The sequence below is a fragment of the Poecile atricapillus genome, chromosome 27, assembly GCF_030490865.1.
Source record: "Poecile atricapillus isolate bPoeAtr1 chromosome 27, bPoeAtr1.hap1, whole genome shotgun sequence".
In the NCBI taxonomy this organism is placed as follows: domain Eukaryota; kingdom Metazoa; phylum Chordata; class Aves; order Passeriformes; family Paridae; genus Poecile; species Poecile atricapillus.
In genome coordinates this window covers 2,798,012-3,036,666 of record NC_081275.1, presented here as the reverse complement: position 1 = coordinate 3,036,666, position 238,655 = coordinate 2,798,012, and the positions used below count along the sequence as shown (strand labels likewise).

The following is a 238,655-nucleotide window of genomic DNA, read 5'->3' as shown; positions in this document are numbered from 1 at the left end:
CCAGGGGTCCCGTGGGACATTGCCACAGGGTCTTGAGGGCTGGAGCAAGCTGGGAGCACGGGGGATTGTCACTGTCACTGCCCTCCCTGGCCACGGGCTGCTGCTCTGACAGTGTCAGCCTGACATGGGCCCAGAGTGTCCCATCACCTCCCCTCTCCAAACCCCAGTGGAGGCTTGGGTTTAGGACCTGACTGTCCTGTTCCCCTCCTGGTGGGCTCAGCTCTGCTTCCTCCCAATACCCAGCCAAGGCTCCCTGCTCCAGCTCTGCTGCCACGTCACGCTGAAGCAGCCGCAGTTCACCCAGACTCCTTGCATAAATATTTATGCACTGATGCAACGCTTTTCTAAATATAAAGCTTTATCTGAAATTTCATTTAAACATTAAGTGTAGATAATTTATTTATAATTAATGTAGACATCAAGCCCCATCTCTGGAATGCCTGTGAGCTTTCATTTATAATTGGGAGGTAAGTCAGGAGCTAGAGGCTGGGCTCTTATCAGTTTCATTTTAATTTTCCTCCTACAGCAAATGAAGCTGGTGCAATTCATCTCTCATTAGAAGGAAGCACAAAACTCCCCTAAAATAACAGTTTTATGGGGAACAGGTAATAAACCCATCTTTGTCCCTCTTCTTGCCTTTGATAATGTTACTGGGGCTCACAGATCCCTTCAAAGTGTTGGTCTTCCTTAAAAATAAGTCCATTAAAAATTAAAACCACTTCCCTATATAATAAAATTTACTCTCTGCAATTATGCAGAGGGAGCAGTTATCGGCCTTCCATAGATTTTAATTAAAAGTTACAATGGGAAGGAAATAACAACGGCCATAAAATAACAGCAGCCTCTCCCCTAACAATGAGTTATTGGTGCCTCTGTTGCTCAGGTGCCTCTCAAAGTGATGCTCAATGGTGGTGAGAGGTGCTGGGGTCCCTCTTTTACTTCTGCAGCTCTGGGGGAGTTCCTGCACCCATGGGTGCCCAAATGGGTGCTCAGCTCAGCTTTGACCCATTTGTGCTCTTGTTTCTGCACCCCAGTTAGAGAATGAGGCCGTGCTGCCTGTGGTGCCCATGGGGTAGGGTTAGGGTTAGGGTTTAGGTTAGGTTTAGGGTTAGGGATTAGGGTTAGAGTTAGAGTTAGGGTTAGCTTTAGGGTTAGGATTGGGGTTGGGGTTAGGGTTAACATCGCCCTGCTGATGTGGCTGTGCAGATCCTGGGGTGCAAATGTTAGGGTTAGGGTTTGTGTTAGTGTTGGGGTTGGGGTTAGGCTTAATATTAAAGTTAGGGTTAGGGTTAACATCACCCTGCTGATGTGGCTGTGCAGATCCCGGGGTGCAAACCACAGTCCAGCTCTGCCGGGCTGTGGGGTCATGGCTTCTCCCCTTTCAATCCCTCCAAGCTGGGCTCATCCAGCATCCCTGAGTCCTTCCTTGGGAAGTGTGTTCTGGCAGAGCAGGGCTGTGGAAGCTGCGTGTGCCTGGCCCAGATATTTTGCAGAGCTCAGAGAGAGAGACCATCAAAGGCAGCTCCGCACTCACGCTATAAATAGCGGTGCCCGGGCTGGTGCAGGGGCTGCCGGTGGGAACGCGGTGCCTCCGTCACCTGCAAGCACCTGCTCATGTGGAAAGAGCTGCAGCAGTGGAAAAGCTTATTCCATGTGTACAACTCTTCCAGAGTGCAAACCTTTGCTTCTGAGGATGCCTCAGGCTGGTCTGAATTCAAACCGGGGTGTTTGTGGGGCCAGTGCCCCTCACCCACGCTGGCTGTGGGGCTGAACTCCCCAGCTGGCCAGGGCTGGGTCACTGCTGGTTGAGCTGATCAGACACAGGAGAGAGCCAAGCTGCTGAGGCTGCTGCAGCTGCATTCCCCCCATGTCAGCTTTTTGCTTTCCTGGAGTCTGGAGGTGCTGTGGTGTCACATCCCAGCATCCCACAACCCATGTCAGCAGCGTGTCATGGGAATCAAGGTGAGCTGAACCACCTGGAGCCCAGCTGGGCCCTTGCACCCAGGCCATGGACTGGGGACCAGTTCTGCCCCATGCCAGGCTGATCTGGCAGCTCCCTGTGGGCTGGTGCTGCCCAGTGCTGTTCCTTTAACCAGTTACGGCTGTCAAGTGTTCCACTGCTGGTCTCGTCATCGCCTTCCCTGGGTCCTGGCTGTGAAGGTGCTAAACCCCCCCTGATCTGGCTCTGAAACATTTATGAAATCTTTATGGGCTTTTGAAAAGATTTTAATTCCCTGACACTGCTGCTTTCACTGGGAAAAAAAAAAAAATAAATTATGACTCAATGAGCAATTACAGCTCAACAGCTGCTGAACGGCCACGGCAGCTGCCGGAGCAGCTTGGCACGGCTCAGCACGGTGGCCGAGGAGCCAGAGAGCCTTCCTGGAAAGTGGTGCTGGGCCTGAATCACCCCACACTGACCTTCCTTGGCTGTGGGACCCTGGCTGGGCCCTGAGCACAGCCCCTCCTCTGCCCACCTGTCTCCCACAGCCCTTGGTAGCCAGGAGCCTGAGTTGTGCGTGGTGCTGGTGGCTGCCGTGCAGTGCCAAGGAAGGAGACAGCTCTAATTGCACCTAGAGAGCTGGGCACTGCAGCCAGCCGGTGTTGTGGGACCCCAGTGGGTGCTGCTGGAGGGATCCTCCTTCCCTGGGGTGCTGTGGTTCCGTATTTGGGATTGGCAATGTCTCAATAGCATCATGGCTGGGCCAGCCTGTCACCCCTACCCATCACTGGAGAGGTGCCACCACAGTGTCCCTGGGCAGTGCCAGCTCCTCCCTGTGTGGGGGGATGTCAGAGCTGCCAAAGGATGTAGAACATTGGTGTAATTGTAAAATTCCCTGTTTACCGAAAGCAGAGCTGCTGAGCTCCAGAAACATGATGAAAGAGGAAGGTTGCCCTGACAGTGCCCATTCCTTCCTGGCAGTGCCCATTCCCTCATAGTTCCCTCCCTCCTGGCAGTGCCCAATCCTATTTCCTCAGAGGCTCATTTCTGCTTCTTCAAGTGCACAAAGTTGCTGTACAGAACTGACAACGGGGTTGGGAGAAATTCTGTGAGCAGCTGCAGTGTGCTGGAGGGGCTGGGTGTGCTGTGCCTTCTGCTGCTCCGTCCCATGGCACTTCAGGGTGCTGCAGCTGGAGATGACCTTCTCTTTGTTTAATGTTTTGTCTTCAGCTTTGGAGATATCTGCAGGAAGCTGAAATGTTTGAGGGTGACCATGGTCTTGGCACAAACAGTATCTCGGGGGGAAGCAATGTGAAGGGCTGCCCTTGGAAGAGTGAAGCCAGAGTTCCCATGGGAAGGAAGAAATACATCCATGCTCCCCAGTGCTGGAATTCTGGGAGCTGTGGGTCAGGTAAGAGGCCTCATCTCTGCAATTCTGGATCCCCGTGCCTGGAAGGGGAGTGCAGTCCCTTCCCTGCACTGTGGTGGAGGCAGGATGAGGCTGAAAGGGTTCAAGTAAATGAAAAAAGTGTGGAGGATCTTCAGCCGTGCCTCTGCTCCTTGGAGAAGAAAGCTACACCATCATCATCAGGCTCCTGACAGCCAAGGTACTGTAAAGTTTGAGATCCATTAGAGCAGCTGTAATTATTTATAGGGAGGAAAAAAACAACATCCTACATTGTGCAAATCAGATGGCACAGCAAACAAATGCACCGAGCTTTGGCAAAAGGGCTCTGAAAACCCAAAGTGATTTATGATGAGCCAGGATGAGGCTCAGTGGTGCCACACTGCTGCTCCTGGGGACCTGACTCTGACAGCAGCGGGGAAAGGGACTCCTGGTGTGGACAGGTGGGATCTGCTGCTGCTGGGCCACCTGCTTGTGTTCCAGGATCTGTGGACCCAGAAGTAGCTCAGACTGGGACTCCCCGCTCCTGGCTTCCCCCTCCCTGGCTGCTGGTGGCCCTGGAGCCTCCTGTGGGCTTGCAGGGGTTTGGAGCAGCACATGCTCTGCCCCCACTTCAGCAGCCTCCAGCCTCTGCCAGCGACAGCACGGGGCCGGTCACACCTCTGCCTCTTGGCATCAATTCCGTGTTTTAGCAGAGGCAAAGTTGTGAGCAGGCAATTGCTCTGGGACACAGGAGCTCCTGGGTACCTTCTCCACAGGAGAGGGCTCTTGGCCAGAGCAGCTCCCTCCCAGTTGGGCTCCAAAGCTCAATTAGCAGTTTTGGGAAGTGCTTTGAGATCCTCTGCAAAGTGTCCTGGCGGAGGGCAAAATGTGATTATATAACGTGTCTAGACAGCATATTCCTTGGGGCAGGCAGCAGGACGCTTTTATATCTCCTCTCCTGTGTCAGCACTGTGTGGCCCCGCTGAAAGGTTCTGGGAGCTGCTAAAATATTAACAATGATGACAGCGACAGGCCAGCTCAGACTTTTGCACTTAAAATTGTTGATCTTAGCACAAGGTGGGAGCATGGCAGCAGAGGCGCCTTTGCCTGGCGGCACCTTGCGCTCCAGCTGAGGAGCACGGAGCACCTCCCTGCGGGCTCCCTCCCTCCATCCCACCCCGGGCTCCGCTTCACCTTCTTGGAGCAGCCGGGCTGCCCGGGCATGGCCAGGGTTCCTGTCCCTCCGTGCTGCCTGCTGGGCCTGGCTCGGACCAGGGGCTCTGCCATCGGCAAAGAACTGCAGCCCCCGGCGATGCCACCTCCCTGGAGAGCCGGGCTGTCTGCTGCCACTCAGGGTGCGGGACTGGAGACCCTGAGACCCGACCCGCTCTTCTCCGGGGTGCTGGTTGCACACGGCATGCCAGTACCCTGAAATTCAGGTGCCTTCCCCACTGTGTCACCCTCCTCTGCGCGTCTAACCACACACCTTACCGACCCCCCAAATCCCCCGGGAAGGGCCTGGGCAGCCCCTGTGTTCCCACCGTCCCAGCCCCGGGCAGCCGTGACCGAGGGCTGCGCGACGGGAGGATGCCCCCGAGCCCCTGCGGGATGCAGCTCCGGGATGCAGCTGCGGGATGCAGCACCGGGATGCAGCACCGGGATGCAGCTGCGGGATGCAGCACCGGGATGCAGCTGCGGGATGCAGCACCGGGATGCGCCGCCGCGGTTCCCCCTCCCACTCCGTGCGGGCGCCGAGGGGGGGTTGGACCGCGGCGGCGCGCGCGCTGCCTTCATCCCCCCCCTTCCTCCTCCTCCTCCTCTTCCTCCTTCTCCTCCTCCTCCTCCTCCGAGAGCGCGCTCGCACGGCCGGGAGCGAGAAGCCGGCGAGAGGATGCTGCAGACGGCGGCCGAGCCGGGCGCCTGGGCAGGTAGGGCTGGCGGGGGCTGCCGGTACCGGCGGCCGCGGGGCTGGGCTGTGGGCACGGGGAGTTGCAGGCTTAGGAAAGTTGCGGGAGGGGGAGGATGCCCTGGAGGGGTCCCGGGAATCGGGATGGGGGCCGGATGTTCGCCCGGGGCTCCCCGCGCTCCGTCCCGGCGGGTGACGGGGCAGAGGCGGCGGGGGTGACGGAGCCCCGGCCCCGCTGACCCCCCGGAGGGGTCAGGCTAGGATGGAAACTTCTTGAGCGGAACTTTCCCGAGGCCAGCCCCTCTCCGGCGCGGGGCTGAGGTTCCCACGCCCAGCGGGACCCGCTGGGTGCCGGTAACCCCGGCTCGTCCCCGCCGTGGGACCCCACGGGTGTGCGTCGGGCTGGGGTCTGCGGCAGCAGCTGGCCGGGGGTGGCGGTGGCCCGGGTGGCGGTGGCCCGGGTGTCGGGGTGTGCGGCCCGGCAGGGGCAGGGGGCGGTGGAGTGGTCCTTGGGCCCCTCTGGGCCCGGCTGTGCTGCTCGGCGTGCACAGCACACCCTGCGCCTTCCTGGAGCTGCATGCGTCCATGCTGGGATCGGGACTTGGAGAGCTGTGCTGGGAATGGAGCCGAGGCTCTGGCTGCCTCCACGGGGACTCTTGGCTCTTACGGAAAAGGACCTTCAGAGAGCTGTACAAAAGATCTTTCTGTTGGCTGTGTCTCCGGGTGGGAGCAGCGGGGTCCCCTGGTCCAGGAATGTGGAAGCAGAAGCAGGATCCGCGCTCAGCAGATTGACCGCTCTCCCCTGGCCATTACCAATAGACTTTGCTGTTAACTTGGAGCAGCAGCGAGTTATGGTGGAAGCTTTTAAGGAGTTTGCATCGGGGTGGGCAGGGCTGGGGCTTGTTCTGCCTCAGAGCGAGCCCCACGGATCCCGGCACAGGGACGTGCCTGCGCCTGCCCTTGGCAGCGCCATGGCAGGGCGGTGAGCGCCGATCCTGCTGGATGGGCGTGTGGGAAAACAACATCTTGGCACAAGAGGCTGCGATTTGTTTGCAGAGCAAATTTTGAAAGTGCTGCTTTAACAGGGGAGATGATTCTGTGTGAAGATGAGGGGTCTAGAGCCTGGCATCGCACTCCTGGAGGCTCTGAGGGGTTTCCAGGTTGATTCTCCAGTAAAGGGATCAGCACCAGCTCGCTGGTACCTTGCTGCTGGAGCTGCCCCTGCGAGGGCTGGATGTGTCTGTGGGTCCCACAAAGTAAGGCAGCACCTCTGGGTTGCAGTTCTGGGTGAAAATGTGAGGCAGGAGCTGGTCCTGCCCTGCTCAGCCCTGCACACACATTGGCTTCACCCCCTGCTTACCTGGGGTGTCTGAGTGTGGAGTGGAGATGTTTGTGAGCTGCATGTGGGGCACGGTGCCTGAAAATAGCATCAATGGGCAGTGCCACTGTGTGTGACAGCCTGAGGATAAATGAGGCTCTGTCCCGGCTGCCAGCCTGGCTGGGAGTTTCCTCAGTGACTGCCATCCAAATCCACCACCACTGAGTTTTTTTAAGTGACTGCAGGTGTTTTCCAACGGAGCATCCAGCCCAGTGGCTTTGCTGAATGATGTTTGGGTGGAACATCAAACACTGAGGGGATGGAGGAGCTGTGCTGGTCCCTCAGTAGCTGCCAGTGTGATTCTGCCAACCAGAAACTCTCTTGCCATATGCAGAGTTCAGGGCAGGGTGACGATACCGTGTGCTGTGGATTTCATGCTTGTTCTATAATCTGCCACGTGCATTGGAAAAAAAGGCCGGTGTGACCCTGGCTGTGGCTCCGGCTGTGAATGCACAGAGCCTGGCTCTGCGTTAGCAGGGCTGTGACGTCATGCCAGGCTGTGAATTCCCACTGGGAGTCTTGTACACGAGCATCCCTGAGCTGGCATCCCTGAGCTGGCATCCCTGAGCTGGCATCCCTGAACTCTCATCCCTGAGCTGGCATCCCTGAGCTCCCATCCCTGAACTCTCCATTCCTGAACTCTCCATCCCTGAGCTCCCATCCCTGAACTCTCCATTCCTGAACTCTCCATCCCTGAGCTCCCCTCCCTGAACCCTCCATCCCTGAGCTCCCATCCCTGAGCTCCCATCCCTGAACTCTCCATCCCTGAACCCTCCATCCCTGAGCTCTCCTCCCTGAGCTGGCATCCCTGAACTCTCCATCCCTCAGCTCCCCTCCCTGAGCTCCCCTCCCTGAGCTCCCCTCCCTGAGCTCGTGCTGTGCTTGGCTGGGGCTCCGGAGCTGCTCTCACTGCCCGAGTGCTCTTCAACTGACAGAGCAGCAGCCTCTGGATGGAGAAATCAGGAGGCTGCTTTAATAGTCCCAAGAGTAACAAATATTTTTGTGTGTTGGTGGTTCACTGGCCTCAGGGCTTAGATCACAGTGCTGCACTTTGGGGGGTTGCATGTCCTGGCCATGGTAGGTGAGGGTTGGGGTCTGGCTGCTCAGGTGAGGAGGTACCATCCTGCTGGAGTGTGCACTGCCAGTGGGATCAGAGCAGCCATCCCATCCCATCCCATCCCATCCCATCCCATCCCATCCCATCCCATCCCATCCCATCCCATCCCATCCCATCCCATCCCATCCCGCTGATGTTCTCTGCACTGTTTATGGGGGTGATGCTGTGGCCCCAGCAGAGCAGCACCAGGAGCTCTCCTGGCTGTGGCGAACCATTCCAACCCAAAAATACTCCCTGAGCATTGCCCCAGCATCCTCAGACATCAGCTGGTGGCTGGTAAAGGAACCCTGGTCTTTGGGCTCTTATTTGTTGTATTTCTGGGGATCTTCCTCTTGTTTGGCTTCTCTCTAATGTTCCCGGGGAGATCGATGTGTTTCTACGAGTGCACAACACAAGTCTGCTATTGACTGAACAAGGACCTTTGCATGGATCTTCCCAATCCAGTACTGGATGTGTCAGTCACATTTCTTCACACTGGTGAATTTCCAGGGCTAAAAGCAAATCTGCTGTGTAAGAACCGGGCAGTCCCCAAAACGATTTACACATCATAGGGGCAAAGATTCCCTTTCCCAGCCCTGCAGCCCTTCCTGTTCCTCAGCTCGATCAGAACTGGAGTTTGAGTTCTCCAAAGCCAGAGCCCTCAGTTCTGCAGCTCTTTAATCATTTCTAGGGATGATAAAAATGCAAAAATGTGCACCCAGAGCAGAATAATGAAGCCCATGAGGGTCTATTTGTCAATTTAGCAACGATATTGTGATGTACAAAGGCTGTTTCTTAGTATGATGTTCTGAGATTGCCTCCAAAATAGCGCCATAATTTCTGTGTCAGAAAGCCCCTGTCAGGAATTATGTCTGTGCTCTCAAGGAAACCCAGGCTGCAGCTGCACCGTAACAACTGCTCCATTTCTCTTTAGAAATACAGCAATTTACTTGCCAGTCATCAAAGGGAACCTGCAGATTTAGGAGCTGTGAGCTGTTCTGTAGACATGGGATGCCCCAGGTCCTGTGGGAGCCTCCCTGGTGCTCCCCCAGTGCAGGTGTTGTTGTTCCAGAGGCATCAGGGTGCCCATGTGCCCAGCCTGGCTGCACCCTGGCCATGGCAGCGGGGCTGGCATGGGCACACCAGGCTGTGGGCACAGGGGGAACTCTGCTCTGCGTGTCTGTGGGACAGAGTGGGTGCTTCCTCCAGCACTCCTGACTCCACAGGGGCTGAAGGCACAGAGAATCCCTCGCTGTCAGAGGACCCTTTGTGGCTGTTTTTTATAAAACACACCACTTTTCCCCCTGCAATGTAAACAGCCTTTTCCCCAGGATGAATTTGGGGCAGGGTGCCAGGGAGAGGGGCTGGGGGTGGGTTTGGGGCTGCGGGGCCCTGCAGGGGTGAGCCCAGGCTGGGCCCCACTCATGGGGGAGGGTTCTGGGGGAACCTGGCTCTGGCTCAGGCTCTGAGCCCTTGATACCAAACAAATCTGTGCTGCTTTGAAATGGGAACGTTCCTGAGTCGTGATTTTCCCTGGCCTAATTATGGAAATTTATTAATTAGTTGATAAGAAAGATCACTGGGAAATTGCAAAGGAAACATTTTGAGGTGAAGCCCTAATCTGTGCCTGTGTCTGCCTGGAGTCAGGAGCTGCTCCAGCTGCTGGACCTTGGTCAGGCAGCAGTGGCTGGGCTCGGGGTGCTGAGGGAGCTGGGCATCCCTGCTGCTTCCTATGGTGAGGTTCTGGATTCCTTTGGCCAACAGGTTTGATCCTGGCAGCTTTGTGCCAGCTCTGCTCACTCCTCTGCCTCTGCTCACCAGTCAGGGGATGAGCTGGGGCCTCTCTGCTGGGAATCAGCCTGATGCCACTCTCCAGTTTGAGTATTTCTGCTTCTGACATCTGGCCAGTCTTGCTCTGCATCGGGGGATGAAGGAACTGTTCAATGTGGGGTTGGCCTGTGTAAGATCGAGGGGGTTCTCATCTTCCCATCACCTCCTAGTTCTCTGAGAGCTCTGCTGCCTTGGAACTGGGAGAATTCTGCAGCCACTGCCCTGGGGACATCTTTGGTCACATCTTTGTACAACCACATGGCAAAGGGCTAAGAGCTTTTTGGAGGATATTGGAGGATATTTCCCTTTATCTGTTGGAGCAGGAGAGACATGGAACCAATGATGCCTCTTGTCAATTGTCACTTGGCTCTTGCAGGTGTCACTGTGATGCTGCCCTGGGTGTCCAGAGGCTCTCTGGACCCTGCCAGGACCAGGACCAATGTGGGAGAGATGCCAATGACCACCACTGGTGGTGACAGGATCCCAGCAGAGCAGCACCCTAGCCTGCTGTTTTTTGTGGATGTGGGTAATTTCTGGCACATTTTTGGAGGCTTGGGGGATTTTTTTTCGCCAGAACTTTCTCTGTTACTGTGTGTGATTTGCTGCCCTCGGTCTCCTCAGCCACGTGCCCAGGGGATGCGGTGTGGCTGCTGTTTGCCTTGGTCGGAAGCGCTGCCGCTCTGCGTTCGTTTGAAGGGCTGAAGGCACAGAGCCGCTCTGTGCGCCGGGCTAGGGGCTCTTCTGAGGAGCCCGAAATGCTTGTAGGGAAAAAAAAAACCAACATAAAAATCCCAAACAAGGGAAGCTTGTTAGAGAGCCAGCAGGAGGCTGGGAGTGGCACAGAGCGGCTGCTGGCCGGGCGGGGGGCGAGAGCTGAGGTCAGGCAGTGGCTCCCCCCGCAGCAGGTTCCTCCACCTCGGAACCCTCCCGCCCAGTGCTGGGTGTGCTTCCTCTCACTCAAGGCCAGAGCCTATAAATATCCCAACTCCAAATTTTCAAGAAGTATTAGGAACTCTCCAGGCTTATTTTTGAGGGCTGTTACGAAAGGGCTTTAGCGGATTAAAGCTCTCCCAGATTAATCTGTGCTCTGGAAGGCGGAGGGTGCAGGAAGGGCAGTGTTGGCACCCCCGGCCTGTGATGCAGGGGGTTCATCATGACCCCCGGGCTCCCCACTCCCCATCTTGCTGGGACATGGGGCAGCAGCAGTGGGGCAGGGGGGGGGACACTTCCACAGAGCCATGTTCCCAGTCCCTCCCTTCTCCCAAGCCCCCAGGAGCCCCCCAGACCCAGCCAACATCTGTAGGGCTGGAGGTTTGCACAGGTCAATGTCAAATTTACCTGTCCTCTGGTTTCTAGAGGAGGTAATTAGCCAACAGGTGTAATAACAATTTAGTAAGTGTGTCAGATAAGTGAGCCAGTGTGGTGCAGAGCACGCTGTGCCTTTGGAGGAGTCTTCCAAGGTCTGGGGATATGCCAGATGGGAAAATAGCAAATTCCCTTGTCCAGGCTGGGGTCTGTCCATCCTGGGTCTGTGCAGGAGTTCACTCCTGGCCAGGAGCTGCTGCAGAGCTCGGGGAGGGACCTGGGACTGGCACTGCAGGGTTCACACCTGTGCCAGAATCTCACCTTCCTGGCCAGATGTGGAGGCAGATGATGACTTGTGTGCTCCATTACCACTGGAAGGCACAAAGCAATGCCAGAACCTCGGGGCAGGATGAGTGCTGACTGATGCTGGCTACGGCAGAGGATGAGTCAAAGCGATTTACAGACACCCAGCAGCCACCTGCACCTCCAGTGTTGGCCTGCTGCTGGCACTGCCACAGTGCCAGTGCTGCTCCCATGGCATGGGGTTTGGGCCCAGGGAAGTGCCAAGGTGGGTTCTGGCAGCAGAAAATCAGCTCCAGCACTGCTGGCTCTTGGCATCTGCTTGGCGCTGGGAAAGCTTTTCAGTTTGTCCTTGGGAACATTTCTCCTCCTGAGGACTTGGGCAAACCCTCTGGCAAGAACACGGTGGTGTGTGACAGTGAGATGCTGGCAGGTGGCAGGATGCCCCTGAACGCCCTGGGAGCAGCTCCCCACTGCTCACCCACCCCTGGCTGGCCAAGGAGCTTTTCCTTCTCCTGCCAGTGGTGGGAACTCCAACCCTTTTGCAGCCCCAACTGAGGGACCGCTGGCTGTGGAGTGCCAGATGATGCAGGCAGGGCAGGGTGTGGGGTCCTTGGAGGGTCAGGGCGGTGTGATGCTGCGGCCCCAGGCACTGGGTGTGTCCCCCCATGGGGACGGTGACGGGGAGGGGCACTGGTTGGTGGTGAAGTGCCTGCTGCATCACCGATAAACAACTGCCCCTTCCAATCCTCATTAGCACACGGAACACGAAGCCTGTTCTGGCTGTGGGTGGAGCAAAGCGTGGCTGGTCCCGGGGGGCTCATGCAGATGGGGGTGATGGGTCTGTTGGAAGGTGGTCTCAGGTCTTGAGGGGCTGCAGAGGGTTGTGCATGGCCCTGCTGACACTGTCCCCAGCACAGGGCTCCTCATGTGGGCAGGGCAGGGCAGGCAGGGTCACAAAGACGCCTCTGTGGAGGATTTGGCCTCTCCCTGCCTGCCCTGGCTCCAGCAGAGCTTTGATGGGTATAAATCAGTAACAGAGCAGGAAACCCTGCAGAACCCAGAGGCAGCAGTGCAGGGGTCTCACCCTCTCACCACCCAGCCCCATCCTGCAGTGGGATCAGGCACTGGCTGCCCAGCACCGCTGGCTGTGCCCACTGCCAAGCTGAGTGACAGAAATCCTGCCTTTCTTCACCTGCTGACAAGGCGTTGGAAAAGGGAGAATTCTTTAAAACATAAACCAAATAAAATTAGGTCTTCTGGTAAGGGATTAAATGGGGGCCCTCAGCTGTATTTATAGAAGGTTCAAAAGTAAATCTGTTCCCAGACTGAATAAATATTTTGCTCAGGCAGGCACGATCTTCAGTTCATCTGTCTTGCAAAGACTTGAGTGAGAGGGGAATTGATTTTCTCCAGCCTGAACAAGGCAAGCGCCTCTTAGACCCAGATAGAAAGTGAAGTCCCATTATCGGCTGAAATGGGGAAGCAGCTGGGAAATCATTAAAGCAAAGACAAAGCTGCTTTAGGGAGGTGACAACTCGCTGTCCTCCGCCGTGGCTGGGGCTGCCACCCCTGAAACTGCTGTGGGGCTGTGTCGCTCTGACCCCATGAGAGAGTTTGGAGACACGGGGTGAACATTTGGCAGCAGCAGCAGCTCCCTGCGGGAGATGGGAGCGGCTGGTGGCTGTCACTGGCTGTGTGATTGCACAGGTCCACTGGCATGGGGGAACCTGTGGCTGCCTCAGCTCATCCCCCTGGATGGAGGGGGATCCGTCCAGCTGCGGTGGCGGTGCCAAGGACATTGAGCTCATTCTCTGCTGCTGCACGGATCACCTGGAGGTGCGGACACACCGACAGCCAGCTCAGCGCTGCCGGACACGGAGTCACCGGGGCTGGACCTGCTCTCACATGTCGGGCTTTTGTGCTCGTACGGCTGCCGTGCTGTGGCTGCCCTGTCGCTAAGGATGAGAGGAAATCGCTGGCACATCCGTGTCACATTCCCAGCCTGCGGGATGCAGCCACTCACACGGTCCCCAGGCTGATGCAGGTGGTCCAGGCAGAGGTTCCTCTGGCAGCGTTCACCCCAGCGCTGGGTGTTCAGCGCAGTTCCAGCTCAAAGAGCTTCTTAATTCAAGCCGACACCTGGTGTTTGCAGACATCAGTTACCGCCAAGACAAGAGCTCAGTGCTTTGCACTTGATAAAAGCAGCTGCCGGGGCAGATCCAGAGCTGTGTGAGCTGCGCAGCCGAGGCTGCCGGGGGCTCCCAGGGCTGCCGGGGCTGTCGGGGCTGCCGGGGCTGTCGGGGCTGTCCGGGCTCCCGGGGCTGTCCGGGCTCCCGGGGCTGTCCGGGCTCCCAGGGGCTGCCCCGCTCCCCGCGGCTGCAGCGCTCCCTTTGCCCTTTCCCAGGTCATAAAGATAACAATAAAAGAGAGAATGAAGAACAAGCCAAAGCCCTTGGCAGGGTTTTCCAGCTTCTTCTCGCTGTTTTCCGTGGCAGAACCACATCAAACAGATGCTTGCCTGCGAGAAGGTCCCCAGCCCCAGGTGGGTGCCCGGGGCTGGGACGCTGTGATGGAGCGCTGGCGAGAGTTTGCTGTGTGAGCTCTGTCCGCCCCGCGCTAAAAAAAGGCACAAAATGAGCAAAATTATGCGCTGAGTCACTAATCGTTCACCCGCTGCTTTAGTCACCAGTGCTCCCACAGCGGGGGACGTTTGCTGAGGGGGCACAAACTGAGCTGTCACCGCGCTCGATGGATGTGGCCGAAAGCAGCGAGGAGCTGCTGCCGCAAGCACGGCTTCTGACACCGGACCCACCACCGGGCTCCACGGCCACAGGAGCTGCTCAATTAATGACAGCTCCCTGATGAATCCATTGATTAATCGCGGCCGTGTGCTGCGGCGCCGGGGCGGTGGCAGCGGAGTCACTGTCCTGCTCCCTGTGCTTCTCCCTGTCCTGCTCCCTGTGCTTCTCCCTGTCCTGCTCCCTGTCCTGCTCCCTGTGCTGCTCCCTGTGCTGCTCCCTGTCCTGCTGCCTGTGCTGCTCCCTGCCCTGCTCCCTGTGCTGCTCCCTGTCCTGCTCCCTGTGCTGCTCCCTGTGCTGCTCCCTGTCCTGCTCCCTGTGCTGCTCCCTGTGCTGCTCCCTGTCCTGCTCTCTCTCCTGCTCCCTGCCGTGCTCCCTGTGCTGCTCCCTGTCCTCCCATGGGTATCGCAGCTCCTGCCGAGGGACACTGGCTGCTGTTCCGCGGCTGCTGGTGCTGTGTAGCACCCCCTGCTCAGGGGTGATGAGGCTGAGCCGGGGGCTCTGTGCCTCAGTGTCCCTTCTGCCGGTGTCCCCCACCCGCCACAGGGATGTTTTAGCCGTAACCCGCCGTGCCGGAGCCAAACGTGTGTGAAAGAGCCTGTCTCAGCACAGGGAAGAGCCATAAAGGGCCTATTTATGGAGCTGGCTCCTCACAATGTTTTCAGACACAGCCCTCGCATGTTTTCATAACAGCAACGCCTCCACCTCTCGCCAGCTGCCAGCGGAGCCGAGCCTCTCGCCGCTGTCCCCGGCACGCCCCGGGGAGCTGGGAGCGCTGGCAATGGGCTGGAGACTGAGGGGCTTCCCATCGGGATCCCGGCCCCGCTGCAGCTCGTCCGGCCGTGCCTTGGCTGCCTCTCCCGTCCTGGCTGCGACCTGGCACTGTCCCCACGCAGGGACCTTGGCACGGATGGGCTGCTTTGTGCGGCAGGGACTTGTCAGCAGCCTCTCTGCCCGGGCCGCCTCGCCACCGCCTTCCCCATGGCCTGGAATTCCATGGAGCGCAGGGCTGCGCCCGGCATCCAGCTCCATCCTGGGAATAACCCAGGGAAGGAGCAGCCTCTGGCCCAGCCGAGGCTCGGTGCTGCTCCCCGGTCACACGAGCAGCCGATGTGAGCCGTGCCCAGCCCGGCTGTGTCCCCCCCGTGCCAGGTCCCCTCCGGTGACAGCGTGGCAGGATGGCAGTGCCATGCACGTGTGGCAGGCAGGTGAGCACAGAGAAAGCAGGGAGAGCTCTCCTGCACAGCGCCACTGAGCAGGAGGGATGCAGGAGTGGGGCTGTCTCCACGGCAGGGGGATAAATAACTTTTCATTAGTCCATTTTGGAATTCCTTCCAAACAGGAACGCTGACCCAACCGAGCTCATTAAATAACGTTAATGTGCTGCCCAAATAAATAGTCCAGCTGCCACCTGCACCGCCGGCCAACACTCTCTGCCCTCTGCCCCTCTGGGAGCAGAGGTTTCCCAGTCTAATTGCATCCACGTGCTTCTCTCCTGACACCGATGACCTCCAGCACAGCACAGGATTCTCACACTGCAGCGATTGGGCTCCTGCAGCTTCATCCCAGTGAGTGCTGGGGCTGGCAGGAGCTGGGAGAGGAGTGGAGACACAAAACCGTGGCGAGAGGAGGGAACGAATCCAGGCCATGCTTGTCACTGCACTGATTAAATCCAAACACTGAAACTCTTCTGTCCTCCAGCCAGTGAGCAGTGTATAACTTCATTACTCCACATCCCGGAGACACTGAGGGATGTGGGCAATTCATTATCATCTGTCCCATTTCATTTCCCTGCCTGTCAGCTCTGGCATCCTGCTGTTCACAGACAAGTCAGGGTTTCAAGGTGTGAACTGAGGCTGAAGGCCAATGCTCCTGCAGCACGGATTTGGAAAGGACCCTTGCACCCCCATCGCTCTTGGGGACCCCTCAGCAGCACCTCGGGGGGTTCAGGGATTTTGTGCCACCCCCGGGTGTGGCACCACCATCACCAAACCCAAAGCTTCAGGGGCTTGACTTCAGAGCTGCCACTGTCAGCAGGGACTCAGGTGCTGGGTGTGCAGCGTCATTCTGGGGAGCCCCAAGCCTCAAATGAGGGGGATGCAGAAGTGAGGGATGGTTTTGGACCCTGGTTCCTGACGCCTCCCTTCCCCATGGCTCCGGTGCCATCGTGCTGTCCCCTATAGACAGATCCTTCCTGCTCTGAGCAGCCTCACCAGGGTGCTCGTCCCCAGCCCCAGGGCGGCAGCAGTGGGTCCTGCTGGGTGCTTCCCTCACATCCTGCTGATTAATTGCTCTGCAAAGAGCATTTCTCACAAGTTTCTTTCATAAGAAATGGTAACAAGGCTTTGATTTAGCTCTTCTTTTCCTTTCTTCCTGTCTTTTTTTATCCCTTCCTACCCCAAATGCAGGAGCCCCTTTGATCGTGTGGGTTCAGGCTCCGTAACAAGCATCTCTGTTTGTGTCGGGGAGTTGTCAGTGTGGTAACATGACAGCACAGTCTCCTTGTCGCCTCACACACAATGAATTATTCCTTCCACTCTTTCTTTGCACCATCTCTGGGATAAATTACTGCTCCCAGATGGGCTTGTCACCCAGTGAAGCATCCTTAACCTCTGGGATGACCCCTGCCCAGCATGGAGTGCCGGCCACTGCGGCTCACCCAAGTCTGCAGTAAAACGTTGGAGTGGGGAATTTTCAGCCTAGCTTGAAAGCAAATTGCTTTGCCAATTTATTTTCTTTCTTGTGTATGAACATATTTTTCTTAAAGGGATGTTGTCACATTAAATATGGAGCTGCCAACTGCAGGCATTAAAAAATCATGGGTCGTCCCATTTTCCTTCCTCCCACTCTAAATTCTGAGAAAACAATAAATTCGGGGTTCTTTTTACTTGTCATCCGCCTTTCAGCTCGAGATGCTTTTGCAAACTTTTCCCAGCAGCTGGGAGGTTTGGGAGCTTCAGCACCACAACAAGTGCCATGGAACTGGGGCAGATCTGGCTGGCAGTGGGGAGTCGTGTCAGGGTGTCTGGCTATCCCTGGACTCATCTTCCCAGAGCTCTGGGCCAAGGACAGACCCAGAGCAGCCCTGGGACAGCGCTCAGGAGCCTCCTCCCACCACAGCTGATGGGACTGAGCCATGTGCTGGTAAGGAAATCTTCCCCAAATCTGTCCGTGAAGGGCGTTCACTGTCAACAAGTTGCCTGGACTCTGTGTCACTTTGTCACATCTCCTGTGACAGATGCAGAAATTCCTTTTCAGCCTTTGTGTTTCCAAGCCCCTTTTTATAGGGAAGGTAATGAAAGTAGTTTTGTTAAACTTTGACAAACTGTGTTTCCATGCAGCCTTGCTGAGCTGAGGAAGGGAATTTGTCACACTGAACAACTTCGTGGCAGTTTCTGGAACGTGTCTGATGGATCTGGCATGTGAGCATGTCTGATCTGGTGTCAGGTATCAAAAATCTCTCATATATAAGAGATCCAATTGAAAACAGGTTCCATATGGGTCTGGGTCAGTGCTTTTCCTTTTTTCTGCTGCAGAGAATCTCCCTCCCACAGCGGCAGGTAGGGATAAGTCTCTTGCTACTCTTAAATTTTAAAGAAAATTCTCTTCCAAAGCTGCACTTGTACTGCAGCCTCAGAGCTCAGCAGGGCTCAGCTGCCCCCCAACCCCACCATGTGGGCTCCAGAGCCTCCCCCAGCAGGGTGTTTGATAACATTGATTTTAATAAAGCTCTGGGTTTGTTTTGCTGGACGGATCCAAAGCACTACATGGATTTAAACAGATCCCGTTGCAAATATCTCTATCTGATACCCCTGGTGTGACCGGACTGCAAATGTCACTTGCTTAGCACTATCAAATATTTAATTTGCCTTGTAATAGAGGAGCCTTTGAGAGCTCCAGCTTGAACTGGAGATCTCCCATTAGCCAGCAGCTCTCCACAAATTCACTTAAAAGCCAGTTTCTGCCCTGAAAAGCTCCTGACCCAGATGTGGGACTGAGGGGAGCTGGGAGGGAAGACCGTGCCCACCTCTGCTGTGGGACCTGCTGGAACCCTGCTCATCACTGTAAGTGCTCATGGTGGGTGTCCTCAGCTTTGCCATGGGTGGGTGGGGGAAGGGGATTGGCACTGCCCCCACCATGGTGCTCGATGTTTGTGGCATTGTGCCTCCAGTGGCACCGCTGCTGGCCCAGCTGTCCGTGCCTGCAGTGGGGGTGGCAGCTCCCCAGGAGCTGGCCTGGATCTCAATCTGGATCCTGCACTTGTGGAAAATCATCTTCTCTGGGAACTTCCCCGTGGCAGCTTCAGCAAACAGCAAGGGGAGCATGAGGTGCTCAGACTGTGCATCACCTGGTTCCCTGTATTTCATTTCCCAAGAGAACACAGTGGCTCTGTGAGACGTGACTCTGCCCTAATCTTTGTGCTGACCACAAGAATCCTGAAGGATGCTGTGATCCTGCCAGGTTCTCCTCATCCAGCAGAGAGGCTGGGGGTGCATGGCCAGTGGGGGTGATGAATCCTGGAGCCTCAGTCCTTCCTCTGCCACTGCTCCCTGTGCTGTGCTACGGCCGAACCCTGGGGCAGAATGTCACACTCCCTGCCTCTGTTTGCTTTGCTGCTGTCCCTGCTGCTTTGAGAGCAGGTGGCACTGCCCAGGTTTCCTTGCTGGAGTGGACGGGCACATTCCCTGCCCCGCTGCAGAGCAGCAGCATTGTTCCCTCCATGGCATCTCCTTCAGCTGGGTTTCATCTGTCCTTGCTGCCCGGGAACAGGGCTGGGATGTGCTGATTCAGGGGACACGCAGCCCTGCGGTGTTAATGATCTTGATGTGCAAAGGAGAGGACAGGCGCAGCGGCACCGTGCTCCGTGTGATGCTCCCTGCCCTCCCGGGAGGCTGCAGGATGTCCCAGTGCCCTTCAGCGAGTGGCAACGGGGCTGAGGGGAACCCTGGAGAGCCTCTGAGGGTAAGAACCGGGCATTTGGGGGGTTCAGAACTGAGGGTTGTGGGTGGTCTGAGCCCTGTGCCAGGAGCCAGCCTGCAGTCCCCAGCCCCTGAGGAGAGACAGCTCACACTAATCCTTGCTCTGACAAGGGAGGGTTTACGGACTGATCCTGAAATGTGCCTCGCTCTGGCTTTAGTGGAGCATATGTCAGGGCTGGGGGTGCAGCTGGTTTGATGCAGTGTTATGAAATGCTGCGAGTGCTGCAGGCATGTCCAGGCCCCTCCAAAACCTGCGCTCTGCCTGGATCTGCTCAGCTCTCAGGCCAGGCCATTGAAGCATCTCCTGATGCTATCACAGGTCCCCTGGGCCACCTCCATGTCCAGGGCAGAGCCCCCTGCGCTCACTGCAGCGAGGCCAGCGGCCTTCCCACCCCTGCACCAGCAGCCGCTGCCTCTTTACGGAGTTCCCGAGGGAATTCTCTGGGCTCGACCTTCCAGACAGGCCGGGAAGCTGCCCCATTCCCCCATCTCCCCTGTCACTGAGAGCTGCTGCCAGGTGCATCCGCCCGCGCTTGGCCCAAGGTGGCTCCTCCAGTGCCACCCTCTGCCAGCTGGCGCCCGCTGCCCCTCGTGACGCTCGGGGCTCTTTGGGATCTTGCTGAGCCCCAGGCACCAGCTCGGACGTGCCGGCTCTCGTCCGGAGGCTGCTGATGAGGGCTGATTTAGTGGCGATCGAACCGCATTTGAAGCGCTCCTTGAAATACGAGCCAAGCGTGTGCGGCTCTCCGGGCACAGGGGAGGCTGCGGTGCCCTGAGGGCAGTGGCACAAGGGCAGGAGCCGGCTCGGCTCGGCGGTGCCAAGGGCAGGGCTCGCCCTTCCCTTCACCAGCACCAGGTAGGAGCCTCCTGTGCCAGCCTGGGGCACCAGGTGCCGCCTTGCAGAGGCATTGCTGTATCCTGAGCCCGAATGGGTGGCTGGGCTGGGAATGGCCTGTGCCGGTGGTGAGGGGTCTGGGAGGAGGCAGGATGCTGCTGCTGGGGGTCTGGGGCTCGCTGGTGGCTCTGGAGGGGGGCACAGCCACGGGCCCTGGTGCAAACGTGCATGGCAGTGGCAGGATCACAGAGCTGCCCAATGGTGCAAACCATGGAGGTGATGGGATGCAGTGATTTGAGTTGTGCTTGGGTGAGGTGTTGTGGCAGCTCTGGCTTTCCTGAGGGTCCTTGCAGATGTGAACAGGGACCATGAAATGGCCTTTACTCAGGGGGTTTGAGGGAATTTTGTGACAACTGTTGGTGGCCACTTTCATACCAACACTTTCTTTTCCTTCTGCTCCTTTTACTTTCGTGTGCACCTCAACTGGAGGCAAGGATGGTGGGTTCAGTAGAATGCAACCCAGTGAACTCAAATAAGATATTTTTTTCTTCAGATTTCTTGCTCTCTTACCAAGTTCATGCACTTTCTGTTCAGGTGGTGTTTTCCCTGATCCCACATCACTGAATGGAGAGATCTCCCAATTAGCTGTTGTCAGGTCCTCTCAGCTCCGTGGCAAATGCAGTTTGACCTGGGGGGAGGTTCTGGTCCTGTGTGTTCTGTTGTGCTCTGTCTGTGCTCTCTTGAGTTCAGATAGAAGTCCCATGGGACACAAAGCAGTGCTGATGGCAGGAGGGTCCCTGCTGGGGTAGGACACTGAGAGAACATCCGTGCACAGATGTTCAGGCTGCATGTGCATGGGAACCTCTGTCCAGGCACTCCCTATGCCCAAGGTGGCCTTTATGGCTCTGCCCTGAGGTTATCCAGAATACAGGAAATGAGGGAAAGGACCTGACCTGCATCAAACCTGCTCCCTCATCAGGATTTTGTAGCTTGGCCAGAACCCCACTGCCCTGCTGATGTATCTCATGCCTAGCCAGCAGCTTTTCTGGGATGCTGTGGGATGCTGTGGGATGCTGCTTCAGCAGTGTGTGTGTGAGCACGGAGCCACTTCCAGAGACTGCAGCCTGCGTGGGAAGTTGTGGTTTCTGGAGTTTGCTTTGCATTCAGGAACTGAGTAAAGGATGGCCCAGCATGGGTCTGCTTCAAAAAATCAGCAGCCAAAGGGACATCCCCTGTGAGGCCGGCAGAGCCCTTGGCTCTGAGGGAAGGGCAGCAAGAAGTGCAGGTGGCAGAGTCTTGATGCCTTGAGAAGGCTGACCTAGAGCAGAGGCTGGACAGAGTTAAGAATAAAGTAGGTATTTATTGAAAAGCCTTGAAGGATACACCTTGGGCAGTACAAAAGCCTGGCCAGGGGTACACCAAAGATGGACCTAAAAATGAATGACCGGTCATGAGGTCTCACATTTTTATAAGTTTTGGTCCATCTGCATATTGGGGTTCATTGTCCAATTAGAGCTTCAGATTATGAAGTCCCAATCTTCTTGTTTTCTCTCTTCAGTCTGCTGTTGTTTCTGCTTTTGGGCCTGAAACTTCTAATGATTGTCCTTGATACCACGCTAGGAAAGATATTTTTTTTTGTCTACCTACTCTGTGAAGAGAGATTAAGAACACTTAATATGAAGCTGTGAAAACTACACACCCAGGCAGTGCAGAATATGAAAAATATGAAAGCTAAAATTTAAGGCACCATTGTCATTGGGGTCCTGTCTTCAATGCTGGTCAGCCAGGTGAAATCTGGGCAGTGGTAGGTGAGCTCATCTCCCCCATCCAGGAGAACCCTTGGAAAGACTACCCAAAAATTTGCAACTGCTTGTGATCCTCGTGCATGGAGGAGACAAAAGCCTGACCTCACTGGTCCTGCGGTGGGCTGGGTGGTGGAGCTGGGATGTGCTGACCCTGCCTTCTGAGCTGGGTTTGGCTCAGAGCCCCTGAGTCATCCTGGAGGTGTCACTTAACCTTTACCTTGCCTTAGTTTCCCTCCTGTGAAAGGCAACAGCCCCCCACCCCCCGGGCAGAAGTTCCTCAAGGCTTTGCTGAAAAGGTGAAATTTGCCCCAAAGCAGCCGTCAGTCGGGGCACTGCCAGCCTGCACATGTGCCATGACCTGTCCTGTGACCTGTCCCAGCCATGAGCCACCCGCATCGTGGCCCTGGCACCTGAGAAGCAGAACAGGCACAGAAGAAATTAAGTGAATGAGACAACAAGTGTGTGTGCAATTAGGACAGACCTTCAAACACTGCCCCGGGAGCCGGTACAGGAGCTGCTGCCTAATCAGAGCAACAGCAGTGCCCGTTTTAAAGACGAGGGAGACTTTGGGGATACTTTGTCCACATAATGTTCCAATTTTAGCTCTGCGTCCTGGGATGTAATTGCATTAAAAATACCCGGGGAGGGGGAGGATGCCAAGGGCACCAGGCGACCTGCCTCGGCTGGCTTGTCCCCACCAGCGTGCCGCGTGTCCCGCTGCGTCCCTGAGGCCCCGTCTCACATTCCTGGTGCTGATCGGCTCCCAGATCCGCTTTCCGGCTGCTCTGCTAATGGTTATCCTGGGAAAGGCCTCCAGCTCTCTTAACAGCTAGAGAGGAATCCTCCCGCTCCTTTTGGCTGAACAGAACGATTGAGGGAGACACTCGTGGCCACCTCCGGGGCGCAGGAAGGCGCAGGATGGGTCCCGCTGAGGAGGGGGACGCACACCCGGTGGCAGTGACGGGAACGCGCTGCCCTCTGTCCCCGCTGTCCCCTCTCCTCGTTGTCCGTCTGTCCCCGCTGTCCCCTCTCCCTCCAGTCCCCTCTCCCCGCTGTCCCCCGCTGTCCCCGGTGCGGGACCCACGCTCGGGACCGGCGGAGCGGCGGCGCCACCGCGGGGCCGCGCCCGGGGCTGCAGCGAACCGAGACCCGCCCGGCTCCCCGCTGGGCCCGGGGACCGAGCCCTCGTAGCCTGCTGGGTGCTGGGTGCTGTGGGACACGGGTTTTGGGGTTTTGGGCTTTTGGGCAGCCCATCGCCCGAGCCAAAGCGCCCGCTGCGGTCCCCGCTGGCCGAGCCCCGCACGGTCCCCATGCGGCCCTGCCGAGGCTGCCGGGGACATCCCTGCAGGGCACCCTTGGGTCCTGCCTGGCCACCCACAGACACCGCGGCCCCTGCCTTGGCCCCTTTTCGTGCCTGCGGGTGTTCGTAAGCCGCAGCTGCCGGCTCCAAGGTGGTAACTGGATCACAGGGCTCGGGTGACCTTCGCGCCTCCGAGGCTGCTCTGGATGTCCCACCGATTCCCAGCTCGGGGTCGGGCAGCAGGAACAGTGTCCCTGCAAGGCAAAGGCCGCCCGGAGGGCTGTCCCCAGCTGACCCCAGACCCTCTCCATGGCCAGCTCTTCTCTGTGTTGTCGCTGAGCGGGCCTGGGGCTCCCGCTCCTGCTGCAAGTTGGTCCCACAGAGCCCCGTGTTCAGGACAGGAACCTGCTGGTGGCCAGTGGTGCCAGTGCCAGTCGTTCTCCTGCCGTGGTGGGGACAGGCTCTGGGACACCTCACCGCACACGAGTCCTGCCAGATGAATCTCTTGCCTGCAGAGAGTTGGTACCGTCCTAACTCTGCCTTGGGCCAACCCACAGTGCTGCCCACGAGCGAACAGAGACTTGACCTGACACAAGGAGTGTCGTCTAGAGCTGGAAACTTGGAAGAAGTGGGTTATTCTCCAGCACTAACCTCCTGGGAATGCTGCTGCTCATGTCGTCTTGCCCAAACGCTGTTGCACTTGCTCAGGGATCCCCCCAGATTCAGACACACCACAGGCGTGGGACCTGTGTCGGGCTCTCCTGCCTCACCTGGGACCTGTTCCTGTCCCTCTGTCCTCACAGTGGGTCTGTCCTTCCTCCCGCAGGCATGAAGCGACCCCTGAGCCCATCCCACAGCCCTGAGAGCGCAGTGCAGCTGGTGGAGGAGGCCAGCTGCCCCCCCAGCCAGCCCGAGCAGCGCATGAAGCGGGAGAAGAAGCACCAGTCGTTCACACTTTGCGAGGTCTGCAATATCCAACTCAACTCGGCCGCACAGGCGCAGATCCACTACAACGGCAAGTCCCACCAGAAGCGCCTCAAGCAGCTAAACAAGGGGAAGATGCCAGCGGCCCAAGGTAGGAGCCCACCCAGCAGGTCAAGGTTGCCCAAAGGCTGCCCTTGCTCTGGTACAGCTGCTCTGTTGGGCTCATGGAAAGTTCAGAAGTGCTTTATTTTGTCCTTGGCGTCTGTCACTTGCTGGTCTACCTGAACTTCAGGGCTTCCCCCAGCTGTCACTGCCAGTCCTCAAGTGGTTTTGTGGCCCAAGAGGCAGAAGGATGGACATGTGGGTCTGTCTGTGTGAGGTTGCTGCTGCTCTGTCTTTGTGGGTGTCTTCTTGGGTTCCTGGCTGGTTTGTGCAGCAGGGACATGCGTGTCCAAGGTTGAAGTAGCTGCCAGTTGCTGGGTTACTGGATGCTGCAACCTGACTGTGTCCCTCCAGGCTCCTGCTGTGCACTTCTCCTGTATCTGTGCTGAGTTTGATTCAAAATGCTGCTTAGATGTTGGTGCTGAGGCCCCTCACCTGTTGGCTGCTGCGGCAGGGATGCCGGCACATGGCAGGAACGCTGGCACGTGCAGGTGCCGTGCTGCTGGGCAGGAGCTTGTGCAAGGGCAAGGACTCACTTACCCTCTGTGCCATCTGCCAGCATTCACCTGGCTGGGCCCAGCTGGCTGCTGCAGATTTTATGCACAAAAGCAGGGAAATGTGCCCAGAAATGTCACCCTGTCACCATGGCTGACCTGTTCCACCTGAGCCTTTGGCTGTGAGGGTTTGTTGTTAGCAGGGAATTGCATAGAATCACGGAAAGCCTTGGGATGGAAGGGACCTTAAAGATTATATGGTTCCCTGATCCTGAGCTTACTAGAAACTGGGCAGGCTGGAGCCATAAATTCCTAGCATGGCAGTAGTCATCTGTGTGCCAAATCCTGCCCTGACTGGTGCTGGGTTTTTTTTGGGTAAGGCCTGGGATATGCAAAGGAGCAGGTCCCTTCATCAACATTACTGACAGATGGAAATATCGCCGGCTATTTTAATGGGGATAGGGCTCATAAATTCCAGCCTGCAGCTTCCAGCTTCTCCCCTCGATCTGGTTGTGGCCTGATGGGAGGCTGTCCAGGGATGCATTTCCTACTGAGCCAAAGAATCTTGGAGCATGCCAGTCTGCTCTTTGTGCTTCTGCACCGTCCCTGACCTCTGCCAGTGTCGCAGCCCCGGGGCCTCCGCTCCGCCGGGCAAGGCACAGTCGCTCCTGCGTGCGCAGGGCTCTGATCTGCTTTTGTGGGGAAATTACAGGCAGCAGCTGCTCCCTGCACCTCCCTGCCCCTCCTGATCCCGCCGGAGCTGACCTTTCCCTGCACTTTTGGTTAAAAATGTCACTTCCAGAGTTGTCACTGTGAGCCTTTCCCAGTCTCTTGAGGCGTGACCCTGGGCGGCTGGGAACTGACTGATGTGACTCCTGTCCCCTCTGCACCGGCCGTGCCGCTGGCACTGGGGGTACTTGGTGCCATACGTGTCCCCCCCAAATGCAAAGGGGGCCAGTGAGCTGAGGACAAGCGCAGGACAAGCTCCTGTCTGGGCTGCAGTGATGGGCAGGAGGGCACGGGCAGGGCTGGCAGGGCGATGGGGTGCTGGGGAAGCCCTGCCCTGCCTCATCACACTCCTCTAGGAGCCCTTCACCAGCCACACCTCTACCTTCAGGTGCTGAGAAAATGCATCTGCCTGCAGTTGGGAGCAGTCACCCCTTCTTGGGCAGCTGCCTGTTCCGGGGCTGGGCTCAGCCTGGCACAGCCCACACACAGAATGGCTAACACAGGTCTCCAGTGGTGTGTCAGCACTGGGGGAGTGTTGGGAGGTCAACGACAGTGGATTTAGTGAAATAATTGAGTTAGACAAAGATGGGATGTTCCTCTGGGCTGGAATCTCTGCCTCATGATGACATCTACAGCTACATCAAAGGCAGCTTCCCAGCCACCACTCAGTCTCCCCATTCCCCTCTGGATCTGTTCTTCCTGCACAGGCTGTGATCACTGGCATCTCGTGGAGCAAAGCTGCAGAGGAGCATCGATGGCAAACATGCTAATCAGTGTCATTACAATTCATTAGCTCTGTACCAGAAAGCCCCCAACTTAAAAACAAATTAATGCTTATTAGACGTTTCATTTTGCAAGACAGATCCTTGTTGTCCTGTATGGAATCATGGTGAAGGTGGTGATTAGACACAGGGTGCCCACAGATGAAAGACGTTTTCGTGCCGCAGATGCCAGTTCTAATCCAACTGGGTCACGAGTGATTTAATTACTGCCTGTGATTTCCCAGGGAGCCCAAGCGATCTCAGTTTGCTCTCAGAGTCCTCGGGAACCAAACCACTGTCTGGTGCTGAATGAGCAGGAAGGGCTGAGCCACCCTGAAGTGGAGACCAGTGGCTGCAGGGGCATGGACAGGGGGCTGCCTCTTCCCCTCCTCCTGGATCATCCCTGGGGTTCCCATCGCAGGACAGGCTGAGCTGGAGCATTTCAGGACTTACACCCTGATCCATTGCTCTCCCCAAAAGTCCTTTCCACAAGAGTCTTGAAAAAGTCACAAGATGTAAAGAACAGCTTGTGCTCGCTGCTACCAGCGCATTGTCTCTGGGCCCTGCCAGCCCACATCTCCCTGAAAGGCAGTGGGAAGCACTTTCCTTTGGAGCATGAGGCTCTGCTTTCCCAGGCAGATCTGAGCTGACAGCAGCTCGTAGCCCTTTGGCCAGGGTCCGTGGGAAGGACACACTGTTCAGGCATCTCCCGTGCCAGGAGGGTTTACACAAGCCCCGAGCCCAACTCAAACCACTTTTCTTGGCTTTGGAGGCTGCTGAGCTGCTCCCCGAGTCCGAATGCCAAGGCAGGGCTAAAGCACCCGGAGGCAGCTGTGCCCTGGGGCTGATTGGTGTCACAAACTCTTGGTCCTCTCCAGTATCCCATGGCATTTTGTAGCCTGAGCCTCTCCCTGGCTGCCCGGTGCTGCCCCCCCCGCAGCAACACAGCCCTGGAACAACAGTTCCTTGCAAAGGGAAAGGTCCTGGTTTTCCCAATTATCTGCTGAAATGTCTGTCCATGCGTGTTTGGGAGCAGAAAGGTTTGAGATGAGCAGAGAAATCGCTGTGACAGCTTCAGCATCACTGGGCCTGCAGCAGAGAGCGGGGCCCCCAGCAGGGGACATGGGGACCCTGGGGGAGCCTGGGCTGCTCTGGGAGTCAGCGGGGCTGGCAGCTGCTGGTGGATTTATCTTGGGCTTCAGAGGGGTGCCAGATGAACCCCCCGATTTTGGCAGCTGGCAGAGAACTCACTCCCCTTGAATGGCTCCTGCAGAGCTGGGGTCTCGGTGCCTGAGGCTGGGAGTGCCTGTGGCACTGACCAAGGAGTCCATGGCTGTGCTCTGGGCTGGTCTGGGGGAGCCCTGCTGAGAGACAACTCCTGAAAACCACACAGAGCAAAGCTGGGAAAGCCGTGCCTTGGGGTGGAGAGCAGCAGAGAGACGGGAGCTGGTGGCTCTGAGCATGGGCAGTCTGGAGGGTGTGTGATCCCACTCCATGATGCTGCTCCATGATCCTGGGCCATGTTCCTTCTCCATGACCCTGCTCTGTGTGCTCTGGCATCTCGTTGCTCAGCTGCATTCCCTCCTCCTTCCCCCACTGCTGTCGCAGCCTTTCAGCTGTTCATTACCCAGCAAACGGCTGCCAATCCATTTCAGCGATGTTCAGCCGGGCTTTGTCTGCAATAATCCCAAGGTATTGATTTAAATAATTTGCAAACATGTGGGATTAGGGTCTAACTGGGACTAATCGGGGTGTGGCGGTCGTGTCACCACTCTTCAGGGTTGGGACATTCTCACATCTGCCCTTGGTGGAGCTCCCAGCCGTGCCCAGGTGCCTGCTAGGACTTGTTCCAGCAATACCAGAGGAAAAGTTGTTCTTTCTTGCTTCCTCCTTACCTCCTGCAGCAGTTTGCTGCTCTCCTGCTTTTGGGACTTTTTGGACAAATTTAGCAGGGACAGGCCAGTTTCTGGTTGTCATGGGAGCCACTTCACAGCGTCCATCTCCAGGTGCACCGGCAGCACATCGGGCTCTCCCAAACTTCCCAATGGCACATCCATGCCCAGCCTAAGTGTTAAAGGGGATTTAAGTCCATTTGGCTGGACCTGCATCTGCCAGGTGCTGATCAATATCTTGTGCCCAAGCAGCACCAGGGTTCAGATTTTAAGCTTCAGTGAATTTATGAAGGACAAACATACGGAGTCCTCCTGCTCCATTGGCCTCGGCTGCTCCCTTCAGCTGTGAGCAAAGATGAGCAAAAATAGCTTTTCAGATCAGATTTGAATAACCTGGAATCTCGGTGGGAGAAATATAATGGTTTTTTCATGTCTTAAAGATGTTGGCTGGGATCAGGAATAATTTGAAGAACCTCAGTTGGGTAATTATACATTTTCCTTCCTTCTCCTCACTCCCAGGCTTCTCCCTTCCCACTGGAGCATAGGGATGGGGTGCAGGGGTGTCCCTTGGGGCTCCTGGGGGCAGAGCTGGGAGGGCTGAGAAGAGGATTTACCCCTGTCACTGGGAGCTGGCAGAAAAGCCCTGTTTCATTAAATGCTCTTTTTCTACCAAAAAAACCCCAAATTTCTGTGGGGGAAAGGACCTGTGAGACACGGCACATGAGCCCAGACCCTGAACATTGACTTTGTGCTGACCCATGAATCCAGAGAAAACTGCTCCCTTTCTAAATCCTCAGAAAATACCCCATTAGCTTGCTGTCCCAGCTTTCTGTGGATTAATAACTGTAGCATAATTAATCTCTGATTTTATTGAGTCAGTAACTTCAAATAGAAAATGAATTGATAAGCGGTCAGCTTTGTGGAAGGTTCTTGTGCTGTGGAGCCTTCCCCACCAGGACTCTGACCACTGGCTCTGCACCCCAGTTCTGGCCAGAGCTTCAGGGATATTTTTCCCTGACACAATTACTTTAAAAAGATCCTTAAAATTTAAGCTCTTGGCCATAAAATGACAGAGAAGCCGCAGGGCTTTTCTTGCACTGCTGGGACATGGAGGAGGTGGGAGCCTCCCATGGCAGGGGCTGGGATACTCGGGTGGATGCTCCAGCTGCATCCATGGAAGGGCTTTGCCTTAAGAAGTGTAGAGACCAAGCCAAAATATATCAAAGTCAGATAATGTATATCAAATATCATCTTTGTGTGGGCTGGTGGGGGCTGCCTGGGCCATGGGAGTGTTGGGGTGCCACAGATGTGGTGCTGGCAATGGCGATTTTTCCCAAAATCAGTAGGAAATTGCCTGGTGTTGTTTTTAAGCCCTGCAGTTGTGAGCCATTCCTCTTTAATCTGGGATTTTGCTGTCACTTTCTTCCAGTCGGTTTGCTGTCAAGTTGCCTCAATGGTGTTCCACGACCACTCAGCTCAGGGCTGTGACACACGTGACATTAATTAGGAGTGGATTAAGAACAACGAGGAACACGGAGCCATGGAATATTTCACAATTTCCCGTGTAGCATCAGCTCAGCAGATTTGGAAGAGGAAACCTGGGATTTATTTTAAACTGGGGGGGGGGAAGAAATGGTCAAAGCAGCAGCTAAACTGTGAGCATATCCCAATTTATCAGCACCCACTGGGTCCTGTCCCGAGGGAGCTCTGAGCCTGAAGGGGCCTTTTCCAGAGCTCCATCAGCAGCTCTGAGCAGGGGGTGAGGTGCTGGGATGTGGGTGATGTCCCCTTAGGAAGGGTGCCCAGTGTTGGGGATGCTCCAGGGTCAGGCTCTGACCCCGGTCATCAGATTCAAATCCTGTTTGGAGGGTTTGGCTTTGCCCCCCGAGCACTTGGGGGCTGCTGTGTCTTAAACATCCCCAGGGAGGGCTGAGGGGAACCTGGGCACCCCCGGGGGGCTCTGCTGTTCCCAGGAGGGAGGAGCACATCCCGCAGCAGCAGCGCTGCCAGCCCGGCTGTCACCGGGGATTAGAGGCGCTGGATGGAGCGGGTCGTGCCGGGCTGTGCGTGCGAGGCTGCGCCCCGTGCCCGGGCACCGTCCCAAACAGCACCGGCACCGAACCGGGGGGGCTGGAGAGGGGTGACAGCCACGGGGAAGAGACTTGTCCGTGTCTCAGAGGTGGAAACACCGCTCATCGCCCCCGGGCCCGCAGCCTCGGGCCCCTCTCCGTGCCCGCTGTGCGCTGCTCGCCCGGGGGCACGGGAGGAGCGAGCGAGGAACCGGGAGAATGGGGAGGGGAGACAGGTCGGGGGGAGCTGGGGGAGGGCAAGCGGAGGGTTGTGGGTAGTGCAGAGCTGTCACTGTGATTTAGGGTCGGCTGCTTAAACTGTTTTATGTTCCCAGACAGTAAGTCGTAAGCAATATAAAATTTTCTCTGAAGAGATGATCTCCCCTCGTCATGCTTCTGCCTCTTTCCCGGAGTGAGCTCTCCTCTCCATAACCCCGTGGTGTCAGTGTGGGTGTGCAGAGGGAGAAAATGGGATTCTGGCTTTTGGAGCCATGTCCACAGCCTGGGATTGGCTCCTGGTGCTGCCAGGAGAGCTGGTGACACTGGGAGCAGAGTGCTGCAGAGCTCTGGGTGAGCTGGCCACGAGGGACTGGTGCTTGTAGCCGTGTGTCCTTCCAGCACAAGGACCATGGCCTCTCCCTGGGCTGCCCCCAGCTCTGCTTCTGGAGCCTGTGAGTTGGATCTGTTGGATCTGTTGGAGTTGTCAGAGCTGTTGGAGTTGCTGGAGCGGTTGGAGCACTGCAGGCACTGCCTGCTCATCTCAAATTCACTTCCCTTCCTTTTTCATGCCCTTGAGTTATCGCTGCTTTTGGACAGCTTGCCCACAACACTGCTCTGGCTCACCTTTGGTATTTTCTACAGCCCCAGATTCATGAGGAATAGTTTCATTTATCTGGCTGTTTCCATGCCAGCTGGAGTGTCTCGGTGTGGTCTGTGCTGTGGCACTGGAGCGTTTGCCTGGATGAGCTCCCTGGGCACCAGCAGCTCCTGAGGGGCCAAAGCTAAGCCAGAACCTGATGGGCAAGACCAGAGACAGCATCACCCCTGGCTAATTAAGCATCCAGAAGATTTTGGGTAGTTGATTTCCATGCCAAACCCCAGCTGACTCCATATGGGCCCTGTGCCACCCCCAGGAAATCTGCACTGGGCTAAGGGGAACCAAAGTGTGAGGGCAAGGTGGAACCCTCTGCCCTGTCTCTTCCAGGGGGGCCCCCCAATTAGATGGAAAATCTTACACTGTCTCTCTGAAACTATTTCCAGGTGTAATTTCTACCCCTTTTCTTGATAATTAAATATTTTTAGGTCAACCAGTTTCTCCACCCTATTCACAGATCTGTCCTGGATGCCTTTGTAATTAGCCATCTCCCTGGGAAAGATGATGAAGCTGGGAGGCACAGGCCATCGCTCTGCTACCAAAACCCTGCCCACCTTGGCTCATCCTTGAGGGTCAGAGCTGGGGGTGTAGGTCCCCTAGGGTGACCAGACCCCTCCACTGACACATAGCTCCCAGGTTTGCTCCTTTCAAATGCATAATAGCAGAAATCTGCAGGAAAGATTCATTTAAAAACTGGGACATAATAATTAAAAAAAAAAAAAAAAAAGGATCTGGGTGGGCACTGTGAACTCAGCAGTTTGGCAAGTCTCTGTTTATCAGGGGGGTCATGGGGGGGCTGCAAGCCACAAATCCCATTCTCTTTGTGTGGGAAGCCCCTCGGGGGAGGAGGATTCAGCCCTTAAAATATGTTACCTTAATCCTGAATAAACTCAGGAGCAGGAAAGGTCAGCGCCTGCCTTCCTGGCCCGGCAGGGATGAACCGCCGGCGGCTGCTTCAGCTGGAGCCTTCTGCTTCTGATGGGGCTCAAGTTACAGAGCAGAAGAAAACCGATACACATCCTCCAGGTGTATCAGTCTTGATCCTATCTGGCGTCTTTCACCCCCAAATTATACCCTAAATCCTTGGTGAACAAAGTCAGCCAGAAAGGCTCTGGAAGGCTCAGCAGACTTGGGCAGGGGAGCAGTTCTGGCTGGGCTTTTATCCCTGTCTCCCTCCTCCTTTATTGATGTGTTCATTGCCCAGTTCTGGTCACTATTTGCCAGGCTGCCTCTGGAGTCTCAGGCTGGGAAGAGCCAGCAAAGAATTTAACACTGCCCTCGGTAGGGTTCAGAGTGATCCGTCTGTTGTGGCTCCTGCAGTCTGTTGTCACAAAGAACGCAGTGAACTGGTGACATTGGTGACATTGGTGCCCCAGCTGAGCCCCCTCCCGTTCTCCCTGCCCTCTCTCATCCTTTAAGCCACAGGCAGGATTTGAGCAGACCTGCCCAAGCAAGCCCGGCTCTACAGCGGCTGCTGGCAAACGCTCCCCCCTCTTAATGCGTGTCTGGGATTTGCCTCTCCCGGGCTGTGTGTGCTGAGCTGCAGGCTGAGGGCTGGGGACCGAGGCCATTTCACAAGAAACCCTCTGGTTCCATCCCCACACTCTTGGGATGCTCAGCCATGAGTGTCCCTCATGTGGATATCAACCTGTGTTGGAAAATGGTGACCACGAGGGGCTGTGGCATCTGACCCATGTTGGCTCTGGGGATTTTTAGTGTCTCCCACAGGATAGTGGACCTGGCTGTCATGGCCCCTGGGCACCCTTCTGAGCCACTCCAGGGTGAATAGTGAGCGGCTTCATCCCACAGCAGAGGTTGCAGGGAGCTGCAGCCACGGGCTTTGCTCCCTGGGATGTGGGGCGGCACCACTGGGAGGGGGATGTGGGTCTGGAACCTGTGGAAGGGTTTGGGATGTGGGTCTGGAACCTGTGGGAGGGTTTGGGATGTGGGTCTGGAACCTGTGGAAGGGTTTGGGATGTGGGTCTGGAGCCTGTGGGAGGGTTTGTGCTGCTGCTCTATGCCAGCTCTGGGGTACATGGACAAATATAGCAAGTTATGCACCGGACAGACCCACACTGCAGAGCTGGGAAATTCCAGCTGGAATGATCCGCTGGGCTGGGCAGGGAGGGCCGGAGGCGTAAATGGCTGGGGCTGTAATCAGCACCTGCAATTAGCCCCTGCTCCAGCTGGCCTCAAAGGCTCGGCCACGAACAGCAGCATCCCACACCTCCGTTCCTCCCTCCCACCCCTCCGTGTCACTCCAGCTCCGGCCCTTTCAGCCGTGGCGATGCCGGCCAGGACCTGCTCTCCTGGCTGGGATAAACGCAGCGTGAGCCACAGCTGGGAGAGGATTTATTGAGGGAATTGCTGGGTAGAACCGAAGGGGCTGGGCAGGTGTGGGGGGCGAGGGAAAACAGAGGATGGAGTGAGGGGTCAGGGCTGTACATCGGTCCAGCTGATCCTTGCCAGAGGGGCTGGAGGTCAGGAGATGCCAGACTTGCTCATGGTTTGTGGTTATCCCTGGGGAGAGGAGAGCAGCCATCATCGTATGGTTGTCAGCCCCCCGTTCCTCCCAGTCTTTGCATTTCCAGCTCCCTCTGCTTGACGCTCCTTGCGGTAACGCCAAACTGCTGATGACATTAAACAAATTAATATCGGGTTTAAATAGCCTGCGGGAGGCCGGGCCAGGCGTGTGGGGCCAGCTGTCAATCCCAGATTAGCGAGTGCCCCGGCTAAACTTACTGCTGCTGTTAACGACCCTGACAGCAACACCCTGCCCGGGGCTCTGCCAGCGCTGCCCCGGTGCCAGCCGAGCCAGGGTGAAGGCTGGGAGAAAGACCCGTGGTGTACCCTGCCCCAGCGGGGCCCTGATGGCTTTAGTTCTTTTCAGTGCACCAAAACTCTGTAATTTACCCCAAAAGTGCCTAGTGTGGCTGTGGCACACGGGAAGGGACTCGAGCATCTCGTGGTTTAATATGTTCATTTTCACTCTGCTTACGGCCCAGTGGTTTCTGCGCAACTCCTTGTATTGTTTGACTTGAGAAAAATATTTAATTCCTTCCTTGTTCTTGTCTCCTGTTCAGGGAGGCAGGGGAGGTGATTGTTTCCCCTTTTCACAAGCAGGTTTTTCATCATTTCCCTGTTTAAAGGGCAGCAATGTAAGCAAGTCATGAGCCTCTCCTCCCGAGAAGAAGCCAAAAATCCGCACAGAGAAGGTGCATGCCATGAGGAGCCCGAGTGCCAGTCTTTGCTGATGAGCTGATGGGGAGGGCAGCAGGCCCTGGGCTCATGAAAACCCCGATCATGGGGGTCTGAGATGAGCACCCCAGCCGGGCCAGGCTGCCCGTGTGCACCCGTGTCACCCCACAGGCTGCTGGCTGGCTCAGACCCTGTGTGCTTCCAGCACTCGGGGCTGGAGCTGAGCCCTGCGGGGACCCACGGCCGCGGTCACCGGGCAGGGACAGGCGGTCACCGGGCAGGGACAGGCGGTCACCGGGCAGGGACAGGCGGTCACCGGGCAGGGACAGGCGGTCACCGGGCAGGGACAGGCGGTCCCCGCTGCCGGGGAGCCCCTCCCGGGGGTTCGGGGTGCGTGGCTGCAGCGGAGCCTCCCTTCCCCGAGCAAACCCTGCGGAGGAGACCCACGGGGGCATTTCGGCTCGTGTCACCCCAAAGCAGGAACCTCAGAGGACTCTCCGAGAGCGCCCCAGAGGTGCAGCGGAGCCGCTGGAGGTTCCCTCCTCTCTCCCCAAGTTTCGGGGCTCGGGCAGCCCCGGCGCGGGGGCGGCTGTGCGGGGAGGGGGAGCTCCGGTCCCCCCGCCCATTTCCACGCTGATACCCGGCACCTCCGGCAGCTTCTCCCCCCGCGCTCCTGCGGGGCCGAGGCGGGGCCGGGCGCGGGGCGAGGGGCGGTGGGAGCGGGGCTGCGCCCGCCCGGCCCTGCCCGCAGCTCTGCCCGGCGAGCGGGAGGCACCGGCAGCGCGGAGGCGACGCAGCCGCATCCAAAATGCTTCTAGGTGGGTGAAACGCAACTTTCCCGCAGCCTCATCTCTCCCCGTTGCCCTCCATCTCTCTCCCCTCCATCGATCCTTCATCCCCCGGCTCGCCGCTGGCGGAGCCGCTGCTCGGGGGTGCAGCGGGACCGGGGCAGCCGCGGAGCTCGGGGGTCGGGGGGGCCGGTGAGGTTGGTGGGGAGGGGGACCGGGGGATCGCCTCGCCGCTGTCCCGGGGCTGCCGCTCCCCGCACGGCCCCGGCTTGAGCACTCCCGTCTTCTGCCGGGTTCCTTCAGCTGGAGGAAAGGGCACTTTTCAGCGTCCGAGCTGTTCTTTATGGACAGGAACACACCGAATTGCTTCTGATTTTGCCCGTAGCTCTGCGCAGAGTGTATGTGTGTGTGGCGGGGGGTTCTCTTCTCCACTTTGCGATTTTGGCCACTAACTTAACTCTAAATAGTGAAACACTGAGGTGGGTTATTTACTGCCGGGAAAGAACCCCGGGAATAAGCGGTACTCAAGGAGTCCGGGCTCAGAGTGAGGGGCTGGGAATGGGCTCAGCATCAAACTCAAGTATTGGTTCACCTATGGGGTTCCCATCCTGTTCCCATCAGGGCTTGGCACCCCAAATTATCCTCATGAGATTTTCTTGTTTCTAAGTAAATCACGTCGTTCCCATTCCTTCTTGCCGTTCTGCCTGAAACCCCCGTTAAAGAGCTGCTCGTGTTATTTGCATCAGCTGAGGCTGTACCCTACACCCACAAAATGGTCCCTCCCCGCCCAGCACATAGGCAGCCTGTTCCCTCGGCTCCCAGCCTGCTAATCCTAATTACTTACGGGATTCAAGCTGAGTTTGACTCACTGCATCTTATTGATTTTTCCCAGGGCTGCAGAAAGAGGAGGGAAAAGGTTGTGTGCTGACGGGGCTGGATTTTGCCCTTGCTCTTTGTCTGGGTGTCAGCTCCAACTTGTGTTTTTGCTGCACCTGTGATGCAAATGTTCAATGTTTTCTGTGTGATATGAGGCTGGGGGAGAGCGGCTGGCAGTGTCCTTGCGAGGGTGACCGGCGAGGGTGGCCAGTGGTGGAGCTCCGCGGCCAGGCTTGGCCGGAGCAGACTCGAGGAGCGGAGCAGCGGCAGCAAACAAAACGTGACGCTGTTCTTGGAGCCGTTTCGTGTGGATTCGGGGCTGGTAATTTTAGTGGTTTTATCAGCGTTAACTTTGCGGCAGGTGCTGGGGAGGGAGCGTGGCTGCCGGCAGCGATGGGGCTGGCAGGTCCCTGTGGGCAGTGGTGCCGCTCCTCTCGGTGACTGTGCTCTGCACATCCCTGTAGGCGTCTGTGGGCTGCCATGCACTCGCTTTCCTCTGCTAACGTGTGCCTGCCGTGTGCTTGTGGGTGCCCCAGGGCAGCCAGGCCAGGAACACAGATGTTGGTAGCCTGCCACATCAGTCAGGTGCCCATTTTGGGGTGCTCGTCTCCCATGGATCAAGCCGGCCCCAGCTGTCTCCTTTGGACCAATTTAATTTTTCTAATAGTTTGAAGCACGATCTTTTCTCTGAAATGTCTTTCCCTGTCTCTCTGGAATGTGTAATACTACTCGGGATGTTTATCTGGAATACTCGTCAGGCAAAGCAGGCTTAAGAGACAAACAAAAATCCAACCCCAGAGCTTGCTTTTCACTCTGTGGCCTCAGATATGGAGGAAACATTGAAGAGCCACTAAAGCTTCAATTCTGACCCCACAGTGTCTTGGGCTCACTGATGATCTCCACGCCATGACCATGTTGCTCCAAGTGGAAGGACGTGGTGGTTGCACAGTGCTTTCCTGGTGATTCCAGCCCTCTTGGGCACTGTGGGGGTGGCAGTGTGGGGAGTCTGGCCCCACTGAGCTGCTGGGTTTGCCTTTGGGGCTCCTTTGGTGGATGGTGGAACCGACAGAGCTTTCCCCATGGCTGTTTTGGGTGGATTTCCCTGTAAATGCAGCAGTTGTTTTTATTACTGGGGCTTGCTCCAAGCAATGTCCTGGGGGACACATCTGACCCCTGGTTTCAACCCTGACCAACACTGGGGTGGGGCATAGGGTGCTCTGACCTCCTCCAACAGCTTCAGCCTCCCCTTCAAGAGTATTTTTAGACCAAGCTGTCATCTAATCTTGACCTCCAGGATGATGTGGGCTAGAAAATATCACTGTGTCTCCAGCATCAAGCCAACGATATAATTCACAAATCTCTTTAGTCCATTTTTAATTATGCCTCACCTTACTGCAGTAATGAACTGCTAACAAGTATTTTGAGCAAATGTGAACTTTTTTTGAAGTTTCTCAGTGCCGATGCTCCTGGCAGGTGCTGGCGGCACTGAGGCTTTGATGCTTTGTTTCAGCACCCACCTGATGTCCCTGAGCCTGTAATGACTGCAGGGGCTGGGGATTCAGCAGATTGCTTTTTTTTGCCTTTCCTGAGCGGGATGTTGGAAGGAGTGGGCTGGCTGCTCCCACTCTCCTCCAGAGTGATTATATTAGCACGGCCTGGGTAGGAGTGGCGGAAATTACAATGAAATACTAGAGGTAGGAAATAAAAATCTAATTAAAAAAATAACAACAGATGTGTGTCATCCTCTAACCCCTAGGCATGACCACCCTGGCTGTGGGGCAGCCGTGGCTACAGGGGGGTTGTGTGCTTCAGCTTTTGGGGAGCAGTGCTCGGGGAATAATGCTGGGAGCAGGATGGGAGGTGAAGGGCTTTGGTCTAAAACTTGTGAGGGGAAATGCATGGGTGGATTGGGGTTTGAAAGCCCTCTTGCTCCCCCAGAACTTGTCCTCCTGAAGTCAGAGCTGGTGGGTAACCTTGGGGTGATTTCCCTTTTCCCCCTACCCAAGCAAAGCTGGGACTGGCTGAAGCCCACATGGTTTCACTGCTTAGGGGGGGTTTGGGGACAGCTGTGACACTGTCACATGCAGTGGTTTATGCGTCACTGTGGTGGTCTGTGTGCTCTGGCACGTCTGGGATGGCACTGCTGAGAGGGGATGGCCACTGGCTGGAGCCTGGCTCTGCCACTGACCTACCAAGTGGCCCTGGCTGTGTCACTTATCCTCTCTGAACCTGTCTTTTCATGGGTCTTCTTGGCTCTCTGGGGGCTTGGTGCCAGCCCAGCCCCAGCTCTGTGAGGGAGGCACCTGCCTTCAGGTGCTTCAATAATAGAAATCATTAATTTTCACTGCTAATGCAAGAAACGCTGCACTATGAAAAATGTGCGTTGGCTTGGAGGCAATTCAAAAGGCTGGTGGAGACGGGAGCCCCTAATTTGTTCCAAATTGGTTATTTCACTGGAATGGTGAGAAAGCATCAATCTGAGGAGCTTTTCTCCCTTTTCATTTCTGTCAGCCATTCCTCAGCTGTAATGAATTGGACTTGGCTGCAATTTTTACAATTTAAACAGTGTCCAGAATAAAGGCTGAACTGATCTGGGGCTCTGGTGCACTCCTGAGCTCTCCAGCTCTCAGGAGGAGCTTGGCCTCTCCCCCACCACCCAGGGAGGGGTGGGCAGTGCAGTGGGCAGTGCAGCCCAGATCAGGGCTCAGTGCTTGCCACCTCCCTTCTGCTGCCTCCAGTCAGGATGAGCCCACATCCCTCCCGAGCCCCTCGGGACCTGGGACAGAGGTCTTGGCTGGGCTGTGCCAGCCTGGCAACACTGCTGGCCGTGACACAGGGGACACTGAGCTGACTGGGATCTCTGCTGGGGGAGGCATCCCTAAATGATGGTTTTTCAGATCATTACCTGCAGATGGGGAGCATTGGGAATTAAAATCCAGAGGGAGCTGGGCTCAATGCTTATGGACAAGGGAGGAAAAGATGCTCTGTAGAGCAAGGCTGATATCCAGTTTTACTCCTCAGCAGCTGTTTTTGGTATCAGTGCTGAGGGGTGAAGTTCCCTGTAGCTCCTGGGAAGCAAGATGCAGCCAAGCTGCCTCCCAAGGACCAGGTGCATGGACTGGAGGAAGCCCAGGGAGCGAGATCACCCTGTCCCTGCTTCTGCTCCTTGACAAAAGGGCTTTGCCCTTCTCAGCTGCTGCTCAGAGGAGCCTCAGCCTGGAGCTGGGGTCGCCAGCGGGGAGAGATGAGCATGCTCCCCCCGCCTCCCCAGCCCAGCTCAGTAATCCTGTTGTGGCCATGTCCAGAGTTTGCAGGAATGTCATCTGAGTTTATTTCAAGGCTTGCTCCCTGCCAGCTGCAGTCACGCAGCTGAAGGTTGTGACAAGGCTGTGCAGGGGAACGAGGCACGAGGCTGCATCCTGCAAGCAGGCGGTGGCTGTGGGGTTGTCAGCAAGTGCGGGGCTTCTTCTCCAGTAGCCCTCCCCATGGTTCCCTGTGTATGTCCCACTGCCCACACAAACCCCTCCACAAGGACCTGAGTGTGCTGGAGCCAGAGTCTTTGTGCCCACAGTGGTGCTGGAAGGGCACCCCCAGCAGAGGAGGAGCAGCACCCTGAGTTGTGCAGGAGAGCTGGGACACAGCTGGGAAATACTGGGGTCCCCCAGTGTGCGTCCCATCCCCTTCTCCTCCCCATGTCCCTTCCAGCATCTGCACATCCTGCATGTCCCTGTCAGGTCCTCCCGTCCAGGCACCAGCCCGGGGGCTGCAGGAATATTTTTAATTTGGCTGAGCTGACACGGTGCCGGGTGCTCTCTCCCACATGAGACAGCGGCTCCTTGAAGCCTTCCCTCTCCACCACACACGGCAGAGATTGAACTGAGCTGTCACCACCTTCGGCTGCGAGGGATGCAGCCGGGCAGCTCCCATGAGTCCTCCCTCCCCTGCGTGCTCCCAGTTCATTTCGGGGGCTGTCACAGCTGGGGGTTTGGGTGCAGAGGGTGAGCAGGGACCTGCAGGGTGCTGGCTCTTTCCTACCCCACGCCCAGTGATGGCCAGGGGTGAGAGGGCTGGTGGAGCCAGGCCCAGGAAGGTGGGTGGGCAGGAGAACTGGGGGCTGCTCGGGGATGGGGCTCTCTGGGGTCAGCAGCTTTGGGAACACTAGCACCTCCGCTTCCCTGAGGGAAGAGCGTGCGTCATTTCCCAGAGCCTGACTGGCTTAGAGCAGGGATGGAAACAAAATCTCATAAATATCTTTGGACTCGGGGATTTAAAAAAATTTGGGGTAATATGGCTGGGTTTGGTGTCTTCTGTTCAGCTTCTTATAGATGCAGTAAGAAACCCTTGGGGAACCCATGCATGGATGTGGGGCTGGAGTGCTGGAAGGGGTGCCAGGGATCGGCCTGGAGCATCCCAGTGGGATCTGTGTGCCTGGGGTCCGCTCTGGCTGCTGGAGCTGTGGGATGCCAGTGGAAACTGGGACTCGGATGGAAACTGTGGCTCACGGCTGCCGCCGCCCTCGTGCCGCGGGGATGATGGATGTGCTGGTGTGCCGGGGCACCTGCCCACCCAACTCCTCAGGCACGGCAGCGGGGAAAAATAGCAACAATTGGCTCGAGCCAAGGCGGCTGCTGCTGCTGCATGGAGGGAAACAGGAGTATCTCCACTCCGGTTCCTTTAGGAAGGACGTCTGACATCCGGCAGCTCTGTGAGGGCAGGCTGCTCGGCAGGGTCAGGGACAATCCAGCGTACGCTGCCCAAAATTCGAGTTAAAGTTTGAGGCTTCCAGCAGGAATGGGTTTGCAGGGGAGACAGGGTCAGTGGTTTCAGCCTTGCACGGAGGAGGCAGAGCAGGGATGTTCTCTGGTCCCGTGGATCCCAGCACAGGGGCTCCGTGGAGGGGTCCCCATGGGAAGTGGAGTTGGTTCCAGCCACTGCTAATTTGGGGTTGCTGCCTCTGCTGACCTGCTCTGGGTGCTGGGAACCAGGGAATGGGACCAGGGGATGCAGCAGGCTCCTACCTAAAAACTCATTAAAAATACCCAATCCTTTTTTTCTCTCGGCATTAGCACAAGAATAAAATCGGGCGTGTTTTCACCCCAGGAGCCGGCTCTGGTTTCACCACCTCCTGTTCTCATTAACCCTGGGCTAAGGTGGCTCGGCAAGAATGTCTCCAGAGCAGGAAGAGCCTCTTGCCCCGGGATATGTGGAGGAGCCTAAAGAGAGGAATTAACCGGGGGCTGCCAGACCCTCCTGGTGCAGAGCCAGGTACAATGCAGCTCCTAATCCAGGCAAATTCCGGTGGGGCACATCCCTGCTCATGGCCCAACTCCACACCGGGGGAAGGGCGAATCTGGGTGGGAGCATCCTTCGGCTCCCAGGCACAGGATACGTGCTGGGAAACAAGAGCCAGGTTCCCATCAGGGGTCCCGCGGGACACTGGTGCCCCTTGGGATTTCAGTGTTCTCAGAAGCCTCGTTTGGGGAAAGCAAATGTGGCACAAAATCCTCTGTCTGGAAGTAGTGGAGCGGCTCTAAATTTCACCTGCGTTTATGGCTAAGAGAAAGTTTTTTTATGATGTTGGGGACCCCTGTGCTCGTTAGGCAGCCCTGGGTCAAGGGGCTGTGTTTCAGCTATGGCCCAGGAGCGCAGGGAAGCAGGGAACACCTTGTGGCCTTCCCTAAAGGGCTTGGACTTGGATCCTGCTGAAGCTCCGTATCCAGGGCTGGGGGCTGCTCGCAGAACACTCCCGAAAGCCAGAGCCACCGCTCCTGGCTGGCTGCAAACGCTCCTGCAGCTCACCGTGCTGCATGTGCCCAGCTCTCAGCCAAAACACCGCGGCCCCGGCCACCTGCGGCCCACCGCTCCTCACACCTCGGGGGCTCCCGGCGGCCGAGCGGGCTCCGTGCGCTCCCCCTGCCCAGGGGCCGGAGCCCACGGCTCGGCCACCACATCCAGCGTCCCCTCGGCCCGGCCACGGCCTCGCGGCCTTCCCCACCGCGGCCACCGCTAGTGGCCACTGCCGCCGTGGGCTGGCGGCGGCATCCGTGAGGCAGCCGTGAGGCAGCAAGATGGCTGCTCCCGTGCTCCGGTGAGCGCGGGCGGCCGCCGCAGGCTTTGTTCCCTCAGCCGGCCCCGCGGGGGCTGCGGGGTGCTGCCGCCTCACAAACACCCCGCTGCTTTTTTTTTTTTTTTTTTTTTTTTTTTGGTTTATTTTCGGCTTTGCGTTGCTTGGCTGGGTTTGTTTTTATTTTTATTTTTAATTAGATGATTTTTTTTTTATTATTATTATTTCCTATTTAAAATCTGGGAAGTTTGCGAGCCCCCCCACACACACCCCAAAGCTTATGGCAGCCTTTCCATGGTACGTATGTAGGGGCGGGTGAGCGGGGTGGGCACGCTGGGCTGGGCGCTGGGGCTGCTCCGCTCACCCTCTCGGCCACGGCGAGCCGGCAGCCGGGGCTGATGCTCCAGGGGACGAGGCTCAGGGCAGCGCTTTGTCCTCTCACGAGTAAATCCTCATCCTGCCCAAACTTCCCGGCGGGGGGAGCAGCAGGCTGGTGCGGGCACCGGAGCGTGACCCCCATCCCGAGCCGCTGCCGAGTCCCCCGCGATGCGCAGCGCTGCTCTTGCCCGTGGGCAGCAGCAGAGAGGGGCGCGGGGCTGGTGCCGGAGCAGCACGGATGGAAGGGGTGCCGAGGGAAGGAAGGGGTGCCGTGGGAAGGAAGGGGTGCCGTGGGAAGGAAGGGGTGCCGTGGGAAGGAAGGGGTGCCGTGGGAAGGAAGGGGTGCCATAGGAAGGAAGGGGTGCCGTGGGAAGGAAGGGGTGCCGTGGGAAGGAAGGGGTGCCGAGGGAAGGGGTGCCGAGGGAAGGAAGGGGTGCCATAGGAAGGAAGGGGTGCCGTGGGAAGGGAAGGGGTGCCGTGGGAAGGGAAGGGGTGCCGAGGGAAGGGAAGGGGTGCCATGGGAAGGAAGGGGTGCCATGGGAAGGAAGGGGTGCCGTGGGAAGGAAGGGGTGCCATGGGAAGGGGTGCCACGGCGTTCTGCTCCATCCCAATCCCCGCCACGGCCTCGCGCATCCCACGCACTAATTGCTGCTCTTTTTTTGTTTTTGTTTTTCTTTCCAAGGCAGTGGCTTCTGCTGGAGCAAGTGCTGGAGGGAGGGGGCTGTGGGGATGGCTTGGGAGCGAATGGGGTCAGTGACAGGGAAAGAGCACAGGAATCCTCCCACTGGGGCCATTGCAGGCAGGAGCTCGGTGCCCGCCTGGCGCAGGGATGGATGATGGGGTCACTGTGCCACGGGCTATGGTGCCGGTCACTCCAGGGCCACCCACCAGCGTTGCCCATGGCACTCAGGGTGGGTCTGGTTTGGGGGCTTGTTCTTCAGAAAAACCCCAAGTTTCTCATCTGTGTCTCAGCAAGTCGTGTGGACTGATGGTATTCCCCAGTTTCCCTGCTGTGGAGTGTCCATGTTCTTTCTTTTTTCCCCTGCATTTTGGTTCTCCCCTTTCCCCACACAGCGCTGGGTTCTTCCTCCTCCTCTTACCAACACCTTTATCAAGGCTCAGTTTGGATTTTCAGCCCAGTTCATGGAGAAATGTGAGGATCAGACTGAGCGGGCCTGAAGTGTAGGGAGAAGGTCAAGTGAATGCTGAAACGCTTCAGGTCCAGGTTTGGTTACAGGGTTAAGTGCTTTGCAGCCTCTAGCTCAGTAGAAATTTGGGAGCCTGGCCTGGAGCTGATGCAGTGTGTCACCCCCTGCGAGGGGGCTGCCACTGAATGTGCAGAGCATGGCTCTGCTGCCATGGGACCTGCCATGGCTTCGGCAATTCCCTGGAGGAGAGACAAGCCAGGCAGGACTGAGAGCACACGTGTGCACACAAGCATGTGTGTCTGAGCTAGCTCCCAGTCACCCTTGTTCAGCTCCAGGGCCCTGGCACTCACTGCCAGCAGCGGGTGCTGCTCCTCTGGGGCTGAACGCTCTTTTTTAGGTGTTTCAGCCAGCGCTGAGCCTTCCTTACCTTCCCAGTGCCAGCACAGTGGGGAAGGCAGCCCCAGGGGAAGCGTGTGGGTGTTCCTGGGGCAATGGGACTGTGTTTGTGCCCCAGTCCCACCAGTGACACCGAGAGCTGCTGGTGATGCTGATGAGGTTCTTGATGGGATCCCCCTGTGTGGTGCTGGGGCTGCACAGCCTGACCTGCCCTCAGCACCGCCGTCACTGCTGCTGTCACCGTGCCACTGTCGCTGTGCCACCACAGCTGAGCCCTGGCTGAGGTTTGCAGGGCCCTAATCCCTTTCCCTTGTGTCTCTTTCATCTCCAGTCGGACCAGGAGAGTGGTAATAGACCTTCTTACTAAATTAAATGTGCAGGCTGCTCCTCAAGGCACGGTGCGGTTCAACCGTAGTTGATTTCCCAGCCACAGCAATATGGTGCCTCCAGGGAAAAAGCCAGCTGGGGAAACTTCCAATTCCAATAAAAAGTGTAAACGCTATTTCAATGAGCACTGGAAGGAAGAATTTACCTGGCTGGAGTTTGACTATGAGAGGAAGCTCATGTTTTGCATAGAGTGTCGGCAGGCACTGGTGAAGAACAAGCACGGTAAAGCGGAAAACGCTTTTACCGTGGGCACGGACAACTTCCAGCGGCACGCGCTGCTGCGGCACGTCACCTCCGGCGCGCACCGCCAGGCACTGGCGGTGAACCGCGAGCAGCTGGCCTTCGAGACCCGTGTCCACGGCCACCCCGAGCTGCGCTCGGTCATCAAGGTGGAGGTGAACCCCGCCAAGGTGGCCGTCCTCACCACCGTCTACTGGATGGCCAAGGAGGAGATCCCAGATGAGAAGTGCTCCTCCCTGCTCAACTTCCAGAAGTTCAACCTGTGCCAGGCGCTGCTGGCCTCGGAGCACAGCGAGTATTACCACCCCGGCAGCGTCAGGGAGATGCAGGTGTGTATGTGGGGCTGGGGGTCTGCACCTGGTGGAGTGGGGACGGAGCCAGGTCCCTGAGCTGGCCAGGCTGCTTTGCAGAATGAAAGCTTGGGAGTTCAATTAACACACAAGCACTGTGGGTTTTGCCTCTTTTGCCCTAAACTGAGTGATCAGAAAGATCAAGTAGCCGGAGAGTTTAAAAAGGATTTTCTGAATTTTACAAACGCTTCATGCCTGCTAGAATCAAATTAAATTTTTAGTGAGTCTTGGCCGTTTGCCAGGCTTTTCAGCTCTCTGCAGAGCCTTATTTTACTGCAGATAGACTAAACCCACTAATTAGGTTTCCCAGCCTGTGGTGATCCTTGCAGCACTCACACAGAGGAAGTTTTCCCTCCAAGCTGGGGACTTGGCTTGAAATGGGGGGAGTGTGAGTAAATGAGTAAATACAAAAAAAATGTTGCAGTTTTGCTGCTTCTCCTGCCCCTGCTGGGCCAGTGAAGTGGAACTGCTGGAGTTGAGTGGGGCAGGTTGGTTCTTGGTGTCCTGCCTCACTGCCAGTGTAGGAGGGGGCTTGGGAATGGGGTGTTGGGGGGCTGAGGGGTCAGCGCTACTGCTGGTGCTGTGTCCTGCTGCATCTGTAGGGCTCTGACCCCGAGCTCAGGACAGGAACCCCCAAGCTCTCTGCAGCTTCTCATGGTGCTTGAGCTGGCAAACAGGAACAGGAGGAGAAAGCTTATTAGGGAGAAGGAAAGTGATTTCCAGCCTCCGTGCGTGCAACAAGTGTAAGGGCTTTTCCCTGGCTTGGGGCTCCTGCACTGCGGGAGCTTGTGGGTGGGAGCCCACCCGCTCACTCTGTGCCAAGTGCTGCGCATCTCCCACTGCCTCTGAATCTCATTTGTGTTTCTCTCTCCCTCCCTGCACCCCACCCCCTTCAACTGGCCCAGGCAGCCATTGCCAAAGTCCTCCACAACGAGGACAGGCACAGGATCAAAGCCTCGCCGTTCATTGGGCTGGTGGTGGACGAGACGGTGGATGTCCTGGAGCACCGCAGCCTCGCCGTGTTCACCACCACTGTCTCCCCCTGCAACGGGCAGACCTCCACCACCTTCCTGGGCAGCTTCGAGCTGCCCACCGGGGAGGCCTCCACTGTGGCAGGCAAGGTGGGTGAGGTGATGCGCTCCTTCGGCATCCCCACCATGAAGCTCACCTGGCTCAGCGCCGACAGTGCCTCACTGGTGGCCGAGCGGCTGAGCGGGGTGGGAACGGCGCTGACCTCACTCTGCCCGCTCCTCACTGAGGTGCACTGCCTGTCCCACGGCACCTCCCTGCTGCTGGCCGAGAGCATCAGCGCCATCGAGTACCTCCAGAAGTATGAGACCACCGTGGATGCTGTGTATAGGCTCTACTCCAGGTTCCAGGGGGAGGGCAATAGCCTGCAGGAGCTGCGGAGAGTCCTGGACCTCTGTGAGATAGACCTCGGGAGCCCCAAAGCCATCCACTGGACTTCTATCTTTCCAGCTGTAGAGGCCATTGACTCCTCGTGGCCCACACTGGTGCTGCTGCTGGAGAGCGAGGCAGAGCGCTCGCCCGTGGCCCGTGGCCTCTGCGAAGAGCTCAAGAAGTTCCAGTTTGTGGCCTTCACCAAGATCCTTCTGGATGTCCTCCCCATCTTCCAGAAGCTCAGTCGCTTCTTCCAGATCGAGGACTTTGACCTCTCCATCTTGAAGCCCATAGTCTCAGCCACAGCCACCACGCTGCAGGCCCAGCAGAGCGCCAGCGGCCAGAACCTCCGCGAGTTCCTCAGCGAGATGAACAAGCACCCACAGGACGGCCAGGAGGGCGAGAGCCGCCTCTACTACAAGGGTGTTGAGCTGGCCAACTGCTCCCAAGTGCACCTGAAACACTTTGAGCACCTGAAGGAGAGCTACCTGGAGAGGGTGCGGGGAAACCTGCTGGACAGGTTCCCCAGCAGCGTCCTGGAGGCCATCAGTTCCTTCTCTGCCATCTTCAACCCCAAGTGCTACCCCCAGTCTCTGGAGGACATTGGCAGCTATGGGGTGAGCGAGCTGAATTTCCTGCTGCAGGTGTACTCACGGGTGGTGGTGAGCGAGAGGGCCCTGAGCGACTTTCCCCTCTTCAAGCGCATCGTCTTCAGCCTCAGCCAGCTCTCCTTCAAGGATCTCTGTGTCAAGCTGGTCTACAGCAGCTCTGAGATGCATGAACTCTTCCCAGACTTCGCTGTCCTGGCAGCTATTGCCCTGGCCTTGCCGCTGGGCTCGGTCCTTGCTGAGAAGATCAGCCGTGGCCGGGAGCTGCTGAAGCGCGGCCGGTCGCGCCATGCCAAGGACGAGGGGCTCTCTGACCTCATGAAGATCGCCATCGACGGGCCAGCCATCAGCGAGTTTAACTTTGCATTGGCTATCGAGTACTATGAGAGCATGAGGGAGTCTGGCTTCCTCATGGCACAGGTGAAGTGAGCGTGGCTGGTGAGGGCCGAGCCCTTGGGCAGGAGCCGGGGCCTGCGGGCAGCCCCCAGCGCCAGCTCAGCGCCGCCTTTCACCATCACTGGTCACTGCTGGGGCCGGGCAGCCGCAGTGGATGGTCACCTGCTCTGTGCTGGGAAAACAGGATCCTTTGCAAAGCCATGCTGGTCCCATGACCACCCCTCCCTCATGCCCCAAACCTCTGTTTGAATCGCCCAGAATTCAGAATCCTGGGGCCACCTGAGATCCCAAGCTGCGATGAGTTTGTTCCAAGGGTTTGTCATTATTTTGTTTTAGGGAGATGAAGGCAAAGCTCTTGAGCTCAAATGTCACGTTGCCTTTGCACAAAGATACCCAGCAGCTTTTGCTTAATGCTCTGCAAAAATGTGGGATTTCTGTTATTCTGGAGCCTGGAGAGTGAATGCAGAAAAGGCAGCGCATCCTCCGAGCTCTGCGCCGACCCCAACATGCCTGGCGGTGTCGTGTTGGTGTTCCTTGCGCACAGCACAGGGTATTTTTAGCAGTGGCATCAAGTCATGATCATTTCAAGAGCAAGAGATTTAGAGAATGATATTGTAATGGCTGAGGAAATAGTAACTATAAATGCACCATTGTGTACATATGTGTATGTGTATATATATATATAAATATATAAATATATATATTAAAGAGGTCTATCTTAATTTTCCTAAACTTTAAAGATATCTAAAAGGATTTTTTTTTTATTTCTTTTTTTTTTTTTTTGCAATGACAGAATAAATTATGAGCAGGGGTCTGAAAACAATCAATAGCTAACTCTTGTTCTTTGCAAAACGTTCTCACATCCCAGAATTCCCTTTGGTCCCTGAGCTCTTGGCAACCTGCAGTCCAGGAGAAAGTCCTTCAACACCTGCTTTCAGGACTGACTGGAGGTGTTCAGCTCATATTTCTGCTCTGAAGTGTTTCTCTGTCCCGAGGTGAGGGGAGCTGTTGGTGCCCACCCCAGCCAGGAGCTCGGGCCCCTCTGCCCACGGGGCTGGCGGTGCCAGCGCAGTGGCTGAGCACGGCTGGGGTGCTGCTGGTGTGTTCCAGCGTGATGGGGTTTGGCTGGTTTTGATTTGGGGGGCTGTTTCCTTCAGTTCAGATGGATTCTAATCAGCAATAAACCCAGTGCAGCAGCATGAAGCATTACCTCAGTTGGATCCTGAGCACCAGGTCCTTGGTGGGGCTGCCAAAAGCTGGAAATGGGAGGATGTAGCAGATCTGCTGCTCCTCAGTCCAGGTCTGGTTGCTCTGGGAGTCCAATGCAGTGCAATCTGTTTGTTCCTAGTCCAGATCCCAGAGGTGTTGGGGCTGCACTGCTGCTGCCATCATGATCCAGTGCTGTGACTGGGTATTGCTCCTGTTCTCTGCCCAACAGCTTTTGGCAGTGGGGAGCCTCCTGGAAACATGCTTGGCCAGAAACAAAAGCTTTAAAGCCCTGGCTAGGGATTTAGAGACACCATCAAAATTTGCTGAGAACATCTCCCAAGCAGGAGGGATCCTCGGTGTGAATAAACAGCTCTGTCTCCATCTGGCCTGGGCAGACTCCGCGCCAGATGCTCTCTGAGGCAGCGGCGTCTGCGGAGATGGGTCCTTGGCACACTCCTGTTGGTATGAGAACCTTCAGAGGCAGCTCTGGGAGCTCCACACAGGTGGGTGTCAGAGCACAACAGTTGCTCTGCTCTGCCTCACAGGGACCAGGAGAAAAACCTGCTGCAGGTGTGTGTTCCATGGCTGTGTAGAGTGAAGGGGTGGGGGACAGGCTTGGGAGGACAGCCAGATACAGTTTGGGTGAGTTTGGTCAGATGTAGGGCTGAAAATTCCTTTAAATTCCAAGGGATCCTACAAGAGTCACTTGTCTGTGGGACAGGAACTGAGCTGAGCTCCAGGCAGAGAATGTGCAGGTTCCGATGGCTCTGGCTGAGCCCCAAGCAGGGGACGTGCAGCACCACCTCGGGGACATCGTGGCTGTGACATCTCTTGCTCAGGTCTGGACCATACCTGTGCAGCTGGGGAGGGCAGAGACAACCCCCCCAAACTGCAGCAGGTGCTCATGCCAGGAACACGTGGTTCTTTCCAGCCCCTTGGAACTCTCTGCAGAGCCTGGAGCACGTCCTGTCCCAGGGGGACCCGCAGTGCCAGAGCAGCAGCATTTGCTGTGGAGGTGGGGGCTCCTCTGCCAAAACGGGGGGAGACAGAGCAGGGGCCATGAGAAAAAGCTGCACCACTGGGGGGCTGTTCACCAGCACAGCCCCACCTGCTGCTGGGTCACCTTGCATAAGGTCGTGTCATTCTATACAGACCTGGGACCCTGCCACTCTCCCAAAAGCAAATCCCCTTAATTGGGTGTCTAATTAATACCTAAAAATACTGCCTTCAGCTGCTGCTGGAATCTGCCCTGCAGCAAAGGTAAGGCAGGACTCACAATGGCATGGTCCTGTAACCTTGGGAAGGTGCCCCAAGAGCATCCTGTGGGTGCCCAGCAGGGTGTTGTGGCATGCTGGGGAGCTTCACTGGGGTGGCCTCAGCCCTATTCCTGCTCCTGGGGGTCTTGTCTGCTTCAGGGACAAAGCCAAGTGAGAAAACACCTGCCCATCTGCAGGGTCTCACAGGGGTTTCTGAGCTCTCTCAAGCTGCCTGATTTACCCCAGTCCAGAAATGTGTTTAATCCACAGATTTGAGCTCAAGGGTGTGCCAAAGAGGTTGACATATCTTCTCTGTACCATTGGTGGGCAGCAGCTGCTGCAGGTGGTGGTTGATCCTGGTCCATCAGCACTCGTCCTGTGCCTGCCCAGTGCAGGAGCTGCTCCCCAGGGACTGAACCCTTCAGCCCAAGCGTTCGCTGAGCTGCAGCATCCCTTGTTGTGGTCACTGATTTTGGGGATGAGGTGATCACCCACTTCTTGTTCCTCCCATACATACATACATATATATATATATTTGATATATATGTATATTTTATGTTTTTAAGGCCAGTGCAGTCCATGCAAATCTCACTGACTGTGATGAGTGGCACCCCTCGTGATTCAGCCCCAAATGCCTTTGCTGCTCTCGCGTGGGGCCCCGGCTGTGTGTGCTGGGGGATCCCAGGGCAGCTCCTCTGGCGCCAGCCCGGCCATCTCAGATGATTTGATGTAGAAACACTGTTTCACGCCTCAGAAGGTTAATTATGCACCCCTCACCCAGTCCTGCTCGCTGCTGCTGTAATGTTATTTATTTATTTTTAAGCGGTTTCACAGATTTCCCTTCTGGGCGACTCTGGAATTAACTCGATCAGTGCACGCCTGATGAAGCAAACTGTAATTCCTCCCTGGAGTCAGGCCTGGCTTGGGGATGGCTCCGGTGCCGTGGCAGAGCCGCCGCGTGCGCTCGCCCAGAAAGAGGTCGTTGGTGCCCGTGGGGCTGGCGACGAGCACTCGCTGCTCAAATCCAGGGAATCTCTCAAACTTTGAATTTCAGATGCATGGCTCAGATCCTGCACCAGCCAGGATCAGCACAGGGCGGGTGTGGAGAAGAGCGAGGAGCAGCACCAGCCTGGGGTCCTCATTCTGCATAGCTGGTGTCAGGGTGTGGGGGCTGGAGAGGGGCTCAGGCTCGCTGCTGTCACAAGAGGTGCTGGTGGAGGGTGTTCCTGCTGTGGGAGTGGGTACTGGCCACTGTCAGCCTCCCACAGGGGTATTCTCAGGTCCATGGGGTTGTGCTGTGCTGGGTCGAGGGATCTGTGATGTCTTTGAGATGAAGAAGAACCCAAACCTCAAAAAAATCCACAGGAATGAGGAACGTTGACCTTGTCCTTGCTGCAGAAAAAGGGACAAGGCTGTGGGTGGGTCGGAGTGGGTGTGAAGCTGTGTGGGACCTGAGTGGGCTCTTCTGGCTCACAGTGCTCTGAAACAGTTTATTTATTGTGTTTGATTAGTTAATATTTTTTATTTTAGCTTTCCCTCCTCCTTGCTCCCAGAGCTGGGCAGGAACTCCCTCTGTGCTTGGAGGATGCTTTCCTGTGCTCATCATCTGTGATGAGTCCGAGCTGGGATGGGGAGCAGGCTGGAGAAAGATCCCTCTGCTTGGCCTTCCCTCCCTCCATCCCTCTGTCCCACGAGTGTTTTCTGTTGAAACAGAATGTTATTAATAACTCTAGGCTATTTTTAAATCTCACGCTGGAGCGCGTGGTTGATTTGCGGGGGACGGGGAGCGGCAGCTCAGCCTCTGCTCCCAGTCCTTTGCCTGCTGCTGGCAGCCAAAACCTCAGCAGCCCTGGTGAGGAGCCCCAGTGGTGCTGGAGTGAGGGAGCCCAGGGCTGTGTGGTTCCATGGGAGAGCCCAGGGAAGGGGCTGATTCCCTGGGGAAGTGTGAACACCTCTGAGGTTTCAGACTCCTGCTCGTGTCCACACTCTGATGCGGGGGCAGCTGCATCCAGCTTCCAACTGGGGTGCTGGTTTTGAGCCTGGAAGGCAAAGGGGTGCCCAGGGCCACTCTGGGCTGGGACCTTTCCCTGGGGGGTTCTGTAGTCCATGGCAGATGTCCCCACATGTTTTGTGTGCTCTGTCCTGCTGCTGCGAGCAGGGGTCACCAGTGCTAATGCTGCTCTTTCCCTCTGCCTGCCCAGGTCCCTCCGGACACAGCAGCCCCCTCTTAGCGTCCTTGCCCATCCCTGGCCGGCCTCTCCATCCCCCCTTGGACATCAAGCACTTTCTGACCTTCAGGCTCAACGGGGCATCACCGCTCAACCTCTTCCCCAACTTCAACACGGTGAGTCCCCAGGGAGGATGGGGGTCAGCTGCTGGACCCCTCCTCCCCTACAGCAGTCCCTCCTCTACATGGCACCGCTCCTTGAACCCTATCAGGTAGTTTCAGCTTTAATTCCTGGGGTCTTTCTCTGCTGGATACTGGTTCAACATGTCTACTTTGCCCTTAGCTCAGAGAGGTTCCTGCCCAGCCAGTGCCTGTCAGTACCAGAATTAAAAACATGGTTCATTTTAACCAAGATCAATTGGATTTTGCCCCTGGAATCAATAGTAATAAAGTAGCTCTGGAGAGCAGTTCATTAGTTGAAAATTAAATAAGGAAAAGAAAAGAGAGAATGTACTACAGATCTGAGGAATGTGGCTGGTGCTGTGGATGTTTGGATTCAGAGTGCTGGGGGGCTGCTCCCACCCTGCTTGGGCTCCAGGTCCCCAACCTTGGACCACCAGCCCAGGTGCCTGGGGTGGGCAATGACACAAATCTTTAGAGATGTTCCATTCGACAGTTAAACTGCCATGGATGTGGCCAAGGACACACACCACCATGTCTGGTGTGAAATATTGTTTTCCCCATGCTGCACCGCTCCCCCAGGCTGGTCCCAGCCCCGTGGGGGTCTCTGTAACCCCTGGGTGCTGCCTGGAATTGTTGTGGAGCAGGTTGTGCCCTGGGAAGGCCAGTGGGTCCGGGGGCTGCACTGCATGCCGGTGCTCTGGGGCTCAGTCAATGCCCATTGTTTTCTCTCCTGAACCTGGAAATTTTCCTGGCAACTTTCCTGAGCCCCCTCCCTGCTCACTGGCCTTTTGTGAGTGGCTTTGAGCTGAAACGTGCTCGGAAGGTGCAAATTATCGCCGAGATCCTCAAAGACAGTTCAGAAATTAAGCGCAGGATTCCTGTTGCTGTTCAATGGGATTCAGACGTCTGAGTCCTTTAAGCTCTTTTGAAGCCCCAGCCCAGCCTCTCCCCGGGCTAATGAGCTGGAACACAGGACAGGAGGGGTTTTGATGCCATTATAGTTCCTGCTTTTTGTGTGGGCTCTTTTTTTAGTCACTGGAGTCAGGAGTGAACTTGACCCAACGCCTGTTCACTCCTCTTGGCTTCCACCTGCTGCTGCCTCAGCGCGTGTTCACCCACGTTTGTTGCTTTTAAAAAATTAGCAATTTGGAAAATGAATCTGGTGCTTGCTGGAGGCACGCAGTGTCACACGGCTGCTGCTCTCTGTGTGGGCTGCTGCCACAGAGGATGGGCCAGACATGGACAGAGATGCCAGGGGAGGCTTTCCCAGCCATCTGGGGGTCTGGAGCCCACCACCCTGAGCTCAGACCTGAGCCCAGTCTGTGCTGTTGGCTGATGGTCCAGGGGCAGGAGCTGCCCTTTGGGGTGTGTCAGTGCTGGAGTTGTGGCTGAAGGAGGCTGAGTGAGGTTCAGGGTGTGCTGGGCTGGCGGCTCTGGAGGAGCCAAAGCAGAGTTTCCATCCCACAGGAGGAAGGGCTGGAGCATCCCTGTGTCCTGAGCCAGGCTGGTCAGACTCCACTTGATCCTCAGTGTGGGGAAGAGGGTCAGGGTCAGGATCAGGGTCTGCCCCTTGCTGAGGTCGCTGCCACACTGGAGCTGCTCTACAGCAGGATCCTGGGGTTCCCCTTTCATGCCCTGCATCGCTGGTGATGCTGTGAGGGCTCAGCAATGCCCTGCAGAGCAGGAGCTGTTTGCACTGCCCAGCAGAACACTCTGCACTCAGAGCAGGTCACAGGGCTCCCATGAACCCAGCAGATGTTTTACTTCGGAGCAAACAAAACCCTTCCAAGCTGCCTCCTGTCACTTACAGCAACAACCAGGGAAAAAAAAACCCTTGCTCCAGAGGCTCTTCCCTTAGCTTGGGATGTTGCAAATCCCCAGGACCCAGCAGCGCCTCGTAAAACACCGTCAGCAGCCGCGATCTGAACGGATGCTGCATCCCTGTGAATTCCTGCTCCTGACCTCAGCGGCCGCAGGGAGCTCGGCGCAGGGATCGCTATTTATATCAGCAGAAACATCCAGGGATAAATAAAGTAATGTGAGTCAATACAAATTGACTATAAAGCTGGGATCTTTATTCCCCAACATCACGGTGCCCAAAGCCACCTCTGTTGCTGGCTCCATTCTTCTGGAAACAGCCAGGAAGAGCCTCAATCCCTGGCTGCAGGACTGGTACGTACGGCTGCAGCACAGCCCTCGCCAGCCCCGCAGGAGCTGCGGGGATTTTTCCATATCTGAGAGAGCTGCGAGGGAGAGTGGTGGAGAAGAGGTAGAGGGATGTTTGTGTTTGCATTTGGGGAGAAGCACAAGGGCTCTCAGGTGGCACCAGACGTGCTCAGTGCGGGCTGGAGCTGGGTTGGGCTTCTGGCAAAGCACCTGGGAGTGTGTGTGCTCCCATGGGGATGGGCAGCTGAAGGCTTGAGACACTGCTTGTGTTCACCTTGGGACAGCAGGAGCAGCAGTGGGATGGGATGCCTGGGGCTGGGGTGAGGAGTCAGGTGTGAGTGTGCTGCCCAGCCCAGCCCCTGGCAGCTCGTGAGTGCTGTGCCTGCTCAGAGCAGTTGCAGGTGCTCTGGTGGACACAGCTCGTTGCTGTGCCACAGGGTTGAGCAGGATGGACTTGGCAAAAGCACAGGAGGTGGACAGAGCCAGGTTGGTGCCATCACCTGGCTGGTGCCATAACCCCAGGAGGATGAGGAGACACTGCTGGGGCTGTCCAACACCACCACTGTGTAGTTAAGGCTCAGACATGGCCCTGCTGCCACCGGCTTCCCTGGCAGCCTTAGGATGGCACCAAGACGGTCCCTGGCCTCATTTGTGTCCTTGTGCCAGCACCTCCCTTCCCTCTGCCTCCTCCTGCGATCCCCACCCTGCTCATTCCGCAGTGCTCAGGGTGTGGATGACCCGTGGGAGCTGCCAGTGCTCGGTGGGTGCCAGTGTTTGGTGGGAGCTGGTGGTGCTTGGTGGGAGCAGCCGGCTGGAACCTGGGGGCTGACACTGCTGGGAAGGTTGGAGCCATTTTTCTTTTCTGAATGGAAAGGTGGGTGTTTCTCTGGAAAAGAGCTGGCCCAGCAGCCCAGCAGCATGGGGGTGCTGCCAGCAGCACATTGCAATGTTTGTTGTCAGGCATGGAGCAGCATCTTGGCCATCTGTAGCTTCCCCCAGGTCTCTGCTGAACCCCAAATGCCTCTTCATTTATATGCCAGATAAGTGAGTAAAATTTCATAGCAAACAGGCACTTCATTAATCACCTGCTTTTACCATTCCGCTCACTTCTGGAAAGGAATTTGGGGTCTTGATAATGGTGCTGTTGTCCAGGCATGTGCCTCGAAGACTGATGCACCTGTCTCGGCAGTGAAATAGCTTTGCAGAGAAATACGATCGCTGAAAACCCCGGGCTCTCCTGACAGCAGGACTCAGATAAGATAATCTCCCTGTGCCACAGGGTAAGGAACAATACTTGCATTATAGATTGGAGCCACGCTCAGACAAAGAGGTTATTCTTATGTTTTCTTCCTTAATAAATGCATTTCGTTAGAAACAATTATGGCTTTTGGAAGCAGTTTGGTGCTTGGGCTGTGGAATGAGGCCGAGCCCTGGGGCGAGACAGAAGGGACAGGGCCTGGCACCGGCCGCATTCTTGGCCCCACCAGAGCCCTGGGCGGGCTGGAAGACAGACACAGCTCCTGGCAGGTCATGGAAATGGTTCTGTGTGTGCCCAGCCCCATGACCGAGTTGTCATTGTTGGGTTTGAGTGGGTGAAAAGCACATCTGGGCAGCAGTGGGGCAGCCCAGAGGGGATTTTGTGGGCACTGTATCTTGGGTGAGCTGTGTCTGTGGCAGCAAGCACTGATGTCCCTCCTGCCCTGGCACCCATGTGGGCTGTCAGTGTCCTGTGGGCTGGCACACATGGCCCTGCTCATGCCTTTGGCATTGCATGGGGACATTCCAACTCTCAGGTGAAGAGCACATGGAGAATGAATGGCCAGATGTTTTGTCTCTGTCCCCCACTTTGGTGGTTTCTGATTCTGCTAAGGTCAAGGGTAGCCAGTGAGGCTCAAACAGAAAATGGCAATTTGCCACCTATGACACAAGTGTCTGTGTGTGGGGAGAGGAGACTTGGACACACAGATGGGGTCTCGTCCCTTCTGCCAGACCACAGCTGACATTCGGACCTTGTGGATTTGATGGACTCAGGAATGGTTTAAGCAGGACAGGAGCCAGTGTTGCTGTGTCAGGGGAGCCTCCATGGCCGCAGGGCTCCTCAGCAGATGCAGCCCCTTGCTCCTTCCAGCCACCCAGTGTGAGCTCTGTGGCACTGGCAGTGGCTCCTTGGGAGTGTGACAGGCGTGGGGGTCACCAGGTCATGGTGCCATGCTGGGGCAGCCATCAGGACACAGCACCCAGCCTCCCTCTGCCCTCCCTCCCTCCCCTTCCAGATGGACCCGGTGCAGAAGGCGGTGATCAGCCACACCTTCGGCGTGCCAGCCCCGCTCAAGAAGAAGCAGTTCATCTCCTGCAACATCTGCCACCTGCGCTTCAACTCTGCGGTGAGCAGGGCTGTGGATGGCGGGGGAAGCGAGCAGGGGACACGGGCCAGCCCCTGTCAGGGGCATCCCCAGCGATGGGCTGGTCTCATCCAGCGGAGCTGCCGGTGCTCGGTGGCTGTGCCCGGGGGCTGTGGGCTCCTGGAGCTGCTCCTGCCTCCCCAGGCTGCCTGCAGAGGAGCCATGCCAGCCTGGCCATGCTGGATCTGCAGTGCCTGGGGCTGGTGCTGCTCTGCCAGCACAGCTCCCTGGTTCTGGGCTTCATGATTCTGCTCCACAGCCAAGCAGCTCAGGAAAAGTGTTGCTTCCCTGTTTCAGGCTGCTTCCCAGCTAGAGGTGCTGTGCCAGGAGAGTCACTCCCACTACGTGTTCCCAGTGCCCCTGTGAGCACCCCATGCCCCTGTTCCTACTCTGCCCATGTCCCTCCAGGTCCCCCCAGCTGGCCCAGACCCTCAGAGCCTGCGGCTGTTCCAGCATGGAGGCTGTGACCTACTTCAGCTGTACCCAGTCCTGTTATCCAGGGGGAGTTTATTGTCTTTGCTAATGAGGCACCACGCTCGGACTGGCCTTTTGCTTTCCCACGTACCAACCACAGCCCCAGCTCCCTGTTTCCAGCCCTTGGGAAGCCACAGGGGGAGGGAAGGGAAGGGATGGGATAGGATGCTTCCCCCTGCAGAGCCCGGGAATCCTCAGCTGGCCCCCTGGAATGCTGTGCAAATTAATCTGTCCAACGCAGGGCTACAGTGTCTAATTCATAGTGGGGTTTCTCTCCATAAATTGCCAAACTGGGGTTGTTTTGGGGGACAATGCAGCATTGTCCCTGTTGGGAGGACACCAGTGTTCAGGGGATTTTTTTCGTGGCCATTTTTATCAGTTTGGTGCAGACGTGAATCCATCAGAGTCGCGCTTCATTATCCAGCGTTCACTGAGAGAGAGGAGCTGGGGATGTGAACCATGACTTGGACACCCCTTAGGATACAGTGGGTGATGTGTCCTCCCCACCAAAGAACCTCTTTATTTCGTTTTTACAGCAACAATTCATTGTACATTTCTAGAGTCATAAATTTTGCCTGAAAGCTGCTTTTAGGAGCGACTTGATGCATTTAATCCGAGCAGGGTCCTTATCTCACTAAGCAAGCAATGTTGTGATGTCTTAGAGAGTGATACCTTGGCCTCAATATGTTGGTGTCAGAGCAGGCTGGGGAGAGGAGGGAAAGGGCTCTGTGCTACACCTCACTCCCAACACCCCCTCTGTGCTACCCCCCACTCCCAACACCCCTTCTGTGCTACACCTCACTCCCAACACCCCTTCTGTGCTACACCCCACTGCCAACACCCCTTCTGTGCTACACCTCACTGCCAACACCCCTTCTGTGCTACCCCTCACTCCCAACACCCCCTCTGTGCTGCACCCCACTCCCAACACCCCCTCTGTGCTACACCTCACTCCCAACACCCCCTCTGTGCTACACCTCACTCCCAACCCCACTCTGTGCTACACCCCACTCCCAACACCCCCTCTGTGCTACACCCCACTCCCAACCCCACTCTGTGCTACACCTCACTCCCAACACCCCTTCTGTGCTACACCCCACTCCCAACACCCCCTCTGTGCTACACCTCACTCCCAACACCCCCTCTGTGCTGCACCCCACTCCCAACACCCCTTCTGTGCTACACCTCACTCCCAACACCCCATCTCTGCTACACCCCACTCCCAACCCCACTCTGTGCTACACCCCACTCCCAACACCCCATCTCTGCTACACCCCACTCCCAACACCCCCTCTGTGCTACACCCCATTCCCAACACCCCATCTGTGCTACACCCCGCTCCCAACACCCCCTCTGTGCTACACCTCACTGCCAACACCCCATCTGTGCTACACCCCACTCCCAACACCCCTTCTGTGCTACACCCCGCTCCCAACACCCCCTCTGTGCTACACCCCACTCCCAACACCCCATCTCTGCTACACCCCACTCCCAACACCCCTTCTGTGCTACCCCTCACTCCCAACACCCCTTCTGTGCTACACCTCACTGCCAACACCCCTTCTGTGCTACACCCTGCTCCCAACACCCCTTCTGTGCTACACCCCACTCCCAACAGCTTTGCAGTGGTCCTGCCCTGGGGGTGGATGCCACCAGGTAAGGTGGCTGCACTAGAAACACGCCTGAGTGGCCACATGCTGGGTCTGAGCCCATCACCTGCCCTCCCCATGTCCGTCTGTCTGTCTGGTCACAGCAGTGACTTGGCCATCCCGGTCTCCCCCCAGAACCAGGCAGAAGCTCACTACAAGGGCCACAAGCACGCACGGAGGCTGAAGGCCATCGAGGCCATGAAGAACAAGCAGAAGGTGGTGGGGGCTGCAGCAGGGACCCCTGGCCAGGACAGCACAGCCGACCTGGCCCCCAGCCCCGTGGGCAGTGGGGAGCTGGGCAGCACAGGTACGAGGAGGGGCTGTGGGGTTGAGGAGGCTGCGGTCGGTGGGGCAGAGGTGCCACTGGTTTATAAATGAGCTCCTGTGCCTGTGGGGGAGCAGGGGGTGTTTTCCTGTGATTTGGTGTCTCTGGGATGTGTTTTGTATGGATGCAGGAGAGAAAGCCAGCTCTGTCTCACACATCCCCAGGGCTCTGCCACATGCAGGGATGGGGCTGGTGGGAGCCGTGGCAGCACCAGAGCTCGCCCGGGGTTTTGTGCTGAGCCCAGATTCCATTATCTGTTATCTGTTATTACAGATAACAGCTGTAATAGGAGAGACCTGGGGAAGAGCTGCCCTTGGCAGGGATGAATGCATGCAGACTTGTCTGAGTTGGTCTTGGGGAGGATGGGGGTGCTCCCCAAAATCCAGAAAACCTGTTCAGGCACAGAATTTTCTCCTTCTCCCCATTTCTTTCTCTTTTCTCCTTTTCCTCCTTTCCTTTCCCTCCCAGCAGCTGATGCCAGTAACCCACAGGAGTCAGAGGGTGAAGGCAGCAGCCTGGGGCTGGTGCCCAGTGCTGAGGAACCTCCTGTGGAGCTGCCAGGCACTGTTGCCCCGCTGGGCTCCCCACCAGCCTCTGAGCTGTCGGAGGGCACCTCAGATGCCACCAGTGTGGCCTCCTCATCCGCCCCGGCAGCTGAGGCACAGACAGCTGAGTCAGGCAGCAGCGTCAGCTCGGCCCCTGAGAGTGAGAAAGAGGGGAAAAAGAGCAAACAGCACCTGTACTGTCCCACCTGCAAAGTGACCGTCAACTCCCTGTCCCAGCTGGAGGCTCACAACACTGGTAAGGGCATTACTGGGGGGACAGGGGGACAGCCCCCCTGACACTTCATCAGGGCTCTGAGCAAAGCCCAGCCATGCCCCATAACCAAGCAGCCCTGCAATGAAGTAGCGAGCATTAATGAGTGCTGCTGTAATTAAAAAATATTCATTAAAATGACCTGCACAGATCAGCCATGGGGCTTTACCTGGGCTGCAGCTTCTAGGGTGAATTTTCACAAGGTCAAACACTGTTACTATTCATATCTCAATTAAGGACATTTCCAGCTACTTTTAATCAATTGACTGAGGCTACTTTATTTTCCATTTAGCTTGAAGTTGATAGCCAGGGCTTCTCCCAAACCTGGAATAATACTTGCCAAAGGAGCTGGGTGGTTTGGGCTTGTGGCCCTGTGGAGAAGATCCCTGAGAATGCAATGAACTGAGGATTTCCACAGCCTGCAATGACTCCTGGGCTGTGCAGGGCAGCCCCTTGGGGTGGGCAGCTGTGGGAGCTGCTGAGGGTCACCCTGAAGCCTGGGGGTGGCCAGACCCACCCCCAGAGTGGTAGCAGGGGGTAACAGGGGTCCTCAGTTGGGTCTGCAGGCCCTGCAGTTCCAGCTCCTGGCTCACCCCTTTCTCTAGAGGATGCTTAAGTTGGGCACCCCAGCTTTAAATGGAAGGTCCTTTCCTGCCCCAGCTCAGTCAGTTCTGGGGACCAGTTCCTCCCACCCCACTGCCTACTGGGGCAGCAGCAGCTGCCGTGTGCAGGGTTGGCTCAGGACACTGCTGAGGCTCAGCTACAGACGTGTCCTTTTGCTTTTGTCAGCTCCAGTTACAAATTCAGGAGCTGATTTGGGGAAAAAGAACAACAAACAAACAAACAAACAAACAAACATTTGCAGGCTGGCGCTGCTCCGTGGCTGTCACACAGCTCCTTGCTTCACGCCTTAAAAAATAGAATGAATTAGCAGCTTAAATTACTTGCTCCCCATTCACCCTCGCCATCCTGGCACTGGGAGGGACAGGATGGGGTGCTCTGTCCCCAGGTGTGTAGGGATCTTGGGTTCCTCCTTCCCCACCTGCTGTGGCCCTGCTGAGCTATTCCTGGCTCCACGGCTGGCTCCTCTCTGACCTTGGGCATGGCTCAGATGCTGCAGCACAGCGAGCGACGCGTGCCCGACTCTGCAGACTGTGCTAATGCCCGAGGACAGGCGACAGGCTCCAGTGCATGCTCAAAATAGCAGCATCTCCGAAGCTGGCACATGGAGGGGGGTCTCTGGGAAGATGAGCATCTCTGCTCTGCCTGCAATGTGCAATTTGGCAAGGTTTGGGAATGAGCTGTGCAGAAGTCTGGGTTCCCAGGCAGCTCCCTGTCCCCTCTGCCTGCTGCTGGGCACAGCTTGGTGGGGTTCCCCTGGAGCTGTTGGAGGGCACTGTTCCCACTGCCGTGGTGCTGGCACAGGGCTGGGCTGGGTTTGCTGAGTGTCCCCTCTCGCCAGGCGCCAAGCACAAGTCAATGCTGGAAGGTCACGGCACCCAACTGCGGCGAGGCCGGGGCAAGCTGCTCTCCCGGGCAGGGCACAAGTCCAAGCGGATCGGGAACAAGGGCAGCATCAACATCCAGAACAAGGCGTTTCACTGCCAAGTGTGCGAGATCTACGTGAACTCTGAGACCCAGCTCAAGCAGGTGACAATGCCCTGGGAGTGCCCAGGCACCGGGTGTGGGCATGCAGGGACTCAGGGTGTGGGTACCCGATGGTCCCTGCAGGGTGATGGGTGTCCCCACAGACCTGGGCTGCACTGTACACTGTCCTGGCTCTCAGTGATCCAGCTGTTTTCCTCCCCAGCACATGAGCAGCAGAAGGCACAAAGACAGGCTGGCAGGGAAGCCACCCAAGCCCAAGTACAGCCCCTACAACAAGCTGCAGAAGAATGCTGCCCTTGCAGTGAGTATTCTCAAGGTACCTGTCTCCCTGCACAGCACTCGCTCTGTTTGCTCGCAAAGCCTTGCTCACCATCAGCCGTCCTTGCAGTGAGTTACGGGACCTGCTTCCCTTAAACCTTTGTTTCCATCCCCACAGCTCAGCTTCTCCCCTCAGGGAGAGTGAGCTCTGGTAGCGGGTTTTGAGTCTATTCCTGGGAAGGCCAGCATGGGGATAACTCGGGAGTGCTTTGGCAGCAGCATTCACAATGGCAGCACTTGTGATTCCTCCACCTGTTCTGCAATCTCACGGTGTCTCCTCCTCCCTCCCTGCAGTCCAAGCTGGCTTTGCAGAAGCACCTCACCAAAACCCTGGCAACCCGTTTCCTGCCGAGCCCGCTGACCGCCGCTGCTGTCTGCGCCATGCCTGGACCCCTTGCCTTGCGACCAGCAGCTGCCACCACCCTCTTCCAAGCCCCGATCCTCGGACCAGCCCTTTTCCGAACGCCGCCGGCCCACGTCCGCCCCACGCCGGGTCCCATCGTCTTCGCACCCTACTAGAGCCGCTGGCCCACCGAGGGTCTGTCCACTGCAGCTGGGCTGGGCTGCGGGGGCTGCGCGCTGGGGGCAGCGCTCCTGGTACCTGCTCTCCTGGCTGCTGGGAAAATGTAGTCATAGACATCAACCCCGGCTTCTCCTTTGCTTGGAGAGGGCTCCCACTGGAGAGAGGTGCCCTGAGAGAGCCCGGCCAGCCCTGCCGCGCATCCCCACCGCTCCCCCAGCCTGTGCTGGCCCCGTGCTCAGCAGATGAGCCCAGGCAGTGCACGGAAGAGGACAGTGTCCAAATCAGCAGGACCGTCTCATGGCCAGAGCCTGCCTGTCCTTGGCCTGCTGGCTGCTTCTTCATCGCCCTCCCAGTTGCCAGACTGGAAGGAGAGGAGCTGGCTGGTCCCTGGGAGAAGGAGCATCCCTCTAGTCCCTGCCAGCCCAGTGGGAAGGGAACTGCGAGGGGAATCTCAGCCCAGCTCTCACTGGGAGAAACAACCCCAGCACAAGTGGGAAGCTGACAGTTTCTCTCTCAGCCTGGGCTGGCTGTGCCCTTGCCAACCCTGCACCTGCCTGTGCTGGCAGGGGGTTTCTGTGCCACCCACCAGCCCCCTGTCCCCACAACTCCCTACGTCCCACCAGCCAAAGAGCCCCTGCGGTGGCGGGCACCGGCCACACCGACCGTATCCTCACTCCGAGAGCAATAGCTGACCCCAGGGCGACGCCTCCTCCCTCCAAAGCACACGGGCCCTGCCCTGGCCCCAGAAGCACACGATGGGCATGTGGCCAAGCTGGGCCCAACTCACACCCAGCAAGGCCAGGAGCACCAGGCTGTCTGGTGCTGGCTCCCCGAGAGGAGGTGACCCTGTGCTTGGCACCTGTCCTTGTCTCTGTCCCACCGCGGGGACAGCCCTGCCCCTACCTCCCGGGAGATGCTGTGAGGCTGAGTGAATGTCCCTAAAGCACTTTCAGTTCTCCAGTGAAAGGCAATGCTGCTGCTCACCTGCCGTGCCCAGCCCTCCAATCCCATCCCAGTTAGGAGCTTCCAGGAATGAATCCTGATGATTCCCGAAAACAAAGGTGTCCTCAGCAGCCTGGACAATCAGGGTGCACCCATAACCTGCAGAATGCCGGGCTCTGGAGGGACCTCGAGGCCATAGCTCTGTGTTTCACTGTGCTCACACAGCCCAACCATGACCTGTCTGGGACTGTCACTGCGGCGCTCTGGGTGCCCAGCACGCTGCTGTACATAGAGAGAGTTGCATCCCAAATGGACCTTTCGCTGGAGGAACACCCCACCCCGATCTATGCAATCCAGGGGGGCAGCTCACCCGCCGCATCGGCCGCCTGCGATTCCCTTTGGTGCTGATGCATCCATGCAGCTGGAACAGTGGTGGGAGCAGAAGAACCAATGTGACACTGAGCTCTGTCCTGTCCTCGGCCCAGGGTGCTGGTTCAGACCTCTGCTGTGACTCCCATTCCCTCCCAGCCCTCGGGAAGAGGCAGGTTGGTGTGTGCACCTGGGAATCCACACGCACAAGCACACACATATCTGATGTCTTGGCCATAAGCAGCACCTGGATTTCAGAGGGATTTTGCCCAGCGTGCTCCGCCGATGCTCAGGATGGGTCCTGACACGGGGAGGTGAACGGGAAGCGGCCAATGGGTGACTCAGATGGCTGAAACATATCTGCTTCCCAGGGCTGGAGCCTTGGCAAGGACAGGAAAGCTGCAGGAGGGAGCACACACCTGCAGGATCTGTGGGCAGCACCAACCATGGAGCCACCACTGCACTCCTGCCACAGAGACAGGAGAGTGAGGGAGCCCCTGGGTATGAATTCACCTGCTCAGGGCATCCCTTCCCCAGGGAAGGAGGAGAGTAGAGAGAGGGCACCAGGAGAAGACTGAGCAGCTGTGCATGGAGACAATGGAAAGGTCTTGCAGCAGTGGTGGGATACGTGGCTTGGAGCACAGCAGAGGGAAGGAAGGCTCCCAGCAAGAACAGCTTTGCCAGGGATAGGGAGATGGTCCCACAGCCCAGGGGGGACACAAAGGGACCCCACATCCCAGGGGACAGGAGCCTGTGCTGGTGGGGCCCCAGGGGAAGGAGGGTTGTTCTACCCGCTCCCCAGTGCCAAGCAACCCATGGCTGGTGCACCTCCAGCCACCCCTGCCCGTCTCACTGTGCCCTTCCCAGGCCCTTGGGGTCACCCCCAGTCCAGCAGGACAGTGGGTCCCCTCCTGTGCCGTGAGCCCCTGGTGCTGTGCCCAGCCCCTCAGAAGCACGGGGAGCCAGGAGCAGCTGGGCTCCAGCTTGCAGAGCTTCTTGGCACCACTGGGCCTGTTCTCTTCCCTTGTTCCAAAAAGCCTGTGCTGGAGCCATGGTTGCTCCTTGCCCCTCACCAGTGGAGTCCTGACGCACTCCTGTTCTTGGCACTTTAACCCTGTGAAAGCCATTCCTTCTAGTGACAATAATACTGCAACGAGCTGCGTAAGAAACCCCCGTTATGGCATCCCCCCAAATCCCCTCCTGCTCTCCAAAGCATTTACTGCCTTTGACTTAGCACATGCTGTACTAGGAGTAGGGATAGTCCATAGCGCTCGGTAACGTGTGCCCCTCTGTAAATAACCTTGGAGTGATGTGAAGTTTGATTCAAAAAAAACAGAAAAAAAAAAACCCAAAATGGAATATCCAGACTCTAGGGACTTGGCCAGTACCCTGCTGTAATGTTCATTGTATATTTTTTTGATGTACTATAACTGTTGGGAAAAAAAAAAAAAGGAAAATATTTTGATAACCGAATCTCGTCGCTTTATTGTGTTACTCAGTAAATAAAAGGAACAAGTATAAACACATTGGAGTTTTTCATCAGTTCTTTTCCTACATCCAGATTACCTGAAGGGAACAAGAGTTACTGAGTAGGACTGGGACACCTGTGCCTTGTCTTATGCTGAGAGGAGGCAGCATTGTGACAGGTGGGCAGTGAGAGCTGCCATAGCCCAAAGCATCAGGGGTGTGCAGTGTAAGTATAGTCCCAGCTCCTCCAAGGATCTAGGCAGGCAGGTTAAGCACAACCCCATCTCCTCCAAGCTCGTGGCTGAGTCTGCACTCAGGAAGAGGAGGGCTGGAATGATGTATTTGGGCACCCTGCCCTCAAGAACAGCACCTGCCCTGCTCTAGGCATTCCCTGGGGCAGCATGTCTGGATATTTCAGTGCATAAAGGAGCAGTGAACACTGCCAGAGTAAGGGACAACCTGCCAGGGAGCAGCACAGAGCCAGCTGGGGCAGTGCAAGGACAGCTGCTTGGCTGGAGGCAGGGCCAGCAAACAGGCTCTGCCCACATGTTATCAGGAAACAGAAAAAGAGGGAGTTGTTCCCTCCAGATGTGGAGCTGATCCCAACGTTCCAGCTAGCCAGTGCTGTGCCTCTGTTCCACTCTCCCAGCCTGCACCTGAGAGCAGAGGGGGTCACTGAGTGAGCTTCCTATAGCACCTCTGACCACTGCAGGGGCTGGGCAGAGAGAGGAGTGGCTCCTGTCCTACTGCCTCCCTCATCTGCCAGGAGCATTCCTAGCCCTGGGATGATTGTTCCTCCTGCCACCTGCTTCCCACAGGCTCTGTGACACCAGACAGGACTCAGCAGGAGGTGTGTGCGAGGGAAGCAGGAAGGTGAGGAAGAGGAGGCGGCAGTGGAAGGGGAAGCAGGCTCAGCCATCCATGGATCCGCTGCCCTTGTTCTTGCGGCTCAGGGGAAATGCAGACTTGCTCTGTGGCTGTGTCATCTTGCTGGCCAGGTAGATGAAGGGCTCGATCAGCGTGCGCCGGTCAGCCACAGACACCTCCCACAGCTTCACCTTCTCGCCCTTGGCCCAGTGCTGGGCTGCGTCATGGTCCACCCGGCGCTGCTCCTGCAGGTCACACTTGTTGCCCAAAACCACAATGGTGACCTGTTCCAAAAGGGGGAGAAGGGCCCCTGATGACCAACCACGGAGCTGCAGGGCTGGCTGGCTCCACCATGGAGACCCTCAGTGGTGGGCCTGGCCCTGCCATTGATTCCCCATTCATGTCAAGGCCTTTAGAAACCAAACGATCTCAGCACTCCCTTCCCCTCCTGCCGAGGTCTGTGTATCCCAAACCAGCCCCAAAGTGGAAGGAGCTTTTGAGCACCTGTATGCTCAAAGAGCATCCCAGGAGACCACCTGTTACTGCTGGGAGTCTCACAGATCAGGGACCCATGGGATCAGGGACCCAGCGGCATGTTGTGACAAGCTGGATAAAACAAAGGTGAGAACCTGCCCCAGGGGAGCAGATCCCACTGGCAGCCCCTTCTCCAGGGGGACTCACCTCCTTCTTGTCCTTGGACTTGTCGATCTCCTTCTTGAGCAGCTCGACACGCTTGAAGGACTCCTTGCTGTCGGTGCTGTAGACCAGCACGTAGCCGTCGGTGCAGGAGAAGCAGTGCTTGGGCAGCTCCAGCCCGTCGCGCAGCCCCCGCGTGTCGTAGAAGCGGACCTGCTCCCGCACACCGCGGTCCGTCTCGATGGAGCCCACGTAAATGTCCTCCTGGGTCTCGATCATCTCCGAGCCTGGCGGGGAGGGCAGGAGCCCCGTGGGAACCCAGCCCGGGGAGCTGTCCCGCCGTGCCCTCCCCGCCCGCGGCCGCTGTGTTTGGGGGTGACCGGGGACAGCCCTGCCCGGGGCATCCCCACAGCCAGCACTGCCCAGGGCCGGAGCTGCCCGCTACACCCGGGGTCGCCGCTTCCCGGGGAAGCCGCGCTTACCGACCACATGGTTCCCGTACAGCAGCTGCTCCAGGATGGAGGTTTTCCCGACCGAGGCCTGCCCGCACACCACCACCTTGCAGCTCTTGCCCATCCCGCCGCACCGGGGCGGGCGCGGCCGAGCCTCACCGGCGGCGCGGGCGGGGCGCGGCGGCACCACAGCGCCCCCCTGTGGGCGGGCGGACCGCGAGACGCGGCGCTGCCATGCGCATGAAGGGGGCGTGGTCTGCTTAAGCCACGCCCACCTCCCGGTCAAGTCCCGCCCATCTCCCGGTCCCGGCCCCGCCCGATGCCGCCGCCGGGCCCCTCCGCGGGCTCCCCCTGCCGGTCTGCCCCCGCCCCGCCCCACCGGCGGAGGCTCCGCCCGTTCCGGCGCTCGCCCCGCCCCGCCCCGCCTCGGTCCGGCCCAGCCCCGCGCGGTAAGATGGCGGCGGCGGCGGCGGCCGAGGCCGAGTGCGATGTGGTCATGGCGGCGCCCGACGGGCCCGGCGATACCGACAGCGACGAGGAGGCGCGCAGGTAGAGCGGCGGCCCGGGCGGGGAGAGGGCGGCCCCTGTCCCTCCCGGTGGGCGGGCCGCGGCCCGGCGAGGTTGCGAGTGCCGCAGGGCCCGGGGCCGCGGTGCATGGCGGCCGCAGGTGCTCGGCAGGGCCGGGAGCGCGCCCGGGGACTCCGCTCGCTCCTTGCCCGGGCGGACCCCGCGGGCAAAGTCCTCTGTCCCGGCCGGCCGGGAGCGGCGGCGCCCCGGGGCTCACCTGGCGGGCGGTGACAGCCGCGGGCCGCGGGCGGCGGGGCCCGGGAGCTGCTGGCTTTGCGATGCGGTGCCGGTGTGTCCCAGTGAGCTCCCGCGGCCTCCGTGTGCACCGGGATCTGAGCATCCACCCGTTACCGGGGTGTCCCAGAAATGCAGTTCACAGCCTGTGTCCCGAGGCCGCACACCCTCACCGGTGTCCGGGGAGCGCGTCCTCCCCCGCGCTGGGGAGGGAAGGATTAAACTCGTGGGAAGAGGAGGCTCCAAACTCCTGAGCCCTTTGCTGCTTCGTCACCCCATTGCCCTGGTTCCTGGTCCCTTTGAAACCTGCCCACAGTGGGTTTCACTCTGTCCTGCCTTGCTGTGGATAACGGGAAAAACGCCTTGTGCAGAGCCCTGCTCCGGGAATGCTCCATCATCCAGGAGCTCCCGATGTGTCTGTGCCCTGCTCTGGTGCACCCTGCCCGGGGGAGCTGCCAGTGTCACCTGAGGCAGGGCAGGGTGGGATCCCCACCTTTCCCACAGGTTATCCCCTCAGGAGTGAGTGAGCTGGAGCGCTGTGGCCAGAGAGGGGGGAAAAGTCCCTCTCCAGGAAACTCCACTGGTTTTCCATAGTGGGAGGTGCTGGGTTCATCTCTCAGGGAGCTGGAAGGGAGGAGCTGTTCCTGCCAGAGGTGAGGCATTTGCTCTGGAAGATGATTCAGTGGAATGAAGAAGAGGAAACAAAACCAAAAGCGGCCTCTGAGGAATGGTGGTTTCAGACTCCCATGGATGGCTCAAGGGATTGTATGGAACTGAGGCCCAAGGAGCGGCTCCCTCGGGAGGTCCTGCTGAGCAAGAAGGGAGGAGCTGCTGAGGAGGCACTTGGAGCTCACAGAGCACTGGGATCGCCCAGCCTGTGAGGCTGGGACAGGCCTGTGTGGGCACATCACTCCTGCCCCCTGGGCAGGCAAATCGTGGTGTTTGAAATGGGAGAAATTCACAGAGGTAAAACCTGGCTGAAGGCACAGGTGTCTGCAAGGAGTGACCTCCAGCTCTTTTCTTCTTTCCTGAAGCTGTGCCCTTCGAAGCTTTCATTAGGTGTCTTTACAATGTTTCCTTTTCACGTTCTTCTGGGGATGTTGCACCTTTCCCTTGCTAAAATGAACCCACACTGGTAGGAGCTGATTCCTTGGTGTTGCTCTGGAGGAGCCAGCCCTGCACACCCCGATTTCTTCGCAGTTCTGTGCATTAACCTCTTCCTTACCCCAGCCCGTCCTGTTTCACTGCGGTAGCTCAGTTGCTCTCGTGGAAATCAGAGCAATAATTGCTGTATTGGGGAGTGGAGTTGGAGCCTCAGAAAGTGTCAGATGTTTGTGAAAGATCCAGGACCAGGCAAGAGCTGGGTGAGCTCTGCATGGGACACACTGATTTGGTGCAGCCTTTGGGATGTATCTGTGCTCCCTTCTGTAAAAATCAGCAAAAATAAGGGAAAACTTTTTCAGCATCCTTAGCAAACAACAGTTCTATGTTCTGTTGTTTCCATTTAGGGATTACATACACATGGATACTTTGCTCAAGGACTCACCTTTGTCCAAATGCACGATTCTGTTCTCTGCGGCTTAATAAAACTGGAAAGTTAGAAAACAAGCAAAAGGGGAAATCTGCATTTCAGAATGGCTGTAACTAATGCTCTGAAGCAGCTGCAGACATGCCAGAGGGCTCCCAGGGTGTCCAGAGCACAGGAATGGAGTGTGGTCACAGGATAATTATTGTCTGCTGCTGCCTCATGGCTTGTTGGGGTCCTGGCAGAAAGTGTTGATGTAATTGTGTTAATTTTATCTGTTGGTGCAGCAGCACGGAGCAGCTGATGAACAGGACTCGGCCGCCCCTAAAAACTCACTTGTTTCTTCATTAATTTTAAAGGTTTCTCAGCCATGGGAACAGTTTTTCCCTGCTCCCAGCTGCTTTATGAGCTTGGGCCCCTGGAGCTTTGCCAGGGAGAATTTCCTTGTCATCTTCCTGGCACCTCAGGGTTTTGGCTCCTGTGCGTGCTCCAGGCTGGATCTTTCTCCTCCTTCTTCAGCATTGGAGCATGTGGAAGCCTCTTAAAAAGAAATACATGTAGCTGTTGGGAAAATACCGTCAGGAGATTGCAGAGCCCCTGCTGCAGGCTTGGGATGCGTTGGTGCCTCTGCAGGGCATCGACGTTTCCCACAGCAAAGTGACGAGCATGGAGTGGCCCACACAGAGTCCCAGAGGTTGTGGGCCTGGCCAGGCTGTGGTCACTGCTCAGGTCTGCAGGTGTTACCTGGAGGTTGTCAGGTGTTGGTGAGCACCAAGAGGCTTTTCCAGTGCTTCTCAGTGAGGCTCCTCCAGAATAGATGTCATTTCTCACCAGCTTTCTGCTTTTCCAGCACTGGCAGGAGGGTTGAGCCATCTGAGGGGTACCCAGTCATTCTGGGATAACCTGGAGAAGGCTCTGCTATTCCAGTTCTGCCTGTAAATGGGCACTTGGGTTTCCCAGGTGATAAACCATCCCATTTTACTCATCTGGAATTTTTTTATGATCTTATGATCATACCAGAAGCAGCAGAAGGTACTTGTGTAGTTGTTTGCTTCCCCATGCATCTCCAGGGTACTTGAATATCTAACTTAGGCAGTTGATTTATCCAGTAGGAAAAGGTGACCCATACCTACAGTTTCAGCCTATTTCTTTAACATGAAATGTGCTTTTTTGAGGTGAATCATAATGTAGTTGTTTTCCCTTGGAATTCTTAAGCTGTCTGGCTTCCTTCATTCAAAACAAATTGCTTCCTTCAAAAAAGCACTCTCAGGCTGATTCTAGACCCTTCCATAGGTTTTCACAAAAGTTACGTTGTGGACCTGCCAGGCGTGATGGGGCCATTGCTGGGAATTAGGTTAATTCCAAGCTCTGGGAATTACATAACGGCACAATTAAAGCTGGGGCTCGGCTGCTGTTCTCACTCATGGCTGCAGGGAAGGTTTGGGTCGGTTCTTGGATTTCTTGTGGCATATTTTGGTTCTTGTGGCTCTTTTGGTCCTCTGAGTTTGCCCTCAGGTATGAGGAATGTTCTGAGGGTTTGAGCACCTTTTGGGTTCAGGTTCAGCTCTGCTCTTGGAGATGCTCGAGGCAGCCCGTTGTTATGTTTCTGCAGGAGAGTCCTTTGCCCATTGGTGGAGATTTCTGCGTGTCCAGGCTCGGATTTCCCGGGCTGGGGGCTGCGTTGAGTCTCTGCCATGGTGTGTGTGCTGCCCACGGAGCCAAGCCGCCGGGAACGCGTTGGGGGGAGCTGATGTGCCAGGAAACAGCTCTGCTCTGCCCTCGGCGTGCCAGCACTGCCCAGCCAGGGCACAGCAGCGTGTTACACACACTGTGTGCCACCACTGCCCTGGGGAGCCTGTCCCAGTGCCCAGACACCCTCTGGGGAAAGCACCTCTTCCTAATATCCAACCTAACCCTCCCTCAGCCAGCTCCAGCCATTCCCTGGCCACCAAAGAGCTCAGTGCTTGCCCCTCTGCAGCCCCTCATGAAGAAGTTGTAAATATAAATCCTAAATCCTCACTCAGTGTCAAACCTTACCTGAGGTCTCTGAAGTGCATCCTGTGTACCTTTGTGACACATGGAGTGCTTTGTTTCTCTTCCAAGTCCTGAAAGAAGGGAGGGGAGAGTTGTGTGTCCAGGGGCAAACATGATGGCTAATTTTAAGCTCTAGACATCTGCCTGCTGTAAACTGAATTGAGATCACCCAACTTATTTTACCCCAGTGGCTGAGTCACATCTGACAGCTGAGAATCTGGGTGGGATTTCACCCCCAAAAATGCCTGATAAAGGCACCATATCCTATTAAAGAAAAAGCCTCTGCAAGAACTGCACAAAATTGGCAGGTATGTTGCTTTTGCCAGAGCCTAACAGGAAAGATTGCTTGGTCAGGACAGGATTTTGGAGCCTTTCTTAAATCCTGGCTATTTTAGGGTTTTGCCACCATTTCATAACAGAGGCAGGCAGTGAAGTGGGAGTGAGGGTCAGGAGAGCTGGGAGACAGTGACTCTGCCACCTGCTTAGGTGCTGGATTTCTGTCACTGGTGGTATTGTTGTGGCACATCCCTACCCAGGGGCTGTGCCAGCACACCTGGACCGAGAGCTGCTGGGTTACAAATCCCTAAAGGTTCCCATGACAGAAAATCAGGTGTCTGCAGGAGTCTCATTGGGAGCTGGAGTGGGAGGTGGAAGCCACGATCGGCACTCGAGCGGGGGCAGCGTGTGGAAGCTCTGAGGAGGAGGCAGGAGTTGTTAGGCAAGCGTGGGATTGTGTCAGTGTGTGCAGGATGGCTTCTCCAAGAGCTGCTGTGCTGGAATGAGGAGGGGCTGAGCTTTCACAGGGCACGGGGAGGAGAAGGAGCCTTGTGCTGCTTCCTCTCTCCCCAGGCAGGCAGCGAGCTCCATCCTCAGAGCTTGAGTGTGCGAGGGAGTGTCAGTGCATGCAGCTGCTGCTTGTCTTCCTGGGCCTCAAGCTTTGCCAGAAGAGGCTCAGGTTGGATGTCAGGTGGAATTTCTTTGCAGGAAGAGTTGTCAGGCATTGCCCAGAGAGCAGTTGGAGTCCCCATCCCTGGAGATGTTGGAGGAATGAATGGACATTGCACTCAGTGCTCTGGTCCGGTTGACGAGGTGGTGATCGATCACAGGTTGGGCTCAAAGACCTCGGAGGTTTTTTCCAACCCACAGTTCAGTGCTGGCAGGTTCTCTGGGGTGACTGGGACAAAAGTATTTCAAGTATTAGAGATGCTGAGAAATACCATAAAAGAGAAAAAAAATAATTGCCTCGCTCACAAGGAGAATCACTCCCACCAGCCCCTCCTGTGCCTGTGGTGCATGTGAGTGATGAAAGACAAGCTTCTTACCCAGCTCCTTGGTGCAGCTCTTCTCCATTTCTGTGTCCAGCATGGAGCAGCCCCACGAAGACACAGACTGTCACAAAGACACCCATTCAGCTGGGGGCGTATTTTTAGCAAAGCACGATTCTTCTTCAGTGTCAAAAGTAGCAAGTGGGGAGTGCAGGCCCCAGCAGCGCAGGAGGCAGAATGAGCTCATTCAGACCACAGCATCTGTTGGGGTGAAACAATCCCCAGTGAGATCAGGGGCTGCAGTTCTCCTTGTTGGAGCCAGAGCCGTGGTAAACAAGGGCTGTGTGCTCTGTGTGTCATCAGGGCACAACAGGGCAGAGCTGCTCCTGTCCTGCTGCTGGAGCTCCAGCCCAGCCTGACAGCTCCAGCAGGTCCTTTGCCTTCATGCTGTGGAGGTGATTTGCTTTCACAATTTTCATTGTTAAGCCTTAGGCCATGTGAGCAGCAGGAATACCTGTGCTCTTCTTTCTGCCAGTGTCACCCGAGGCACTGTGGCTTGTTGATACATTGATCTGTATTAAAATGCTTAAAAGGAAGACAGACCAATAAAAAAGAGTAGAAAACATTAATCCTTGTGTGTGGGGGTGTTTCTCTGGTACCTCAAAGTCGCTTTCTGAAAATTGGTTTTGCTGGGGTTATGTTTTCTTTCTCCTATTTTCCCAGCACTTCCCAGCAATTTGTGGCAGATGGGATGCTCTGGCAGCCAGCTTTTAGCTGTGTCTGTTAGGTGGTAATTCTCAGGACAGGACAGGTAAAATGGCTCAAAGATTTATGACTCGGCCCATTGTGCTGAACAGGTTGTGGTGGTGGCTCAGGTGGGTTCTGCCATTAGAACTGTTCACCGGTTTCTTTAGACAACAGAGACCTGAGGGAAGGAACTTAAAATCTGTGATTACAGAAACAAGAGAACAGTGAAACTCTTTACTGCCCAGGTTCCAAAAGTGCAGAAGTGCTGAGTACTTTTTCCACTGTATTTGGATATTTGATCTGTAATATTCCAAAAAGATGGTTGTGTTTGGAAACTTTAATTTAATTTAAACTTTAATTTGGAAATTTTAATCATGGAGAGTTTGCATCCTGATGCTTGTGGTATGGCTCCATCTCACAGGCATATCTTTGTTGCACATCTGGGAGGGTGCAGAACTCCTGGGACTCTGGTGGGTTCTGGCTCCTGAGGAAAAGCCAGGCTGCAGCACCTGCCTCAGGTGTGATACTGGGAGTGGCAGAGGAGGGATGGCAGTTCCCCTCTCCAAAGGGCAAATTCATCATTTTCTGGAGCAGGGGTGGGAGGAGCTGACCTGGGAGCCAGGACAAGGCCCTAGGGGAGCAGTGGTGTGTTCTACCCCTTGCTCTGCCACAGTTCTTACCCATCTCATCCCAGGGTTTAACTCCTGCAGGGCTGTGGCTGGACTTAGCTGGGGTGTAGCCTACAGAAAAACTTAAAACTGAAAGTGGAGAGCACACTTCCCAGCTCCCAGTGTCCATTGTTCTGCCAGCTGGGAAATGTTCGATGGCTCAGTGAAAACAACCCCTGCATGAGGTGGTTGTGTGGGAACGGCCAATGGCAGCCTGAGCAAGGCTGAAAACATGGGAATTTATTCCAACACAATTCCCTTTGTTCTCTCCCAGGTCAGCCTGCTGAGCACTGCTCACATTCACTGTTCCATCACCGTGATGTGCCCTCCCTCTTGCCCTGTGCAGGTGAAAGGCTGAAGGGAGATGAGGGAAGAGAAGGGGCTTGGTTTCCCTCAGGGGAAGCTTTGCTTTCGAGAGTTTAAGGGAAGCTGCTTTAAACCATATGTTGTGTGTTTTTAAATGTCCCAAACTGTCTCTGCAAATGCTTGCTCTTGAGTGTGAGGACTATTTCTAGACCTGTTGCCAAGGCAGTGCCAGGCTTCTGTTGCAGGCTTGTACCCATATTTCTCTTTGATTTAGCTGTCTTTTGAATGTGGAAATTGTTCTTGGCTCTGGTTCGTAAGTATGTGGGACTCCTGAAAGAGCCAGCACTGTCTCTTTTGTTCTGAGGTGCAGCACCTTGCAGGAGGGAGCTGTTGAATGAACTCCATACCAGGGAGTTCTGTTGGACTCTCTGAGGGGACTCAAAGGTGGCTTTAGGCTTCTATTGCATCCATGTAAAATTTGGCCAGGAAATATCCCTGAGTATCCTGGGTAAAGCACTGGAGTATGTGGGAGCCAGCAGGAAATGGGGTGTGCTGAGGGGATCTCACGAGAACCAGCTTAAATTTGGAGCATTAAACAGTTATACTGAGGTTGCTTGGGAATCAAATGCTTGTCATGGTCACAGTCTGGTGTTCAGTCCTTCTGAAAATGTGGTGTTTTGCTTCCTTTCAGAGAAGCAGAAGCATTCAAGGAGCAGGGAAATGCCTACTATGCCAAGAAAGATTACAACGAAGCGTTCAACTACTACACAAAAGCCATAGGTGAGAACAGCTGATAATATCAATCTTTGCTGAATGCCATGTCTAAAATTGGAGCTGGTTGCTGATTTCAAACACACCAATGGGGTTTCTCATACCACTTGCTGAATGAAAACCTCTTGCCTGCTTTAATTACCTTGGGAAATGTCACCAGATCGATAATGCCAGTCAGGGCCAATGTTGTGAAGTGCTGCAAGTTGTGCAGCTGCTGTGTGACGCTGATAGTGAGTCTTGCATTGTCTCCAGATACATGTCCCAATAATGCCAGTTATTATGGGAACAGAGCTGCCACGCTCATGATGTTGGGGAGGTTCCGAGAAGCACTGGAGGATGCTCAGCAGTCAGTCAGGTTGGACGACAGCTTTGTACGGGTACGTGGAGACCTTCAGGCACCTCCTTCAGTCCCTTGTTTGCAGCTGTTACAGCTCTTGCAAATCCCTTTTACCTGTGTTCCCAGGGCCATCTCCGGGAAGGGAAGTGTCACCTTTCCCTAGGGAATGCCATGGCTGCTAGCCGCTGCTTTCAACGAGTTTTAGAACTGGATCATAAGAATACCCAGGCACAACAGGAGGTAAGAGGATGTTCACATTTAACTGTCCCCAGTAGATGCTGAGGAGGCTGAGCTGGCCAAAGGAGAAATGGAGAGTAGTGTAAGGCAGCTGCCACTGTTGTGTCTCTCTCACAGGGTACATTTTCCTGGACTCCCAGTTCGGTTACTTTATTTCAAGCTGATTTTAATGCTGGCAAAAGTATTCATGTCATCTGCACTATTGATCCATGGTCTGCAGTAGTTTTGGCTCTGCCATTCAGGGATTGGCTGTTCAAATGCTGCTTGGTGGCATTTCAAAGCAGAGACTGTCCTGCAGCACTTGTGTGTTCTGTCTTTCAGCTGAAGAATGCCACGACTGTGCTTGAGTATGAAAAAATAGCTGAAGTGGATTTTGAGAAACGGGATTTCAGGAAGGTGAGATTAACTTGTTTAGTGTGGTCTTATATAAGAGCTGGTGTGTTTGACATGGCCCAGGCAGGTGTGTGGCTGGTTTCCTTGTTTGGGAGGTGCTGTGCCACATCTGTTGGAGCAGGGCTGGCTGGTGAATTGTGCCAGCTCTGAAAGTGGCAGAGCTCATGCTCCCTGAGCACTGACCAAATGACAAGTGAGGAGGTGACTGGCTCAGGCCAACCCTCTGTCACTGTTTGCTTTGCAGGGTGAGTGCAGTCATGATTGAGCTGTTTGAGGCAGATTTTGTCAGCAGCAGCATTTGATCACACTTTGCTCCTGAAATGCATATCCAGAATTCTTCTTTCTCAGCTCTTTGAAATAAAAAGCAGACTGTGTGCCAGTGAGGGTCGTACAAGGAGGAATGCAGATCTGCATGGGGCATTCTCCTTACAACTTCCAAATCTTTCTTCTCAAGGATTGTAACAGGATGCAGCTGGTACTGACCTGATAGAACAAGAAATGACAGCATGAAATCTGAAAGGCACCAAGCACTTCTCATGCAACTGCTTCTGTGCAGTGGATGTATGTAAGCCTCAGATTTATCCCAGAAAGGAGATTGTCTGGTACATTGAGCTCATTGTTCAGGTCACTCTTAGGCTAAACTCAAGATTTTGGAAGGGTAAATCCCAGCTTTGTATCACCTGTTTCTGAGGAGCAAATGGGATGTGTGATCAATCTGAATTTCCTGTGTAGGAATTGCCCTGCCTGTACTGCACGTCCTGGGCATCTGCATCTGTCCCTCACTTCCCCAGTCCCACTTCGCTGGGGAGGCCAACATGAAACGTGATCTTTGTTTCTGGAGAGCTGCTCCTGCCTCACCCAGGAGCCCTTGGCTCTGGAGCACAGTGCTTCCCACAGCAGGGCCCCGTGATGTCACGGGCTGAGGAGCAGATGAACCTTGGGGAACAATGCCCCGTTCTTGCACAGATGTCCCCACCAGAGTGCAGGGATGGAAAAGACCCATTAGCTCACCCTGCCCATGGCTGTCAGGCCAGTGGAAGATCAGCCCTTGCACTGTACTTTTTTGTGTTTTGTCCAGTCCAGACTGTCTCAATCTATTGAATTTCTGTCCCTCCCACATGTCTTTATACCGCAGGAAACAGGGGCAGGATTGTCCTTCTTGGCCCTTTCTTTAGGGCTTACAGTATAGAAGAATTAAAGGGATGAACCTCCTACAGGTGTCCCTTGAGTCTTGTGTAGTGCTCTGTCACAGTAATGCAGCAGATGCCTCAGTCCTTGGCACACAAAGCCCTTTGAAAGGCACAACCTGCATATGAGGAAAATTTTCCAATGAAATCTGTCTCCAGCAGCAGTGGAGGTGGGTGTCTGCACGCTCGCTTTCCTGGTCAAACACACATCTCAAGCGTGGGGCAGCTGTTCAGACCAGGCCCTTGGCTCTTAGCTGTGCTCACGCCTGTGCTTTCTCCCACCCCAGGTTGTGTTTTGCATGGATCGTGCTTTGGAGTTTGCTCCCGCGTGTCACCGGTTCAAAATCCTCAAGGCCGAGTGTTTGGCGCTGCTGGGCCGGTACCCCGAGGCACAGTCTGTGGCCAGGTGAGTGTCTGAGGGCTGGGGAACACCTGTGGGGTGTCCTGCCTGCTGCCTGTGCTGCATGCCTGGAATAAGTGAGGGAATATAAAATACCAATATTCCTTAGTGCGTGTTGTGATGAGGAGGGAGTGTGTGAATTAATGCGCATTTATCTTCCCGGGAAGCTGCATCCAGACCCCATTCACAAGCAGGCTTCTGTTTGAGGAGGCTTCTGGCCTTTTGGCTTACCTGTACCACAGACTTGTTGAAATATCTGAGTACCACAGTGGAGAAAAGCGTTCGTGGAGGTCAGAAGGAAATGGGAATGAGGAGGATTTCCTTCATTGCTGTGTGTTGCAGTGACATCCTACGGATGGACTCGACGAACGCCGACGCGCTGTACGTGCGTGGGCTGTGCCTGTACTACGAGGACTGCATCGAGAAGGCCGTGCAGTTCTTTGTGCAGGCCCTCAGGATGGCTCCTGACCATGAGAAGGCCTGTCTTGCCTGCCGGGTAAGTGGTGGAGATGTGGCTGCAAAATCACCGGGATTTGGCTTTTTTTAAACCCAACCCATAGTTTGGTTCTGCTGGATCAATCCCTTCTCCCTCCCTCACCATTGTCTTTCCCAGACTTCCAGGAGCAGGCAGTGTGTCCAGCCCTTCCCAAAGACAGCTAGTTGCTGCCTCAGATAAAACCAAGCTCCTAGAAACTGTTTCTCAGCAGATTGTGATACTTGGAAGCAGCCTCCCCTTCACTCTGTTCCCTGGTCAGGCAGAGCAGCAATAAAAACAGTTACATTGGTTCTAAAGGAATTCCTGACTTTCAGGTCCAATATCCAGGCCTATACCCTGATTTTCATTTAACACTTCCTTGGTGTTGCTCCTTCCCCTGGTGTGGCTCTTTGATTGACTTTAAATCTGTTCATGTGCTCTCAAAAAGTGAGCTCCCAGTCCTTTTATTTTAATCCATAAATTTACTGCACTGGCATGTTCTCATCTTAAAAAATAGGCAGCCTTTTTCCTGTGGAGGATTCCTGGAACTGGCACTGGCTGTTCCTTGGTGCTTCTCTTGGGGGAAAGGCAAAGTGCTTCCAAATCATTTCAGCTGCTGGAACAAAGCTGTGGCTTGTATCCTGCAGCAATGTCTGAAACCAGATTAGAGCTGTTGTGTCTGAGGACCCTTGTCTGGCAGAACAAGGTGCTTGGTCCCCCTGACCTCATCTCCTTACCCAGCTTTGTTTCCTTTCAGAATGCCAAAGCACTTAAAGCGAAGAAGGAAGACGGGAATAAAGCATTCAAGAAAGGCAACTACAAACTAGCGTATGAACTGTACACAGAGGCACTAGGAATAGACCCAAATAATATCAAAACAAATGCCAAACTCTACTGCAACAGGGGGACGGTTAATTCAAAGGTAAGGCACAGTCACCTGGCAGGTGTCTGTCACCATAACCCCACCATGGCAGTGATAAACTGCAGATCAGTTATTCTGCCAAGCACAGGCCCCCCTGCCTGCTGGGCAGCTGCATCTCTGAGGTCATGGGCAGTGTTTCAGGGTTTTGTGCTTGCACAAGACTTGGATCAGTTCCCAATAGCCAGCAATCAACTCCTGCAGAAACAAAACTCAAATACTTGGGCTGCACAGAGTGGGAGGGAGAGGAGGGACATGCTTTAGCCTTATCTTAGTCAGCAAAAAGCACTCCTGTCTCTCTTTCCTTCCTTCCCAGCGATGAGCAGATTTATTTTCTTGTAAAGCATGTCTTGCTTTGTGTTTTTATGAAAAAAAATAAGACCTAATTTAAAGCCCCATGACTCATTCAGCTTTGCTGTTGAATTTTAGTCCTGCACTATCCAGAGAAACAGCCAGTCATGTGACAGTGCTCCCAATTCCCACCCTGTGTCCTCTGGGCATTTTTGTTCCTCAGCTGTCCCAATGTTGATGCTGCTTTCCCAGACTTTTCCTCTTGGTCAGAGACACAGGCTGTTCCCAAAACCTGGGAAGTGGCCACTTAATGGGTATCTTACACGTCTGTGTCTGAAAACAAACAACACTTCTTCTAAAAAAGATTTCTTTTAAATATTTTTAGGTTTATCTCCCTGCCCAGGAATTAGTTTGGACACAGAATTGGGATTGTTATCAGGAAGGCCCATGGTTTTGAGTGCATTTCTTACACAGAAGAACCACAAAGCACTGGCCAGGCTGCTGATTTTTTGTCCCAGGGAACAAAAGCTCAGTGTTTGGGGGAAATTGGAATAAAAATCCTAGACAGAGACAGAGGAAACAGTGAGACTTTCCCAGATTCTTCACACCTTTCATTTGCCTAAAGTCATGATGCAGAATTTGCTCTCTGTCTGGGGTTCACTCACTTGTGTCTGATGTTGTAGCTTAGGAAACTTGAAGAAGCAATCGACGACTGCACGAACGCAGTGAAGCTGGATGACACATACATCAAAGCCTACCTGAGGAGGGCACAGTGGTGAGTACACCTTGACACCTGAGCAGGTGTGTGGGCAGGAGTGTCCTCCTGGCAGCTCTGAGGGACAGGATCACAAATCTGGAGCTTAACTGAGTAGAAGGGGTGGGGCCATGAATTTATTCCTCTTCCTTTTGCTGCTGAGGAGATGGGGGTAGCTCTCTGTGGCCTCTCCTGCCTGCCTGGATCTGGAACTGCCTCTTGGTAGTGTATTTATAGAATCATTTGGGTTGGAAAAGACATCCAAAATCATTGGCGCCAACCTTCGACCGATTACCATCCTGTCAACTAGACCAGAGCACTGAGTACCACATCCAGTTGTTCCTTGAACATCTCCTGGAATGGTGACTCCCTGAGCAACCAGTTTCAATGCCTAACCACCCTTTCAGTGAGGAAATTCTTCCTCATGTCCGATCTGAACAGGATTTAGGGAGGATTTGTTTTAAATCTGGACTCAGCTTACTGTGTTTATAGAGGTTCTGTCCCAGAGAGCCCCTCTCCTCTCTCTCCATGTCTGCAATTGCAAATTTACAGTGGTTACAAAAGAGATTGAAAAAGACCTCCAAGATCAATCTTTCCCAACCTCCCATCTCTGTAATTGCTAAGTTACAGTGAGTAATGTGTGTGTAAGGCTGACAGACAGACACGTGTCCCTTGGAGGTGCCAGGGTTGTGACTCCTGACCAGCACTGCCAGTGGGAAGCTCTGTGCCAGCTCTGACCCTGCACCAGCTCCCTGGAGCTCAGGCTGCCTGGGATCAGTTCCTGCAGCTGCATATTGGAATGAGCAGGTTGTTAAAGCAGAACTTGTGCTGCCAGAGGAGTTTACAGTGTCCCCTTGGAGCCCAGAGTGTGGGTTCCTCTGCCAGGGTTTCCCACAAGTGTCAGGGCTCCCAGCAGTAGCCCTGTGTGGGCTCCTCTGCGGTCTGATCTGCTGAGTCCTGAGCACTTCTCTTAATCCACATCCACGCAGACAGCCTGTACTGAACCCCTTTTGAAGTTCCTGTGAGGGACACCTTGGCCACCAGTGTTTCTTTCCACAGTTACATGGACACAGAACAATATGAAGATGCTGTAAGAGATTATGAGAAGGTTTATCAGACAGAGAAAACAAAAGGTGAGCACAAGGGCACTCTCTGTGTGTGCACAAGTTTCCCTGAACTGGCAATTTTTTTGTTGTTCCGTTTTCCTCCCACAATATGCTGTAATTTGCAGCCTAATACCCCAGAAGGACAATATGGAGAAGCCCTCAGAGTCACTGAAAATCCCTGTCTCTGGTCTGGTTTCTCTCCAAGCATTGAAAGCTGAAGTAACAATTCAGCTTGTGCCTGAGGCAGTGCAAGGGGTTCAGAATGTCTGGGTTTGATTCTTGTTTTGACTGTCCCCTTGCTTTTTGAGTGGCCTGAAGTGGAAGAGATGGAATAACTCCTCCCCTCTGGTGTTTGTTGTGCTCTTTTCCAGAACACAAGCAGCTCCTAAAGAATGCACAGGTGGAACTGAAAAAGAGCAAACGGAAAGACTACTACAAAATCCTGGGGGTGAACAAAAACGCCTCCGAAGATGAGATCAAGAAGGCTTACAGGAAACGAGCACTTATGCACCATCCAGGTACCCACAGCAGTCCTTATGTGCCCTGTGCAGCATCACTGAGGCACAAATGCATGTGGAAGAGGAAATTTCTGGGAAATAGCAGCTCTGACCCCACAGATCTGGAGCATGTTCTGGGACAGGAGCTTGGGAATGTGTAGCATTATCCATTTGCACTAGAAATTAAAAGCTTTTTCCTGCTTGTTTATGTATCCCCAGACCGACACAGTGGAGCAAGTGCAGAAGTACAGAAGGAGGAGGAGAAGAAATTTAAGGAGGTTGGTGAGGCCTTTACCATCCTGTCAGATCCCAAGAAGAAGGCCCGTTATGACAGTGGGCAGGATTTGGAAGAGGATGGATTAAACATGGGAGGTCAGTGTTCTTTACAATACTCTACCATGGCAGCCTTTACCAGGATCAGACCCTTTAGAGTCTGCCTGATCCCCTAAAGCAAGTCTCCTGTTGGGAATGGGTCCATGAATTGACTGGGTTTGGTCCCTGACACGCTGGGATGACAGGGCTGCACTGAGTGTTCCCAGTTCAGGCTGGAATACTGGTGGGTGTTGTCCTTGGCAATCTGTCACGGGATGTGTTAAATAGTGTAATTGTGAGTCTCTAAATGCTGCTTCTCCAGATCCTTAGGCTGCCCTGTGGCAGACTCTCTCTGGGACAGCTGTTTTACCTGTTTGTGGTCACTGACATGGCCCCAGGTGCTGGGAGCCAGCCCTGTGCCCCCTGCCCAGCCACTCTGAGACACTCTCTGGACCCTCAGTGAGCTGACAGCTCCTGAACTGTGGGAATGTGATGGCTGTTTCACTGCAGCTGATGAATTCCTTCTCTTCCCTGTAGAATTTGATCCAAATAACATCTTCAAGGCCTTCTTCAGCGGGCCAGGGGGCTTCAGCTTCGAAGGTAGGTGAGGTGTTCTCCTCCCAGCCTTGGAATCGTAAGTACGCAGATCCCCCTGGCAGGGCAGCTGGGGCTCCCAGTGGATGTGCTGCTTGAGAAGAGCATTTGCCTGTTGCATAAACCTAAGAGCTTTTTCAAAGTTCTGCCTCCAGTGTCAGCTGGTGGCTGCTTCTGGTTCTTCTGGGTTCCAAAGCCACAGACCCAGGGGCTCCCTGTTCTGGAGCTGTGTGTGGGCTTGGCCATCCATGTGCTGCTTAGGATTGCACTAAACCAATTTGGATTTGAAACGTCCTGATTATCTTCCATTTTCTTTTTCAGCTTCTGGGCCTGGAAATTTCTTTTTCCAGTTTGGCTAAGAAGCAAACAAACACAAATCAAACCACACATACCTGATCTGCTTCTTTTAACCTCGAATACGGACAGCCCCAGACTCCTCCTCCATCACGTCTCGTTGTCCTTAGAGCAGTTTCATTTCTGGGTTGGAGCCTCTGTTTGTGTGTTGTGTGTGTGAAGAGGAAACCAGCTCGGGAGGGGAAGGCTTGTGAATTTTGTTTTACTGTTAACTTTATTAAAAAAAAAAAAAAAAAATAAAGCTTTGAATCTCTTGGTCCCTCCATGCTGGCCCGTGCTTTCAGCTGCTTCTGCCCCTCTGCACAGAGGATTTCCTGGAATCTTCCCAGAATCTCCACATGTGAGAGGGAGAAGGAATTCCTGGTTTGTTCTGGTTGCTTCCAAAGCAGCATGTCCAGGGTTTGGAGTAACTTGTAAGTTATCTTAATCTTTTGGAAATACTGCCAAGGCTCAATCCAGTTTCGTACAATCCCATTTCACCTGCAAGCCTGGCTTCTTGGCTTTTTTTATTTCTTTTGGTTTTTTTTCATGGTTCTCCCAGCAAGGCCCACTTGGGCATTAAACTTCTGTGATAATGTGTGAGCTTACAATTCTGTATCAGAGAAATGCTGCTTAAAGAGCAGCTTATGTGAGAATTCCCTGTGATGCAGCTGGAATTAAGGGCTTTGTGTTCCCAAGATTGTCCTGTTTAAGGGAATATTGAATTTGCTCTGGGCTGAATTCCTTCACTGTACTTTTTTAAATTAATCCACTTGAATATTTTATATTTGTGCTAAACTTGATTTTGTTGAGCTTGATGTGTGATTTCCTGTTACTGATCCATGACATGGGTGAGTCTTTCAATGCCAAGTGAATTCCAGGCAGGGATCATGGGTGGTTTGGGATGTGCAGCGCTGAGCTCCTGGTGTGCAGCAGCTGTGTGTTTACTTAACCTGGTTTTCCCCTGGCAGTGATTTACTCCTCCAAAGCAGCAAGAAAATGCAAGTCCAGCTCTGAACTGACAGTCTGTACTTCCTCTTGCACAGTGTCAGGACAGGAGCTGGAGGGATGGATGAGCTTCCGGCCTGGAGCTGTGTCCTGGTGGGTTTGGTGTGGGGCACTGCCTGTTAGCAGTTTGATTTTCACCTAAAAGGTGGTGTTACAGCAGGGTCTCAGCTGGGAGAGGGCTCTGCTTCCAGAATTCCCCCCTTTTCTCTACAGCATGGACGGTTTTTGTCCAGGTGCCCTGTGTGAGCTCCTGTCTGGCAGGTTCTGGAGCACGGTGCTGTCAGGCTCAGCCTGGGATGTGAGCAGAGCAAGAGGCAGTGGGGCCGTGGCTGGGGGTCCTGGGCTGTGCTCAGTGAGGGGCACAGGGGTTTGCCCAAGCTCCTGGGCTGACCCTGGCAGTGTGGGGCTGTTGGAGGCTGGAGTTTGCTCAGAGAATGGCTTCTTGTGCACACAGGCTGGGCTGTGCTGAGAGAAAACCTCCCAGTGACTCTGTGTAACACCTGATTTGCCTTCCCGAAGCAGAACAAACACTGCAGGGAGCTCATTTTGAGCTCACTGAACGAGGTGATCACTCAGAATGCCACATCTTTGTCTTCCTCCCTCCGAGGGCTGTGCCCTTCAGCAGGACAGGAGCTGCTGTGGGGAGCTCCCGGCGGTTCCAGCGGTGGTGACGTTGCTGTCGTGGTCCTGCTGTGGTGTTTGGTCAGGATTCTTGACAATCTGCTTTCGTAGAGGGAAAATTTAAGGGCTTAAATTTTAGCACTGCAGAACAGAGTATTTTACAACTGGTTTGAAACTCAGCTTTCTAAGTGAACCAGCGCTGAGTGATACTTTCAAAACCCAACTCTCCCACGTTTATTCTGATGTCCTTCACACTGGTGTGAGGGATGGACCCACCCAGGTGCACCAAGAGCAGCTGGGTCCTGGCACTTTTCAGGCTCTGAAATGGTGAATACGTGGGGAACTGAAATACTGGTCTATGCACACTGATGCTTCCCCAGCTTTCCTGGCACTGTAAATCAGAGTTTACAAGGCCTGTTTAGTGGCATTTTGGATCCATGACATCTCGTCCCGTGTGTGTGTGTTGATGTCACTGTACAGTCTGGGTTGTTCTCAGTCTCCTGTTGCTGAGCAGAGCCATGTTCTGTGTCTGTCAGTGGGTTTATTCTCATTTTCCCCTGCCCCAGGGAAGTGTGACCAGCTTCCTCCCTCCCTTCCTTCTCTCCAAGCTGAGTGAGCCCGTTCCCTGGAGCACAGGAGTGGAATGGCTCTGCTTCTGGGAGAGAAAATGTATACAGCAGCTATTTATAACCTGTACATGAATGCATGATTTAATGTAGTTAAATATTCATATGGTGAGTGCCAAGACTTTCTACAGAGCGTTGTTACGTGAATCAAGGTGAAGGCAAATGCTTAGAACCATGGAATGGGTTGGGCTGGAAGGCCTTTAAAGGCTGTCAAGTCCAACCCTCTGCCATGGGCAGGGACACCTTCCACTAGCCCAGAGTGCCCCAGGCCCTGTGCAGCCCCTGTTCCCCACAGCACAGAGCAGGGCTGAGCAGGGCTCGGTGGCACCTGGCACCTCAGGGCAGCAGCAGTGCCCAGTGGCACTGTGACCTCCACCATGTCCCAGCATGGCTTGGGGAGACAAAACTCAGCTTCTTTCCAAAAAATGGACTCAGCTGTGCATTGCTTGGAATGTTGCCTCCACACATGGTGGTTCCAGGACATTATCCATGGGTTGTGGTTGGGTGTAGCTACAGGAAGCTGAGAGTGCCAGTGCTCCAGCTGCTCACAGCCCTCCCACACATCCTGCAGCCCCAGGGGGACCACCAGGCCCACAGAGCCACCAGCCCCATGGGACCACCAGCCCCATGGGGACCACCGGCCACAGGGATTTGCTGCAGAGACCACAAGAGTGTCTTCAAGTGCTGCTGTGCCTGTGCTGTTTCTAGAGGGACAGAGCACACAGAGGTGCAGGAGGTGGTGTTGCAGCAGCTGCCCAAGGCACAGGCATGGTGGGATGGACACGATTTGGTTTGACTCCCAGCCTGGCAGCTCCTGCCCAGGGTCTCCAAGGGGGAATGGCTGGTGCTGCGAGAGCTGCTGCCAACAAGGACCTGGAGAGAGCAGAGCTGCCATGGCTGAGAGCCAGACCAGGCTGGTGTGGCAGGGACATCTTCCACCAGCCAGGTTGGGAGTAGATGCTCTGAACAGCTCGAGAACTGGCGAGTGGCTGTCAGCTTCTCTGGGAAAGTTGTGAAGAGAAGTGTGTGAGGAGTGTGGCTGTGGGCAGAGCTGGCATGTGAGGGCTCTGCTGTAGGACTGCAGTTTAGGCAGGGAGATCAGGAGTTGTGTGGCTATTAGGCTTTGCCTTGGATGTGGTTTTGTCTGGCCATGCTCAGAATCAGAATAGTTTGGGTTGGAAAGCTGTGAAGTCCATTCAGGAGGTTCTGGCCACCCTCTTAAGGCTCCTCATTGCTTTGGCTGCACAGAAATGTACCTGGTTTGTTTCTGATTGTGGGAGCGCTCAGTGAGCAGGATCCCCTGTGCTGCTGGCTGTTGTAAATGCAGAAATGCAAACTGGAAAATGGGAGAAAAACAAATTGTTCAGGTACAAGAGTATTATCCATGGATTAGCGGGTCCCTCCACTCTGTATCTGCTGAGATGCAGAGTGCATGCTGCTGTGGTACCGTGGTGTGTCTGATGTGGAGCCTGGTGCCAGTCCCTGTCCAGCCACACTGGCCTGGATCTGCAGCCATCAAACAGTCACAGGGTTGGGCCATGTGCTGCTTTGCTGTTTCCAAATGACTTCCTCAGTTTCAGTAATAACTCCAGATATTCTCTTATTTCCAATGGATGGTTTTCATCCTGTTTAAATTCGTGCCTTGTCCTCTCCCCTCCTCTTCCCTAGGGAACAGGACAACTGTGTGCTGCACCCACCCGTGTCCCTGGAGCAGTGCTAGTCCCTGGGTGGCTGTGGCAGGGCTGTGGCAGGGGTAGGTGGCAATAGCTGGTGGCTGTCCCTGGCTCTGTGAGGCCATTCTGGGTCCCTGTGTGACTGTGGGAGCCGATATGAAATGCTTTGGCCTTCCTGGCCAGGCCCCACTCTCCTCATTCCCACCATTGTGGATGGGGTTATCCCTTCTTGGAGCAGTGCTGGGCACTTTCCCTGACCCAGATCTGAGCTTGGAGGGACAGCTCTGGTGTGTTGCTGGCAGCTGGGACACTGTGCCCGAGCTGGAGCTCCGGAGGTGGCCCAGGAGGGCAGGATCCATGGGGAGCCCCAAGCCAGCGGGACGAGCAGCCCAGCTGCCATCCCAGCCTGTCCAACTGCCCAGCCCTGTCCCCCTGTCCCCTGATGGCTCCTGTGAACAGTGTGGTGTGAGGTGGCATCCGAGGGGCCACGGGGGAGCCCCACAGTGCACGAGTGTCACAACATTGCAGAACAGTCAGGACAAATCCAGGCACCGATGCGAAGCCACTTGGAGAGGAGCTTGTCCCTGCGCTGCCGTATTTATCTGAATTGGAATTCGGAATGTTTACCTCAGTGTACATAGCTCAACCTTTCCCTGGGAGGAAAGGGGAATTGCATGGAGCAATCGCTGTCTCATTGCTTTGCCAAACTCCTCATCCTCTTCCAGCCGGGCTCCGCATCGGTACCAACTGTCCCTCTTTGACCTTTCTAGGATGTGAATGGTAAAAATGTGAATATTTGTTGTTTACTTCCTTAGCAGAACTCCTGATGCCGTGTTTGTATGGGAAATCAGCCTGAGCAGACTCATATGCAATCGGTTTTACTTTATTATAAACTGTATATGATGTACAAACTAATAAAAACTCAAACAACGACAGTGTCACTGTTGTTCTTGAACAGGCAGATGAAGGAGATATTCCAGCTGTTGATTCCAGTGCTGGAGTGATCTGGGCACTGGGGGAATGGGCTCAGCCGGCCCCTGAGCAGGTGCTGGCAAATACCTTGTAGAGCTTTGGTGGAACAAACCCTGGAGGTTCTGTCAGGGGAGGCTGAGTGTTGGGCACTCGGCTGCTGCCAGTGCAGAAGCTCAGAGGGGTTTCTCCATGAAGGGTCACAGGTGCTCTGGGTGGGTTTATAGCTCGCTATTTTATGTTATAATGAGAATTTATTCTTATCCTTTGCTTCTGAACAGCAGGAAGTATTTTGCTTACATGGTAGAGTGTTTGGTACCAGAAAAGCACCAAAGCTCTCCCTGCTTTTGGCCTCAACAGTCAGAGAAGAAATGCTCCTTGCCCCAGCAACATTGGACTCGGGGTGAGCTCTGCCCCAGCCCAGCCCACGCCTCAAACACAGTCAGTATTTACAGTGTTAGTGTGGGTTAATGTCACTCTGCTGCTCCCCAGACCCTCAGCCAGAGCAGGAGGTCGAGCTGGGACCTTACCTGGGGCTGTTAGTGGAGCTTTGTGTTAAACCATGCCCAGGAGCCACCGCCCTGCTGGGCCAGGGCCTGGCACAGCACAAACCCAAGTTTCAATAAAACAGATTTAATGACAAAAGTGCTGGGTCAGTAACTTCCAGCCAGAGTTTAGGTTCAAGCAGACATGAGTTACACAGTTACAGTGCCTCTGCTTTCTACACTAAGGGGTTACTCCAGCCTAACTCTTAACATTCAAGTGCATTAGAGGGAGTAAAATCTTGCATGAAGTCCAGTTGTGCACTTCAGACATGATTTTAGTTTATATCAAATAAGATGGAAAAGATGTTAGTTCATCTCTTCCACTCCCTGCCAAGGCAGGATTGTTCCCTACAGGACATGGGATGGTTCTTGGTCCAGCCCAGGTGGAAGGAAGGGGCTGGAGCTGCTTTGCAGGAATTGGCTCCCTGTCCTGTTGTTTCACTTGATTTCCCAAAAGTTCATGGTTGGTGTCTTTAAGACATAACCTGGCACAGTGCCCTCCTCCTGGCTGTCCCCAGAGCATCTTTGCTGTGAGGGACAGGAGCTGGGATGGAGCCCACTGGGCAGCTTCGGGACTGGCCTGCGATTTGGGCTGCCAGGACCTGCTGCCCTCAGTGAGGTCTGTCCTTAGGGGCCAAACCCTTGGTAAGGACAGGACTCCTGACAGGAGTGACCCACGCCTGGGTCTCGCTGGTTCTGACCCAGAATGGCCGATGTCAGTCCCTGGGTGTGGGAAGGGAGGGACATCCTGCAGTTCCCTTGGCTTCAGACCAGCGACTGACAGGCTTTGGTCAGTGCCAACAGGTAAAGATCGAACGATTGTGGTTCAGAGGGAAGCGATAAAAGCCCCAGAGTTGATCTTTCTCCAAGGAAGAAAACAAGCAGGACACCCCAGCTGGTTCCCTCCAAAACTCATATTAAAATCTGTGACAATTTCAGTCAGGAGTTGCTTGTTTTCTTCCTTTTCTGAGGCCAATAACTCCCCAGAGGCTTCACGCTGGGGTGGGCAGGAGGGTTTACTTTAGTAAAGGTAGAATTATTTCTCTTTACACTTTTAAGGTTACAGGAGTTACTTGCCTTTTAAAAACAAACCGAGGAGCTGCCCTGCCTGTGCTCCTAGATGATGGTGCAGGAACTAAAGGCAGAGCCCCGTTTGTTGGTGCTCTGCGTTGGCACAAGTTTTCCCTTCCCATAGTATCCCGAAAATATCGCCCTCACATCAATCTTTTTAGACAGGACAAGCATCCACATACCGTTATCAAAATACAGCAGTTTCCCTCCTCCAATTTCCCCCACTTGCTCCCCTTTGTTCCCTGCCTTTTCCAGCTTCACAAACTCCAGCAGGTCGAGCCCGGTCTGGACGGCTTCGACGCCGTTGGCGCAGCCGAGGGTGATGTGAGCGCGGCTGCCCCGCGGGAAGTTGTCCGTGGGCAGGATCTTGTCGGCGTCCCCGGGCCAGAGCAGCAGCTGCTGCTCGCTCAGCTCGATGCGAGCCCCGACAGTCTTTGTGGTGATGAACAGCGCCGAGATGGAGAGGGTGAAGCCTTTGCCGTAGGAAGCCTTCACGGCCTGGAGGAGAGGGACACGCACAAGGGACAGCGTTAGCGCCTGTGGGCGGGGATTGACAGCGCTGCCCTGGGGTCACCGTCCCCAGGCTCGGGGATGTGGCTGCTCATGGCAGCTCTTGCTGTGACATGGTCAAAACACCCAGAGCAGGGAGAAGGTCAGTGCCTGACACCCCAGCTCCATGGAGTTGGAGCTGGTAACATCTTTGTTCTTCACAAATTCCAATATTTAAACTGGGCTTATGTGCTCTGAAATAATCGATCTGGGAATCTAAGTCCCTCAATTCATTATCATTCAGCTCAAGCTGTCAGAGATGATGCTGGAAGCCATGATAATCAGGGAAAGTGGGAGTATTTTGTTTGGAAACAGGAAACGATCACCATCCCAACAATTTGGAGTTTTCTCTGCACGGGCCACATGGACGTAGTTGCTGTCCCTGTATTTGGCCTCTTGGGTCAGAGCAAAGCCCATTCCCAACCCTCTCCCAGGCTCATGGACACCCTGCTGGGGAGGGAGAGGACATGGAAGGAGGAGGTGGGACCCCAACACTCACTTCCTGCTGCGCATATTCCTCGGCTCCGGCTGCTTTTCCAAACTCAGTGTATTTTGTGGTGCAGTGCAGGACCCCAGGTGGCCTCTTCACAAAGTAGCTGGTGAGATCTATTTTTATTTTGGGATCTTCGATAGCAGAAGGAACTGCAGATACAGGTAAACAATGTCACTGTCACAAAGTGATTCCCCTGATCCAGTCTCAGCTCCCTTCCCTACCCCAGCCTTCACATCTCATCTCTCTGACTGCTGGGGAGTGCTGGGTGGGAAACCAAACCCCTCCCTCCTCCCAGGCTCACGGCAGATGGAGCCAGAGAACAGAAACTCCTGTGCACCATCGTGGCTCATCTTGAACCTGATGATGTGAGGGTCCCCTAAGGGATGGGATTGTTCAGCCTTGCCCATTTCTCTCTCTTTGCCTTTTTCCCACCCAAGCCGTTGGAACCAGGGAACACCCAGGATCCCATGTCCTGCTGCTGCTGCCCAAGCTCAGTGCCCTGTGGTGCCAGAGCTAAAAAGACATGGGAAAAACTCTTTATTTTTACTTACAAAAGCAACTTTGTCAATTATGAGAACCAGGTTAGTAGCTTTAAAAAGCTTTTGTTGTTGACAGCTTTAGAAACTGGCTTTAGAAGCTGATCAGACTTGTTAACATCAACAGGTAAGAACGTGGTAAGACAACATCTATACATACAGTATTTACTCTCCTTTTTGAAGGCTTTGAGACTCCCAAGCTCATCCAAGAATGCCTGGCCAGCCTTCCTCAGGATCTCCGAACTTCTTTTGCTCAAAAACCACCCAAAATACATGGGGAGGAATTCCTTCTCCAAGCTTGGCTTCATCTTCTTCAGCTCTTCCACAGTTAGTTTCCATTGATTCTTGTCCTTTAGCTGGGGACAATCCAAGCGCCACGGGGTTTTGGGTTCGGCAAAGATGACTTTGTACCGGTACTTGTCGGCAATGTCAAAGAGCTGGTCCAGCCGTTCCCGCTCATGGTGAGTGTCATCCAAAACGATGACGCTGATCTCCCGTTTGCAATAGTCAACTAGATCCTCATCCACCTTGGAGTACTCTTCAGGAATGGAGCTTCTTATTAGAGGTGTGATTTTATAGTGATCAACAGAGATGACCCTGCAGGCGTCTTTGTACCGATCGTGGATGGCCTGGGCGAGGGTGGACTTCCCGCTGCCAGGCAGGCCCCGGAGGATGAAAAAGGTTTTGGATTCTTTGAGTGTGGAGATGGTTTCTTCATCATCCAGGAACGGGAAATGCAAGCTCTCAGGTCTCTCTTTCGCTGATTGAGTAGACATTTTTCTAAATATTTTAGGCAGGAAAGTGTGACTCTTCTTGGAGAAGCCTTTGTTCTGAAATGGAAGGAGAAAACACTTTGCAGGGCAGGAACCCCAGAGAAAATGTGGCTCTGCTGAGAGTTTAGTGGAAAGGATGGGGCACAGGGAGCATCTCCCCCACACTCCCTCACTTGGGTGTCCTGCTCAGCTGACACCTTCTCCCACAGCAGGGATCCACCGCATCCCACCCAAGGGCTGAAGGTTCAGCCCTGCTCCCCGCTCTGGCCTTGGCAGCTGCAGTCCTGCCCCACCCAGAAGAGGTTTCTCAGGCACCATGAGCTGCCACAAAGCCCCAGCCTGGGCAGAGCTCCTCGTGTGGCACATTCAGTCTGAACACTCGAACAAACCCCTGTGGCTGCCGGATGTGAGAGCAGTGAGCCGTGGAGGAGCCCAACAGGAACTGAAAGTCCAGCAGGTTGAGAGCTGCCACACGCCTGTCCCCTCACCTGAACCACAAACTCCACTCCCAGGGAAGGGGCTGTTCCCTAGGGCATCCAGCAAGGATAACGCTGTCTCTCTCTGAGCTGCACTGAGGATCAGCAGCTGAGTGCCTCGCAGGAATTTGGGCTTCTCCTGGGAAGAACAACTGAGATGGCTTCCAGGAAAGCCAAACCCCTCCCAGCAGCTGCCAGGCAGAACTCGAAAGTGAAACCTCGAGTGCTGGAGGAAATGAAACACTCGTGGTTGGCAGCAGTGAGCGGGAAATGCCGCTGGGAGCTGGCACAGGCTCTCCCTCCCCTCCTGCCAGCAGCTCTGGTAAGCGGAATCCCAGATTAATTCCCAGTAGGGCCTGGGAAAACACGGGACTGAAAGGAAACGAGGGATTTCTTCAGCTGTGCAAGTTCTCAATAGCATCAACGAGGCAGACGCTGTTTGTTGGGTCAATACATGAACTTTCCACCCCCAGAGCTGTCTGTGGGCCAGCTCAGCCTGGGATCCACTGCACCTGCTGAAGCCAAAGACCACGAGAGCAATACCCAAGAAGTGAGTTTTGCCTTTGATGCAAAAAATGAGAAGTTTTATGTAAAACATAACTGCTCTGCCTGGGCCAGAAAAATGTTTTTCCAGTTCACAGTTTTTAAAAAACACTTCAGATGTTGATTTCCCCATCTCTTTATTCCAGAAGGTTTTGGTTCCAAATGTCCTGGGAGCAGGAGCAGGACCCCACATTTCCCACGGGGCTCAGCTGCAGCCTCACTCCCAGACGGGGACAAACCTGAGAGCAGCAGGAGCTCCCCAGCGACCGCGGCCTCGGGGCTCAAAGTGCTCACACCGGAGGAAGCGGGTGAGTGACCTGGAGCGCTGCTCCTTCCCGCAGCGCAGTGCCCCGCTTGCCGGGGCGGTCACACGGCCGGAGCCGGTGCTGCGGCGACCCCGAGCCAGGCTGTCCTCGCACCGGGCTGTCCCCGCACCGGGCCGGGCTGTCCTCGCACCGGGCTGTCCCCGCACCGAGCCAGGCTGTCCCCGCACCGGGCCGGGCTGTCCCCGCACCGGGCCGGGCTGTCCCCGCACTGGGCCGGGCTGTCCCCGCACCGGGCCGGGCCGTCCCGCGGGCGGGGACCGGGGCCGCTGTTCTGCCGCGGCAGCTGCTGAGGGGACTGAGGCGCTTTTCAGCCCCGTGAACAAAGGAACAATCGCGGCCCCCCCGGGCCATTGTTCGCCGCCGGCTCGGGGACAACGGGCGCCTTCACGGGCCGGGCCGGGCGGACAAAGGCTCCGCAGAGCCCGGGGGAGCGGGGTCTCGCCGGACAATCTCCCATTGAGCCGGGACCGGCCCCCCCGCCGCCCCCACACAGCTCCCGCTTGTCCCCTGCTCCCCATGGAACCGGGGCTCGTGGAGGGAGCGATCGCCCCCGGCCCCGGGCTGTCCGTGCCCCAGCAGTCCCCAGGGTGTCCCGGGACCCCCGAGCCGGAGCCGCGGCTCCCCGGGGCCGTTCTCGGGGCTCGGCTGCCTCCGCACCCCCCAGGACCCGGCCCCCACGTGTCGGCCACGCCGCCGGCGCTTCCGCCCTCTGGGAACCGGCACCTCTGCCGGGCGGAGCGGCGGCCCCGACCCCGATGCTAATCCCGGTGTTTGTCCCCATCCCGCCGGCCCCGCTTACCATGGTGAGGGCAGCGGCTCCGGGGCGGCCGCCGGTGCGGAGCGGCGCGGCGGGGAAGCGGCTCTGGGGCGGGCACGGCCGCGGTTCCTTTCATAGCCCCGGGGCCCGCCCGCCCCCGAGGGCCGGGCCGAACCCTCCCCGGGGCGGCGGTTCCGGGGCTCGGCCCCCGCCCCGCCCGGCCGCGGAGGAGCCGGTGCCGGGGATGCTGCCCGGGGTACGGGGAGCGGGGAGGCAGCGCTCCGAGTACGGCGGGGGCTCAGACCAGCTCCTTCCCTACTCCTGACACCATTTCAGTGCTGGGTATGACGCTTGCTCAATATTTATTTCATCTTCCCGCCTAGGCTCTACTTTTCCCCACTGCTCCCCTTTATTTCCTTGTGTTTTCCCCTTGTGTTTCCGTCTGCTTAGGTACCGTTTCTGGCTTCCTCTGACGGCTTTTCATCTTCATTCCCTTCCTCTTTCACATTCTCAGTGGTGTTTTTTATGTCTTCACTGCTGAAGAGGCGATCTGGGGAAGGAAAAGAAAACAAGCCAAGTCCTAGAACTCAGCAGTTGGGCACAAGAAAGGCTCCCTCAGCCTCAGCAGGAATCTCTCACTCCCATTTGGGTCCTGGCAGGGCAGGCGCTGGGCTGCACGGGCACTGTGAGCACAGCGCCCTGCCAGGACCCCCCAGCGAACCCCAGGAGGACGGGCCAGGGCCGGGGTGTCGGTGAGAGCCTGCAGGGGACACTCAGGGAGCGCTGCCATCTCCTGCTCTCAGCTGGGCACGGCCGGACCTGGGAGCGCAGCTGAAGCAATGCTGGACTTCCACCAGGATTTTAATTCAATACTTGCAAGGAAATGTGTGCTGTGGGAATTCTAAGGTGCTGCTGGATATGCAGAACAGGAGAGTGGGTTTTTTCCCCATTTTTGGCCGTAGAGGTACAAGTACCTTTAAGTGAGAGAATCCCGTCTTTGTGGCTTTTGTTCAGCTCTGCAATGAAGCTTTTGCTCACATTATCCAAGGCCTGAAAGGGATGAAGTTCTTAATAAAAGCCCCAGAAATGCAACTACATACCCAACATTTTCCTGTTTTCTTTTGTTCTCTGCTATCATTATCAGATCTTTTCCTACTGTAAAACTGCATTTCTACAGCATTCTACTGGCTGGAGTATCCCAGCTGGGATAGCAGCTACTGACAGAGGCTGCCCAGAGCTCCTCCTCCCCTCAGCAGCCCCCTTACCGCTATGATGGCATTTTGAGCAGTTTCACTGGGCACAAGCTTTGCCTTCTCCAGACCCCTTTCAAAATTCATGATTGCAGACCGGTAGTCTTTCATTTTCACTGGAACAGAAAAGGATATCAGCTGGTTTAGCCCAGAATCAGGAGTAAGAAATAATCAAGCCAATCTGAGCAGTTGCTTTGGCTGTTAAATCCCAGAGATGTTTTCAGACCCGCTTCTCCACCCTGAGAGCAAAACCTGTGCCCACATCTTTACCTTGTGCCTGTGCCACCAGCACGGTGGCGTGGAGCTGCCACTCCACATCTCCCTCCTCATCTGCTGACTGCAGGGACTTCTGGCCATAATCTTGGGCTACTTCAGCTTTATCCAGCTCGAGGTAGCACCGCCCAATTTCATGGAACAGCCAGGCCTTCTCCAGGCTGGATTGGGCCAGTGGAATCTTCTCCTCCCAGCTTCAAGCAGAGTAAGACAGACATACCTTCACCAACCCTCACTGGGTACAGCTACCACACAACACTGGTGTGATAGCAAAGGGTTCAGGTGTGAAAATGTCCTCAGGCATGGCTGCAATGAGGACACTCCACTGAAGAACCATGACCTGGGTCACTCCATCCCCCTGATGCCTTTGCTGCTGGGCTGTACATACGTGTTGATGGCCTGCTGGAACTTGCCAATTCGGGCGTACACGTGGCCAATGTTGTCCAGGGCCCGGGACACGGCATCTGTCAGAGAGCTGAGACAGGGAGACAAAGGGATTGTGGCACTGACATTGTCCTGTTCCTCACTCACTCTGTGTTTCTTCAGCCTCATGGTCCCTCTGGTGCTCCCCATGCTCTCAGAGAAGTATTGAGAAGTAAAGGGCCCATGTCAGGCTGAAAGTCATGAAATCAAGGTTGATTTTTGATTTTATCTACAGCTGACCCCATGAAGAAATGGTTTAGGGAATCATTTCCACAGGGGAAATGGTTTAGCTTTGCCTTTGATTATTATTGTTAATTTGTGTGCAAATCTAGCAGTCCTTGGGAAAGTCTTTCCACTTTTCTTTGCCTGTTTCCCTCTGTGTCCCTGAAAGTCATGGATGATTTTTGTCTTCCAAAGCAAAGACCCAAAAAGGCATCTGCAGTGTGTCTGCAGGCTCCTGACACCGGCACTGATCCCATGCTTAGACTGAGCTTTGCTCCATGCTACAGGCAACTCCCTCTGTAATAACAGGCTCTGTGGGCTTTTATTTTTTTCTTAATTATCCTCATTCTCATCTTCAGAAGTGCCCTTGCCTACCCTTACCTTGGAGATGGAAAAGTCAATGCGAGGAGCAGATAAATGCGATGGGATGGAACCGCAGACGGGTTTGGGTGGGAAGGGACCGTAAGGATCATCCAGTTCAAATCCCCCAGTCACGGGGTCATTAACGCGAGTCATTAATAAGTCATTAACACGTCATTAACGAGTCATTAACGAGTCATTAACGAGTCATTAACGTCATTACCGGCTGCAGCCGCCAGAGGGCGCGGCCCGCCCGTCGCCGCCGGTCCCTCCCGTTCAGAGCGGTCCCAAAGCCGGGCGGCTCCTCCCGCCCCTCTCCGGTAATTCCTGCCTTTACCCGGCCCTGCTCGGGGAGCGGCATCACCAGCACAGAGGCAGCCTTTTCCTAAACCAACATTCGTTTCCAAAAGGATTTTTGAAAATGAGAAACAACCCCTCAGTGACATTTTAAAAGCTCAGTGCACTGCTGCCAAACAGAAGTCCCAAATCACTTCAAGCCATCGTGCCATGATTTTTGCTATGCTTTGCAAACTCGTGCTAAATCTAAGACTACATTTTGCTCCACTGTGGTTCAAGAGCCATTGGATGTGTCCAGTGCAGAATAGGCAGGTGCACCTGGAAGAGACCTTTATTTCAAGCCATGCTTAATGGTCTCTATGAAAAGGAGTTTAAGACAAAATGTAGCAGAAAACTGGTGCAATTTCAAGCCTGATCTTCCTGAGAAGGAAATGCTTGAGACTGGGACTTGTGTTCTTTTGCTTTACTAGAGCAGAGATTTTGATGTGCTCTGTGCTGTGGATCCTTAAAAATCTGCTTCAGGCTTCTTAGTTTGAAATAGTGAAGATAAAAAGTCACCACAGAACACTTGGGCAGAGCTGAATGTGTAACCCTGTTAAACTCCCCAGGTGAGAATTGCATTACCTAATGCTAAAACACCCCCACAGAGGCACTTTCCCCTTTCTCCACCCACCTGAACTTCCCAGAACTTACTTCTGCCTGGCACAATCCAGATCCATCTTATGGCTGCGCAAAGCTGCCTCCATCTGTCCCATGGCCAACTGTGCACTCCCAATGCAGCTGTGGAGGTTCCCAATCAGTTCATTCTTGTTGGGAACTTCATTCTCAGACCATGTTTGGATCTTTTTCAGCAGACGCTCAGCTTTCCTGCAGCTTTCCTCAGCAGAACCTCTGGCCAGCACTGGGGACAGGGAGCAGAGTTTGACAGCGGAGTGTGACACACAGACATTGAGAAGTTGGGAGTTCCCCATCCCTGGAAGTGTTCCAGGCCAGCTTGGATGGGGCTTGGAGCAACCTGGGATAGTGGAAGGTGTCCCTGCCCATGGTGGAGGGTGGAACAGGATGAACTTCAAGGTCCCTTCCAACCCAAACCATCTTGGGATTCTGTGATACTCAGGAAGAGAGAGCTGGTGAAGTGGCTAACCCTCAGACAAAGCTTGGGAATAGAGCTCCCCACAGCACTGGGAGGCACTCAGCTGCCAGCCAGGAACCTACACAGATCAATATCCTCCATATTCTTTGCGATGGATCTGCTAATGTCAGATGGTTTCTGTTTCTTGTCCTGCATCCGCCCCTGCCGCAGGAGCTTGCGCTCGTACACCCGGGCGTAAATCGGCTTCTGCTGCTGCCAGAAATCCCGCCGGTGGTTCAGGTAGGAGATGCCATCCAAAACCAGGTCCATGACTTTGATCCCCTGCCTTGTGCTGCTCTGCATCAAGTCTGGAAATAAGGTAAGATAGAACCCAGGTGAGAATCAACAGACCTGAGCTGCAGCTCAGTGGGGAATTGATTTGGAATGTTTTTCTGTTCTGACACAGACAGTCCTGGATGTTAAAGTGCCACATGCTCCTCAGAGCTGAGGTGATGGGAGAATTAACAATGAACTGTCACCCATCCTGTGTGGTTCAGTGAGCTGAGCTGCTGTTCCAGCCTCATATCTGCTGCCTTCTCTGCTGATCAGAGCCAAGAAGGGGCTCTGTAAGTGGGGCCAGCTGTGCTGAGTACTTGTCCTCTGGGACAAATCACCTGTGTGGCACATCTGTATTGACAGGGCACTTTGAACAGTGCTGTGGATCAGGCTGGCAGATGGAAACTGAGAGGGTTTTTACCTGCCTGCAAACCAGGCCGCCCACATGTGTAATTAATACTGGCAACACTGTAAAACCTGTGAGCAAACCAAACCTTAATCACTTCTCTATTTCTGGGTGAAAAGTTCCCTAGAAATATGACTAAAGGACAATCATCTTTGTGCCTTTTTCTAAAATAAGATACTTTTCCAATTGCTGCAACTTGACCTTAACAGCATTTATAACAAACCCACAGCCCCTGAGCAAACACCTGCCTGTGTCCCCACCACTGCAAGCACCATGTGCTATGTGAGCTCTGGTACAACTAATGAAGAGTCACAGGAATATAAAAGAAGAAAAGAAATAAAGAAGAATAAAAAAGGGATGAAAGAAAAATAGAATCTGCTGAGAAAGAGAAATACCTTCATCCTTGAGCAACTTCTCCAGGTATGCCTTGTCAGCATAAAGCTCTCCCAGAAGCTGTTGCTCTGTTTTTGGACTCTGCTTCTTTGTCTGTTTTTGATCCTTTTGATCCTTTGGTTTGTTTTGCTGTTTCTGTTTGTCTTTTTTGCTCTGCAGCTAGAAAAAAAAAAGGAGTGCATCAGTGGGGAACACTGGAATGAGCAGAATTCTGTTTATACTCCATATAAGACAGCTTATTTTTAAAATAAAAACAAAAAAACAGCTGTTTTGGCCATGACCAACTGAAATTCTGCAGCCAGTTGTGCTCCCTGGGGACCACGAGGGTGTTACAGAAAGGGTAAGAACTAGTTCTGACCTCTCAGAGGAACAAGACACTACTGCAATGGAGCACCCAAAAGTGAAGCAATAAAGAAAGTGTCCATTATCAAAACTGTGACCCTTAAACATCAGGTAAACCCAAAGTCAATATTGGAGCTCGCTGTGCTCTCCTCGACCTCTGGGCTGTTACTCATTAGCCTCAGATGGGTGACTGGCAACACCCCCAGATATGGACTGGAGGAGAAATTCTGAGTTTTGCTCCTGCATGGTGGCTCCTCCTGCCTTTCTGCCTTCCCCTTTAAATTCTGGGTGGCTTGAGCCAGACCTGCATTGGAAGCAGGTGACAAACACTCTGAGGACAGGCTTTTAATGCTCAAGAGGCCCTTCAGCATGCCCCCTGCTCCCTGTCCCTGCAGGGACTGTCACTCCCCTGGTGCCCCTCTCAGCATTACAACAACTCTAGAAACTTCTTCAGCAAGAGCCCCGTGCTGTACCTCTGCCTGCCTGCTCACAAAGCACAGCTCCTCCTTGCTCTCCAGCTTCAGCGAGGATGGGTCTGCAGACACAGAGGAGTCTGTGTTAGTGCTGCACAGCAGCCATGCAGGGTGTTGTCAGCAAAATGCCCAGAAAGATGCCAAGCCAAAAACAATTGGTTTCAACCAAAGATTTTCTAATTCTTTCCCATGGAATGGGGGTGTTCTGGGAGCAGGGAACACAGCTCATCCTCTAGCTCCTCCTGGGATTTTAATTCACAGGGCACCAGGGGCTCCTGTTGCAATATTCCTACAGAGAGGGTACATCCTGCATGGAAACTGGAGGAGAAGGATGCAGGTTCTTCTGGAGAATCACAGCTGGAGCATAAAACGGAAGGAAAGGTATTTTAAAGGTTTGTGCACTGATTAGGGCAAAAGGCTCATTGTGTTTTCACTTGACCCCCAGTACCACCATCTGTCTGCAGCCTGGGAGGGAAGAGTGAGGAACAGCTTTGTCTGCTCTGAGGGAAGGACAGAGCCTCCAAGGCTGCTGCAGAATTCCCTCTGGCACAGCCACAGGGCCCAGACCAGCAGCACAAGCCAGGCAGGCCATGGCAGCAGGTGTTGCCATCCATCCAGGTGAAGCAGAGCCAGGGAAGCAGTTTGGGGATGTACCCTGTTAATGTGTGTGCATTTCCCAACTATTCAAACATCTAGATCTATGCTAACGTGCTTCCATGCTTCCCTGCATCTCAGAGCTATTGACTGATTTAAAGTAAGAGTTTTCTAGATTTTAATCCATTCTTGTGCCTGCAGCCCAAGGGGTCCAAAGGTGGTTAGAGCTCTTGGTGGGGGATATTCAGCTGGGAAGATTTCAGCTGGAGCTGTGATGATACCTGAGCATTGTGCTAAGCTCAGGAAGCAGCAGGAATGGAGGAAAGCAAGCCAGATCTGGAAACCTTCCCTGTTTTTTAAATAACTACCCCATATGAAAGCACTGCAGGCTCTGGTGCCACTGGCACGTGTTAATCCGTGGCACTGGGGGAGGGCTGAAGTTTTGAAATCCTGTGAGAGGGAGGCCCTGGCCTAGCTGGGAATCTGTGTGGGGTGTGAGTGGGGTGTGCACTGGGCTGGGACAGGCTCTGGGATCCACCGGGGCGGCTCCAACCCACCCTGCAGGTTTGGCAGCCCCAGAGGAGCCCGGCACGGGTGTTCCACTCACGTGTCAGAGGTGGCAGCCCCAGGCGAGCTGTGGCTGTGCCCCACAGTGGGGCACATCCTGTCCATGTCTGCTGGCAGGGCTGAGAGAAAAACTAAGGGAAAAGGGACTAGTTTTCTGTTTGTTTTGAACCCCACGAGGTCCTTGGCCTTTCCTGTCTCTACAGGACCCGCTCGGTGATCTGAGCCAGGAACGGTGAAAGCAGAGCTCGTTAAAAGAGTCAACAGTTTCACTGCTCTTTTGCAATGAAAACTGGAGGAGAGTCAGGATTTCAGGAGGCCAGTCTGAGGTAGCATGGCACATTTCATTCCAAGCTTTGAATACAGGGATAAAGGTCTCAAAATGGATTCTGTCATTACAATCTCTGTTGGAAGTAGATCACAGAATCATGGAATCCCAGAGTGGTTTAGATTGGAAGGGACTTTAGAGCTCATCCAGCTCCATCTCCTGGAATTCCACCTCCCATAGGCAGGGACACTTTCCACTACCTCAGGGTGCTCCAAGCCCCATCCAACCTGGCCTTGGGCACTTCCAGGGATCCAGGGGAAGCCACAGCTTCTCTGGGCAACTGTGCCAGGGCCTCCCCACCCTCACAGGGAAGAATTTCTTCCCAGTATCCCATCCAACCCTGCCCTCTGTCAGTGGGAAGCCATGCCCCCTTGTCCTGGCACTCCAGGCCCTTGTAAATTGTGTCTCAAACTCTCTCATCAGCTCCTCTCGTATACTGGGAGGCCACAAGCAGGTCACTGATGAGATGAGCTGCTCTGGTCTGTATTCTCTGGAAAGTCTTCATGATGATTTTGAAAACTGGAGTGTCAGGATTTACCTACAGAACTAAAGGGATCAGACACTGCGTATGAACAGTTCAGGGGAGAAAAAAAAAGAATGAAAGAAAAAAAGAGCAGGGTTGGCTCTTTGTGGTGCTTCCTGGTGCTTCTGGATTTATCAGCCACAAACAGCACGGACCCAGAAGCAGAGAGGCTCTGGTGTGGGGCTCTTGGGTCACTTGCAGAGCTGATTTGCCATCTGCTGTGCCCTGAACAGCATTGTCCAGGCTCATGGGGGCCAGAAAGTGACACTTCTTACTTCCAATGCAGTTGACAATCGCCTCCTCGGCCTTGTTGATGCCCAGTTGGAACTTGTGCATATCTGGGCGGAGCCTTCGGCCTCGGTGGTAAAACACCAGCGCGAACTCAAAGTCACCCATGGTGTACAGTGCCTCTGCTTTTTGGTAAAGCCCCTAAAATGACATTTGGGGAAAGAAATTAATAAAATTAGGGAAAACTTTAACTCCTGTCAGGCATACACGAGAGCCCAGGGCTGTAATAACTTGCATGCATTAAACCCCAAAGCTGGAGGTGCTCAACAGCTCCGAGAGCAGCAGCAATCCCAGGAGTGTTTGGAGTGAACTCTCTCCTCACAGCTCTGCCTCGGACCCTGCAGGGTCTCACAGATCCAGATAAGCTTGGTCACCCCCTCCTATTTCAGCTGGTTACCTCTGGGAATGTTTTGTCAATTTGAAGCGAGGCTTCAGCATCTTTCAAGGAGTTTTCTGTGTCTCCAAGTTTCAGAAAACACTTGGAGCGGGTGATGAGGCAGTGCTTGTCTCCTGCTCTCAGCTTCAGTGCCTGGAACCACAGACATGGACACATCACCAGTGCTGGACACGTCACCACACACGGATGTCACCTGTGCTGGCTCAACACCACAAAAACACAAGTGCAGGTATTTGATGCCACAGTTCCCACGTGGATCTTGATGATGGATGAGGATAAAACCGCAAGTATTTTACTGAAAATAGTATTCTCTTGTTTTTCACCGGTTCTCTGCGCTGCAGGCGCTGCACTGTCCCTGAACTGCCCTATCTGGGGACAGGTCCCTCCGTGCCTCCCCCTCTTGCCGCGGGTCCCCCCGGTGCCTCTTCCCCCGCCTGAACCGAACCGCGCCCCATCGCGGGGGCCCCCCCGAGGCCCCTCCCGCCGTGGGCAGGCCGGTGCCCTCGGGCCACGGCGCCCTCACGTCATTGAAGCAGCCCAGAGCCTTGTCGTGCAGGCCGCGCCGGCTCAGGGTTGTCCCCTCCGTCATGAGACTCCCGAAGGTGACGACGGGCAAGGACTCATCGTCCGCCATGGCTGCGCCGCGGCGCCGTTGCCAAGCAACGGCTACACAGCAACACCTGCTTCCGGTGAGCTGCCCCGCCCCGGAAGTGACGAAACGCGCGCCCGGCCCCGCGCCCACGTGGGGTCCCGGTGTCACGGGCGGCCCCGGTCGGGTCCCGGTTGCGGTCCGGCGGGTGCTCGCCGTGCCTCTGAGCCGACCCCACTCCGTGCCCGTGGGGTTCTGTTCTTCCACCTGCGTTCCCGGAGCCCTGCCCAGCCGGGACGGGAGGGGACGCGGCCGCTCAGGACAGCCGCGGTGCCCCGGCGGCTGCCGAACACCGGGCAGAGCCGGTTCCTCTGCCCCAGCGGGCAGTAGCCTTTGTGTTCCGCAGGGCAACACGAGGGCACGCACGGCCTTCCTACGGTCGGTTATTCGGTACTGGTTGGGAGCTCGCAGCTGGCACCGGTACCGGTTTCACCGCTGAGGGGTCTGACCCTGGCCAAATAAATCCGAACGGCAAATGCGGCTGGCTCGGTCCCGCCAGCGCTCCGGTCCTGACTTCATCTTGGCGCTGGCTCAGACCCTGCGCCAACATTTGTGCTTGAAACACTTTGTTCCTGCCAAGTGACTCAGAGTAAGGGCGGGGGGAGGACGTGTCCCGCTCGGAACCGGTGACATTTAATGTCACCACGAGGCAGATCAGCTCCGGAGCACGCTCGGGGCTGCCCCGGGCCTGGCCGGGCGGGAGGCAGGGAGCGGGTCACGGCAGGGAGGGGGTCACGGCAGGGAGGGGGTCACGGCAGGGCGGGGGTCACGGCAGGGCGGGGGTCACGGCAGGGAGGGGACACACGCACTGCCGAGCTCCGGAGTGGGCGGCGGGGCTGACACACCCCGTCCCCAGGGAGCCGGGCGGGGAATTTCAGGCAGATTAAGCGCTCGGTAACTGTTTTGCAGGGAGATTTTCCCCCGCTGGCACCGGCAGGTACAACACGCCGTCCCCAGCGGGTTGGGCAGCACGGCTGTGCCCGTGAGGGCTGTGCCCGGCCCGGTGACACCGTCATGGGGACACCACAGCCCCGGCCTGTTCACCGCGCCCGGTGCCCCCTCAGCCGCTGATGAGCGCGTTAATCACGGGCTGGAAACAGCAGGGAAGAAGTGAATGTGCGGTGGGAATTCCCAGGAAACGGGAGAACCGTGGCGGCTGCTTGTGAGGAGGAAACGGAGCAGCGGGGCGGCAGGACGCTCCCGGTGCTTCGGTCTCGCCCCGCCGCCCCGCTCCCGCTGGCCGCGTCCTCGGCGATGGCGCTCCAGGGGGGCCGCCCGCAGTGGCACCGGTGGCAATCCCGCCGCTCCGCCGTGGGTACCACCGGGCACCGCCCACCCCTGCAGTCACAACACGGCCGTGGGAGTTTTCTCGGCACGTCCCGGCGCTGTGGAAGGAGCCCCGTTCCCGCCGCCGGTACCGCCGGGCGGTGGGCCTGTTGACGTCATCGTGGCGGGTGACGTCAGCGGCGGCGGGTCCGGCGCGGGGGGTCACGGCCGCGGGCGCCGCCGGGGGCGGGGCGAGGGTGCCGGAACTACGACTCCCACAAGGCTACGCGGCCACACCCCATCGGCGGCGGCCAATGGGCGCGCGGCAGGCGCTCAGGCAACGCGCACGTGGCAGCGGCGCCGGCCAATGGGCGGCGGCGGCGGCCGTAGCCCGATGGGCCGGGGAGGCCGCGCTCCGCGAACAAAAGGCGGCGGCGGCGTGAGCGGGGCTGGAGCGGCGGCGGGGCCGGAGCGGCGGCGGAACGGGGCCCAGGTGAGCACTGGGGCGGCTGTAGCACCGAGCTATGCCCGGCACGTGGCGGGGCTTTGCACGGCCCCTCTCCCGGCGCTGCTGCGGCGCCCACGCGCCTGGGCTGGGAGGCGTACTGATTCTGGCCGGCCCCGGCCCTGATGGCTCGCGGTAGGGCGGGTGAACCCCGGGAGCGGCCCGCAGCCCGTGGGAGCGCCGCGGGCTCGCTCAAGTCGTGGGTGTGCCGGCGGGAGCGGCCGTCCCGGTGCGGTCCGGAGTGGAGCCCCTCGCTCCCGCCCCTGACCTTGCGGGCGGCGCCGCCGTCTCTCCGCCGGGCTCTCCTCGCAGCGCTGCCGGTGCCCGCTCGGGTCCCGGCGGCCGGGGCGGCTCTGGGGCACGGGCCGTGTGCGGTGGGCACAGCGCAGAGATTACCAAGGGGCCGGGAAAGGGCTCCGGCTTTCTGCATTTTTCTCCCCTGGTGCAAGGGGACCTTGGCCGAAGCGCTTGCTCCCCCGGCCGTAAGGAAAATCTTTTGGTGGCCATCCTGGAGGAGCAGCCCCGCGTCAGGATCACGCTGTTCCCGTACGAGCAGCAGCGTGCACAGCCCGTGTGTCGCTCCCTTCCCGGGACAGTTGGCTGTGCTCCAGCTCTCCTGTTTGCTGCTTGCAAACACCTCCTGTTTGTCTTGCTGCTTTCGAAATTCTCGTCCTGCTGTACAGACTCTCCCTTCTCTCTGCTGATCAGTTTGTTGTCTGCAGGCTGAAAGCTGAGGTGCACCCTGACTATCCTGTTTGTAGGTGTCTATACTCTTTCTGATCCCTAATTTGGTTTAGAGCTCGGAGTATCAGCACTTTGGTCCAGTGCTGTTACCCAAACCCTGCTGGGTTTCCTGCATGTGAGACTTTGCAGCTCTCTCCAGATATCAGGGCTCTTCCCAGTTCCAGCACTGTCTGAAGTGGTTCCCAAACAAGGACAGCCACAGTTGGAAGTCCTGCCCAGCCGTGGTGGCCAAGGAGCCCTTTGCTGCCTTACATTATGCAAGTGATTTAAGGCATAAGCTTGTTAAGGAGCCCCTAGGCTGCAGAAGAAGATGATCTTTAATGACAGGATTCCCAAATTTCCCCCTTGTGGCACTGGGTGGCCACCAGGTGTGGGGAGCCCGTCTGCTGCTGTCATGTAACTGCTCTGTGCTCCTCCCTGGCTGCTGTGTGTTTCTCGGAGATTCTGTGTGTGCAGGGAGCCTCCCCCAGAGCTGGGCATGCAGCACCTGTTTGCATCACCTCACACAGCATTTCCCAACCACAGCTGCGGGACCGTGACCTCATGTTGGCTGCGGCACTGAGCCCTCACCATCCTCTGATGAAACACACGGGGCTGCCAGGTGGGAGCTGATGTAACTTTTCGTGCTACCATGGGCTGAAAATACTGGCTTAGCTTGAACTGTGTTAATAAATGACCCGGAATGGAGAGGCTGCTTTATGGTGTGGGTTTGTTGACACAATTCTTGGGAGAGTGGGTGTCAAGTCTTCACTAGAGAGGGAGTCCTCTCCTCCTGCTCTGAAGTGGCGTTCAGGTGCGCTTGGAGGATGGTACTAATCTGGATCTCAGAGAATTCCATGTGTGAGCACCACATTCTGTGTGAACACAGATTGGTGAAGCTGAGTTACATATCTTCTGGTTAGAAGAAAAACAAACTAAATCAATGTCTGTAGTACTTTTTCTCCCCTTGCAGAGCAGACTGTGTCACGCTGAGCAGTGCTACATCACTGATCTCCTAGGAGTCAGGGAGACTTTACCTGAGAATGCCTCCCTGTTTCTCCATCTGTGTTTCCTTTGGATTTGTTGCATGCACCCTTCAGCTGGTTGCTTATATGTTTGGGTAGATGTATCAGCTGTGTCACAGCAAACACAACATCCAGCTCAAGGACTCTTGCCTGCCTTGCTGCCATCCCACTGATTTTCTCTGTCAATACATTCTGGAAACTTTCCCCAAGCATCAGTTTCTTTGCATATATTTGACAGGTGATGTTCTGAGGGAATAACTGCTGCTGAGCTCCTGAAAACATGATCTAATCCATGTCTCTTACTTGCTCTGGACTTGCTAGCAAAGGCAGGAATCCAGCTCTTTTTTAATTGGTGGGTATGGATGATGAGAGAAAGGTCCATGAGGTGTTGTAGGGAAGCTGTTTGTGTTGAAGCCCCACTAAATGAAGACAAATCATTCATGGAACTCTGTGGCACTTGTGCTGCTGACATGAATCTGCTGTTGTGTGTGGTGCATTTGAGGTCTGGGGCAGTGATGAGAAAGTTGCTGATCATTCTTGGCTAATGCATGCTGAACAGAGCAGTGGAAGAGAAAATTGTTATCCCACAGCTTGTGTTTTGGTCAGAGTAAGGGAAATTTTTCCTGAGTTTATCTTCAGAGGTGGAGCCGCTGCTCTCCCCAGTGCTGGTAAGCACTGCAGGTGCTAAACATGACTAAAAATAAGATTATTCTGACAGATGAGAGTTTGAACCTGTCTCATTCCTGGGAAACTGGGGAGATTCATTTCCTCTGTAGTGACCTGAGTCTGTGGCCCTGCTTGGTGTTAGCAGGACAGATGCAGAGAGTTAATGGACTTGCTCTGATCGTGTCTCCCTGGTTGTCAAGGGACCTGCACGAGCACACATAGCCAGGAATTGCTGATGCCCTATGGATTCTTTTCCTGCTGATCTCTTAGCTTAACAGTTCAGCAGACTGAAGCAATTGCTTTGTGTTCTCTGTCCCACGAGAAAGGCAGGGTTAGAACAGTGGAAAAACTGAGTGAGGGGCACAATTAAAGACTTGCTAATGTTTAGGAAACATGAAACTTGGGCAGATAAGGTCAGAACAGCCTTATTCCTGCTGTTCTGTTGCCATGACACAAGGATGTTATTTTTCATCTACTGCTATTGTAAGAATTCTGTGGTTTCCTTTCTTTACCCCAGTAGTGTTACTGTCAAAATGAGGTGATGAAGTTGTGAGGGAAACCAGGGGAGCAGCAGAATGGAGCAGCATAAAAAAGACCAGAAATGGTTCTGAGAGAGGAACAGCTCTGCTTTGTGTCCCTCAGGTTTAAGGAATCCCATGTATGTTGCTTGTTCCCACTGAGGTTTTTTTTACAGGACTATTCTTAATAAGACCTGAGGGACACCCTGGGTCCAGTTTTTTGGAACTGTGGGGTATTCATTGGCATAACCAGCATCACCCTGAGTGGTTTCATTTGTAATTGTGGACTGAAGTTGTGCAGTGCTGTTCAGAGGCTCTGTGACACCCTGGAGAAATGACAGATACTTAGGTTTCTGAAAGAAATATGTCTGCCATTTTCTTCTACCCATCTGCTTCTGCTGCAGTGAGATGTGACAGTGTTTCTCTGGGACAGGCCCTGAGCAGATTGTGGAGTTGATGGATTTCAAAGCGGGTTGAAGCAGGAATATTGCAGCTCCCTCCCAGGCAGAACAAATTGTGGCTGCAGGTATTGTGGGAGCAGGGTTTGCTCTCAGAAACAGCTCTGCTTAAAGTACAAATTCCAATGGAAAGTTTTGGGCTGTAGAGTACAGCTGAGTTGTGTGTGTGCAGCTGTGAGGCCGGGCAGCGTTGTGGTGCTTGTGGGAGCACATCTGGGTGTGCCTGCAGAATCAGGCTGGGGTGTTGGTTTGGGGTTTGGTGTCCTCTGGCTGCTCACAAGAGCTCCCCTCTTGTCAGGCCACCTTGGTTTTGGCACTGGGCTAATAAACTAACAGGGGCTGTTTCAGTAAGCACTTAGGGACAAGTGTTTCTGGTGATAGGAATGGGGGTTGAGTCTGATGAAAGATGGGGTGCTGCAGAAACATTGCCCGATCCTGTTTTGAAATGGGATTACATTGGAAGTTGAGCTGCAATCTGTTCAGGTTTTACACCAGAACTCTTTGAAAGTGAGCCTGCTCTTCTTTGTCTTTTGCCTTTGCTGTAGCTTTGCCTTTGTGGTTTTTAACCCTGGAATTGCATTTGAAAAGATGACAGTGGCAAAGTTGACTGCTGGTCCTTAAGCATAGTTATCAGATTTCAGTAATAGCACATGCTCAGTGTGACCTGTTTGGTTTTGGAAGCTCAGGGAATGCAACCTGCCTCCTACTATTGTTGGGATGGACCAACCTCTTTCTGCTCTAGGGAGAGAAGTTCTTTATTTCTAATTATGGCTAGTTAATTGCTGCCTATTCTGTGTTTGCTTATAGGATGAATAACCCAGATGATTACTAATGGTTATTACCCAGAAGACAGCACAAGAAATAACTGGAATTTGTTAACTGTTTCCCTCTGTGGGTCTGAAGTGGGGTATGTGTTTTGTGAGGGCAGGTAGTCTTACTGAGCCATTCTGGTACTTGGCTGTCCAGGTTCTCAGATGGAATCTGAACTCCTCTTTTTTATCTTGGTGCATCTCTGCTTTGCAGCTTTCCCAGAATCCATCCCAAAGGTGATTTTGCTTCCTGCCACACTGGCTGTGCTTGGGGAACAGTGGCATGACCCCAGTCAGTCAAAATGCAGGAGGAGCTGCTGCTTGAGCGTCCCTGTCAGCAGTCTGACCCTTCAGACATAGCAAACCCACTGGCTGATCACAGCACTCAGTTCTGATGTGTGCCACATGCAGACAGGGATGAAGTATTCTTTTAAATAAGTGTTTATGGCAGCTAAAAATAAATGCATCTTTGACACCTATGACTTTTTTGCTGCCTATCAGAAAGAATAGTTACACTCTTGGGGTCAGAAATCATTTCCTTACATCAGTTTGGAATATACTCGAAAAGAAAACTATCCATAGGAAATGGACTGAATTAGGACTTTTTCTTAAAAAAAAAAAAAAAAACAAAACAACAAAACAAACCTAAAACAATCTGTCTAACTTTAATCTTTTTTGTTGTCTTGAGCATCTTATTCTGACAGATGTAAAACTCTTTCCAAGAAACCTCGTTCTTAAAACAGAAAAAACAATGATGTAAACCTATTCTAGTTTTGGTAATCCTGGCAGTGTTTTCCTTTCCCTTTAGAAAAGGGATGGGGATTGCTGATGTGCCTACAGTCAGGCTTGACTGGGAATGTGGGATGCCTTGGAGAAGTGAGTGGGAGGGAGGGGATCCCTCCCTGGAAATGCACCAGAAAAAGGGGTAGGTGGGTTACACCAGGAGCAATCCTGGGGTGCTGCAGCATTGGAGAGAGCTGGGCACTGCCCTGGATGTCAGGGAATGCTCCAAGCTGTGGGTTTGGGAAAGGCTTGGTGGGGGCTGGGACAAGCTGCAGGGATTCTGCCTTTCCCTGCAGACAAGGCAGGATGAAAATGGGTGTGCATGGCAGGGGAATGGTGTAGAAGTTTTAAGCAGCATGAGTAGTTCTTGCTTATCAGGGGAGTTTTACGATCTTATGTGTACTGGGGAGACTTTGGTTTGCTTTGGATTTGTGTTGAGCTGAGTGATGTGGAGTTCTTGGCCAGAACAGGGCTCTGTTCCTGATGGATTTTTGTTTTTTTCCTCATCCAGACTAGGTAGCCATGTCAGCCAAAGCCATCTCAGAGCAGACGGGGAAGGAGTTCTTGTACAAGTACATCAGCACATCCTCTGCCATCCAGAACCGCTTCAAGTATGCCCGGGTCACCCCAGACACGGACTGGGCACGGCTCACCCAGGACCACCCGTGGCTCCTGAGCGAGGTAAGGACAGGGACAGCAGGATCTGCCTTCCTGGAACACCTGAGCACTGCTCCAGATCCTTCCTAAAGGACTGGTTGCTGTTGTTGCTCTGCCACAGTCACTCCTAACCCTGATGAAGAAGCAAGCCTTGCTTCAAGGCTCAGTCTCACCTCACGGGGGGCTGATTATTCCTTTCAGACTGGGAAATACAAGAGCAGAGATAGCTCTGAATCAGTTGCTCATAATTGCACAGAAGGTAGAGGAGGTCGATTCAGACAGAGATGTTGGTCCCTGTTCTCAAAGCCTTGCTCTCTGAAATCAGGGAGTGCTCTCTCTGTATCTGGCTTTAATGTCAAGTTAGGACACTGCTTGGTTTTCTTTAATCCAAGCAAAATGTCAGGGAAAACTTCTTTTTTAAAATTTTTCAGTGCAAAATCATTTATCTCTGTATCTCATACCTTCACACTTTCTGTAGAGAAAACATATCCAGAGCTCTTTTTATTAGCTGTCCAAGCTGGCTCCTTTCCAGTGGATAATTATATTAAGTCATTGGCTGGAGAACATGACTGTCTCATAGTCCTTGACTGACTGACTGATAGAAGCCCTGCACTAATTAGATGTTCCATGCTCAAGTGGCTGAATGAACTGCAGGAAGAGATCAGCAGTACTTCTAAAAGCCTTGCAGGAAGCCAGAAGGGAGAAAAAGGCCCAAGAGCATCCTAAGACAGGTTCTGTAAGGCTGGAAAGGGCTTCAGAGTCCAGCAGCAAGACCATGCTCAGTGTCCTGTACTGCAGCACAGCGTGTTCTGACTCTTAAGTTGCTGAAATTCCAGGACATATCAGTGGTACAGGAGAATGGCACCCAGTTCTAGTTTGTTTTTTTTTTAAAAGAGATATTTGCAAGCTAGAGATGTGTGTAACCCAGGAGCAGCTATCCATGGGTATCTTATAAAGAGCCACGGTCAGCTGGCTGAAACGTGCATGACCCTGGCCCTAGCCAGTCTCACAAGCCAAGTGTAGTGACAGCAGGAGTTTGGGGATTTTTTTGTGAGCAACTGTCTGTGTCTGTCATGGCTTTTACTGGGTTTTTTCATCAAAAACAGCCAAAACACCATCACCTCCGATGTCTGCTCACAGCTGAGTAGAAACAAGGTGGCTTTTCTCAAAGTACAGTGTAAAAAACCCAAATTTGCAGGTGTGTTGTACCAGGAGCTGGATTTGCCAAGATTAAAGGATTTTTGCAAGGACGTGTGCTGTGCAGAGCTGATTTTTTATTTCACTATCTGCAGAGAACCACTCAACAAAAGTCACTTTCTAATGCTTCTTCCTTTAAATCCCTTGCCCGACCTTTGTAGCGTTTAGTGGTGAAGCCAGATCAGCTCATTAAGAGACGTGGGAAGCTTGGACTGGTTGGGATTAACCTCACTCTGGATCAGGTGAAGGCTTGGCTCAAGCAGCGCCTGGGCCAGGAAACTACGGTGAGTACTTTGCTTTTTACAGTATAAAAGATGTAAAATCACTGGTCCTCTACTGCAGCCAGCCCATGTGTTTTGGCTGATGAGTGAGTGTTACTTCAGGTCCTTATTTTAATTCAGTGCTGCCTAGTAATATTTATTTTCCTGGGAATGACAGTGCAGTGCTAATGATAATGAAGTGCCTGCCATCCCTGCTGCTGCGTGTTGGGAGCTGATGGAGTTGTGCTGCCTCAAGGAATTTATGCCTTTGGTCCTCCTGGGATTGATTTGCCTCCGGCTCCAAGCCGGTGCGGCAGGAATTGGGGAACAACAGGAGCAGCATCGTGAGTGCTCCCCATTGGGAGAATGCTGGGTGTGGAAATTACTCCTTTAGCACAACACAGCAACCATATCTAAAGCAAGAACTGGGCCACAGTCTTGGGCCCACTGGTGTCCTCAGAAACCAGGAGTATCCCCTGGTGTCTCTTGAGCCTGGAAACATGGGTTTGGATAACAGGAAAATGCCTACACAGAACAGTTCCTGGACCCATGAGAAGAGGCTAAAGGATTCTCTTGCTCTTCTGAGCTCCCTGATACCATTTCAGGGTGAACACTACTCTGACACCTCTGCTCCTGCCACTAGCTCAGGAATTCTTCACTTGTGAATTTTCCACTACTCCCAAGAGCAGCTCACGCCCTTGTGTCTCACTGTGCTGAGCAGGGCCCAGTGACAGCGCTGTCTTTGGGACAGGAGAGGAGAGCAGCTGTCCTGGTGTAATTCTGATACCCCTCTGTCCTGTCAGGAATGGGAAAGGTGACCGATGCCTGTAACCAGATATCCTGGGGATACAGTTCAGTGCTGAATGCTGTGCTGGAAAGGGAGGAGTGGTTCCCCAGGAGGCACCGTGGAGAGGGAACAATCTTAGAGCAGTGCTGATTAATTCTCAAAGCTTTCCTTATGCTGTCACAAATGTGCTGGACAAGTGGTTATGGGTGTTTTGTTTTCTGTCCCCAGATTGCTAATGCAAAAGGAATCCTAAAGAACTTTCTGATTGAACCCTTTGTCCCTCACAAACAGGTTAGTACACCGTTAAAGCTTTTAAATCTCTTTGGACTTGCATGTTTAGCTGGATTGGTACAGTGGAGAAAGCAGAAGTTTGGGAGCTGACAGTGTTGCTGCACACCCCTGGGCACTGCTCCTCCTTGGGAAGCTGCCCCAATCCCAGCTCTGGCACAAAAGCCTCTCTGGGGTCTTCCCTGGGTGTTGCTGATAAATGCTTGTCCCTGTTCTGTGGCACAGGAGGAAGAGTTCTATGTGTGCATATACGCTGCCCGTGAGGGAGACTATGTCCTCTTCCACCACGAAGGGGGTGTGGATGTGGGAGATGTGGATGCCAAAGCTCAGAAGCTGCTCGTGGCAGTGGATGAGAAGCTCAGTGAGTCAGATGTGAAGAAGCATCTACTGCAGCATGCACCAGCTAACAAGAAGGAGTAAGTAGAGAGTTCTGGGGAGGACCAGCCATGCAGCATCTGCTCTTTTATCTCAGTGCCACATCCCTCTATTTTCTTCACCCTGAAGGAAATGCTGCCCTTCTTGTGGCTCTCCAGAATATGCCATGCATCCTGAATGCAAGCTTTCTGACCTTATCTCAGCTGTCTGTAAAACCCAAAAATAAGATTTCATACTGCTGAGCCTTTACTTGGCAGCAGCACTTGTCAGCCAGCTTAGGTCTCAACCTGAGACTGGAGACATGTACTGAATTCTGATCCTTTGTGCCAGCATAGAAGTTTCCTTTGTTTAGTGAAATGGTGATGAGATGTGGCTCTGACTGCTAATTCAGAACTTCCCTCTCCTGTGCTCTGGCCTGATCTCTAAAGTTATTCTCCTGTTCTTCCTTCTGCAAGCTTATCTGTAGATCTCAAGGCTTCTGCATCTCCCTCAATTAGATGCCCATACCTAGTTAGCCTAATATGAGTCATGATTTTTCCAAACACAGCACAGTCCTTGCTGACATTGTGCAGTACTGAAGGGTGAAGGGGCCTATCACTCCACCAGTTCACTGCAGCCTCCTCTCCATCACGGCTAACAAAGCTCAGATCTGACAAAGATGGGTATCAACAGGGAGGCAACGATGTGCTTCTGTCTTGTGGGGAGATAAATCAGACTGCACAGCTCTGACAGTTGTGAGCAACTGTGTCCTCAGCAGAGTTTGGTGGAGGGTAATTAAGATGAGTCATCAAGGTCTTGCTTCCTTGAGTCATCCATCACCCAGGCTCCATCCAGAGAAGATGAATGAGAATGAAAGAAATTGATGCCAAGTAGATTTGCAGATTGCCACTAACACCAATGAACAGAGCAGGCTGTACTTAGATTTGGCTGCTTTCTTTAACTTGTATTACTTTTTTCCTCTTTTTTTACAGAATCTTGGCCAGCTTCATCTGTGGCCTGTTCAACTTTTATGAAGATCTGTATTTTACGTACCTCGAGATCAATCCATTAGGTAATAGATATTTTTGGAAGCAGAACTTTCTGTTCTGAAATACTGAAATGTGTTCTTGATCCCTCCTTGGGTTCTGTAATTCACAACAGCACCAGGTGCCATGTGCAGAAGTATGGAAGTGGCAGAGATGTCTTTGAGCTGTTCATTCAGTGAATTAAAAATGAGGAAATGAAAAATTCCCTTGAAGAGAATGTTAAGGCAGAACTGAAGAATGTAAAGATTGCACTGTTAAAACAAAACAGCCCCTGAGACAGAGCCTGGACCATGGCCACAGTTACTGGTTAATTCCTCAGGGAACTTGCTTGAGGCTGGTCGATACTGCCCGATGTTATGGGAAACAGCAGTCACCCAACTATTGCAATGATGTCTGTGTGGTACCAGATGTTGGAGTAAATCTGTAATGTGTCTCTGTACAACCCAGAGCTAATTGTGCTGTTTTTCACTGCAGTGGTGACTCAGGATGGTGTTTACATCCTTGATTTGGCTGCGAAGATTGACGCGACGGCAGACTACATCTGCAAAGTGAAATGGGGGGATGTGGAGTTCCCCCCTCCTTTTGGCAGGGAAGCTTACCCTGAGGCAAGTGACAGCTGGAATTCCTTTATTGTGTCCTGAATTCATCATTCCTTGTGTGCCCATGGCACTGCTGTTTCCAGTGGTTTTGTTGCTGTGTCTAGAGCATCTTGGCAGTGCTGTCCATGATAACCTGTGCACAGGTAGCTGTAGTCCTAGGACTGCTCAGAATCACACTCTGAGCTGCAGGTGCTTCCCAGCTCTGTTTGGTCAGTTCTTTCATTCAGAATTTAATTTTTTTTAGTGGAGGCCAATATTTAACTTTCCTCAGCTGTGTGACAGAGCTTTGTGCCTGTGCAGAACTTCCTTTCGTGGTTCCTGCCCATGTTGCTCCCCTCAGCATCACTGTTTTCCTCTGGGAGCTGATGTTCCCTCAGTGTTTCAGTGACAGTTCTAAGAGCAGAGCAGCTGCTGTGTGCAAATGCTGCATCCAAGTGTGAATCCAGAGAAAATAATCATTTCTGAAACTTTCAAGTAAGAAGATGTTAATACACCTGTTTTTGCAAAAAGTGATGACAAGATGAGGACTGCAGGCATCACTTTGTTATAAAGCTAGCAGTGCCTGTTCCCTCTCCAAATTCCTGGGTCTGTACATCTGTACTGCTGATGCATAAGCACTGCTCCAGACATAGGTCCCAGCAGCTTCAGAGGCTGTTGGAAGTAGAGCTCTCTCCTTAATTATTCTGTTACTTATTTCAGGGGTCTGTGCTTCTCTCTCCAAAAAGATTTCTGTCCTGACTTCTTCATTTTAATGATTATAATTATGCTTCAGTTGGAAGGTTTTTGTACTGTGGCCAGGAAATCCATTTAGCTGTTCCTTTCCATGTAGCTTGCTGGATGCCAACACTCCAACTCAATTTGCTCTTAAAAGGATTAATTCAGGTTTTGTCTCTGAATCATCCCTCTCCGAGTCCCTGGGAAGGTTGTTATGGCAGAGTCTTTGCTGAGAATGTTAATGAACTCTGATGAAGTGCTGCTCAGCAGCCTGGCACACTGGGCTGCAGGAGCACCACGTTGAGCCAAATTACAGCTCTCAATGATTATGTTCCTGGCTCCAGCACAGCCAGAGTGGTCACCATGGGTGAGATGATTTTTAGATTTCCTCAGGTCTCAGTCTCAGCCAAGGCCAGAACAGACTTAACATTTCTGTTCAGAATTTGTGACTGTTGTGTGATGGAGCTGGGCCTCTGTCCCTGACAAACGCTGTGTTTGCAGCTCTGCTGTCCCTTAGCTGTAGCTGATGAGGTGTGATTGCTCTGTGTGTCCAAATGCACCCAGCACTGTGAGCCCTTGGGATGGAAAAGGCAGATGCAGGAGGAAGCTGAGGTTGTGCTGCTCTCTCTGCAGGAAGCCTACATTGCTGATCTGGATGCCAAGAGTGGGGCTAGCCTGAAGCTTACGATCCTGAACCCCAAAGGCAGGATCTGGACCATGGTGGCTGGTGGTGGTGCTTCAGTGGTGTACAGGTAATGGAAGTGAGGTTTTCAGAGGGCAAGGATTTCAGGTGCTGGGAGAACATAATTGCTGCAGTCTCTGGGAAGTAGACTCTCCTAAAGCTGTTTTTCCTCTACTGTGACTGTTTGGGATGTCTTGAGAGTGAAGATACTGTACAGATTTTTCACCAGGCTATGGAACATATGGAACACCTAGGCAGTTTAATTTTGGAAAGGTTAGATAGTTTCCTAGAGAGGTGCAGTTCCTTTCTGACTTAAAAAGAAACAAGCTGGCTGGAGGCTGTTGAGGTAATATGATTTTTGTAGTGATTGCTAAGTTTGTATCTGGGGAGCATGACAAGATTGTGACTGGCACCAAGAGAAGAGCAGCTTTAGTTTTCAGCAGACAACACTGTCCCTCTCTTAAGGGAGTCCCACTTCTCCAGGGATTTGGAACACTTTAGGAACTTTATAGTGACTCAAACAATAGCTAATCTCTTAAGTAACTGCTTTTTTTTTTATTGTTAGTGACACCATTTGTGATCTGGGGGGTGTGAATGAACTGGCAAACTATGGGGAGTACTCAGGAGCCCCAAGTGAGCAGCAGACCTATGACTATGCTAAAACCATCCTCTCCCTCATGACCCGAGAGAAGCACCCAGAAGGTAAGGGAGATGCTGTGAGCACAATTCCAAGCTGTGAAGCTGTGTCTGGCAGAAAAAGCTGGACAAATCTGGGCTGTTACTATGCTTAGCCTTCCCTGACAGAGCTTTCAATGTACTGCTGCCTTCTGAAGAAGTCAGGGCTGGATTTCTGTCAGCTCTTGCTTCAGAGAGGACTTGTGGTTTTCCATGGGGCCTGAGAGATCTTTATCAAACTTTCTTGCTTGGTACAAAGCTCTTATCTTCTAGGCTCTACTAAACTCAACTGCTTTAGGGTTTTTTTTCTACTAAATACAGCTGGTTACTCTGCAACCTTGCTTCACTTTGTCCTTAACAGCTTCTTGATCTTAGAGTGCTCTGCTCCTGAAATGGTTTTACTTACCTGTGTTTCTTCCCCCAGGGAAGATCCTGATTATTGGAGGTAGCATTGCAAACTTCACCAATGTAGCAGCCACCTTCAAAGTAAGTGACCAGTCTCAAACATCAGCAAACACACAGTTGTCAGCCCCCAGCCCTTCTTCCCAATTCCATGTTTGACTGAGGCTCATAGTCCATCTCTTCCAGGAGTTCCTGAGAAGATGGGACAGGGTAAATATCCACCTGGGTCACCTGTCCTGTGTGTTTCTTTTAGGGCATTGTGAGAGCAATTAAGGATTACCAAGGCCCTCTGAAGGAGCATGAGGTGAGGATCTTTGTACGAAGAGGAGGCCCAAATTACCAGGAAGGGTTACGTGTCATGGGAGAAGTCGGTAAGGACCGAGCTCATCCTGAAGTTCTGTTCTTGTATCTTGTTTCTTCCACTTGCTTTCTGCTGAGCTTTCTCAAGGTTAAATGCTTCACTCTGGTAGAGCTTTCCCCTGAGGAGGCTGACTGCTCTTGTGTACTTCCACAGGGAAGACCACAGGGATCCCCATCCATGTGTTTGGCACGGAGACCCACATGACTGCGATCGTGGGCATGGCACTGGGCCACCGGCCCATCCCCAACCAGCCGCCCGCCGCAGCCCACACCGCAAACTTCCTCCTCAACGCCAGCGGCAGCCCCTCGGTGAGTTCTTCCCCATCGTGAAGGGGTCCTCATGAAGGCACCTGTCCCTGTCCAAACAGGCTGGAAACACATTTTGGGCCACTAGTGTATTTGTAGGAAGCTTTAGGAAAACAAACATGACTTTCCCGGTGCAGTTTATCGGGAGAGGCCACCCCAATGCTCATCTCATTTGTGCAGAAAATGTGGCCTCTCAAAGCTGATGATGTGACTGTTGAACCTACTGGGTCATTCACTTTTCTGTCACTTGACTGAAGTGGTCCTATCTGAAAACTCATTTTCTTTGTAGCAGACCAGTGTAGCCAAAGTGAGGCCACCTCCTCCTCTGTGCTCCAGGCCATACCTGAAGCACTGTCCCTCACTGACTTGGCTTCTCAATCTTTCAGACTCCAGCACCAAGCAGAACTGCCTCCTTCTCCGAGTCCAAACCAGATGGCATTGCTCCAGCTAAGAAGGCAAAACCAACAGCACCTCTTGGTAAGTCCAGCCCTGGGAGTGCTGCTGGCAATGCTCTGCTGTTCCCAAAGGCAGGATGGGCATGAGACAAATGTTTTTGTTTCTGGATATAAGGGGAAGCAGTTTTGTGGTACCTGCCTAGCTTTGTCTTGAGTGTAGTTAAGTGGTTTAGCAGCTCACTTGTGCCATGAGCTCATACATATGATGAGTCGGAGTTGGCCTGATCTGGGATGTTCAGGAACAGCACAACGTGAGGAAGTACAGTTAGAGTGCTCAAGTCTGCTTGTTTTTTAACAAGAGCAAAGCCAAATGCCCCGAGTGCTGTGGAGAGAAGGACTGCTGCAGCACCTGCCTGGGTGCCTGGCCAGCAGGCTGGCAGCAGCCAGCTCTGTCATAGCATTGCATGAGTGATTCTCTCTTTAACAGATTCAATCCCAGCCTCAAGATCTGGTTCAGGTAGGACCTGTGTGACCAGCTGAATGTGCCTGGCCTTGCTGGCAGCTGACATTTTTAGCTCTTGGTTTTGTTGCTGTTTTTTCTCTCCAAAAGTTTGCTGTGTTGTCTGGTCCTTTCCTCCTGCCCAGCATATTTAGCTGTCACCATGTAAACTTCTCATCTGGTTTTTCAAGTGCAGATCACATATGCCTCTGCACAAATACTTCCTATTTCTGGGGGAGAGAGGGCCAGGTCTCAAACAAACTTCGTTTTTTCTTCCTGTCCCCTGCACAATCATCATAGAAGAGCAGCCCGAGGCACATTGCAAAAAGCTCTGTTCCCTTTGCTTTTCAAAAGGAGGGGTCCCTAATTGTGACCAGTAACTGGTATCTTGTTTCAAAGGGAAAGTAGTGCAGGAGCCCTGGTTATCAGGAAAGTACAGAAAAGTCACAAATTAACTAAATGTTGCCTTAACAGTCCAGCAAACCATTAAAGCTTGTGCTCAGTAATTTTATAGGGACTTTAAGGCTACTGGGCTTTGTGCTGTGTGAGAATAAAGTGCTGAACTGGGGGCAAAGTAGAGTTTCAAGTTACCTCCCTTATCATGAGGAAGGACAGTAGAAGAGGAATTCTTGGATTGTTGCTTACATGCTCTCAGACAAACATAATTGCCTCTCTGGGTCTGCATTTTGGTGTTCCTGGGAACACTCGTGCTACCCCCCCTTGCAGGCACCTGCAAGATAAACAGAATATTCAGTTCCTTAATGGCAAGTCATGTTGCAGTGAATCTGAACTGTGAGTGTGTAGGGCTGGAGAGAAAGGACTAATTTTTTTGTTGAAGCCAGAGGAACAGTTTAATCCCTAATCCTGTTTAATTCCTAATGCTGTTTACCTTTGATCCAAATCCAGAAAGAACTCAGCACTAGCCCAAGTTGGCATCAGCATGTGGATCAGCTCTGAGTTTTCACAAGTTTTAAAATTAATTCTGCCTGGAGTCAGAAGGAGAGACTCAATGTTGTGCTGTGACAAGTGGTGTAAATAGAATTTAAGCCAAGAGTCCATCCTCACTGGCTGAACTGTTGCTTTTCCTGTGACTCTGTCCCCTGAAGCCAAGTTTTGGGCCATATATAAATGCTTGGAGCCATCAAGTTTGTGTTGGATTCTGATTGTTAAAAAAAAAAACAAAACATGAGTATGTTTAGCTCCTTTATTTTCTTTGTCCCCCCACCATTTCCTGCCTTCTTTTAAAAAATATTTCCTCTCATTCTACTGTGGTGCCTTGAGCAGCCTCCCATGGTTCACCCAGACTGTGAGCTACATGCAAATAAATATATTAAATTCAAAGCTCTCTTCAGCTTTGCATAAGAAAACTGGGAGAAATATTAAAGGCTCCTGAGAGGAGAGGCAGAGGTAGTTTTCACTTCTCTCCTATACGATCTCCCTCCTGTGGTTCACTTGCCCAGTTAGTGAGCCCCAAAACCTGGCTCTTGTGTTCAGAATCCAGGGAAGGGGTTTTGCTGCTTCATCTACAATTTTTTCCTTAATTTGGACAGTGTGGCTACTCCATCCTGCAAACTGCAGTTCGTCTCCTGGCTTCAGTTTGGAGGGGGGGAATACACTCATCCAGGAGCCTCAGGCAGGCATTTGGCAAAGCTGCAGTTTGTGTCTTGCTCAGGTGTACAGTTTGAAGATGGCTTGGTTTTTTTCCCTCTCTCTGAGCAGGTAAAGCCACAGCACTGTTCAGCCGGCACACCAAGGCAATCGTGTGGGGGATGCAGACCCGGGCTGTCCAAGGAATGCTGGACTTTGATTATATTTGCTCCCGGGATGAACCCTCAGTGGCTGCCATGGTTTATCCGTTCACGTAAGTAGCCTGTGCCTGCTTTTCCATTTCCCTCTAACTCTTCTGTGACCTTCCTCCTCTCTCAGCCTCTGTGGTTCTTTAGCGGAGCTCTGCCCTGGTCTCCATCCCTCCTGGAACACCTTCTCTGCTCCCTTCCACCCCTGGGTTGGCTTTGTAGGCTGCTTTCTTCAACCATTGATTTCTGGCTGCGCTGTTGAAACAGCTTAATGTTCACCACAGAACTGAAGTTCCACTTCATGTGCATTTAAAAGATGTCCAAATTCTATTCTTCACTCAGTGAGTAAGGCAGGTGTGACTGCCTGGGCTTTCTTTCCAGCCCTCTGGCTCAGCAAAGGCAGGCAGGCTGTGTAAGGCTTCTTCCACTCACCTGCTCTTGGCTGTGTCCTTGTCTGAGACACCTTGATTTGTGCCTGCAGCAGCAGGAATTACCCCTCCAAATATTATCCAGAATTATAGCAGCTCTGCTGACAAACCAAAGCAGGTATGTAGCCAAATAAAATTTAAAGAAAGTAAAATCTTATTCATATTCTTTCCAATAGCAGCAGTGGTTTCTTAGCAGGCAGGAGGAAGCCTGTGGATCCCTCAGTAGGATAGAGTTCCCTTGTGGTCTTTACCCTGTTTTACTCATCCCTACAGGGATGAGAGATGCTATTGGGTGTGCATGAGCTATTTTATTGTACCTCCTCAGTGAGGGGATATCCCTGTGGGACAGGGCAAGTAGGGAGAAGGGAAACAGCAGCTGCTGCTTCCAATACAGTGAAGAGGGAGCCCAGAGCCAGGCAGGAGCCTTCCTTCATTCCCGTGGTATTTACAGGCATCCTGGAGAGCTGATGTCTAATCAACCTCTGTCCTGCAGAGAATTTCTTCTCTTGACATTTAAGACCTTGTACTGTTATTCTGCAGCTCTGATGGTAATTGCAGCTCTGTAATAACTTCTCAGCAAGTGCAAACCTCGGGGTACTGAGTGCAGGCACACCCATGTCTGTAGGTGAGTGGCAGCCTCTGGCAGTGCTGCACTTGATTAAGGATGAAAAAGCAATAGGGATTGAAGTTTAAGGCTAACTGTAATTATCTGATTCTGCTTGACCTTTTGGAGGGAGCCAGGCTAGAAAAACCTGGAATGCTCTGTCACAAATGCACTGGCATGGGAGAATAGTCAGTGTCCACACACTTGAATGATGCCCAGTCAGACTTCACTGCAGTTCCACTCAGAGCATCTACTGTGTATGAAATGCCAACAGTGAAACCTTCCCAGGTGCTTCCCCTCCAGTGCCTGTGGGATGGGCAGAGTCCTGCTGTAGCAGGATTGGGAAGCTGACTGGCCCTCCTGTCCTGGCTATTCACCACTGGTTTCCTCTTCCCCCAGTCCAGTGTTAGCACCAGCCCAGTGACACAGCTTTGCACACCTCTCATTCATTACTCTTTCTGTGCCTCATTCTGTCTTCCAGCTTGGAGTAGAGTTAAGGCTCTGGTAACTTCACTGTGGGAGAGCTTATTCATCTTGCTGGATGCCTCTGTCCCCATTAGCCCGTCTCCTTCCATACGCTGCTCTGTCCTATTCTCTGAAGAACCTTCTGCTGTCATATGGTCCCTCCCCAGACACGCTCACGTGCTCGTGTCTCAGTCAGTCTCAGGGGCTGAGAATGGGGTTTGTAAACTCCTCTGTCTGCATGCACTGTGCCCCTTTGCCTTTCCAGCAGCCTTAAGGTCAGGGCTTTTCCATCTTCTCTTCCACAGTGGTGACCACAGACAGAAGTTCTACTGGGGCCACAAAGAAATCCTGATCCCAGTCTACAAGAACATGTCAGATGCCATGAGGAAGCACCCAGAGGTGGATGTTCTCATCAACTTTGCGTCCCTGCGCTCTGCCTATGACAGCACTATCGAAACCATGAATTATCCCCAGGTGAGTGCAGGATCCAGAAGAAGCCCAAATGAAGAAGGAAGACCCTGTCAGCAGGGTACTGGTGTTTCTTAAACCATGATGGCATTGGGAAATTGTCTTGGTCTTCTGACTTAGCAGATGACCCCCAGTTCTAACCCCTTGCAGAATGTAAAGAAGATGCTGGGGGCCCCTGGCAAATCCTAATGCTGGACTTGGAATTTGTTTAAGGAAATTGGTGCCTCTTGGTTAGCAGTAACTACTGCAGGCTGACTATAGTATAGTGCTGCTCTGATGTGCAAGTGTGGCATATAGGTAAAACCTTACAAAAGAAAGGCCTTGTAAAATCATGGCTTAGGCCTATTACTTTGGCTAAGTATAGCTAATAGCTGGCCTGACAAGTATCTTTGAGAATGAGTCTGTCAGCCTGAACCCATGAGAAAGGAATCTGCACCTATGTCAAGAAAGATTCTACCAGTGTGAAACATCTTCTTTCCAGGAGACAAATACGTAAACGTCGTTAGAGAGGAAAGTTTTTGACTGATGTGTACACTATCAAATATTAACCAATGAACTGAGTTACAATAAGTTGCTAACCAGTTAGAATTAAACACAATGCCTTCTGGTAACCATATAAACATGAGCTGTGAAGAATAAAGATTGGCTGTTGTGGATGAGGAAACAGGTGTCTTTGTCCATCCGTACTGCGACATGCAAGGGGGAGAAAATTCCCTGACCAGAGCATTGAGCCTGTTGTGGAGATCAATGCAGAATGCAGATTCATGCATTTGGCCTTCCTGGATGAGAGTGCACAGAGTGACTTCCCAGTTATGACCTCCCAGGGGACTGATAAGGGGCTGCTCTGTGAGGTACCAATGGTTTTCTTTCTCTTGCTGCAGATCCGCACCATTGCCATTATTGCCGAGGGCATTCCAGAGGCCCTGACACGCAAACTGATCAAGACAGCTGATAAAAAGGGAGTCACCATCATTGGGCCTGCAACTGTAAGTACTGATTGCCACCTTCTCCTGTCTTTCTTAAATTTCAAATCAGCTTTCTCAGCTGGATGGAGTGTATTCTACAATCCACTTGGTCTTTAGTCACAGGAGGTGCATGCTGGTCTCTCATCATAAAGTCTTTGCCATCCTTTCTCTATACAAATGTTGGCAAGGCTGCCTTACACAAGTGCTCTACAGTTTAATTATTTTAAAGGGCTTTACACCTTTCTCTTCTTGTCTTACAGGTTGGTGGGATTAAGCCAGGTTGCTTTAAAATAGGCAACACAGGAGGCATGTTGGATAACATCTTGGCATCGAAGCTGTACCGTCCTGGCAGCGTGGCCTACGTGTCCCGCTCTGGGGGGATGTCCAATGAGCTCAACAACATCATCTCCCGAACCACTGACGGGGTCTATGAGGGGGTGGCCATCGGAGGAGACAGGTACGAGTTGGCACCTTTGGTAGGCACTGGTTTTTGAGTTGGTCAACAGAAGAATTGTTGGTAATTTGAAGAAGGAACAGCATGTTGGGTGTTAATTTTTCTTTTAGAAAAGGATATGAAATAAATTTCTACTGTTTCCCTTGTATTGCACACAGATATCCTGGTTCAACTTTTATGGATCATGTCTTGCGTTATCAGGATACTCCAGGAGTGAAGATGATTGTAGTACTTGGGGAGGTGAGTGAGACCACTTCACTATCTGAGAAATACCTGTGGTTTTTGCTTTGGGAGCATCTGATCTGGTTGCAAGGATGCTAAATAACAGATACTTCTTCTGTTCTTGAATATTCCAAATTTTATTTTGTGCTGCTTTCATAATAAGAAATTGAATGTATTCCATGGGCAAGCATAGTTTTCCCTATTAAAAAAAAAATAAAGGAAAAAAAAAATTAGAAGGTTCTGAGATGTCAGCCATTTTTCTGTGAAAAAGGGAGAAAGCTCCCAGCAATGCTTCTGTGTGTGTCTTGGAGCTGATTTTATCAAAAGTGCAGCTTGGAACCATCTCTCTCTCCCTGCAGATCGGAGGCACAGAAGAGTACAAGATCTGCAGGGGCATCAAAGAAGGCAGGATCACCAAGCCAGTGGTGTGCTGGTGCATTGGTACCTGTGCCACCATGTTCTCCTCAGAGGTACGGGCAAAAATGGGGGCAAATGCATAAAATAAGGATATATCCACAACAGGAAGAAAAACTGCATTCATTGTACCTAAACCTTTCAGAACTGGCAATAGTGACTTTAATGTGCAAAAGTTCATAAAGATAAATGATAAAGATATCTTGCACTTCTATAGTTCTGTCATGGGAAGTTTCCAGGGGATTCTGCTTAATTGTGAAGGGACCCCAAAGATGCCAGGGAAAGCTGCCTTTTCCTGGGGTAGGGATGGCAAAGATCTGAAGTGGGGCAGTTTAGGGAGGCAGAACATGAATATGAATGAATGAGCCTGGAGGGATTCTAGATCAGAATATCCTTGTGATTGTCTTGCTGGCTCTGACTGCAAACAGGAGTTTTGGGAGCTCAGAGGAGACTGATGTGCAGCCACTGGTGTTCCCAGTCAGGGCTCTGTTCTGTTGCACTCTCTGCAGGTAACAGTCTGTATTCCTTAGTGCTCTCTCTTTTCCTGTTTGTAGGTACAGTTTGGCCATGCAGGAGCTTGTGCCAACCAGGCTTCTGAAACAGCTGTAGCAAAGAACCAAGCCTTAAAGGAAGCTGGAGTGTTTGTTCCCCGGAGTTTCGATGAGCTGGGAGAGGTCATTCAGTAAGTCACACTCACAGGGCACCTTCAGCAGTGAACAAAAGCTGTCAGGGCATGGATTCTGGCCTGATAGAGAGTATATTTCTGCTTAGGGAAAGCAACTTCTACTCATTGTGGGGTTTTAAGGTCTAGGTTAGATCACCTCACCTGGATCTCTTAGAAGTACCAAAGTTACTAAATGGATTCTCTCCCTAGGTCTGTGTACCAGGATCTTGTGGCCAAAAGAGTGATTGAACCAGCTGAAGAAGTGCCTCCCCCAACTGTGCCAATGGATTACTCCTGGGCAAGGGTGAGTTGTGCTGGTTTATCTGCTTTTGGGCTTCTTGGAATCAGACAGAGCACTGGCTGTCATTCTGGATGCCACCTTGTGCTGTGGAAGCTGCTCTGAGGGGGGCAAGCCTGAGGCTTTGCTGTTTGCCCACTGTGCCCTGTGCTGCCCCTCTCTGCTGGTGTGGTTTGTTTAACATCCTGTCTTTACACTGCAATTCCAGGAGCTGGGACTGATTCGCAAACCAGCTTCCTTCATGACCAGCATCTGTGACGAGCGAGGACAGGAGCTGATCTATGCTGGGATGCCCATCACCGAGGTCTTCAAAGAGGAGATGGGAATTGGAGGCGTTCTAGGCCTGCTCTGGTTTCAGAGGAGGTGAGGTGGCTCTTGTGAAAGCTCATAATGCTTGAAGTTTTTCTTGTTTATTAATAGACTTTTAAGCTAAAAAAGCAACTCCAGGATTTCTTTGGGAAGGTAGATTCACTGGAATGCCATCTCTGTAGTCCCTCCATGACACCATGTCAGCATTCTGGGTTGTATACAGTATGTTTTAATGTCAGGATAAGGTTTTCCACGAGTCTTGTGGTGCATTGAGGAAATTTCTGTATTCTAGGCATGATTTTCACTCTGCGACTACTTGTGTAGTGTGACTTGAGTCTCTCAGCTCTGGGATTTTACAAGCATTTGTATTGTGTTGTGTCCCTGACTGATGTGTCTGTGCCCAGGTTACCCAGGTACGCCTGCCAGTTCATTGAGATGTGCCTGATGGTGACAGCAGACCATGGGCCAGCCGTGTCTGGAGCCCACAACACCATTGTCTGTGCCAGGGCTGGCAAAGATCTGGTTTCAAGCCTCACTTCAGGCCTTCTTACTATTGTGAGTACCTGATATTCAGGAGGTTTAGCTTTGTTACTCATTAATCTTCTAGGTATTATTACTACTAATTTTTGGATTGGTTGCAGTCACAGACTAGTGGTGTCTGTCTACTCGCACTTTGAATTTCAACTCTAATAGTTTGATGCTCCCTGTTTCAAATCTGGTCCATTTTTCCAGTAAGCCAGACTAGTTTGTCTCCTTTGAGTCTAGAAATAGTTTTGTAGCAGCCAAATTGCTGTCAGTGTTGACTCTGTTTGGTTGCCTGAGCTCTGACAAGAGTTACTAAAACAGACACTGGATTGTGTTGCATTTTCCCTCACGCTGTCTCTAGCAGAGATGCACTGGCTCCAAATTGGCACTCGTGTGAGAGATAAGCAGATTCTTTCTCTTGAGTGCCTGCCCAACTCTAATGTCATGAATGCCAGAGACCAGGAGGGGTGGATGGGGAGATAATCTTGGGTTTGTATCTTAATTGTGGAGTCCTTTGATGTAATTGCCTTTGTGTCCTGCACCCAGGGTGACCGGTTTGGGGGAGCACTTGATGCTGCAGCCAAAATGTTCAGCAAAGCTTTTGACAGTGGGATTATCCCCATGGAATTTGTGAATAAGATGAAGAAAGAAGGGAAGCTGATCATGGGCATTGGACACCGAGTGAAATCAGTAAGAAAACTGTTTTAGGACAAACTGGAGGGATTTTTAGGGATGGGTGGGGGAGAGCAAAAACAAAAGAAAGGAAAATCAGCAAGTTTCAGAGGCAGCTGTTGACCAAATTCTCCCCAAATCTACAAAGAGTATTAGTAAGCGGCAACATCATTGACTGTAATGTGCTCTGAACTTGCAGATAAACAACCCCGACATGAGAGTTCAGATTCTCAAGGACTACGTGAAGCAGCACTTCCCAGCCACTCCGCTGCTGGACTACGCACTTGAAGTAGAAAAAATCACAACTTCCAAGGTGAAAGGCGCTGGCATTGAACTGCCCTGGGCACTGGTTCTCATGGGAGGAAAAGTGACTGGAGCTTAGCTGTGCTTTCAGTGCAGTGCTTCGTAAATTCTTGATGGAGATTGTGTCTGGGGTAGAGTTGAGGCCAAGTACAGCTGCAGTTTGGAAAGGCTGGAGGCATTTGGCTACCAGGAAAATGCTGAACAAGCCAAAACATCACCTGGGTGTAAATCTGAGGCTGTTGGCACATGCACTGGCCTGTGACAGGGAACTTCTGGGGGTTGTTGACCCAATGGACCCCTTGTTTGGGGCTGGTTTTCTAGCATTCCCATTAAGTGTAGCTCTTGCTCAGGCTGCTGAGCAGCCTCTCCATCATTGGGTTGGTGTGTCCCCAGCTATGGGCTGTCCTCAAATCACCAGTGTAAGGTGCCAGGTGAACACCATTTGCACTGTTGACATCTTTATTGAGGTATGTTTTATTTCCTGCAGAAACCAAACCTTATCCTGAACGTAGATGGCTTTATTGGAGTGGCCTTTGTTGACGTGCTCAGGAATTGTGGCTCTTTCACACGGTGAGTGAGAGGGGGCTGTTCTTGGATCCTGGTCCTATGAAGCTGCACTGCCAGCTCCTGAGGGGCAGAATTCTATGACACTGGGAAGGAAACAGAGCCTGGCCTGGCTTTTGGAGGCAGAAAAGTGTCAGGGGAATTTGTGTTGGTTCTGGCACTAGAGCAGGTGACAGCCCATCTGAGATTGATTCCTTAAATAGATGATTACCAGTAGCCATTTATTTTCCTTTGTTTTGCAGGGAAGAAGCAGATGAGTATATTGATATAGGAGCTCTCAATGGCATCTTTGTACTGGGCAGGAGTATGGGATTCATTGGTGAGTTTGCCACGTCCTCCCTGCCCCTTCCCTCCTCCTGGGGCTGCCCTGCCCCAGGAACACCAGACAAACCTGAAACCTAGGGGGGATTCAATGCACTCTAGAAATCCAGCTCAAGACTAAGAGGAGGGATGGGAATTTTGTAACATTAACTACTCCTCTTTCAGGACACTACCTGGACCAGAAGAGATTGAAGCAGGGTCTGTACCGTCACCCCTGGGATGACATATCCTACATCCTACCGGAGCACATGACCATGTGAGAAGCTGGTGTTGCCTTGGAATGCACCAGGACAGAAGCCTGGCCAGGGGACAGCCACAGTGGGACTGTGATCTATAAAGATGATTGTTGGGACAGAGACATCGAGCTGCCTGGTCAAACTGTGCAAAGCGACTGTTTTATAAGGATAGAAACTTACTCTAATAAAACCAAAACTTGTGCTATTCCCTCTGTTACCTGCTGTATTTAATACTGTCTCTCACACTTATTTTTTCTATTCTCATTTCATTTTGTTTCCAGAAGTGATTTAGGGTTTGTGGGGCAGAGTTTGGCTCATAGGTATGCCTTACTGAACCTAACTCTGGTAACAAGCTGTACCTTTCCCATGAGGGGAACGTGCCTATCATTCCCATAAGCCACGACTTTGGATTTTTTTGTCGTTCATTGTTTTTCAATTTGTTTACCATGTTCTTATCCTTGGTCTGGCTGTACCTGAATCCTGGGACCACTGCTGATGTATAACCAATGTTAATCAAGCTGGTGTAGTAATTTAAAGTGTAAAGTTGTAACATACTGCTGTGAAAACTGTGAAATCCCTGTACTCCAGTGTCTGTATTTATGCAAACGACCTCTCTTTTCCTCTGACTGCTGCTCTGTGCACTGTCACTCATGTGATCTGCAGCTGCAAAAATATCTCAGTAATAATTTCAGTGTCCTCCTTGTCTGTGTATTGTAACCAAACGCAAATAAATACACATTACTAATTTATTCCTTTTCCATGTGTGGCTTCTATAAGTTGTCCCTAAGCAGTGTCTAAGGGAATGTGTGACAAGTTGTCATTTAACAAAATAACAATTACTCATGAATTGAGCATCTGCAATCACACTGCGCACAGACTTTCCCTCGCCTGTTTCAGTGTAGGTCAAAAAAGATAAAATTTAGTAGAGCTTAAGCAGAAGGACACAAAGTAGCTGTGATTGATACAGCATTATACAAGAGTTAGTGAATTACACTGTGTGTATAGCAAACATGAGCTAAGTACCTCACTGCATACCTGTGTACCGTGGAGTGAGAATTCCTAATTGCTGAGAGGGCATGGGGAAGAAGAAAATAATGAGGAGTGCCTGAGGCGCCGAGTGGAACGGGCTCTGGGTCTGGTCCGTGCCACCCGAGCTCCCCGATGGCAGACGGGAGCACCGGGAGCACCGGGCTGCCCCCACGCCAGGGAAGCTGAGGGGATGCGGGGTCCGGAGGGCTTCGGGCTGAGGGGATGGAGATCCGGGGGTGTCCCGGCCTGAGGGGATGCGGGGTCCCGAGGGCTCCAGCCTGAGGGAATGGAGATCCAGGGGTGTTCCGAGTTAAGGGAACGCGGCGTCCCGAGGGCTCCAGCCTGAGGGGATGGAGATCCAGGGGTGGCCTGAGGGGACGGGGGCTATGGGCAAGTCCCGAGGGGTGCTGGGTGAGGGGACGCGGAGTCTCGGAAGGTCCCAGGGGCTCCTGGACTGAGGGCATGGGCATCCACGGGGGTCCCGGGTTAAGGGGAGGGAGGCGGGGTCTCGTGGGGTGGCGGGCTGAGGGGACGCGGGGTCTCGGCGGGTCCCGGGCGCTGCGCTGGCCCCGGCTCCCCTCACGGCGCCGCCGCCATTGCCCTGCAGAGACGCTCTCTCTCCGCCAGGGGGCAGCACCGCCCTCACCCGCCATGTCCGACAAGATGGCGGCGGCCGCGGCCTGTCCGCAGCCGCAGCCCGGTCCCAGCCCCGGCCCCGGTCCTGGCCCGCCCGCGGCCGAGGCGGAGCGCGGGGGCCCGCGCGGCGGCACGGCGGACGGGGAGGCTGAGGCGGAGGAGTTCGGGTGCCCGGCGCACTGCTCCGACCTGGCCTGGCGGCAGAATGAGCAGCGCCGCCACGGCCTGTACTGCGACATCACGCTGGCTTTCGGCGGCGCGGGCATGGCCCGCGAGTACCGGGCGCACCGGTCCGTCCTGGCCGCCGCCACCGAGTACTTCACGCCACTGCTCTCGGGAGGGTTCGCGGAGTCGCGCTCGGGCCGCGTGGAGCTGCAGAAGTGGAGCTCGGAGGGCGGCCCCGACCCCGACACGGTGGAGGCCGTTATCGGTTTCATGTACACCGGCACCATCCGCGTGAGCCCCGGCAACGTCCATGAGGTGCTGGAGATGGCGGACAGGTAAGTGCGGCAGGGGCGGGGGCTGGCGGCCACCGGGCCACGGCATCGGAGGATCACACACTGCTTTGGGTTGGAAGGGACCTTAGAAGTTCGTCTCGTTCCACTCTCTGCCATGGGCAGGGACACTCTCTACTATCTCAGGTTGCTCCAAGCCCCTCCAGCCTGCCCTTGAACACCTCCAGGTATCTATAACTCCCTTGTTTGTCCTGCAGGTTTCTGCTCACCCGGCTGAAGGACTTCTGTGGAGAGTTTCTGAAGAAGAAACTGAACCTCTCCAACTGTGTGGCAGTTCACAGCTTGGCCCACATGTATTCCCTGAATCAGCTGGCCCTCAAAGCACAGGATATGATCAGGAGAAACTTCCACAAAGTCATCCAAGATGAGGAATTCTACACTTTGCCATTTCACCTTGTCCGGGACTGGCTCTCAGACTCGGAGATCACGGTGGACTCTGAAGAAATCCTCTTTGAGACTGTTTTGAAGTGGGTTCAGAAAAATCCTGAGGAAAGAGAGAGGTATTTTGAAGATCTCTTTAAGCTGCTAAGGTTGTCTCAGATGAAACCCACATACCTGACACGCCACGTCAAATCTGAGCACCTGGTGTTGAGCAACGAGGCCTGTGTGAAGTTGGTGTCTGAGGCTGTGGAGAGCCATGCCCTGCGCTCTGAGAACCTGCAGTCTGGGAACCTGCAGCATTCCGCCTGTCCTGCCGCGCTGCTGCCGCGCTTCGGCCAGAACATGGACGTCATCATGGTCATCGGCGGTGTCTCTGAGGGCGGTGACTACCTGAGCGAGTGTGTGGGCTACTTCATCAATGAGGACAGGTGGGTGAACCTGCCTCACATCCACAACCACCTGGATGGGCATGCCGTGGCCGTGACAGAGTCCTACGTGTATGTGGCTGGCTCCATGGAACCGGGCTTTGCCAAAACTGTGGAAAGGTACAATCCAAACAGAAATATTTGGGAGCAGGTTTCAAACCTAATCACCAGGAAGCATTCCTTTGGCCTTACTGAAGTGAAAGGCAACTTGTACAGTATTGGTGGACACGGCAATTTCAGTCCAGGCTTTAAGGATGTGGCTATTTATAATCCTGAGCAGGACAAATGGCTGAACCTGGAGTCAGCACCAAAGATCCTGAGGGATGTCAAAGCTGTCTCCGTGGAGGACCGGTTTGTGTATGTGGCTGCCCGCACCCCGGTTGACAGCGACAGCGAGGATGGGCTGAGGGCTGTTATTATCAGATATGATGTTGAAACCAGGCAGTGGCAGGACGTGGAGTCCCTGCCTCTCATTGACAACTACTGCTCCTTCCAGATGTCTGTTGCCAACACCAACTTCTACCACACAGCATCGTGCTGCCCCAAGAGTTACCCTATAGATAATGAGGAGGCCAAGGGAAAAATCTCCAACAGGGCCTCAGATGAAATCCTAGAATCCTTGCCCCCCGAGGTCCTGAGCATTGAAGGAGCAGCTATCTGTTACTACAAAGATGATGTGTTTATCATCGGGGGGTGGAAGAACAGCGATGACATTGACAAGCAGTACAGGAAGGAGGCCTATCGCTACTGCGCTGAGCGGAAGCGCTGGATGCTCCTGCCCCCAATGCCACAGCCCCGCTGCAGAGCCACTGCCTGCCATGTCAGAATCCCCTTCAGGTGCCTGCAGGGAACACAGAGGTACCCCATGCCACAAAATCTCATGTGGCAAAAAGATAGGATAAGGCAAATGCAGGAAAGGCAGATGCAGGAGATACACCGATACTCCCTGAGCTTACGAAGGATGCCACGCTCCCAGATCGAGTGCTAGTGTCTGCAATATCACTCCTGATGAGCCTAGAAAATAAATCTGTTTGTTAGGCTTGATGTGTCTTTATAAGACATGAGGGTGCGGATTGGATTTGATGCATAAAACCAACATCTGTTGTGTACTGAAAATTCAGAAGCTGAGAAGTTGAGGGTGGGTGGGAATTGAGACACTCCGTGAATCCAACAGTATTCCTTAATGATGCCCAGGGAAAAGCTGTAGCCTGTATCGGGCTGTGAAATGTCTCCGGGAGCATTAAGCCTGTTACTTCTCTCCTCAGATCTTTGATTCCAACGGTTTCTGTACAGTTAGTCTCTAACAGTACTACTTGGAAAATCAAAGATCTCTCTCTTAATAATTTAGTGGTTACATTTGTGCGTGCTTGAAGGCACCTGTTTCATTTGCACTTATCTCTTGACATTCCTTTGATTCTCTCCTCAGTGACTAAACTTCACAGGATTGGTGTCGGTGTACTTGGCTTTCCCAAGCTGGAGGCAAGTGCAATAGTTCTGTATGAAACAAAAGCACAATCTTTCTTTATGAAATTACTTCAGGATCTTTCTATGTGTATTAAATATTTTGTATTTGTGTGTTGTAGAGAGGCTGCAGAGTTTGTGTATAAATGGATGATTGGTTGGACACAAGGCGCTAAAAGAGAGATTGAGGCAGTGGATATTTTTTTCAGGTGTATTTGCAGGTTTGAGTCTGTTTGAGTCTGACTCAAGAACTTGGGTCAACAGCCTGAGTGAAGGAGTGACAACCAGCGATTAGCCACCCACCCACACTGGTTGTTCAGTTCTGTCAAAGCAGATCAGTGAGAGTGGGATTGTTTAATGGGAATAGAGTGAAACCTGAGCTACTTGTAGGTCTTTTCTCAAATGTTGCACATGTTTTAATTCTAGTGAAAAGTGATGGAAGAGCCCCTGCTGTTTCCAGCCTGTTTCTGACAATCAGAAGCCTTTGCCCTCTGTGCTGTCCCAAGGGACTCCCAGCAGTTGTGTTGCAGCTCAGTACCAAGCTGGCACGTGTGCTCCTGCAGGGGGGAGAGCTGGGCTTTCAGTCTCCAAGTATCTGAATATCCCCACTTGCTGTGGGGGTGAGATTTAAGCTCATTTAAACACCTTTTGGCATTCTGGGGTGGGTGTACATGCAAGTGTCGTGGTTGGCTCTGGATTGCTTCCTGCTGCGCTCCCAGGGAGCAGAATGTGGGATAGTACCTTTGAGTATCCCTGCCTCTCAGTTACCTGACCCACTGAGCACTCCTCCTCCCCAGGCCAGAAGCTCCAGGACCCTTTCATTTGCCAACAGTTTCAGTGCATACTTCCTACCTCCTTTTCTCCCCATCCTTCCCTTTTGAATGTTCCAGGTTTTTCCATGCAGTCTAACTCAGGATCTTGGGGAAGGGAACGGGAAGAGTAACCTGGGTATTACAAAATTTGTGTAGACAAACCTTTCTGGAAAATCTGTTAGTGTTCTTGGTTCATTAATGATTTACTGATGGGTTTGATGTGGTGACTTCTCTGCAAAGAACTTTTAACCGGTTTGGGTTTGTTTTGGTCTTAATTGTTTTGCTTCCTGAGCTGCTCATTCTCCTTTTCCAGTTCAACAGGCAGCCCAGATCATATCAGAAACTTGGGGTAAGTCTTTCTACCACTCAGTGTGTAAAGGTTTCTCTGATGTGTATGTCCCTTAATGCTTCACTTTGTGGTTCATGGGTCACTTCGATATCAACAACTTGTCTGCTTGTGAGAGAGTCTCCAGCCTTAGTTAAAAAAACTACCAAACTTGAAATTCTGAACAGTTTGTCTCAGTTTACTCCTCTGTGGTAACCATGTTGTATTTTCTTTGCCCGTTTGGTTGTTGGGGCAGGTGAAGTCTATGCTACTGGCTTCCTGCAAGAGGAAATAGGTGAGTTTAAGGTGATGTTTGCAGGTGACTGTTCCCAGACAGCTGCTGCAGGCTTGTAAGCTGGGGCTTGATCTGTGGAGTCCAGCTCATGGACCCTTGCAGGTCTGGCTGGAGTAGGTGCAGAATTGCTGCTCCTGCAGCAGTTTGTGATGCAAATGCCTCTAGTGCTGAATCCATCGATGTAACAGCAATTTGTAGGAGCTGATTTTAAGATACTTTCCCAGACTTTGCACCAAAGCGGTGGAGAGGAGTTCATGTTCTCCACCCTGCTGAACCAGCTGGAAGGATTTATCAGGCAGTTGGGAGTGGCAGGTCACCACCATAGCTCTCTCCAAGCTCTCTTGTAGTCTGTCATCAAATACAGACAATTTGTAGGGAGAAACACCAAGATGGTTCTTTCAGTTGGAATAGGAGCTGAATATTTAATGCATGGCACTGTGCAACAAAGAGACAAGAATAAACCTTGCAGTCTTGCTTTCTCTAAGCAAAACTGATATTGCACTTCCCAGGAGGACTCTGGGCTGACGGACAAGCTGTGGCATTTACTAAAAGCACTCCACTCAGAGCCTGTGTGAGCCCAGCCCCATCCCTGGACAGGTAACCCGTGTGTGCCAGCCGCATGCCGTGTGTGCCGTGCTGTCCCTCCGTGTGCTCTGGGGTGAGGGGGGGCTGGCAGTAGCACTGTCTGCTCTTAGTGTTTGCTCTGCCAGTTCTGGGATAGTTTTAAGTAGTTGGGGTTTTTTAGCCTTGGATCCCAGGGGACCAGTGGCACTGATGTGGTTTGTGACTGATAGGTTGAATGATCCATTGCATCACATAAGATGTTGGGAGAACTGCATTCATGGCCCTGGCTGCAGTTTAGCGAGCAAGCCTGTGAATCCATAACAGTTTCTTTTGCCCTTGACCACCATAGCTTGCTGGGTGTTTATCAGATGATCCCATAACCAAAAGCCTGGGAATTCTTCCCGTGTATTTCTGAGGCTGGTCAGCTGTCAGCGGATCCTAGTGTGTGTTCAGTAAGGGTGAGAAGGCTGACTGCTGGCCTCACTGAGGGCAAAGGGCATTGGGGGAAGTTTTCCTCCTCCTTAGGACAATCACACCTTTACACCTGTCCTCATATCTGCCGCCAAACACACGTGTCGTGTCCTGGCTTTCTTCTCAAAGCACCCCATACAGCCTTGTAACAGGATCCAGTGGGCTTTGAAAAGCAAGCATAAAGAAAGTGGTTTGTGGCTTGGATTTATTTTCAGCTCTGCCCACCTTAGGTTGGGGTGCAAGCCATCTCCCGTTTGACAGTGCTGGGTGGAATCTGATAAAACAGGTGCTCTTGAGGATCTAACCCTGTTACTAATATGAATGTAGAGTGTGGAACTAACGAGCTGTTTGATGACCATTAATAGTCAGATTCTCCTCGTGAGTCCATGTCACTGTGGGTTACAGCAGCTCTGCTCTCCTGGTGTATTAACAGAGGGACAGCAGTTTCCTGGGGAGCAGCACTCATGTCCTTACCTGTGAGGTAAAGTAGTGTGTGTCATAGGCCCTTTGAAACAGATCCTGCTGTCCTGTTCTTGACCTTAAATACACTGTACTAAAGTTTATTGTAAGAGGTGAATTAATGAAAATAAACCTTTTATTTCTCTAGCATTCTGTTGTGCTTTTGATTTTTAAGTTGATGCATAAGGTGTGGCTGATACTCATGTTGGGTAGTGCTGTTGGTTGAAAATTTGAAATCCTAATGATCCTTTTGGCCTGTTAAAATTGTTTCTGTTTTAGAACAAGAGAACATACTCCCTTGCTGCCATGGGGACTTTATTACCTGAAGAGAACTATTTACACAGGCATCCAATGATGGGATGCTCAGAAGACTTTATTAGATACGCAGAACTATTTACACAAGCATCCAATGATGGCTGATCACAACACTCCTAGCTAAGGGGAACTATTTACAACGGCGAGCTCCGAGTTGAACTGGTGAACAAGATGTCCATGGAGGAGCTGTGCTGGTAGTAGTGTTGCCTGGCGATGTATTCCATGACGTTGGACAGCCCTGGCACCACGCAGCAGCTGACGGCACTGCGGGTGATGCCCATGCTGTGGGCGTCGTACCACTCGTTGGTGTCCTCCTCGTAGCACTCGGTGGCAACGGTGGTGCTGAACCCATTAAAGCCCCCGACCACGAACAACAGGCCGTCCATCACCTCAATGCCAAAGTTGCTGCGTGGGTTTAGCATGGAGGGCACGGCGTGCCAGGCGTTGGCGATAGGGTTGTACGCTTCCACGCTCTGGAGCCGGCTGTTCCCATCAAACCCTCCAACCTGTGAATGCCAAAGGGACAGAGCTTGAAAGGGGCCTTTCCTCAGCCGGATCTTGGCACGCACAGTGGGATGGGAATTGCTCCTGCCTCCCTGGCTGCAGTCTGAGCATGGTGGAGAGCACGAGATCTCCAAACATGGCTCTTGCTTATTGCTGCCTGCTCTCTGAGGAGCTTTCCAAAGCACTTTATGCAACTGTCAATTTTGACAGTTCTCCAGAGGTTGGATGCAGTCCATGGAGAGGATAAACAATGGGTGAACAGGCCCAAGCCCCTGCTCTGTGCTGCTGATGCTGTTGGCAGCGGCAGAAATTGTGTTCTTCGCTGCAGCTGCTTAAACATTGCCAACCACCATTTTCATACTCAAAAGCGTGTGATGGGTGATAACATTCTTGGGAAGTGCATCAGCCATTCTGGCCCTGACTTCCCTAAACCTCATGTAAACACATGGCCACCCTGAAGGTCTGGGAACTACAGCCACCCAAACCTTACCGCGTACACCTGGTTCCCGTACGCCATCACCCCAACTCCGCTTCTCCTGCTGCTCATTGGGGCGATCAGGGACCACTGGTTTGTGGTGGGGTTGAACACTTCAGCTGAGCTGAGGCACTGATCACCATCAAACCCACCACAGATGTACACCTGGGGGACAGGAGAGGTGGGAAAGTGTGAATGGGGTGGTTAGACCCTGGGTCAGGAAACATGTTGAAGAGAAAATGAATGGTGTAGCAGAATTTTTTGGGGTGTTTTGTTTTAGAATCGGAATGGTCTTGTCATCCTGGGTTCGAAATAGCAGCAGTGCAAAAAGTTGATGCCAGCAAGATTTTATCTCTTGATTTTCCAAGCTGCATGAAGTAGACAGGCCTGGTATTGCACCTATGGCCAGGAAAAGGGCTGTTGGGCTCCATTTGGGCAGCAGCTTTAGAAGAATTTTTGTCCTCCTGGTCACATCTCTGCCACAACAGGCAGGCTGCTTTATATCTGTAACTCCAGGATTTAATGAATTGTTACCAATTTAAGTGTTACAAATTTAGTGAAAGTTTATGTGAACTTTCTTCATGCTGCAACCCCAACTGCTCTTCACTGGGGTTAGTTTACCTTTCCATTCAGCGTGGTTGCGCTGGCGTCGCTCCTCTGCTCGTGCATGGGGGTGATCAGGGTCCACTGGTTGGTGTCTGGGTCATACCGCTCCGCTGTGTTGAGCCGCATGTACCCATCAAACCCTCCCATGGCATAGATGAAGTTGTCCACAACGGTGACGCTGACGTAGCAGCGCCGTGAGTGCATGGGTGCTACCTGCTGCCACGTCTTCTGCAGCGGATCAAACCGTTTGACAATGTTGAAATAATCTGTGCCATCGAATCCACCGATAACGTAGACGTGGCCTTTCAAATAAGCCGAGCCGTGATAGGCAACGGGGCTCTCCTGCTCCCAGGGGATGTTCAGCCACTTGTCAGTGCGGCCGTCATAGGTCTCGATGGCGCTGGTGGCGCCGCCCCCGCTCCAGCCCCCGATGGCGAAGAGGATGGCGTAGGGCAGGCGCGGCCGGGTGAGCGGGTTGGCGTTGACTGAGGAACTCTGGCCGTAGGAGTTCAGGTCGTAGATTTCGGACAGGGCACTGATGATGAGATCTTTGCAGTTGGCGTTGTCTTTCACGTACTCGTGAGCTTTGACGTTGTTCATGAAGTAGTCGGATTGTAGGAGTGCCAGTCGAACCTGAAACATGCAAGGAGGAGGTTGGAGTACTAATACTGATGGCTACCTCGGTAGCTTTTGGGGACAGCTCCAAAGCTGTGCTGCACCCACCTTGCTGAGCAAGCAGGCGATGTGCTGCCTCCTGTTCTGCGGGTCATGAGTGATCCACCTCAGCACAGCCTCAAACACGGCTTCTTCTCGCCTCACGTTAAGCTCATCCTTCTCAATGATGTGTGCCAGCTCCTCAGCAGAGAGATCTAGGAACTCCTCAGACACCTGGGACACCTCCTCGAAGTGATGCAGGATGTACACGCAGGCAGCTGCGCGCAGGTCGGGGCAGTGGTAATAGTCAGTGAGTCTGCAAATGCCAATGCAATTCTCAAAGCACAGCCTGGAACTGAGGAACTCACAGCACAGGCTGACGATGCCCATGACATTAAACTGATCTGCTGCAGCCAACAAACTCTCAACGTTGTCCTCTGTGATCGGTACTGTCCCAGTGTAGGCGTAATTGATGATGAGACCCATCATTTCAGCTGAAATGCCAGGGATTTGATAGACCATCTTGTCTGCGCTGTCCCAGTTGGTAAACAGAGTCCTAAAAACATGATGTTGCTGCATTAAACCCTGCCCCTGGATCCCCTGTGCTCCCCCTGCCTCCAGGGCACCAGTTTTGGCACTGGTGGGAGCCATTCTGGTAGGCCCCATGGTTTATTGATTAATGTTTTACTTGCTGGTTGTTTGAAAAAGGAGACAGCCTCTGGAGCATACCAGAGCTGGAGGCAGCAGGGCAGGGGATTTCACCTGAGAGGAGCAGAGGGGCGGAATCCCCCCACTGCCTGCTGCTGTGGGGATGGGCCCGGGACAATGGGGGCTTTCTGGGGGCCAGTGCCCACAGCCAGAGCATGTTCAGCCTCTCACCCACCAGCACCCCAAGTCCTGCTCCCCAGAGCTGATCTCAATCCGTTCATCCCCCAGCCCGGATTGATACTGGGGTGAGGTTGCCTCAACCCAGGTGCAGCACCAACACTCGCTGTTGAACTCCAGGGAGTCACAGGGTGTGGGGAAGGCAAAGCTGCCCCGTGGCAGCTGGGCCAGGCTGGCCAGGCTGTGTCTGGGGCTCCTCAGACACCAGTGCTTAGAGACACTGCTATGTGGATTAATCCTGGTGTTCAGGGAGGTGTAGGGACTATGGGAAATCACTTGATGAGAGGTTCAGTGAAGGTGGAAGTCCTGAAGAAGCGCTGAGGCAGGGTGACCTCAATCAGGGATTACTGTTTGTCCCCATCCCCTTGTGTTTCAACTACTGACCTGAAGTAGATACTGCAGCAAGAGAGGATGAGCTTGTGAGCCTTGAATTCCACCCCATCCACACTGATGATCACATCACAGAATCTCCCTTCCAGGCGGAGTTCATTGGAGATGCTGCAACTCCTATCGCTCATCTTCCTCTCCATGTTGGAGGATGAATGTTTGGTAGGTGCCAAGCTATCCCCCACGTTGGAGCCAGAGGCAGTGGACCTTGCTGAGGTGTGTGGAGCACTCTGGTGTTGTCCCCAAACATCCAGCACTGAACCCCCTTGCTGGTTCTGGATTGTGCCCCATAATGACATCACAGATGCAGGGGTGAGCCAGGCCCAGCATTCTGTGGTTGCCCCCAGCCTTTGCTTCTCTACAGCCTGGGTTATGCTGGGTCCTGGACCTGCACTGTGGTGATGATTGCTTGGAGCAGAACCAGCCATGTGATCGATCCCCTGGCAGCCCTTCAGAAATATTTCACTGGGATGTAACAGCCCCCAGATGTGGGCATGAACCACTGCTGAAGTGTCTTGTGCCACCTCACCCTGGAGGAAGCTGAGGTACAGTCCAGCTCATGTCACTGCTGTCACACACACTGTCCCTGCTGCTGTGTCACTGACGTTGTGCCGGGGAGGTTTGGGTTGTATATTGGAAATGTTGGGAATTTTATTCCCGAACAAACTGTCCAGCCCAGACACAGGCTGCCGAGAGCAGTAGGGGTGGATGCCCATCCCTGGAGGGGTTTAAAAGTCTTGTGGATGTGGCACTGAAGGACATCATTTAGTGGTGGCCTTGGCAATGCTGGGGGATGGTTCTTTGAGGGCTTGTCCCCCCGCCAGTGTTCCTGACTCGGTGTCCTCAGTGCTCCCGGGGCTGCGGGGTGATCCAGTGCCGGGAACCCTGCGGGCAAGAACGGCCCGGCCGGATACATTTTTCTTTTTTTTTCTTTTCTTTTTAATGTATCTTTGAGCTCGTCGCGAGGGAAACGCAGCCGCCGCTCGGAGCGCGGGAGGATTCTCCGGCCAAGGCAACCACCGAGCGCTCCCCGAGCACCGCCCGGAGCCCGGAGCCCCTCCCGGTGCCCGCAGCCCCTCCCGGTCCCCGGAGCCCCTCCCGGTGCCCGGAGCCCCTCCCGGTCCCCGCAGCTTCTCCCGGTCCCCGCAGCCCCTCCCGGTCCCCGGAGCTCCTCCCGGTCCCCGGAGCTCCTCCCGGTCCCCGGAGCTACTCCCGGTCCCCGGAGCTACTCCCGGTGCCCGCAACCCCGCCCGGTGCCCGGAGCCCCGCCCGGTGCCCGGAGCCCCTCCCGGTGCCCGCAGCCCCTCCCGGTGCCCGGAGCTCTTCCCGGTCCCCGCAGCCCCTCCCGGTCCCCGCAGCTCCTCCCGGTCCCCGGAGCTCCTCCCGGTGGCCCCGTTCCGGTCCCGCCCCGCGGCCGCGCTGCCCGGCGGGAGCGGAGCGGCCGAGATGGTGAGAGCGGGGCTGCGGGCCGGGAGCGCGGCCAGCACGGACGGACACAGGGGGCTGGAGGGTCTCGGTCACCGAGCGGGGTCTCTGCCTGCAGGTGCCCGAGCTGGAGAAAGCCACGGTCCGGATCCGGCAGCCCGAGCGTGTGCGGGGGATCATCCAGTCTCTCCGGGAGCAGGGGGTGGCCAAACTGCAGGTACCGACCCCGCGGGGCATCGCCCGTGCTCTGCCCTTTTCTCAGCTGCCCTTCCTCGTTCCCCGGCCCGGCTCCTCCCCTCCCAGCCCCGCGAGGGACCTGCGGTGCAGCTGGAGGGGGAGAAGCCCAGAGGAGAGGGAGTGCGGGGCCCCAGGACTCCCAGTTCTGAAGCTTTAACTGTGCGCCAGTCCCCAAACCCCTGCTCCGCCCAGGATGAAGCCATTCGTGCCGATAAGAGCTCCGGGGTGGGAGGGTGAGGACATGATCTGCTTCACCGCTGGCAGGAGCGGCCACATCGTCGCTGCCAGTCTGTGCCCACGGGAGGCTGGTGGTGCTGGGTGCACCTTCTCACAGGTGGCAGCGCCTTGGGCTCACTCTGGCCAGCGCAGAATGCACTGGGTCACACGCGGATTCGGTTTTCTCCCCTCTTCCAGGTGATTTCTGACTTCGACATGACGCTGAGCAGGTTTGGTTGCAATGGCAGGCGCTGCCCCACATCTCACAGTGAGTGGAAGCCGTTGTTTTCACTGTCGCTAGCTCAGTTTGGTTTCTTTGTATTTGATGTGGTTCCTGTCATTCCCTGTGCCCTCCTCTGCCAAGCCTGGCTGCTCCATCCTGTCCTCCCCACGCAGGCCTGGGCCTCTGCAGGAGCCAGGAGCCTGCTCCTGGGCTGGCTGCCTTCATCCCACTGCCCAGGGCACCGAGGCTGCTGTCTGGCCAAGCCAGGCCCTGTGACTGTGGCCTGCTGTGGGCTCAGAGTGGGAGCCACTGTGTTGGGACCCCACTGTGCTTGGGTCACGGTGTCACCACGGCTTGTATTGCGAGGAGCCAGCACTGAGACGCAGGGCAGTTGCTGTATAAAGTTTATTTCTGTGCTACATCATTGGTGTTTTATTTTCTTTATAGATATCCTTGATACCAGCCGTGTTATCAGCGAGGATGGCAAGAAGAAGGTGGGTGCTGTGTGTAAGGCACCACATCTTGGCTTGGTGGCTCTTGTACATGTCACCTGTATTGGGAGGTCACACTGGCTGGTGTGGCAGCTCTCCCAGCTGTGGTGGCTGCCAGGATGGAGTGAGAAAGTGTCCAGGCTGCATTTCAGCCAGCAGTGACAGAGAAGTTAAAAAGGGAACTTGAATTTGCACGTGCAGCTGTGGGTGTTTCAGTTTGATAAGAGGAAGAAGGGGAGGACATTTGGAGTGAGGGGAGAGCCAGCCAGGCTGCTGAGAGCTGCTCAGAGGGAAGCTGCTCAGTGACAGGGTTTTGGCTGTGTTTAGGTAGAGCAATGCTTTGGAGAACCTCAGAAATGCTAGTTTTGTTTAGTCTCTTTAGACCTGATGTTCACTTTGTTCTTTTTCCCCGTGTGATACCCCAGCTGAAGGATCTGCTCCACTATTACTATCCCATTGAAATAGATCCCAACCGGACCCTGGAAGAGAAATGTCCCCTCATGGTGGAGTGGTGAGTCCTGTTTTTGGTGATCTTGACCTTGTCCTGACAACATCTTGTACCTGAGGACTACAGGACATGAGGCTTGAATCATCCCTGGGCTTGGCAGCAATCCCACAAGATTTAGTTGTTGTTTCTGACTTCTGAGGGCCTCTGGGAGCTCTGTCATTGCTGCCTTTCCCACGTCACATACAGGTGGACCAAGGCCCATGAGCTGCTGGTGCAGCAGAAGATCCACAAAGGTGACATAGCTCAGATCGTCAGAGAGTCAGAAGCGATGCTCAGGTACGGGCACGGGATGTGATGCTGAGGTTTGGGCCTGGGGATGTGATGCTGAGGTTTGGGCATGGGGATGTGATGCTGAGGTACAGCTTGGCTGCCCACAGCCCTTCTCTCCTGCCCATGTAGCCAGATCTCTGTGCTGTCACCACACTGCAGTGTGACCAGTGCCAGCCTGCCTTGCTCACTCCCTGGGGCTGAGTTGTAAGGAAGTCAGAACATGAGCCACAGCCTGAGCTTGCTCCTTGGCTGCAGGCTGCTCCCTTCCTGCTCTGAAACCACCACCCCTCTCTTGGGCCTTGGCAAGGAGCAGCTGAGGGGCCAGTGCTGGGCACAGCTCCCCATTTGCAGGGCAGGATGCAGGGGCAGCCTGCAGCTCTCTGCTTCCAGCAGAGCTGTGCTCTTTGCACTGGAACTGCCAAGCCTTATGCAGACCCTTGGCTTAGCAGCAGATTTCACCCATAGCACAAAAATGCTGTGCTAGAACTTGCTGCTAAAGCTGACCTGGCAGCAGTGGCCCTAAGGCCGGCTCGGGGAGCTGGGCTCTGCCAGGTTGCTGCCAGGCTCAGGGAGGAGATGGCTTTTCATGAGCCCAAGTTCCACTTCTTCATGGAATTGTGTCCTGGCAGACTGGGGCTGTCACAGGTTGTTGTGATCATCCTCCCAACCAGTCTGACCTGTTGCACATCTCCCAGTTGCGCGGGTGTGTGTGGGCAGTGTTCCCTGTGCCCCTGCTGAGCAGCTGAGGTGCTCAGGAGATGCCAGGCAAAATGTTCCTACAAGCACCCTCCCAGCTGCTGCACCCAGAGCTCTGGGGTTCTGCCATGGGAGTGCTGCTGCCACAGAGAGCTCGTGCTGTTTGCAGAGCTTGCATCTGTGTTTCTCTTTGGGAATGTGGGCAGGAACAGGAGCTGGGCTGAGCACAGGGCACCAGGCACCACGCTGGGAGCTGTTAACACAGCCCTGTGCAATGGACACTCCTGCTCTAGGGATGGCTTCAGGGAGTTCTTTGATCAGCTGCATAAGAACAACGTCCCCCTGTTCATCTTCTCGGCTGGTGTTGGCGATATCCTGGAAGAGATTATCCGTCAGGCCAACGTCTTCTACTCCAACGTCAACGTGGTGTCCAACTACATGGACTTCAATGATGCTGTGAGCTCTTGCATGGCATCTGTGTGGGGGGAGTGGTGTGGTGCTGGGACTGAGGACTGGGACATGATTAACAGTGCCACCATCAGGTTAAGAGCTGTCTGTCTGTCTGTCCCATGTGCTCAGGGAATCCTCACGCACTTCAAGGGACCCCTCATCCACACCTACAACAAGAACAACACGGTGCTGCAGGGCACGGAGTACTTCCAGCAGCTGAGCACAAGGAAGAGCATCATCCTGCTGGGGGACTCCATGGGTGACCTGACGATGGCAGACGGTGTTCCCAGTGTGGAGAACATCCTCAAGATTGGCTTTCTCAATGACAAGGTGGGTGAGAGGAGCAGTTTAGTGCTTCCCTATCAGCCTTCCCCCAGCAGGGAAGGGCAGGGGGCTGCCCCAGTGATTTGGGCATGTAAGGGATTTGTACAAGCTCCTGTGGGGTGTGTGCAGGGACCTGGGGGTCTGCTGAGCTCCCACTGTGTCTGGGAAGTGGTCAGGGTAGTTATTGACTCCCTTTTTGGTACTGTGGGTGGAACATCCTCACCCTCAGCTGTTGGTTGTTCATGGTCCTGGCAGGTGGAGGAGCGGAGGGGGAAGTACCTGGATTCCTATGACATTGTGCTGGAGAGCGACGAGACGCTGGACGTGGTGAATGGGATTCTGCGGTACATCCTGGCTGAGACATGAGCTGGGGACGTGGTGTCCCAGCTCCAGCCACACAGCAGGCACGGGGCAGGGAATGTCCTTCCCAGGACAGAGCTGGTGGGGACCTGCTGGAGCTGGCTGGGCTCCATCCTGACCTCACTAATGCCCTCAGCCAGCTCTGGAGCAGGAGAGGTGAGAAGGAGGAAGCTTCTCCCTTCCCTTTACACCAACCCTGCCTGGCTCTGCAGTTTCCCACTCAGAGTGACTTCATCCCACTGGGAATTCACCCCTGCCACCTCCTGAGGCCACGACAAACCATTCCACGTTTCAGGCAGAGATGTTCTGCACTTGCTTCAGCAGCTGAGGGTGGAATGGAGATAGTTTACTGTGGGCTGAGGACAGGCCTGGTTTAGATGTGCCACTGTGTTCCTGACTAAGAAAACAAGTTTCTCTTTTGTCCTGTTTTCTGTGGGCTTCAAAGCTCCTGGGCTGACTCTGGTGCCAGTGCAGCCACTGGGCTGGTGTGGCCCTGCTGGCCATCACATCACCCAGCCCCACATTCCCCATGTAAACCAGCAGCTCTCTAGCCTTGTGTCTCAGCTCACCCGTCCCTCTTGCACCAGTGCAGCTCTTACTGTGGAAAAAAAGCTTTTTACAGCCGTCCCTCAAGACCCAGAGCTCAGCTGCAGCTGCTGCCCAGAAAGCCAGAAGTAAGTTTGTCTGCCAGGGATCAGAGGAGTAGGGGTGGGGATGGGGGAGGAGGGGCCAATGGCAAAATTTTGAGTTTTAAGCAATGTTTTACCTGACCATGTTTGTATACTAAATTTCTGGGCTGATCCTTGGCTCTCAGAGCAGCAATAGGAAAAGACCATTTTATTTCTGTATAACCTCTGGTTATGTTGGACTATGGGAAAAGCAGATTTGTTCTCTGTTTTGGAATAAAAACATAATGGTCTAAAGCTGGGTCACAGGTGGTTTGTGCCAGCGCTGAGGGGCTGGAGCTGCTCTGCTCCCTGGGCTGGTGCTGGCAGCTGCCTCTGCTCCCCATCCCACCAGAGCCCCCCAGCCCTCACCAGCTGCTGGAACTGAAGCTCTGTTGCCTTTGGTGGAGCATCCCAGGAGGGAATTTTGGTTTCTCCTGCCAGACCCAGTGGATGCTGGAGCCTGGAATCCCCCAGGCGAAGCTGGTCCCTGTGCTGCCAACACATGGCCACGTTCCATGGCAAAGTAACCAAACACAGTCAAACTCCTTGGAAACCTGGAGGAATTATTTATTTGGTGCAAGGCAAGTCCCCATTTGAGGGATTCACTCTGCACTGATGTGCTTCTGCATTTCTTCTGTCCCTGTTGAGGACAGACTGCAGGGGCTTTGGGAGCTGGCAGGTGCCAGAGCTGTGCTGGTCCCAGGAGGACCTGAGCACTCCAAGGCTGTGACCTGCATTTGGGCATTGAAACTAAATGGGTTTGATTTGTCTCAATCACTGGGGGTTAGGAGGTGGGGAGGGTGTGAAGGGGGACAATGCTGCTCCCTGAGGGCTGGGGGGTGAAGGTCTGTTTCCCTTCTCCCAGCTGATGGATGAGGTGTTTGCCAGGTCCCACAGTTGCAGGGGGCCCAGACTTTTGGAATGGCAGATGCCTGCAGAGTATTGGGGTTCCACCCTGGGAACCTGAGCCCCCTTCAGCCTCTTGGCCCGGGGAGGATGGCAGCAGGGGCAGAGCAGGGACTGGGACAAAAGCCTTCTCTTTCTTCCCTCTAAAGAATTTTAAGTGTATATATAAAAAACCCAATCCCCAACCCTAAACTACAAAATGCTGTGGTGGAGGTGAGGGGGAACCCCCCCTGTATCCTGCCTGCCCCCTGAGGCAGCACAGACAGGGGAGGGGGCTGGAGCTGGACCTGCAGTCACTGGTGGAGGATGAAGGGGCTTAGGGAGGGGACGTCTTCTAGTCTGGGTTTATTAGCTGGGGGCTGAGTTTTCCTGCTCAGGAGAACACATCAAAATACCCTCAGTTAATAAGAGGTGAAAATCAAAACCAGGCCCCCTGCAGGACTGGGGAGGGGTAGGGGCAGATTCCCAGAGTAGGAGACCGGCCGTGACACGGCGAGGATGAGTCCTGTCTCCAGGAACAGCAGGGACTGCTCCTCAGAGCTCCTCATGAATCTTCTCCTGGTCCTCATCTGACTTGAGCTTCAGCTCATTGGGTGTGATCTTCCCATCCTGGTTGCGGTCTTGGTTCTGGAACATGTCAGCAATGACTTTCTCTGGGTCGGAGCTGGGCATGAGGCGGCCTTTCCCCTCCGCCACCTGGGTCTTGATGAAGGTGGAGAACTGGAGAGGGGAGAGGGAAGAGATGCTGCTTGGGGCAGGGCAGGGAGACCACAGCCCGTGCCAGGGACAGGCAGGGACTGGAGCAGAGGCTGCCCTCGGGGACACTGCCCTCACCCAGCAGCAATGCTTTGGCTGGGGTGTTCTTCCTGCACAACTCTGCAGGCTCCCAAGTGCCCAGGGGCAGCAGTGCCCTTCAAGTGCTGTTACCCAGGGTGGGCTCCCCTCTGCCCCATTTCCTCCTGCACCCCAGCATTTGGGAGCCACTCACCTCATCAGCAGGGATCTCCCCGTCCTTGTTGAGGTCCATCTGCTCGTACAGGTTGGCTGGTGGCTCCCCGTGCCAGATGAAGAGGTAGCCCTCAGGAACACCCTCCTCCATGGAGACCAGCTCCACCTCAAAGCGGAGCACAGCACTGCCAGGCACCCCTCGGGCTGAAAACACAGCAAAAGCTCCAGCACCACAGGGGGAAAAGCAAAGCCCTGGCTCTGAGCCCCACAGCCCTGGCAGGACAGGGGATGGAGCCCAGCAGGGGCCCAGCAAGGCTGAACCAGCCAGTTTTCACTGCACACATCAGCCACCACTCCCCTACCTCCACTCTCCCCGTGGCCCAGGTGTGGGGGGATGATGAGCACCCGCCTCTCCCCTGCACACATGTCCAGCAGGCCACTGTTCAGCCCCTCGATCACCTTGTTGGCCCCCAGAGTCACCTCTTGGGGCTTCTCATAGTCGTGGCTGCAGGAGGCACAGAGGAAACGGCGCAGGTGAGAAAAGTCCCTCAGATCTAGTGGGCAACCCTGAAATCCCAACCCTTCCATCCCACCGTGGCCCAGAATCCCACATCCTCCACCCTGATATGCCATGAAGTTCCACACCCTCCATCCCACTGCATCCCTTGAACTCTCCTCCCCACTGCCCCATCCTGCTGCCCTGTGCCCTGTGATGCTCCAGCCCTGCCTGTTGCAGAGCAGATGGTCCCGGTGCCTGCCCACCCCCAGCCCAGTGCCAGGCAGGGTTTGGCCCCAGGAAGGACGGGAATGCTCGGGGCACGCACGAGGAGAAGAGCCGGGTGCCATCCAGCAAGGAGCAGTTGTAGTGGTAGCGGACAAAGTCCCGGTGGCGGGTGGTGACATTGCAGCCCTCGGGCCGGAATACGGTCTCAATCTCCACCGGGTCCTCAGGGTTGTGGAAGTCGATGATGTGAACATCAAAGATGAGCACGGCTGAGCCGGGGATTTTATCTCCTGGAAGAGGAGGATGAGGAGAGCTGCTGGAGCGCTGCAGGGGAGGTGAAGCCTTTCCCTGCTGCTTCCCACACCCCTTGATGTGCTCGTCTCTCAGAGTCCTCTGCACATTTACCTGCACCGTTCTCCCCGTAAGCCAGGTGTGGGGGGATGACCACTCGCCGCTGCTCTCCCACGCAGACCCCCTGCAGCCCCTGATCCATGCCAGGGATGATGTAGCCCTTCCCAATGTAGGTGTTGTAGGTCTGATTGCGGGAGTAACTGCAGCAAGAGAACCCCCAGCACCATCAATGCCCCAGCCCCTATACCCCAACCCACACCCCTTCTCTCAGCCTCTCCTGCTCCTCCAGAAACCAGACCTTGCTCCAAGAGATGCAATAAACAGATATTGTCATTCTTAGCCTATTTCATGCCCATTTTCCCCTCTCCAGCCTTTCCTTGCAGTTGTGGGGCAGGAGAGGACATCAGGGGCTCTCCCTGTGCAGCTGCTTCCCCCCACACCTGGAGTCAAAGAGTGTCCCGTCCATGAGTGTCCCGTTGTAGTGGTAGCGGACAAAGTCCCCGGTCACAGCCCGGCGTTTGCAGGACTCTGGCACCTCCAGGTGCTCCAGAAAGACACCGTCCTTGGGGTTGTGGAAATCCACCAGCAGCACGCTGAACACCAGCGATGCCTGCGGTGGGATCACGGTCCCTGGGGGAGGACACGGGTCAGCCTGAAGGAGGGTCCTTCTGCACCAGGGGGCTCTGGTCAGAGCTGGGAGGGAAGGGGCTGGCACGATGGGGCGGTGCCTGGCTCACCATAGCCCTTCTCCCCATAAGCCAGGAACGGGGGGATGATGATGCTCCTCTTCTCCCCAGCGCACATGCCCAGCAGCCCCTGGTCCATGCCCTTGATCAGCCACCCGGTGCCCACGTAGGTGTCGTAGGTGCTGCCCTTGCTGTAGCTGTTGGTGGAGAATGAGGCTGGGGATGGCTCAGCAGCCCCCAGCCAGAGCAGGGCTGTGCCAGAGGCTGGTTTGGGGGGTCACAGAGCTGCACCAGCCCTGCTGGGGAGCGGGGAGGGAGTACAGGGTGAGGCTGCTCCGACTGTGTGCCCAGCCTGGTGCCCCTGGGTCCCAGCCACCCCTAGTGACCCAGTGGCAAGGCAGAGGGTGCAGCCCAGCCCCACAGCCCCCTGCCCTGAGGCCAGGTGCATCCCAGTGGTGCATACCTGGAGTCGAAGGGGGTCCCATCCAGCAGGGTGCCGTTGTAGTGGTACCGCACGAAGTCCGAGTTCTCCACCGTGCGGTTGCAGCGCTCGGGTTTGGACAGGGTGGTGATTTGCAGCTTGTCATTCTTGTTCCAGATGTCCAGCATGACGACGTCGAAGTACAGGGTGGCATCTGGGGGGATCAGCCCCGCTAAAGGGGCAGCAGCAAGGACAGAGCACCTTAAGTGGGACTAAGACTAAGCCCAGGCTGGCCATGGGCTCTGTCCCCTGAAGCCTCCCGTGTAGCTGCTGCTGCTCAGGGCTGCTGCTGACCCATGCCAGCCCCTGGGAAAGCAGCACAGGCCAGCTGGGGGCAGGACCCCTCCTTCCCAGGGAAGCCCCACTCCAGCACCACTCGCCCTGGCCATGGAGCCACCCTTAAGCCGCATCTGCCAGGGAGGCACTGGAGCCCTGTCCCTGCTAAGGCCAGCCCTGGGGGTTTTGGTCTCTCAGCCCCCCGTGCCAGGGTCCCTTACCCACGCCGATGCTGCCGTAGCCCAGGTGGGGTGGCACGATGAGGTGACGCCGCTCGTTCACGCACATGCCCTGCAGCCCCCGGTCCATGCCCGTGATCAGCCGCCCAACGCCCACCACACCGGCCACCGTGGCCCCTCGGTCATAGCTGGGGCAAAGGGACACACCCGTCAGAGGTGAGAAAAAGGATGGAGCTCCAAAGCTGCCGGTGCTGGTGGGGCAGGGCAGAGGGACAGGGCTGCCCTCTCCCCAGTGTGCAGGGCTCCCATCACAGCCTGTGAGTCCCCGTGTTGCAGGAGGAGTCCATAGCTCAAAACCACGGATGCTAGAGGGCTCAATCCCATGCTGCTGGAGGGCAGCTGGCCCCTGGGGAACTGGTCAGGACTTCAGCCTGACTCTGCATCCCCACAAGCCATCCACACCCTCCCCAGATCTCACCCAGTGAGCTGGGCTGGAGGCCGGCAGCTCTGGGGCTTCCTGCTGCTTCCAAATCATTTTGTATACAGCACATTCGAGCTTTACACAGTGATGAGGAAAGACAACGTCCCGGCCTCATTTTTAAACTGCAAATTTGTTTTTATTTTTAAACCTTAAAATACTCCAAGAAATTACTGGAGCAACAGATGGTCTCCTGGCAGAGAATTCTTTTAGCAGTGAGTGTCTCCAGGCTCCCACTGCAGTTACCTTCCCCATTCATGCTTACAGGAAAGATAAGACACATCAAACTGAGAACACCTTCGCTTTCCAGAGCTCCAAAAAAACCACCTGCCTGGGAAATTTTTATTGCTACATGGTGCTGGGGCTGAGCCCCAGCATGGCTCCAGCTGTTTCTGTGTCCCCAGTTCTCCTCCCCACTCATGGTGATCAAACCAGGGGCTGCCCCAGGCCTGATTCCCAGCCAGCATGAGCAGAGCAGGGACGAGGGTCCAAGGAACACTGAGCCCAGCAGAGTGAAGCCTCTGGGATAATGAAGGGTTTTGCCACTGCCACGTCTCAAAGTGCTTTAAGCATTTTCCTGCCTGTGCAGCACATGTAGATACGTGTTCCTGAGTGCAGAGCGTGCCAGTTAGGGCAAAATCCCAAATCCTGCCTGTGCGCTGGACAGGCTATCCCACAGCTCTGCAGAGATCCCTGAAGGGCTGGGAGCTTCCGTGGGACCTGCTGGGGCAGCCCAGGCAGGGGCTGCAGAGCTGGGCTCGGGGTTCGCTTCAGCCTGAGACGTGTTCAGCCACCAAAAGCCCTTCTTGGCTCCAAGCCGGGGGTGCTGGGCGTTGTCTGGCCGGGCCGGCCGTGCCCCGGGGCTGGGGGATCGCATGCGGGGTCCCCGCAGCTGCCTGCCTGCCCCGGCATGCGGGCTGGGGGCTGGGGGAGGCATGCAGGGTCCCGCCGCAGCTGCCCCCCGCATGCAGCCCCCGCACAGCCGCGGCGATACCTGGAGTCAAACTTTTTGCCATCTTTAAAGGTCCCATTGTAGTGGTAGCGAATGAAATCCCCCATCTGCGCCTCCCGCAGGCAGATTTTGGGTATATAGTATCTGTCTATCACCACGTCTTCTAAAGGGCCGGGGTCGCCCAGCGCCGGGGCCCCCAGGACGCCCAGGAGGAGGAGGAGGAGGAGGAGGAGGCAGCGGCTGCCCGGGGCCATGGCCATGGCGGTGAGGCGGCGGAAGGGCCCGGCGGGGGGAAGGAGGAGGGCGCGGGGTTCAGGACGCCCCTTTCCTGCCCGGGACGCCCCTTTCCTTCTCTTTCCCTTCCCTTCCCCTCCGCCCGCCCAGCCCGGCCCTCCTGGAATTTCTGTAGACGTGTCCGGGCCCCGCCGCGCTCCCCCCGCCGCGCCTGAACTGACACCGCGGCACAGAACGATGCACGGCGGGAGGGGTTATTCTTTTCCCCTCTTTTGTTTTTCCCCTTAGGTTTATCCCTCCTTTTTTTATTTCTCTTCTTCCCCCTGCCCCCGCTTTTCATCTTTTTTTCTTTTCTTTTCTCCTCTCATTATTTACTCTCTCTTTTTTCTTTTTTTTTTTCTTTTTTTTTTCTTGGGCAATTCTTCCTCCGAAGGAAACGCTGACGGAGCCACTGGGGAGCGGCTGTGCGGCTGCAGGCCCGGCCCGGCCCCAAGTCCTAACTCTGCTGTGCCTCCTCCTCCTCCTGCTCTTCTGCCGCTGCCAGCTCACTGCACCCGGCCCAAGATGCTGCTGCTCAGTCCCAGAAGTTTGGGAGAGTAAATAAAAGGAATTAAGTGTTTTACTAACGAGTCAGCTGCTGGCAGAGTCTTTACTGAATGGCGATGATTAAAAATGTGAAATTCTCCTAGCAGCCCTTCCCAAACACAGCCTGAAATGCTCACAGAGGTGTTGCCCACACATCCCTGCTCCCCCAAATCCATCGGCAAGAAACAAGTCCCGTGGGGAGTGCCAGGTGGGAAATGCAACAGGCTGTGAACCCAAACCCAAATCCCAGCTCAGCTCCTCTGAGACTCTGCTGCCAATGAGAGCAACAGCTCCAGCAAAGCACAGTCAGCTCCCCCAGCTCAGCCCGGGGCGCTCTGCAGCCCCCCAGCACAGCACACCGGGGCTGAGCACCTTCAGCGCTGCTCGGAGCAGCCCGGGGGGACACGGGGCTGTCGCGATGGGGCGGGGGCAGGCCCTCAGTGCCCCGAGTGAGTGCTGACAGGGGTGGTGGCACCCACTCGTGTGTGGCGCTGGGCACGGCCAGCAGCCTCTGCTCCGCAGGGAGAAACCTCAGCAGCGTCCTGGCTCCTGCCCCGCGCTGGGACATCCCTCAGTGCCACCGTCCAGCCAGCGACAAAGCGCTGGGTTTGGGCCGGGGCCAGTGCGGCCATGCCGAGGCCTGGCACGGGACATCTCTGGGACAGGGATCTGGCACGGCACAGGGCGTGCGGCCGAGGGCTTGGCAGCGGCCGGCGGCGGCGACACCTTCGGGCACCGCCGGCCTGGAGGGTCCCCCCGCTCACGGCGGTGCTGAGGCCCCTGGCTCCGTGCTACGCAGCACCCCCGAGCGCCCCTCGCTCCCCTGCGCGCTCCCCTCGCTCCCCTCGCTCCCCTGCGCGCTCCCCTCGCTCCCCTGCGCGCTCCCCTCGCTCCCCTCGCTCCCCTGCGCGCTCCCCTCGCTCCTCTGCGCGCTCCCCTCGCTCCCCTGCGCGCTCCCCTGCGCTCCCCTGCGCGCTCCCCTCGCCCCCCTCTCTCCCCTGCGCGCTCCCCTCGCTCCCCTGGCTCCCCTGCGCGCTCCCCTCGCTCCCCTGCGCGCTCCCCTCGCTCCCCTGCGCGCTCCCCTCGCTCCCCTGCGCGCTCCCGCGGCCCGGCGGGCCCGCACTAAGACCCTGCGCTCCCGGTTCGCACCGCCCAGCCCCGCCGCCCGCCCCCTGCGCGGGCCCGGCGCGGAGCGCGGAGCGCGGGCATTGCGCGGCAGCGGGGATGGGCGGTGCGGTGCCGGTACCGGTTCCGCAGCCGGCCGTGCTGCTGGCGGTGCTGGCGGCGGGGCTGTGCGCGGCGCAGTACGAGCAGTACAGCGTGCGCGGCTTCCCCGCGGCCGCGCTGGAGCCGCTGCAGCGCTCCTACGCGCGGGCGCTGGAGCGGTACGCGGACGCGCAATGGGCGGAGAGCGCTGAGGGGCTGGAGGCCAGTCTGCGGCTCCACAGGCTGCTGCGGGACAGCGAGGCGCATTGCCACCGCCGCTGCGCCGGGGAGCCCCCCGCGGGGGAGGATCCCGCCGAGGAGCCCCGCGGGGAGCGGGACCCCGCGTGGGAGTGGGAGCGGGAGCTGCGGCTCTTCGGGCGGCTGCTGCTCCGCGCCGGCTGCCTGCGCGCCTGCAAACGGGAGCTGCCCGTGTTCCAGCTGCGCTACCCGCCGGCGCAGACCCTGCGCGACTTCCAGCGCCGCCAGCCCTACCAGTACCTGCACTACGCGCTCTTCAAGGTGAGGCGGTGCAAATGGCAGGGGGCAGGGGTTGGGGGGGTCCTGCTCCTCCGTCCTGCTCTCCTCCGCTCTGCCCCCTGACTGGGCACACCCCATCCCGTGCCCCATCCTGTGCCACCCATCCTATACCTCCTCTTCGATGCCCCAATCCTGCATCTCCATCCTGTGCCCCTATCCTACACCCTCTGATCTGTCAGCCTGCACCCTCTGATCTGCCCACCCTGAACCCCACTCCCGTCTATCTCTGCGCCCCCTGAACCCGGCTCCCCTCCATCCTGCACCCTGCTGTCAGGAGCTTCCCCTTCACTCCCCATCTGGCATCCCCCACCAGCTCCTCCATCCTGCCCCAGAGCCGTGGCACGTCAGCATCATCTGGGACACATCAGGCAGAACGACTGAGGGGCCCCTGTGCCTGTGTCCCTCTGCCTCACCTTGTGCTGCCCTGGTGCCCCAAGGTCTCCCTGGACAGGCAGAGCATTGCCTGGGGACAGTGCACAGGGGCTGCCCCAGCTGAGGGGCCTGAGCTGGAGGGTCCAGTGCCTCTGTGATTGCCATGGGACACGTCTCTGGATGCTCCATAAGAAAGAAAGACTTGCTCAGTTTCACAGTGCAGATGTGGAGGGAGGATTTGTGGAGGGAGGTTTCAGAAGACATCTGTCCTGGTTTGAAAAGACAGGTGTCTTCTAAGGAAGGCAGGAACCTCCCTTGAAATGGAAAAATGTAAACCCACCCCCCCCACCAATTATTATAATCTTGAAATCAAGGGATTCTCAGGCAAAGATATAGGAATAGGAATAACATTTTTTTATTAGGAGAATTAAAAATAAAAATGCAGTAGTACAAAAAAACCCTAAAAAGCACTGACAGAATGCAACCTGACACCCTGTTGGTCAGTGTGTTGGTAGGAATCCAATTAAATGATGGCTGCAGTGCTCCTGGAGTGACAGATGTGGTTCTGTTGAAGCAATGATCCTGTAGAAGGGTGTAGTTTTCCTCTGAAGGTCCCCCGGTGGTGTAGATGGGTCCAGTCTTCCTCTGGGAATCCAGTAGAGAAAAGCTGACTGCAGTTTTCCAAGTCTCAGATTATATCCAGGTAGGAATGCTTGGCTCCTCCCCCTGGGTGGAGCTTCTCACAATGGGGTGAGGTAATTTTTTCAGTCACGAAGTGACACTCAGTGGCCCATTAACAGAAGATGTCCCCCAGGAGTTATGAAGGATGGGTCAAGAAGAGATAAAGAGCACTGCCCCACCAGGTTTTAACAGATGGTGATAGAATACATACTTTTGGTTACATCTTGCACTGCAGCCCAAGACAGGCATCCTGCTCAGGTGCCCGTGTGTTGGCCAAAGTGTCTCTGGCAGGGGAAGTCCTCTGGTCAGGGTCCTGGTCCCTGGCCACCTGCCACTGTGGTGCTGTTTTAGCACTCAGTGCTGCAGCCCCACTCACCTGGCAGTGGTGAGTGGCTTCATCCTTAATGCCTTTTCCTCATGCTGCTCTGGCCCAAACCCATTTCATGGATGGGTCATTCCACCCTCCCTCCTTGCCTCTCACTCCCCTGAAGCTCCAACCCGAGAGCCCGTAAAGCAGCAGGGGCAGCAGCCAGGTCTGATGTCAGTGTTGGAGAAGAGCAGATGTGTGGGTCAAACCCACACCACGTGGATCCACCTCACGCCACGTGGATCCACCTCACACCACGTGGACCGCTCCTGGCTGGATGTGGGGGCCCATGAGGGGCTGAGCTGTCCCTGTGCTCACCATGGGCACAGCCAGGAGGTTTGTGTGGCTGGAGTTACCTGCCAGGTCCATGTTCCCAGATCCTGTCTGTTCACCACTGCCAGTGGATGATTGTGCAGTGGGCTGTTCCCCACAAGGATCACCCCTCTGTCCTGCAGCCCAGGGGTCTGTCTGGGTGCTGAGGCCCCCTTGGCTGCAGCACTGGCCCAGGCTGCCCAGCAGCAGGTCTCTGCACCGGCTCCTCCTCCCTCCACAGTCAAATAAGATCGAGAAAGCAGTGTCTGCTGCCCACACCTTCCTGCAGAAAAACCCCAAGCATGAGATGACCTTGAGGTACCTGAACTACTACAGGACAATGCTGGATGTGGATGAATACCTGGTTGACCTGGAAGCTCAGCCCTATGAGGTAAGGAGGGGAAGGGGCTGGGGCAGGAGAGGGGCTCCCCAGGGCTCAAAGCGTGCCTGGTCCTGCCAATCCCCGAGGGAAGCAGCTCTCCCTCACTAAGCAGTGGTCCTTGGCAGCCAATATTCGTGCGGTCAGTGAAGCTGTACAACAACGGGGATTTCCGGAGCAGTGCAGCCGACATGGAGCAGGCGCTGGCCGAGTACTACAAGGCGTACGAAGATTGTCTGGCCGGCTGCGAGGGTGCCTACGAGCTTCAGGAGTTCAAGGACTTCTACCCTGCCATCGCAGGTAGTGGAGGGCTGGGGGATGGCAGAGCTGGGGAGGTGATCAGGGGTGCAACACCCGGCATCTCCCCCCAGACCACTTTGTGAGCGTGCTGCAGTGCAAGGTGGACTGCGAGACCGAGCTCACTCCCAACGTGGGTGGCTACTTTGTGGAGAAGTTTGTGGCCACCATGTACCACTACCTGCAGTTCGCTTACTACAAGCGTGAGTGCCAGTGGGAGCAGGGGACGGTGTCCTGGGGCACCCCGGGATGCTGTGGGCCCTGGGAGGGCTGTCACCCCCGTGTCACCCGGCGCTGCTCCCCGCAGTGAACGACGTGCAGGACGCGGTGCGCAGCGTCTCCAGCTACATGCTCTTCGACCCGGGTGACACCGTGATGCAGCAGAACCTGGTCTATTACCGCTTCCACCGCGAGCGCTGGCGCCTGCGGGACGAGGACTTCGAGCCACGGCCGGTGAGGACCCCCCAGCCCCCCCATCCTGCGGCCCTGCACTGACCAGAGAGGGGCTGACACGGCCCCTCTCCCCTGCTGTGCCCAGGAAGCCGTGCGCTACCACAACCAGACGGCCGCTCAGAAGAAGATGCTGGAATTTGCCCGGCAGTACCTGCAGGATGATGATGAGGTACCCGCTGGGCCCGATGTGGGATGCAGATGGTGCCTGTGGGGGTGCTTTTGGGGGTGTTGGGGTGGTTTGTGTGGGTGCTGCAGGGACCTTCCTCAGGTGGGGGTCTGACCCCCCCAAAGCAGCCCTGGAGCAGAGACTGCAGGTGAGGCTGCCGAGCTCCCCTGCCCCCTCCGGTGCTGCAGATGGAGGTGGATGGTGCTGAGGGGCCAGAGGTGCTGGACCTGCCCTCTGATGGCGAGTTCGAGGGTGAAGGTGACTACGAGGAGGGCTTCTTCGCGGAGTGGTGGCAGGAACCCAAGACCAAAGGAGACAAAGACGAACAAGGTTCCTGATACCCCAAGAGCTGGGGGCCAAGGGTGGGAGGATCTGCTCCCCACATCCCTGGTGCCACCAAACTCTCCTTGTTTGCAGAGATCCTATGATGAGCCAGGTGAAGGGGCACCTGGCACCAGCTGAACTGGATGGTGGTGGCTCTGTGATGCCATCTCGGGGACATCGGGCTTTGGGCTCCTCCCAGCCACCTGTAGGAACTCAGACTCATGGGGAGGGGCTGATCCTGCCTGGCATCCTGCAGCAGGGCTGCCTTTGCCACCCGGATGTCTGCTGCCCTGGCACAGCCCAATTCCTGTCACTGGAACACCAGCAGCCCTGAATGTCCCTGCCTACCCAGGGGCCTGGGCCACCCCTGCCCCCAGTGCCCCAGGAGCCCTGACCAGCAGTGATGCCTCACAGCACTGGGGTTTTCTGTGTCCCTCAGCTGCTCCCCAGGATCTGTGGATGATGCACCAGGATTGACCCCTGTGTTGTCTTGAGGGGCTTGGGGGGCTACCCCTACTTTGGGAGCAGTGCACAATGCTGCTGGAGCTGGTCCTGCCCCTTCCTGTGGCTCCAAGAGGCTCCTGCTCCTGTTCCTCCAGCCTCCCAGGCATAGCCCAGGTCCCCTTGGAGTCCCCAGCCTGGTTCTACAGGGGACCCCCGCTGTGCCAGGTCCCTGTGCCACCATGGGACTGCAGCCTGGTGACGCTGTGGTGCCCATGCCCTGCCCGTGCCTTGAATTTTTGCCACACCAGCCCTCTCTAGCCTTAAGCTCCATTAATTTAAGATTTCCTCTCTTGCACAGTTGCTCTTTTTATATATTTACTGGTGCTGAACTTTTAATAAAATCCAGACTGGTCTTTTCATGGCTGCCTCCACCTTCCATGTGTTGCCAGAATGGGATCCAGGAGCTCAGGGTGGGAGAGACCCCACTGTGGGAGAGGAAGGGATGAGTTCAGGCCTGGATGTCCCCACAGGTGACCTGGGGGAACTTGTGGGGCTGTGGACCCATGGAGGCCATGAGAGCAGCCAGGCTCCTGTGAGGCTCTGCGTTCCCTGAGGGGGACCCCAGTTTGGATCCATGACCCCCTCATTGTTCAGGGGAGTGTCAGGTGGGGTAGGGAGGGGGGCTGCAGGGGGCTGAAGGGCAGCATGTCCTACCCCACATGGCTCTTTGGGGTGTGATATGCATGACCTGGTGGTTGTTTTGGGGTGCAACACTGTGACACTGCTCCTTGGGGATGCATCCTGCTCCTGGATCCGAGGGTGCAGCCTGCATCCCCCGATGGAGGTGGGAGGTGGCAGGGTGGGATGAACGCCCTCCTGCCTGCATCAGGGCGTTTTGGGGCTCACTGGGGGTCACGTTGGTGCTGACAAGGCTGTGCCAGTCCTGGGCTGGAGGTGTCGATCAGCGTGTGGCTCGCTCCTCCCTGCCGTGTTCCCGCTCGGCATGGAAATTGGCTACGAGGACTGAAACTGAGAGGCTGAATCACAGCGTTGGCCCCGGGGGAGGGAAGGGATGGGAATGGAAGGAAGGGGGTGGCAAGAGGCTGCCAGCACCCCACCCTGCCCTGCCTGGAACCCCTATTCACCAGGGCTTTTCCAGCTCTGCAGGGCACTGGGCGGGGGGCAGGGGCTGAGCCCCCAGACCCGTGGGCAAAGCTCAGGGCTTGGGAGGCAGTGCTGGGAGGGAGCACCCACTGCACCCCTGCGCCGGGAGAGGGCTGTCCTATCACCTGGGAGGAGTGGGCTTTGTCACCGATGGGTCACAGCCACCTCGGGGGGGAGTGCCCGCCTGCTGGGGTGTGGCCGGTGGCACTCGCGAATGGATGAGAGGGAAGCGCTGAGCCCAGCGCTGGCACCGCAGCCCAGGGGACAAAGGCCTGCGAATCTTCCCAACAGCTGGGCGAGGGTGGCACTGGGCCCACGGGGCCTCCGCCCTGCTCTGACACACCCCTGGGCACCGTGTCCCCTCCCCAGCCCCACACTTACGTGGAGAAGACAGCTCCTTGCTCCCACTGGTCTAGTGGCACCAGGCAAAGCCCCTTGCAGCCGTGAGCTGGGGTGCCCAGAGTCCCTTCCCTGGTCCCAGCTGCAGCCCCTGGATGTGCCTGTGCTGGCTGCACCCATCGCACCTGGCAGTGCCAGGCAGGAGCAGCAGCTCTGGGAGCGGTGCTGTGACCCCAGCAGCGGCTGTGACAGTGAGCATGGCCACCATCCTGTCCCCCAGGACACCAAGAGTGGAGCTGCGGGGCAGTGCCAGGGGTGCAGAGATGGGATACGGAGTGACTGATTTGGGACACGGAGGTGGGATGCAGGGGGGTGCAGGGGGGTACAGGGGGATGCACGGGGGTGCAGGGGGGTGCAGGGGGACGCAGGGGGATGCAGGGAGACGCAGGGGGATGCAGGGGGGTGCAGGGGGTGCAGGGGGATGCAGGGGGATGCAGGGGGGTGCAGGGGGACGCAGGGGGATGCAGGGGGATGCAGGGGGGTGCAGGGGGATGCAGGGGGATGCAGGGCGATGCAGGGGGACGCAGGGGGATGCAGGGGGGTGCAGGGGGACGCAGGGGGATGCAGGGCGATGCAGGGGGACGCAGGGGGATGCAGGGGGGTGCAGGGGGACGCAGGGGGGTGCAGGGGGATGCAGGGGGACGGGTTACATACATGGTGAACACATCGTCGCGCTTCCCTGACACCCTCGACCTTGACCAAGGGGGGAGTGTGAATGAGATTTCTGGCTGACACCTGAGCTGTGCTGTGCCCTGCCGTGTCGTGTCGTGCCGTGCTGTGCCCTGTGCCCATTTCCTTGTGCCGAGAGCTCTCTCGCTGTGCTCCGGATCTCCCGCTCCGCACACACAGCCATCAATTCCCTTTTTCTTGCAGAGGCGGTGGAAGCTCTGTCTCTCACCTCCCTTGGGAGCTGAGAATCCCCGCCTGGCAGCGCTCACAGCCAGACGTGCCAGGAACCGTACAGGCAGCGGGGGTGCAGGATGCTCCCTCCTCATCCTCACCGGGGCAGAATCCTCCTGCTCACCACACCTGGGGGTCCTGAGGTGGGCTGGGACGTATCCAATGGATGACTCGGGCACTGGGTGACGGCGGCTTCGCCCGGGACGCGGCGGCAGCACCCGGCTGGACCGGTCCGGCGGGGACCGGGTTGACGCGGCTCCAGGAGCCCCGAGCCCTTCCCGAACGCCTCTTCCTGCCGCCCCCGCGCTGCTGCCTCGGGGGGTCCCCGCACGGCCCGGGGGTCCCCGCGCCCCCGGCCCTGCCCAGGGGAGGGTCCCGGCCCCACCTGGCCGCGCCCACTGACGTCACCCAGGTGGTCCCCTCGTGGTCGCGCCCTCGCGCCGCCGCCGCCGCGCCCCGCGCGCCCCGCCCCGCTGGCCAATCACCTGCGCCCGGGGGGCGGGGCCGCCGCGCCCCCGCCAATGGGGAGCGGATAAACACGTCCGGCGGGGGCGGGGCCCGGCGGGCCCAGAGGTTGATGGGCGTGCGGGGCAGCCAATGGAGGTGGGGTAGCGAGGGGGCGGGGCCTGTGGCGGGCGGGGCGGCGCGCGGGGCGCTGCTCGCCTTTTGTTCGGGCAGGAGCGGGCGGGCGGCGGAGAGCGACGGTGAGCGGGGCCGGGGCACCGGGAACGGGCGGGGAGGGACGGTGAGTGGGGCCGGGGCACCGGGCACGGGCGGGGAGGGACGGTGAGCGGGGCAGAGGCACCGGGTACGGGGAGCCGCGATGAGCGGGACTGGCGCACCGGGAGCGACGGTGAGCGGGGCGGGGCAGCGGGTATGGGGAGCGACGGTGAGTGGAGCCGAGACAGCGAGCATCGGGCATGGGGGAGCGACGGTGAGCGGCAACAGGCCGGCGGAACCGGGCAGGGATCGCTCCGGTGAGCGAGGACGCGTCTGGAGGAGCGGGCTGGCGGGGAGCGGTCCGGTGAGAAGAGTTGGGGCAACCGGAACGGGGCCAGGGCCGTGGCCGTCGGTCGTTCCGGGCTGGGCTGTACCGGGGCCGTGCGGACTCCACCGTGCGGGGCTGGGGAGCGGCCGCGCTCGGGGCAGGGAGGACCTGGGTGTCCGGGCTGGGCAGCACCGGGCGCCCCGGCTCGGCCCCGCTGCCGCCGTCTGGGGCAGGGCTCCCCGTGTGCTGCCCGTGGGCTCGGCCGGTCCTGCGCGGGACCAGCTGGGCGGGTCCCCGGCGCTTCCCGCATGGGCAGCCGGGCTGCCCGGGGCTGTCCCGGCCCCTTCCCAGTGCCGCGGGAGCCACTTTGGGAGTCGCGGCTCCGCGCTCCTGTGCGAGGCGGTGACTCTGTCCCCGGCCCCGCCCGGAGCTGCCGCTGGGCGGGCGAGGCCCTGGCACGGCGTTCGCCCGGTGCTGTGGGGCTCTTACGCAAACTCGGCTGCTCCGTGCCCGGAGTCGCACCTGGGGACACCGCGTGTTGCTCTCGAGGCCACCTCGGATCGCCTCGACATCGCCGTCCGTGCCCGCGGGGCCGGGACTACCCCTGCCCCCCGCTGGGCATTTGAGGTCTGGGGGCTGAGAGGGCCGAGGGGGATGCGGGTGACCTGACATCACCCAGACAGCCCCCCATGGGTTAGGGGTGCTGGGCACAGTGCGGCCGGGGGGGTCCCAGCTGAGCCCCTGACAGCGGACATCCGCACCGGGAAACGGCGGGGGGAGCGAAACTTGGCTGTTTGTCTGATGTTTGGAGAGGAGAGAGTGCTCTAATTGCGCTAGCTGAGTGATTAGCTTAATTAATCAGGTTTACAGCACAGATGAAAGGATAATGCTGAAATGTTGCTGGGAGTTGCCCGGAGAAGGCAAACGTGGGCTGTCATACGAGCGACGCGGGGAGATGTGTGCTGGGAGAGGAGCTCAGGAGGGCACGGCTGCTGCTGGGGACGGGACAGGGTGACCTGCGCTACCCTTGTGCCTGCACGGGTGTGAGGGCATCAGCCTGAACCCTCTCCGGCCAGGCTGGAAGTCCTTGCACCTCCGGCTTCCCCGCACCGCTGCTGGGGTGCCTGGGTGAGTTCCCCGTCTGGTTTGACGTTCCCTTCTCAGCTTCCCCATACCAGAAGGGTGGTGGGGGTGGGGACGCCCTGTGACACAGCCCCCTCAGTCGCTTCACCTCCTGCTCCAGCCCACGTCGTGCTGGTTTTGGCGCTGGTGCCAGCCCCGACCAGCCCGCGGGTCTGGTGTCCGTCTGCCATCGGCTGGTGGGGAGCCGGGAGCTCAGCTGCCGCGGGGATGGGGCTGGAGCGGTGCCGGGGGCGTTTGCTCCGGGCTATCAGCCGCATCCAGGGCAGGTGCAGTGTCCGCGGGGGCTGCTCCAGGCTCCGCTCTCGGAGTGTCCGGCCCAGCCGGAAACAGGGATGAGAAAATTATAGGGGTCCATTTCTGTGTCCTTGTCGCTGTCGGAGCTGGCTGGAAGGGTGCAGGGACACCCGCTGGAACTGTGTTTGCACATCTGAATCGCTCATTGTGATCGCTCATTGTTTTGGAGGACTTCCATGAAGTGTCATGAAAAACCCATTTTACTGCTAATTTGGCTTAAACAAGTTGGCCATCAGGACGGGGACGCACAGAGCTGCTGGCAGCGGTGGCTGAGGATTGTGCGATTGTGTTCGCTCCTTGCACTGTGGCCGCTTGCGGGAGCGGGGACAGACGCGGGTCCCCAGGGCTCAGGACGCTGGGGGAAGGTGGGGCGGCCGTGCGGGGCCTTTCCTCAGACAATGGCGTTCCAGTCTATTGTCTGGGCGATGTGCCGTGTCCTTGCCGGCTCCAGGAAGCGCGTCCATCCCCGGGGAGGGTGAGGGGACGAGCCGGGCTGCTGGGAGGGGTCTCCTGGGGCTGGGTGTGCGAGTAGTTTGTGCACCGTGCCTGGAGCCTCCGCGGCAGCGCGGGTGAATCGTGGCCGGGGGGCTTGGGGAATATCCCCTCTGGTCCTGGTGCCGCATTTCAGTGTAATCATTCGGCGCTGCCCTAATCCCATTAACTCACCCCTTTGTTTCCCCCACCTGAAACCCTTACTCAGCCCTCGCAGGCGGGCAGGCACTGCGGTACAGCTGCACGGCTCCTGCAGCTCAGCCCGTTCCTGGGAGGACGGTTTCCCTTCAAGACTGTGGTTTGGTGTGGGAGCGCTTGATGGGATTTGGCTTTTTATCGCACTTCCAGATCTCCGGGATTTAAGACGGCGCTTTTGCCGGGCGCGCTGCCGCTCGCAGATGGCAGAGCCTGGGAGCGAAGCTGCCCTTGGCCCCGCTCCGCAGGCTGGGGGAACAGAGCCTTCGCACAGAGAACTTGCAGAACTTTAATTGCAGCATCTGTACCGACGCTTGCGCTGGTTTTGAAGGTTTAAATTAGACTGGCTTCTAATTAAAGTAGTTAAAAAGAAACGTAGTGTCTATTACAGCAATAGAAGCCTACCTCGGAGTTCAGCTGGTGCTTCCCTACCTAGACAGGGTGTGTGGGCACCCAGCATCACCCTGAGCCGGGGGTAGCTGGTCAGTCTCAGCCCGGTGTGGTGTCCCAGGTGGGTCTGTGTGCATGGGAACTCCTGGGCAGCTCTGGAGGACACCAGGGCTGCATTGGTGCTTGAATCGCTTTCTCTGCGCTGGGAGGGTTGGTTTTACCCCTCTTAGCTCATGGACATACTTGACAAAGTGATGGACAAGGGGGTGGGAAGGTGCAGGTACTGCTGCTCCAAAAAGGCCTCAAACTTGACCTCAGCACCGTGTCTGTGCTTAAACAGGGCTGGCTTTGCAGCCACACCCGGTTTGTCGATGGCTGCCGAGGGGGGAGGTGAAGATGTTTCTATTTAAGCAGAGGTTTGAAATACCCTTCTAAATACACCATCCCCGATGGGTTCTGCGGCGGCTGCTGCCGGGCCTGCAGGCATCCTGGCACGCCTTGGACTCTGGGCTCCAAGGAATGGCTTTGGAAACAGGGCAGGAGCGTCGTGCCGCGGCTGCCGGGGCTTGTCGGGCAGCCCGCGACATCTGCGCTGGCTGCTCCCAGCCAGTCCTCGGCCTCCTTCCCAGAGCCGGAGCTCCTGGCGGGGTGGAGGCGGAATGCTCGGTGTTTTCCCAATATCCCACGCTTGGGTGATCGGACCTGGGCGGGGGTGGCCGTGCCCTCCGGGGGGGCTGTCCCGGTGCTGGTGGGGGGCACAGAGCCCGTGGGGGGTGGGTGCTCTGGGGTCCCGTGTGGCTTTTTGGGGTAGGGGGCTGGATGGAAAGCGCGTTCCTCTGTGTGTGGGGAGAGAGCTTTGGCTGCTGGCAGCGCCTGCCGTAATCGCGGTGACGCGCGGGCAGAGCCCTGGTGACAAATCATTAACTTGCTCCGACAGGCCGGGTGCTGACGGCTGTTGGTGATAATTTCTTCTGAAGCGTCTGAACTTTGCAGCTGTAATGCAACTGGATGGAGAAATTAAGCCTGGGCTCAGCACCTCTGTGCCCCTCCTCGCTGCCCCAGCTCCTCTGGCTGGGCCGGGTGACAAATCCTGTGTCCTGGACACCGTGGCTGGAGCTGGGAACAGCCAGCAAGGTCCAGAACCTGCAATTACAGTGCTCTTAAAGAGCAACTTGTTCTTTGTGCTCATCGAAACAGAATAATGACTTTTGATTCTTTTATCCAGATGGAGTAATTGTGATTAATCTCACCACGCCAGTTCTCCTTTCCACGGACAAGTGGCAAATTCCTGTCTTTCCCAGACATGATTCTAATCAAATCAGCAAACTATGAGGAGGAGATTGCCCATGTGGGTCCTCCTGATCCTGGTGCCACTGCAGGTGGAGGCGTCTGTGCCAACAACCAGGGATGTAGGGAGGGGGATGTGGTGCCAGAGACCTCACAGTGGGTCTTTGGCAGGTAAATGTCCCTGGGAAAGCCTTCCCTGGGCTGAGGGTCCTGCTGTGGGTCCTGCCCCCTGCACAGGAGCGGGGGGTGGGTGTCATGCTCGCTGCTGTGCGTGCACTTGCAGCAGGAGAGCACTTGATGGATAATCCTGTGTCTGTTTGTGATGTGAAGTGCCAAAACATCACAGCCTGGGCCTGGCGTGTGTGGGAGCTGTCAGGAGCTGTTAATTCAGGTGCAGGCGAGGCGTTTCGGGGACATGATCTGGGTTGATGGAGAGCATCAGCTGAGTGCAGCAGGTCGTGGCAGAGATGCCACGTTCTGGTGCTCAGGGGCGTTCAGCACCCCCAGCAAGAGGAGCTGGAGCTTTGCATGAGGAATTCAGCAGCTCAAATGTAACAACATCATGGGAGCTGAATTACGAAAAAGGTTTATAGCCCCCTCCAGTGAAGGAGCCCGGCTCTGAAGCTCCTGCACCCCACTGCCTTTCCTGAGTGCCCCGAAGTTGTCAGAGCTGGTGGGGCAGCCAGGGGCCATTCTGGACCTGGGTACATCCATACACAAAGGCCATGGGCTTGCTCCTTTGTGTGCAAGGCCAGGCCAGTGGTTTTGCCTGCTCTAACGAGAGGCTGATCCCCCGCCGCTGTCGTCTCCTCATTAAACTTCAAGCTGCTCTCGTTCCCCTTTGAATTCTTCCACTCATCTTCCCTGTAAAGCCCCATTGAAAGGGCTCCTGGTGCCAGGATCTGACTCGAACGCTTCCCATTGATGCTGGTGAGGTCTTGACAAGCTCCTTTCTCTGCCTGCTCCCGCTGTGTGTTCCTGAGGATCCTCTTCAAAACCACTGAAGCTTTTGTACAGTGTCTGCAGGGCCTTCGTTAGCGGCTGCCCTGGCTTTGTCAGCCTTTGGTGTCACTTCAGAGCACCTTTGGGCAGGGTGTGCGGGTGTTGGGGGACTTTGAGCTGCAGCTCTCCAGGGTGCAGGGGGCTCTGGGTGCCCTGGTCTGTGGGAAGGCTCCGTGCTGTGGCTGCCGAGCCCAGGGCTGTCTGAGCGGGCAGTTGTTAATCCCCGGCTGCTCCAGGAAGGGGGGGACCGGAGATGGCTTGTGTGTAGTGTAAGTGCTTCTAAAATAGAGTCTTTTCTTGTGCTGCATTTATTGAATTGCCTTAACTGCCTCTTCCCTTTCCTTAAAAGCCTCGGTGGCTGTAATTGCAGCCACTTGCATGCTTGCACCGCTGAGCCCAGCCCCTCACATGCTGCTGCTGCATGAGGGCCCCCCCAGCACTGTTGCTCTTTGCTCCTGGAGGATGTGAGCGAGGGTGGAGCTCTGGGGGGGCTCTGGCAGCCTCCTGCCAGCACCCACACTGCACCCACACTGCTGCATGCTGGGGTCAGGGCAGGCTGGACCTGCATGTGATGAGCTCAGGCTGCCCCTCACACCCACTGACCCTGAAACCCAGTGCCTGGCCTGGTGCAGCCCCTGCCTGGGGCTTGTGAGGATGCCCTGTGCCCTTCACCTGCTCCCATTGGGGTGACCCCGCACTGGGGATCACTGCTGCTCCCCAAGAAGCCCTAAAACAGTAAATATTTCAGCATGAAGCAGCACTCACTGCTTTCCTGCTGCTGTTCTGCACAGCTCAGCCCTGTCTGCCGGCTGTGTCCTGCCTGCTGAGGCTGAAGGCTTCACAGCAGCTGGTGAGAAGGGCTAGTCAGGCCTGGGGCTGCATGTTTGCCAGAGACTTCCTCTGCAGACGGTGTCCCGGGGGGCCGGTGCTGCTTGGACGCTGATCAAATGGCTCTGGGGGCGGATGAGCTGCTGGCCGGTGCCCGACAGCCCGCGGGAGCTTCCTCTGCCTTCCTGGCTGAGGGAAGTGGTGGGAGAGGGATTAACCTTTTCCTGGCAGTGCCCTGCTTGACTGACTGAAGCCCCTGCCTGTCCTGTACCCCATGGCTGAAGCCCCTCAGATGTCTTGGCCCCTTCCCCGTTGTGCTGCAGGAGCAGGCTGGAGGTTCTCCCCAAACCTGCTGTCCCCCACATCTTCCTCACTGTTTCCTGGGGTATTTCTCACTGTTCCAGGAGCAAATCCTGTTTCCCTGGGGTCTAGGCTTGTGTGGAATGGGGCTCAGGTGAGGCCTGCTGGCACCATTCTGCCCTCACTGTTCTTCCCTTCCCACTCTGCCAGCCTGGTGGGTCGAGGTGAGTGCTGGGCTCAGCAGCAACTTTCCTGCCCACAGGCCTGATGTGGGAGGGCTGGGGCCCAGCCAGACATGCCCCCTGCTCGTGGCTGACCCTTCAGCATGGGTATTTTCATATGTGCCCCAAATAACACCCTACTTCTCCCTCCTGCATCAGGCTCCTTCCCCGCTCCAGCACTTCCTCAGAAACACTGCCAGGAAATGGCTCCTGCTAAGGTGAACCCAGGTGGAACCAGCACCCTGGTGCCCCTCTCCTGCTGATCCTGCTGAGGAGGACAGAGGACACCTGAGGACAGAGCCACACTGTGGAGGATGGGGGAGAAGCTTGTGTCAGTGTCTGCCCCTCACTGAGTGATGAGCAGGGCACGCTTGACACAGGATTCAGAAAATGTCACTGCTCACTGTAGGAGCGTCTGACATTTGCTCCGCTGGCTCTGTCACCTCAGGTGCTGCTGGTCTTGCTGGCCCCTGTGGCGATGAGGAAATGCTGTTAGGGGGATGCTCAGAGGAAGGACAGGTGCCCATGTCTCCTCTGTGGAGCTCCTGGTCCTGCTCTCCTGCTTGGAGCTTGTCTGGGGCCGATCACCAGAGCTCGTGTCTGAGCTCGAGGAGCTGCACTGGCTTTTGATGTCCCTGGGTGCCACGGTGCAGACAGAGGGGTGGCTCATGCATAATGCAGGGCTCTGTACGGTGTCTGAGCCCAGCTCCTGGAGGTTTGGAAAATTAAGTGCCTGTCTGATGCCTGTAAATTGTGGAGTGGATGTCACTGCTCAACGTTGGTGCGGCAGCATCAGCCCCTGCCAGATCTGTCTCGCTGCTGCCTGGGGTCCCTGCCCTGGTTGTGTGATCTTTTCTGCTCTCAGCTCTGCTCTCCCCCTGCCCATCTTGTCCAGAGCAGCTTCCCAGTGTTCTCCTGGGGTGTTGGGGCTCTGCAGGTGGGATGGGTGCCAGGTCACCCAGCTCCTGCATCACGGTCATGTGCCCTGCCAGTGCCACAGAGCACTCTGCTGCCTGCCACTTCCACACTTGGTAAGGCGAGACTATTGCTTGAGTTTCCTGACACAATCTGGAGACTCTGCCACCACGGCCAGGATGACCCAGCTGAAGGACTCGCATTCCCAAATCCCAAAGCAGCACCGCGGCACTCCCAGCTCCGCACCCGGGCTCTCACGGCCCATCCCTGCTGAAACGCAGGGTGGGGAGCGGAGCTGTCTGTCCTCTCGCCCCTGGCACCGTGTGTCACGCACTGTCCTGCCGCACTGATCACACATCCCAGCTCCTACCCACCGTGGGAAGGCTCTGCCTCCACCGCCCTCCATTGCCTGACCACCGTGCATTATGCACAGCCCATTATAGCCGCTCTGAGCCTGCCAGTGCTGCTCGACAGCTCAAAAAATATTGTGTTGGCAGGAGCAGCGTCCTGCCGCGGCTCCGGGAAGGCGGCTGGGGCTGGGCGCGGGGGGATGCAGGATGCTCCCAGACGAGGGGACAAGCGTGGCGGGCTCCTGTTTCCCATCTGGCCGCTGCTTCTGAGAACGAGGGCTTGGGATTCCTCCCTGGGAGGCCCGGCCTGTGCAGCTGGCGAGGGCTCGGCCGCTCCTTGGGAACAGCCGGCAGCGGTGGGACGAGCCGAGCCAAGCCCGTGCGCGCCGTGCCCCACGGAGCCGCGTCCTCGGCCACCACCCGACGCCCTGACTCAGCCGCCGGGCTGGCGGGGGGCTCAGCTCGGGGTCCCGGCTCCCCCAGGAGGGTGCTGGGGCTGGTCCCTGCGGGTCCCGCGCTGTGCTGGCGGCTGGAGCGCAGCCAGGGGTGCGCGGCCGCCCCGGTGCAGCCCAGCGCAGGAATCGGGGCCGGTGCAGGGGATAATTAGGCTGTTTGGAGGTGGGTGCTGCTGCACCCAGGTATGCCGGGCGGCAGCTGCTCCCTTCGCTGCTTATCGCTTCTGAAACTCTGACTCATTCCACTCCTGCTCTGTCGGGAAGGGATAGGAATCCTGGGTGATGGGTCAGCGGAGGGCTGGGCGGGTGCTGTCTCCATCCCTCCCTCCCTGCCTGCCTCCCAACCCTCCCTCCCCGCCTGCCTCCGTCCCTTCTGGCCGTGCCGGGGGCCTGGATGCAGGGCTGGTGACTCACAGCCCTGAGTGAGCTCAGGCATTAATCCATGAGCCATCCTCCCTCCCTCCCTGCCCTTGTATCCCCAAATTAAAGACAAGGAAATCCCAGCCCTGCTCCCAGCAACCTTGGCTGGTTTGTCCTGAGTGTTGGGATGTGCTGGGCTGCCCTGTCCCGGCGCTGAGTGAGGAGTGCCCAGCCCTGGACCACGCCATGAGCACCCATGGGAGAGCTGAGCCAGTGGCTTTGCCTGCTTATTTTTAGGTGCTTTAGGAGTGTCACAGGAAGCTTCTAAAAAGGTTCATTTTATGCTTGGAGCTCCAGCCATATGGGGCTTGGAGCTCCTGGCATGTCCCCAGCTCTTTGCAGGTCCTGTTTCTGGAAAGGGATCTTAAAAAAGCTCATGGGCAGCTGGGGGACCCTGGAGCTTGTCGTGTCCCACTGCGCTGGGCAGAGCCAGCCCACACCTTGGCCTGGCAGTGGTGAGACACGGTGTTGTGAGACACAGCGCCGTGAGACGCAGCCGCCGTTCATGTCTGAACACGAGCAACAAAGTGCTGAGCTTTGGGTTCGTCATCCCGGTGCCGCCTTTCATCTCCAGTGGGGGAGGAGGGCAGATAGGGATCGGCTCCATCTGCTCCTGGGTGCGCAGGGGCCGGCTGCTGCACGGGGGGCTGCCCTGCCATTCAGGGGCAGGAGAGGGGCAGGAGGGTCCTCCGGCAGCCTGGGCTCTCACAGAGGCGTAACCTCTCCCCTCCCCACCCCGCAGAGCAGCCATGGAGGTGATGAACATGATGGAGCAGCCGATCAAGGTGACGGAGTGGCAGCAGACCTACACCTACGACTCCGGAATCCACTCCGGCGTCAACACGCAGGTGCCCTCGGTCAGCAGCAAGTGCCTGGGGGACGATGACGAGGTGTATGGGAAGCAGTACACCATCAAGAAGACGACCACCACGAGTTACTGCCAGGGAGGGAGCCAGAGCCAGAGCCAAGCGCAAGGTAAGGGGCTGTGGGGCCTGGCACATCTGCAGGCTCAGCTGCTCAGCTCCTGCCTTCCTGTTCCTCCCCCGTAGCCCTGCTGCTTCTGGGTACTCCTCCATGCTGGCTTCCACACCCTGGGAGTTGTTGCTGCCTAAAATATGCTCCCTCCTGTCCTCCTTCCCAGCGCCAAGAGGCTCTTGCACGGGGGTGGTGCCTGGTCAGCCCGCGCTGGCGCTGAGCTGCGCACACATCCGAGCGTGCCAGCGGGTTGGCTTGAGATGGGAACAGCTGATCCCGGCCCACAGATCTGCCACCTGCTCCACTGCCTGTCTGCCTGCTGGGAAACCTGTCCCAGCGTGGCTGACAGAGCTGCCAGTGTGTGCTGTAACACTGTGCCACTGCCATGGCTTCTCCTGCTGAGGCGAGGACAACGTGGAGCCTGGAGTGCAGGAGATGCTTCTCCCAGCTTTACCCCCTCAAAGGGGGCTGGCTTGCTCTGCTTGCCTCTGCAGTTCCCTGTCAGCAATAGGTTTATTTGGAAGGTTTATTTTCCAGCTCCTGTGGGGATCAGAGCCCCCCACGGGACCTTGTGTGGTCCTTGTGCTGCAGAGATGGGGCCCATGGGTGGATACCGCAGTATCACACCTCAGCATCCCCAATGGGGAAAGCCTCAGTGTTCTCCTTTTTTCCGGTGCCAGCTGGTCCCAAGTTGCAAATATCCATAATTTTTTAATTAATGGGCCTTGTGTGACAACTGCCTCATCATGCTGCCTAATTGAGTGTTGTCTTATCTCTGTGCTGCCGGATCTGTTTACGCTTTGAAGCTCAAGCTCTGTGCAGAGTGTGCCGGGACTGCTGACGTGGCCGGTGTCACTGCGCTAAGCTCTTGCTCATCTCGTTGGGATTGGGAAGCAGGGCTGGGAGCGCTCCTTGGAGAGAGCCTTACGCTGCCTCCCTGTCCACCCCTGCAGCGGACATGGAGGCTCAGCTGGCCATGACCCGTGCCCAGCGCGTCCGGGCCGCCATGTACCCCGAGACGGTGGAGGACCGCTCGCTTCTCATCACCACCCAGCTGGAGGGGCAGCAGACCAACGTGCAGCGCCTGGCAGAGCCCTCCCAGATGCTGAAATCAGCCATCGTGCACCTTATCAACTACCAGGATGACGCCGAGCTGGCCACACGTGCCATCCCAGAGCTCACCAAGCTGCTCAACGACGAGGACCCGGTAAGGAACTGTATCTGCTGTATGTGTGTCTGGGCTTTCAGCCTCTGCCCAGATGGGCTCCTGTCCTTGTGGGGCTCTGTGGCCATGTCTTTCTCCTTCCTCTTGGCCAAACTCCTGGTTGGCTCTGCGGGACACCTTCCCACACGCCGGCTCCTCTCCCTGCAGGTGGTTGTCAGCAAGGCAGCCATGATCGTCAACCAGCTCTCCAAGAAGGAGGCGTCGCGCCGCGCGCTGATGCAGTCGCCGCAGATCGTGGCGGCCGTGGTCCGCACCATGCAGAGCACCAGTGACCTGGACACCGCCCGCTGCACCACCAGCATCCTGCACAACCTCTCGCACCACCGCGAGGGCCTGCTCTCCATCTTCAAGTCTGGGGGCATCCCGGCCCTCGTCAGGATGCTGAGGTACACGGTGGTGGGGAGGACTCCAGCGGGGATGGCAGAGCCTGGCAGCCCCTCCTGGGCTGGGGGCAGAGGAAGGGAGGGCTCAGGCTGTCCTCAGTGTGGGTCCTTCTGCTCACCAAAACAAGGGCATGGGACACTGTGAACCTGTGAAAACCCCTGGGGTTTGATGTGTATGGAGCCTACATCGGGGCAGGAGGAGGGGAGCGGCTCCCTCACCCACACTGCCCTGGCCACAGAGATGGAGCTCAGGCTCTGAGGTGTCCCTTCCCTTGCTGAGGGGTGCTGGGGGGTGCTGGGCTCGGGGCAGCCCCGGAGGCTCTGCTGCAGCCTGGTGAGCACGGTGTAGTTCCTGCACTGACGTGGTGTGTGCTGCCGCCTGCAGCTCGCCCGTCGAGTCCGTTCTCTTCTACGCCATCACCACCCTGCACAACCTGCTGCTGTACCAGGAGGGGGCCAAGATGGCCGTGCGCTTGGCTGACGGGCTGCAGAAGATGGTTCCCCTGCTGAACAAGAACAACCCCAAGTTCCTGGCCATCACCACTGACTGCCTCCAGCTGCTGGCCTATGGGAACCAGGAGAGCAAGGTGGGATGGAGATCCCAGACTGACAGAGACGTGGGGAAGGCAGGAGGGGGGTGGTTGCCCAACTTTGCACCTCACAGATGTGCAGCAGGCAGCACTGGAGACCCCGGCGTCTCATGTGTCCCTGGTGACGTGACCAGAGCGTTCCTGGATGCCAAGGGCTTGGAGCTCCTCCCTGGCTTGTGCTGGGGAACCTGGAGAGGGGGTCCCAGCAGCCCAGGACTGACACACCCCAACCCTCCATTCTCCATTCCCCATCCCAGGAAGTGTTCAAGATCAGGTTGGACAGGGCTTGGAGCCGCCTTGTCTAGTGGAATCTGCTGCTGCCTGTGGTGGAGGGTAGAACTGAATGGCCTTTAAGGTCCCTTCCAACCCAAACCATTCTGGCATTCTGTCTTGCAGCTGATTATTTTGGCCAATGGAGGACCCCAGGCCCTGGTGCAGATCATGCGCAGCTACAACTATGAGAAGCTGCTCTGGACCACAAGCCGTGTGCTCAAAGTGCTGTCAGTGTGTCCCAGCAACAAGCCTGCCATCGTTGAGGCTGGTAAGAGAGGCTGGGGCAGAGCCACAGGAGGATGAGTGGTGGTGTCAGGGTGCTGTGGCTGAGGATGTGTCCTCTGTGGAACGGGCAGAGGTCTGCACAGCCAAATGAAGCCACCTGTGCTGGCCTGGAGTCCTGCTCTGAAGGCTACTTAGGCATGTTCCTGGCACTGTGTGTGGGTAGGATCCATCCTGGCTGTCCGAGATTCTTTACTCACCACGTTTGGTGCTCTGTGTACAGCAGCATCAGCCGATGCCCAGCCCACACAGCCCTGCTGCCACTCGCTCTTCCTCCTGCTGGGATGGCCAGGGGTGCTCACAGGACTGTCCCCTTCCCTGCAGGTGGCATGCAGGCATTGGGCAAGCACTTGACCAGCTCCAGCCCCAGGCTGGTCCAGAACTGCCTGTGGACCCTGCGGAACCTTTCTGATGTGGCAACCAAGCAGGTGAGACTGCGGGTCCCGTGGTTGTGTTTTGGTGCCGTGTTTCAGAGCCGGGTGCCGGGTGGCTCGTGCCAGGCCGAGTCCAAAGCCTCGTGTTCCTGTTCCACGAGCTGCAGCAGCGCATGTGCCTGGCGGGGTGAGGGGATGCCCCGCTGTGCTCAAGTTACCCTGCAGCAGGGCTTGCCCTGCATCCTGGGGTGCTGCTGCTCGCTGTCCGTGGCCCTGCCCGTGCCAGCTGGCTGCCAGCACTCCTGCGTGTCCCCAGTGTGGGGCTGAGGCCACCGCGGTCACTCAGCAGGTGCCACCGGAGTTTGCTCTGGCTCTGCCCCGTCAGCCTGTCCCGGGCTGGCTGCCTGCCTGCTGCTGGGGGAGCTGCCAGCAGAGCTGCTGCCAAGGCTGCTGGGCCCCGCAGCCGGGGCAGAGCTGACCCCAGCCCTGCTCTGGGTCTGCTCTCCAAGCCCTTTGCTGCCTCCTGATGAGTTTTCCCATCTGCTGGGGCCGCTCCATGCGGATTAGCTCTGATGCAGCCTGGAAACTATTTTGGCTGTCATGGAGGCATCCCTGGCTCTGATGACTGAAGGGTTGAAGGAGGACATGGTCATGGTGCTTTTAACTCCTTCCTGTCCTGCTGCTGGCTGCTGGCCAGCACAGCCAGGACTGGGGTCACTCCATCAGCATGTGGGGAGGGCTGGCAGGGGCATCGAAAGTGTGATTCCAGCAGGAGATATTAAACTCTGAGTGAAACTGCACGTGTTAGAGTGGCTGGGGTTCACCATGAAGGAGCAGCTCCAGCTGTGGGGGCTTGAAAAGGAGCTGTGAGGGGATGGAAAAGGAGATGTGTGGGAGTCAGAACACTGCAGCCCCCCCATCACTGCAGGCTGGGGGCATGTGGGGCCCGGTGTGGGGCTGGAATTTGGGTCTGGCTGTGTGTGCTGCTCCCACCTCCCATCCCCACTCCTGCAGGAGGGCCTGGATGGCGTCCTCAAGATCCTGGTGAACCAGCTGAGCTCTGATGATGTGAATGTGCTGACCTGTGCCACTGGCACCCTCTCCAACCTGACCTGCAACAACAGCAAGAACAAGACACTGGTGACGCAGTCAAACGGGGTGGAGGCCCTGATCCACACCATTCTGCGGGCGGGTGACAAGGAGGACATCACCGAGCCGGCCGTCTGTGCCCTGCGGCACCTCACCAGCCGGCACCCCGAGGCCGAGATGGCGCAGAACTCGGTGCGGCTCAACTACGGCATCCCCGCCATTGTCAAGCTCCTCAACCAGCCCAACCAGTGGCCACTGGTTAAGGTAAGGGGCCAGAGTGGTGTTGGGGGCAGGAGGAGGCCGGTGGCCAGGCTGGAGGGAGCCCCTCCTGCTGTTCTCTGGTGGGGTGGGCTGCTGAGGGGCTTGGCAGCTGGTGCTGTGCACAGAGTGATGGTGGCTGCTGCTGCCACAGCCCTGCTCCTCTTGGGTCGTGTTCTTGACAGCAGCTGACGAAGGAAGTGGCTGCTCGTTGGAATTGAAGCTCAGCTTGGGGAGAGGATGGATCCAGGGAGGGGGGGAAGCTGAGTCAGCCTGCACCGCAGAAGGGAGGGGTGGGACAGATGGGGAGGGGTGCAGCCAGTGTTTCTCTTGGGGAACACGTGCTGCTCTGATCCACAGCTGAGACAAATGGCTCCTTCCTCCTCCTCTCCTCCAGGCTACCATAGGCCTGATCCGCAACCTGGCTCTGTGTCCTGCCAACCATGCCCCGCTGCAGGAGGCCGCCGTCATCCCCCGCCTGGTCCAGCTGCTGGTCAAGGCTCACCAGGACGCCCAGAGACACGCGGCTGCCGGCACACAACAGCCCTACACGGTGAGTCCCCACCCCTTCACCCTGCTCCCAGCACAGCCTGGCACCCCAGAACCCAGCCTGTCCCTGGGGGTACCCTGTGCCCACACTTCAGGTGGCTGTTCCCCGGTGTGTGAGGGCCCTGGCTGAGTTCTTGTTCCCTGGCAGGATGGAGTGAAGATGGAAGAGATTGTGGAGGGTTGCACAGGGGCGCTGCACATCCTGGCCCGGGACCCCATGAACCGCATGGAGATCTTCCGCCTCAACACCATCCCTCTCTTCGTGCAGGTCAGGGCTGTGGGGACACAGGGGCTGCACTGGGCTCCTCCTGCCCAGCCTGCACGGGGAGCTGCAGCCCTGGGCTGGTGGCTCCTTGCATCAGGACATGCCCAGAGCACAGGGGCTCCTTGCTGGCTGCTTCACACGGGTACTGATCTCTCCTGACAGCTCCTGTACTCGCCGGTGGAGAACATCCAGCGCGTGGCAGCCGGCGTGCTGTGCGAGCTGGCCCAGGACAAGGAGGCAGCAGATGCCATCGATGCCGAGGGGGCCTCGGCTCCCCTGATGGAGCTGCTGCACTCCCGAAATGAGGGGACAGGTGAGTGCTGCCATGCTGTGCTGGGAACTCTCCTGGCACTGTCCCAGCTGGGGCTCTGATGCTGTGTGGCAGCAGGAGCTGAGGCTGCTGGCCATCCCTACAGCCACCTATGCGGCCGCCGTGCTCTTCCGCATCTCGGAGGACAAGAACCCTGACTACAGGAAGCGTGTCTCTGTGGAGCTCACCAACTCCCTCTTCAAGCATGACCCGGCAGCCTGGGAAGCGGTGAGCATCCCAGAAAGATCTTTTCCCCGGGGAAACCAGGGGAAGTCAGGGGATGGCCCCGTCCTGCTTCCAAAAGCTGTTGCCAGCACGTCCAGCCAGAGCTCAGAGGCAGTGTCAAACAGTGGGAGGTGGGAGGCAGATGGGCTGTGGCCTCAGCTCCTGGGTTGTGGCACCACCTGGGCTTGCCACCACGTGGCCCCTGAGCGTTGTGAACATGAATCCCTTCAACTGTGCCACCTTCTTCTTCCCTAGGCTCAGAGCATGATCCCTATCAACGAGCCCTACTCAGATGGTGAGTATGGCACCAGCCCTCCTTGCCCAGTCCCTGTGGGCTGGGTTCTGGGGTGGGCAGTTCCCTCAGGTCACCAAGCCAGGCTGGCTTTAAAACCTTTTTCAGGTGGCTGTCAGTGAAGTGCCAGCCCAGTCTGCTGGGGATTGGGGGTGCACAGTGGGATGCTCAGCTCTCAGGGAGCACACACTGCTGGTGCCCTCAGGCCAGGGGATGGTGGGGCCCTTTTACAGCATCACGTGTCACATGCTGCCCTGGGTGGGGGGACAAGGAGGTGGCTGAGATCTGGAGAAGTCATTGGCTGATGGGAGCTGAGGTTTCCACAACTCTTCCCTGCAGAGCTGGACCCTGGTTACCGCCCCATGTACTCGGGTGACATCCCCCTGGACCCCATCGACATGCACATGGACATGGACGGGGACTACCCCATGGACGCCTACAGCGACGGCGTCCGAGCGCCCTTCGCTGACCACATGCTCGCCTAACCCCCTGCAGCCCCACACCAGGTACCTGCCAGCACACCTGGGATGTGGGCTCAGCCCTGTGGCTGAGGGTGGCCAGGGGAGGCAGGGCTGGCTGATGGCACCTGGCATGCTGAGGGGTCCCTGGTGCCACCACGGGGTCCCTGGTGCTGCCATGGATCGGTGTCCCCATCACCTGTGGGCCCAGGGGAGCCTGTGCTCTGGTCTCCTCCCAAATCCCCCCTCGGTGGATGACGGGAGTTCTCTGCCCCTGCAGGTGTTCTCTCCGTGCAGAAGAGGGTGTCCCCAGAGCTGAGCATTCGCAAGAAGGACTTGGGAGACAGAAGTGCCTGAGAAGACAAAACTTTTCCATTCCCACGAGAGGTTTTATTTTTCGATTTGTTTTCTTCGCTGTGGGTCTGTGGAGAAGGTCCTTCCTCCTGGGACTGCTTCGAGCACCTACTGCCACATTCAGCATCCAAGATACTGTTTCTGAAGCTTTAAAACACAAACCTTGCACCGTTAGTGATCTTTCATTGGCAAAATAGTCTTTTCTATGAATATATATTTCTTTTTTATTTTTAATATGGTGCCAATGGCTTTTGCCGTCTTTAAGTTTGTGCTTTCTAACTTCCCCACGATTTGTTCTGCGTGTTAGTGTTCTAGGAGAGGAATCTGACATGGAAAAACCCTTTGCTTCCTGCAAACTCCAACTGAATCAGGCTAATCCAGAGTTTGCTGTAAGCAAAGGGTTCATGTCCCAGGACCTTCCAGGGTGTCTGAGGTTTAATTCTTTCCCATCAGCTGCTGGGAGCTGACTTCGTGTCCCTGTCTTGCCAGTCCCCATAGAGGAGTGACTCCAGCGTTAGGAACTGTGTCCTTGTACTGATCTTTGTTGCACATTTTAACCCCATTTCCCTTCTCTTTGGTGAGTGGTGTGTTTCCGTCCCCTCCTCCCTTATCTAATGCATTTTTTAAAAGAAGCTTTAGATCTGATGGTGGTTTAACACTCCGGCTGGAAAGGGATGGACAGTTACTGGAGTGTGGGTCAGGAATGGAAGATTTTATTATTTCTGTAAGTTGTTTTTTGTATAGACCAAAGCAAAGAATAAAATAACCCCTGCAGCCCCGTGCTGCCCTGAGCCTGTTCTTCTGTTGGCTGGGGACAGTCCCTGGGGGCAGCCAGGGGAAGGAGCAGCCATCGCCCTCTGTGAGCCCATGGCGAGTCCCTCCATGGGGCAGAGTGGGAACTTCATTCCCTCCATGGGGCAGAGTGGGAACTTCATTCCTTTGCTTGGCACCTGCTTTGCCTGGACGTGGGCCCAGGCTGCCACAGAGCACGGCAGGATACCGAGGTTCATGTGCCGTGCTCGGGACGGGAGCAAGCGGGGACAAAGCAGCAGGAGCTGGTCTGGGAAGTGGGACTGGGGGGAACATCCTGCCCCAGCTCAGCGCCGTGGCTGCAGCCAACCCCAGTGCTCAGGGAAATGGATCTGCTTCCTGCCAGGGCCTGTGCCAGGACCAGCGATGAGCAAAACAACAGCTGCTTTCCGGGCAGTCCCAGCAGAGCCCCGTGCACTTCCCGAGGGCAGTGGGGCTGGGCTGGCTCGTGGGGTGAGGCTGGGGGCCAGACAGCCCTCGGCCTGCTGCAGGTGCTGCCAGGGCAGGAGAGAGTGAGTGACAGGCCTTGGCTCCAGCTCTGTGTGCCTGGGATGGGGGTTTGGCTGTGCAAAGCCTGGACCCCACCTTGTGGCTCTCAGGGGTTGCAGGGATGTTCCTGCTGTCAGATCTGGCTGTCCCCAAAGTGCCAGCAGGTCTGGAGATGCCCCAGAACATCTGCCCTAGGAGGGGTCGGGTCCATCCATCCTGGAGCCGTGGGCAGGGATGGGACCCCTGCATATGCTGGGGCAGGAATGCGCATCGAGATCCCCAGTCCCACTGCGGCAGAGCTGCCAGGGGGCATGTCCGGGATTTTGGGGGGAAGTGGAGCCAGAGGACACTTGGACCAGAGCAACCGGAGGTGTTTGCGGGGTTCCCAAGGAGCGGCATCCCCGGGAGGGCTCCGGGAGCGGCGGGACGGACTCCGGGATCCCGGCGACATCGGCCGCGCTCTGGAGCTGCCGGGGAGCGGCGGGGCCGGGAGCGGTGTCCGGGGGCTCCGTGGGGAGCAGCACCCAGCGTGTGTGCGGATCTCCCCGAACCAGAACCGCCTGCAGCACCCGAACCCGGCGTCTCCCGCACTCCCGGGGGCACCGAGCCCTCGGCTCCCTCGGTGTTCCACCCCAGCTGGCACCGGCTGCGCTCTGCCTCCGCCTCTCACGGTGTCCCGCGTCCCCCAGGCTGCCTTCGGGCACCCCAAATCCCGGGGCCGTGCCCGGCCGGTGCCCTCCGTTCCCCTGGGGCTGTCACAGACGGCGGCTGCCGCAGCCCCCGGAGAATCAGCCCCGTCTCTCCCCTTCTCACGGCGCTGTCCTCGGGAGGTGCCTGGGCAGGAGGGGCAGGACGGCATCGGGCAGGGCAGGGAGCGGCAGGTGCGAGTCTGCACAGGTACCTGGGGCGACCTGAGCCGGGACCTTGCTCCTCCTGGCCCGTGTCCCATCGGTGCCCGGGACCACCGGCCGGCTCTCCCAGCTCCCGTGGGGCAGGACCCCGGGCATCGGCAGCCGAACGCTGCTGGAGGGGGGACAGCGGGGTCCGGGGTGGATGGGAGCTGCTCGGCACGTGTCTGAACAAGGTTCCCCGGGGAGAGGGAATGTACGTGCAGGAGCCGGGCCAAAAGCAGACGCAGGGCTCTGGCAGTCCCGGCTGAGCTGACTCACCGGCCCGGCTCCCTCCCCGGAGCCAGCAGCAGCGCCGCACCTCCACACGGTGGGTCCCTGTCCTTCTCTGGGGAGCCGGGTCTGAGGGCTTGGGGAGATGTTTTCTGTTCAGCAGGGTGCAGGATTGGGCCCCGAGCTCTGGCGGTCCCAGTGCCATGGGGCAGAGGACTGGGGAAGGCTGTGGGTGTGCTTTGGGGTCCGCATTGTGCCTCGTGCTGTCCCTGTGTGCCAGGGGGGAGCAGGGTGGCCTGGTCTGGGTGCTGTGCATGCGGCAGCGACCCTGAGCACCAGGAGAGAGGGCAGCAATGCTCATCCCCGGCCCTGGCATGAGCCTGCAGCCGGGAACGAGGGGCTGCTTGTGCCACAGCCCAATGGTGGAGGTGGGAGCAGGGCTGGAGATGAGGCAGGGGGCTTGTGCAGAGGCTCCCACCCTGTAGGGCAGGGGGCAGCGATGCCGGCAGTGGCTGCAGCCCCAGCCAGAGCCATTGGAGGTGGCCGAGAGCAGGGATATGCTGGATTTATGGCCCGTCTCATGATGTGTTTATGGTAGGGATGAGGCAGCCACAGATGCAGCCTAGCCCTGCCCTGCACTGCACGTAAGTCCGTGCTCCGCATCCTGATGCCAACAAGGTGGAAGTTCACAGGTGGACTTTGCTCTCCGAGGTGGAGCTCCCCAGGGCTCTCCCTGGCACTGCTGCCGTGTCTGCCCACTGCCGGGCAGCTCCACAGCTCCTTCCCTGTTTGCTCCACAGGCAGTGACCCAGCAGGGACCCCGTGGCGGGGCAGGGTCCTGTCCTGTCCTGCCCGATCCTGTCCAGTCCTGTCTGGTCCTGCCAGGTCCTGTCCGGCCCTGGCTCTGCTTTGGTGCTGAGCCCCCCGCGTCACGTAGCAGCCACCACAGAGCAGGTACGCTGACCCCTTTCCTCTGCCAAACCTGCCCCATATTCAGAGGTGGAGCTGAGCTGGAGTCTGCTCCACAGCCCTCCTGTGCCATCGGCAGGGAGTAGGGATGGGATACCTGAGCCCTGGCTATGCCGTCCGGTCCCTGGGCTGGCAGATGTCGCCTCCAGGAAGGTGTTTGTCCTACGGCAGGATTGTGGGGGATATGGGGGTTTAGGATGTGTCCCTGGTCCCTAGAGCATCACCTGAACAGCTCGTTCCCCCCAGGCAGGGGCCGGAGAAAGGACTCTGCTGCCCGCCAGTGCCGCTCAGGGAGCCAGGGCAGACGGTGCCTCTCCCCATGGCAGCCAGGCCCCCACGTAACGCCAGCCAAACTGGACACCCCGGTCCCACGAGAGACCCTCCCCAGCCAGAGCCCACCCGCCTGCCAGCTCCAGCCCAGCCCGGACTCACCTGTCACTGCCTGTCCCCACAGCAGCCCCGTGTCCCCCCGGTCAAACACGGGCACACGCCGCGATGCCGCGACCATCACCGGTGGGTAGAGCTGAGGGTGCCAGTGGGTGCCCCGGGTGAACTGGGGTGAGGGGAGTGAGGAGCTGGGTCTACTTTGGGCTGTTCCTTCATCCTGTCCCCATTCTACGGCCGGAGATGAACCATTGTCCCGGCATCCTTCACCCCGCACTGCATCCCACGCCCGCTGTCCCCAGAGCCGCTCGGCCGGGCACAGCGTGGCCAGGAGATGGCAGCAGGACCCTGCCCGCGGACAGCGGGACCATGAGGGGGCAGCAGGACAGAGCTGGGGAGGGGTCCCTGAGTGCCACCCTGCGGGGGACCCCCTAATCTTAAGTAATAGTGTACTAGTGGCCCTGGGGACAGACCCAGCTGGTGGCACCAGCCCCAAAGCCCATGGGGACAGAGTGGGCTGAGGGGTGCAGGAGCCCCCTGTGCAGCCCACTGCCCCCATATGCTCCCCACCCTGGGCTGACACCGTGTCCCTCTGTCCCCAGAGCTGTGCAGCGAGGATGTCCCCGAGGTGGAGATCATCAGCCTGCTGGGCGAGCAGCTGCCCCGCTACACGCTGCGGGCTGACACCGTGTTCGGCTACGACCACGGCGACTGGCTGCGAGCCCCCAGCGGCCCCCCGCAGCCCGTAGCCCCCCTCACCCCCCAGCAGATAGAGGAGACCCTGCAGTATTTCCGTGAGAGCCCGGGGCCGGCGGGGTTGGTGAGGGTGGTGGGCACAGGCCCAGTGTCTGCGCGGGGTCGTGATGGCGAGGACAGGCTGGGAGCTAATCGCTGCTAATGGGATTGACGGGCTGGATTTCCTCCCCCGGAACATCCCGGGCTAATTCTGGGAGCAGCTCTGCTGTGCCAAGCCGGATGCTGGGAGAGAGCCCCCATCATTTCCCGGGACCCCCTGCACGTCCCTGCTGCCCTGGCTGCGCTGTGGCTCACAGGGGTGGGACACTGGTGGGGTTGGCAGAAGGTGTGCCAGTGAATCCCAGGGCTGCTGCTCCCCCAGACAGGACAGTCTGGAGCGGGGCTCAGGGCCCCTGCTGCCAGTGAAGCCCCCAGAGCTGTGGGGACCCCAGGGGAAGATCCCTGCAGCCCCCATGGCCAGGCAGGGGCAATGCCCATGGCACTGTGACGTGGCCCATTCCCAGCGTGAGGTCGGGGTTCAGCGGGGGGCACAGACGGATTATCTCTGCTTTGTTTCTGCCTCTGGCCTGCGTGTGGCGGGGACAGGATTAGAGCAAGGGGCTGGGGGATGGATGTGGGGCAGTGGGAGACAGATGGGGCTGACGCCTCCACCCACCTGCTCACGCCAGGCTGGGCTGGGGGTAAATCCTCACCATGCCCTGCCTGTGCTTGCAGCCTTCCCCTTCTGGCTGCTCCCCTCTCTGGGTGCACGCCCACCTTCAGCACTGCCCCTGCAGTGACAGTACAAGGGATTGAGCCCCAAACCCTGTCTCTGTGCCGTGGGGCAGGGAGCATGCAGCACCACCACCCCAGCAGCCCAGCCCTGCTCCACGGGTCCGGTGGTTCTCAGTCTCAGACTCCTGCAGGTCACAGATGCCCAGGCCTCCAGTGCCACTGGCATGTGCTGGTGAGGAGGGGGCCCATGGCGTCATTCCTTTACTCAAACCTTTAAGCTGCCGTCAGAAATAGCCCCCTGTAATCTCCTTGCACAGGCACAGGGAACCTGCCCAGAGGAGCAAATCCTGGGGCAGGGGATTAGGAAGAAGCAGCTCCTGCCTGTCCATGCTGAGACGCGTGCTTGAGTCCTTGGGGTCCCTGGAGGGACCAGTGGGTGGTGCTGGCTGTGTCCCAGACCTTACCAAGGGAAACACCAGTGCCAGGAAGAGGGAGAGCCTGGGACTGAGGGAATCTGCTCCAGTCCTCACTCCGGAGGGGACTGGTGGTTATGGCAGGATGCAGTTGGGGTCAGGATCCCAATGGGTAGGAGTCAAGCAGGCAAAAATGTGCGATGGTGAGGGGCAGCTTCAGCTGCATCCATTCCCTGATTGTTTGGGTGCTGACAAGGAAGGGCACTGGGGCAGGTGACGAGGACAGAGCACGTTGGCATTACCAGCATCACACCCACGTGGCCTGTGCTACGTGCCTGCCAGCTCCTCCATAATTCAGCACACCATGATTTATTCAGTTTTCCTGCTTCTGTGCTGCTTCTGCACCACTGTGGGATTGTGGGGATGAGAGGGTGCCAGCCAGGGAGTGTGGGGCATCCTGGGTGGGGCATGAAGGGGGCCAGGCTCAGGCTTGGAGCCAAGGGTGGTGAATGGGGAGGGGGGAGTGGAAAAGCCCCTTTCCTCACCAAGGACCTGGCAGGTCCCAGAGCTGCAATGGGCACTGAAGGGGCAGGTTTGTGATGTGGGTGATGATGGGGGGGTCCAGCCCTGGGCTGGCCAGAAGAATGTACCCTGATCCTCATGGGGACCGAAGCCCTGCACAGTCATGGCTTTGACTGAAGGGCCCAAAATCTCTCCCTGCCCTTTCCAAGGGGCAGAAGCCTCTGTCTGTGCATGACCCATGGCATCAACACTGCCGAGTTGCTGCTCAGGGACCCCAGTGTCCCCTCAGCCCCTCGTGGGGGCCCATGTGCCCAGACTCGCCAGGCTATGAGTTTGGACAAGAGGTTGGACACCTGCACCAGCCCCCAGGGCTGAGCAGGATTGTCCTGGTGGGTTTCCCAAAAAGGAACCCGGTTCTAGGGTGCCTGATGGGGATCACGTCCCCGGGACGGCCCGGGAAAACGGGGGGAATGGGCAGTCCCGGGCAGCCTCCGGCACCCCCCGACCCCCGCATCGCCCCCGTTCTGCTCCCGTCCGGCCCCGCCCCCGTCCCGGCCCCAGCCCTGGCCCCGCCGCCGGGGGATGCGCCGGGCAGGTGCGGGGGGACGGGCGATCCTATAAATAGGGGCGGGAGCGGCCGCAGCGGCTCCGCTCGGCGTGGCGGGGCTGGGCACGGCTGGGTGGGCACAGCGGGCCGGGCGGCTGCGGTGGGCTCGGCACGATGGAGATCTGGAGCAGCCCCACCGCCTACGATGAGTTGAACGGGAACGCGGAGCGCGGCGCGGACCCCATCGCCCGGGAGCTGGAGGAAGGTGAGGGCTGCCCGGGTGGTCCCGCCCCGGGGATGGGGATGCGGCTGCAGCACGGCTGGGCTCCCCTGCGCTTGGTCTGGAGCGGCGGGGGCCGGGATGTCCCCGGGGCTGGTCCGGAGCGGTCAGGCCGGGGTCTTCCCTCGGGAGGTGCCGTTTGCTCCCCACCCGTGCGTTCCCTCAATCCCGGTCTCCCTCGCCACCCTCTGGCCCGGGCTTGCCGCCGCCCGGTCCCTTGGGGACCCCCAGGGTCACCCCGACCCTAAGGAGACCTGTCCCCAGGCCGGGAGTGGCGGGGAGAGGGGCCCCGCCAGGTCTGCGTGTGCCCGTGGGGAAGGGTGTCCTCTCTCCCGTGGGAATGGGGTTCTCTCCCCCGCACCCCCCGGATCAGGCCCGAGGATGGATGTTTACATGTTTGCCAGCGCCGCAGCCCCCGTCTCCCAGGGCCAGCCGCTCGCTCCAACCGTAACGATGCTCATGCTCTAATTATTTCCAATTAATGGCTCAGGGGCCTGACGAGGTGCAGTTGGGGACCCCCGCGGGGAGCGGGTCCTGTCGGGGTGCGGAGAGGGGGGTGAGGCTGGGGCTGGGGTTGGCCCTTCTTCTCACGGACGTGTTTGGGGTACGTGCCCTCCGGGCCGGGGGGCAGCAGCCGGGGCAGGGAGGACTGGACGGGACCGGGGTGGCGAGTGGGGGCATTGCCATGGCAACACACTCACCATTACACAACCCCAGCTGGGGAGGCCTAATGGGATTTGTGAGGCTGAGCTTCCCCGTTAACCCACTTCGTCTGCTCGGCTGGGGTGGGGGGCTGTGACTGGGGACGCGGGTGGGGGCCCTGAGCGCAACCAGCGCTGCTCTGCCGGGGGAAACTGAGGCACACACCCTCGGGGCAGCAGAGCATCAGAAGGGGCACCGGGAGCCCTGCGTGCTGTGGGCAGGGCGCGGGGCACAGGCAGGGCTGTGAGCAGGGTCTGGGGTGCGGGCAGGGCTCGGGGCTTTGCGCTGCTCCCGGCTCCCTCCGACCGCACGGCTCCAGCGCCGCCGTCTGGGAGCGTGCCCGGAGCTGCCTGGCAGCGCCCGCGGCCGCAGCTGGCACCATCCGTACCGGGGGCACCGACGTCTCCGTGCTTGCACCTCCTCTCCCGGCCACAGAGCCAGGGAACAGCGAGCAGAGGCAGAGCTGCAGCCGGGGCCCGGCCTGACGCGGAGGTGTTGGTGTGCTGGGCAGCTGCCCGTCCCCGCAGCGTCCTGTCCGCAGCTGCCTCTGGTGCTCTGGGGCTGTTTTGTGCAGCTGGAGGGGCACCGGGTGGGTGCGAGCTGCAGCATCCCCTCCCCCAGAGAGAAACTAGGGCAGGGGGGATCTGGGGGAGGGGGCTGGGGACAGATTGGAGAGGACACCGCCTGTGAGCCCGGCTCGGCGCGGTGCCACCCACAGCTATTTATGCTGGAGCTCCAGCCTGCTTTCTGCTGGAGATGTCACCTCTGATCCTGTCTCTACTGCTGCCCTTCCCCGTCCCCCTTTTCTGGGAGCCCTGCAGTGGGGCTGGCACCGCTCCTGTGCTGAGGCCATGGGGTCATGAGGGTCTCCAGCATTTTTCCTGCCACCCCAAGGTGCAGGCAGGGTTGGGGACGAGGTGTGAGTCCCCTGTTTCGCGTGATGCTGTCACAGCTGTGGGGATCTCTGCCTGCGTCTGCCTGGCACTGCATGAGATGCCACCTAGCAGACAAAAATTCCTTTCTGGAGACCAGCCTGGGGCAGCCTTGGGGCGACAGTGCTGAGCCCCTGGGTGAGTGCTGCCACAGTGTGGGGGTTCACCTTCTGCCCCTCTCCCCCAGTCCTGTGTGCTGAGCGGGTGGTCAGGATCACGAAGACCTACCACGATATTGACGCTGTCACCAACCTGCTGGATGAGGTATGTTGGAGATCCCACCTGTGTGAGGGCTGGTGGGTCCCTGCGGACACAGGGGTAGGTGAGGACCGGGGAAGGGATGTCCCAGCTGAGGCAGACCTGCCCCTTGCAGAAAGAGAGGGACCTGGAGTTAGCAGCACGCATTGGGCAGTCCCTGTTGAAGCAGAACCGGAGCCTGACTGAGCGCAATGAGCTCCTGGAGGAGCAGCTGGAATTGGCCAAAGAGGAGGTAACAGCTCCTGGGCACAGGTCTGGGCCTTTCCCCCTGCATGCCCCCCTGGGGGCAGCTGTGGTCCCCTCAGCCGTGTCCTGAAGCACTTTGTGTCTCCAGATCGCGCAGCTGCGCCACGAGGTCTCCATGCGGGATGACCTTCTCCACTTCTACACCACCACAACGGAGGAGAGCGAGCCCACCACCACCCCCTCCACACCGTGAGTGAGAGTCCTGTCCTGCCACTCACCTGGGGCAGAACTGCTCCTGTGGGTTGGGCAGGAGCCATCACCATCCCTGGGGTAGCACTGCCACACTCCCTTCCCTCCCTTGGTGGCTGTGGGTCCAACCCCACAGAGCTCGGTTGCTGAAGATTCCTGGGGGTGGGCAGGGCTCTGAGGGCAGCCCCATCCTGCCCGCACTGCCGGGTGCTCAGGTCATCCCTGCTGTCCCCAGGCTGCGCAGGCACGAGTCCTCGCTGTCCTTGCAGCAGTACTTCCAGTACGACACCTTGCAGCAGAAACTCAAGTGCTTGGAGGAGGAGAACCAGAAGCTCCGGATGGAGGTGAGCAGAGCCAGCGGTGGATGCCCCTCAGTGCCCAGCTACACCCCGCTCTCTGCGGGGGGACCCGAGCTGTCCCCTCAGGGAGACGGGAGGTCCTGCCTGTCGTGCTCAGCCCCTCCAACGCTCTCCCCCAGGCCACCAACATCGCCACTGAGACCTGTCAGTACGAGGACCAGGAGCAGCAGCTGATGATCGACTGCGTGGAGCAGTTTTGTACGTAGGGCTCGGGGGTCTGCGGGCACTGCCGGGCGGGGTGTGCTGGGTCGGGACCGTGCCCGGCGGTGACGGACCCCGGCCCTCCCGCAGCCGAAGCCAGCCAGCAGGTCGTTCATCTGTCGGAGGAGCTGGCGCGCAGGGCGGAGGACGCGGCACGGCAGCAGGAGGAGATCAGCCAGCTCCTGGCACAGGTCGCGGACCTGCAGCAGAAATGTCGCACGGTGAGGGTCCCCTGTCCTGCCGGGGGGAGGGGGGTGCGGGCCCAGCCCCTGACCTGGCCGCTCTGCCCGCAGTACGGCTCCGAGGTGGAGGAGCTCCAGCAGCACCTGACCGCGGCCAAGGAGGTGCAGCAGCAGCTCCGGATGGAGGTGAGCCCGGGGGAAGCCGTGTGTGCCCGGCCTGATGGGGGGATCCTTCCCCGCTGCCCCCGGGCCGGGCTCGAGCTGTGCCCGTGTCCCCGCAGCTGCGGGATCTGCAGGAGAAGTACGCGGAGTGCGGCGGGATGCTGCAGGAGGCTCAGGAAGAGGTGAAGAGCCTGCGGAGCCGCAGCCTGCCCAACAGCACCGTGAGCCGCTACAGCTCAGCCAGCCTCCTGCCCGTGGTGAGTGCGGGGCTGGCGGCGGGGGGGGGGGTCCCTGATCTCCCCTCTTCTGACACTCTGTACCCCCGTCCCCAGGACTCGCTGGCGGCTGAGATCAAGGGGATGATGAGGAAGAGGACAGACAGCTGCTCCTCAGACTACAAGTGAGTGCTGTCCTGGCTGGCTCACGCTGTGCCGTGGGCTGGGGCTCCGGCTCACCCTGAGCTGCCTCCTGCCCGCAGGAGCTACCAGCGCGTCTTCGAGACGGTGAAGGCCGTGAACCAGGCAGCCAAAGCCAAATCTTGCTCTGAGTCTCCCCACCATGTTCCAGGCTCCAAGCAGTTGTCTGCTGCCCATTCTGGGGGGGCCAGCACCCCCCACACCAGCTGTGCCGGCTCGGAGGATGCCCAGTGAGTGCTGGGGTGGGGAGGATGGGGCGGCTGCTCCTGCACAGGAGCTGGGGTGCAGGTGAGCTGCTGCTCACGGCGGGGCAGGGAGGGCAGGCTCCGGCTGTGTACACAGCACAGCAGTGTAGGGCTGCAGCCCCGGGCACCCTGGCGCTGTGCCCGCAGGGCCGAGGGGGCCGGCGAGGAGTCCCGGGCAGCCCCGGGCCGGCAGGACCTGGAGGCGGCCGTGCAGAGGCTGTCGCTGCGGCAGCAGAGCCACGTCTCCGAGGAGCGATCCTTCTTCGAGGCCGAACGGGAACGCAAACTCTGGCGGCTGAGAGATGGGGCGAGCTCCAGTGGCTTCCTCACCCCCGAGGGCAGCGTCGTCTCTACTGGGACCAACTACTCGGGGGGCTCGGACCTCACCGCCGGCTCCAGCTTCTCCCTCGGCTCCCTCACCTACTTACCCGACAAACTGCAGATCGTGAAGCCGCTGGAAGGTGAGGGGCAGAGGGGGTGCAGAGCTGCAGGTGTTCTGAGGGTCCAACACCCCCAGCTGAGCTCCCCCCGGCTGTGTCCCCCCAGGCTCTGTGACACTCCACCACTGGCAGCAGCTGGCACAGCCCAACCTGGGTGGGATCCTGGTGCCCCGTCCCGGGGTGCTCACCAAAGACTTCAGGCAGCTGGACACAGACCTGGAGGAGGTGTACAGTCTCAATGACCTGGAGGAGGATGATGTGGACACCAGCTCCTTCCAGCTGCTCCCTACCTCAACACCCGCCAAAGCCAAGGAGCGCCCCAGGGGTGAGCACGGGCAGAGGGGACGGAGGGGCCGCAGCCCCCGGGATGTCTCTGTTCTCCTCTCTAGGCTGCCTCCCGCCTCCCTCCTCGCTCTCCCCTCCTGCAGCAGCCTCTCCCTGCCACCACCCACCTGTCCCCGCGGGGATGCTCCGCCTGCAGCTGCTCAAGGGCCGTTCTCGGGCAGCTGCCCCGGCGGGATGAGCCCTCTCCATCACCCTGGCGAGCCCCTGCTGCCCCCCGGCTGCCTGGAAGGGGCCGGTCTGGGACCGACCTGTGCTGGCTGTGCCCTCTGAGCAGGCACCAGACGCAGTTGCTGCTGGAGCTGTGTCCCGTGCATGGAGCTTCCAGCCCAGCTTTGGCTGTCCCGCCTGGCTGCCACCTCTGCCCTGTCCCCCTCCCCATTGACCCCTTGTCTCCTGTCCCTTCCAGTGTTCCTCTCTGTTAACAACCTCCCCCAGACCCAGTCTACCTTCACCATCACCACCTGCCACATCCTCCACCCCACCACTGCGATCACCACGGTGACACCCAGGTAAGGCGCGTGGCCCCCGCCAGCTGCGCTGCCTGCACCAGCCCCAGCCCCGCTGTGCCCCCAGCTCTCTCCTCCTGCCCCCTGCCCGCCTCCCTGCAGGCCGGGGGCCACCTGCAGCCCCCGATGCTCTGAGAGATGCCAGCACCAGAAATATCCCCAAATCTGGCTGCTGGGGTGTCTGTGTGCCCGGGGGACTGAGACCAGCCCCCTCCTCTGCACTGCAGCACCCTGATGGATGGAGAGCCTTCCTCGGGTGGGCTCTCCCGGGGGAGCAGCAGCACCCCGGGCAAGGAGCAGCGAGTGCTCCTGGCACCCTGGGCAACCGGCACAGCTTTCCTCCCTCCCCTCTTGGGCAGAGGCCAGGAACTTTTCCCAGCCGGGCTGTCCCTTCGTTAATGAGCACTGGTGATTAGCCCTAATGAGCCCCCCCAAGGCTCGTTGGGGGTTGGTGCAAGCTGGAGTTCACTGTTAGACAAAACCCTGGTGTCTGGAAATTGCTTGTGGAGTGGTGGCTGTGTCCCAGGCTCTCCTGGCTGCTGAGGAGCAGCCCCATCACTCTGTGAGCTCTGGGGTGCTTGAGCAGTTTGCAGCACGGGGGTCTCCTATAGCCCAGGGCTCTGTAGGTGAAGGAGGACACCAGCTGATCCCCACCTCTGCTCTCTTCCCCTCCAGTCTGTATCATGCCGTCGTGCCTTCTTGTGGGCCCTTTGAGGGGCTGAGCCTCAGCAGCCCCTCACCAGAGCAGACTCCCCCCACACTGGCGCTTGGTCCTGGACCCCCGAGCACCCCCATGGGACTCTTCAGGCTCTTGCTGGGGCGAGATTCCCGCTTGGCACCAGGGACTGGATCACGGTGGGCCCCCTCACTCCACTGCCAGGACCCTCAGCATTCTGAGTCACAGCCCCCCCGAGTGCCCAGGGGCCAGGACGGACCCCGACCCAGGAGCAGCATCTTCAGCTGGAACCTGATGGAGAAGTTGCAGCGCCTTGGGCTGGACAAGGTGGTGGCCAGAGGGGAGATGTCCTGTGCCCGGCCAGGGCCCAGAGGGGCCTGGGGCACCCAGAAGTGACGCTGCTGCAGAGCCCCCAGGCTCAGAGTGAGACACATCCTCTTCCTCACCCATCCATGGGGAAATGGAGACAGGACAAGCTTCAGCCTCAGCTCCCGGCGCTGCCCCAGGTCCAGCAGTGCTCCTGGCACCAGCCTGGGGAGCTTTGCCTCGGCTGCAAGGACAGAACCCGGCACAGCTCCCCACCTGTGGGGGGTACAGGGGGTGCTGGTGACCCTGCCCCTGCTGGAGGAGTATGGACCCTTCACAGGAGCCAGTTTCTGGCAATAAAAACTGTTCCTGCTTCTGCTGAGCCTGTCTGTGGAGCGAGGGGCAGCGTGGCCCGTTTGGGGCTGTCCAGATGCTGCAGAGAAGGGCGATGCTCAGTCTGGGCTCGGGTGTGTCCTGGGGCAACCTACTGGGGCTGGGGGAAGACCCCTGAACCCTGGGCTGGGCCCCTGGCCAGCACCTGGACTGGACTGGCTTTCAAAGGGAATGGTGGTTTAACTCTTTCCTGCCCACTGAATAGCAATAGTAGCAGCACCCACAGCTTGGGATGTTTCTGGGGGTGCATCTGTTGCTCCTCCCAGCTGTGTCCCTCTCTCCAAGCTGTGCCCCATCCCCTGGCAAATAAATGTGAATTCACAGAGCAGTTTGGTTGTGCTGTGTCTGCTGCACGTTCTGTTTGCTGCCCTGTGCGTCCCTCTGGGGGCAACTCCCCGCTGCCCTCCCTCCCCAGCTCTCCCCAGCACAGTGAGAGTGCAGAGACCATAGTGCCAGAGTTTTATTGTGGGAAAGGACACACTGAATGTGTCAGGGCTCCGCATGGCCAGCCCAGCCCAGCAGCTACACAGCACCAGCCTCGTCCTCAGCGCTGCGGCGGCCGAAGTCCATCCAGTCGGGGTAGTAGTGGTCGTGCAAAGCCTCCATCCCCTCATCCCCATGCACAAAGGCCTTGTGCTTGTTCAGCTCTGCCAGGGCAAAGGCAGCAGTCAGAGCTGGCACGGGGGCCAGGCTGTGTCCCCTGAGGGCTGCCCACCCTGAGCTCCCAGTACCTGCGAGGACGTGGGGCAGGAACTGGGACAAGAGGTGCTGCTGCTCCTGGGACAGGTTCTCGGGCCAGTCCCGCCGGACCAGGCTGGGGGGGTGCTGGTGGGGGTCCCCCAAGGCTCCTGGTGCCTCTGCTGCTGGGCGGCACAGGCAGGCGGTCGCTGCGAGGGCGAGGATGAGACCGAGGCACAGCGTCACCTTCATGGCTGTGGAGAGAACGACCAGGGGTGGGGACGTGGGGGAGCTGCAGCTCCCAAACTGGGACATGCGAGGCTGTGGTGAGGGTGGCCTGGGCACTCAGCCCTGACCATGGCCAGTTCACATTCTTCTGTCCCTCCCTTTGGGTCCCCAAGTCCCCTCCATCCCTTCCACCTTCTCCCCAAGTTTTCTCCATCCCTGTCTCCTGGCTGGAACCCAAATCCCCATGAATCACAGTCAAGGCAGAGGGATCCGTAAGGCTCAAGTCCCTCTCGTTGCTCCTTGCAAGGATGCTGAAAACTAAAGCACACGGGCAAGAGCATCATCCAGCTCCTCCCTGAACTCAAACAGCTGGAGCTGGGTTCCCATCCCCAGGGCATGGCCAGGCCCAGATCCCCTCGGCTTCTCCTGGTGGGTCATTGAGTTGCTTTGTCCCTCCCATCTGCTCCTCAGGTTTTCTCCATCCCTCTCTCCCAGCTGGTCCCCAAGTCACCTGTGGACAGTGGCAGAGCCCTGTGAGACTCACCTGTGGGTTCTGAGGCTCAGCAGGGTGTCAGGGTGGGTGTCCTGGTGGGTCTCAGTGCGCGTCTCCCTCCAAGATTGCCCCAGCTCAGCCCCACTTTTAAAGGCACTGCCGGGGCTGCCACACCCCAGGGCGGCTCCAACACAGCCACCCACCCCCGGGGGGGCCCTCGGGCACCTGTGTGTGCTCACAGACACACAGACACACAGCCAGACACACAGACACACAGCCAGACACACAGACACACAGACACACAGCCAGAGACACAGACACACAGACACACAGCCAGACACACAGACACACATCCAGACACACAGACACAGCCACAGAGCCAGACACACAGACACACAGACACACAGCCAGAGACACAGACACACAGACACACAGACACAGACACACAGACACAGACACACAGACACAGACACACAGACAGTGACACAGACACACAGACACACAGCCAGAGACACAGACACACAGCCAGACACACAGCCACAGCCACAGAGCCAGACACACAGACACAGCCAGACAGACAGCCAGACACACAGACACACAGCCAGACACACAGACACACAGCCAGACACACAGACACAGACACACAGACACACAGACACACACACAGCCACACAGCCACAGGCACAGCCTGACAGCCGTATCCATACACACATGTACAGGCACACGTGTCCATACACATTCCTGGCTACACATGCACAGTTCATGGCTGGCTGTACATGGACACACGTGAACACAAATCCAGGCACAGCTGCCAGGGCACGGTGCCTCGGCTGCACATTTGTGCAGAACAGGAGAGCTCTGTGTGCAGCTGAACATGCACATCATGCATTATTAAATAATAACAGCTATACAGTATCACACACTGCAGTGGTGTGTGCTTATATAGAAATACTTATATAAATAATACAGTGTCATATATAAAATTTTATACAGTATAAAATATAGCTATATATATAATGTGTACATTTCTAATAGATAACATAGCTTATGCACCTATGTAAATACATCCAGGTATCCATATGTACACATGGACACATATGGATGAGGTAATTGTACATCACTAAGTGATGGAAGGTGTGTGCAGTGATGGATACCATGGAACACCATGACATATCTCTCTCTATATGTATGTATATATGTATAGAAACACAGCTATATGTATATATAAATATGAATGATCACTTAAATATACATTTACATATGTTTATATGTACATGTCTATATATATGTGTATATGAACATATACACACACATATACATGTATATATATACACCCCCATGATTTTTGGAGGTCTCCCATTACCTAAATGATTCTGGGATTATGTATATATTTGTAGATATATGTACACATATATCTAAATGTGTACACATTTATACATATTTATACATCCAGACCTATCTACATTTACAAATAGCAATAGATATGCATATATCTGTATGTGCACACGTATATAAATATAGGAGTAGGTGTGTTCCTACACGTGTATGTGTGTCTGTGTGTCTGTCTGCACACACACACACATGGATGTACACACTCCCTGACACATGGGTGTGTGCACACGTGTTGTGCCAGAGCTCCCAGGGGCTCTGTGCAGACCTGGGGGTTGTGTCTGTGAGTGTGTGAGGCCCCTCACCAGGACACAGGCCCCGGAGCTGCCCATTCTGCAGCTCTGGATCTCTCCTTGCACCCCAAAAAGCTTTGGGGTGTTGTGGAAGGAGTGGGCCCTGCTCGTGTCAGAGCTCCTGGAGATCCTTGTCTGTCACCATCCACCCCCTCATTGGATATTGATGTTTCCTGCTGCCTCTATTGACCCCCCATCAGTGTATTTGTAGAGACCATTTGTCTCCCTCCTTCAATAAACCCCGTGAACGACATCCTGGGCTGGGGCACGTCACTGTCCCGTGTCCCCCCGTGTCCCCAGTGAGCCGTGTCGGTGCTCCTCAAACACCCCGAAACAAATGGGCTTTGGATGGCCGGAAGGCAGCGGCACCCGCGGCCATCGATCACTCGCTCCACCGAGCACTCACACAAGGAACAAACAAATTGTTTTCCAATTTCTTCCTTTTAATGGTTCAATCTGGACCAAATGAGCCGTCAGGGTGATGGGGACATGGTGGCCACTCCCTCCAGGGCCACAGCTTGGCATCACCTTGACGCAGGTTTGTTACTGGGCCCATGGGCTGGACTCCTGCAGGTGGACAGGCAGAGCTGGAGGATGGACCAAGCACTCCTCACCCCTCCCTGGCTGTGGTTAGCTGTCCTGGCAGTGGCCAAATCTGTGGGCAACCTGGCAAGTCCAGTGAGGAGAAATCCAGGCTGGACATGCACTGACACACAAAGGGCACGGGAATTCCTGGTGCAGCAGCAGCAGCAGAGATTGGGTTGTGTCAGGCTGTGGGCACAAATGCACACCCTGGTGTGAATGCTGGCCTTGGTGCTGTCAGCACCTGCTCTCCATGTGCAGGGCTGCTCACCTGTCTGCCAGCACCTGCTCCCCGAGGTACAGGCAGGGCTGGAGGTCACTCTGAGGCACAAGCAGGGCTGGAGATCACTCAGGCACAGGGAGGGCTGGAGGTCACTCCAAGGGATGGGCAGGGCTGGAGGTCACTCTGAGGCACAGGCAGGGCTGGAGGTCACTCTGAGGCACAGGCAGGGCTGGAGGTCACCTGCCTCCTCAGTGCACTCGAAGCTGCTTTGCATAATTGCAGTAATTTGGTTTCCAAGAGCAAAGTCTCCCGGGAAAGTGACAGTGAACTCAGGGCTCCTGCACAGCTCGTGGGAGATGGGGTTTACTGCGGCAGTGGATGAAGAACCAGGACCTGCTCTGGGGGGCTGCCAGGAGCATGAGCAGGTGAGCAGGGTGGGAGCAGCCTCTTGGGACACCCCAGCCCTCCCTGCTGCAGGACAGATGGGCTGGGGGCAATGGGAGGGAAACCCAGGGACTCCCCGTGCACTCAGACATTTCAGTGCATTTCACACCTCTCTTGTGCCAGAGGCACCTGCCGGCCCCCAGAACCATTGCTACCCTCAACCAGTGCATTTTACTGAGATTTCATTCTTGCCTGTTGATCTTGAGCTCAGGAAATAAAGAGAGCACTCAGTCCCTGACCTGTGGCAGAGCCTGACCGGGGTGGCAGCGCCTCCCCCTCCTCCCCGGAGCATTTTCGGGAAGCACGAATGCTGACCCTGCCCAGGGGACTTACAGGAACACAACGAGCACAGGAGCCGGTTCCAGGGTTACAGAGCCAGGGCAGGGAATGACTCAGCACCCACCCACTCCTCGGCTTTCCCTCAGCTCCCAGCAGGAGCAGCAGAGACAGCACCAAGGGAACTTCCCCTTCCTGCAGTGGGCCAGAGTTGGGGCCTCCAAGGAGCCCCCAGGGCTGGGAATCCCAGCAGGCCCCTGAACTTTGGCCCCAGGAACAATGGAACCCACCACGCACAGGCTTTTGAAAACCAGTTTTATTTAAATAACTTTAAATACATTACAGTAAAACATTAGAATTGAAACCAAAGCCATGTTACTGCACAGGGTGTGAGGCAGTGCCAGCTCCAGGGATGCTCATGTTAGTCCAACATCGAGCCCTTGTCACAAGTTTAACCCATGGGACAGTTCCTCCAGTGCCTGGTACCTCAGGGCTTGCAGGCACCAGCACCTGAACTGCAGCCATCCAACCTCCAGGTCACTCTTCTGTCACTCCTTCTGAGCCAGGCCTCCCCACATCCCACTGCCTCTGGGAGCCAGCACAGACCAGGGGATGTGTCCCGGAGCCAGGGGCCTCGCACCAGGCAGGACACGATTCCCCTCTGTCAGGATGGAAGCGCAGCTGGACTGAGGAGCCATCAGGACAGGCAGAGTCCCTGGGCTTAGCTGGGAACAGCTGGAACTTTTGGCTTCAGGCTGGATGGTGCCGCTGCCCGCGCTACCTCTGGGAAATGAGGGACAGCCAGACGAGATAGCATGGGCTCGTGTCAGTTTATTACATCACCAATTACAACAGTCCAGACTCAACAGTGGACCCAAGATCGTTACATTACACAAACCGGCTGGTTTTAAACTTATGACAAGGGAGAGGTGGGAATTTCATGGTAAGGATATCTTCTTGCATAAAGCTCCAGTGGCCACAGGCACTTAAAACCCGTGGACTTTCAGCTGGTCGTCTTTAGCCAGTCCAATCTGCAAGACAGAAAACGCGTTCACAGCATGGGGCGATGCCTCTGCGCATCCAAACGCTGCCCACCCCCAGGGACCTGCGTGCATTTAACAAACTCGTGTTTATCTCAGCAGCCTGAAGGTGTCCTACCTCCACGAGGAACTGGCAGATGTTCTTGCGCTGGTCACCCTGCAACTGAATCACTTCTCCATACTCGGGGTGCTCAATTACAGTACCATTGCAGGCAAATTTCTGCAGCAAAGACACAAAAATTCCCTTAGCACCACACAAACATCCCTGCCGGGCGTGGCCATTACCCCCGAGCCGAGCAGCCCTACCTTCTTGAAGGCCTTCACCAGTTTCTTTTTATCGTAGTCATCCGCGATGCCCTGGACTGTGGTGAGGGTCTTCCTGCCGTTGCGCTGCTGGATCCTTATATGGATGTAGTCCTCAGTGCCGGCCGGGAGCAGGTCATCACCCTTACTTGCATCCGCAAAGGGGTCTGCGGGGAGCGCCGTCAGGCCCCGCCCCGCCGCCGCGCCATTGGCCCCCGCGCCCGCCCATCATGCGCAGGACACGCCCCATTGGCCGCCGCGCCCGCCCGTCACACCCCGGCCCCGCCCCCGCGCGCCTGCCCGTTATCGATAGATCCCGCCCCTGCCCCCACCCCATTGGCCGCCGCGCCCGCCAGTCAGGCCTAGGCCCCGCCCCGCCCCCCCCGCGGCTGACGCAACCGGGCCCGGAATAGCAACTGCGCCACGGGGCGGGGCCGGGGCGGGGCCCGCGCGCTCCCCCGGCCCCACCGCACAAAGGGCCTCACCGAAGGGCTGGAGGTTCTGGATAGCGGACATACGATACGCTTCCCTTCCCTCGGCGGAGGCGGCGGCGGCGGCGACGGGGGCGGCTCTGGCGGCGGGAGCGGCTCTGGGCGGAGGATGCTCTCGCGGCGGCGGCTCGAGGCGCTGTCAGGGGGGCGGGACTGCCGCCGACCGCTTATATACCGCCCCTTCGTGACGCCATCACGCACGGCGAACGAGAGCGATGATTGGCCGTCACGCGGGGGCGTCAGGACGCATCGGGCGAACGCGGCCGCGCCCCGGCCGGCGCGGGGGGAGCGGGGCGCATGCGCGGCAGGGGGGCCCGGCAGCGCGCGGGGCGGCGCGTGCGCAGTGCGGGGCCTGGGCCGGGGCCGGGACCCCCGGGACCCCCGGCCCCACTCGGGGTCGTCTCCGCCACTCCCGAGACCCCCCCGGGGCCCCAAAATACTCCCGGGACCTCAAAAATCCCCCTGGGACACCTAACCTTCTCCTCGAGACCCACAAAATACCCCCATGAAGCACAGAATGCTCCCCGGGACCACTCAAACACCTCCAGGTCCCCTTGGGACTCCCCTCCAAAGAGCACGGAACGCTCCGAAACCCTCACGGGGGCCCCAAATCCCCTCCAGCCCTCGCAAATATTCTTGGGACCCTCCAACCCTCCCAAAACACCTTTATTATGTCCACATGAAACCGCTCTGGGAACCCCGAACTTCCCCGGGAGTCCCAAAGCTTCCCAACCCCTCCTTCACTCTTCTGAAATCCCCTTGGGACCCTCAAAAGACTGATCCCCTTCCCTGGCCCTGATGGCTACACACTGTCCAGCCATGGTGCCCATCACTGTCTGGATGGAGAGTGATCGCTCTGCAGGAGCCGAGGCCAGCCCAGAGCAGTTTGTCCATTCCCAGCCCTGTGTCTGTCGCATCCATCCGGCTCCACAGCCCAGCGCTGCCCAGTCCTGCCCGGAGCTGTGTGGGGCTCCCGTGGCCACTCCAGGTGTTTTCTGCACGTGTGGAGAGGCCCTGGGTCCTGCCTGTCCGGTGATTCGTGTCCCAGTGTCAGGAGCACGCAGTGATCCCATGCCCCAGCCGGGGGTGACACTGCTGTGCCCGGGCTGGCCTTGCTGAGCCTGGCACAGCCTGGGCACCACCCTGTGACCGCAGTGCCCCGGGCACAGGGAGATCTTGGGTCCTCTCCTGGTGCAGCTGCAGCCTGGGAACGCTCAGAGCTCACCTGTGGATGTGGGTTTGTTACCGGGGTTTGTCACTGGCTGTCCCCAGGGTGGCACCGCACCTGCAGGGAGCTAAGTGCTGACAGAGAGGAGGGTTCTGTTCCCAGGCTGCTGGCAGGGAGATGCTCAGAGGACACACAGTTCTGGAGTGGGCCTGGGGCTCTGCTGCCAAAGGGAAATGCTGAAGGTGTCACCAGAATCTGACAGGAAAGGAAGGTTTTTGTCTTTAAACAAGTGCAATGAATCCCCTGGCACCTACTGCACCTCAGCTCAGTCTGGCAGGCCTTGGCAAACCTCAGCCTGTGCAGAGTGAGCTCAGTTCCTTTTGCTGTCTGTCCTGAGTGCTGGCATGTCCCACCCTGGCTCCTGGGGCTTCCCAAAGGCCTGGCTGGGTCAGCACATCCCAGTAACCCCGGTCATGGTGCTTGGGAAGGGGCAGTCCCTGTCCTTTCGTAATGAGAGACAAAGGTGGAGGGCAGCGAGCCCAAAGGGGCCCAAACCAGAGTCAGTGGGAATTGGTGATCTCAGGTTTAATCCTGTTCTTGAGTCCTAATTTTAGGGCCTGGGGCCTGGCTCGTAGTGTTAGGACTGAGCTGCTAAACACGGACATTCCACGGCATTCCCGGTGCTGCCGTAGATAAACCCCCCAAACTGGCAGGTGTCTCTCTGCTGTGGCTCAGCCAGCACGGGGGCTGCTGGCACAGGAACATCACATCCCGCTCTGAGACATGGTACAGGTGCTAAAAATACCCTGAGACTCCAGATACGAAGAACAGTAAATCTCTGACAATTAATGGGGTCAAAAGCCACGTAGATCTAAACAGAGCATGAGCTCCCCTCTGGGAGCGGGTTAGAGCTGCACATGGAGTGGGAACATCGTCCTGGGGAGGCCTGCAGGGCTGAGAATCCTGGATCTGGGGCTCCTCAGCTCCGTTTGGATCCCCTGCAGCCCCAGCTCCCTGTGTAGGTGTTGCTGCCCTGCTTGGGAGCCATCTCTGAGGCACGACGTGGGTTTGACAGGTTATTGGCAGCTGGGTGTGCTGCCATCTGCGGCTCTGGCAGACGCCGCATGGGTCGGATGTTGCATCATTCTTGGGGGTTTTATTTAAGATAAAGGCAAATGATTTCTCTTGCACCAGGCAGAGGGAATTGTTTGCGTTGCTGTATTTGTGGTGTTTCTGAAGCATCTGTCTCTTCTGTGTGTGACGGATCAGCTGGAGAACTGGCTGAAATGTTCATTAGAATATCAATTTGCTCCATGACCACCATGAACAAGCAGGTGGTTCTTCTCTCTCCTCTTTTTCTGATCAGATTTTCCTCCTTTCCCAGAGAAGGAGCCGTCTCTAGCAGCCACATGGTGGAGTAGCCAGACAGGAGAAGCAATTAGAGGTTCGCACTCCCATCTTTCTGCTGGAGGCATTTCCAAGTTCTCACTGCAGCCAAAGGGCTGCTATTCATATTCAACACCAAACACTCGAGCAGAGCCATCGGTAACTTCAGTCTGATGTGAGCTCTGGGCAGACTGGCCCTGCTGCTGAGCCAGGATCCCCCAGAGAGTCGATTTATCAGTGTCACTTCTGATTTGCACAGTCCACATGACACATCCTGGTTGTGTCCTCACCACTGGGCCCCCAGAGCCTTTGGTCCAACACCAGAAGAGGCGAGTGTGTGTCAGACACCAGAGTTAAACCCATCACTGGTGAGAGCTGTCACAGAAGTGTTAACATCCCATTTTTGCTGTGGGCAGGATTCAGAGCTGGCACCTGCAGTCATGGGTGACTTTGGCCACTGAGCCTCTGCACCCTCCTCCCCTCTGCCCGTCTTTGGGTGCTGGTCCTGACCTGTCCTGCCCGAGGAGGTGCCGCTGCCGGCTCCCCACGAGGTGGCAATGCTGGTCTCCTGCAGCTCCGAGCTGCTGCCGTCTCCTGGTTCCCAGCGCCTGGCAGATGATCCAGTCTGTCCCCCGGGCTGTGCGGGGGCTCCGTGGGGCCCTGGCCGTGCCAGGGGAGCTGGCAGAGGCTGTTCAGGGGTAGCAGGAGGAACAGAGGGAGCCCAGAGCCGCCTGTGTCACCTGTGCTGTCACTACTCACTGGAAGGGGCTGCTCCTGGGGACCACTGCGCTCCTTGGCGAGTGGCACTAGCGGCCCTGTGACAAGGAAACGGGCTGGTGCTGGGGACAGGCTCTGCCAGTCTCGGGGATCTCACGGGGAAACTCTCCCGTGTGTGTGTGCAGACAGCAGACCCGGGAGCCGGTGTGATGCAGCTCAGGACTGTGTGGGGGTCCTGCAGCAGCGGCCCCGGGGCTCCCGGGGGCTCTTGGTGGGTGACTGCCTGTGCTTACTGCAGGTCTCTCTCCTTGTTGGGTCCTGCAAGGCCATTTCACCCGTGCTCTGAGGTGGGGGCATCTTGGTGCCACCGCTAGTCCACCTGTGCAGGAGAAGTGCAGCAGAATGGAAGGAATCATCCTGGCATTCGGCCTTACTGCTTCTCCCGCAGCTCAGCAATGCCCTCCGGGCTGGGACATTCCTAGAAACCAGCTTTTCTCCTCCAACATCCTTCCTGCAGCCTCTGTGTGACGGCACGGACGGGGATTCAGGATGAGCTGGATGTTTGATGGATATTTGATCCCATTAATCAGTGCGGGCAGCACTGACAGGCGTCAGCCCTGGTGATTAACCTGCTCCTGGAAAGAGCAGCAGGGTGAGCGCGGCTGTCACGGGGCCAGAGGCAGTGCAGGGATTCCCTGATCAAGTCCTACATTCCCTTTACACAACTATTCCTGGCATTCACATCCCAGATTTGCAGACCCCGGGGTGTTGCATGAACTGGCCGCTGCCCACCTGCAGTCGGGACCTGCGGGATGCTCGCTGTGGTCCCAGCTGTGGATGCTCGGGATGGAGGCACTGGACATGGTGTGACACCTTCAGAGGGCTCCACGCACTGCGGGACAGCAAGGGCAGGCCGTGGGCACATCCTGATTCCTGTCAACCCAGTGACCTCCAGTGACCGACGTGGCCCCGGGTGCGTTACAATCACTGCGTTTAAGGCTGTTTATTCACCCTCCCTCCCACTGCTCAGCTCTCGCTTCCCCTGGCAGGGCCCCCACCCTCCCTCCTGTGACACCGCTGCTCTCCGCGAGGTGCCAGGAGAGCTCCAAGCACAGGCTGAGCCTGCCCGTGCTGCTGCTGCAGGTGAGCAGGAACAGACCTGGGGCAGGTGAGTGGGCAGGGACCTGGCTCAGCCCGCACAGCCGCTCCTGCCGGCCCCTGTGCTCTGTCCCTCCAGGCCGGTGCTGGGGAGTTCTCTCAGGGAGGGCTCTCCAGGATCTTGGAGATGTTTTCCTGCAGAGAAGGGATGTTGTGCCCCCCACTGCAGCCCTGGCCAGTTCCTGGGTTATTCCCGTGGGCTCTCTCCTCTCCCCATGGGGATTCCCCTGGCCAAGGTGGATGCCCCGAGCAGACATCACTCCGTGCTCACATCACAGGGAATGTATTGAATAAACATCCCCCTTGTGGGGGTCACTGGGGTCCAAAACCCCCAGCCCTCAGCTGGGGCCTTGGCATCAGCCTGGAGCAAACCTGACATGGGGATAGGGATCACAAAGACCAGGAAGGGTGGGAGAAGCTCAGGGCAGCAGCTCTGCTCTCCATCAGACACCCTCAGAACTGCTGGGAGCCCCGGGAAGAGCTGGCCCCTGCCTAGTGACAGGCAGCAGATCCAGAGGGTTTTCTGCAGTGGAAGGGTCCAAACCAGGCATCGAGGGCAGCTTAAGCAGCTGGGAGAGGGACAGGCATAGCCACGATATGATTTTCATTCTGTCTCCTGATGGATTCAGGAGCTGTCGGCACCAGGCGCAGCCGGCGCGGGGCTGACTCAGAGCCTCGGCATCGGGCTGTGCTGGGAGCAGGGACCATCCCTGCAGCTCTGCCTCAGCCCCACACAGCCTGTCTGCACATGTCCGTGAAGCTGCTCCTGCCAGACACGTCCTGCTTTGCTGTAGTTTGTCACTCCTGGGCTATAGGACACAGAATTGCTCCAGTGCCACAGAAAGGGGCAAAGGTACCAGGCTCAGCTCCCACAGCTCCCTCGCTGCAGCACAGCTGGGATGGCCAGCACAGCCAAGGAGCAGCAAGGGACATAACTCATCTCCCACTGCCTGCCCTGCATGGCTCCAGCCCTGCTCCTCCCAGTCTCAATGCTCCATCCCTGGAAGTGCTCAAACCCAGACTGAATGGGGTTTATAGCAATCTCATCTAGTGGAAAGTGTCCCTGCCCATGGCAGGGGGTGGAACTGGATGAGCTTCAAGGTCCCTTCCAACCAAAACCCTTCTGGAACTCCATGATTCTGTGATCCATCTGGGCAGGGCAGTGCAGCTGTCCTGCCCTGCAGCCCTCTGCTTTCATCTTGCCCTTCCACTCTGCCTGAGCCAGGCAGCTCCCCTCCAATGTGAAGGGAATTCCTTGCTCCATGCCAAGGAGAGAATTTGGGCCATGGAGAGACCCTGGGATGAACCTGTACTGGAATCTTGTGTGCCAGGCAGGGCCCTTTGAGCTGGGCTCCTGGCATGTGCCAGCTCATCAGCACCATCACCAGCACTGGCAACGTCTTTGGACACAGCATGGGTGCATCTGGGCCCTTTCCTGCCATGGTGGGCACCCAGCAATGGGAATAACCTGAATGTGCTGGGAAGCACAGTGAGACCCTTCCAGGCACTCTGACACCCACCCCATGCTGCCAATGCCTGGTACAACGGGGATCCCAGCAGAATCCCCTGCCATGGCACAGCAAGGGCAGAGGGGATGAGCCTGTCTGAGCAGCTCTCCATGTCCAGGGGCTCCGAGGCTCGTGAGAGGAGCAGTCCCAGCCCATGGGAGGAGCAGTCCCTGTCCCCTCTGGAGAATCAGTGCACTGCCCCCGTGCCCCCCAGCTCCAGCCAAGGGACGAACCGGCCTGGCTCAGGCATTTGATCCTGCCCTGGTGTGACAGGGGATGCAAACCAGGCTGAATCCACCTCTTGCTGATCTGGTGGTAAGGGCCAGGGAATTTTTAGGGTAACAGCAGCAGAAATGGTGAGCACAGGGCAGAGCTGTCCCCACTCTGCTGACTCGAGCAGAGAGAGGGGCAGGTCAGGCCAAACACCTTGGTCAGCACCTGCCTCACTCCAGTTCGTATTTCACTTACGAGGCAAAACCTGTGCGGGGTGTGAGCACATCCCCACGCAGCTCCAGCCGCAGCCCCGCGGCCAGGCACACTCATCCCTGCCTACACCAACCCCCCGAGGCCCAAACACTGGCCATGGGCCAGAGCTGCTCCCGGCGTGCTGCCAGCGCCAGCCCGGCCCAGCTGCCCGTCCCGGCACGATGCTGGCACGGCAGGGATTTGCCTCTTACAAAACACTTGGCCATGGCACTCCCTTGCCAGGTCGGGAATTGGAGCTGGGAGCAGGGGGTTGGGATGGGCACGCTCTGGGGTCCCAGTGCCCCCGTTCCCAAAGCCCAGACAGGCACTGGGACATGATGGCCTGGGAAGGGTTGCAGTGGCAGAGGACACGCGAGGGGACATCAGCCCCTGGGGTGCTCAAGGTCCTTCAGAGCCACAGCTCGTGTTTGTTGCTGTGTTGTGCAGCTGCCCAGGCCCCTGTGCCTGTTCACACTCCTGGGGCTCCCCTGGCCCCCCAAAGGTGCAGGAGCAGTGTGTTTATCCCAGAGCTGCCTGGTCACCTTAGCTCAGTAACCAGCAAGTACCAGCCTGGCAGGGGGACAGGGAAACCTCAGCAGGCACCACCTTGGGGCTGCAGCTGTAAAACCACTCGGTGACAGCCCCTTCTTTTGGTTATGAGATGTCAGGGACCCCCAGGAAGAGGCATTTCCATCTACCAGCACTGCTCAGCTGCCGTCTCTGTGGCCTTCCCGGCAGCCACTGCACTCACCCCCTGGCATGGAGCTTCCAGGGAAAACCAGGTCAAGATGGAGCCTTTCAGCCTGCTGCAGATTTTGCTGTGCTTGTGCCACAGGCTCAGTCCTTGCCAGAGGCAGAGCCACGGTGGCTGAACCGGCATGGGGCAGGAAGGGCTGGCAGATCAAGTGGGTTTTGGGGGCACAGGGAAGCCCAGGGTTGGGGTGCCAGGGCTAATATTGGCCCTGAACCTCCCAACCCTACAGCAGGTCCTCGCCAGGCTGGGCCAGGGGTTCAAACCGTGTAGAGCTGAGATCAGAAGTGGGAACTGCCTGGCTCCCCAAGTGTCCCCCTGCTCCAGGGCAGACTGGGGTTGCATTTCTCCTTCCTTCATTCCTGAACTGGGAGAAGGAATTACACTCCCCACCACAGCTTCCCTGCCCAAGAGCCTGCAAACCTCACTGGAAACAAACATGACACAGGGAACAGGGGCTGCCCAGCGGCCCCCAGCACCCAGCCCCGGGGCAGGAGACCCCCAGGCTGGGGGTGCTGGGCTGTGTCACCAGCGGTGTTTTGGCTGCCAGGGCCGCGTCCCTGCCGTGGCTTGTCCCCACACCCAGCGCTGGGCTGTCATTAGCGAGGCGGGTCCTGCCCGTGTTCCCATGTCCGCGTCAGCACCGCCGCCCTCGTGGGCGCTGCCAGGCGGTGCCCACAGCCAGGTGTGCCCCAGCCAGGTGTGCCCCAGCCAGGTGTGCCCCAGCCAGGTGTGCCGCCCCGCCGCCGCGGTACCAAATAAAGAAATCGCCCGCGCCCTTCTGCTTGCAAAACACTTTGGACTTGGTGCTCTGCTGACGCCGCCGGTTCCCAGCAGCTCCTGGGATGTGCTGAGGGCTGAAATGGCTCCTCTTCCCCTTGCTGGGCTGCAGGCGAGAGCCTCGGGACCCTGCAGATACAATGCTCTGAACCTCCACAGGGCTCCCAGTGCCCCATCAGCAGTGCAAGGGACATGGAGAGGGGACACAGACAAGGAGCCACAGTGTCAGGGTGGGCTGCCCTGGCCGTAGGACTCACACCCTGTGCATGGAGCCCGACTCCCAGGCCCAGGACGTGAAGGAGCTGCTGGCAGGAGGTGCTGGTGCTGCACCATGTGTCACACTGGCCTGGCTGCGGTCACTGTGTCCCTGGTGCTGCCAGCAAGCCATGGAGCGGCACCAGGCACAGACCTGCACTGTGGTCAAGGCTCAGATCCCTGCCACAGCCGCTGCAGCACAGCTGGGCCAGGGCCAGTGGCAGGACGGCAGCTCCATCCTCCCAGCGATCCCACAGTGGGGTCACCAGCACAGGGTGGGAAACAGCGGTGGCTGGAGGAGTAGGCAGGAAGCTCTGGCAAAGCTGGTTCAGGAACCAGCCTGTGTCTCTCCATGTTCATGAGCGACAGGGAGAAGCTCAGGAGCAGGGGGTTCTCAGGTCTTTCCTAACTCGTTAAGCATTTGGGATGAACAGAATGTGTCCGAGGAGCTCAGAGGGTCCAGCCCTGTCTGTAATTTGGGAAGGCTGTGTGCCAGCTGGGGATGACAGAAATGCCCTGAGCAGATATGGCCCTCACCCAGTGAGTCTCATGTATCCCCGAGTCCCCCAATTCCTCACAATGCTCTGGGTCGAAGCCCTGGGTGTCAGGCAGTCACTGGGGAACTGTCCCCAGCCAAAGCAAAGGTGATGGGTCTGACAAGGCTCCAATTGAAGGGCCTGACTGGCCACCCATGTGGCTCCAATCTCTTGGGGACACTGGTGCAATCCTCCCCCACTCCCAGTTTCCAGTCACCACAACCCCAGGGAAGGGTGGTCAGACCCTGGCCGTGCTGGGCACTGAGCTGTACTGATCCTGCACAGGGAAAGAAGGCACCAGCACCCTGGCCTGTGGGAGCTCTGGGGACAGCAGGAGAGGGTTTGGGGCTCTCTGCAGAGAGACAAAGCCAAAATAGGGCTGGCAGGAGCCCCCCAATCCCCCTGGGCTCCCTGGGCAGGGCTGTGGCTGGGCCACGCAAGTGTAAAGTTATTTCTCAGGAACTGGCTGATGGTGAAAGTTCTTTCCCAGGTGTGGCCCAAAAGGAATGTAAATCCTCTGAAGTCCTCATCTCCCCTGTAATTATTGTCAGACAAGTTTCAGCTTGGAGCTGGGCCGCCCCGGCCCCAGGCATGGGAGCGGGGGGATGACGCACAGACCTGTCCCTGCAGCGCACATGTCCCCTCCTGCCCCAGGAATGCATCCCATGACTCACGGGGACCGCGGGGGCAGCCAGGCGCTCGGGGTGGATGTGGAGGGGAGCACCCGCACTCGAGGTGCTGGGTGGGTGCTCAGCACTGGGCTCATGCAGGTGTGGGGGCCCGTGTTCTCCAGCCTGGACATCCCATGGGATGACTGAACAGCCAGGCACTGCTCTCCCCCAGGGGACAGAGGCTTGCCTGTGTCCCAGCATCCCAGCAGTGTCCCAGTGTCTCAGCAGACCCAGGAGAAAGGTGCTTCCCTGGCTCTGTGAGGGGTCTGACCATGCAGGGCACCGCTGGTCTGGTCTGTGCCCCCGGTGTCCCTCACCCTGACCAATTCCACAGGCATCATCCCTGGGACATCGTCACTGGGCCAGTGGAAATATTCCTGGCAGCTGTGAGCCAGCAGATTCCAAAGGGTCTTGGCTCATGGGGCTGACAAAACTGAGGCCCATTGCGCAGGACTGACAGGGTCCGGCCCATCTCAGGGGAGCTGTGCAGCTGCAGCTGGAGCTGGGGCAGTGCTCGGTGGCACCTCAGGGCCCGGGGCTCGGGGTGAGCCTGCTGTGGGGGCGTTCCCGGGGGGAATCACTCGGGAAGGAGCCCTGCAGTTCCCGAATGCCACGGCCGGGCTCTGACCCTTGTGCTGTGCACCTGGGGGTCGGTCACAGGCACGGGGAGGGAGCAGAGTCCACAAGGACAGCCAAGGCAGTGCCCGGTGCCAGCGGGGCTATCCCCGTAGCCCGTGTGTGCGGAACAGCCTCAGCTGCGCGTCGGAACTGCTCACGCCAGGAGAGCACGAGTGTGCTCACCTTCCACACCTGCTCACACTCCTCTCCTCCCCTTTCCGCCCGCTCTGCCGGCCGGACCAGGCGCTGGCTCTGCACCCGCCCCGGCTCTGCGGCACCGGCACCGGCACCGGCACCGGGGAGCTGCTGGGGCGCGGGGAGCGGCATGGCCAGGATGCAGGCAGGGCTCGGCTGTGCAGGGCACCTTTGCACACCCCTGCACACCCCTGCACACATTAGTACACCCCAGCGCACCCCAGAACTGCCCCACACCCCGTCCCCGTCCCCGTTCCCGTTCTCGTCCCCGTACCCGTCCCCGTCCCCGTCCCCGTCCCCGTTCCCATCCCCGTTCCCGTTCCCGTCCCCGTTCCCATTCCCGTTCCCGTCCCCGTTCCCGTTCCCGTTCCCGTTCCCGTCCCCATTCCCGTTCCCGTTCCCGTTCCCGTCCCCATTCCCGTTCCCGTTCCCGTCCCCGTTCCCATCCCCGTCCCCGTCCCCGTTCCCATTCCCGTTCCCGTTCCCGTCCCCGTTCCCGTTCCCATCCCCGTCCCCGTCCCCGTCCCCGTTCCCGTTCCCGTCCCGCCGCTCCTGCCGCTGCCAGCAGGGGGTGCCCGTGCGCAGCGATCGCTCCCCCGGGCACCGCCCGGCGCCACCGGCTCGTCCCGCCCGCTCCCACCGGGACCCCCGGATCCCACCCGGCTCCACCGGGTGCCTCCGGGATTCCCCAATCCTCCCGACCCCATGGGTTACACCCCAATCCTCCCACTCCCACCGGTACCCCCGATCTTAACCGCTCCCACCGGGTACCTCCGAGACCCTCTAACCCTCCCGGTCCCACCGGTCCCCTGGTCTCACCGGGTCCCCTCGGATCCCCCGGCTCCCCAGAGGTCCCGCCGGGCCCCTCTGCACCGGCCCATAGCCCAGAGCGGGATCCCAGCACCGTTTCCCAGGGCAGGTCCCAGCCCAGACGCCTGAGTGCAGTCTGATCACAGCCGGGGTGGGGGCATCACTGGGACATTGGGACCACCGGGACACCGGGACTACTGAGCCACCAGGGCATGGGAACCATTGGGACCACAGATACCACCAGGACCAACAGGACAACAGGACTACCAGGACATGAGGCATGGGACCATCAGTACCACCAGGACCTTTGACACCATGGGGCTCCCACCATTCTGTTCTGCCCAAGAGTCTCAGCCCAGCCCTGGCAGTGCAGAGCCCTATTCACGCACTAAGCGGGGTATGGAGCTTATCCTGAGCACCCGCTGGTTCTGCAGCACTGGGCTGAGCCAGGGGTTCGGATTAACAGAATAATAACAGAAGTGAAGCTGCTTACAGAGCTGCAGCACGTAATTACTGTTACGTATTGGAGAATCCGCCGCGCTCCGGGCGAGAGCGGGGCCAGCGTGTGCCAGGCCCAGGCAAGCCATCGCCTCCTGCCAGACACGGCTGATGGGCCTTGGCTCTGCACTCCCAGCTCGTGTTCAGAAAATCATTAGTGTCATTAGAGCTCCAGGGTGGAGCAGTGGCTCTTGGCCAGGAGCGCCCTGGGCATGGTGAAGGAGTGGGAGTGGGAATGGGGTCCCAACAGGGACCTGAGCAGGGCTGGGGGTGGGGGCTCAGGTCTTTGGGGGGAGCCAGGAAGGGATGGGGCAGGTTTATCGCCAGGGGCCTCTGGTAGGCACCAACTGTTTCAGTCTTGTTAATGACTTCATAAAACTCCCTGCCAAGTACAGATTAACGAGCAGCCAAGTCATTACCATCTTGTGGGAAGTGACAGCACAGCCCGGTTACAGGGACTGCTCTGGGGTACATCTCCTGAGCACAAGGGCTGGGCAGCCCCTTCCCCTCCCAGCAGCTGTGGTGGCCTCCTGGAGCACGGCCCCGCTGTCCCCTCAAGTGCACGAGGTGACAAGGCCCTGCTGCACCAAGGCCATGGCACAGCCTCACAGGAAACACCTGCCACAACCATCGGCCCTCGAGGAGCAAGAGAGGGAGGGCAGGAGGGATCCAGAACACACAGCACATCCTACCTGAGGGGCCAGGCCACAGCCCTCTTCCAGAGGGGGCTGAGACCAGAGCTGGGGTCCCACTGAGGAGAGGGGCTTCCCTGGAAATCACAGTCTGTGGGGGCTGTTCCCATTGCTCCTGCCCATCCTCCTGGTCATCAGGGCTGTGCTGCTGGGCAGGGTCTGCATGGGGCCATCCTCCTGGATGCAGGAGGGCACTTAATGCCAGCAGAGGCCCTGTGGAGGATTCACAGGGCTGGTGGAATCCCTGTCACCACCAGCAGGTTTGTCACATCCCCCTGGGGTCCTTTGATGTGACTGACCTCACCCCAGAGTGGGAATTAAATCGTGATTCCCTTCTGTGAGCGCAAGCGTCCCCAGGCCAGTGCTGGTACCTGCCTCACCCCACCATCAACGTCACGGGTGTCCCAAGCCGGGATTCCCATCCGGCTGAAGACCTTGCCCCGGGGGCACAGCGGGTGTGGGTGCAGGATGAATGTGGGAGCCGCTGTTTGTTGCCCACAGTCAGCAGAAAGTTTGTGTGACTCCCTGCCAGCTGCGCCGTGCTCAGTGAGGGGAGAGGAATGAACAGACAGGGTGTGATCGTATTGCCACACCGAGGAATGAGACATGAGAAAATGCAAGAACTGCTGCTACCTAGAAGACAGATGCTGAAAAGTTAACGTGGGAAACTCCAAAGGTTGGAGTTTGCCATGGAGATAGAGCTCAAACAATTCCTGTGGCTTGGGACTTTGGCTCTGCTCAGACATAAAAATATTCTTCTGTCTGAGTAAAACAAGCCCCAAGGTGTGTCCATCTGTCCTTCTGCCCACCAGAGAGACTCTGGTCACACCTCTGACTGCAGCTCGGGGAGATTCAAAGGGAGAGCTTTGGTCCCACACAGCATTGGAACATTTGTCCCTTGGGCTCTGGACAAGGGAATGCCCAGCTCTGGTCTGTGCTCCTGCACTCTGTCACTTGCCTGAGCCCAGGCTGGGGTGGATGAGTGAGGATGTCACTGGAGACAGCCTGCAGGGAGCCAAACTGCTCAGTGCTGAGCTTACTGGAATGAGTCTCTCATCCCCAGGCAGAGGCAGGAGGGTTGAGCCAGCCTTTGGAGACAGGACAGGTGTGATCACAGTTTGTTCAGTATATTCCTGGCTGAGATGTGCCAGCAGAGAGGCCGTGCTCAGCCTGGGGTGGGCTGGCAGTGCACGGGGCTGTCACAGTGCCTGGGTGGCCAAGAGGATGAACAGCTGCAGTGGGACTGGGGGGAAGAGATTCAATAATTGTGGAAAGACCATCTCGTGCCAGATGTGCCCGTGATCCCTGAATGCAGCAGAGAGAACCCCATCCCCCCACACTGCCTGGCCACTTGGATGGGCAGGGGAGCTTTGGACTGGCTGTGTCAGCAGTGCTGATTCCTTGGGAACCTCTCTGTGAGGGGATCTCCTTGGCACACACTGAGCCAAAACAGGCAGAGCAGGTCTCTGCTGGGAGCAGCTCTGAGCCCCAGCATGGTGGGGGTGGAGGTGGCTCATGAACAATCAATGACACAGGACCAGGACCTCTCCTGATGCTCTGCAAACCACTCAGGACCTGGGCCAAATGGAGAAACATCACCCTGTTCACATGGGAGGAGAGGAGAGGAGAGGAGAGGAGAGGAGAGGAGAGGAGAGGAGAGGAGAGGAGAGGAGAGGAGAGGAGAGGAGAGGAGAGGAGAGGAGAGGAGAGGAGAGGAGAGGAGAGGAGAGGAGAGGAGAGGAGAGGAGAGGAGAGGAGAGGAGAGGAGAGGAGAGGAGAGGAGAGGAGAGGAGAGGAGAGGAGAGGAGAGGAGAGGAGAGGAGAGGAGAGGAGAGGAGAGGAGAGGAGAGGAGAGGAGAGGAGAGGAGAGGAGAGGAGAGGAGAGGAGAGGAGAGGAGCCCTGATATGGGGCCGCCAATGGGGCAGCTGGAGGGTCCCGCTGGCACAGCAATGTCTGGCTTCCCTGCTCCAGTTTGGAGCCTGGGAAGGGACAACACAGAGTAACTCCCCTTGTCCTTCCCTTCACCTGGCTGCCTCCGTTGCCTTCTCCCCTCTGCAGCGGCTGGGCCGGGCTGTGCTGTCCATCTCTCAGTCTCTTGGTGTGAGCAGGAGGGAATTAGATGGGGTGACATCACCCCCACCCTGCAGCTCGGGCAGCCGAGGCTCGGCTCACTGGCTGGTGGCAATGTGCCCTGGGCTGCCCAGAGGGAGTTTCCATTGCACACACAACCACAGCTTCCTTTCATGGTAATAGGATCTGGGATGGCTTTTTCCAAATCATGTGGGGGGCCGCCAAGACACGTCCTGGCACATGGTAAAGAATTGACAGCTGAGATAGAAACAAAGACATCATGTGTCACTCCACACCTTGATATATTTGTTACCTATTTTGTGTTGTTCAGACTTTAAGAGCAAATCCGTCAGCAAGGGTAGAGCCTGTTCCTGCCATTCCTCACACACAGGAGACTCCTTTCTCAGGCCTGTAGCCCTCAGTGAGTTCCCACTGAGCTGGGAGTTGCTGCAGAAGGCACTCGGGAGAAGCTGGCCCACAGGGGAAATGCAATGACTCCTAATTAGCTCTTATTCATGACATTAAAAGCACAATTAGGTGTTGTTGTTTGAGGCAAATGCAACACACTGACCGTGCCCGTTCCACAGCAGCTCTCCCCACTCTGGGCACTGCGTGTGCAGCGTGGTCACCCCAATGTCACCTCCCCTCCTATGCAAACCAAGGAGTTCAGTTCTTTGCTCCCCTCTGCAGCACACAAGGCACAGATAGCATCTCTGGCGTGCTTCTTGCTGGAACAGACTCCGATACCATCTCCCAAGAATTATGATGTGTTCTTTTTTTCTTTTATCTCAATGGAATTTGTTGTGGGTGAGTGCTTCAGGAAAGCCTGGGAGATTGAATTCTTCTGGTAACATGAAATAGCTGAAGCAGTACTGTTCCTCTGAATCCTGATGTCCCATCAGCAGCCAGCACAGGGGAGCTCTGTGCTGAGGGTTCCTGATGTCAGAGTGGGGCTGGTGTGGGGTTGATGCCCAGGAGCTCAGACAGGGGCTGGGACAGCAGCTGACCAGCAAGAGCATTGGTCAGAAAAGACCAGGAAAAAGCTGATACTGCAGGACAATCTCCAGATTGTCTGTCTGACATCTGCCACGTGGTAAAAGAACTGAAACCTGAGCTGTGATAATACAGAAAGAAAAGCTGTAAGGCCAGGTGTCCCCTGCCTGAGGGCTGTGGAAGGGCTTTGCCTCCTGTTAGGGCAGTTGTCACCTTCAGGCTGACTTGTAGTGACCTAAAATGTGAGGGTGACCTGAGGGGGGTCAGACCTCACAGCACAGGATTTAGCCCACGTGGGAGGCTCAGGGCCAATGTGGGAATTGCCTGGAGCAGGAGGGAGTTTGCTGGAGCAAACATGAGCAAAGTGAGTGCATTTGGAAGAGCTGGGTGCAGGGGTGGCCTGGGATGGCTCTGGAGCACAGCTCTCACACGACGGCTGTTGGGTAATCCTGTACCCCCCACTGCAGAGGGAAACGGGCCAGGAACATCTGATCTTTGCCCTGCCAGGTTGCCCCAGGATGGTGCTGGAAGCTGAGCACTGTCCTCTGCTCACTCTGCCCTTTGCCAGTGCTGGGTTGTGCCCAGGTCCCCTCCTTCCACAGCTCTCTGAGGGATGGGCAATGTGTGCGTTCCAAACTCCCGGTTTTTGCAGACTGGGGAGTCAAAATTGCAAATCTGAAGCCCATGGGTGTGAGGCAGTGCTGCCCAGAGAGCAGAGCCCTTGAATGAGAGGATCCAGAGTCTCTTGTTGTTTCCTTGGTGGCTGCCCAGAAAGTCACCCCACGCTCCTGGAGCTGCTAAGGGGAGCGTGACTGCTGTGAAGTCCTGAGATCTAACAGGAGGAAGATAAAGCCTTGTTGTTATTGTGTCCTTTGGGGAACATGAAAGAAAGGAGGCACCAAGAATTACCGAGGGTGAGGCTCTGGGAACATCTGAGCACCTCCAAAATCAGTTAGTGCATTATAATGTGAAAACAGCCCGAGGGGGCTGGGGAGGAAGGAGATCACAACATGAGGGAACACCACAAAAGGGCTCCTAATCCCTATAACTCCTTCACTACCTCACAGGCACCTCTGCAAAAAGCAAAATAACTTCTTTTATTGAGAATGCCGTAGTTGGAGCCAGGCAGGCCGGGCTGGGTGTGCGATTTTCCACTGCGCACAAAAAGAGCTGGCATCACATCAGTGAAGGGCTTTTTTCTCAAGAAAGAATAAAACAGTGCAGTGCCACACTTCCTGCTTCTTTGCTGCTTTTTTCACAGCAATACCTGTCCAGCTATGTTACTGTAACCATCCTGCTCAGTCCTTCAGTAGCCCGGGGCAGGCACTGTCCCTCCCCTCTGGGTGTGCTCAGAGCCTCGGTGTTTGCAGGGTCCTCACCCCAGTGCTGGATGTGCTGGGCTTTGCCCATCAACACTTTTGACAGAGGTGATGCTGAGTTACCATCGGCATCGCTTTCTTCAGCTGCAAATCTGTAGGAAAAAGCCTTTAGCACAAACAGTGATCAGGATTGATTGTACTCTTCCTACTGATAAGGATTTATCCTTCTCTTCCCATTGATAAGGATTGATCCTTCACTTCCCATCTGGAATTGCAAGAAACGTGCCCTGGCTGTGGGTGTCTGAGAGAGTTTCATTCACTCTCCTCTGATTTAGAATGTTTAAGCATTAAACCCTGCCTCAATGTTGAGAAAGCAGAAATTGTGGCACAGGATTTTTTAGCTTCTACACATTTTTTAGAAGTCACAAGCAGTTTCTGTGGGATTTTGGGAAAGGTGATGGAGCAAAGCAGGTACTGCTAGGAAACATTACTCATCTGCTCTTTAAACTGTGTGAAACCCCACCAGAGTAGGGACTTTCCAGTCACTGTAGGGAGATTCAGCCCAGGCTGGTACATAAGCAGAAATTGATGGAGTTTATTCTCTTTTGAGCTATAAGATTTCTGCCAAGTCCTGTATCAGTACACAAATCCTGCCAGGTCTGTGCTTGTCCTGTGATAAAGGTCGTGACGGGAAAGTTTCCATCTGGCTTTGGCTTGGCCCAAATGAAGATTATGGACGTGCAGAGCTCCTAAGTCAGCAGCTTTCCTTGGATTTAGACTTCTCAAAAAAGCAAATAAATAGATTTGTAGATTTTTGCAATGATACTTGCGAGTGACTTGGCGGATGACAGAGGATTCACTTGTGTTACTCCATGAGGGCGCAGCGGGTGGAGCTGGAACGGGCACTGGGAATGCCCTGAGCAGGGACCTGGATGGCACCAGCTGCTGGGAATGGAAGCGGAAGAAGGTCCCATGTGATTGTTGCTGGTGGGATGTGACAAAAGATGTGAAATCAAGGAGAGAAAAATGATGATTCTGGAATTTGGCTCTGGCTGTCAGGGGTGTCGAAAGGCGCCGGCAACGCCTCCTGGCCGGGCTATAAAGGGCCCCGAGGCAGGGGAGCGAGCACTCACTGCTGCTGCTGCTGCTCCTGCTCTGCCTCCCTGCCTCTCTCCATTGCAGCTCCAGCATGAGCACCACTGTCAGGCAATTCTCCTCCTCCACCTCCCTCAAGGGCTTCGGCGGCCTGGGGGGGGGCTCCAGCAGGCTCTCCTCCGTGCGTGTTGGGGGAGGAGGCTACAGGGCCCCCAGCGTGCACGGGGGCTCTGGCAGCTACTCCGTCTCCTCCCGCATGGTCTCGGGCTTCGGCAGCGGCTTTGGGGGCAGCTACTGCAGCAGCGCAGGAGGGACCCTCGGCGGGGGCTTTGGGGGCAGCTATGGGGCCGGCTTTGGGGCCGGCTTTGGAGGAGGCTTTGGAGGAGGCTTTGGAGGCGGTGATGGCATCCTGCCGGCCGGGGAGAAGGAGACCATGCAGAACCTCAACGACCGCCTGGCCACCTACCTGGACAAGGTGCGAGCCCTGGAGGAGGCCAACACCGACCTGGAGGTGAAGATCAGGGAGTGGTACAAGAAGCAGGGACCTGGTCCTGACCGTGACTACAGCCCCTACTACAGGACTATCGAGGAGCTCAGGAACAAGGTAGGATGCTGGGATTAACTCAGGGGATGTGTCAGAGAGGAAGCAGAAACAATGACTTTTACCTCTGTAATTAGTCAGCACTAATTATGTCATAAAAAGTGTCTCAGTGGCATGTGTAGAGTGCCCAGCTGGAAATTAGAGATGTCTCAATGTCAGCTTTTGGTTACATCCTCCTGAGTTGGACAAGTGGCAGCTTTCACTGGCAGGAACAGATCTTAGAGGATGTAACACAAAAATGAAGAAAACAGACAAGTCTGCACTGATCATATGTGTTCTTGGGAGTTTAAAATTAAGGTGCAGGGAAATTTGCAGCTGTGGGCAAACTGAAATACTGATGTCATGTCTGAAAACATTCAGGCAAAGAATTTGCAAACTTGTTTCAGCACCTCCTGTTGAGGAGATTTAGATGATAAAGAGAAAAAGATGGAACTGACCAATAACGAGTTTTTTGCCTCTTTTGGCAGTTGCTGCCCCAGGGCTGGAACTGGTGCAGAGCCCTCAGCCCAGGCAGCTTGGGCGTGGGGATTTCTCTCCCTTTGTTTTGACTCCCAGCATCCCATTTTGGAGGAAATGCTCGAGTTTACATTGTTCTCTTTTATTTCCCATGTATTAATTGCCCTTAGCAATTCTGGAAGCTGTGGACAGCTGGAGCTGCAGGAGTGCTGGCAAAGGATCCACGGAGCTCATTTTTTCCCCCCCCTCCTCAACAGAATTCTCCTAAACTCTGACTTGAATCTCCTCCCAGTGTGGGTTATTTGCTCCTGCTTTGGTAATATGAAAATCAGAATCTGTAGGCACCTGCTCACTGCCTTTTGTTCCGTTTCTGCTGCCAACAAAATAAATCCATCCCAGAACAAGGTGTGCCAAGCACAGACACCCCACTGGCCCCTCTGACCTTTCCACAAACAGCACCTGCCCTGAAGGATAGGAACAAAGGCCACCATCAGATCTCACACATTTTATGTGGCCTTTTGAAACGCTTACTGAGGGACTTTTGGAAAGGGAGGTCATGGAGTAACTAGCCCTTCTCACAGTCAGTGTCAGCTGCATTTCACTTGTCCTGATTCCAGACACACTTCTGCTAAGGAAATGCCAGACTTCCCCAGAAGTGTTGTTCCTGTCCCAACACTCAGCCAGGAGGAATTCCTGACACTCTTTATCTTTCACTTCCCAGGTGCTGGTGGCCACAGTTGACAATTCCAACCTCCTGCTGCAGATTGACAATGCCAGGCTCACAGCAGATGACTTCAGGACCAAGTAAGACACATTTCCTGGAAAAAAATGGAGCAAAGTATGCAGGGAAGTTTGATGAAATGAGAACAAAATCCCATCCAAACCCCAGAAAGGCAATGTGGAAGCAAAGCCTTCAAAATGAGGGCACAATTTCCAAAGCAGATGGTTATCTCAGTCTTACAGGCACCCAGGGGTTGTGTTGCTTCCATCCAAACTCACTGTTTTGTTACTGTAGCTTGTCAATCTCTGGCACAGCATTTCCTGTGCAAAGACCTTGCCCTGTGCCTCGCTGTGTCCTTAACCTGTGTGTGCAGCTCCACAGAGCCCAGGGCCAGTACCAAGGCCTGGAGGCGTCAGGAGCAGGGGGATGTTACGGACTCAGGCCAACACTTTATCATCAGTTCTCCCCCACTCTCCTCAGCATTTCCCCTAGGAAAGTTGTCAGTGGGGCCGTGTAGTGCTGCCACAGTGCCAGCAGCAGTGTGGAGGCAGCAAACAGCAAGCCCAGTTGCTGTGTGCCCAGCTGGCAGGAGCTCGTGCAGCTTTGCTGTGTGTGTGTCCCCAGGTTTGAGTCGGAGCAGGCTCTGCGTATGAGCGTGGAGTCCGACATCAACGGCCTGCGCCGGGTCCTGGATGAGCTGACCCTGTCCAGAGCCGACCTGGAGATGCAGATTGAGAACCTGAAGGAGGAGCTGGCTTATCTGAAGAAGAACCACGAGGAGGTGAGCAGAGACTTGGGCTCTAAAAAGGCCACCCTGGGCCCTGAAATTTGAGTTTTGGTCCAGCCTTTAAGGCTATGCTGGGCTCTGAACTGCTGGGTGGGAGGTGAGAAGTGCTGGGGAGGCAGCAGAGGGGATACACTTTGGACAGCAGCACATCCTCCCTGGAGCCTGTGGGACTCCCGTTCACCCCTTGTCATGTCAGTAATACCCACTGTGGCTGTTAGAGGTTCATTAACAACCCTCACAGCTTCTGGCTGCAAAGAACTGTTCCCTGAGAAATGAACCAGCTACAGGCTCTGCTTTATTCTCTGGAGAATTAACTCCAGTGGGGATTTCTCAAGAATTTGAATTATTTTATTTGTGGTCATGGAGCAAATTCCCCAGTTTGCTCCCTTTTGATCAGCCCCCAAATGCTTGCTATCCTGAAGAACTCTGACTCAAGAGGAACATTTTATATGCCAGTTCCTGGATTGCCTGAAGATATGTTTCTCTTTTTGTGTCAGGAAATGACTGCCCTGCGCGGGCAGGTGGGTGGGGAGATCAGCGTGGAGATGGACGCTGCTCCTGGCATCGACCTCACCAAGATCCTGGCGGAGATGCGGGAGCAGTACGAGAGCCTGGCGGAGAAGAACCGCAGGGACGCCGAGCAGTGGTTCTTCAGCAAGGTGAGGAGCCGGCGGCGAGCAGCGGGCGCGGGGCCGGGGCCGCTGCCGGGGCTCTGAGGACACGGCTTTGCCTGGCTGCAGACGGAAGAGCTGAACCGGGAGGTGGCCATCAACACGGAGCAGCTGCAGAGCGGCAAGACGGAGATCACGGAGCTGCGGCGCACGATCCAGAGCCTGGAGATCGACCTGCAGTCGCAGCTCAGCACGGTACGAGGGCCGGGCTGGCGGTGGGGCGGGGGCGCGGGGCTGTGCCCCCCCGGCCGCCCCCCTGAGCCCGGCCCGTGCCCGTCCCACAGAAAGCGGCTCTGGAGGGCACCCTGGCCGACACCGAGGCGCGCTACGGCACCCAGCTGGCCCAGCTGCAGATGCTGATCACCGGCGTGGAGGAGCAGCTGGGGGAGCTGCGCTGTGACATGGAGCGCCAGAACCACGAGTACAGGGTCCTGCTGGACGTCAAGTGCCGCCTGGAGCAGGAGATCGCCACGTACCGCCGGCTCCTGGAGGGAGAGGATGCCCAGTGCGTGAGGGGCTTCGCTGGGAGGGAGGGTGGGATGAGATGGGTCGTAGCAAAGGAAAGAGAAAATGAACCACCTGCATCCCCTGGAGAGTTCTCTCAGCCCATTCCCTGACCCATTGCATGCAACAGGGTCTCCATTTTCAGTCCCACCAGTCCACAACAGCCCAGTGGTTGTAATGGCCCTGCAGCATCCCTGGGTTCCACCTCCTGTCCTTCCACGTGTGTGTGGTCCTGGGCAGGGAGCAGGTGTTGCACTGGTGTGTGAATCCCTGTGTCACACTCCCATCCTTACCAGCTTCTTCCTTCAGTGGGGACACTGGCAGCATTTTAATCATATATTGGTACAAGAAATAAAGGCAGGGTTTAAATAATGATTTTGTCTTGGAGATGACTCACTTTTTCTCACCATCTTTTCCTTGTTCTCCTCCCATAGCATGTCTTCCCACTACGTCTCACAGCCTGTGAAAGAAGGTAAGAACAGGTCTTGTTCAAAGCTCTGGTCATATACAGCTCTCATACCCTCACCCACCTTAGCGCACACTCCTTTTACTTTTCTACTAAAGTTACTATTTTATTATATTTCCCAAATTTGAACTGATATACAAAATTTTACAATACAACAAATTTATTATATAAAAAACATTATGATATACCAAAACATGTGTCAGAAATTATCTGAACAGACTGAGTCTGTACAATTTAGCAGTGGGAATGTGGTGCTATGTTGAGTTTCTTACGTGATGATTGTAGCAACAAATCTCTAAGACAAAGATCCTTAAAACACTTCCTCCCTGCTGCCCTGGAAATTACAGTTCCTTCTTTCCCCATTGCAGGGCCAGTAACCACGCGCCAGATCCGCACCATCTTCGAGGAAGTCCAGGATGGGAAGGTGATCTCCTCCCGGGAGCAGATCACCCAGGCTGCCCACTGAGGCACTGCCTGTTCTGCTGCAAGCCTCGCCCAGCACAGCAAAGCAGATCCCAGCTGATGTGTTCTTGCCATATGGATCATCAAAAGCACCTTCTCCCACTATCACCCCCTTCCTTCCCCTCTCTCACCCTTCTCTCAGCTCCGTGCTACACACAGAAATCAAATAAAGCTTCTCTTTGCAGTCCTGCAAACCAAGGTCTGGTCTCGATGCTCTTGGGCTGTCCCACCCCTGTGGGACAAAGCTCCTCCCTGCAAGGAAAACATTCTCCATCCTTGGTACCCCGATGGTGGGGCCTGCACACCCACACCTCTGTAACTCCTGAGACCTGGTGGCTCCAGGGGAGAGGGTGTGGGAGGCAGTCTAGAAAGCAGCTGATCCCACAGGTGGTGGGAGGTGAAGCCTGTGAGAATCCCCACATTTCACAGGTTGGACAAAATGCTGCTCCCCCGCTGCAATGCCCAGCAACAGCAGCACTGAAACTTTAACCCAGTGAGGCCAAGCAAGTGACAAAGCCCAAGTGATGCAGACAGGACCCTGCAAACACCACACCCCAGCTCTGCCCCAGCAGCTGCTCCCCATTCTGGATCCCAAGCTTTGGGGTGAAACTGTCTGAAGCTGCAGACAGGACAGGGATCCACCGGCTGCTGTCCCTCCAGACAGGCAAACTCAGCTCAGTTCTGTTCCTGCTTCCAGAGGCGCCACTGAAGGGTGAGGAAAACAGTGATGGGAAGAGGAGGGTATGGTCTGTGCAAGCAAAAGGATTAAAATTCTTCTGGGAGTTCTTGTAGCACTCCCCGGCTGCCGGTGGCTGCTCCTGACACAGCAGTTCCCACTGCCGTCACCCGGCCCAGCGTTCCTGGAAAGCCAGTTCAGACACATTCTTGGCTGCATTCTGACACATTTATTACTTCATAAATCCAACTTCTAACTCAATGAAATGAATCAGAGCAATGCAACTAAGCGAGAGTGAAAGCAGAGCTGGCCACACAGCTTTATGACCCTTCTCCAGAAATCTGTGGAATTTAGGAGGAGATAAGAGAGGATTCTTTATTTTTCCCCAAACACTGGAATGATGCCTGCAGTTCATCATCTGCCCTGCAGCCAGGTTGGAAGGGCTCCACGGTTTTGAGGCCCCCCATGCCCCTGCCCTGCAGCTCTGCCCAGTGCCGTGGGCTGTGTCCCCCCGGCCCCCTTGGAGCAGATCCCCGTGACCCTCATGGGGCATTGGTTGCCCCAAGCACCCCCAGTGTCCACCAGCTGGAGGAGACACGGTTATGGTTTGAGGTTTAATGCTAATGATCATTGAGCTCATCAGTGGGGTCAGGAGAAAGGCTCCTGGAGCATCATGAGTGATCCATGGGTCAGTGGCAGCACAATTCCCGACCCTCCCAACTCGAGGTGCTTCCAGCTCCAGCACCTCCACGGTCCTGCAGACTTCACTCCCTCCACTCCCACAGCCTTGAGGAGAGAGCCCAGAGCAACCCGGGGACTCTCCCTGAGGGAATTCATGTCCCAGGGCTGGATAAAGACAGGGCTGAATCACTCAAGATCAGATGCCTGAGAAGGGTCAGGACAGACACAGCTTGCACGGCCACACCCAGTTCCAGGTCACCTCTTAGGGACCCTGTTGTCCCCATGGGTGGTGCAGGGACCACCAACACCTCTTGCAGCTCCTCTGAGGCCCCTGCCACGCCTGTGCCCCTCTGGCTGCTGCCCTTGCAACACCCAGTGCAGGGATGCTGAGGTGCCTCGCTGGAATTCACCCTTGCTTTATATTTTCCTCCTGTAAAAGTCTGGGCACACCTGTGTTCCTATAGAAACAACAAATAACACTTTGCTAATGAAATCCCCTGCTTTAATTACTCCTGCTGCTGCACAGTGTGAGGAAGGTGTGGAAAACAGATGTCAATTTTCTCCTGCCTTGAGCATTAATAATTAGTCTTGACCTTAGGAAACCCTACCGAGGAGGGAGCTGCAGAGGTGGCTCATGACAGGCAGCGGCAGCTTGAGGCAGGTCTCAGAAAGTGGGAATTCAGTCCAGAAAGATGGCTTGACTTCTCAGGCAACACTGAATTCCTCTGACAGAAAAGACCACTTTAGAAACAGACATTAATGTGTGGTTTTCAGCTCATTTTAGGGAACTTTTCTGTGATAATTTGGTTCCAGGGAAAACTTTATAAACATATAAAAAGAGGGAAGTGGTTTAATCCAGGTAGTATCTGCATCTGCTGATATGTAATTTTGGAGCCAGAACTTCACCTCCATTTTCCCTCAAAGTAAGACCGAATTGTATGTTTAAACACCATTGTGCTACCATGAAGCTGCTGTTATGCCATAGAACTGGAATTCTGATTTTGAATTAGATTAAAAATGAGCTCGCAGTGTGCACGTGTGCAAGAACAGAGGCAGGATCTGGTTTAATACTCAGCCTTTGACTTCAAAGGGTGTGATAGAAATAGCATGCAGTCCTTGTGGTTGTGTTCAATGGGAGGTCATGGAAATAACGTCCTTGAGTGGTTAATGTAGTTTTAAATCTTAATTAATGCTCATGATTTTAATTGCTGCCCTGTGGCATTACCAAAGTATCACAGATATTCTGGGAAATGTGTGTTTTTATGACATAGCAGTTCAATGGCAAACAAAAGATGAAAGAAAAGGCAATTCCCCATCCAGGAAGAACAGTGAATCACCTGTGTGTGACATGACTGTGTGACAATGTGACACCTGCACCACTCCGAGGGGCTTTGCTCAGGGCAGGGCTGAGCGTTTGGACTCACACAGGGGCTCTGTACCGGCTTTGGCTCTGACATTCCCCGTTCCCCACATCACCACTGCAATCAGAGAGGACAAACCACGGCATTGCCCGGGCAAAGGTGAGGAAATGAAGATGGGGACGAAGCACATTCCTGGGAGCGACACGTCCCGGCCGCCCCCGCGCTGCTGCACCTTTTCCATCTGCACCTGGGGAGGACGAGCAGCGAGTGGGAGGCCCCTGGCCCCGTGCCCGGAGCTCACACGACACGAACACCCTGACTCCAAGAGTCAGAAATGGCCAGAGCCAGCACGGCCGGGACTCCCACCCTCCAGATCTTCAAACTGCACAGACTTGTCTCCATTCACCTGTGGCAAATGGGAACATAGCGAACCACTTCTCCATAGCAGCCAGCTCCTGATATTCCAAGGACACATCCAGTCCTGCACTGTCTCCAGCTTTTTGCAGATGGAGGGGAGGGAGTTGTACCCTTTGAGCTCCTCAGCAATGTACCTTTGTTCTTCCTTCCATACCCTTTCTCCCCTCCTTTGGCAAATGATCTAAGGAAGAACTTGGCTGTTGGGAAGGGGCTGTTGGGGCCTGTCTGCAGAGACAGCCCAACAATCCACTGTGTGCTCACATGAGCAATCCCCTCCCCTCCACACCCTGCACCATGAGCCAGGGACACTCAGACTGCTGGATTCTGCTCGTGCTGCGGGTCAGCACAGAGAGATGACAGCAGGGCCTGACCACACCGCTGCACTCAGTTCTGGAGCCTTTTTCCTTGCCAGAGACAATCATTGTCTCTCCTGAAGCTCCGTTTCTGTGGGAGCCATAAACTCAACTCACAATGGAGCTGTCCTGCCTGGTCACAGCTTTCAGAATTGTCCACCACAGAAAACATCGCTGGCATTAGCTGCTGAGCTCACAGCTTTGTGCTCCTGTTCACAGGGCTTACACACCAGGAGCATTTCCCTTATGTCCTTCATTTACTTTATGCTATCCCACATTTTTCCTGGAGATCTCATAATTCTACCTAGCCACCATACCCTGTCATTTTGGGATGGTTGGCTAGTGCTCGTTCCCAAAGAACACAGACCATCCTATCACCTTCCCACAGTCCCCCACTCTTGAGTGGTCTCTGAAGTGAAATCTCCAGTGAGCCCTGGAGCACAAATTCCCTTTTCATTGCTTTTTCGCTACTGATCATCGCCCTCCCTGCAGATAAAAGAGCGGACTTGTACTTCCAGGATTGGGAGCCAAGTTCCTTTCAGAACCACTGGACTCAGGGGGCTTTGGAGGGCCATGCAGGGCCTCCCAACACAGCTGCTGTCCTGCAGGTGTGTGTGCAGCCCAAGCAGGGACAGGAAACTGTAGCTGGGACAAAAAGCCACAGTAAAAGAGATGCTGAGCTACTCGGTCAAATGCTGCCTGCACCGCTCTGTTTCAAAGCTCACAGTGCAGAGGGAATTAAATCATAGCCCTGAGCAAGGAGCCTCCTCCTTTTAATCACACCTGACAATTTACTTGGAAACGGAAGAAGCATAAAGACGCCCTTTGTAAGAGAAAAATCTTCAAGTGGAATATGACAAAAAGCATGACTAGAACAAAGGCAAAAATGACGATTCTGGAAGTTGGCTCAGGTTTTATGAGTGATGAAAATTGTCGGGAATGAAAAAAAAAAAAAAAAAAAAAAAAGTGGTGTGGCAACGCCTCCTGGCCGGGCTATAAAGGGCCCCGAGGCAGGGGAGCGAGCACTCACTGCTGCTGCTGCTGCTCCTGCTCTGCCTCCCCGCCTCTCTCCATTGCAGCTCCAGCATGAGCACCACTGTCAGGCAATTCTCCTCCTCCACCTCCCTCAAGGGCTTCGGCGGCCTGGGGGGGGGCTCCAGCAGGCTCTCCTCCGTGCGTGTTGGGGGAGGAGGCTACAGGGCCCCCAGCGTGCACGGGGGCTCTGGCAGCTACTCCGTCTCCTCCCGCATGGTCTCGGGCTTCGGCAGCGGCTTTGGGGGCAGCTACTGCAGCAGCGCAGGAGGGACCCTCGGCGGGGGCTTTGGGGGCAGCTATGGGGCCGGCTTTGGGGCCGGCTTTGGAGGAGGCTTTGGAGGAGGCTTTGGAGGCGGTGATGGCATCCTGCCGGCCGGGGAGAAGGAGACCATGCAGAACCTCAACGACCGCCTGGCCACCTACCTGGACAAGGTGCGAGCCCTGGAGGAGGCCAACACCGACCTGGAGGTGAAGATCAGGGAGTGGTACAAGAAGCAGGGACCTGGTCCTGACCGTGACTACAGCCCCTACTACAGGACTATCGAGGAGCTCAGGAACAAGGTAGGATGCTGGGATGAATGTGACATCTTCATCAAAGCCACTTGTAAAGAGATGACCTTGTTCCTAACAGCTGGAGGGAAGAGGCTTATCAAATAACAGGTAATTAGTCTGAAATGAAAACCAGATCTTTGGAATAACAGTCACTATGAACAACAGATCACCAGGGACCAGAATGGAGTTTCTGTTGACTGTTCCAGTGTAGGAAGGAAGATGGGACAGGAAAGGAGTCAGACAGTGATTCAGGTTACCTGATGCTACTTGCTGTCCCATTGTCACCTCCTGCCGTCCTTCTTACTACCGGTGCCCCATAGTTGCTCCCTGTTAGGCTCCTGATGGAGCTCTCAGCAGGCAGGGACTTGTTATCTCCTGGCCCTCTTCACTGCTGAGTGATATGCAGATGGAGATGAATAGTCATTCTCAAAATATCCTACAAATCAGATTTTTATCCCTACCCTTCAAGGAGGCTAAAGTCAGAGGTTAAAACAGAAAGTGTCTTATGGGATGGATTTTCTTTAGGAGTTGCAGACACAGACATGAGTCCAACCCAGGGTTGGAACACACTGGGCTGTGGTAGGTGTGTACCCTGCTCTAAAATGTAGCAGATGAAATCATGGCCAAGGTAATTTCTTTATTCTTAGAAGCTCCCTGGATGATTTTAAACAAAAGTCCTTCGACAAAACACCAGAATCTGCCCATCCCTCCTGCCCTGCCATTGCTTGCCCCCCCTCACCCTCATCACTCATCCTGAGTGAGCTCAGGTTCACTGAGGGAATGAGGTGTGGGCGGTTGGGCAATGCCGTACCTGCTCTGTGAGTGTAAATTCCTGGGAAATGGGGCAGGGTCAGCCCCTGGGGGGAACTCACATTCCTAAAATTTCTTGAGCTTCACCCTGGGGGAAAGGGCTTGTCTTGATGCAGGAAGCTCCTCTGCTGATTCCAGCATGTGGTGTGCTTTGATGGAGCACAGAAACATCTGGTGGCAGGAGCTGTCTCTGGATTTGAGTGATGAAGTGCTGGGTCTCACAGAAACCTTCTGCTCCTGATCCAGGGGAAGGCAGATCCTCCCCTCCCTCTCATCCCTCAGCTGGGAAATGACCACATCAATATTCCTGGATTATTCCTTGGATATCCCCTGAAGCAGGAGAACTCAGAGCTCCTCATTAGCTTGTGGCTACAGAAATTCCTGCTCACTAAATGGCCAATCATTTTCATAATCTCAGAGCAAATACTTGCACCTCAGGTGTAATTGTGAAAGCCAAATGAGGCAGGCACAAGGCACTCCTTCCTTCCTCGTTTTTCCTTCTTAGCTGGGCTGCTTCCATTCCAAAGCCTGGAGTGTTTCCAGGGCTCAGCATGGTGTGAGCACCTGGAGGTGCCACCTGGGCAGGCCCATGCACCCAGGGCAGTGTTCCCAGGGGTCTGTGCTGATGGGAGGTGGAAATGAGCACCCCACCTTGTCTCCCTCCATGGGCAGGAGGCCCAGTGCTGCTCCAGTCCTTCCTTGGATGGGATTACTCAGAGTGTTTGAAACGACTTTTTAACTCTTTCACTTATCCCTCATTAGATTCTTTCTGCAACTGTTGAAAATGCCAACATCGTCCTGCAGATCGACAATGCCAGGCTGGCAGCAGATGACTTCCGAACCAAGTGAGTCCAATGCCTCCAAGAGCTTTTGTGAGAAAGGGGGGAAAGCCTGGCTGTTCAAGGTGCTTTTTTTCTGCACCTGGGGTTGCTCCACTGGAGTGGAACATTTGGGAATAGTTCATCTCTTCCTGGGCACAGCAATGATATTTCTGCACTGTGAGAACTGTGCACACACTTGGCAAAAATACACCGATCTGGGGAAGGAACAGACAAGAAAAATGCTGTATCAGGTGGGTGTATTCAGCTGTGTGTGTGTGTCCCCAGGTTTGAGTCGGAGCAGGCTCTGCGTATGAGCGTGGAGGCCGACATCAACGGCCTGCGCCGGGTCCTGGATGAGCTGACTCTGTCCAGATCCGACCTGGAGCTGCAGATTGAGAACCTGAAGGAGGAGCTGGCTTATCTGAAGAAGAACCACGAGGAGGTGAGCACAGAGTTGGGCTCAAATTGTGACCTGCAGACATTCATTGCACAACAGGGAAATGGGCCAAACACACAGGAGTCTCTGCAATTAGGGCTGTCAGGAGACACTCGGGCAGGAACGGGGAGAGAAATAATCCCTTCAGGCAGGACCTCCAGGAGGTCTGTGGGGTTCCTGTGCTGGGTGCAAATAAGAAATTTCTCATGATGGGAAAATGCCATGTCACTGTGACGTGTGGTGTTTCTCTTTTTGTGTCAGGAAATGACTGCCCTGCGCGGGCAGGTGGGTGGGGAGATCAGCGTGGAGATGGACGCTGCTCCTGGCATCGACCTCACCAAGATCCTGGCGGAGATGCGGGAGCAGTACGAGAGCCTGGCGGAGAAGAACCGCAGGGACGCTGAGCAGTGGTTCTTCAGCAAGGTGAGGAGCCGGCGGCGAGCAGCGGGCGCAGGGCCGGGGCCGCTGCCGGGGCTCTGAGGACACGGCTTTGCCTGGCTGCAGACGGAAGAGCTGAACCGGGAGGTGGCCATCAACACGGAGCAGCTGCAGAGCGGCAAGACGGAGATCACGGAGCTGCGGCGCACGATCCAGAGCCTGGAGATCGACCTGCAGTCGCAGCTCAGCACGGTACGAGGGCCGGGCTGGCGGTGGGGCGGGGGGCGCGGGGCTGTGCCCCCCCGGCCGCCCCCCTGAGCCCGGCCCGTGCCCGTCCCACAGAAAGCGGCCCTGGAGGGCACCCTGGCCGACACCGAGGCGCGCTACGGCACCCAGCTGGCCCAGCTGCAGATGCTGATCACCGGCGTGGAGGAGCAGCTGGGGGAGCTGCGCTGTGACATGGAGCGCCAGAACCACGAGTACAGGGTCCTGCTGGACGTCAAGTGCCGCCTGGAGCAGGAGATCGCCACGTACCGCCGGCTCCTGGAGGGAGAGGATGCCCAGTGCGTGAGGGGCTTCGCTGGGAGGGAGGGAGGGTGGGACAAGACAGGTCATAGACACAAAATGCCTAAGGCCTCAGCCCAATCTTAGCTTTCAGGGCTGGTTCCTCTGTTCACACCAGCTGTGGGTGCCCAGACCTCTGTCCCTGGCTGTAATGGGATTCTGCACTGGGTCCCTTTCCTTGCTGGAAAGGGCTGTGGTTCCTCCATCCCTCAGGAGCGGCCAAGTGGAGCAACACTTTTATTGCCATGAGGCTTCTCTGTTTTTCTTCTGCCTGAACACAGAGCCTGTGTAGTATCAACAATCAGTGTTTGTCCCTAACATCTGTTTGGTTCTGTGCTTCTCTTGTAGCATCTCCTCCCAGTACTCCTCCGCCATGTCCTCACACTCTGGCAGAGATGGTAAGAACCCACCTTTCTCCTCAGCCTGGTTCTTTCCCCTTCCCAGTCAAAGCACGGGTTGTTTAAAGCAGCATTTTCCACTTCCCTGTGGAACTTCCACCAGCTCTTGAAGAACATGCAATATCTGATAGTGTTTTTAAAAATTTCTCTCCTTCCTGCCATGAATAATTGTCCTCCTTTCCTTTGCAGTCACGACATCATCCCGTCAGGTGCGCACGATCGTTGAGGAGGTGCAGGATGGGAAGGTGGTCTCCTCCCGGGAGCAGGTCGCACTCACCACTCGCTAGCACAGCCCCTGGCTCAGGAGAGCAGGGAACTGAGCCAAGAAGTGCCTGAGGCCACGTGTCGGGTTGTGTCCCCTCACTTGCTCTTCCTGCCCTGTGTTGCCCTCATTCCGTGTAGGTGTCTCTGGACACAATAAAGCTTTTTCTCCTTGCTTGTGCAACTGCAGACTTGTCTGTCACTGTCATGCGATCCCTCAAAGCCTCTGGGTTCTGTGTTCATGCCAGGGAAAGCTCTAAGAAACCACAAGAAGTCAGTGAGAGGAGGGGAATGGAGGGACATGTTCCACCTGGAGGGACAGGGGTTCTGCCTGTGACAAACATAATTTGAGACAGCTTTTTCTAATAAACTCAGTGCTTGTAAATACATGGGACTAGCCAAGACATGAACTGTGTAAAGGATACAAAATGAAGGCAATTATGGAAAGATGAGGTTTGAGGTCAATGTGCCACGCGACTGATAATTAAAGCCAACAAAATAAAGCTCAGTTCTCTAACTCTGGGGATCATAAAAAGTCACTTTCTCCTGTAAGCTGAACTTAGATGGCTTCAGCAAGACTGCTGCTGTCAGGTGTTCTCTCTGAGATGTGAGCCTGGTGTTCACTCAGTTGGCAAACCTCATCTCCACAGGCCTACTGTCTCTTTTGTCTTTAAATCACACTATCAGGCACAAAAACTTTTTACAGGGCTATTCATGCTGCCCCAGGGCTGCACTTAAGAGGAACTAAAGTAACCATTGCTTAATCTGTGCAGGGATGAGTAGCAATAATTTTATCACTGTCGTGTGTAGCAGATCACTGCTAAAACCCTTCCTGAAATATGCGAGGTAGAAACGACGCCTGAGGCTGAGCTGCCGCTCAGGATTAGTGACGCAGTTGGGCAGCAGCAGGTTCTGGCTGTGCCTGTGCCCATTTGCCTGCTGGAAAGCGACCAAGAGAGGGCCAGAGAGGAGAGGAAATTGTGTTAGAGCCAAATGCGTGATGGAATCGCTTTGAGCCAACTTCATGCTTTCTAGTCCGTGGTAGCTGGGAGCCCTGAACAGCGGCTCATGTTCATCCCACACCTCAAGGATACAAATCTGGGGCTCAGACCAAAGGGAGAGGGAACAGTTTGCATTAAATCAGCTTCCCTAATAACAATGGCCAAGAGGCTCCTGCAGCTGAGGCAGCAAAGGCTCCTCCTTTGGGTGATCAGTGGTTCATTCATTCCCCTCAGTCTCCCCAGGCATTACTGTCCCTCATCCCACTGAGTGCTCCCCAGGGTGCTCCCTGGCCTCAGCAGCTTTGGAAAGAGCTCATGAGGTCACACTGGGCATGACAGGACAGGCAAAGGAGAGGAAAGGAGATCAAAAATTTGGGGAACCTGCCAGGTCTTTCCAGAGAAGGGAGTGTGAGATGTTATCACTCTGTATCATCGTTCAGCAATTACAGAAAAGGGCAGGAAATGAGACACAGCAGAGCAAAGAGTTCATGGGCTGCATTGTGCTTCTCCCTTTGCTGGAATGACAGACCTTCCCTGGAGAAAGTCTTCCAGGCCAAGCAAACCAGAGCTATGTCAAAAAATGAAAACCAGACCAAGGAAAAAAATGCACCTGAGTCTCAAGTTGTCTCAGACTCTATGGCAGTGGGCAAAGCTGCAGGCTGGAAATCCTGAGCCAACTGCTCATGTGCTTTTTTGGTTGTGGTGGTTTTTGTTTTGTTTTGTTTTGTTTGTTTTTTGTTTCATTTTTTGGTTTTTTTTTCTTTTTGTCATCAGAAGAGAGTTGTTATGCTTTAGTTGTAAATGGCTTTTTAAGTCTTGAACCATCTGCAGAATGCCTCAAGTGTATGAACAGAGAAAAGCTTTCTGCAAACCACAAATATAACTGATTAAATATAAGTAGGAGGTGAAAAGAAGACGTCAGTTTAAGAGTAATTGGCTCTGCTGGCAGCACAGAGAGACATGGCCCCTTCTGCAGCCAAAAGGGCACAGGGGACAGATTGATCCAGCAGAACACTCAGTCATCTCTGAGATATTTACATCTGTCAGCAGGAACAGCCTGAGATGAAATCCTGAGGAGAGGTGGGAGAACAGCCGGGAGAGCTGATGGAAGAACCTGGTTTGTAATCAGTGGATTCAGTTCCCCTGGGAGGATTTTATCAGGGGATATTAATCAACATACATTTGCATCAATGAAAAAGGCTTTAATTCTGCATACAGCTCAGTGTAACCCTGTTATCACAGGCAAGAGCAAAGTCCAAGCTCAGCACAAATGATCTGTGTGTGACATTACAGTGCTCTGAAGAAGGAAAATACCACAGAACTGTAAGGTAATATATTGCTTGTTATTTACTCTATGCTACACACATTTGTGTCTGTGAAACATGGACAAATTGTCTCTCTAAGAGGTGGACAAACACTGGTTTTGTGGTTTGTTTTCAGATTTGCTGCAAGCACAAGAAGAAAAGCCTTGTTAGGATTCAGCTGGGAATTACAGAGGCAAGTCCTCAGTGAATGATGGTGAAACTTTATGGACAACAAAATGAAAAATGGAAACGATGAATGTCCTTGAAAGGTGTTTCATGATGGAGACACAAGGAGAAATCTATGAGATGTGCCTGTGTCAAGAATAATATAAAATAGTAAGAACATTGACAATAATACTGAATTAAGCGTTGCCTTTCCAATCTCTAAAGCCCCATGTGCTCCTCAGACAGTTGTTTTTACAATGCCCTCGAGGAGGAGGAGGATAGTTGTTATTGTTGTTTCCATCCTACAAAGCATGAAATTGAGACTTGGAAGAGCTGAACAATTTGCCTGGAATGACTTGCAAAGCTGGGATCAGACCCTGGAGCACCTGGTGGCAGCAGCAAATGGAGATCAGCATCAGTAGAGTCAATAACAGGCTGGCAGAAAGTGGCGTGACAGGTGCATCATCAGCCAGATAAGCAAATACTTTGTAAATACTTTGTAAATTGAGAACACCAGGATTTTCCATAGGTGTAACATGGAAATTCAGCTGACAATGAGAAGAGAGAAGCTCTGGCTGCCTCTGGATGAGCCTCTCCCTGGCCAGGCTGGCAGAGCCTGGCTCCAGCTCCTCTCCTGGCCCTCCTGTGCCTGGGCACCAGCAGGGACTTGGGGTTTGGTGCCATGTCTGAGTCATTGGGTACTCAAGGAAGTCCTCTTGGATGTGAAAACAGCTGGTGATTCTGGGAGTATTTGTAGTAACGCAAAATGCCGGATCTCCTTCTTGGGGACACGTTAAACACCTGCATTAGACTAAGAAACAGTCTTAAGCCTTAAAAAGTATCCTGAGACTCCCAAAGGATTTCCAGGGAAATTCAATCTTTCTCATTTCCATTGCCCTGTTGAGTCTGATAATTCTGCTGTCGAGCACTCTTGGGAATAACTCCAGCACGTCCATCCTCTGCCACCACCCCACTCTCCATCACACAGCCCAGGATGCTGACAGAAACCTGAAATAAAATCCCTTCCTTTCTATATTTTACAAAGCTCATTACGTGGGAGCAACGCCTTTGCCTGGGGGAGGCTCTTCTGCTCATTTGTTACTTTAAGTAGTAATTTTTCCTGGTCAGACCTGCGCTGCTGTTCCTGAAATGCCCACGGGAGATCCTCGTGCGCCGTCATTCCTCTGCTCCCCTGTCATTCCTCTGCTGCTCTTCCTCCCTTGGGGCGCAGCGTTGCCCGCGAGGGGCTCCCAAGTCAGCCAAGGACAGCTCCTCAGAGCATCGCCCCTGGCTGCCTGCGAGGATGTGGGGAGTAAATTTCCGTCTGTAGACTCCAGCCAGGAAGTCAATCAATGCTAATTCTGGAAAGAGCCTTCCATTAGGCATGGAGATCCCATCATTAGCAGACCTCCTCATCACAAAGTGAAAATCTCTTTAATAAAATGAGGGCTGTGACTGCTGGCAGGGCTTGAGGTTTGTTCTCATGTAAAAGCAAAAGCTGGTTTTAAAAAACATTTTGAATTTTGGAAAGGAAAAAAGCTGTAATGAAGAACACACAATTCCAGGAAAATAATGACTGAAATGATTGTTCTCCTTTACAAAAGCTGTAGAAATTCTAATCACCTTTGGTAAGGTCTGAAGTAAGAAAATAAGTAAGAAAGAAAGAAACATGGACATCTCTGCTTAGTTTGCAGTAATTGAAAAAAACCCCTCCACTCATTGTGGGTGTTTTCCTCATTGAAAAAATCACACAGCCATGGGATGGTTTGGGTTGGGAGGGACCTTAAAGACCATCTCATTCTACCCCCCTGCCCTGGGCAGGGACACCTGCCACTGGACCAGGTTGCTCCAAGCCCCGTCCAAACCAGCCTTGAAAAATGAAGGACCATATAAATCTTGATTAAATGAAATTTAATCTTTGCTCAGCAGTAATTTTATAATTTTTTGGTAGAAAAAAGACCCAATTGTGACCAGGCTGCAGGTGGGCTCCAGACTGACTCTGATCCTTGGCTCCAGGCAGGGCCTGGCCACCAGTGGGGCACCAGGGCACCCTGGCTTCGCTTCCTGATGATGGCTCTAACAAAGGATGGGCAGCCACAGAACCACCCCGCAGTTCAGGAGTGCTGGATTTGCAGTGCCAAAATAAAATTGAGCTTAATGAACTTGCCCAAATGGCAGAAGCAATATTTGTGAGCCAGGCTGCACCTGACACATTCTTTATGCCACGTGTCCAAGTGACCTGGATGCCAAACCCAAAGCTGAACCACACGTGGGTGAGAGCCAGCCAATATTAGCATTGCTATATTAACGTTATTAATAAAATGAAAGATTCAGATGACAAAACATTTTAATTATTTCCCTTCTTCCTCAATTCAGCATTCCAGAACTAAAAAATTAGCTTCATAAACTTTTTAAAAGATCTTTTCTATTGTCCTTTCTAAATTTAACACCTAGATTGTATTGGAGAGTTTTCATGGCGCTGTTTGCATGGAACTGGATCAGACTTCTGTAACGTCAAGCATCTCCTGAAATTCTCCACTTTACTGTTTAAGAAATCTTATTAAACATCCTGTGTGGCAGTGAATAGTCAGTGAACTGCATGTTTGGCGTCCAGGAAATATCCTTTCATATTTTGGATAAATATTTGACTATTTTGTCTAGCCTTGAAGGCAGCAAAACAACTGAGACCTGTGCAAGGGGATGTTTTGATGGATGTAGAATAAAGAGAAGGGATAAACCAGCCCTGGTACATTCCAGTGCAATATTCCTCTGTGCTCTCCTAGAGCATTTGAGGTCTAAAGACCCAGACCAGGGGCTCACTCCACTGGTGGCCATGTGGAATGGAACAGAGCCTCGCTGCACGGCCCAGGGTGGTCTCCTGGCTCTGGTCCCAGAGACAGAGCCAGGTGAGTGAGGGGACACCCTCACTTCTGGTCACAAAAGGGCCGAACAGGCTCCATCAGATAGGACGCCTTTCCCACAGCTTTCACTTTCCGGGTAGACTCGCCCACGCCAGGGATGGATAATTGCTGTGGTGTTTCATTCCCCGGGCACTCTTGGGTATCGTCGGGTTTTTGTGTCACTGTTGTTGAGTTGTCATCACAAGTCAGACCTGATGATTCAGGAAGTAACATTTTTGATGTAGTTTTGAAACACGCTTCTGTTAACCAAAGCATCTTTCTGTTGTGGGATTTCTGGAGACAAACGCCTTTGGGGAATTATTTCCGGCTGAAAAAAAAGAAAACACCTCCTAGCCAGGTCACAAGGAGGAAGAATAAACAGCCCTTCTCCAGTGGCACGATCCACAGGGACTGGTATAAATAGAGGACCAGGGGACAGAGGGCTCACAGTTGGATCCTGCAGCGACCTGAGCGCTCGCCTTGGGCTCTGTTGGCTCTCCACCCACACCATGAGCTGTGCTGTCAGGCAGGTCGTCACCACCTGCGCCCAGGGCAGGGGCAGCACGGGCAGCAACGCGGCTGGCACCAGCAGGAGGGTCTCCTCTGCCTCCTCGGGGAGACACGCTGCCTATGACTTGGGTGCTGTGGTTGGCAGCTTCTCCGGTGGCAGTGTAAGCGAGGGATTACTCGGGAAGCAGCTGAGCGCCGGCAGTGCGGCTGGTGGGAGCTTCGGAGCCACCCAGAGGGCTTGTTCTGCCCTGGGATTCAGCGGTGGAGGCATCTGCACTCGAGGCGCTGGTGGCTTCCCCAGGGCTGGCGCTGGCTGCGGGGATGGGATCCTGTTTGCTAACAACGAGAAGGCGACGATGCAGAACCTCAACGACCGCTTGGCCTCGTACCTGGACAAGGTGCGGCTCCTGGAGGGGGACAACGCCGACCTGGAGTGCAAGATCAGGGAGTGGTACGCCAAGGTAGGGCCCAGCTGCGAGCCACGGGACTACAGCTGCTACCACAAGGAGATAGAAGACCTTCAGAACCAGGTAAATCCTTGCTGGTCAAGAAAATCCTAATATTTCTTTGGGCTTTGCTTTCACATGTGCACAGAGCTTTGGCTCTGGAGGGGCAGCTGAAGCAATGGTTTATATGAAATTATGGTCTGTGGGAGGGGGATTCTGCATTTACTGAGCACTGATGCTTCAGCAAAGCTGTGTCAAACCACCTGGCACATGGCTTTCCCAGCTGTGATGCCATACAACTGATTAATAACCCCAATATATGGAATAATTATAAAATTCTCCAGGTGTTTCCTCCAGTGTCTTCTGGAGGCAGAGGAAGCTGCAAGCCCACATATTCCTCTTACAATTCCTTTTCCAGATCCTGTGTGCAGCCATGGAGACTAACAAAATCCTTCTGAACATTGATAACAACAGGATGACTGCTGATGACTTCAGAGTGAAGTGAGTACAGTCCCCTGCTGGCCCATGGAAGGGCAGGTGAAGGGTGGTGATGGGGAGATCCATCTGTCACACTGCGTAGTAAAAGAGATCTCTGACACCACTGGCAATGTTCATGTCTGAAGCAAAAGAACTTCATCCTAATTTTTTTCCCCCAACCTCAACTGAAGGCCTTGCCCTGCTTTGCCGATTTGCTGACCTTCATTTGCTGCCTGTGGTTTAAGGTACGAGACCGAGTGTGGGCTCCGGCAGAACGTGGATGCCGACATTTGTAACCTGCGGCCCGTCCTGGACCAGCTGGCCAGCTGCAAGACCGACCTGCAGCTGCAGTGTGAGGCTCTGACAGAGGAGATGTGCTGCCTGAAGACCAACCACGAGGAGGTCAGCTCTCTCAGGGAATTAAGCAGAAGAAGGAGAGTCCCCCCAAGGGTGGACGGATGTTACTGATACAGTCACATATTTCCTGCAGGAAATGAGCTGTCTGAGGAAACAGGCGACTGGGGATGTGAGTGTGGAGGTCAACGCCTGCCCTGGCCCAGACCTGAGGAAGATCCTGGAGGATCTGCGGTGTCAGTACGAGACGCTGATGGAGCGCAATCGCAAAGAGACGGAGCAGTGGTACGCCTGCAAGGTACCGCGTCCCCGCAGAGCTGCACCCAGCCCTGCCCACAGGGGGAAAGGGAAAAAAGAGGGATTAGGAAGTGTCCCAATAACAGCAAGTGTGTCACAGATGTACTCAGATCTATCTGTACTGCCCGATTTCTGTGCTCCATCTGTGGCAGAGGGGCCACCACATGGTGCCACAGGGTCAGAATGGAATAAACAGAGTGTCAGCCTTGGATATGCTCAGGGCACTGCAGGGTGTGGGGAGGTCCTGGACACCACAAGATGCACTGGGGAGATGAGGAAAGGGCTGTTCTTTTCTGACCTTGCAGGTGGAAGAGGTGAATCTGGAGGTTGTCACAAGCAGCCAGGAGATCGAGTCAAGCAACAAACAGGTCACTGAGCTGAGACGGCAGCTGCAGGCCCTGGAAATCAATGTACAAGCCCAGCTCACTATGGTAGGTGATGCCACAAGGATTCACAGCTCCAGCTCTCACAAGCAGGGTTGTACCTGTGTCAGACCCAGCTACCTGTGTGTTTGTTCTATTCTCAGAAAGAAAACCTGGAATCCTCTTTGGCGGAGACCGAATGTCGCTACAACAAATACCTGGCTGAGCTGCAGAACCAGATCTCCTGTGTGGAGCAGCGGCTGGCCGAGATCCGAGCAGAAATGGAGTGCCAGAACCAGGAATACAAGACCCTCCTGGATGTCAAGTGTCGCTTGGAGCAGGAGATCCAGACCTACCACTGCCTGCTGGAGGGTGGCCAACACGACATCATGTATGCAAACAGGGCTGGGCACACGAAAATCTCTGTGCTTTGCCTTACAAGGATATGAAAATTTGTGATTCTGGTAGGAAAAGCAACACTTTGGCGAGGAGCCAGTGCTGACCTGTTACCAGACAGGGCCGATTAGAAAACCATGAGGCATCTGAGGATTTGGCTCTGATAAATGTCCAGGGAGTGCATCAAAAACCATTCTTGGGCCAGGGAATGGGCTGGGAGAGCCCCCAGAATTGTCCCAGCCCCTGGCACAGTTCAGCAAATCTTTAAGGGCAGCTTCAGTGGGAGCTGGGCAAACAGTCATGTAACTGAGTTTTATTGGCTTGCCAGAATGAGACAGGATTAGGGACTAGCAGCTAAATTAACAGAAACGATGAATTATCTAAACATTTTCAGTTTCACACAACAATTTTAATTAAAGTTTTGGAAAATTTAATTTGTATGCAAAGCATTTGGCTCTGCCCTGCCTTCCATTGACTGAGGTTTTGAAACAGCCAGGCTGTTAATTCCAGACATGGCTATGCACACCCAAAACTGCCCTGAGCACCCACCTACTCCTTTCGTTTTGTTGGAAGAGGAGGCTTTGGAATGGTGGTGCCCTGACATGGGCTCCCCTGGACTCTGCAGCACTAAATTATTTACATGAAAAGTCAGTTTTTGTTCCAAAATGCCTATTGCAAGGGCTGAAGTGGCACTGTTAGTGCTTGCTCAGGGTAATTCTGAGTGTCAGATGGAAAATCATGGTCTGCCAAAAGACAGGCGGGACGGAGATGGATGGTGGCTGCAGCTGACCCTCGGGGCTGGGAGGGGGAACGGCGGCTGAGACTGAAGAGATGGAGCTAAAGCCAGCGAGAAGGGCAGGGGGAGATCTCCAGGGTGGCAATGCCGGGGGCCTGGGTGTCCAGAGCTGTTTTTTTCCACAGAGGGTCAGCGGGAAGAGGAGTTGGTGCCACATCAGCTGGGAGGAACACGGGGCTGAAAGGCAGCCTGTGCCAGCCCTGCCTGCCCTGAGCCCCAGGCTCTGCCAGGTGAGGGGGTCTGCAGGGAGGTGGGACCATGAAATGCTTCTTTAGTGCTGGGTACCTGTGGAACAGGAGCATGAGAGGTCTCCAGGCTTTTCTGGGTGATAAAGAGAGGCTGGAGGGGCTTTTCCGTGGAGAGAGGCTGGGCTGGAGTCAGGATCACAGCTGTGACTGTTGGTGGTAGGGCACTGGGATTAACTGGGCTGTGGTGGGAAGCAGTGATAAGGGATGCAACTATGGGATGTTTATTTATAAACCTCAGTGCAGAAATTATGCTTGACACTGGGGGGTGCCCAGCAATAAATGTGTGTTTAAACAAGATTTTCAGCACAACATGGGAATGAGGAACTGGCAGGGGAATCAGTCACAAGTCTTTCAACAAGGATACAGTTTAGCAAAGCTGGGGAGACAAGGGAAAGAGGAAGGTCAGTACAAAAGCGAAGGGGTGTAAGAGAAAGGCACAGGATGCAGACTCCCCTGAAAAAATTATTCTTCCTACTCTCCTTCAGGTCACTGCAGACCAGAGTCCCCATCAGCCCCACTGCACATCCCCTGAGGAGCTCTCTGAAGAAAAAGTCTTTTGGAAAAACAAGGCAAAAATAAGCTGGGAGTTCTCAGTTGTGCTCCAGCAGCAGTCAGAGGGACTCTGCAGGAC

The 238,655-nt window shown here is 55.9% G+C and overlaps 18 protein-coding genes and 1 long non-coding RNA gene across 35 annotated transcripts; 12 read left to right on the top strand and 7 right to left on the bottom strand.

Moving 5' to 3' along the window:
• Window positions 1-5,207: 5,207 nt before the first annotated feature.
• Window positions 5,208-64,772, top strand: ZNF385C (zinc finger protein 385C). Its single transcript, XM_058858252.1, has 9 exons — window positions 5,208-5,257; window positions 23,691-23,939; window positions 51,666-51,808; window positions 56,254-56,364; window positions 58,641-58,812; window positions 59,302-59,631; window positions 61,109-61,296; window positions 61,457-61,555; window positions 61,867-64,772. Exons 1-9 carry the CDS (start codon window positions 5,221-5,223, stop codon window positions 62,089-62,091), a joined length of 1,554 nt encoding a protein of 517 aa, XP_058714235.1. The 5' UTR covers window positions 5,208-5,220; the 3' UTR covers window positions 62,092-64,772.
• C27H17orf113 (chromosome 27 C17orf113 homolog) lies at window positions 41,663-47,803 on the top strand. 2 transcript variants are annotated; one of them, XM_058858244.1, is made up of 3 exons: window positions 41,663-41,992; window positions 43,949-44,573; window positions 45,500-47,803. In XM_058858244.1, exons 2-3 carry the CDS (start codon window positions 44,055-44,057, stop codon window positions 47,030-47,032), a joined length of 2,052 nt encoding a protein of 683 aa, XP_058714227.1. In that variant the 5' UTR covers window positions 41,663-41,992; window positions 43,949-44,054; the 3' UTR covers window positions 47,033-47,803. The 2 variants fall into 2 exon arrangements, with proteins under 2 accessions (XP_058714227.1, XP_058714228.1); XM_058858245.1 differs by having other exon boundaries at window positions 42,756-44,573.
• Window positions 64,773-64,865: 93 nt separating the features above from the next.
• On the bottom strand, window positions 64,866-67,049 carry NKIRAS2 (NFKB inhibitor interacting Ras like 2). Of its 2 annotated transcripts, XM_058858261.1 has the most exons (4): window positions 66,859-67,049; window positions 66,586-66,663; window positions 66,422-66,488; window positions 64,866-66,024 (listed from the first exon to the last, which is right to left on the bottom strand). In XM_058858261.1, exons 1-4 carry the CDS (start codon window positions 66,950-66,952, stop codon window positions 65,928-65,930), a joined length of 336 nt encoding a protein of 111 aa, XP_058714244.1. In that variant the 5' UTR covers window positions 66,953-67,049; the 3' UTR covers window positions 64,866-65,927. The 2 variants fall into 2 exon arrangements, with proteins under 2 accessions (XP_058714244.1, XP_058714243.1); XM_058858260.1 differs by having other exon boundaries at window positions 66,422-66,663; window positions 66,859-67,023.
• A 195-nt stretch (window positions 67,050-67,244) lies between these two features.
• Window positions 67,245-83,063, top strand: DNAJC7 (DnaJ heat shock protein family (Hsp40) member C7). Its single transcript, XM_058858253.1, has 14 exons — window positions 67,245-67,377; window positions 74,866-74,954; window positions 75,198-75,322; window positions 75,409-75,522; window positions 75,841-75,915; window positions 77,387-77,505; window positions 77,842-77,995; window positions 78,732-78,896; window positions 79,868-79,959; window positions 80,998-81,071; window positions 81,416-81,562; window positions 81,761-81,913; window positions 82,391-82,453; window positions 82,769-83,063. Exons 1-14 carry the CDS (start codon window positions 67,283-67,285, stop codon window positions 82,804-82,806), a joined length of 1,503 nt encoding a protein of 500 aa, XP_058714236.1. The 5' UTR covers window positions 67,245-67,282; the 3' UTR covers window positions 82,807-83,063.
• Window positions 83,064-87,575: 4,512 nt separating this feature from the next.
• Window positions 87,576-93,945, bottom strand: CNP (2',3'-cyclic nucleotide 3' phosphodiesterase). 2 transcript variants are annotated; one of them, XM_058858254.1, is made up of 4 exons: window positions 93,789-93,945; window positions 91,032-91,701; window positions 90,342-90,484; window positions 87,576-89,791 (listed from the first exon to the last, which is right to left on the bottom strand). In XM_058858254.1, the coding sequence occupies exons 1-4, from the start codon at window positions 93,789-93,791 to the stop codon at window positions 89,339-89,341; spliced, it is 1,269 nt and encodes a 422-aa protein (XP_058714237.1). In that variant the 5' UTR covers window positions 93,792-93,945; the 3' UTR covers window positions 87,576-89,338. The 2 variants fall into 2 exon arrangements, with proteins under 2 accessions (XP_058714237.1, XP_058714239.1); XM_058858256.1 differs by lacking the exon at window positions 93,789-93,945 and adding an exon at window positions 92,133-92,278.
• A 150-nt stretch (window positions 93,946-94,095) lies between these two features.
• ODAD4 (outer dynein arm docking complex subunit 4) lies at window positions 94,096-102,968 on the bottom strand. 3 transcript variants are annotated; one of them, XM_058858248.1, is made up of 12 exons: window positions 102,811-102,968; window positions 102,288-102,419; window positions 101,878-102,031; window positions 99,594-99,655; window positions 98,781-98,937; window positions 97,787-98,011; window positions 97,265-97,472; window positions 95,658-95,744; window positions 95,267-95,463; window positions 95,012-95,112; window positions 94,721-94,796; window positions 94,096-94,296 (listed from the first exon to the last, which is right to left on the bottom strand). In XM_058858248.1, the coding sequence occupies exons 1-12, from the start codon at window positions 102,919-102,921 to the stop codon at window positions 94,193-94,195; spliced, it is 1,614 nt and encodes a 537-aa protein (XP_058714231.1). In that variant the 5' UTR covers window positions 102,922-102,968; the 3' UTR covers window positions 94,096-94,192. The 3 variants fall into 3 exon arrangements, with proteins under 3 accessions (XP_058714231.1, XP_058714232.1, XP_058714233.1); XM_058858249.1 differs by lacking the exon at window positions 99,594-99,655 and having other exon boundaries at window positions 102,811-102,949; XM_058858250.1 differs by lacking the exons at window positions 99,594-99,655; window positions 102,811-102,968 and having other exon boundaries at window positions 102,288-102,448.
• A 537-nt stretch (window positions 102,969-103,505) lies between these two features.
• On the top strand, window positions 103,506-129,367 carry ACLY (ATP citrate lyase). 7 transcript variants are annotated; one of them, XM_058858233.1, is made up of 29 exons: window positions 103,506-103,525; window positions 110,201-110,370; window positions 111,705-111,827; window positions 112,819-112,881; window positions 113,104-113,294; window positions 114,225-114,304; window positions 114,753-114,883; window positions 116,225-116,343; window positions 116,839-116,975; window positions 117,373-117,434; window positions 117,604-117,721; window positions 117,865-118,019; window positions 118,403-118,493; window positions 118,899-118,928; window positions 120,630-120,771; window positions 122,509-122,677; window positions 123,553-123,657; window positions 123,897-124,093; window positions 124,249-124,330; window positions 124,672-124,782; window positions 125,281-125,408; window positions 125,601-125,694; window positions 125,897-126,051; window positions 126,402-126,552; window positions 127,069-127,212; window positions 127,394-127,507; window positions 127,985-128,067; window positions 128,304-128,380; window positions 128,548-129,367. In XM_058858233.1, exons 2-29 carry the CDS (start codon window positions 110,212-110,214, stop codon window positions 128,640-128,642), a joined length of 3,306 nt encoding a protein of 1,101 aa, XP_058714216.1. In that variant the 5' UTR covers window positions 103,506-103,525; window positions 110,201-110,211; the 3' UTR covers window positions 128,643-129,367. The 7 variants fall into 7 exon arrangements, with proteins under 7 accessions (XP_058714216.1, XP_058714213.1, XP_058714212.1 ...); XM_058858230.1 differs by lacking the exon at window positions 103,506-103,525 and adding an exon at window positions 105,938-106,052; XM_058858229.1 differs by lacking the exon at window positions 103,506-103,525 and adding an exon at window positions 106,694-106,807.
• Window positions 129,368-130,292: 925 nt separating this feature from the next.
• On the top strand, window positions 130,293-132,592 carry KLHL11 (kelch like family member 11). Its single transcript, XM_058858178.1, has 2 exons — window positions 130,293-130,783; window positions 130,996-132,592. Exons 1-2 carry the CDS (start codon window positions 130,299-130,301, stop codon window positions 132,590-132,592), a joined length of 2,082 nt encoding a protein of 693 aa, XP_058714161.1. The 5' UTR covers window positions 130,293-130,298.
• A 3,811-nt stretch (window positions 132,593-136,403) lies between these two features.
• Window positions 136,404-140,115, bottom strand: KLHL10 (kelch like family member 10). Of its 2 annotated transcripts, XM_058858182.1 has the most exons (5): window positions 139,815-140,115; window positions 138,615-139,101; window positions 137,907-138,524; window positions 137,301-137,450; window positions 136,404-136,812 (listed from the first exon to the last, which is right to left on the bottom strand). In XM_058858182.1, exons 1-5 carry the CDS (start codon window positions 139,958-139,960, stop codon window positions 136,441-136,443), a joined length of 1,773 nt encoding a protein of 590 aa, XP_058714165.1. In that variant the 5' UTR covers window positions 139,961-140,115; the 3' UTR covers window positions 136,404-136,440. The 2 variants fall into 2 exon arrangements, with proteins under 2 accessions (XP_058714165.1, XP_058714163.1); XM_058858180.1 differs by lacking the exon at window positions 137,301-137,450 and having other exon boundaries at window positions 138,615-139,903.
• Window positions 140,116-141,128: 1,013 nt separating this feature from the next.
• On the top strand, window positions 141,129-146,003 carry NT5C3B (5'-nucleotidase, cytosolic IIIB). The gene is made up of 9 exons (XM_058858184.1): window positions 141,129-141,266; window positions 141,361-141,459; window positions 141,894-141,963; window positions 142,366-142,412; window positions 142,835-142,920; window positions 143,104-143,193; window positions 144,177-144,339; window positions 144,463-144,663; window positions 144,913-146,003. Exons 1-9 carry the CDS (start codon window positions 141,264-141,266, stop codon window positions 145,021-145,023), a joined length of 870 nt encoding a protein of 289 aa, XP_058714167.1. The 5' UTR covers window positions 141,129-141,263; the 3' UTR covers window positions 145,024-146,003.
• Window positions 146,004-146,228: 225 nt separating this feature from the next.
• FKBP10 (FKBP prolyl isomerase 10) lies at window positions 146,229-152,267 on the bottom strand. The gene is made up of 10 exons (XM_058858179.1): window positions 151,709-152,267; window positions 150,279-150,424; window positions 149,764-149,953; window positions 149,352-149,497; window positions 149,055-149,244; window positions 148,669-148,814; window positions 148,364-148,553; window positions 147,902-148,044; window positions 147,580-147,743; window positions 146,229-147,311 (listed from the first exon to the last, which is right to left on the bottom strand). Exons 1-10 carry the CDS (start codon window positions 151,924-151,926, stop codon window positions 147,126-147,128), a joined length of 1,719 nt encoding a protein of 572 aa, XP_058714162.1. The 5' UTR covers window positions 151,927-152,267; the 3' UTR covers window positions 146,229-147,125.
• A 1,341-nt stretch (window positions 152,268-153,608) lies between these two features.
• Window positions 153,609-158,442, top strand: P3H4 (prolyl 3-hydroxylase family member 4 (inactive)). The gene is made up of 8 exons (XM_058858183.1): window positions 153,609-154,210; window positions 156,202-156,351; window positions 156,468-156,639; window positions 156,711-156,839; window positions 156,944-157,089; window positions 157,175-157,258; window positions 157,444-157,585; window positions 157,673-158,442. Exons 1-8 carry the CDS (start codon window positions 153,710-153,712, stop codon window positions 157,681-157,683), a joined length of 1,335 nt encoding a protein of 444 aa, XP_058714166.1. The 5' UTR covers window positions 153,609-153,709; the 3' UTR covers window positions 157,684-158,442.
• A 2,671-nt stretch (window positions 158,443-161,113) lies between these two features.
• Window positions 161,114-178,447, top strand: JUP (junction plakoglobin). 3 transcript variants are annotated; one of them, XM_058858176.1, is made up of 15 exons: window positions 161,114-161,190; window positions 170,509-170,741; window positions 171,695-171,948; window positions 172,114-172,352; window positions 172,735-172,936; window positions 173,336-173,480; window positions 173,819-173,922; window positions 174,883-175,221; window positions 175,613-175,768; window positions 175,913-176,032; window positions 176,192-176,342; window positions 176,446-176,567; window positions 176,820-176,859; window positions 177,196-177,362; window positions 177,595-178,447. In XM_058858176.1, exons 2-14 carry the CDS (start codon window positions 170,516-170,518, stop codon window positions 177,339-177,341), a joined length of 2,244 nt encoding a protein of 747 aa, XP_058714159.1. In that variant the 5' UTR covers window positions 161,114-161,190; window positions 170,509-170,515; the 3' UTR covers window positions 177,342-177,362; window positions 177,595-178,447. The 3 variants fall into 3 exon arrangements, with proteins under 3 accessions (XP_058714159.1, XP_058714160.1, XP_058714158.1); XM_058858177.1 differs by lacking the exon at window positions 161,114-161,190 and adding an exon at window positions 161,208-161,231; XM_058858175.1 differs by lacking the exon at window positions 161,114-161,190 and adding an exon at window positions 161,972-162,101.
• A 2,604-nt stretch (window positions 178,448-181,051) lies between these two features.
• Window positions 181,052-191,555, top strand: HAP1 (huntingtin associated protein 1). The gene is made up of 16 exons (XM_058858174.1): window positions 181,052-181,570; window positions 182,044-182,235; window positions 186,495-186,571; window positions 186,681-186,797; window positions 186,900-187,000; window positions 187,236-187,344; window positions 187,479-187,557; window positions 187,651-187,781; window positions 187,854-187,928; window positions 188,024-188,161; window positions 188,237-188,304; window positions 188,383-188,550; window positions 188,713-189,026; window positions 189,112-189,330; window positions 189,757-189,859; window positions 190,532-191,555. Exons 1-16 carry the CDS (start codon window positions 181,168-181,170, stop codon window positions 190,926-190,928), a joined length of 2,691 nt encoding a protein of 896 aa, XP_058714157.1. The 5' UTR covers window positions 181,052-181,167; the 3' UTR covers window positions 190,929-191,555.
• A 133-nt stretch (window positions 191,556-191,688) lies between these two features.
• On the bottom strand, window positions 191,689-192,765 carry LOC131589054 (gastrin/cholecystokinin-like peptide). Of its 2 annotated transcripts, XM_058858173.1 has the most exons (3): window positions 192,682-192,765; window positions 191,963-192,163; window positions 191,689-191,878 (listed from the first exon to the last, which is right to left on the bottom strand). In XM_058858173.1, exons 2-3 carry the CDS (start codon window positions 192,159-192,161, stop codon window positions 191,754-191,756), a joined length of 324 nt encoding a protein of 107 aa, XP_058714156.1. In that variant the 5' UTR covers window positions 192,162-192,163; window positions 192,682-192,765; the 3' UTR covers window positions 191,689-191,753. The 2 variants fall into 2 exon arrangements, with proteins under 2 accessions (XP_058714156.1, XP_058714155.1); XM_058858172.1 differs by lacking the exon at window positions 192,682-192,765 and having other exon boundaries at window positions 191,963-192,280.
• Window positions 192,766-194,754: 1,989 nt separating this feature from the next.
• Window positions 194,755-196,519, top strand: LOC131589085 (uncharacterized). Its single transcript, XR_009279689.1, has 2 exons — window positions 194,755-195,209; window positions 195,295-196,519. It is a non-coding gene; the product is annotated as an uncharacterized LOC131589085 (long non-coding RNA).
• Window positions 196,520-196,648: 129 nt separating this feature from the next.
• EIF1 (eukaryotic translation initiation factor 1) lies at window positions 196,649-197,826 on the bottom strand. Its single transcript, XM_058858217.1, has 4 exons — window positions 197,666-197,826; window positions 197,184-197,347; window positions 196,996-197,097; window positions 196,649-196,868 (listed from the first exon to the last, which is right to left on the bottom strand). Exons 1-4 carry the CDS (start codon window positions 197,694-197,696, stop codon window positions 196,824-196,826), a joined length of 342 nt encoding a protein of 113 aa, XP_058714200.1. The 5' UTR covers window positions 197,697-197,826; the 3' UTR covers window positions 196,649-196,823.
• Window positions 197,827-215,439: 17,613 nt separating this feature from the next.
• LOC131588948 (keratin, type I cytoskeletal 14) lies at window positions 215,440-229,049 on the top strand. 2 transcript variants are annotated; one of them, XM_058858029.1, is made up of 9 exons: window positions 215,440-215,755; window positions 224,814-225,109; window positions 226,673-226,755; window positions 227,017-227,173; window positions 227,429-227,590; window positions 227,672-227,797; window positions 227,888-228,108; window positions 228,458-228,507; window positions 228,697-229,049. In XM_058858029.1, exons 1-9 carry the CDS (start codon window positions 215,452-215,454, stop codon window positions 228,792-228,794), a joined length of 1,497 nt encoding a protein of 498 aa, XP_058714012.1. In that variant the 5' UTR covers window positions 215,440-215,451; the 3' UTR covers window positions 228,795-229,049. The 2 variants fall into 2 exon arrangements, with proteins under 2 accessions (XP_058714012.1, XP_058714011.1); XM_058858028.1 differs by lacking the exons at window positions 224,814-225,109; window positions 226,673-226,755; window positions 227,017-227,173; ... (3 more) ...; window positions 228,458-228,507; window positions 228,697-229,049 and adding exons at window positions 217,136-217,218; window positions 217,760-217,916; window positions 218,420-218,581; ... (2 more) ...; window positions 219,532-219,569; window positions 219,932-220,209 and having other exon boundaries at window positions 215,440-215,961.
• A 5,598-nt stretch (window positions 229,050-234,647) lies between these two features.
• On the top strand, window positions 234,648-237,989 carry LOC131588893 (keratin, type I cytoskeletal 19-like). The gene is made up of 7 exons (XM_058857939.1): window positions 234,648-235,178; window positions 235,513-235,595; window positions 235,817-235,973; window positions 236,062-236,223; window positions 236,528-236,653; window positions 236,749-236,975; window positions 237,902-237,989. The coding sequence occupies exons 1-7, from the start codon at window positions 234,648-234,650 to the stop codon at window positions 237,987-237,989; spliced, it is 1,374 nt and encodes a 457-aa protein (XP_058713922.1).
• The last annotated feature ends 666 nt before the right edge of the window (window positions 237,990-238,655 follow it).

What these genes read in the sequence shown, in the direction of transcription:
- ZNF385C (XM_058858252.1), top strand. Translation starts at nt 5,221, where the DNA reads ATGCTGCAGACGGCGGCCGAGCCGGGCGCCTGGGCAG. An exon ending in GCTGGAGGCTCACAACACTG is followed by an intron (nt 59,632 to 61,108) that starts GTAAGGGCATTA and finishes CCCTCTCGCCAG; the next exon opens with GCGCCAAGCACAAGTCAATG. An exon ending in AGAAGAATGCTGCCCTTGCA is followed by an intron (nt 61,556 to 61,866) that starts GTGAGTATTCTC and finishes CCCTCCCTGCAG; the next exon opens with TCCAAGCTGGCTTTGCAGAA.
- C27H17orf113 (XM_058858244.1), top strand. Translation starts at nt 44,055, where the DNA reads ATGGTGCCTCCAGGGAAAAAGCCAGCTGGGGAAACTTCCAATTCCAAT. An exon ending in GCAGCGTCAGGGAGATGCAG is followed by an intron (nt 44,574 to 45,499) that starts GTGTGTATGTGG and finishes CAACTGGCCCAG; the next exon opens with GCAGCCATTGCCAAAGTCCT.
- NKIRAS2 (XM_058858260.1), bottom strand. Translation starts at nt 66,952, where the DNA reads ATGGGCAAGAGCTGCAAGGTGGTGGTGTGCGGGCAGGCCTCGGTCGGG. An exon ending in GTACGGGAACCATGTGGTCG is followed by an intron (nt 66,664 to 66,858) that starts GTAAGCGCGGCT and finishes CCTCCCCGCCAG; the next exon opens with GCTCGGAGATGATCGAGACC. An exon ending in AGTCCAAGGACAAGAAGGAG is followed by an intron (nt 66,025 to 66,421) that starts GTGAGTCCCCCT and finishes CTTTTGGAACAG; the next exon opens with GTCACCATTGTGGTTTTGGG.
- DNAJC7 (XM_058858253.1), top strand. Translation starts at nt 67,283, where the DNA reads ATGGCGGCGGCGGCGGCGGCCGAGGCCGAGTGCGATGTGGTCATGGCG. An exon ending in TGGACGACAGCTTTGTACGG is followed by an intron (nt 75,323 to 75,408) that starts GTACGTGGAGAC and finishes CTGTGTTCCCAG; the next exon opens with GGCCATCTCCGGGAAGGGAA. An exon ending in TACCTGAGGAGGGCACAGTG is followed by an intron (nt 79,960 to 80,997) that starts GTGAGTACACCT and finishes TTCTTTCCACAG; the next exon opens with TTACATGGACACAGAACAAT.
- CNP (XM_058858254.1), bottom strand. An exon ending in CAAAAAGGAGAGTAAATACT is followed by an intron (nt 90,485 to 91,031) that starts GTATGTATAGAT and finishes CTGTATCTGCAG; the next exon opens with TTCCTTCTGCTATCGAAGAT. An exon ending in AGGAATATGCGCAGCAGGAA is followed by an intron (nt 89,792 to 90,341) that starts GTGAGTGTTGGG and finishes CCTCTCCTCCAG; the next exon opens with GCCGTGAAGGCTTCCTACGG.
- ODAD4 (XM_058858248.1), bottom strand. Translation starts at nt 102,921, where the DNA reads ATGGCGGACGATGAGTCCTTGCCCGTCGTCACCTTCGGGAGTCTCATG. An exon ending in CTGGATTGTGCCAGGCAGAA is followed by an intron (nt 95,745 to 97,264) that starts GTAAGTTCTGGG and finishes TCCCTGTCTCAG; the next exon opens with CTCTCTGACAGATGCCGTGT. An exon ending in TTCCAGCAGGCCATCAACAC is followed by an intron (nt 95,464 to 95,657) that starts GTATGTACAGCC and finishes CTCTGCTTGAAG; the next exon opens with CTGGGAGGAGAAGATTCCAC.
- ACLY (XM_058858233.1), top strand. Translation starts at nt 110,212, where the DNA reads ATGTCAGCCAAAGCCATCTCAGAGCAGACGGGGAAGGAGTTCTTGTAC. An exon ending in ACGCCAGCGGCAGCCCCTCG is followed by an intron (nt 118,020 to 118,402) that starts GTGAGTTCTTCC and finishes TCAATCTTTCAG; the next exon opens with ACTCCAGCACCAAGCAGAAC. An exon ending in TGGATTACTCCTGGGCAAGG is followed by an intron (nt 125,695 to 125,896) that starts GTGAGTTGTGCT and finishes CTGCAATTCCAG; the next exon opens with GAGCTGGGACTGATTCGCAA.
- KLHL11 (XM_058858178.1), top strand. Translation starts at nt 130,299, where the DNA reads ATGTCCGACAAGATGGCGGCGGCCGCGGCCTGTCCGCAGCCGCAGCCC. An exon ending in GTGCTGGAGATGGCGGACAG is followed by an intron (nt 130,784 to 130,995) that starts GTAAGTGCGGCA and finishes TTTGTCCTGCAG; the next exon opens with GTTTCTGCTCACCCGGCTGA.
- KLHL10 (XM_058858182.1), bottom strand. Translation starts at nt 139,960, where the DNA reads ATGGAGAGGAAGATGAGCGATAGGAGTTGCAGCATCTCCAATGAACTC. An exon ending in TCGCCTGCTTGCTCAGCAAG is followed by an intron (nt 138,525 to 138,614) that starts GTGGGTGCAGCA and finishes TGCATGTTTCAG; the next exon opens with GTTCGACTGGCACTCCTACA. An exon ending in CAACCACGCTGAATGGAAAG is followed by an intron (nt 137,451 to 137,906) that starts GTAAACTAACCC and finishes CCTGTCCCCCAG; the next exon opens with GTGTACATCTGTGGTGGGTT.
- NT5C3B (XM_058858184.1), top strand. An exon ending in AGGGGGTGGCCAAACTGCAG is followed by an intron (nt 141,460 to 141,893) that starts GTACCGACCCCG and finishes CCCCTCTTCCAG; the next exon opens with GTGATTTCTGACTTCGACAT. An exon ending in ACATGGACTTCAATGATGCT is followed by an intron (nt 144,340 to 144,462) that starts GTGAGCTCTTGC and finishes CCATGTGCTCAG; the next exon opens with GGAATCCTCACGCACTTCAA.
- FKBP10 (XM_058858179.1), bottom strand. Translation starts at nt 151,926, where the DNA reads ATGGCCATGGCCCCGGGCAGCCGCTGCCTCCTCCTCCTCCTCCTCCTC. An exon ending in GGGACCCCCTTCGACTCCAG is followed by an intron (nt 149,498 to 149,763) that starts GTATGCACCACT and finishes CTCCACCAACAG; the next exon opens with CTACAGCAAGGGCAGCACCT. An exon ending in TTACGGGGAGAACGGTGCAG is followed by an intron (nt 148,554 to 148,668) that starts GTAAATGTGCAG and finishes CTCCTCTTCCAG; the next exon opens with GAGATAAAATCCCCGGCTCA.
- P3H4 (XM_058858183.1), top strand. Translation starts at nt 153,710, where the DNA reads ATGGGCGGTGCGGTGCCGGTACCGGTTCCGCAGCCGGCCGTGCTGCTG. An exon ending in CTTCTACCCTGCCATCGCAG is followed by an intron (nt 156,640 to 156,710) that starts GTAGTGGAGGGC and finishes ATCTCCCCCCAG; the next exon opens with ACCACTTTGTGAGCGTGCTG. An exon ending in AGGACTTCGAGCCACGGCCG is followed by an intron (nt 157,090 to 157,174) that starts GTGAGGACCCCC and finishes TGCTGTGCCCAG; the next exon opens with GAAGCCGTGCGCTACCACAA.
- JUP (XM_058858176.1), top strand. Translation starts at nt 170,516, where the DNA reads ATGGAGGTGATGAACATGATGGAGCAGCCGATCAAGGTGACGGAGTGG. An exon ending in TGCTCAACGACGAGGACCCG is followed by an intron (nt 171,949 to 172,113) that starts GTAAGGAACTGT and finishes CTCTCCCTGCAG; the next exon opens with GTGGTTGTCAGCAAGGCAGC. An exon ending in GCACACAACAGCCCTACACG is followed by an intron (nt 175,769 to 175,912) that starts GTGAGTCCCCAC and finishes GTTCCCTGGCAG; the next exon opens with GATGGAGTGAAGATGGAAGA.
- HAP1 (XM_058858174.1), top strand. Translation starts at nt 181,168, where the DNA reads ATGCCGTCCGGTCCCTGGGCTGGCAGATGTCGCCTCCAGGAAGGTGTT. An exon ending in CGATGCCGCGACCATCACCG is followed by an intron (nt 181,571 to 182,043) that starts GTGGGTAGAGCT and finishes CTCTGTCCCCAG; the next exon opens with AGCTGTGCAGCGAGGATGTC. An exon ending in ACCACCACCCCCTCCACACC is followed by an intron (nt 187,001 to 187,235) that starts GTGAGTGAGAGT and finishes TGCTGTCCCCAG; the next exon opens with GCTGCGCAGGCACGAGTCCT.
- LOC131589054 (XM_058858172.1), bottom strand. Translation starts at nt 192,224, where the DNA reads ATGTCCCAGTTTGGGAGCTGCAGCTCCCCCACGTCCCCACCCCTGGTC. An exon ending in CCTGCCCCACGTCCTCGCAG is followed by an intron (nt 191,879 to 191,962) that starts GTACTGGGAGCT and finishes TTGCCCTGGCAG; the next exon opens with AGCTGAACAAGCACAAGGCC.
- EIF1 (XM_058858217.1), bottom strand. Translation starts at nt 197,696, where the DNA reads ATGTCCGCTATCCAGAACCTCCAGCCCTTCG. An exon ending in CCAGAACCTCCAGCCCTTCG is followed by an intron (nt 197,348 to 197,665) that starts GTGAGGCCCTTT and finishes CGCTCCCCGCAG; the next exon opens with ACCCCTTTGCGGATGCAAGT. An exon ending in TGGTGAAGGCCTTCAAGAAG is followed by an intron (nt 197,098 to 197,183) that starts GTAGGGCTGCTC and finishes TCTTTGCTGCAG; the next exon opens with AAATTTGCCTGCAATGGTAC.
- LOC131588948 (XM_058858029.1), top strand. Translation starts at nt 215,452, where the DNA reads ATGAGCACCACTGTCAGGCAATTCTCCTCCTCCACCTCCCTCAAGGGC. An exon ending in TGAAGAAGAACCACGAGGAG is followed by an intron (nt 227,174 to 227,428) that starts GTGAGCACAGAG and finishes TTTTTGTGTCAG; the next exon opens with GAAATGACTGCCCTGCGCGG. An exon ending in CTCACACTCTGGCAGAGATG is followed by an intron (nt 228,508 to 228,696) that starts GTAAGAACCCAC and finishes TTTCCTTTGCAG; the next exon opens with TCACGACATCATCCCGTCAG.
- LOC131588893 (XM_058857939.1), top strand. Translation starts at nt 234,648, where the DNA reads ATGAGCTGTGCTGTCAGGCAGGTCGTCACCACCTGCGCCCAGGGCAGG. An exon ending in GCTGATGACTTCAGAGTGAA is followed by an intron (nt 235,596 to 235,816) that starts GTGAGTACAGTC and finishes CTGTGGTTTAAG; the next exon opens with GTACGAGACCGAGTGTGGGC. An exon ending in TACAAGCCCAGCTCACTATG is followed by an intron (nt 236,654 to 236,748) that starts GTAGGTGATGCC and finishes TTCTATTCTCAG; the next exon opens with AAAGAAAACCTGGAATCCTC.